This window comes from Haliotis rubra, unplaced genomic scaffold (genome assembly GCF_003918875.1).
Source record: "Haliotis rubra isolate DU_JTF1 unplaced genomic scaffold, ASM391887v1 Scf257, whole genome shotgun sequence".
Taxonomy (NCBI): domain Eukaryota; kingdom Metazoa; phylum Mollusca; class Gastropoda; order Lepetellida; family Haliotidae; genus Haliotis; species Haliotis rubra.
In genome coordinates, this window is record NW_025766636.1 from 542,264 (window position 1) to 773,615 (window position 231,352).

A 231,352-nucleotide genomic window follows, 5' to 3' on the forward strand; every position below is an offset into this window, starting at 1 on the left:
AGTGATATCAAGAATCTCTAGCAGAGAAGAACTCGTTTGTTAATGAAATACATGAACAGGTGCTAGAGATATCAAGAATCTCTAGCAGAGAAGTACTCGTTTGTTAATGATATACATGAACAGGTGCTAGTGATATCAAGAATTTCTAGCAGAAGTACTCGTTTGTTAATGATATACATGAACAGGTGCTAGTGATATCAAGAATCTCTAGCAGAAGTACTCGTTTGTTAATGATATACATGAACAGGTGCTAGTGATATCAAGAATCTCTAGCAGAGAAGTACTCGTTTGTTAATGATATACATGAACAGGTGCTAGTGATATCAAGAATCTCTAGCAGAGAAGTACTCGTTTGTTAATGATATACATGAACAGGTGCTAGAGATATCAAGAATCTCTAGCAGAAGTACTCGTTTGTTAATGATATACATGAACAGGTGCTAGTGATATCAAGAATCTCTAGCAGAGAAGTACTCGTTTGTTAATGATATACATGAACAGGTGCTAGTGATATCAAGAATCTCTAGCAGAAGTACTCGTTTGTTAAGGATATACATGAACAGGTGCTAGTGATATCAAGAATCTCTAGCAGAGAAGTACTCGTTTGTTAATGATATACATGAACAGGTGCTAGTGATATCAAGAATCTCTAGCAGAGAAGTACTCGTTTGTTAATGATATACATGAACAGGTGCTAGAATATCAAGAATCTCTAGCAGAAGTACTCTCGTTTGTTAATGATATACATGAACAGGTGCTGCTGGTGATATCAAGAATCTCTAGCAGAGTAGTACTCGTCTGTTAATGATATACATGAACAGGTGCTAGAGATATCAAGAATCTCTAGCAGAGAAGTACTCGTTTGTTAAGGATATACATGAACAGGTGCTAGTGATATCAAGAATCTCTAGCAGAAGTACTCGTTTGTTAATGATATACATGAACAGGTGCTCGTCATATCCAAAATCTCTAGCAGAGAAGTACTCGTTTGTTAATGATATACATGAACAGGTGCTAGTGATATCAAGAATCTCTAGCAGAGAAGTACTCGTTTGTTAATGATATACATGAACAGGTGCTAGTGATATCAAGAATCTCTAGCAGAGAAGTACTCGTTTGTTAATGATATACATGAACAGGTGCTAGTGATATCAAGAATCTCTAGCACCTGTTCATGTATATCATTAACAAACGAGTACTTTTGGTGGTGGCGCGTGGTCCTGTGCTCCAAGCTCAGGTCACAAATCGGTGAAGTTAAGCAGCGTCGAGCTCGGAGAGTCCTTGGATGGGTGACCGTGTTTGGCAGCTTGACTCCTGAGAGTTTCTAGGACTTCAGTCCTGCCCCACAACGTAGCACATGTGACACATGTGGTCTCACCTTAGGCAAGTGAGTTTGTTTAACTTTGTCTCTGTTCACCCAGCAGGAAAATGGGTACCCGGTGGAAAAAAGTCATATGACTATAACCTTCTAGCGCCTAACAGGCAGCTTGGGTTATCCGGGGTAATAATGGTGCCTTGATTGTTAGCGCTATGAGCATACCTAGTGTGGAGTTTGGCGCTATATAAATGGACACATTATTATTATTATTACTTCTCAAGCTTTTGGGAAGACTAGTGAGCCTGGTTTGAGAACAGGATAATCGACCTTTGATATAAATGTTGCAAACCAGAGTACAAAGTACTTTGCAAAGAAGGATGGTAAATCCACAATCTTTGTATATGTTACTAAAGCCTTTTATTCTGGTAGCAAAAATGAATTGTGGTCACCTTTCAAAATTTGATATCTAATGTGCCGTACTTCTCAGAATGTAAAACGTTGCCTGTGAAATAAGACATCTGTGAAGGCAATACTGGCGTGAAACAAAGGTGGGTTTATATATTCTCCTTGTTTAACCATGAATTCGCTGTTAATGATTAGAAAGTGTTTGTCATTTTCGTCAGAAACGTCAGTAGAGTTGTGGACAAATACTGCTGAATGCTACCTGTTTTCAAACTGCTAATATTGGGTACACATCGCTCCATGGTCAAGTGCATGTGCATCTACAAGACGTTTAAACGGTCATTATGATCTGCATGCCAACAACAGATGGTGGTGCCACAAGTCCGGACAAACGGTGTATGAATGTAACATTATCAGGAATGGGTCTACGAGCGAGCACCGTAACCACTGAGCTACCCCTTCCGCGTTCTCCTCATTAGGTCAGTGTTTATACAGTTACTAGGTAACGACAGGGTATACTATCACATAAGAAGCAATCAAATTCTAACAAATGCCGTACCAGGTACCTGCCGCTCGACTATTAACTCCTCACAAAGTCTTACCCTCTTCGATAAAAATGAAAACTATCACCAATCGATCATCATATTTTTATTCCCTCGTATGTGAATCTGAGACTGGTCACATACATAATATCGACATCAGGTTCCTCTACTTTTTTAAGAGTATATATAGAATCTTTAAAGGTGTCTGAAGACATTTTGCTATATTCAGCTGATTTACCATGTTTAAAGTGAGAAATGCTGTTCCTTGTTTTATCAATCGGAGTCTCGAGTATGCCTCGTGAGCTTGGCTTTACGCCGCTTTTAGCAATATTCCAATATCACAGCAATATCACGGCGGTGGAAACCATAATGGTGGTACACATGAAGGAAATCGAACCCGGGTATTTGGCGTGACGAGAGATCGACTTACCCCCTCGGCTACCACGTCGCCCCAAACCGTAGAGTTACGCTGCTGTTGTAATCATCCGTATTATCAGGTGTCCGGACAAACGGATCATGGTAACCGTGTATGTCGTTTTGCAGTGGATTCGTCAGGTGTCCGTACATGTAACTCATGGTCACAAGTAAGTCTGTGCAATAATCGTCCGTATTTACAAGAATCCGTACGAACGAGTACGGAGCATTCTATTTATACGGTAATCGTCCGGAATGTGGAGTTTCTGTAAAATGTGTGAAACTTCGCCGAATATGAAGAGATAGTAAGTGGATTTAAATAAAACATCTTCCATTTTAATTTCTATTCCATATAACCATAGGATATAGTGTCGTCCGTTTAAATAGGTTTCACAATTATACATGAAATGTCATATTTGCACATTAATTCTTTAGTCACAGGATTGCAGAACCAACAGACGCCAGTAGCCATGTTAAACGTATTGCGACATACAGAAAACCATTTAGCGGTGAGATATAAGCTCATGTCCATATAACCACGGGCCGTTTATCTGTAAATCATAAGTATAACGGGAGGTTTGATAGCTATATGGCTGTCATCAAAGTCTAACAAAAGTCAGACCTTCGGCTGAATTATAGATCAAATATATTTCTCGTCTATCTGAAATGCTATTAAATCTCCAGTGGGGCGACGGTAAAACACGTTTACTGTGAGAACAAACACATTCGTGATAGGTACACAAGGGATGAAATGCATACGAGGCACCTATATGTGATATTGGCTAAACACATTCTATTTTCTTCTCCATGTGACACTTAGTATTCTGCACTCACTTCCTTGTATGTATGTAAAACCACATTAACGTCAAAAACGTCACTATAGAACGTTAATGTCAGAGAATAATATGTTTCGATTAGGTGCAGATTCACAGATTTCATTGGGCATTACGGGAAAAATAGTGATGAAAAATATATAAATGGATGAATGAAAATACGTGATGCCACCAGGTATTTGCAAACAATTACCGTGACACCATGTAATATGTAAATTTAATTTTGAATTTCAAAATGTACAGGTGAAGAGCGTTGCAAAGAGGTTAGATAGAGGCAACGAGAAACACTAACAACAATCTCTTAAACTGAGTATTTTATATCTACATTTTATATCTTTATATTTTTATATCTATCAATGTGCGGCAATATTTACTGTTTAAGTTACGAATTACATTCAGTTAAGCAGTGATACATTCGGTTAAGACGTGCAAGTTACAGATTCTTAAATTGTGTGAAGGCACAATGCATTTAGAAAGTGGTCAAATGTAACACATGTTATATTTAGGATTACACTTTCTAAGTAAAGTACAGATTCTAGCACTTTTGTTAGGTTGAATCCCATCCGGGATTCGAACCCACACGTTCAGAGTCAGGAACTGATTAGTGGAAGCTGAGCTGGCTGAGTGGGTTAGATGTCTGACTTTGTGTGTGGGTTCGAATCGCGGATAGGACTCAAAAGTACTAGAATCTGTACTTCACTGAGAAAGTGTAATCCCAAATATATCGTGTTACATTTGACCACTTCCTCAAAGGCATCGTGTATTCATAGCTTTCGGCGGTGGGAACTGTGCCAATTTACACTTGTCAGAGGGGTCCGTGATCTAGACAGACTACCAGTTGTCCGACTTCCATTTTTGTTGAAGCCGCGGAAAGTTGAAGGGGATATTGAAGGAAAAGTTGCCTATTGATAAGTTGAAGTCACGGCTCTTCCCCAATCGCCTTGTGGAGAGTTTTATGTCGCTCTGAATCTTAATACATGCAATAAATAAAACAACTCTAGTGGAACCCTTTTAAAGAGGGCCTTCTCTCGTGTTCATGGAGATACCTACTTCTTGCCAAACCTCAAGTTGGGTCGGAATTTCACGTATTGCTTTCTGAGTAATTTGTTTTAATCCCATGAACCTTTGACCATAGAGATGTAGATTTGTCTATGGTCACCACGTTTAGGAATCAATTTCCCAACAGATTAAGGACGATTATCAGTCTTGGAGAGTTGTATTGGATGTGAATATAAAGACCCGTACATGCCCCCTCTCCAAGACATGTACGGGTGTTGGGAAATTGATTCTTCACATCCATCCCAAATCTACTCTACTATCATGTTCAAAATCACTCCCCCAGCCCATGTATCTCTATAATGTGAAAGAATAAATGACATATAAATTAATATAAATGACCATAAATTAATATTTATGACTGTACATGGGCAAATGTGAGGAGCCTTATATTCCACTCAACCTTCCCGACACCCTCCAAAAACGTGTATAACTGGCATAAACACGTGGAGATTATTGTATAAAAGCCGGCAGACATATCGTGCCGATTTAGAAGCTGTATCAACCTGACGAAATCCCGACCATGATGATGTTGATAGTGCTGGCCCTGGTGGTGGGTGAGTAGACAGGGCACCCTGGTATAGCGATATCCTGTTACTCTGGACAGTATTGTTCTCAGCTAATTCCTCCAGGTCAACTAATTTCTGACATATGCATCATACATACGAAATGTGGTTGGTTGGTGGGTTTGGTTGGTTGGTTGGTTAGTTAATTCCACACGCATGTCTATGATGGCAACCTATAAGAAATGGAGTATGGACCAGACAATCCATTGATTGATCTACAGCCTCTACGGAGAATCACAGACTGCATTACTGACCTCAAAACCAAAACGAACTTCCATAAACTGAATGACAAAACTGATACTTCCCAATAAGCAGCTTGGGAACAGTATTATTTAAAAAGCGGTCAGGCCAGAAACGCTGGCGTGATCTTGATTCAACCTTCAGATCGGGAAATCAGAGAAAGGAAATTCAACCAGAGGCAGTGGAACAGGACTGTCTCCAGGAGCTTCATGTGCTAATGGCCGATCTCAAGTGATTGTCGTCTAGGGAAATCTTACTGTCATACAGTATTGGTACCAAGTTTTGACCTGTGTCCTTCTGTCATTCATGCAGCTACATGGTCCTGGACCGACATTTTAACCACGACCCATACTGCAGTTCTTATGTAACGCAGATGATGATGCCATGGACTGCCCTTACCGTTTCCCAGACTCGAACCGGATCGAAAACAGTTGGGATGAAAGCAAATGAACAACCCCAGACATTGACAAAACTCAGGAAAGCACTCGCTGATCGATGGTGACGACATCCGGTTAGAGTGCTCCAACAGGTTCCCCAGTCCACGAGCAGCGTTCGAAATTAACGTCGGTCCTTAATTAGGCCCGAGGCCGACTGAAAATCCTATCGGACCCACAGCTCTTGTTTCCTGCAGGTCCTTATGGCCGACAGCATTTTCATCCCCAGTAACCAAGAATATTATTTCCATATTATAATATAGGCCTACACATTCTGATCAGGACCCACAACTTTTTATGGTTCTGGGTCCTTAGCGCCTGCAGCTTGTCAGGGTTAAGAGCAAACACTGTCCACGAGGACTGTGCAGTGTAAATGTCGCGTTTGGGGGTTATGGGACGTTATGTATTATTCTTCCAATAAAATTATTCCACAATCCACTTTTCACCGACTGTATTGTTACATGGATGATAGCAGTATGACACACGTCTGTTTTCATGATGTTGCACAAATTACTTCCATGCTGGGATTCAATTTGGTTTAGTAGAAATTGAATGTAATTCCCTGCATAACGGAGGATGTCCTGAGATTTGTGTGAAGGAGTACCTAGGTTTTACCTTGTAAAGGGTGAATGTTCTGAGGTACTTGTGAAGAGAGTTAATGTCCTGAGGTACGTGGGAAGGAGTACTTAGGTTTTACCTTGTAGTGAGTGAGTTTAGTTTTACGCTGCACTCAGCAATATTCCAGCTATATGGCGGAGGTCTGTATATAATCGAGTCTGGACCAGACAATCCAGTGATCAACAGCATGCTTACCTTGTAAAGAGTGAACGTGAAATATATGTTATGTTGTAGGCATTGCCCGCTGTTCTATCGTCACCAACTGCACCGACTTCAACCCAGCCATTTGTCAACCCGGACTTCATCTCCTACTGCTTCACCGACGGTACAACAGCACAGGGGTCATGCGCTGCCAACCAAAAAATATGCTTGTGAGATAATATCTTTCGTTTAACATGGTCTCAGATTGATTTAATGCTTAATTAAAGCGGATAACACTAAATCCTGTAACACCAAGCAGCTATTCGCTTAGCACATGTTCGTTGATAAGTCGTGCACAGTGGAGAGAAATCATTGGTCTGTCTTGAACCATACCTGTGCTCGTGGGTGTCAGCAAAGTGCTTAACGTCCACAACTTGGATCACTTGGCGTTGTATTTATAACTAGGCACGTACACACGGTAACAATGTATTCATTACCGGTAACCTTTGTTCCATACATTTGGCCACGACTTTTCATTCATTCTAAGTGCGGTATGAGTCTCCCTGTGGATTCACCTGGCTGTAGGAACCTTCACAGCACCATCTGCGATGACTTTATCTTCGGTGTCTTTATCTTTACAGAACCCCATTCCATGTTCACCGACCTATACAACGCCCAAGCTTGAATCAAGCACGAGATACAAATCAGCGTCAGAAAAATTAACACAAAATTGTTCTTTCAGTGAGAACGGCTCTTTATCGGGTGACGATTCATGTTTCTCCACGATGTCCTCGACGCCCCCAGCGATGACAACACAAGGCGACAATGGCGGAACGTTCCTATCCCCACAGTTGGTGCTAGTGGTGTTGATGCTGCTGGCTGTGTTACTGGGCCTTGACAAGATGGTCTGAGAACGTGGGTGAAGGAATGCAGGTCTTTCTCTGTGTGTGGACGCAACCAGAGCATATGCATTTAAACAGGAACTACAAACTAGCATGGTTTATAAACGCATGCCTTGTAAAATTTCAGTTTTCAACAGACAGATGTTTGGATCTAAATCCCCATCACACCATGATGGAATGCAAGTGTTGGACACAAGATATAATAGCGTCGTATCTACTTTTCATGCGTGTTATCAAGGACGACGTAATGTGTAATCCATTTTGGTCAAACTTAGATTTATGGATATCTTTTTGAAATTGTTAATTGGTCAGATTATTCCGCGAGTGACTGGTCACTGGTTTTCAGGGATGCAATCACGTGGTTTTAATGCCTGTGTTGCCTATTCCCCAAGGACTGATTGTTTTCTAGTGTTAACAAACAGCAAGGGTAAAAAACTTCAGCGGGTACAAATATTAGGAAAAGTATCTCCCTGAACTTATACATAAATGTTGGTTGACATGCATCAGCCTTACATTTGGGGTTGTTCTATTTCCATAATATGTCGGTATTGACATGAGTGTTTTCCAGTTCACACATAAACCATCTGACAACTACGGCAACAATTTCTAAACGCTTTTCTCATTTCCGGAAATGTTGAAACATCCCTGGCCAAAGAGAGACTATAATCTTCCCAGACAAATACATATTTCTACATTATTAACATTTGATTACCTTAATGTCGACACTTTTTTCCACCACACTGAACCTCGTTATACCCTATTCCTTCAGTATACTGGGCTATATTCTAACTGTGTTTAAACATTCATTAATCCACAGCTGTTCAGATCGTGATTTAGTCTTCGTCCATGATTAAAAGGTATTTTAATCAATACTTCTCCGTGTATTGGCCCCGTAACAGTCACAGTATGTGACGACATATATGACTGGTTCAAACCACGAGTCGTCAAAATATTTGTGATAAACTGTGTATCGACATGTATCTCTTTAATGTTGTCAATAAACGCCCAATCAATTTATTTGTCGTTGTACTGGAAGTTGTGTGTGTGGTAGTGTAGTATCGGGCATTGCATATGTAGTAGTGTCAGAGGTGAGAGAAGATCCGGGTTCAGGCATACATGAGGTGAGGGAAGATCCCAGCTCAGACATACATGAGGTGAGGGAAGATTCCAGCTCAGACATACATGAGGTGAGGGAAGATCCCAGCTCAGACATACATGAGGTGAGGGAAGATCCCAGCTCAGACATACATGAGGTGAGGGAAGATCCCAGCTCAGACATACACGAGGTGAGGGAAGATCCCAGCTCAGACATACATGAGGTGAGGGAAGATCCCCGCTCAGACATACATGAGGTGAGGGAAGATCCCAGCTCAGACATACATGAGGTGAGGGAAGATACCAGCTCAGACATACATGAGGTGAGGGAAGATCCCAGCTCAGACATACATGAGGTGAGGGAAGATCCCAGCTCAGACATACATGAGGTGAGGGAAGATCCCAGCTCAGACATACATGAGGTGAGGGAAGATCCCAGCTCAGACATACATGAGGTGATGGAAGATCCCAGCTCAGACATGCATGAGGTGATGGAAGATCCCCGCTCAGACATACATGAGGTGATGGAAGATCCCCGCTCAGACATACATGAGGTGATGGAAGATCCCCGCTCAGACATACATGAGGTGATGGAAGATCCCCGATCAGACATACATGAGGTGATGGAAGATCCCCGATCAGACATACATGAGGTGAGGGAAGATCCCAGCTCAGACATACATGAGGTGATGGAAGATCCCCGCTCAGACATGCATGAGGTGATGGAAGATCCCAGCTCAGACATACATGAGGTGAAGGAAGATCCCCGCTCAGACATACATGAGGTGAGGGAAGATCCCAGCTCAGACATACACGAGGTGAGGGAAGATCCCAGCTCAGACATACATGAGGTGAGGGAAGATACCACCTCAGACACACGTGAAGTGAGGGAAGATACTACCTCAGACATACATGAGGTGAGGGAAGATCCCAGCTCAGACATACATGAGGTGAGGGAAGATCCCAGCTCAGACATACATGAGGTGAGGGAAGATCCCAGCTCAGACATACATGAGGTGAGGGAAGATCCCAGCTCAGACATACATGAGGTGAGGGAAGATCCCAGCTCAGACATACATGAGGTGAGGGAAGATCCCAGCTCAGACATACATGAGGTGAGGGAAGATCCCAGCTCAGACATACACGAGGTGAGGGAAGATCCCAGCTCAGACATACATGAGGTGAGGGAAGATACCACCTCAGACATACATGAGGTGAGGGAAGATACTACCTCAGACATACATGAGGTGAGGGAAGATCCCAGCTCAGACATACATGAGGTGAGGGAAGATCCCAGCTCAGATATACATGAGGTGAGGGAAGATCCCAGCTCAGACATACATGAGGTGAGAGAAGATTCGGGTTCAGGCATACATCAGGTGAGGGAAGATACCACCTCAGACATACATGAGGTGAGGGAAGATCCCCGCTCAGACATACATGAGTTGAGGAAACATTCCAGCTCAGATATGCATGAGGTGAGGGAAGATCCCAGCTCAGACATACATGAAGTGAAGGAAGATCCCCGCTCAGACATACATGAGGTGAGGAAAGATACCACCTCAGACACACGTGAAGTGAGGGAAGATACCACTTCAGACACACGTGAAGTGAGGGAAGATACCACCTCAGACATACCTGAGGTGAAGGAAGATCCCAGCTTAGACACACGTGAAGTGAGGGAAGATTCAAGCTCAGACACATGAGGTGAGGGAAGATCCCAGCTCAGACATACATGAGGTGAGGGAAGATCCCAGCTTAGACACACGTGAAGTGAGGGAAGATTCTAGCTCAGACACATGAGGTGAGGGAAGATCCCAGCTCAGACATACATGAGGTGAGGGAAGATCCCAGCTTAGACATGCATGAGGTGAGGGAAGATCCCAGTTCAGACATACCTGAGGTGAAGGAAGATCCCAGCTCAGACATACCTGAGGTGAGGGAAGATCCCAGCTCAGACATACATGAGGTGAGGGAAGATCCCAGCTCAGACATACCTGAGGTGAGGGAAGATCCCAGCTCAAACATACATGAGGTGAGGAAACATTCCAGCTCAGACATACATGAGGTGAAGGAAGATCCCAGCTCAGACATACATGAGGTGAGGGAAGATACCAGCTCAGACATACCTGAGGTGAGGGAAGATCCCAGCTCAGACATACCTGAGGTGAGGGAAGATCCCAGCTCAGACATGCACGAGGTGAGGGAAGATCCCAGCTCAGACATACCTGAGGTGAGGGAAGATCCCAGCTTAGACATACCTGAGGTGAGGGAAGATCCCAGCTCAGACATACCTGAGGTGAGGGAAGATCCCAGCTCAGACATGCATGAGGTGAGGGAAGATCCAAGCTCAGACATACATGAGGTGAAGGAAGATCCCCGCTCAGACATACATGAGGTGAGGGAAGATCCAAGCTCAGACATACATGAGGTGAGGGAAGATCCCAGCTTAGACATACCTGAGGTGAGGGAAGATTCCAGCTCAGACATACATGAGGTGAGGGAAGATCCCAGCTCAGACATACACGAGGTGAGGGAAGATCCCAGCTCAGACATACCTGAGGTGAGGGAAGATCCCAGCTCAGACATACATGAGGTGAGGGAAGATCCAAGCTCAGACATAGATGAGGTGATGGAAGATCCCAGCTCAGGCATACACGAGGTGAGGGAAGATCCCAGCTCAGGCATACATGAGGTGAGGGAAGATCCCCGCTCAGACATACATGAGGTGAGGGAAGATCCCAGCTCAGACATACATGAGGTGAGGGAAGATCCCAGCTCAGACATACATGAGGTGAGGGAAGGTCCCAGCTCAGACATACATGAGGTGAGGAAAGATTCCAGCTCAGACATGCATGAGGTGAGGGAAGATCCCAGCTCAGACATACACGAGGTGAGGGAAGATCCCAGCTCAGACATACATGAGGTGAGGGAAGATCCCCGCTCAGACATACATGAGGTGAGGGAAGATCCCCGCTCGGACATACATGAGGTGAGAGAAGATTCGGGTTCAGGCATACATCAGGTGAGGAAAGATACCACCTCAGACATACATGAGGTGAAGGAAGATCCCAGCTCAGACATACATGAGGTGAGGAAACATTCCAGCTCAGACATGCATGAGTTGAGGGAAGATTACAGCTCAGACATATATGAGGTGAGGGAGTTGCTATAGGTGGTGTAAAACTAAACTCACTCACCCATTCACTCCCTCACTTCATGAAACAATGATATCCCAGACAGTCTTCATGCCACAATGATATCACAGACAGTCTTCATGCCACAAGGACATCCCACACAGTCTACATGCCACAAGGAGATCCCAGGCAGTCTACATGCCACAAGGACATCCCAGGCAGTCTACATGCGACAAGGACATCCCAGGCAGTGTACATGCCACATTGGCTTCCCAGGCAGTCTACATGCCACAAGGACATCCCAGGCAGTCTACATGCCACAAGGACATCCCAGGCAGTCTACATGCCACTATGATATCCCAGACAGTCTACATGCCACTATGATATCCCAGGCAGTCTTCATGCCCCAATGGCATCCCAGGCAGTCTACATGCCCCAATGGCATCCCAGGCAGTCTACATGCCCCAATGACACCCCAGGCAGTCTACATGCCCCAATGGCATCCCAGGCAGTCTACATGCCCCAATGGCATCCCAGGTAGTCTACATGCCCCAATGACACCCCAGGCAGTCTACATGCCCCAATGGCATCCCAGGCAGTCTTCATGCCCCAATGACACCCCAGGCAGTCTTCATGCCACAAGGACATCCCAGGCAGTCTACATGCCACAAGGACATCCCAGGCAGTGTACATGCCACATTGGCTTCCCAGGCAGTCTACATGCCACAAGGACATCCCAGGCAGTCTACATGCCACAAGGACATCCCAGGCAGTGTACATGCCACATTGGCTTCCCAGGCAGTCTACATGCCACAAGGACATCCCAGGCAGTCTACATGCCACAAGGACATCCCAGGCAGTCTTCATGCCACAAGGACATCCCAGGCAGTCTACATGCCACAAGGACATCCCAGGCAGTCTACATGCCACATTGGCTTTCCAGGCAGTCTACATGCCACAAGGACATCCCAGGCAGTCTACATGCCACAAGGACATCCCAGGCAGTGTACATGCCACATTGGCTTCCCAGGCAGTCTACATGCCCCAATGGCATCCCAGGCAGTCTACATGCCACAATGACATCCCAGGCAGTCTTCATGCCACAAGGACATCCCAGGCAGTCTACATGCCCCAATGGCATCCCAGGCAGTCTACATGCCCCAATGGCATCCCAGGCAGTCTACATGCCCCAATGACACCCCAGGCAGTCTTCATGCCACAAGGACATCCCAGGCAGTCTACATGCCACAAGGACATCCCAGGCAGTCTACATGCCCCAATGGCATCCCAGGCAGTCTACATGCCCCAATGACATCCCAGGCAGTCTACATGCCCCAATGACATCCCAGGCAGTCTACATGCCACAAGGACATCCCAGGCAGTCTACATGCCCCAATGACATCCCAGGCAGTGTACATGCCACAAGGACATCCCAGGCAGTCTACATGCCACAAGGACATCCCAGGCAGTCTACATGCCCCAAGGACATCCCAGGCAGTCTACATGCCCCAATGACATCCCAGGCAGTGTACATGCCACAAGGACATCCCAGGCAGTCTACATGCCCCAATGACATCCCAGGCAGTCTACATGCCACAATGGCTTCCCAGGCAGTGTACATGCATCCCACACAGGACACATGCCACCCAGGCAGTCTACATGCCACATTGGCTTCCCAGACAGTCTACATGCCACAAGGACATCCCGGGCAGTCTACATGCCACAAGAACATCCCAGACAGTCTACATGCCACAAGGATAACGATGACATATACAAACTCTGTCTTCTCCACTAGTTGCATGATGTGTTTGATTGTACCAATAAGAACAAAGTAAACTCATAATTTGAACATTTATTTGTTATGCAAAGTTGCCCTGAGGTTATCTGTGAAAAACATACATTGATTGAGTATAAAAAGATAAAACAAATCACAAAGAATACTGTACATAAAAATAAGTTCATGACGTGTCCATTCCAGCACAAACGTGACAGCACTTTCTTTGTAACAGTGGAAATAACGCAATAAATAATGCAATACATCTTTGTCACAGTAAATACATCACAAATCATATATCAGAGAGGCTATTTGTGTCATCAATTAGACAGATTAGTATTGCACATATAATCATACACTAGAACCAATCACAATGTGCATGTATACTAAAGAAACATATTCTTTGAAACCTTGCTCATTAGACACCTGACATTGTACTGAAACTGTGAACATACTTACTTAACTGAAAGATCCATCAGAAATAGGAAATGATTTTATATATAAATCAATGAAGATTAATGAAGACATGTTAATTCTGGAGTTTTTTATTAAAACGTATAATTTCATCCATGCTCATGTTGTAACTTAACTATAAAAATATCCGAAAGTTGTACACAACAGTAATATTTTCTCTTTAAAAAATAGCTAGTAGTCAGTTGTAAATCACATGCAACAGCACAGTAATGACACCTAAATTAGACTTTTAACAAATGCACATATCTAACTTGAGACAAATGCTAATTTCTTCTCAATAGAATCATTGTCACTGCTCTTATATAAAACTACCACCAAACGCCAACTATGAAACCTCAACATGCTGTCATGAATCATCCATTACACTCAATTCAACAAAATACAAATATAAAAACAAAACCGTCATAATTCATAAGCACTTCTTTCTTAAAAAGCACTAACAGTTATTCATGGTATGCAACTAAATGCATTACAAAAGTTATCTCCCCGTAAAACAGAGATGGTGTCCAGGGGTCTATTAAAAATGAATGACTTCAGATGAAGGAATGGTAGGTTAAAATCTAACCACTGAAAATAATGCCCAAGTTGTAATGTGAGATGCAATACAATATGTATCATGTGTTTCACCAGCAGTTTGAAACGTTGGTACTGTGGAGACTACACAGTTTTGTCTAATATCACAACATTGCTTGACAAAACTAATTGTCACAACGATAAAAGCATATCTAGCTTTGCATCATAACACAGACAGATGTTTTCAAAAATGTCTTGCATTTAAATTGACAAATGCTGCCTTGTAACGATCATTTGCTATGTACATTTTCTATTACCCCGGTATTTACATCGAAGTCTTGTTCCTGGCAAGTGCCATTGTTATGTATATCTACACAGGGCTCAATATTCTCATTAATGAAAGACTGATTGATATTTACACAAAATTACACAATATATTTACTCGTTTTATGCATTTTGTCATGCATTGTTCAACTCACTGTTGTTAGCTGCTGAAAATGTGTGTAAACTGTGCAATATTTATATAAACTATTGAATATGCATGTAAACAGTGCAATATGTATGTAAACTATTCAGTATGCATTTCACTATTGAATATAACAATAATGGACATTTATAATACGCCTGTATCCACCCATTTGTGCATGCTCATGGACTGCTACAATAAAACTCTGAGGGTAATATACACCATAGACTACAGAAAGTTGTTGCACTTTGACTGTCATAACACTTTTGTTTCCCAAAAGATCAATGAAAGTTGTTTCACTACGACTGTCATAAAACCGATGTGTCCAAACGGGTTAATGACAGCTGTTGCACAACAGCTCCTAAGTCTGAACACTGAGTTGCTCTAATCTAGTGGAATCAGTTTCTATACAGAGCTAGGACACGAGCAGCACTACGATTGTTGTAACTCCTTTAGGGACTACTGACTGACAATATTGTTCTATGGAATGGAGCTCGAGTTCAGGCATTGACCTCTTAATAATGTCACTCAATCTAGAGCTTCTTGAAGACCTCGGCCAGCCCTGATTTCTGGATGTCCTCCTGCATCTCTGTGATTTCATCCTTGAAGGAGGCAGAATCAGACGACAGCAGCCCAAACAGATTGTCAAGTTTGGTCAGGTCAGGACGGCTTCCTTCCAGTTTGAACTGGAGTGGCTGGAATCCGGCTTCCTGAAGTTGAGTCACCATTTGCCCCTTTGCATGCTGGGAACGGAGGAATGACACGAAGACCAGCTTGGCAGGAAATACTTCATCATGATACTTCTTGTACAACTCAGCAAAACTGAAATGAAATTGTCGTGAAACTCATCTATCATCAAGCTATAAAAATATCTAACAAAAGCAAGATCAACGTTACCTCCAAATCAGTTTTGAAGGTAATAATTATTAAGAAATTAGTTATGAGTAGTACCACTTCCTTAATCCTCACAAAGATAGGATTACGCCATTTCTCCGATCTCACTTCTATAATTAACGCAGTAATTCGTTGTACTGTGGCTAGGACAAAAATCAAAAGTGATGCAGCTCTTAAAACATTTATGACACTGAAGTAACTGTGCCAACATCCATCCATCCATCCATCTTTAGGACTGGCAACTATAAACAAAATAACATTAATTCAAACGCCTAAACAAAAGATTAACTACATGTTGACACTCAGGATTTGCACTTACACCTAACCCTATATCTTATAAACTTCAGAGTTAATGTTTCAAACATACAAATGCTCATTGTTCCACTCACTTCATATTCTCAACTTTCCCATTCTCCTCTTCGTCTGTCACCATGATGAATGTCTTCACTACCTCTTTCTTCTCGTAGAATGGCCACAAGCTAGCAGCAGGAGTTGTCCCCCCTCCTGCCTTGGTCGTCACCGCCAGCTCCAGCACTTCATCAATGGTCTTGGGCAAGTATGGCTTCCACGATTCTCAGTGTTGAAGAAGACAAGTCTGGCTGAGCAGATGGCGGTGAGCAGACTGGCGATGATAGTGCTGGTTCGGATGGCGACCTGCATGGAGCCAGATGCATCGCCAATCACAACAATCGGGGACTCCAGAGGAAGTCTAAAGAAAAGTACAGATAATGAATAAGTGATTCAATTATATTCTCGAAGCCTAAGGGTTCTGTTCTGTTCTCAACTAAATTGGACTCCCAGCTCTCTCCGGAGTTGAGAGTTGGACTTATCTCAGGACTTGAGAGTTGGACTTTTATCAGTTGAACTCATCTCAGGAGTTGAGAGTTGGACTTATCTCAGGACTTGAGAGTTGGACTTTTATCAGGCGTTAAAAGTTGAACTCATCTCAGGAGTTGAGAGTTGGACTTATCTCAGGACTTGAGAGTTGGACTTTTATCAGGCGTTTAAAGTTGAACTCATCTCAGGAGTTGACAGTTGGACTTATCTCAGGAGCTGTACATCAGTACTACATATATTACTTACTTGATTGATGTCAGTCTTGTTTCAGCCATGGGGATCAGTTTGGGAAGAAAACAGACTTTAGTTGGGTTTGCCTCCCTTGCTGGGGCACTTGTGCTGTAATATGACTGAGTCTGGATGTTCTCACGGATTATCTTCAGGGTCAATAATCTTTCCAACAGTTTCCCATTGGCCAGGTTCACATTATCGCCTGCTTCAAGTCGTTCCGTTATGATCTTATCTACCTCCATGCACTGAAGATCCTCATACCACCTGTAGGAAGACAAACAGAGATATCAGTACAGTTTTCACATTGCATTGGTTGGACATTCAGTCAAAACTGAAAATAGACAGTAGAATATTTCATTTGATTCCCAAGTATAGCAGATTTCATATATCATATAAATATACATCCGCTTAAAATCTGAAGGACTTTAAGTGTGTGGGTCAAATGGGGAATGAATGTTGTTTTACGCTGCTGTAGTCTACACTATTCCATTGATATCAACTTGGTGCGTTAACTGACAGGACTAGACACATGAATGATTGACACCATGAACATAGATGTATACAATGACAGATAATCTGTCAACATTTTAACCACCAGAGCCAACATAGAGTGACCCAGAATCCAGAGTGAGTGAGTCAGTTTACAGCATGTCATGGAGAGAGATACTGTTTATTGCAGTCTCAACACTTTTATGGAATATTTAAATTATATAATTAAAATATTTAAATATATAAACACATCAAAGTGTCAGAAGATATATCCAGTTTCTAAAGAGAGATATATGTTCAAACAATATATTTTTCATGAAATTAGAATAAATAAGAAACTAAATGGTTGATATTAATTATTTCTTGGTTTGGGATAGTTTTAAAATCTTGGTGGATAGGTAGGCGGAAAGAATAAAATAAAAAAATCATGTTATTTTTTCTGAATATATCAATATATTTTCTGAATATGTTGTTTCCAGTTAAGTTAAACTTGTCTCATCACTTAACCTAATGTTTTGACTCTTTTGTGTGAGCACAAATGATTGCAACAATGCATATTTTACCATAAGACTGTGTCCAGTTTTGACTCATATGCAGCTAATCTGGCTTTGGAGTTGTCCGTCAACTTGGCCTTGTGTTCCTTGACATGCGTGTATGGGACATCGTACTCTGTGATGAGGTCATTGACGTTGGCCTCGGTGACGTCCCGACACCTCTCCACCATTGATCCACTAGGGGGATTGTCCCCAAAACAGAACGGCAAGAACCATGGCAACACTTCAAAATCCTGCAACACAAAACATGCATATGAATTACACACAGATCAATAAGTGATATAAGTAAATGAATGCTGTACTCCAACATACAACCAGACCTATCACTGCAGCCTGTCTGGGGATAGACAAACCTGGCAGTCAACTGCACGAATGACAACTCAACACTAGCAGATTTTTTTAAACGTAGGAAGCACTGTATGACATCATCAGCGCAGGATGGAGCACATTTGAAACTTATAAAAATGTGCAGTTAGAAAGTGACATGAAGAACACAGCAAACTAAGATGATTTATGTTTGCTTATAGATAATTGTTTCCTACATGCATATAGGACTGAACACTGTGATTCATATGTAGCTGCAAGACTGAACAATGTGAAAGTGCGTCTAGCATAATACATGTAAACTCTTTTGTCATGTGTACATTAGATTAAAATGACATATTGTATTATGCCTCACTTCAGACCAGGTGACACCCACTGACAGTCAATCTTCATGGCCATGACTGACTGACTGAGTTTGGTTTTACGCCGCATTTAGCAATATTCCAGCAACATCACGGTCGGGGGACACCAGAAATGGGCTTCACACATTGTACCCATGTGGGGATTCCAACCCGGTCTTCAGCGTGACGAGCCAACGCTTTAACCACTAGGCTACCCACCGCCCCTTCATGGCCATGTCGCTCTAAGTACAATATATGATCTACACGTGAAGATCCGGGTTAGAGTTGATCTTCAGTAACTCAGAGACGACTTACAGGATCGGGTGGTCAGACTCGCTGACTTGGTTGACTCATGTCATCGTCATCCCAATTGTGTAGATCGATGCTCATGATGTTGATCGCTGGATTGTCTGGTCCAGACTCGATTATTTACAGACTGCCACCATATAGCTGGAATATTGCTGAGTGCAGCGTAAAACTAAACTCACAATATAATCAGCTGTCAGACTTACTGTTTGGGGGTTGAAGTGGCAGATGTCTGCCAGTTTCTTCCATGGATCTTTAGGGTAGTGGAGAGCGTAGAACTCGAGCTCCTCCTTGGTGAATGTCTTTACCCACGCCTGGACATGTTTGCACACCGCCCCACTTGCTGACCCTTGCTGCAAACAAAATCATCACAAGTATTAATACCATGGTATGGCTCAGTATATGCCAATAATGGTTGTCACACCAGAAGGGGTGACAACCATTATTAATATATTAATCTGACCAGTTGTTTTAAATCATTTTGTACTACCTCACATCGGTTTCAATCTCACTAAGATCTGAAATTGCAGCTCCAGGGCGGGGGTAGCACATGTTCATGTTCACGAAGATTACACTGATTTCAAAGAGATTGCACTTGTTTCAAATTTTGAGTCTATTGTGATTTCGTTATCAGCAAATAATGTAATGGAATTCACTGCTCTTTCATGTTTGTAAGACAAACTGTTAGAATATTATTCTGATTTGCAAATACTTTTCCATCTTATGGAGAGAAGGGAAGCAACTCTAATTAGTTAATTAGGAAACAGCTATCAGTGCTGTTATTTCATTTGCCACACTGAATTAAGAAGAAAGTATATTTTTGATAATAAAATAGAATATATCATGTACATGTTTAATGAAAATTAATATTTTCAATTAGGATCTTTTAATTAGGTCTACTAGCAGTTTAGTGTTGAGACTGTTGCTCGCATTTTCTATTATTGGTGCAACACATCAAGGGAGACAACCCCTGCATTACTTACTGGTGGTTTTATTGCATTGAGGTTGTCAATGTCTGACTTCAACTTTCCGAACTTCGTCTTGCTGATCTTTGACCCTGTGAGCTGCAACCTTTTGAGCTTCTTCTCCAGAACACGCACTCTCCTTCCCGAGTCAAGTAAAGTTAATGTCTTCAAGACCTCAACTAGTCCAAACTGCTCTCTGTTCTGGAGAAAGGCATCAGCAAGCTTGTAGTCATGCCGCGCCCATGCTGCAGTCAAAGCTCGTACACAGGCATCTGCAATTTCACAATGAAAGTTTGCGTTATTAGTTTCATTTAGAATTTTTACAGAAATCTGTGCATATGTTTTCATTCAAAACTTCTAGAAAATCTATATTCATTGAGACACCTTCATAATGCTTGATATTATATATCTGACTTGTCGAATGCCCTGTACAACTTCAGTATAAATATTTGAAGAAAGGACAAATCTCCTTACTCTTTCCCTAAAAATATCTCTGCCATTGATCATTTTTCTCATAACATTTCATCTATATATATCTGCAAGTAGCTTTTCTTTATTTACTGATCTTTTAAAGAGACAACTTGTCAATAAATCTACATTGATATCCTAACAAATTAAAACTTACTTCCGAAATATATATATATTCAATTTGTTACATTAACTTTAACAAATTATATATTTAATGGAGAAATATACAGAATAGATCTTTGATGTAGTACATATTGAAAAAAACCATTCATTTTTAAAAACTATATGCACTCACAAAATTATGCTGATGCATCAAAAATAAAACTTGACGTCAGCAATTTGTACTCACTTTGAGCCACTGCCACTCCATTCTTCCTGAGAACTGCCATTGTGGCAGCGTACCTGTCCAGGTTGTCTGTCTGTCCCTGGATGTGTTGGGCCACCGATGCGGTGCCTGTGAAGTAGTCATTAGGATTCGTCTCGATGTCGAACTGTTTTGGAGCACTGCCTTGCTCATCTTTAACTTGATTCGAGGCGGACGCATATCTCCCTCGTCCTCCTCTACGACTACGACCACGCCCACCTCGAGCACCCCCACGTCCACGTCCACGACCACGGCCTCGTCCTCTCGACATTATGAAATGTGACAACTGTAGAAAACTATACGAGGTGTCTTAATCGGTCATATATGTGGTGCCCGCGTTCTAAGTCTCTCTCGTCAGCGAACTATGGGCTACTACCGCATGCTCGTGTTTATATCGCACCAAGTGCGCCTTGCACAACAACATGTCAACAGCTCGCGTACCTAGCAACACTCGGAACTCCGCACATAAATATAGTTCGGTGAGATAGGTCTGCATTATTCACTCCAATATATATATTCAATAAATATACGTTTAAATGTGATTATATCATACAGAATATTAACACATTTAGAAGCTGTCATGTATTCTAATGCAGAGATTACGCTTCAACTGTACGCGTTTCGATGCGTAGGAATATACATATGCGGGTTCATTCATGAAATTACGTTTAGCTTTCGTCAGTTCGAATTTTACCATGACGTGTTAAAAGAGTCGACAAGAACCTTCTCGAACATCATTACAATGAGAGAAGAAATGTTTTAGATAATATTTGAATTCCCTATGTTACTCGAGTTGAAAAGCTGCAGATAAACATGCAACACTTCAACTATACAGATCGATATATAACTGGTCCATCAAAAATCACACAAAACATTTGCGGCAGGTTAAAAACAAACACCGTTATTATTATGAATTGTTTTAAAAACATTGACCACCATTTTGTAATGAACGAAGACTGCGATGTTTATTACAATGAAATATTATTTAGCAAGCTTGTCCTATCTAGGTCCTATCTAGGTTGTCCTATCCCCGGGCCCCTACTCTTTGTATATGATTGCATATGTAGTTGTAATCGCGGTTAACCGCGCTCAGTCTGCAAGCTATAACAGGTGGAACTCGGCCAAACCTATGGAAGAAATAACATTGTTTATATCTATATCTTAATGGCATTTTAAAGATGTGATGGCATCAATGGAGAAAGAGGCTAATAATATCAGCTTCTTTTTCATTTTGTCAATGCGATGTTTTTAGGTACATATGTCCTTAAATAATAATTTAAGCAAGTGTTGTACCCAGATAGCATTGTGACGTTGGCCCAACGTTGGCAATGTTGGCAAAACCATAGCTAACGTTGGGCCAACGTCTGAATGCTAGCTGGGTATTAGCTTTTCATATCAATACCCATGAAAAACTACAGTTCTTACCGAACATGATGTGTTTTACCTCTCTATTTGTTTGTTTGGGTTTTTTTTCGTTCGTTCGTTTTCTTTCATTCATTTTTTTAACAGACTACAACCAGACATAATTGTGTCGGTATACACATCATAGGTTTTCACAATCTACCTACTTATACAGACAACAACGTGTCGGCGACATGATATTATTTGTATACATTTTCGTTTCTGCTATTTTGTTTCGTGTCACATTTGTGCACATGAAGTAGTTCAACTGTATCTTTTTTTCTTGTCTTTAATAAGAGAACCAAACCATTTACAATCATATGACATTAAACCTTAAACCTCGATGAAAGGCCACAGGAAGTAGTGATGAAACGTCGCAATTACAAACATAGAAACGGTGTAGGATTTTAGTGTGGATGGTTGTTTTTTTTAATAAATCTCAATAATTCTGTGGAATACCGCTTGTTTCGGAATATGGTGTAACATTCATGTAGGGTATACTTACTATTTTACTCATTTGTTTAAAATAGAATCACACTCCCATACCTGATGAAACGTACGAGAAATATAACAGTGACTGGGATACCGTAAACGGATCTCAAATGTTAGCTGCTTCGACGAACGATGAACGGAAGGCAACAAAGACGTAATTAGAACTACATCATATTTGACCCTAGGTCATAGAAGCTCGAGTACGCTGATTGGCTACAGGAAATCTGATCGCTGATTGTGCAAGATACAAATTCGTAGGTTCATATATAAATGTTCTGACGCGTTGAAACAGTCAGTATACTGAAATATGGGAACATAGCTGAATCAACGATTTACCAGCGTGAAAGACACCTCGTGAATTACCGAACAATAACATGAGCGGACGTGGACGAGGCCGCGGAAGGGGTAGACGGGGCGGGGGACATAGAGGTAGGTCCCGAGGTGGGCGGGGCGCCATGCGGGGTGGCATGGGGAGACAGCACGTGGAGGAAGTGACAGATCAAAACAAGGTGGAGGAACATACGGATCTGGATATAGAGAAGGAACCGAAAGACTATTTTGTGGGGACAGTGAGTATGGCAGATCACGTGAAAGGACAGGAGCAAAACAGAACACGTTATGCAGCTGCAATGGCGGTGTTGGCTAACAGCGGAGTGGCGGTATCTCAGAGTGAGTCATCATCGGATTATATATTGTCTATATATAGCCAAATGAAAGCTATAACGCTTAGCTTTAACACTATATTAAATATCCGGGAAGTGTTAGAATGCATATCTAACTGTTTTCCCATTTTCTCCTAATACAAGGTTATGTGCATATGTTGGCTTTAATAGTGTACGTGTGTGTGAACCATAAAACCCAGCCTGTGTAATTTGTTTTTAAAACAATGCACAAAATTCCACATCAGTATACTATCAATATGAGTATAGTTCAAGATTATGGAAAACATTACCAAGCACATGTGCATGAATGCATATAAAGTTGTAATCGCGGTTAACCTCGCACGGCTCATAAAACACACTTAACATCGCTTTTGAGAAATCGGCTTAACTTGAGGGAAAAATTCAGGGGAAAATATATGTGGAATACGATAATATATGTTATGGGTACGTATGCCATTATGGGTTGTACGAAACGAGTTTTGAATACCTCGTGCAGGAGCGAAATATATAATGGAATCCTGATCAGACATAATCTTTTCTCTTCTAAAATGTCCAAGCAGAAAGAAATCTCGACTTTTATATATGCCATATACATGTATCTCACTAGAAGGAGTGCTTGGGTTTTGGTCTAAGGCCTCCGTGACCAGTATTTCAATTTTGAAGGCTTAGGAGGAAAGTTCGAAGTGGACCAAGTCTAGACATTAATAATTAGAGCTGTGGTAACAACAGCCTTTATTTGTGTAGGTGCTGACAAAAATATGATAAGTGTGATCTTGGATTTAAACCCGCGACAATGGGTCCCTCACAAATCGGAACATCGACTCTCCGCCTATTTCACTCAAGTGACAAAAAGGTGTGGTTACCTTGCTGTCCCGTCGACCTTAGTTCGATTCCCATAGGGAACAGCGAAACCCATGGTCCCCTGTCAATAATACTCAGTCATGTTTCACTTTGATTATTCCAGACGCGAGGGTGCGGGCGTTGGCTGCGGCGTGGGCAAGAAGCGACTACGACCTCTCAGACGGCTTTCTCCAGAACAGGGAACAGTTCGGTCTGGTGGAGGTACTAAAGGCCTTGACATTGCTGGACTCGGGGAGACAGATTCGCGTCCTTGAGAAAAGAATGACAAGGTTACTGCTGTCAGGGACAAAGGTCAGCAAAAAGAAGATGGGGAAGATTAAGGCTGACCTAGGAAACCTCAAGGCTATCAAACCCCCAGTAAGTGGAAACGTCGCCATCTTTAAATTGTTTGAAGCTTTCAGTAAACTTAATAACAAAATTGAGATAATGTTAATTATGTTCGATGCAGTGGGTTAATGTACCAGTATTGGATGGGGAAAAACAAAAAGAACATATCCACCACTCGAATCGGGCCTTCTTTATTGTATTTACAGTAGTATATTTACAAACTTTCAAGATCACTTGGATGCGAGTGTTTCCAGACTGTACATAATGCTGACTGCAGCTTATAACAGCATCAACACTTCCTGTATATTATGTACAAAAATACGAAAAGAATTCCGTAATAATCACAATTTGTTTGTTTAATCAAAGACAGGGGTGTATAAACGGATATAACATGTTTGATGACGTGTTGCCAGACAGGCTCCGCCAGTGGCGCCACCTGCAAGCACATCACGAGGTGGGTGAGGAACTTCACCACCCAGGAGCTGGAGTTCTACGCACTGTACTTCCCCAAACAAGGCTGGAAGAAGCTTGCAGACATATGCCATTTTAATCCCAAAGAGGTAGATAAACGCAGCTATGTTCTATTACCAAATAAGTTGATATACACAGACATATTTTTAGAACAAAAGCCAAATATACAGAGATAATATTTAATCCCAAAGCGGTGGATATACGTGGCTTTAAGGTCACAACATACGTAGCTATTTCAACACTACAAACTGTGTGAAGTTTAATTGTCGTATGTACAAACAGCTAACCTTTTAATATTCTGGAAAGGTTGCCCTTAACTTCCTTTCAAACTGGTATTATTTTTTCCCGAAAATGTGAGTTAAAGGTTATAAAGTAACGTATTATATTTTTAAATGGTATTTCGTTGACAATTTGCCTAAACGATATAACGGTTTAATCAGAGAAGCTTGCACTAAAAGCTACTGATGCAATACACTATGAAACAAGACTCAGTGTCGTGCGACATTGACGGGTTTATAATCTTGTGCAGGATTTTCCCGCGTTGCCATGGTTTCTGCCTTTCTGCTATGGTGGGCCTGCTCCAGACAACACGATGGTGGAGAGGTGCCAGAACCTGACGCCAAGCAACGTCGACGACCTTGTGAAGGAGTACGACATCCCGTACAGTGTGATGAAAGCGCACGTCGAAAGCCTTACGCCTGACTCTATGACGAGAGTGGCGGCATACGAGAAGCTGGACACCATTCTCTGGTAGGTGCCATATATAAGCTTCTGGTAAGTGCCATATATAAGCTGTTGGAAATTGGTGTGTGTGTGTGGGTTGGGGGGGTGTGTTGTTGTTGATATAAACGTTAATATAGGTCATAGGTATGAAATACACAATGCCATATTTAGAAAGTGGTCAAATGTAACATATGTTATATTTGGGATTACACCCTATGTTACATAGGTCGTAGGTGCCTGGAGAGCGCAGAATCTCGGGACCTCTCGCAGGCAGACCGTATGCTATACGTGATCATAACCAAACACCATTTTCTTGTATATCTTATGCAATATCTTACCTGGGTATATATAGGGAGAATCTGGACATCATTTCACGTGTTCAGGTATCTTACGTTTTACTGGACGCTAGGTGTTTGAGCTCAGCGACATCATCCTCTTGTAAGCCTGCAAAACCATCTCCAGTTAATATGTCTGTATGACCTGACCAGGGCGATATCACTATCATAACTCTTGTCGATGGTTGTCTTCCAGGTACTACGAGGACCTGCAATGCCTGGAAGTGGACGCCGTGGTGAAGAAGAGGCTTGAGGAGGGCCATAAGGTGTCGCTGCCCAATGGAAAGCTTCTGGAAAGACTACTGACTCTGAAGATGATCAGAGAGAACATACCCTTTGACCCCAGCTACAGCGGGTGGGACGTGCCTCGCATTGAAAACCCCACTAAAGCCTGCTTCCACCCGGCGCTGGTGGCCCTGGCAGAGGACAGGCTTAACAGCATCAAGTAAGCATAGTCCAAGAAACTCATTACATACTATAGGTACCTTTGCCTCTTCGGTCGGGGACGTATCCAGCCTAGGTCTGGATGTAATTAGTGAGTGAGGTGGACACGGTGGAAGGGTATTTAGGGTATTTTTTTTTAGCATTATTTTTTATTTATTTATTATTTATTTTTATAATTATTTTTTATTTTTTTATTTTATTTTGTGTGTGTGTGTGTTTGTTGTTCGGGTTGGGTTAGTGATTTAATATGTGTTTTGGCTGCTGATATCCAAGCGCCCTTACTGCACATTGTAACCCCATGTGGTGAGTCGAGCTCATTTTATCCATGAGACTGCCCTGTAATTAATGTCCAGTGAGACATCGTAACAACTAATCAGCACATTTCCGTATATACGTCTCATGGGTCGTAGGTATCATGTCACTTTAGTATGTATACACATGTTTCCGTATTGACGGAGGATACTTTCCCGGAGTTCCGGTAAAACGGGATTATAATATAACATATATTTCTGTCAACAGATTGAATCTGGAGTCCCCAGTAGTTGTGATGGGGGACGCCTCGGGCTCCATGGACGTCGCAGTGCGGACCAGCACCATCATCGCCAGTCTCCTCACCGCGGCGACGTCTGCCAAGCTCGTCTTCTTCAACGAATGGACCAGGGATGCTCCCTACCTGCCAAAGACCGTAGAGCAGGTGGGTTATACATATTTGTTGTGTTGGTGATAAATGCAGGGAAAAATACCCGGAATGGAGCCATACTTTTGACTGACGTTTGTGAATGACAGGATTTGTTTTGTTGATTTTGCATAAGAAGTTCGTAAGGCTAGGAACGTTTCGAGAATAGCTAGCCAGGAGTATAGTTCCGAAAACTTGAACCTGCAACTGCGAGTGAACGTTCCGCTAACTTTGATTACGGTAGGATAATAATATATGGATGAACAACTTCCATACTGACAAAGATATTTTATGGATTTAAGCTTCTTTATTCTTTCTGACACTACGTTTCGGGATCATTACAGGTCCCTTCATCAGGTGAAGTGACAGTTGACACTATACTACTGTAATAAAGATCGTTCATCCATATATTATCGTTCCTTAGTTCCCAATTCTAAATGCCACTCAAAGAAGTTAGTTTTGGGTTGATGTTGACGAGGTCACATCTAGCATGGTCAGAGAGCGTACCTTGCAGATATACCTCGTTAGTGCTGTATCTGTTGAACAGATACCCGTCGTATCGACTGTTGGTATGGTTGGTTGTTTATTCTATTTAACCCCGCACTCAGCAATATTCGAGCTATATGGCGGCGGTCTGTAAATAATTGAGTCTGGACCAGATAATCCAGTGATTAGCATGAGCATCGATCTACGCATTTGGGATACGATGACATGTGTCAACCAACCATCCGATCTCGTTAGTAGCCTCTTACGACAAGCATGGGTTGCTGAAGATCAATTATAACCCGGATCTTCACGGGTGACTGTTGTATGAAGAACACACCTGTTGTATGGTTGTTGTATGGTATTCGTCTGTAGTATAGGATCCCTGCTCACGCTTTCGCTCTCAGGAAGTCATCACTTGTTGGACCGGGTTGTAACTGTGTTGTTGTCATGTTGCAGTGCCTGGAGTTGGCGGTGACCATACGAGCGGAGGGGGGCACGGCGCCTGCTGCCAGTCTCTACCCGTACTATAAGGAGAAGGAGGTGGTGAAGACGTTCATCGTCGTCACTGATGAGGAAGAGATGGACGAGTACGAGGGATACAGGTACGTCTTGGGCCTCAACCTCAGAGGGAACTGTCTCAAAAGAATCTGTAAATTATTTTTTTACGTCTACAATGCATATATCTGTAATTGAAAACTGGAAAGGAGGATGCAGTATGAGGGCCCTTTCTGGACAATTTGAAATGATAAAGTTAGGGAATCTTTGAAATACTGATGTGACTCTTTATAGCTGGGTGGATTCCTGTTGCAGGTTCTGTCCGCTGTTCAAGAAGTACCACACCGAGGTGTACCCGGCCAAGTTGGTGTTCGTGTCCTTCCTCCAGGGGCAGCACAGAGAAGGACGCATGGTGAAGGAACTGAAGGAAGAAGGCTTCAAGCCACTTCAGTACCGCCTGGAGACCAACAGGCCTGACCTCACCAAGCTGGACAATCTGTTCGGGATGCTTGCATCCAACTCGACTGAGTTCTTCGAGGATGAGATTAAGGAGATGGAATTTCGTATTCAGAAAGACGGACTGAAGTCTGTGTTTAAATCCACTACAGCTGTTTGAGTGTCAGAGCAATCTTTTCTGAAAGGTCAAAAAGTGGTTTACAGATAGCCATTGAGGCTCATTCGATCTAAAATGAGGCTTTGTTTTTTGCTATGGTATCAGCATGGGGTTTCTGCCAGTGAGTTTTTGTTTTGAGACTACGTTAAATGCCAAAATGGGAATTCCATTGTGACGCATGTACCTCACATGTTACGTAAGGGCTTCCAGCTTTTGGATATGACTCCATGTTTCGCTCTGATCCCACTGATTTGAGAACAAATGTGTCAGTGTGCCGGTCATCTGATTTTGCAGAAGTGGTACCTCACCATCGTTATACTTTAGCTATGACTGCAAAGCTTTATATTGTGCAGTGACTGACACTGAACAGTTTGTGAAAAGACACGTGGACTGTAGACCTCAGACAATAGACGTGTGGTTTATGAGGAAGGTTTGGGTCTGGTGTCCACCGTCCGGTAGTGGTACACGTATCATGTACAGGACTGGACGCGTAGCTGACCGATCAAACGTTGCTACCGTACTGGAGAAGATCCATCGTTCTTTGAGGGAGGGGTTCACACATTATCATTTTAATTGTTGGTGAGTGTGCGTCTGTGTGCGTCTGTGTGGTGTGCGTTTGATCCGTGGGAGAAATATGTGTTACATGTGTGCGAGTGTGTGGGCGAGAGAAACGTTTCGTACGTGTATACACGTGTACATGGGTTCATGTTTTCTGGTGCTCGACAGACAGGTCGGAAGGGCCAGTGTTTGGGGGCAGATCGTGTAGTAACACACGTTTACAGTTAACATCACATAACACTGTTTCAGTTACATGTTTATAAGTTTCAGTTTATAGAATTAACGACGACAACCATGTCATCAGTGTTTCCTAGTTAGACAAGTCGGCACCCTGTTTACAGCACAGCAGATTCATGTATGGTCAAGCAGAGTTTGGGTAAATGATACACGTCAAAAGTGCACTGCAAGCCACACCACTTGATTTTCTTCATGAAGGAACATGGTGTAACCACAGAAATCGGCTTAAACAAAAATAAGTTTACATCATTGCCCTTATCCATGAAATAGAAAATGGCTGGCCAATGAGCCACCTGAAACATAAGCTGAGTAGAACCAATCCCTTGTCGACTATCAGTAGGATATGTGGGGCTGATGGACCTGATACTGCTCGCCAGGAACAAGTTGGACTTCAATATATATTAGAATCAGATAAATAAGAAACGACTGTATATATTTGACCAGTGCAACCTCTCATCAAAGCACAACCTGTGATCTGTACATATAAGCTGTCTTCCAGTCCGGCTACAGTGTACTCCAGTTCGACATGTAGGCATGGAGCTGTAGTTTATGTGCTGGCATGTATCTCCAAGGCTAGGGTTTTACCCCGCTGTCTGCAATATTCCTGCAATGTTAGGGTTGTCATGGTTCCCACATGTAACACCCCCAACACACACACACCACCCCCACCCCACCCCCATACTGGGGAACATAGTATCATTCGACTTTAAAATAGACAACAGAAGAACTTGTTCACTGGACGTACTTTGGTCCAGCGTATTTGGTGTCATCTTCCAGTGAAAACACTTGAATGTCTTGAAGTGCTGACTCAAAACCTATTCAGTTTCATTCCCCAAAATCCCAATATGCCCCCTGAAAAACCTACATTATTAATTTGGGGACATAGCTGTATTAGTGGGTGGTCAATAACAGAGTTATGTCCCTTGATCATTTCAGGAACAGATGATTATGGCTGTAGCGTAACAAAACGTCTGTGCAATCTCACTACTCTAAACAATCATCATTCCACGCTTGTTCACCTTCATCTAGAAATGTGCAATGCTCCTATGTATGCATTTACACACTGCTGTTCTTTGTAAACAATTTTGATACTTTTACATTCTCTGCTTTGTACAGTGCCTGTTGTTGAAAACAAATGCAAGTATTAACAATTGTTGTACAATGTTTATATTGTAATAAAGATGAAACAAAGTGTTATTTTTGACTCCTCCATTCCTGCTTGGCAATTATATGTGTAGCTTAACAGTCTTGAAAGTGCAGTCTCAAAAATACATACACGTATTTCCATTTTAAAACAAACTGTTTCCTTTCTAATGTAATCTCTTGCCTTTCTAATGTAAGACCAACATTGGTTACATTCAACTAATGACAAGAGTAGTTCATATAACATGTATTAACTACTACAGTATATGTTCTGAGAAGCAGTTAATTAAATAGACTTACTTCATTTGCTTCAACATAATACCCAATACAATATTTGGTTCACCTTAAATACTTAACTGAACTGATGTACAGAATATAGGGACTTAAATGAATTTCCAGCCAATGGGCACTTGGGTGAAGAGTCAACAAATCGTGCTAAAAGCCACATAGCGGTATCTACAGTGTAGCCCTGGATCCTTTGCCAACCTAAAATGGAAATATCAGGTTTCTTATTGGGGAGGAATATTTTCTCGATGTTCGTATTTAGATGTGAAGTTATATTTGCCAAATAGAATCGGAGGCGGAGGTGTGTCACACTGTGTAGCTTTTAGAATTCTTGCTGACATGGTATCATCCCCAGCCTTTGTGTTGGCAGCAGAGGAGACAGTTGACGTTCCTGGCATGGTGCCTAGGTTGGCCAGTCTGGTGGAAAGCAGTTCCGGCAGGGGAGGCGTGTCTCGGTCTTTTATCTGCTTGCCAAGAAGTACTGGAGCTTCAGGGGGGTTTATGGAGCTGGTCGAGTTGTTGAATCGAAATGATTGCGTCAGTTGGGTAATGTCCTGTTGGGATGGAAAACATGTTCAGAAATTACCATTAATCTGACCTATTGTTATTTCTATTATTGTTTTTCTCATTATATAAATAGGATTGTACCAGAAAATTCAACATAAGATTGTATTGAGGTTGTGCCTGAAAACCTAATGTAAGTGTGAGTTCAGACCCTGGTTGTACCTGAAGACTGAGCGTGAGTTCAGACCCTGGTTGTACCTGTAGACTAAGTGTGAGTTCAGACCCTGGTTGTACCTGATCACAAAGTGTGAGTTCAGACCCTGGTTGTACCCAATCACTTAGTTCAAGTTCAGATCCTGGTTGTACCTAAAGACTAAGTGTGAGTTCAGACCCTGGTTGTACCTAAAGACTAAGTGTGAGTTCAGACCCTGGTTGTACCTAAAGACTAAGTGTGAGTTCAGACCCTGGTTGTACCTGAAGACTAAGTGTGAGCTCAGACCCTGGTTGTACCTAAAGACTAAGTGTGAGTTCAGACCCTGGTTGTACCTAAAGACTAAGTGTGAGTTCAGACCCTGGTTGTACCTTAAGACTAAGTGTGAGTTCAGACCCTGGTTGTACCTAAAGACTAAGTGTGAGAGCTCAGACCCTGGTTGTACCTGAAGACTAAGTGTGAGTTCAGACCCTGGTGTGACTAAGTGTGAGTTCAGACCTGGTTGTACCTAAAGACTAAGTGTGAGTTCAGACCCTGGTTGTACCTAAAGACTAAGTGTGAGTTCAGACCCTGGTTGTACCTTAAGACTAAGTGTGAGTTCAGACCCTGGTTGTACCTAAAGACTAAGTGTGAGTTCAGACCCTGGTTGTACCTGAAGACTAAGTGTGAGTTCAGACCCTGGTTGTACCCAAAGACTAAGTGTGAGTTCAGACCCTGGTTGTACCTAAAGACTAAGTGTGAGTTCAGACCCTGGTTGTACCTGAAGACTAAGTGTGAGCTCAGACCCTGGTTGTACCCTAAAGACTAAGTGTGACTTCAGACCCTGGTTGTACCTAAAAGACTAAGTGTGAGTTCAGACCCTGGTTGTACCTTAAGACTAAGTGTGAGTTCAGACCCTGGTTGTACCTAAAGACTAAGTGTGAGCTCAGACCCTGGTTGTACCTGAAGACTAAGTGTGAGTTCAGACCCTGGTTGTACCCAAAAGACTAAGTGTGAGTTCAGACCCCTGGTTGTACCTAAAGACTAAGTGTGAGTTCAGACCCTGGTTGTACCTAAAGACTAAGTGTGAGTTCAGACCCTGGTTGTACCTTAAGACTAAGTGTGAGTTCAGACCCTGGTTGTACCTGAAGACTAAGTGTGAGTTCAGACCCTGGTTGTACCCTGAAGACTAAGTGTGAGTTCAGACCCTGGTTGTACCTGAAGACTAAGTGTGAGTTCAGACCCTGGTTGTACCTGAAGACTAAGTGTGAGTTCAGACCCTGGTTGTACCTGAAGACTAAGTGTGAGCTCAGACCCTGGTTGTACCTGAAGACTAAGTGTGAGCTCAGACCCTGGTTGTACCTAAAGACTAAGTGTGAGTTCAGACCCTGGTTGTACCCAAAGACTAAGTGTGAGTTCAGACCCTGGTTGTACCTAAAGACTAAGTGTGAGTTCAGACCCTGGTTGTACCTAAAGACTAAGTGTGAGCTCAGACCCTGGTTGTACCTGAAGACTAAGTGTGAGTTCAGACCCTGGTTGTACCCAATCACTTAGTTCAAGTTCAGATCCTGGTTGTACCTGAAGACTACGTGTGAGCTCAGACCCTGGTTGTACCTAAAGACTAAGTGTGAGTTCAGACCCTGGTTGTACCTAAAAACTAAGTGTGAGTTCAGACCCTGGTTGTACCTGAAGACTAAGTGTGAGTTCAGACCCTGGTTGTACCTGATCACAAAGTGTGAGATCAGACCCTGGTTGTACCTGAAGACTAAGTGTGAGCTCAGACCCTGGTTGTACCTGATCACAAAGTGTGAGTTCAGACCCTGGTTGTACCTGATCACAAAGTGTGAGTTCTGACCCTGGTTGTACCTGAAGACTAAGTGTGAGTTCAGACCCTGGTTGTACCCAATCACTAAGTTCAAGTTCAGATCCTGGTTGTACCTGAAGCTTAAGTGTGTGTTCAGACCCTGGTTGTACCTGAAGACTAAGTGTGAGCTCAGACCCTGGTTGTACCTAAAGATTAAGTGTGAGTTCAACCCTGGTTGTACCTGAAGACTGAGCGTGAACTCTGGCATCTCCGGCTCCTTGTCCCAGGAAGAAGCTGGCACCGGGACAGATGGGGCCTTCATGTCAGTGACAGACTTCTGGATCTGCTTGACCCCCGGGGTCATCAGCACTGGCACCATGGGACTGTCATTGTCTGGCTTGCTGCTGAGGGTGCTGACCTTAGGGGCAGTGATGGTTTTACTGATCTGCTTCATCCCTGGCGTCATCAGAAGAGGAGGAATGGGGCTGTCTTTGTCCTGAAGGACCAATCAAGCATGAAATACTCTCCAGCCAAAACAGTCTGATAAAGGACATGAAGGTTGATGGCACTGAACGAAATCTTTTCAGGGTTCTAGTTCCCTTTAACCAGTGGCAAGGACACAGTAAAAATCCAAGGTAGAGTCCCTGTCAGGCACAGTCCAAATAAGGTAGAAATCATAAATTTTATGACAAATATCTTGTGACTAAACTTGAGGGATGAAATGATTTTGATACCATATGTACCAACTGAAAATGTTCCAAACTGTGTAATAGTAAGTTAGTGCATGGTGAATTTAAACCAGTTACACACTGTGAGATGACGATTTCGAGTTTGGTGATATATGCCCATCCAAGACCAGAGAAAGAAATGCAAGCACTTTCTTCTCATTGGTGTTAAGGGGTCTTTTTGTTTCATTGACATTTTACATGAACTTGCCACCTGAGCTTTGTTGTGAGCCAAACTTAAATCACATGATCATGATGCTTCAAATAGGTGTCCAAAATCAACACATCACAAAAATGTGACGTCATTTACAAAACACAGGGTATTCATCAAAAGAGAATGGGAATTTGATGCACCAGATAATCAAGGAACACTACCTCTGTGAAGGCAGGTTTTTTGACATTCTCTCTATACAGCTGTTTGTTGATCTGTTTGGCCCCAGGGGTGTTCAGCACGGGCGGAACAGGACTCCCCTTGGTGTCATAGTTGGGTCGCACATCCAGTCGTCTCCATCCCCCCTTGTCTGCAGGGGTCACGAAGGGGGCAGGGCTATCCTCTGTGAACATGGGCTGTGGTAGGTGATAACCTGCAACGATATTGCATGTGTAAGGCCAATGGTATCTTTCAGGGGGATAGGGAATCTCTGGCCCTAAATCAAAAAGGGGGGAAGTTTATGGATGTCATACTCTGTATTATGAGGAACACATTTCGGAGCATATTCTCAATCCTTCATCAGGTAGATGACAGCCTGGAAGCAGACAGCTTATATATGTATATGTGACGACAACCAAAGTGATAAGATACATAATATATGCCACGTCCTTCCCAACATAATACATAAGCTGACATCCATAAATGTCCTCCGCCTTATATCTTTCACTTCCAAATGCCATTCTAAGATCTATTTGGTTATCAATAACATGTACAGTAAAAAATTAAATGTTTCATTTTATCAATAAAATGTTTAACTGATTGTAGTGTGACCATTGTCATGTATTAACATAACAGGTGCCAAATTTTTATGCCAGCAACCACCCACTTGTCAGATGCTTGTAGTCTGCCTTTTTTAAAAGGAAGTTATGACAACACCATGATCAGTGCCTATCCTACCCATTCTGTTACAGTCCGGTGTCTGCTGGGGAATATATCGGCCACCCATGAGGCTCGGAGTCACCAATAAACCATTGTGTTTGAAGAGAGCTGGAGTTGGAGAGTCTTCAGACAGACCTTGGTGTGGTGCATACAGTGAACTGAAACATGAAGACTAAATTACAGACCTTACCTGTATATATCTTGCTGTGTTATAACATGGTATATCCCACCTGGGATATCTGAGGATCAGCAGTAAACATTTGCAGAGAATGAGTTTGGATTTCCACCTCTTTTGAACATATGTGAATTATATTACATGTCAGTAGTCAATGAAAGTCTATTATTTGAACTATGAATCATGTATAGCTTGACCCCTTGTTTTTAAAACATTTCACTCATATCACCACATGTCAGCTATGGTAAACAGCCCGAAGTGAACCAAGTTTCAACATCATTACACTTTGGTGATTCTCGTACCAATGAAGATAGACCCTGGATCATACTCTGTATGAAACTGGCTTGAACAAATGAACATCTGATCCTATCATGCGTAATGGACTGACTCTGAACAGTAAACTGACGTTGTAGCTCACTAGACCTCTCAAGTCCCCAAACAGCATAAACATAGTACACCTGGGCTGTGAGACATGCTGTGTGGGGGCAATAGCTCACCTGGGCTGTGGGACATGCTGTGTGGAGGCAATAGCTCACCTAGACTGTGGTACATGCTGTGTGGGGGCATAGCTCACCTGGGCTGTGGGACATGCTGTTTGGGGGCATAGCTCACCTGGGCTGTGGGACATGATGTTTGGGGGCATAGCTCACCTGGGCTGTGGGACATGCTGTTTGGGGGTGTAGCTCACCTGGGCTGTGGGACATGATGTGTTGGGACATAGCTCACCTAGGCTGTGGGAGATGCTGTGTGGGGGCAATAGCTCACCTGGGCTGTGGGACATGATGTGTTGGGACATAGCTCACCTAGGCTGTGGGACATGCTGTGTGGGGGCAATAGCTCACCTTGGCTGTGGGACATGCCAAGTTGGGGCATAGCTCACCTAGGCTGTGGGACATGCTTTGTGGGGGCAATAGCTCACCTTGGCTGTGGGACATGCTTTGTGGGGGCAATAGCTCATCTGGGCTGTGGGACATGCTGTGTGGGGGCAATAGCTCACCTGGGCTGTGGGACATGCTGTTTGGGGGCATAGCTCACCTGGGCTGTGGGACATGCTGTTTGGGGGCATAGCTCACGTAGGCTGTGGGACATGCTGTGTGGGGGCATAGCTTACCTAGGCTGTGGGACATGCTGTGTGGGGGCAATAGCTCACCTGGGCTGTGGGACATGCTGTTTGGGGGCGTAGCTTACCTAGGCTGTGGGACATGCTGTGTGGGGGCATAGCTCACCTGGGCTGTGGGACATGCTGTTTGGGGGCATAGCTCATCTGGGCTGTGAGACATGCTGTGTGGGGGCATAGCTCACCTGGGTTGTGGGACATGCTGTGTGGGGGCATAGCTCCTGCCTTTCTGTAGAATATTGAGTGTGAAGTCACTGAGTCCGAAGTCCTCCAGGCGTGGAGTCTTACATTCACTTGGCTTCGTCCGTGTAGGTGGGGTACAGGGTCTGGTTAAGGAGAGCAACTACCTACATTGTGACTGTAGAAGTGCACTTCCATAAGTAGTACTGTTTATAAGATTTCACTACCAAAAGTTGGACTGACAAGATTGCACTTCCAGACAGAGGATATGTTTTCACTTTCATGCGTAGAACTGTTGTTTCTTTATTTGCACTTTCAAAAGTAGTACTGACTTCTAGAGTCAGCATAACCTTTCACATCCAGTAGATAGGACTGACTACCTGTTCGCACACAAATAAGTAGCACTGACTGTAAGATAATCGAATCTGACACCTTAGTTTCGATTTTCAAATAACCATTATCACTATTTTGATTCGATATGTGAATATCTGTTTAAATTGTTTCCACACAGCGAGAACATATTTTTTTCTCCAACTTGAGCAGTTTCGAGCACTGAAATAAGGCAAAATGTGATTGGTTGAAGCCGGGCTAATTATCCAATGAGAATTGTTGTTAGTAAACATCACCAAGTTGACGATGGATTTCACACTAAAAAAGCCGACTCTGGGAGTTAAATGAAATCTGATGTTTTTACTTGCATGAAGAATCGAATTGAAAATGATCGTACTGAGGGTCCAATATTGAAAATCAAATCGAATCAAGGTCTGGGTGAATCGTTGCAGCCCTAGTGACTACAAACACAAAGTTACTGGAGTTTGTGGTCAACACACTTGATATGATTAACACTGACATTATCATTTTGGTGTCTCCTCTACAAGGCTTGACTGTAGGAAGGGAGACAACTCTATTGGGCTCTTACAGAGGCTGGAAAGGTTTCAGCCCTTCATACTTGTCATCAAAGGCAGTTGAATGCAGGGTCATGAGTGAATGAGTGAGTGAGTGTTGCTATGTGCCACGGAACCGTGACCTGTAATTCATCCAGTCAGAAGAACAAGTGATATACCACATCATGTACATACAACCAAACAAGTCACTTGAGAGCAGAGTCCACAAAACCATCTTAGTGTTATGACTATGTGACAGTATGCAAGTTATGATCATGCTAGCTCTAAACAGCTTTGCAGCACAGGGTGATGGTTATTTGATTACAGTAAGTTTCCTGTTTCAGCCCAGGATAAGCAAGTAGGATTTGTTTTGTTCATAATTTGCTATCAGGAGATCAACAATAATTGGCAGTCACTACCATGATAACAAGCCTGCATTCAACATAGTGTGAACCCAGCTGCTATCTAGTGTGTAGACTTACAGCATCCTCACTTGACTACACCGCACATCGACGTCGGTTGAGGGGTAATAGGGATACTTGAATCCAAACATAGGAACATGGTAAAGATTGGACAAAGTCATTTAACACATACAACAATCTGCAAGCTCTCACAAAAAGGATACGCAGTCTCATGCGTGGCTTCATCATTGACAGTTTCAGGTTCTTCCTTGTTGCTGTCATCACCTTCTCCATCACTGTTGTCATGGACAACGACTGTCGTCACTTCTGGTTTCAAAACCGCGTCTGTTGGTATTGTCTTCTTAACTGAAAATGTTAGCCAAGAAGTGAAGTCATTGTTTTCATAATAACAAAGATTACATCATAAATGTTTGGAGAAAAATATACAAGACTTTTGGACAATCATGAGCAGAAAGAATACAAATAATGTTAAACAAATAATGTTAAACTTGAGCTGTTGTGGCTGTTGTTGTTGGGATATGGGGGCTGTACTGCTTCCATCATATCAACGATACTGAGGTGAGGGGGAAGTGGTGTGGGTGAAGTAAGGTGAGGGTGAAGTCAAGTGAGGGTGAAGTAAGGTGTGGGTGAAGTAAGGTGTGGGTGAAGTAAGGTGAGGGTGAAGTAAGGTGAGGGTGAAGTAAGGTGAGGGCAAAGTAAGGTGTGGCCAAAGTAAGGTGTGGGTGAAGTAAGATGTGGGCAAAGTAAGGTGAGGGTGAAGTAAGTTGTGGGCAAAGTAAGGTGAGGGTGAAGTAAGGTGAGGGCAAAGTAAGGTGTGGCCAAAGTAAGGTGTGGCCAAAGTAAGGTGTGGGGAAAGTAAGGTGAGGGTGAAGTAAGATGTGGGCAAAGTAAGGTGGGGGTGAAGTAAGGTGAGGGCAAAGTAAGGTGTGGGTAAAGTAAGGTGTGGGCAAGGTAAGGTGAGGGTGAAGTAAGGTGTGGGTGAAGTAAGGTGAGGGCACAGTAAGGTGTGGGGAAAGTTAGGTGAGGGTGAAGTAAGATGTGGGGAAAGTAAGGTGAGGGTGAAGTAAGGTGAGGGCAAAGTAAGGTGAGGGTGAAGTAAAGTGTGGGTGAAGTGAGGTGAGGGCAAGTAAGGTGTGGGCAAAGTAAGGTGAGGTTGAAGTACGGTGAGGGTGAAGTAAGGTGTGGGCAAAGTAAGGTGAGGGTGAAGTGAGGTGAGGGCAAAGTAAGGTGAGGGTGAAGTAAGGTGTGGGCAAAGTAAGGTGAGGGTGAAGTAAGGTGAGGGCACAGTAAAGTGTGGCCAAAGTAAGGTGTGGGGAAAGTAAGGTGAGGGTGAAGTAAGATGTGGGCAAAGTAAGGTGAGGGTGAAGTAAGGTGTGGGCAAAGTAAGGTGTGGGCAATCTTAGAATATGTCAGATGGTGAGATGTGGAAAAAAGATATGGAAAACCTAGATTAACTTTGCCCAATTGGACCGCCATAGGCTACATAGTTCTAGTACTCAGAATACACAGGGACTCCATCCATTTCTATACTGACTGTGGCAGTTAACCACAAACATTCAGATCTCGAAGGTGTAAAAAGTAAAATGACAGCCCATGTATTTGGTTTACAAGTTTATGTCAGGAGACTTATATGTGGCTGACAAAGTGCTGAGAGATGAGGTCACCTTGCTTCACATAGCCGTACTGTTCCAGGTAGTCCTCAGTTCCTGTGAGAGTGCGCCTCTGTGATTCAATGAGCCGAGGAAGGAGGTCCAGCACCTGCTGCAGCCTGTATGTACTGATCTGCTGACTAGCCAGCTTATCCTGGGCCTCTTCCTGATAATCACACACGATTTCACAGCCATTAACATAAACATTACTTAAATTACATTTGTGACGTCATTCCATTGTCTGTTCGCTCCATTACTTTTCAGGAATGGAGCGATGTGTACCAGTTTCAAAATAAAACCTTCATTTTGTCATTTTGACATTTAATTTTGATAACAGAAATATTCCCAATACTTCGAATGTAATTTAAGTAGGGTAATATCCTCGTAACTCTCCATTCCTTAAAAATAATGTGCCTCGGCCCCTCTGGGGCCTCGGCTCCATTATTTTTAAGGAATGGAGAGTTACTCGGACATTACCCTCTACTGAATGACTTTTTTAGTAAAATTAATAAACTGAACTATGAACACTACAGATATGCAAGTAACATGTTTTATTATGAGATAGTGTCACAACAGGTATACTTATAGAGAATACTACACGAGGTCTCATTACATACGAATTATATGAAACGAGTGTCCTTCCTGTGGTATCTGACCGAGCGAAAGCGAGGTCAGATAACATAGGAAGGTCACGAAGTCATTATAATTCGTATGTAATGAGACCGAGTGTGGTATTTTATTTATTACCCACTTCTTACATGCATTAAATTGACAAAATAGCGTATTTTTGTTATTTTTTGGTTTCAAACCGAAACCGGTTTCATAAAGAGGTTGCGGAAGAGTTTTGAACTGTAGTACAATATTTGCATTAGGTCAAACTGTAATGACGTCACTGCCTTGGTAACCAACGTCACGATGCATGTCAGTTGTCATCGCCTCGTACAGCCTCCTACAGTAAACTACTCCGTAGCACCCCATTTCTTGGTTTGCAGTTGCTTCATTCGGCTAACATCACTGGTGGAAACATTGTGTTTATGTTTTTCGACAGATATAATGTCTCAGTTCGACTCACAATTAAACAGCAGCACGGCAACGTTCGCAATGTTTACATTCCCACAATGCATTTAAGTTGTAGAATGAATGAATTCATGTGTTTGTTATGAATGAAAAAATAGTTACGTCAGAATGTGACCTAATTGAGAGGTCATCGGTTATCAAATCAAATCGTTAAAATCTCAGGTCAAGTCGTTACGACACAGGTCAACGTGATACGACACTCGTGTGATGTACGAGATTAGTATGCAACTACCCATACGTTGACCACGTGGGTAATAAAATGATTTATGAAATTCAATATGGATTTGTTGACACTATTTCCAAAGACTGATCACGACGAGAAGATGAACAAAGGTTGGTGATTCGGCTTATGTACCGAACAAGCCATTTTGATACTGAAGGGTAATGTTAGGACATTGGCTTACCTACAGTTACATAAGGTAATCACGATAATACTTGTCAAGAAACATGTTACATTCTGACCATATTTCATCATCAACACAGCTGCATTTGTCTATTAGGGACCGTTCATAATTTATGGCTAGGGGGGGGGGGTGGAGGGTGGGGTGTGTGATGATGATTTTTATGGAGAAGCATGTACAATGTGAATGACACCCCCTAAAATTTATGTGCAAAATAAGTGACCCCCCTGCATGTCATGTACAAAATCAATGACCCCGCCTCCCCTTCCCATAATTTCTAAGCATAATATTAAACATTTTTATATGTACAAAATTGCTGACCCTCCCTTAGAACATGTGTACAAAATTGCTGAACACCCCAACAAAATGGGTGACAAAATCATCACACACACACACACACAACCATAATTTATGAACGGTCCCTTACACCATTAAAATATTCAAGTCCAGTCACAAGCATTTCAATGTTATTTACCTATCAAGTTAAAGACAATCTTTTGCTATGGGATGTTCTCGTGAAATTCCAGAACAATATATGCTTTTAACATACAATAGAGTTAATTATGTTAATGACAGTTCAGTGTTAGCCATGGCCTCTTTTGAAAAAATTTCAAGGTGAGACTGCCTTTCTTAGCTCTGTTGAAATTTGCACTCATTTTCTGGGCTGCTTAAAAGATGGATAACGGCAAAAAGAATAATACTAGTGTAGCAGGGCGTGAAATATCACACGGCTACACTAGGTACAGAGCAACTGCTTCTTGAATTCACCTTCAGAGCATGGACATCCTTCTTCACATCCTGAAGATGCTTGTATGCATGTGCGTAGCTACTGTCTCTGTCCGAATGTTTTCCTGGATCAGTCACTTTCTTCTGTATGTCAACCACACCCTGGTCAAGGCGCCTGGCAAGGTTCCGGAGCTGACAAAACACACTGGTTGCCTCCATTCTTAATTCTGAAACTGAACAAAACACATGTATGCTAAGTATAATGTGTCACAACCAGCTGATTCCAGTGGATCACTCTGGTCATCAGATACCAGTTACAGTCAGTTGTCCTTTTTGTTTGTCTTTTGCAGGAACTGTATGTCAAATAAGTGACTTATTTTTAAGAATCTGTAATGCTATCCCCCATTTTAAATGAAAACTGATAAGTCATGATCTTGTGATAGTCAAAGGTAGTTTTGGTATTTTGCTATACTCAGCAATAATCCATTAATATCTTAGCAGGAAAATTATCGAGTTTGATTGATATCGCGAGACGTTTTTCACACACATCTTTGTAGAAAGTCATCACTTACGACCACCACATTTGTTGCAGTAGATCATTCCAAACCCAGAATCACCACAGGTGCAATGCTCATTGCAACAACATAACTGGAACATTCACAGAATGAGTCCCTAATCAATGTCATGTGGTAACAACTCATAGTTGGTACATTCTTTTATCATTTGCGATCGAGGTTTTGTTTACAATAGTGTCGATGACATTTTAATCAATACATGCATGACGCACAGTACTGAATATGGGTCTCGTTCTACGGAGAGGTCCTAGCACTATATCGTACCAGAGGCAGAGACCAAGTTACAAGCTAGGAATGCTATGTCAGTATGTGATGATCTGATATTGTCTTGAAATAGCATGATCACCTGAGAGTAAGTCAGTGATTTCGTGGGAGTACTGCACTTTACCGGGCGCACTTTTTCAGATTAATTAGCGCTGCTGGGGTTCCCTAAGCCTAACCCAAAGGATCGTATAGCGTGCCTAACCCTAAGGATCGTAAAGGGTGCCTAACCGTAAACCCTAACCCTAAGGATCGTAAAGGGTGGCATACCCTAACCCTAAGGATCGTAAAGGGAGCAGCGAGTGCATTCTAGACGATTTCGTCACCGTTGAACACTTGAACAGTGTGACAGCAGCCAGCGAAAGTTTTGGTGACGAGAACCGTGTCAACCAACTATCTTGACTCTCTTTCTGCACCGGTCCGTTTTGACGAGTATATCCTTCTCATTTACACTGTTCACGGGCGAACGAAGGTCGTTTTGTAATTCAAAAGGCTAGTGAGACGAATGTATAGTTCAGTTATAACACAATCCTTTTTTTTGAAATTGGATAAACAATAAAAGAGAGATTGTAAACATTTGGCGGCGAGAACATGACAATGTTTACCTTTTCAAAAATGGCGCTGGTTATGACGTCATCGGGAATCTCTTCCGCCCACGTGACCACTGGGGAAACACCCCCCTCGACTGAGCGACTTGAAGCAATGCTCCTCACCTGGACAACCCGAGCATATCAAAAGTGAGTACATGATTTTACGGTGATCTTTTCATCCTTATCGATTATAGCGTCCCTGACAGACATAAGTGTTATTTTCCCTGTTTCACCAATCATTTCATATATTAAAAGGGTAACGATGAAAGGGTCAAGTGCCCAGGAAACGCCCCCTTTTATTTTGTACATTTTCACGTTGGTCAAACTTAAATGAGATAATGTTCATACGCTTTGCTTTATAAAATGTGTAAATTCTTGTGATTTAACATTGCGTGTAGGAATATTCTGTATTAGTAAATCAATTGCTGATCGATATCTATTTTTACCCGGTCGCATAGGTGCAAATAAATATTTAACCACTCATTATACATAACGATCGAATATTTCCAACAGACTTGTATATCTAATTGTAGTTAAACGCATTCATGTAATATCAAACCAGGATTTTCTTTGTATACACAGTATGTAGTATTTTCAGGTTGTATGTTTGTGCATTCTTAAACCAGTACTAACGAACTGTGAGTAACCTTTGTCTCTGTATGTAGGCGTTGACACTGAGACACATAAGACATGTCAACGAGGCCCGTCTAGCTGTGAGATAGTTCATACATAATCATCTGTATTGTACCTGTCGTTACTTTTGTCTTCTGTCACAGTCCGCGATATATGGACGACAGAGATAGATTTACCAATGACATTTGATTGAGGCTTGGAAGTAAAACGCTTATTGATTATGCATTCGGTACCTGTACATTCCTTGCTGCATGCGATCAATATATATCAGGGGAATTACCAATACATGTATGATCAGAGTCTATTATTCCCCGCCGTGTCGTGACTTACAGCCGTACTCTATCAAACGCCTATTTATCTCCCCAACACAGGTTTGTGATACTAAAGCCGAGATAACATGTAAGTATTATCCCAATCCGTGTGACATATTGTTTCATTATCGCAGTCAGCATTGTTAAACAATGTTACAGATGACCCAGCGTGCCCATTATCAGCGTGATGTCAACACCGTGACGGAATGAAACTGAGAGAGATTAAAGGGGGAGGGGCAGCCATGATTCCACTGAATAAAGTCATGATTGTATATAAATATAAACCTGACTGATATTGTTTGCATTATCAGCATTCGACACAGGTCACTAATTCAGCTACAATAGCCTTGACCTCACAGCTGACGTTCCTCTGAACGAACCAGTAGATGCACGGTAGTATATACTTCCGTTAGAAGTATGTACAAATCAATACCTCGCACAGTGCAATATAATAGATTTTCTAAATTATTTCCTCATATTATAAAACAGAGGACTAATAGACAAATATTTCTGTTTACAATAAACTGATTTCATCTCCATGGCTATATCAAAACAATTCGTGACATCGTCTCCAAGCAATCAGTCATATTCAGACCCAGCATGAGCAAATACGATATCCCCTAATAAAAGTTGAGCAGTATATGGATATCTGTGCATGCATGGTGACATGTTTACGCCCATGCAGGAGTATCAGTATCATGCAGTGATGTAACCAGTACATGTTTCATGCTGGATGTTTGTGTATGTTTAGAAAACCTCGATTGCTCTTTCATTCCTTATCACGAATTTGTAATTTGACTTCCTGGTGAAAGATATTTTATTAGACGTAAAGTATTTAAGTCCTGGTTGATATCAGCTGACACCTGGTTGTTACTTATACAGTGTTTCAGGCACGTTCATTTTCTGCTATATTCACTTAATGCCATCTAATAATCATTCCTCAGATTTTAAGATCGGTAAAGATATGTAAGCGTGTTTAATATAATATTTAGGATTACTCTGAAATGGAGATTAAATATTTGTTATTATGCAGAAAACTCGCATGATTTGAAAAGGGCGAATGGGATCAGGCGATTCTCAATAGCTTGGGTTAATATACATTGTGAAACGTGTTATACCATGTTAACGGTTTAAATGCCGTAGATACCTAGACGGGTGGATGGTTTGGGGGTGGATGGATGGGTACATCAGCCAATGCAAATCGTTCTTATATTTCGTTCCAGATATAGATGGAAGGGTAGATGGAACAATGATATCTGAAGTCCAGTACAAAGCCACTGACCACCCTTGTACAGTGTCCACCTGGACAGCTAGGGGTGTCAGCTCAACGCTACCTGTAATCAATCACCTGCTTCACCTGTGAACCTACTTCCCTGACAAATCAGCTGATTACATGACGTCACCATGACCTCAGCGGGTCACGGAGCTGTGTTCGTGTTAACTGTTCTGATTCAGTCCGCCGTATATATTCATACATCTGACGTCACTCCATCTTGTAATTACACCCTCACGACCACCCGGGGGGTGATCCGCTCCCCAAACTACCCCCACCCCTACCCTGGCGGGGTAACATGCCAGTGGCACATTACTGTAGGTAATTATGTAAACGTCAGCGGCCTAACGATAGCCATTAAACACTACTCCACGCAAGAAACGAACTCAGGAAGGCTGTTTGAGGAGGAACTTCTAATATATGAAGAAAACCCTTCTTTCCCTAACGCGACTCCTGTTGTTTACACGGAGACCGATGATGTTTACCAGTCACAACAACACGAACTCTGGCTGAGGTTTTCATCTGCTCCAAACATCGGCACAAAAAGACAAGGGCCGAACGTCCTCGGCTTTGACATACTGTACAGCGCTGTTATCCCCGGAGACAGCTGCCCATCTCGCGACATCCCCGACACTCCCTTAAATGCATCCGTTGTTGGCAATAGTACAGTGGGGTCGTTCATCTCCTACAGCTGCAGCCCTGGTTTTAGACTTGACGGGGCTCGTGTGACTGTATGTGTGTTGGGCGAGTCGGGCCAACCAACGTGGTCCGACCCCGCCCCTTTGTGTTTGGACACGTGTAAACTGCCAACTATACCAAACGGGAACACGCAGTATTTAGATTTAAAAGTAAATTCAACTTTAACATTTTTCTGTGATTCTCCATACGTCGTTAAAGGAGGAGATACGATCAAATGCATTCTTGATAACAGAGAAGTGCCAGCCTGGAACAGATCTTCTATACAATGTGTAATTCCTGATTGTTCTAAGCGGATGGTTCTAACACAATTGAGTGGCGCTGTAGTGAACCCGGGTTACGCCACAAGTGTTATCAACGCCGCCGTGAGCTGCAGTTGGCAGGTCGTTGTTGAGGTCGGTCGGATCATTCACCTTTCATTTCTATACTTCGACCTGCCCGCCGGTAGCACGCTAGAAGTGACAGACACAGGGCGCGAGAGGAGACTGATTGTACGGTTAGTTGGTGGAGAGGCACCTCGAAATGTCACCAGTCAAACAAATGTAGTGGAGATAGAGTACCATGGTCCAGCGAGGAACTCCACCGCTCATCAAGGCTTCTACATACAGTATCAGATGGGCTCTCTCCCGATCCTCTTAGATGACGAGCACAGGCGCTCCAGAACCCCCAATCTACCTCCGGTAAGTAAAACAATAAAACTATACATTAGTTGTAGTGCTTTCAGTTCACGTCATTATACAATATCACAGACACGCACGCTCGCACACAGCCACAGAAACACAGACGCACGTGTGTATGTGCGAGTGCGTGCGTGGAGGGGTGGGCGGAAACTGTCTGAATATCAACCTCTGTTGTCTTGTAAATCCCACTGTGAACACTATGATTACAATGCCTTCTTTTCTATACTTGTATACACGAGGTATTTTGGTATGTTTAGACATGACAGATATGTGATGATAGATGATGGAAGTTGGCCATCGATTATAAGTGAAACTATAGGGAGATGTATTTCATTCCTGACATCATTTGCCCCCAAGGTGAATATACACCAATTTCAACTTGGTATTTTCTTGATAGGTAGTCTTACCACAAGGATTGAAATGAAAACCTGATTATATCACGAATAGTCTGAAAAACAGTTATATTGACGTACGTTTTAATTATTTCTGTTAGACGGGATTATTTTATTGCATGTTATCGATGTTAACTTTCTGGAGCAATACAGTATTTCACCAGTAACCATATATGTTTATACACATGTATATGCATGACAAGATACATTGACCTGAGCATTGTTTAAAGGCGCACATTACTGTGACACATAAATATGGAACCCTCCTCCAGACAAACATTTTGTCACTTGGATATGCGATCAGCATGATATACGACGTTTGTATCCCCCAGGGTATAATGGTTTATACATCCCCTCTCTTGTAAATACGTTCAGGCGCTGACAGCTGATGCCTATCAATAAATCACTGAAGCTGTCATGTATTTTAATAGCATTTACACTCACTGATATTAGTGATAACTACATACTACAGGCAGTGTAGGGTCGTCCTGGATCGTTATATTAATGCAATAGTAGACAGTATTACATATGCTGGCATGTTTAATATTATCCCTGAATTTCTTTACAAAAGTATTGAAGAACTGGATATAGAGCAGTATAAATCTCCGCCCCATATAATCGTCAGGGATTGGGGGCGGATTTATTTATTTATTTATTTATTTATTTATTTATTTATTTATTTATTTATTTATTTATTTGTTTTTTTGTTTGTTTGTTTGTTTGTTTGTTTGCTTATCCATTCATCCATTCATTCATTTACCATAGGGCAATCAAGGCACATCGTACGTAAACCTAGTACACATATTTCTAAGAGATTATATCAATGTAGAGGCATTTTGGTGTTGGTATTGCACAACGACCTCTGTTTAGATAACATCATGTAATAGTATACCTTGTTTTCTGTTGATTTTCCTTGTAATATTATCCATGGGGATAAATTATTTTAATTTAAAGGGGTGATGGGGGAAGGGTGGGGAGTGAATGATGGAGTTTTATGTACATATAATCAATCATTTTTAAAACCTTTAGCGTGATATCGACGTAATATTTCAGTATAGACATGTCATTGTTCTCAAGGACTGCAAGTACGAAGCCATGTATTATGTCTTTACGTTGAGCATCTGAAGCTTTCATTGTTCGTGACCCTATTATCGGAGTTTTTGTGTCTTTTGGGGGTTTGACGCGGCGCCAGCAGGTAGAGGGTTGTATTTGACCAAGTGGAAACCGGGGGATGTTAATTCTTATAGACAACACCTGTACACTCACACGGAACAACCTGCCAATACCTCAGTACAACACGCGACATTGAAAGCCAGCCTTTATTAACACCACGTTGAGTCGTGTTCAGCTCCATTAGAATTACTGCCTTCACAAGAATGACTTTTCTAGAGGTAACAGGAACTTCAATCGGGATATGTTTGGTCATATTCTCGTGTAGTTTCCAGGATGTAAAAGAAAATGCTGAATTTTTATTGATAATATTCAAATTCCAGGTTACCCACAATATGTCACAACACATACAGATATAATAGACAAAAGTGACTGATCACGTTCCTTTAAGGCTAGAAAATCCGTATTTACTTGAAGATTTTTTAATTTTTATTTGAATAATTTGGCTAGACAGCGAAAACATGGATAAACCTTTCTAGAGATTTATTTTATTTTGTAAACTGCGAATTCAACACATATTTTGATTAGTGTTATTTTCAGACGTGCCTCAGTTTGAACGTCACTTTCATTGTTAACCTCATATCTGCATGGTCTTCCTGACAAGCGTTTCATTGAATTAACAATCACACGACTGATCTGATCTGTAGAAACAGATGCTTCATATCACCATACCAAATACCAGCTCTAAGCTCAATAGATCACGGTTATTTTGCCTGGGTGTATATTATATGCTATTAACTCTCTTATTTGGTAAAGTCGAGTTATATTGTCGATGAACATCTATTAGGAATAACAGAGACCATATACCGGCACATGTGAGAATAACACGTGGAATGTTTGTGTGTTTAATCCTATATTAACACGTCGCTTGCCAGTGTTCGTTATGAGAAGTTAGCAGGGAGATGTATTGTGTTATAACACAATTAATTAACTCCCTCTACAGTATGAGTACAGCCAGTAGAGCTTATATTACCACTTCACATGTCAGCACACCGCACCGTTATACCGCTTCCGCACACACGGGCAGATCTGGCTTTAAAAGGAGGGCTATAATCTTGACATAAATGACAGCCCCAGCTGGTTTGAGTCAACCATTCCATGATACATTTTTTGTCTGTTAACTCAGGTTTTTACGTAGAGACAGTATCTCAGTATCAAACAAACATGAACGCTGGTTGAGACACCTTAGACTAGACAATTGGCTCTGAAGGTTTGCGTCCCTTCAAGGGGCGTAGATACCATAAAAAAAGCCCGGGCTTACACGTGATTGTTGCTAAAAATGCTGGGCAAGCCCTCAATCTATCTAAATATAAAGCTTTGCAACCTATCGTGCTTACACGAAAAAATTGACTTGCTACGCGCCTGCCTTCCGCAATATCCGAAAGGACGATCGTGGGTTCGAATCCTTCATACGCGCTGCTTACGTTTCGAGGTTTGTCAGCAGCATCATGGGGTTTTGTCATAACCTTCAAAACCGTGGGCTTTCCTCGCACCTTCAGCTGACACTTTATGGTATAACTAGAAGTACGTACTATTACTGTTGACAGCGCTGCTACACCAAACCGATTCAGTCACGGAAGTCAGTGTTTCCAACATCGAGACCAGAAACGTGCAATAAATGTTGAGCGCAGTTCCCTTTTCAGTGTTGGAAGAAAGATTTGAAGCTATCGTTAATCTAGCCCTGATCGTAAATCCCATACTTTAACCCTGACTTCCGACAGTGGAACTGGGATGTGTCAACCAAGTAGTAGTAGTAGTAGTAGTAGTAGTAGTAGTAGTAGAACCCGGGTCTTCGGCAGCAACCAGCAGCAGCAAAGTAGTAGTAGTTTGAAAACGTTACAGGCTGGTTAGTAGTGGCTTTTTGAACGTTGTGATTATGGGTACTTTAACAGTAAATCAAATTTGCTAGGACTGCCAGTTTGGCAAGTCGTAGTCCCCCTTTAAGAGTACAGCCAACCGAGATTGCTGTAGTGTATTGTATATATTCCTTCTCATTAACGAGGACGTAAAGAGGTCACAAGCTTCCTATAAATTCCAACCAAATACTCGTAATTGTGTAAACTTTCCTCGTTCCCGTTGTTTTGACAATTTGTTATTCAGTCACGTGTTCAGTTGAACTGCTCCTGGTATGCACGCGACCCGTGCTGTACATTAACACACAATAGGGGGAATCCGCATCCTCGTGACCTCAATTACGTATAATGCACTGTATTCAAACCACGTGACCTAACTCAGATCACGGACGACGTGCAATAACCCGGCAATTGATTTTACCTTTGAAGTTCAATGTTTATTGAAAATAGAGAGTCTTAACCATGTTAACAACAAATCCGCAAATATGTCCTCCTATTGTTTCACAAACATAATGTTTGTACATGGATATGAACGTTTGTACGACGTTGGACATTCTTGAGTTTGACCATAACGCTATTGTATCCTTGTTGACAGAGTGACATGTTCAGATGCCTGGAGTGGGTTTAAATAGTTAGGGAATCGATACGAGCCATAGCTGATGAGCCAGCCCGTTTTGTTTAATTAGGACGTATTAACTTGTCCTGTCCGATCAGCGTATGCGGACCGTGAGTAACTTGAGCCAGAGATCGTGAGAAAGACGCAACTCGACGACAGCGTTAGTCATATAGGTGTGTGAAAGGAGTTTAGATAGTTTTATAGGTTGGGCTGTTAATCTGCAGATACGACACCTGTAAAATTGTTTTATTATGTGAGTGAGATGTGTTTTACGCCGCGTCGTAAGAAATACTGCGCGTAAAGGTGAAAGACAAGCACCAAAGTTGTTTACCAACGCCCGAGGATGGCAATGTGATTCACAGGCCAGGGTCGATAATCGGATAAACGGGATTGGAACCCACGATCAGTGCATTCTGACATAAGGCTTGTGTAACGACCGATTATGAAGTCTTTCGGGATTGATCGCAATAGAATGAAGATGAAATAGATAATCGAGGCTGGTGACATGACTAATGTCACACGTTGTGAGCATATATTGAATGAATGAATGACAATGGAATGAATGAATAAATGAGTGAGTGAGTGAGTGAATTCTCATACTATACACACAATACAATGGGTTGTTTGTCTGGCGTGGTGACTTGGTTGGTTGGTGTGGCATCCTACCCCGACATCGTTCCTCAGGTCAATCACTGGTTTGTCTGGTCCAAAGTCGAATATCTACTAGCCGTGATCCAGTTAAAGTAGCGGAGTACATCGTTAGTAGAAACGCTAGGTTATCGTAGCTACTGTTGTAATCACGATTTCATCATCATCACAATAATTATCATCATCGTCGTTGTCGTCGTCGTCGTCGCTGTTGTACTAGTACTTCATAGACGACCATTCAGTTCAGATGAAGCCCGCACGTGTATATATCTAGAGATTACACAGCCGATAGATGGCCGTGCAGAGTTGTACTGCGCCGTGAGATGAAAGCTGACCCCCCGTCATGCCACTGACCCATGTCACCTGATAGCTGGAGACATGGGCGTGTTGCTGCATGTCACCTGATAGCTGGAGACATGGGCGTGTTGCTGCATGTCACCCTGATAGCTGGAGACATGGGCGTGTTGCTGCATGTCACCTGATAGCTGGAGACATGGGCGTGTTGCTGCATGTCACCTGATAGCTGGAGACATGGGCGTGTTGCTGGAGACATGGGCGTCACCCTGATAGCTGTCACCTGATGAGACATGGGCGTGTTGCACCTGATAGCTGGATGTCACCCGATAGCTGGAGACATGGGCGTGTTGCTGCATGTCACCTGATAGCTGGAGACATGGGCGTGTTGCTGCATGTCACCTGATAGCTGGAGACATGGGCGTGTTGCTGCATGTCACCTGATAGCTGCTGCATGTCACCCGATAGCTGGAGACATGGGCGTGTTGCTGCATGTCACCCGATAGCTGGAGACATGGGCGTGTTGCTGCATGTCACCCGATAGCTGGAGACCGATAGCTGGAGACATGGGCGATAGCTGCATGGGCGTGTTGCTGCATGTCACCTGATAGCTGGAGACATGGGCGTGTTATGCTAGCTGGAGACATGTGCACACTGATAGCTGGAGACATGGGCGTGTTGCTGCATGTCACCTGATAGCTGGAGACATGGGCGTGTTGCTGCATGTCACCTGATAGCTGGAGACATGGGCGTGTTGCTGCATGTCACCTGATAGCTGGAGACATGGGCGTGTTGCTGCATCAGCCTGCATGTCACCTGATGATAGCAACAGCAGACTTGTGTGTGCAGTTATCAGATTTCAATGTATAGGGCGGGTACATTATTGAAGTTGTGTGGATATTGCATGGCTTGGATAGACAGACAGACAGGTTTATTAAAGTCTCACTGTAGTACATATAAAAAGATAACATTTCATATACATATACAGTATAAATAAAATATGTTACCACCAGTCGTTCAGCGACTTATGAGAGACATCTTAAACATACTTGGATATTGCATCGAGTTGGTTAGGGCCTGTTTAAAATAACATTACTCATGACTTAATTTTCAATATTCACTGGGCAGGGGGGGAGGATATGTTGTTGATCTTATTTATTATATATTTAGTAGGTTACCAATCCTATGCCGCCTGTACATCTTTGTGAATTTCAGTGAACAAGCTGTGAGCGTCTCTGTTGTGTAGGAAGGACTGGTATTTCAGTTCCATGATTCGTCTTACCCTGGAATGACCTTTCTGGTCTATATGATATTTCAGAAAAATAAATAGTAGTTACTGAGCCCTATATTTGGGGGCTTTAATACACAAACACAGAGGTAGGACTAAAGTGTATGAGCACTGAATAAACCTGAATCTGCATACATGTGCGCTTCATCTTTTATCATCATAATTCATCTCCTGGGAGGCTGACCCGTGAAGATCCGGGTCAGAATTGGTCTTCAGCTTGTCGTAAGAGGCGATTAACGGGTTCGGATTGTCAGGCTCGCTGACTTGGTTGACACATGTCATCGTATCCCAATTGCGTAGATCGATGCTCATGTTGTTGTTCACTGGATTGCCTGGTCCAGACTCGATTATCTAGGGACCGCCGCCATAAAACTTGAATAGTGCGACGTTACACAACAAACAAACAAACAATCCTGGGGAGGTCACCATGAGTCAGCACGTTCCCGCCAGACCGCGACCCTGTTATAAACGCTTATGTAAGCCGTCAGTTTTAATCCAGAAACTTCAGAACAGTTTTTTCCAAACTCTTCTCGAAATCCATCACAGGTTCTTATCATGCCTCATCTCCTCACCCACGCCACGCCAACCCATCCATTTGTTAAGTTCAGAAAACCAGAAACCAAAAATGTCTCCAACTTGACATTCCAGATCCCTTTCCAGCTCCATCCACTCACGGAAACTTTCTGTTACAGATCACCACAACGCCGCCGGTGACGACCCAAAAGCCGGTGACGACGTACGTTGACGACGGCAGTGGGACAGTGAAGATTGCCGTCGGGGTAGGTGTACCCGTGTTCATCTGTCTGGTTGTCCTGTTGGGCTTGTATCTCTGGTACAGGAAGAAATATCCCGTGAGGATGATTATAGGCCGAGAGTTCGGCAAGTTCTACAATCCCGAATACGCTACAAAGACCACGTCCACTCTTACGCTTGTCAGAGACGATGCTGAAGACTTCTTCCAGACTGCTTCGCGGCCTACGTCAAGCGTGAGTTTGGTGATGGACAAAAAATCCGGTCCTCATTATGAGAATGTGGCCTTTACAAACGACCATGATGGGGTGACGTCCCGCGAACTGGATGACTTGGAGCACCAGCCAGTGGACCAGGATGCTGAAGACAGGGAGTTGATGAAACGGAAGAGCTATTTGTTCAGTCACATGGATATATTCGACGGGGTTGAGGATAGCAGGAAGGAAGAGGATTCTTCCAGCGACTCAGATTCTGCGTCCCACAGCGATAAAAGTCAGACGTCCAGAAGGACTCAGGATGTTGTTGTTACCGTTGAACAAGAACAGGAACAGGAACATGTTGCGGCTGAAAAGACAGAGTTTAATACTTCTCAGTCAGATGATTCTAGTACAGGTGGTTCACGGTTAAATAACAATTTTCCACTCAGGAAACTGTCTCTGTCGGCTTTGATGGAAAGATCTAGAGACAGACGAGCATTCACGAACGAGGAGCCGAAATCTAGACGTCTTTCCTATGATGCTAGCATGTCCGTAAGAGGTAGGTCACTATCGGCGAAAACGCCAGGCGAGGTGACCTTGGAGGCAGAGAAGCTTACTGCTTTACTGAATATGTCGAAAGGTAGCTGTTGGAGTCGCTCACTTGCCGACGATGAGGAGGAACACGCGTCTGAGGCAGCTGACAACACACCTGGCCATACACGCGAAAAACTAAACAGATTAAGCGACAATGAGGAAAATCAGGTTGAAAACCAGAATCTAGGAGCTATGGATGGTGACAGTGTTGACAATATGGAGGAGAGGAATGTTCTTCAGATGTGAAAATGTGTATGTTTCTCCCGAATCTACGGTGGTAACTACCGAAGAGGACAGACATGAACGGACAAACACAGATGGAGAGACTGATGACGTAGTAAATACTCAAAATGGTGTGTATGAACATATAATAGTGAAAGAGGGGCGATCTGGCGATGGGGGGTTGCTAGTGGGAGACGCACCGGTGGGAGGTTCAGACACTGAAGAGCGTATCACTGGACGTGAAGATGAATCGGGTGCAGATTCTCCTGGAAAGGAGGAAACGGATTCAATGACATCTGACACCAAGGATGCACAGCAATATCCAAGTGTTTCTGATTCCGAGAGGGATTCTGTTGTGAAGGATGAAATAGATTCAGTGACATCTCAGCCGAAGAATGATTCTGAGAAGGAATCTTTCATGAAGGATGATGAAGACTTAGTTGATCCAAATGACACAGGTTATTCTGTTGCGCCTCCAGGACAAGTCTCTGGCCTAACTGAAGGAAGCAGCCAAGGGACGTCCGACATAATGTCAGGGAAGGGCATAGATTCATCAGACGAGGACGATCAGTTAGGGGTGGAGGTTAATGTGAAGACGGCATCGGGGACAGATCCAACTCCCTCGGAGTCTGTATTGTTTCGGGAGTTTGACGGAGCAGATGTAACAAATGAAGGTGTCTCTCATACTCATCCGGAATATGTAAGCGACAGTTCTGAATCTGATAAACCTTTTCCTTCATCCGCTGGTGTAGGTCATGCCAACAATGAGAAGGTCCAGCCATGCGCAGAAAGTGTGACGTTAGTGTCAAGTTCATTCCATGCTGGGGAGGAAAGTGATGTTGATTATAGACCAGCGTCCAGCAGTTTGAAAGAAGGTGATTCAGAAGATGGCAGTGTTAGCGAGTCCTCGGCTTCTAGTGATGTTTCTGGGCGTTATGATTTTGGTAACCCCGTTCAGAAGTCAGACGATGAAGATGATGGGGGTGGAGGGGGAGGGAGGAAGTGGGGAGTGATAAGGACATCACTCATCAAACACACAGTCCTGATCCACCAGATGGTGTTGTAGTCTTCAAGCAACAGGAGGACGACGAGGATCGGTCAAGTGTTGTGTCTGGTTTCGAACCAAAGAAAGAAGCTGGAATAAATCTGGATACAAGTTCCATATCCTCCCTGGATCCGTCCCTGTTAGATACATCAGTAGAGTTGTCCAGTTCATCAACAGAGAGTCCTGTTCCCCAGAAGCGCATCTCACATCCCTCTACCTCATCCGACCAGCCCAAGAAGCTGTCGGCGCCAGTGTTTACTATCGGGGACGACGACGACGACTCCCACAGCGACACTTCAAGCGACTCCGAGGACGAGGACAAGCCCAGGGCCTCTATCAGCAGCATCATCAACTCCATCAACCCGATGCCGGGCATTGAGGAAGAGTCGGACAGCGATGAGGGGCGGTCAAGATCTTACAACATCAGCGGTGTGGGTGATGACGAGGGTGAGTCTGAAGAGGAGGAGGATGGGCTGAAATTCACGGACGATGACCTGCTAGCTGAGCTGTCTGACGGCTCAAGTAAAGACGAAAGGAGTGATAGTTCACACAATGTCAAGGTCACGTCAGGCACGTTTGTTTTCGGGGACCCTGACGATGATATTGATGTGTAGGAGTGTAGTCAGTTATGACACATGCGTGCAGTGTCCTATGATTAGTATTCTTCGTTTGTGGACAAGAGTGCAAGTTCGTTGGACGTCTGTGGATATCACTTGCAACATGCCTTAAGGATGAAGGGAACAACATGGTACCAACTGGATGAAAGTGCCTTATTTAACACTGGTATGTTTTAATTTCATGGGGGTGAATGAACGTACCATACTTGAGTGTGTTGTAGCTCCCAGTTCTGTATGTGGAACGCAACAGACATGAATGAACGTACCATAACGGAGTGTGTTATAGCTCTGAATCATCTGTGTAAAACAACACGAATGCATATAGCGGTAAGCACAGTCAGAAATCAACTAGTCACACAAATCAAAGTTCTATATTCCGATCCTAGTAAACCTTGGAAGGAGACTGGAGATTTGTATAATTAGTTCTGATAAACATACCTGGCCCAAGGTTTTACAGTCTACAAAGCATCCGTCAATGTTGTATGTCCCATGAAAATAGTCTGTTTTGGCCCAACAACTGTCTGGCTCGTTTTGGATAAACTGAAAAGGATAAATACGATGTACTAAACAGTAGCACTGGATAAAATGTTAATGTTTCAAATGTTCACTGAATAATAAGTACCCACTAAAATTCATGCTTCTCTTTAAATATGATCCCTTAGTTATTTCCATGAGTATATAACATAATAACGAACATCTTATTGATCTACCGTATTGCCTCGTGCCAAATGTGTTAATCTAATGTGTGTTTCGTATAATCAGTACTTTTTCACTGACAAAATATTAGTAGCTATTTTCACATGTGATATATTGCTTTAAAGGCGTTTCAGGTTGAGATGGAATCCTGTTATCGATAGTGTCATGTAAAAGATACGACACACAGTTGGATATTTACAAACGTGATCAATATGTAGAACTGACACGCCCAGTGCTGTATGTACAGTATACCAGTCTAGTCTAGCTGTATGTGATTTATATGGAAGCTGTGTATGAAGTATTACCTATGTTATGAATAATTACAGAATAACCAACTAGCCACGATGAATTGCCATGAATCTGATCTGGGGAATATTAGCAAATATTGACTTGAAAATTTGAAGTGATAGGTTATATTACGTCATTGTTGAAAACAAGACTATGTGGTGTCACTTTTGTTGATAACATCCAATAATATTGTTTTCAATGTGAAAGCACAACCCACAATGTTCATGCAGTTTGGCCATAGTTACTCTTTGAATTTCACGCTACAATGAACCTAACTAAATGAAAGCTAACTGATTGATTAAATCTTTACTGAACAGAAAGCTGACTGTGAAGTTGCTTTGTAAAGTTGACGTTTCCTGCTTTTCTTCATTTTCTTTCTACGATGACAAAGGCAGATATATAGAATAATGTCAACTCGAGGGACAGATAATCCGTCATTTCCCTGTAGCTCGTTGGTTATTCTCCCATGAATCTTTGTGTGTAGAGTTACACATGTTAGGGGAGGTCTGTCTCAATATAGAGTTGAATCAGGTATATTATATTTTTATAAGGCGACGACAAAGTAGTGAGGAAGTGTCCTAAAGGTAGTCATTGAGTCATTCCAAGCGCTGTTAAATGTCAAAACGAGGCTTACAATCAGGGTTATATGGCGTGGCGGGTTACCAAGTTTTGGTCTGGGATGACAGATTCAATCAAGAATTGAAGTATGGAGGTCATGTGTTGTTTTGAGCCTTTGGTATCGTTCAATTGCTTCCTTTAGTTCCCAATCTGCCAAAATACATCCAGATATCTGTCAAAGCATCGGAAATTGGACAAAGAAATGTCGGAATTGAATATACCCAGCTCAGGAGTGGCCGAGTGGTGAATGTGCCCCTGTACCCCTGTACATTGCTTATTGAAGCCCTAATGCCGCTGGTGAGGGGCCCAGAGAGTCCAAAGTTTATCCATGTGTTGTCAGCATCTTGTTGGTTTCATCAAGTGGTAAACTTCTACTTTCACATGCTGACAACTTAAATAATGTTCAAAGTTATACCAAACTCTCTCGTATATTATAAGTGTTCAAAGCGACCTTGAAGTATACTCATTCACTACTGTATACGCTAAAAGCGGCGTAAAACCCAACCCACTCACTTAATTAACATCTATTACTAATGGAGCATTGAACCTAAGCCGTTACCCACCTCACCAACTCCTGAACTCCTGGAGTAGCTTCTCAAGTTTCATGAGCTGTGTAGGTGGGGAAAAAATCATAATTCATATCGTGTGTGTCACATGATCCTTTCCTGTCGAGGGGCGGTGGGGTAGCCTCGTGGTTGAAACGTTTGCTCGTCACGTCGAAGACCTGGGTTCGATTCCCTACATGGGTACAATGAGTGAAGCCCATTTCTAGTGTACCCCGCCGGCGTAAAACCATACTCACTCACCCCACTTTCCTATCGAGCCTTCATTGATTGCGACAAGACTGCAATGAAACATTTTACGTACGCATCACACACTTTGTCGTTTCCTGTAACTAGATGTGTTTGTGTGTTGGTTGGTTAACGGCCCCTTCCAACAATATCACGGCAGACTAAATTGGCTGCCAGCTAAACCACCGAGCCGCTGATAGCTGCCTTCAACAAAAGTAAACATGGTGATCATTCTTACGGAGAATCTCCACCTACACAAATGAGTCAAGAACAAGGTCTTTATTATCTGCCAAAATCCCTGATCACAATGTATTATTGGTCGCAACAACTGTCTACACAAATATATGATGAGAATTATTTTCCTTATTTGTTCATGTAGAGATAAATGTAAATTGGCCACATGCTTGTACATCTGATCCTAACACTATTCAGTCATATTTTACCACTTGTCCAATATGTTACTTCAAAAGATGTTATTTTTTACCCTCAGGATTATATATTATACAAATCGTGCATAATCGTACCCAACTGTGCCTTCACAATCATATAGCTTTCGAGATATCCCACGTGTAAAACATTATTTGCATGTTTGTTAGCGGCGTGTGTGTATACACATGTTTACTGTGCAGATATATGTGATATACCGTTCGTCATACACGTATACATAAGCAATAGTTTTAATATCAACATATACACGTTGGTTGAATATTATTGAAATTTTGTTTATCCTTACTTAACAGAAAAGACGAAAGGTTACGAATAGGAAATCAGGGGCCTACTTGTTCAACCGTCTATCTTTGTATAGGCCGCGTGTCACTTACTGACTTGTATATATAATTAGGTATGTGTGTTTATTATGTTTTCTGTATATATGTTTCAGTTGTTTTGAAATAGAAACAGCTGAGAATATCTCTTCATAATATTTTCAAATAATTGTTATTTTACGAGTGCATTATAATAGTGCTTAATCATACATGTCATTAATTCGTATATTACGTAAATTCACTTTTTGTCACACAGAGGAAGATTGGTAAAGCGTTCGCTGTTCAAATCAACCACCCGGGTTCGATTCCCAGTACGACTGTATTGGATGAACTGTCACTGTCACGTGACTACCACACTCACTCACATAGCCGCATCCGTTTCTTTAGAACATTTGTCACACATAATTAACATTATCACCGTCAATTACCGTCCGTCTGGCAGAATTTACCGTTTACCTGTGTGGCGTTTATCACAGAAGATTAACCATATCATCCAAAGGACATTTTGCTAGACTACTGTCTAAAATCCACGTATTTCAAAGTTAAGAACGATCATCTTTTTACAAGTACCTGCCTCGATTGGCTGAAAATTTGGTTCTTCGGCTAAAATATTCTCTCACTGATACCTGTTATGTTGATATTTATGCATTGTATTCATTATTTATTTCTATTAGAGATATAACACGCTGAATTATTGAGGAGCTGTTGTTCTAGAGACACAGTATTAGAACGGTATGAGAACACTTTGCACCATGTGTATATCATTGTAAGTACATTTGTACTTAGGTCATCTCCAGCGACAATCACCCAGCACACGAGACTATTGTGAAACCTAATATCCAGTATTTTATTCTGCATGACTTTCCCAAGAATTATTCGTAGTAGCAATGTTTATAGCCGCTTAGTCGGTTGTAATGAAAATGTATTTCCCGTTCCTTTGTCAAATTTAAATACTCACATATTCATGAACAAGTGCCAAATGTATTGACAGCAATGTCTCAAGATTCAGAGTCCCAATAAACTCATACCATGAACTTCTTGTGTTTTTGTGTCCTACTGTTCTCTGTTATATAATCACGTTATATCATAGTGCTCTACAGAAATGATATAACTGAGTGCGCTAGAAGCACTTCCACGAAACTCTTTCCAGATATGTTACGTTACATTCCGTACATTATTGAAGATACATGCTGATGAAAGTGTCGTAAAATCAGTGCGACACACAAAGAAATGGCATTAATATCTTCGTGTGCGTATCTGCACCAAAAAACTCGCATGTCAGCCTTAGCCCCTGTTAATAAATAAGTGTTTCATAAATATTACATAATGCTAGTACACATTACGCAAAATATCGTGTTCGAATGATATCAAGGAGGGCGTGATAAATTACAATTCTGGTCATTCTCCCATGAACTCGGAAAATGCTAAATTCTGGCTGGACAATCAGAAGTTTCAATCCACAGTAATGATGAAACATTTGATTCGATTAGATTTACGTTTCCTAAGCAACAATACAGTACATTCAGCACGCCTCACACACGAATTTAATAATCTCCATATTTTACGAGGTGTTTGAGCTGATATTTTCAAGAGGAAAACTATGCTGTAAAAGAAAACAGTCCACAGGTACAACGTCAGCAATGATGACCCGTGACATCACAATGCATTACGTCAACACAATGTCTGTTTATTGAAAGGGATGTCTATTACACCAAAACAATGCATAACTCGTTAAAACCATGTGTTCTTCACGTGGATTCGTATAAACCCTATAATTAACCGTTTGGATAATAAAGGGATATCACACACCAAGTCCCCGACAACCTGCAAACTATGTGCGACATTGCACATGACGGAGTCATTCGTTAAAAATTGTAATAATTCGTATTCAGATAAATGTTTTATTGAGTCATATATTAACTCAAAAAGAAACATGATTTAAACTTTAAGCAGTACAAATTATTTGTTTAAAAGCGTAATATGATTTATACGCTATATAATTTTATTAATAAAGACAGATACCCCATAGATCTACTTCTGAATATTATGCGAGAGAGGGAGTTTGAAACACTGAGCACATTGGAATCCAGATAAGATCAAGCAAAACGCCTTTGTCTAACGATATGCATAGTTTTTATAACTATCACGCGCATTTAAATTCATGGATATTCATCAGAACCCGATGCCATACGATAGTTTCTCACCATATGATATCTTATGATGAAGCCATCTGGGGTGAGCCTCTTCGAGTGCCCTTATTCCAGAACGAGGCTTAGAATCTGTCATGGCTGACCGGGTTGTAAACAAAGTACAGTGAGAAGTGATTGAGAACTGCAAGGGCGGGCATCCATAGACTGACCACGGATATTGTTAATCAAGAGGCTGGCGGCTCCAATGAGGAAAGACGGGGATAGTCAGCCTCCAGGCAAGTACTGTCACTGGCCAGTTTGTTCAAGAAATGTAATTCTGTTATCTGTAGATCGTCATGCCAGCACTGATCGCCCTCATAGAGCAGCTAGTGTGCTCGTGGCTGCCAGTGTTACATGACAACTTTAATAAGTAGAGACACGCGATTCGACCTACTCATATATTCACCAAGATGCATCAATACGGCCCTTTTTAAAATTAAAAACTAGTTGTATACCGATAATAAAACAATCCGTTTGATTTGAAGAAAATATTGTCAGAAATGATTGAGAAATACTTTCAGTATTTATAGGTGATTAAGTGAGATATGGATCTCCTTTCATTGGAGATCATATACAAAGTCACTGGAAGTATCTCACCATCAAATGTTCATCTCGTTATTTAGGAATTTGATTTGATACAAGTATTGAGCCAATGATCAGTTACGATTGATCAAAAGCCTCAGTTAAAGCATCTATTGATGGCGAGGCATTGATTACAAGATCAATAATGTGTGTACAGTTTATTCCCAAAATATTCAATCATTCCTCTTTATGTTAATATAACACATGCATCATCAATATAAATGAATTAAGTCATAAGAATACCTGTCATTACCAGTCAATATCTGACACACTTTAGGGTGAAAACAGGCTTGGTACACATTCAGGGTTTTACGTTGTAATGTACTTAGTGTGGGGGTGTTCCTTACGCTAAGACGCAACGACGGAGTTGGAAACAACCTTCATGTTTAAAATTGCTAACTCATACATTTATTACGTCATCATCCTTGTGCAGATGACGTGTAGATGACATAATCAGAAATGGGGTAATCCCGATATGATGTACGTAGTGTTGGGTGTTACGACTTACTTATAGCAATACACTACATACGTGACTCGCAAATGTGCGTCCAGTACGCACAAATGTAGAGAATGGACACTGAAAACAAATTCACTGCATCCACAGGGATGCACAATATTATTCATTGTACCCACAACACATCTGTGACTTTGCTGAGTGTTTGGTTGTTTCTTTCAGAGCAGTTACATGCATCATTTCATCCATCAGTCCACATGGTCAATGGTTCATTCCAGCTCTAAACAAATTATCAAAATGTACAGTTCTCTACACTCTTACTTCAGAGGACCCTCTTATTGCCTGTAAGGGCCCTTAGAACAAATAATTGGGGTTCCCCCATGTTTGTGATGCCAGGTTAAGTCCTGCACCTTAAAATAGTTAAAATAGATAAAGAAGGACAAACTGTTATTTATTTATTTATTATTGGATATTTATATATCACGCATATCCATGCACTAGTGCATGCTCAAGGCGCTGGTATTTTTCCCCCTCTATCATTGGATGTCAATCTCAACGGCATATCTTATTATCAATCTCAACTCCCTAGGGATCATACAACTCTTGCTGCCACAAGGTGCACTGAGTGATTGCGTCTTTCCCATCCTAACGAGGTACCCATTCACAGATCGGTGGATCGGGACACATAGTCACAGTACTTTGTCCAAGTTTACTGCATGTTACTGTACCCACAACTAGGTGTTTGCACGTATTCATGTGGCCACCATCTGGTCATCTACCAACGGATTCGTGGGTTCTTTGAAGTGTACAGGGTTGTGTACTGTACACTAGCAGTTGTGACAACACTGAAACACTGAGTCTGCACACAAAGTTGACTCCTAGGTTTTACACCCGGTCACAGGTGGGCTCAATCCCGGCACCTCATGCCCTCTGGATCACTAGCCTGGCTCCTTAGCCAGCTCGCCCACCATGCCCCATTATCTCATGAAGCAGACCTTTCAATATGGGCCCATAACAAAGACAAACCATCCATAACTGAACCAATACCATATCCACTGACGTCATAAAACAGTATCCATTAATAGCATCAGCACTTTTTAAAACAGCAACGAAAAGAATTTTGCCTGAAGAGATTTTTCTGTGAATTTGTATGCATTTATGTGCAAATTAAGAAACACAATTTACCTGCCTACCTGAATCTGAAGTGCCAGGTGAGGTAGGGATGGCGTCATTTACACCGTATCATTTTGAAGAATATCTTTTTATCTAGTACAATTTTACAGCATTGTCATGGCCAGTGTCACAAGGCATTATGAGAATGTTTAACTTAAAATTGTACCTTAATGTATATTGTTATAACCAATTATTTCTGATTGGCCCCACCCTGATGTTGCTGGAATATTGCTAAAAGTGGCGTAAAATCATACTCACTCACGCACTATAGCCAATTACCAGAGCATAGCTTCCTAATTAATTATGCTAGCTGGATGCTACAATGTAGACATGGTGAAAGGTATAGGTTGATGATCAACTAGAAATACATTTTTAAATTATCTAATACATTACAACTGAAGAAATTATTCCATTTCTGATCTCCATTTGTAAATTTAGTAATCCAGAGTAACTTTAATAATCGATAAACTCCCCCTGTTGCAACTTTTGTTGATGATGCTTACATGTGTAAAAAGTTACATTGTCCATACCAGTTATTTATTAAGAAAGCTGTGATATTTTATGGATGACAACGTCTTTATTACATTATTATTCAACGTTTTGGTATAGATCCTTATACTGTTGTAAATGATAAATAATTTACAACAAAAATGCTTCTCATATATCTGGAGAGGAATACCGGATAAAGTAAAACGAAACTTAATTGTACAAGATAATAAACACAGAGGTCTCAAAGTACCCTTAATACCCCTGTATTAGAAACAATATTATCTCCATTTTGAAGTACAGTCAGTAACAAATTAAGATGGTTTCAATTATCGTATAGTCCACAGAATACTTACAACAAATTGAAGCGCTTTTATCCGTTAACTGCAAACTTCACCACTATGTACATTTTGCACAAATGAAACTATAAAACATGTCTTATTTTACTGTGTTCATGTAAAAAGTATGTGGCATCGCTTGTTGGAATGGATTGAATGTGAAACAGACATCTGTCTAAAACCAAATCTAACAGTTAGTAACACATATTTTATTTGGTTACAAATAGAAGAGAAATGATGTGCTAAATTTAATTTTCATTGTTACCAAAAATTACCTGTGTACCTGCAAATGCCGAAAACAAAGGCCGCATATACATGGCCTAAAAGCAGCCTTAAAAGATGCATACAATGTTAGTAAATGGTTGTTCTTCGCCCGGATACAGATGTGACAAATTCCTCTCATTCTGGTCCTCATGCCATAGCCTTTTCACATTATCTATTTTCACATAATTCACTTAGTTATATATCATATTTTCTATATTTGAATGAAAATGCATACAATGTATAAGCACAATAACTTGTGTACAGTATATGTGTATGTGAAAGTATGGGAAATATATGTTGAAATATGTATGGTACTCACAAAAAAGAAATAAAGTGATAAAAAAACCACTTTAATAATCAATAAACTCCCCCTATTGCAACTTTTGTTGATGATGCTTACATGTGTAAAAAGTTACATTGTCCATACCAGTTATTTATTAAGAAAGCTGTGATATTTTATGGATGACAACTTCTTTATTACGTTACGATTCAACGTTTTGGTATAGATCCTTATACCGTTGTCAAGCAAGTAGCACACTTGCTCAGTCATACCGTTCTTGTCATTCATCAACTTCTATAATGCCAGTCACACAGATCAGTTATTTCTTATTCTGGAAATTATTTGATCTTCACAATTTCATTTAGAACACAACTGTCCAGGAACTCAGAATGTGTTTAGAAAGACTGCATATAAAACCAAGAATGTCAGTGTTTTGTTCAGCTGACTCTAGATATCAACCATTATTGCCATGGCAGTGTTTTGATCAGCTGACTCTAGATATCATCCATTATTGCCATGGCAGTGTTCACACAAATTACTGAAAGAAACAGCAACAAAGCATGGTGACATTCCTATCAAACAAATCTGTCATTGCTGTAATTATCTATGCAGTGCTACTATATATTGCAGTGCAATCAGTCTCGAGGGATCTCTCCTGGCAGTGTTCTCTGTAGCCTGACCATAAACATGTCAGTCAGACACCTCCAGGTGATCCTAGCCACCATTAGCATAGATAATGAATGTGTAACTGCCCCAGGTGTCCTAGCGACTCACTACACACGTGTCAGTGTGGACGAACATATCGACAGTCAACTTTCATTCAACAGTCTTGCCTGACAATGGTATAAGGATCTATACGGAAATGTCACCATAACTGTATATAAAGAAGTCCATAAATGGGGTCAACTTTGTAATCGGTCAACTTCTAAGGAATGCCTATCAAACCGCTCAACTTAATATTACGTAGCTTCTGTGTTGATGTCAGGGAGACAGGCTTTATTAGTGTATACTCGTCTACAAATATTTCAGAAGAATTTGTTGCTCTGATTTGAAATTATATTATTCGGTCGTATTAAAATTGTGTGTGTGGTGTATGCAAAGCGTGTGTCACAGTGGAGCAAGGCTAGGGTGACAGCTAGTTATTGTTAGTGCTTACAAGTGTAGTGAGGGGGCATTGTGGTGAACACAAGGTTATGAGTGATCAGTGAAGCTCTTATATTTCATGGATTACGCTGCTCGTTGAGATTTCTTCACAGTCTTATGATTCTGAATTGACCAAACGGTTCAAGCTAGTGTCTTATCTTTGGCCAGCTGACATGTGCAGCAGAATTTGTGTTGTAGTCTTTTTTAGGTCTTAAGTATATTCTCAATTTGTATCTTGATTATTTTGTTGAACAGAGACAGAGAACAGGTTTATTGTTGGACTTATGGTATTTTGTCAGTGGTTTGATGAGTACCAGTTTCTTTTCAATTAACCTTACAGTGGAGAGGTCAGAAGGTCACCTGAATTACATCCTCGTGGTGTAACTAGTCTTGTCTGTGTGTGTTCACGGATTGAGCTCTGCCTTGACACTTAATGTTAATATTTTAATAGTGATTTAAGTGGGCTGTTTGCTTGGATTTACCATTGTTGCCCTTGGATACAGGTATATTGAGCTATTAAAAATTGAAAAGGGGAATTACAATTACTACAAGCAGAGACTTGATCTGAATTGACTGATCTGTCGTGTTGAGCTTGCCGAGTGAACAACTACCGCGGTGTAGATGATGCTGCGATGTTCATGTAGGGGAGGAGCAGCTTAGTGACGTTTGGTTTAGTTCTTGTTAGTGCAGTCAGAAGCAGTCTGAAGGAAGCACTCATGTAGTCAGAAGCAGTCTAAAGGAAGCACTCATGCAGTCAGGTAATGGCCACACCCGCAGATCAGATGGAAGGCAGATTGTAGTTGATTAGGATTCTGCTAAAGATTTGTTACCATGGTTACTGGAATCATATATCTGTGACCATTTTGCAGTGTGTAACCATGGTAACTCATGCCAGGTCAGAATGAACTGAGTTACTATTTTCTGTTGACATTGTACATAAATGTTTTAGCACTCTACATACTGTCATTGTGCTTGTACCAGAAACACTGTGATAGACATGGAGTGGTTATCATCAAGTGTGTGACATGCATGTTCATTGTGCTTGTACCAGAAACACTGTGATAGACATGGAGTGGTTATCATCAAGTGTGTGACATGCATGTTCATTATGCTTGTACCAGAAACACTGTGATAGACATGGAGTGGTTATCATCAAGTGTGTGACATGCATGTTCATTGTGCTTGTACCAGAAACACTGTGATAGACATGGAGTGGTTATTATCAAGTGTGACATGCATGTTCATTGTGCTTGTACCAGAAACACTGTGATAGACATGGAGTGGTTATCATCAAGTGTGACATGCATGTTCATTGTGCTTGTACCAGAAACACTGTGATAGACATGGAGTGGTTATCATCAAGTGTGTGACATGCATGTTCATTGTGCTTGTACCAGAAACACTGTGATAGACATGGAGTGGTTATCATCAAGTGTGTGACATGCATGTTCATTGTGCTTGTACCAGAAACACTGTGATAGACATGGAGTGGTTATCATCAAGTGTGTGACATGCATGTTCATTGTGCTTGTGCCAGAAACACTGGAAGTTCTTTTTTTATAAATATGGATGAAATACTACCAAACATGACATTTATGTCTGGACACAAACATCAGGCTAACACGCATGAGGCACAAGATTATTTTGTGTTTTTTCTGTGATCCACGTGTTTTGGGCATGATAATATATGAATGTTTTTCATTAAATATCTGTTCCATTTTCAATCATTGTTGTATTACCATGATTACTGTATTTCATCTTAGACCTGGAACTCACAGTGCAGTAAGTTTACAAACTCACAGAAAAATCTGTTTATTTATTGGACTGAGTGACAAGAATTGTGAAGTTGACATGTCAACATGTCAAAAGGACATAAACACAGCAATAATAATAATAATAATAATAATGTCACTTATAAAGCGCAAATGTCCACAAACTTATGAATTCTCAATGCGCTGAAAAGAATGGAGTAAAAAAACACAGCAATAATAATAATAATAATAATGTCACTTATAAAGCTTAGGTGGGTGTCCACACACTTATGAATTCTCAATGTGCTGAAAAGAATGGAGTCAAAGGAGTCAGTTATAAAGTTATGGTCACTGTGAAACAGGTGGGTTTTATCTTTTGACTTGAAGGTTGAGAGAGATTCACAGAGTTTGATTTCTAGAGGTACAGAGTTCCAGAGAGTTGGTGCAACATAGGAGAAAAACCTTTTCCCATATGAAACTAGGTGGAATTTGGGAACTTGTAGTAGGGACCGGAGTGATCTTGGTGGGATGTATTCTGTGATGCAGAGAAGTTTGAAGTTGATTCTCTGTTGAATAGGTAGCAAATGCAAGGATTTGAGAACAGGAGAGATGTGATCAGATTTAGTCTTCAGAGAAATAATTCTTGCAGCTGTATTCTGTACTTTTTGTAATCTGGAGATATTGTGTTTGCTGAGGCCGATCAACAGTCCATTGCTGTAGTCTTGTCTAGATAACACTTGAGAATCCACTCTGAAGAACAGGGGGCCATGGGGTAGCCTAGTGGTTAAAGCGTTCGCTTGTCACGCCAAAGGCCCGGGTTTGATTCCTCACATGGGTACAATGTGTGAAGCCCATTTCTGGTGTCCACTGCTGTGATATTGCTGAAATATTGCTAAAAGCAGCGTAAAACCCAACTCACTCACTGAAGAACAGTGGTAAATTTGAGCCCATGAATTGAGATATGGTTTCATTGCTGCTTTTATTGCCACTGTGCATGCAATTCACCAACTCTAAACAGGACATTTTCCTATGCAACCATTTTTTTGTGAGAATTAAATATGTGAGTTGTAGGTGACTAACATTCATTGTTAATTATAGGAGGACATTGGAAATGATTGTAAACCTACCTGTTGTCAGACAGTAACTTGTTTGTGACCTTACCAATCACAGGTGTGATCATCTATGTGGAATCTCATTTGGGTTTTCCAGTTTTAAACTTGTCCTCTCTGCAGTCTGAGTATTTGTGTTTAGGTGTACCAAAGGTGACCTTTATTTTAACAAGAAATTGGTTGTGAATATTTAATACCATGTAGATAGAATGTCTTTAATCCAGTTCCTCGTGGCATATTTATCTGCCTGTCATATGAGCTTGTAGCAAATGAAAATATCGATCAAGGCTGACATTTTCCCCTCCCATGAACACTTGTTATATATGTTAGATTTTGCAGGACACCGTTTTTTTCAACCAGCCATATTGATAATGATTTGCATATGTCTGACATTAGGTTCATGTGGAATACTGTCGGAACAGTCTGTGGTATTATACCGGTATGTAACGGTATTTCAATGGTAATTTCTGCCAGACATTATGATTATCAACACTCAAAATCTACAGGTCCCAGTAACATCTTGCCGATCAATATCCGGTGTGTATTAGGCATCCGTCACACTGTAATCCTTCCTCTAACTGTAAGTAGTCCTTTCACGTATGACATTAAGTCACTAATTATTGTAAGACAGTATAGGTAATGGAACCGAAAATATTATCTATGAGACATCTTTTGTGTATTGGATCGTAGCTGTTCTATTCTACTCCTTGATGATCAAATCTACATTTATAACCCAATCATTGAGTAAATATTTACCCCCGAGTGGAGAAAACGCCAACTGAGAACCACTGATTGCTATATCCTGTGTATCCTCTTTTTGAAGGAACAGAACAGAACAAGCTGGATTTTATTATCATAAATCATACAACATGATATAGTGAACATACAGGATATTTTCATTCAATACCGTGTGCCAATTGGTCGATGCCTTAAAACAGGAATAATATGATTTTCTTCATCCTCGGTAATCTCCAGGGTATACTTTCTGATAAATCTCCACTAGTACCCTGGATGCATCTACGGCTCAGCCCAATAATTTTGTTACCTCCCTTTGCTGGCTCCGCCTTCTCACAGTAGCCAATGAGATAACCTGTTACAACTGAGCTGGCCAGTTTCAATAAATATAGTGGCTGCAGCTGCGAAGGTTTGCTCGCTGTGCAACTCAAATTTAGGGAAAAAATCATACAGACAGATTGACAGGTCTGAAACCTTAAAAAATATATGCAAGAACTCCTTCTACCTCTTTCAGAGGTAGTGGTGATTTATCGGAACGTATACCCTGGAGATTATCTAGGATGCATTTTTTTTGTAGACTGGACAGTGTCTGTATCAAAGGGGTATTGTCAGTTTTCATTAGTAAAATATATTTATCAATATGAGAGTTATTACAAAAATTACTAGCAAGTGCACTCTTTTGTACATCATCAAGAGCTGAACATGATAAGATAACACAATTCGATATTTAGAACATGGTGTTTACAAATTGTACTTAATATTTTATTTTCTATGTCTATGTTAGACCATCTGCCAGTTTCAACATGATAGTATGTTTTGCAGTTTTGTTAACCAAATATGTTGTTTCAATGGGAGGCTGATCAAATATGGTTCTGTATTGACAGTATGCTTATCATGCTTAAAATAAGAGTATTATTTACCTTTTGATGAGTTTTGTAGGGAATCATTCCATGATTGCTTAAATTGATCTATTAATATACTTTTTACATAGTTTTTCAGACATTTTGAAATATACTTTTCACCATCGCTAAAAGATTAAATTAGCCTTTACATTACATATTATCATGTACATAGACTTGGCTAGTGCCTGTAAGATAAAGGTATCAAGTATATATGCATGGAGATATACATCTTGTCTGGAGGAGTCTTGGAAAGTAATTAATTGTGGAAAACTCATTTTCTTACCAGCATGTTATCTCAAGTATCACTATGCATGCAATTTAGGAAGGGGCACCTGATCAGACTAGCTGAGTCAGCATATCACTGATGGTAGATGTGTGAACAATGCACAGGGCATGGTTCTACATAAACTTAGGAGACCACAATACACAGGGCATGGTTCTACATAAACTTAGGAGACCACAATACACAGGGCATGGTTCTACATAAACTTAGGAGACCACAATACACAGGGCATGGTTCTACATAAACTTAGGAGACCACAATACACAGGGCATGGTTCTACATAAACTTAGGAGACCACAATACACAGGCATGGTTCTACATAATGCACAGGGCATGGTTCTACATAAACTTAGGAGACCACAAACATTTGTACCTGATGTAGTTTGTATTATTTGTAAATATATAGATTGTACATATGGTTATATTCGCTGTTAACAATATTTCAGCAGTTTTACAGAGATTAACAAACAAACATACAAAGAAGGGGGACAAAGTTATGAGAGCGATGAAACCTGAGTTTGCTTTGTTAATCCTTGTAAATATGTAACCATAGCAACATAAATATGTCCTACCTAGTTGTTGATTAATTCATTTAAGCCATGAAAAGGCCCTTATTGGCAGTCATTTACCCTGAAAAGGCCTTAAATTTAAAAAAACTTCTCAAGTTATGATTTTACAGAAAATTGATGCATAAAAATTTAGTGCTGGTATTGGCATACAACATGCGATACAATGCATCAGTATACTAAATTTTAGTGACGACGATATATTGTCAAAGTATTGTGCATGAAAGCTGCAATACCATGCGAATCCCGATATAAGGATGGCGATACGATACGTATCACGATATTAATTCTAACACCAACTATAAAACACCTTAAGATCAAAACAAAAACAGTGTTTAAATGAAATTGACTTTAGTCACATTAGGCACATTTTTTTAAAGAACAAATACAAAATATATAAAACATAATACTGTTATAAACAGAAAACAGATAAAAAACAGCTGGATGCTGTCACTGCAGTCACATAATAGAATGAAGTTTGTGCTGATTGTAAAAACAGTATATCTTGACAGATATCGCGATTCGGCAATATTCAAAGTTGTACATCGATGTATCGTGGTGGCCCATTTGAAGTATGCTATCGGGATATACGACAAAATAGCTTACAATGATGATGTGTGTTTATTAATTTCAATTGCAAAGTTAAACTTTCCCATCACAGTGATATAGCTAAGATGTAGCATATGTTATATTTGGGATTACACTTTCTCAGTAAAGTACAAATTCTAGTACTTTTGTTGGGTTTAGTCCCATCCGGGATTCGAACCCACACTCTGAAAGTGAGGCACCTAATCGCCAGCACACAAAGTCAGCTGCCTAACCCGCTCAGCCACCGAAGTTTCCACTTTCTAAATGGCATTGTGTCTTGATGTAGCTAAGAGATATTTCCCTTTGATGGTCAGTCCCACATTCAACCAACTATAGTCCGTTTGATTTCATTTGAGACCGATGAATTGCTCACTATCACAAAATGTAATAATTGCAACAAAACCAAATTTTGCACAGTCACATGAAATCAACAGACCAACTCTGATGATTTGTATCATAATTTTGGACACCCGAATAAAAAAGTTGTTTTACAAACGATCCTTATTTTGTAGTCACTTTTCGCTATTTCTAACAAGGGGGGACCACTTGCTGGTAGAACAGCCAGGTGTGCGAGTTGTACATGTGAAATTGACATTTCACTGCACACGCTTGTTGATTACCTGGCTGTTCTACCAGCAAGTGGTCCCTGCTTGAGAAAGTTTCTGGATCTATTTCTTGGCAGTGTCACACCAAAAGACATTAGAAGACGGTTGTTGTTATTATCATGACAGAGGTTCATTATTAAGGGGATTAAACAAGGAGGGGTAGACCTCAACAGATGCCCATTGCTGCATGGTATATCATAGGACTAGCATTATGAACCTGCTAGAAGTTCTGTCTGGTACTAGGAGTCACTTTAAAACATGCACACACTCACACACATACATTATTTCTTGCATATCTTTGTAAGAGTAAGAAAGTCAAACCTGTCCTATAACTCCAAGCAACATGTACTGTTATTGCAAACTAGCCATGCACTTACAATAGACCTGTCGTGTCTCATCTGCCCTATTGTCTGTGTAGACCTTGTGACATCATCATCTCTGCCACCAGGTGGAGCCAAGAAGTTCCTGTACACGGGTCCCAAATCTAAGGAACATGCAGAAGAGGACCAGATGAACTTCTCTCCCCGGAAATCCTCCGGCTCCTCACGTAAGAGAGTAGATTGTTGTCAAAGTGTGTTGAAACAAGTATGAAAATCTACATCCTGAAACCTGCATCACAGTATAACATATCCTCATGCTTCTTTGGAGCTTGTGGCTTGCCCTGTCATCTTAGACACCAGTTGGCAACACCAGAAACCTATCATTGGGGTTTAGAATCTCTGTTTACTTGATGGAATTTCTAGGCATGTCAACACCATACCCACGCTTAGGTTCTTCACCAAAGTGGTAAAGATCTGAGACTGCTTCACTTCTTAACATGATTAAGCAGACATGCTGTGATAAGTGGAATACTGTCTCAAGTGGCGAGAGAGTCACTGAAAACTAGGTCTACTAGGTCAGGTAGAAAGATAATCACGGTACACTTCACTGACTTGACACAATATATTATTGTAATATGGGATTACATTCCAAGCTACATATATCATGTGGTTGGAAGCTGTAAATCCCAAACTGGTCTGAAACAAGAGCTTGTTTGTTTCAAACAGAAAAGAAGGGATTTGGCACAAGTGCATCACTTTTTGTCGCGTTCTCCCTAAGAGAATGTTGTCAACACATCTGATATCCATTGCAATACGGTCACTGCAGTACAGTTTTAATTGACGATACTTGTCACCAATGAAGAGCGTGAACAGGGTTATCATATAATCACTAACCTAACACAATATATGGGAATTACATTTCAAGCTACATCAAGCTGTAGATCGCAAACTGATCTGAAAAAAGATTTGTGTTAAACATATTTTATTGTCCCAAAAGACAAAGGGATTGAGCACAAGTGCATCAATTAGTGTCTCCTTCTCCCTAACAGCATGTTGTCAATACACAGTACAGTCACAGCAAGACAGTTTTAACTCGTGATGATACTCGTAGAACATGAACAGCGTCTTCAGATACTTGCAGGATGAAGGCTCTGTAGCTCACCTACTTGGTATTTGTAACATTGTCCTCTGAAACACCATGACAAAAGGTACTGCTCTTGTTCTCAGCTTTGGCTTTAGACCTGGATGAGGTGTGGAGTATCAAGAGGAATGTCGGCATCGGCGCGGCCCAGCAGGACAAGCTGAACCTGAACGCCAACAAGAGCTTCTACTCCCGACATGGGGGCATGAAAGGTGAACAACAGTAGCTGACCTGTTGGGTCTGACTTGATTTTTGTTGGTTTAAATCTTTTTTTTAAGTCCTTTTCACTATTTTGTGTAGGGATTTGTAAGTAGTATTTGTCTTTTATCGCAGCACTTGGATCTCTGATCTTCCTCCCAAATGAAGCTGAGTTCCCATGATGATGAAATGTTGTTAAACTGATATTAATGTTATAAGACACCCCAAAAGTGCATCTTATGTACGTATCTTCTGTTCCAGACCCAACTGCATCGTCATCCATCGCTGGTGCTGTGCCAGGTGAGGACAAACATGTGGAGCAGACATGGCTGACTTTGTAAAGCATACTCTCTCCCAAGTTATGTTTAGGATTGTCTTTATACTGTCCTTTGTCTGTACATGGAGTCCACAGACCGCCTCCGTGGTGTTAGTGGTTAGAGCGTCCGCCCGGAGTGCGGAAGGTCGCGGGTTCGATCCCCGACCGCCTCAAACCAAAAGACGTTAAAATATGGTACTTGTTGGTCCCTGCCTGGCTCTCGGCATTAATGGGTACAACAAGGACTGGTCGGCTCGGAGTCAGCATAATGTGTCTGAGTGGGGTATTCATGCTTCACTGCGGCATGGTATCTCAGTGGGCTAGCACTATAAAACCAGCTTAAGTCTGGGCTAGTACAAGCAGCCACACATACACATACACCCGCATGCACGTCGTCATATGAGCAAAATATTCTCAAGCACTACGTTAAACCCAATTCCACCACCACCACCACATGGAGTCCACAGATGCCCAACTAGCCACACACTATGTTGAATTGGTTCAACAATAGCTTGCTTTGCATGGTAACAGATATACACTGTTATTACACCCCAGTATTACTGCTATTTCCCTCTCTAGTTGTTGTTTATCAGTGTCTGCGGAAGATATAATTATTACAGGATATGTGTGACAACTCCCTGTTAATGTGGACATAGGTTGGCCCACTTGTATCATCCATATTGTCCTGTTCAGGGAATAATGAGTTCTGATTTGGATGCTTTTGATGAGTGCTGCTTCCACCATTCAGAATCATGCAATGATCAATTTGTGAGCGGGGCGGTGGGGTAGCCTAGTGGTTAAAGCGTTCGCTCGTCACGCCGTAAGACCCGGGTTCGATTCCTCACATGGGTACAAAGTGTGAAGCCCATTTCTGGTGTCCCCTCGCCGTGATATTGCTGGAATATTGCTAAAAGCAGCGTAAAACCAAAACTCACTCACTCACTCAATTTGTGAGCTTTTTCTATCAGAGTGTGAAGATACAAGGCACACTACAGTCTGGTCTATAATTGTATTATGAAACTCCATTTATCATTAGCATGGCCAGCATGTCTTCTACAGAGGATAACCAGATCCAATTTAGACATAATGAAATGTTGGCTTTCCAAATACAGGTATGTTACACTCCAGTGTTTCGCATTCCGTGAATTCCTGCCGTTTCAGTATGTTTTGGCCATGGGTTATATAACCCTACAGGAAGTGCCCCATCTCCCCAGCATCCTGTGTCATGTACTGTCTAGACACAAGCGCAATTACAATAACGTCACTGACATCCTTCCATCAATGAACTACTGCCTTACTCTATGTACACATTAGGCATCAATTATGGATTCCATCCCATTTGCTGAACTCTCTGGAGAATAATGTACTCGAGACCACTGATCCTTGAGACCACAACATCTGTTCTGCTCATTACTCTCCACACTCACACTTCGAACATGCATCATGCATCTACTTCACACTTATGCAAGATAGGCAGTTGGAATGAGTTATTGATGAAGGTGACACACTGCTTCTGTTCCTTTACAGTTGTGTTTTGAACTCTCATTGACTCCACTACTGACTGGCATGGCACAGGTGTAATGTCTTCAAGAATTTGATAGAATAACTTCATCAAATGTTCTAATATTTTAATATAAGTAATGCCTATAAACTACATACTTTAATACAAGGTTCTTGTATGAAACAAGTTGAGAGACTTACCTCTTGTCAGGCGGGTGTAGCAGCCCACAATAACCCCCACCAGATTATACCCCCAGGTGAACTATAGGCTAGCCCAGGTTTTACCCTGGAGTATATTCTGAAGCAGGCCAAAGTATACCCCTCCAGCCCAGACTATACCTGATTGACTGTGGCACTGATCTCGGTGTCATGTAAAGGTATTTAAAGGTGCCAATTTATACTCCTCCAGCCCAGACAATACCTGAGTGACTGTGGCACTGATCTCGGTGTCATGTAAAGGTATTTAAAGGTGCCAATTTGATACTGATCTCTCATGTAGCCCAGCCCAGACAATACCTGAGTGACTGTGGCACTGATCTCGGTGTCATGTAAAGGTATTTAAAGGTGCCAATTTATACTCCTCCAGCCCAGACAATACCTGAGTGACTGTGGCACTGATCTCGGTGTCATGTAAAGGTATTTAAAGGTGCCAATTTATACCCCTCCAGCCCAGACAATACCTGAGTGACTGTGGCACTGATCTCGGTGTCATGTAAAGGTATTTAAAGGTGCCAATTTATGCTCCTCCAGCCCAGACAATACCTGAGTGACTGTGGCACTGATCTCGGTGTCATGTAAAGGTATTTAAAGGTGCCAATTTATACCCTCCAGCCCAGACAATACCTGAGTGACTGTGGCACTGATCTCGGTGTCATGTAAAGGTATTTAAAGGTGCCAATTTATGCCCCTCCAGCCCAGACAATACCTGAGTGACTGTGGCACTGATCTCGGTGTCATGTAAAGATATTTAAAGGTGCCAATTTATACTCCTCCAGCCCAGACAATACCCTTAAAAAATTATGTTGACACTTCACTAAAAGGTAGTGAGTGACTCTGGGCAATGGTCTCAGTGTCATGTTAAGGTATTTAAAGGTGCATTTCATTTTATTTACTATATCACATTCAAACTTCAACATGGATGACAACCTCTATACCCTGATCTTGAACTTCTACACCAGCTGTGATAAGAAGTATCCCCAGCACACCTATGATCTGGATCCTGACAGGCGTCTGAATGCTAAGTCTCATTTTTGGCAAACTGCAAAGCCATTTCGGGTAGAAAACTGAACTGTCTTTCATGGTGAAAAGGAAGTGCTGACCAAAAGCCGCCTACCCAGCATCCTTGAAAGCCATGACAACCCAGCTACACGTGTACACTTCGGCAGAGATAAAACCTTTGACAAAATATCCTCGCGTTATTATTAGAAAGGCATGAAGAACGACGTGCAAGAGTATGTCAAGACGTGTCCGAAGTGCTTTGTCATCAATCCGAAAGTCAACACAGAAGCACCACCACTCCACTCCATTCCTGTGCCTGCCAAATTCTGGTGCCTCATTGGAATCGACATCATCAGCCCTCTACAAGAGACAAGAAACGGCAACAAGTACATCCTTGCGGTCACCGACCACTTTTCAAAATGGTCACAGGCAGCTGCTATCCCAGATAAAAGCCAGTTGCTCTGTTTCTTTTCCATATCATCTGTCGACTGGGTTGCATAGACACATTGATCAGTGATCAAGGACTTGAATACGTCAACAAAGTGATTGACTCACTCATGGACCATTTCCAGACAGATCATCGCATAACCTTGGCGTACCATCCTCAAACGGCCAGCGGGAACGTGACAGCAGGACGTCATAGGCGGCTGTGAGTAAACTCATCAATGACCAAGTTGATGATTGGGACCAATACATTCCTGATGTCTTGTTCGCATACCATACATCAGTCCATGCTTCGACGAAATGCACAACATTCGAGGTGCTGTACGGTCGCCCAGCCAAGCTACCGATTGACCTGAAACCGACCGAGGGGAACGACTACAGCACCTTCACCTAACACGGCATGCTCAGAAGTCCTGGAAACTATCCTTGATCTATGCAAAGGCATCTGTTCCACTATTTCCAATAATATCACTGATGCACAGGATCACCAGAAAGAAAACTACGATTGACAACACACCAGCAACAAGGAGACAGATGTTGGATCAACAGTGTATATCAAGAATAGTCGACGAGTCCAGAGGATGGGAGCCACACTGGATTGGACCATACTCCATCTTCGAGACCTTGACCAATGGTCGTGTGAAGCTACAGAACATGAAAACCTCAAAATGTACTCCAGTGACCTACCCACTAACAAAACCGCCGAAAGCCCCAGTGATTCTGTTGACAATCCGAAGCAATGAAAAAGACTCAGAGATAATCCGGAGTCAGGCGACAATACGGACCTTACTACCAAACGAATCATGTCAACCCCTTTGTTCAACCCTATCCCCAAAACACTCGAAGGAATTTGGCTGCTGCATTAGGCCTGAACTCTTCAAAGGACATTTATTACGGACGATCAACGGACTTGACAGCACCCCGACGGACATACAGAACCAAAGGCGACTGCTACTTCTGCTGCAGGGGCTAATCCCAATTTAAGCCCGGGTATAGTCTGGGACAGGGGTATAGTCTGGGACAGGGGTATAGTCTGGGACAGGGGGATAGTCTGGGACAGGGGGTATACTCTGGGACAGGGGTACAGTCTGGGACAGGGGTATAGTCTGGGACAGGGGTACAGTCTGGGACAGGGGTAAAGTCTGGGACAGGGATACAGTCTGGGACAGGGGTACAGTCTGGGATGGGTATACTCTGGGACAGGGGTACAGTCTGGGACAGGGGTATACTCTGGCCTGTTATGCCAGGTTAAGGGTGAAGTATGATGCGTGTTACATGTGTATCACAATGGTACGAGTTGGTGCATACTATAACACAACACTTTGATGTGATGTATGTCTTGCCTGCCTCTTCAACCATTTGGTCAGCAACATTTTGCATTATTATTGCTGGCTATCAATACAGATGATAGAGATGGATGATCGTTAACTAAATATTGATAGATTATTGATAAATATGGGAGAAGTAACTTTGAACAAAATGCAAAAACAAGTCTGAAACAAATGCATATGTTTCACACCAGTGGTGACCGCCTCCGTGGTGTAGTGGTTAGAGCGTCCGCCCGGAGAGCGGAAGGTCACGGGTTCGATCCCCGTCTGCGTCATACCAAAAGACGTTAAAATATGGTACTTGTTGGTCCCTGCCTGGCTCTCGGCATTAATGGGAACAACAAGGACTGGTCGGCTCGGAGTCAGTATAATGTGTCTGAGTGGGGTATTCATGCTTCACTGCGGCATGGTATCTCAGTGGGCTAGCACTATAAAACCAGCTTAAGTCTGGGCTAGTACAAGCAGCCGCACATACACAAACACACGCATGCACGTCGTCATATGAGCGAAATATTCTCAAGCACGACGTTAAACCCAATTTCACCTCACCTCACACCAGTGGTGAGTGGTGACATGTTTGTGCATGGATCACTAACAAAACAGAGTTCTGAACTGAATTTAGAAGCAACCCATAAATAGAAACCTACCTTTGTGTATGACCATATTATCGATGACACTATCTCATATCGATAATCATTAATAATTTTTTCTGTCGACGATATTTCGAATTATGAATCTTTTTAGCCAGCACTACTAATCATGTGGTCTTTATTATTTGCAGACAGCATGTGGACACCTGGGAGACGCGGGTACAGCTATTCATCAGGAACCAATGTCAAGGACACTCAGGGTCAGAGTTCACAAGGGCAGACAAATAAATGGGCCCATGATGAACATGATTTCTAACAAGTGCTATTATATTAAGTATATGACTAATGACCATGAATGGTTTGTTTATGTTGCCTAACTTGTGTACAGAAGGAGGTTTAGTGCTGCCAGGTTCAACCTTTATGAGTGCTTCATCTGCTATCTTCTTGGACTACTGTCAACTGTTATGTTACCATAGTTACTGCAGCTGGTGTTTGAGGAAGGTTGAGGAGGATCACTTATTTCTCAGACTTCACAGATTGCAAGGTCAGGTATCCACCTTTGTGGTCTGTTGATGTGAAAACAATTCTAAACAATGTACTTATTGCCACACACTTTACAAAGACATTGACACGAAAGTCACGTACACAAAAGTGAAATCAAAACATGACTCTTAGCTTGAAATACCTTCATAAGAATGCATCTTGATATGTCTCTACACACCATGAATGTTCAGTCATGAACCCGTCCATGTTTCAGCAATTTATCTCTGCTCTGCTCTGCTGTATCTCATAAATTAAGTACAACACAGTGGACTCAACTAAGAGGGATCATTGTAAGATTATATATGGACTCTCAAACAGTGTTCAGTGTAAGGGAGATAACTCCTGATCACGCTACATAGATACCTCTACACATATTATGTTTGCATAATAGTAATTGTGTCTTACAAATCATATTTCCCATGGCACTTTTACATGTATCTTAAACAAGCTGAAGTCTGTGATATCGGCATACCATAACTCTCTTGTTCATTTTGTTTCATTTTTATTTGTGACAAATATGCATCTGAGATGCAATGGTTTTGAAGTTTACTTTATTTTTAATAACGAACATGATGTATCATTTGTGAGCAGATGCTTTGGGGATTTTTTTAAATCAGTGAGTGATCCATTTGTGCTGACCAAAGTTCTTTTAATTTTTTCTATTTATTTTATGTAGATCCTAAATGTCAGAAGAAGATAGAGATTTGGTTTGAATGAAAACTACAACAGTTGTGAAGCACATTCTAGGTACACCATATTGTGACTGTAAAACAACTAACTGGTAAACAGAACTCAGCTTGGCCTCCATCAATATCCCTCAAGGTCTTCATCACAACCAGCTGCCCAAATCATTTGTCCAATGTGTCTGACTCTGGTTCAAGAAAGGGGATTGGGAGATATGTTCTTGAAATCAAGTAACGTACAAGGGGAGAGAACTCTCAGACTCAAGGTCTGGTAAGGAAAAAACCATATGAATGATATGTTGTCTTGATCAGAGATACCAGAAAACTGAGCTGCTAGCAAAGATTTTGGAATTGGTTTACAGATGCACTGGCACAAAAAGTATTGAAATGTGTTAAAAATATTTACCTGAAATTTACATGTTCACACAAATATGTATAATAGGTTAAACTGGACAGGAAGCAAAGACTGATCAGGTGGCAACATACATTTTGTAATAAAAGAAAATATATTACATTCTGATATATGTTTCACATGTACTTGTTTCCTTAGCAACCAACCTGGAACTTGTACCGGTACTATAAAGCCAGTAAATCTAGAACTTGTGTGGCTTAGTAGATAGTACCAGAAGACATGGTAGAACACCACTGTCACAGGATACCTGTATTTGTTATGTGGCACATCTTGCCATTATTGTTCAACATGTTTGTATTTTGATACTGACATATGCAGAGCCCATTTGTGTATTGTTTTATGTATTTTGTGAGGAATTTATTCATATGTTGTAGCCCTGTGTAATGTTTATCTGTTTATTGGTTTTTATCATTGTTTTGATTGTTTTGATATTTATAAATAATAAGGTTTATGCAACGAGAAGTTCGGCAACGCCATGAACACTGGAGTTAAATACTGAGAGGGAATATTTTAGGGACTGTTGTAGAAAGTACTTGCAATAGGAGTACAATCAATTATCTTTTTGTCGCCCTTATTTTGGCTGTGAACAAGCTGAAGGGGTTGTTGTCAGATCAGATGTACCCATACAGAAATGTACCCTTTCCAAAATTGTGACACAGAAATATATCTGACATGATACAGGGCCCTGGTGAGTGCTATTTGGAGATGATGCTTGACCTCATATGACCTCTTTGTGGAAGATGTATTCTGATGATAAGGAAATGCTTCTGTTACTTTTATAGTTTATTATGTTCAAACATTTTTAATTTCCAGGAGCCAAACCACTTGTATTTGTTTTTATGCTGGTATGTGGTATATCATATAGTGTTCAAGGTGTAGGGTGGTGTGTAGTCTGTTTCTACCCTTCTGATAAACATTGATTAATGGTAATGCTCTATGTTGTTAGATGGTTAACAAAATCTGGGGCCAAAAGTGGTTATTTTATTTTTAATTCCATGAAAATGAAGTTTCTATTTATGAATGAAAAGTTTTTGAATATGTCATGAGTTTCAGTTTTCAACAAAATCCTAAGTCAGAAAATCAACAAATGTACATGTAATTCCAGCAGGATCATCAGTTGATCTGTGTTTTAATTTTTGAGGAAGCAGTTATATGAACCCTGGGTAATCAGTCAAGATTTCATTCCCCAATCAGCTGTTAAGTATCTTGTTGCCACTCCACTGGGCTAAGTAAGGCTCTTAGTGTCAGGCCACATAGCATTCTTTTAAAATAGTTTCTTTTCTCTCATTTAAGTATCAGTTGGTTTTGAAGACCTCCTAACCAAAAATAAAAATCCTATTTAATGTTCTGTGTTGTATTGACAAATCAGCTGGTGCTTGTTGTTTCACATTGTTAATTGCACATATAACTGCACTTGATGGAAGCAATTGATAATACAGTCTCAGTAAAGCCAGATCTCGGACCTCTCTGAGCGGAGTTCTGAGGAGACTTCCATAGGAGCTTGGGTCTGGTGAACTTTCTAATCAACAATCAGAGTTGCGGAAACTAGTCTTAGTACGTGTAGGTGAAACATCTAAACAAAGATATCTGATAACTCGATAAGAAATATTATCTAGAGAATAATAAGGCTGTGCTGTCATATTGTTGTGGGTATGTCCTGTTGTTTGTGAGCATCATGGTCTGCATCCAAAATGATTACTATGGAGAGTATTTTGTGGTGTTTCCTCAGAGGTAAAAATTTCCGAATCAAGTCAGTAAAATAATGAAGCAGATTTGTTTTGAAAGTTGATATCTGATTGGCTCATATCAGGTAACAGATGTCATTGTGTTTAGGTTGGTTTACATCTGACATTTGTTGGAATAAGGAAATAAGAAAAAAGAATATTTTCCATTGCTAATATAATTTTTTTACTGAAACATAACATTTATTGACCTTAATGTTGAGGACTTACAATGGCAGTTTGTTGTGTATTCAGGGGTTCCAGTAAATCTACTCATGTCATAAGGAGTGACAGGAAATATACACAGGAGCTGAGGCAACTTTTCACAAGTCATTATAGTTCACTAGTTGCTGGAAAAGAATGGTTTAACACACACATTGACCTCATTGTTAGGATAACTTCCAACTTTCTGTCCTGTTTGCAAGCAATAAAGTAGATAGTGTTGTGTCGTGTGTACGGAGAATACATACATGAAGTTTGTACTTTACTCTTCTACTTCTGCAGGTGCCATTGTCCTCAAACATACCTGTCACATACCAGTAATTACTGTACAACAGGAACACTGCTGTCTTACAATTACGCTGTTGCTATTCTAGAACTCTTCAGTTTAGATATATGTGTAGTATGTTTCATATCCTGAAGTTAAGTGAATACAGCAGGCAGGTGTATCTGCAGATCCCTTCATTATATACTACTCACACTTTGCTAAGGATCACAAAAATTCACAACTTTACTTAAACGTAGATTCATAATTTGAAATTGTATCCATTTAAAACTGGATAAATAATAATATGGTAACCCTCTTTAGGCAAACAGTCACTTTAATCTAACCTTATGCACCTGATACATGAGGAACCATAAAATGGTTTTCATGGCACCAGTCAGCCATTTTGCAAATCATGGAACGAGTCATTGACAAGTACACAACACCTGTCAATAGCAGGTTTGGGTTCCACCAGATGAAATGACAAACTGAAACCTAGGATCCATGCTTACAATAAGCTTAGATATTTAAACCAAATTTGACCCCACATCATAGTTTTCTGTTGAATCCATGATTTGATCCTTAGCAATGTGTGAATAGTATAGTTAACACATTAACACATCATTGTAAATATTCCTGGATCACAACTGAGAGCTGATGTTTGTATTTTGTAGACTTTTATGAAAATGCATAGCTGAGAAAAATCATTTATACTGAATGTGTTATCAATGTTTTAGTTTAATAAACTTTAAAAGTATCTGTGTTGTAAATTTCTTTAAAAAATGTTTTTTGATACTGGACATGGTGTCTGTTCTCTGTAACTTCACTTCAGATGTGCATTTACTCCAGGTATGAATGGGCCCATGTTTGTCAGTAGTGTGACTGACTTCCCTCAAAAACATTACAAAATGTAATAGAAGCAGTTGTATCTTCCCCAATGCTCTTTCTTTGGTGGATTAAAAATATTTCTTTACAGGATGTCATAGATGGAATCCTCAGCCAGGTCAGCTGAGGTAATACAAGTGTACCAAGTACCTTTCTGTAGGCCCAAGACTGGCAATAATAACAGTCACCTGTATATGGTTTTACGCCTCTTTTAGCAATATTCCAGCAATATCACGGCAGGGAACACCAGAAATGGGCTTCTCACATTGTCCCGGTTCCTCAAAGACTAAGTTATAAACAATGAAACATTTTTAAATAAGCAATACTTTAAGCTAAACATAATGAAATGAGGATTTCGAAATGTTCAGCTATACAAAACTGAGGAAATATCAATGTTCACTTAGTAGTTCATGTAAGATTCAGGTGAACTTATGGTAGTTAGTCATCATTAACTCAGGTCACTTGCCTGTGAGACATTATGTTAGAATCCTCTGTTGTTTTTACTACTACTACTACTAATAATAATAGGCCATTTATATAGCGCCTTTCCACGTCACAGGGATATGCTCAAAGCGCTTCCTGAGCTCAAGTTAAAACTATATACAGTTGGCAGGTACGGATGATTGGAAGTCACTTGTAGCGGAGAAATAGATGAGTCTTTAGTCGTGTTTTGAATGTACTTAGGGAAGGATATGATTATAACTAAATAGGGAGAGAGTTCCACACACTTCACTTCGTCTTCCTTAAACAATAGATTCCTGGATTTGCCCGATGAAGTCCGGGTGACAGCAAAGGTACACAGCAGTACTACTGGATAATTGGTGCAGTGGGATAGCCTAGTGGTTAAAGCGTTCGCTCATCATGCTCAAGACCCGAGTTCAATTCACAACACTGCACATGGGTACAATGTGTAAAGTCCATTTCTGTTGTCCGCTGCTGGAATATTGCTAAAAGCGGCGTAAAACCATACTCACTCATTGGATATTGCACATGACACTGAGTTTCCTTGACCACCAGACACATACAGGTTTTTCACATTGTGAAGAAAGACTGCCTTAAATGTGGTGTATACAGAACGATACCTGCTGTACACCTGTGTGGTGTATACAGAACGATACCTGCTGTACACCTGTGTGGTGTATACAGAACGATACCTGCTGTACAGCTGTGTGGTGTATACAGATCGATACCTGCTGTACACCTGTGTGGTGTATACAGAACGATACCTGCTGTACACCTGTGTGGTGTATACAGAACGATACCTGCTGTACACCTGTGTGGTGTATACAGAACGATACCTGCTGTACACCTGTGTGGTGTATACAGAACGATACCTGCTGTACACCTGTGTGGTGTATACAGTGTATACAGAACGATACCTGCTGTACCCTGCTGTACACAGAACGATACCTGCTGTACACCTGTGTGGTGTATACAGAACGATACCTGCTGTACACCTGTGTGGTGTATGCTGTACACCTGTGTAGTGTATACAGAACGATACCTGCTGTACACCTGTGTAGTCCCTGTGCTGACCAGCAGCTCCAGCCCAGAACCCTTGCTTGCTGACCCAACTGACCAGGGGATGTTGACCACAGTGGAGTTGACTGTTATGTTAGGGATTACATTCTCAGTTAAGTACAGATTTTAGTACTGCTTGGGGTTGAGTCCCATCTGGGATTTGAACCCACACTTTCGGGCACCTAAACTCCAGCACACAAAGTCATCCATCTAACAACTCAGACAACTGGTATCACATACTTACATACAGTATATGGCTTTCAGAGACTATCTGGTCAAGACATGTTCTGGACACATTGCCATCATTCACTTAGTTGCCATGAAATTCACAATTTCTATTTCTGCTTGAAAGCAGTTCCTGTTAGGTGTCCTCACTTGCACTTATAATGGATCCTGTTGCCAAGGTCATCGGAGTGGTTGGTGATATCAACAACACATACCTCAACCCTGTCACATAAAACAATATCAATAAGATACTTTTTATCAAATTTATTTCAAACAAAAATAAAATATTGTGATATCACAAATGCAAAATGCATACAAATATAAACCGTGCACGTAAAATACACAACAAAACCCCACTTATTATCACACAGGATGTATATTGGAAAATAATATGCATAAATCAGTGGTACAGCTGAATATTACTTATCAGTGTTCAGCATTGATCGTGTATTTAACATGATGTTAATTCCATCAACGGAACATCACAATGGATCATACTGGCGATGTGGAAGCTTTGGCTTCGATTGTGCTCTCATAAATTTGTTTTCATCTCGTAATACTGGATAAGGAAATCTGAACAAACACACACGTACAAGATTGTTGAATACCAGACACATTACCAACAATATAGCAATGTTTGATGCTATGCATCAGGGACGGACTTGAGGAAAACATCAGTAAACTGAGCAATGAAGGACATACTTTGCACATTCTTATTGCAACTCAAACCAGACAAAAACATAATACTGATAAAAAAACACAACAAATATAACTGTACAAATACATTTCTTACTCTGATGAAGCTGTACAGTCGTACAGATGTTGAGCATATGTACAACAAACCATATAATCATTTCATAAGTCTCATACTTTTGATACTGTTGCCATATTTTGTGTATTTTGAAAAAGTAACGTGACAATATTGGCAAGTGATATATTTTAAGAGTGCATAAAGATTGTCTGCAGTTGGTTGCATATTTTTTTTTGTTTTAAGAAAAACAATTTTGGCAAATAGACAAATATAAAGCAATGATGAACAAATGATTGTGCCTCTGTACAAAGTGACATAATTAATTTAATCCAAAGATGACAAAACATGAAAGAGTTATTTGGTAGAACTTATATGCCAGGACTGAGGATAGATGACCGAGTCAAATATCACATCACATGGAATCAGCACTGTACAGTATCATATATAGCACAACATCATCTGTCAATGACACTTGGACATTTTGATTATCTCAACGGGACCTCTTAACACATCATTCTTAAAAAACCAAACATATTAACATATCCACAATATCTTCACATACAAGATTATAAACGTATGCCAACACATGTTGTAATCAATTTGGAAGAAAAAGGATTTCTTGAACGCTTCTGCAATGTATTTGTTCCAAATAGGTGTTGATGTTTGATTCTGTGTTGGCAAATGTTAACAGAATCACTGTATAGTGATTGAAATTAAATATGAAACTGAACGAGTCCTTGTCCAGATTTCGGCCCTGGGAGAGCAGTACTGCAGGACCTCCATAGTTTGAAACATCTCATCAGTGTTTACTTGGTGTCACACAGCAGGCCAACCCCACGCAGAATCCAGTGGTCTGGTGTCTTGTTGGTCTTGAGAAGCAGTGGGAAGATGTATGTTAGATCAGTACGCCTTGGCTTCTTGTACACTGGACACTCATAGAAATTGCCACCCTTGTTTTTGTCCTGGTTGGTGGCGAAGACATGCACCACTGGTAGAGGAGTGTACAGGACCTTAGGCGTGGGTTCAATGAGACGGGCGTTACGTCGGTCCCAGCCCGCACCATCCAGGAACAAACCGTATACATACACACCTGGAGAAGAACAAGACAAGGATGTGAAATGGGAGGACAATTTAGGAAGACTTTGGTACACCAACCCAGGATTAAACAATGAACTATTTTCAATGTTAATGGCCCCGAGACATGTAAAACTCCCATACCATTCTGACTGTCATTACAAGAAGAGCAGAATCTGGGGAGTATGATGATAGGGAACAGAACAAGAGGCATGGAAGACCAATACTTCTCCACAACCCTTAGATGAGGCCAGATCTGTGGGGGGACCTAGTCTGCCGTGGATTATCCACTGAGATCCAAGTAAGAGGTACAGATGATGTTTTCTTCCCTAGAATTCTTACAGTGGGATGAGGAGAGTCAACTGGGGACATATTCTGCCCCAGGATTCCCCTTGTGGGGGATACATACCTTCAGAAGGTGGTGAGTTGATATCCTCCTTCATCAGCTTGGTGACATCATTGTCCAGGAAGACATTGTCCAAGGCCCAGCCCTTGTGAGCTCGGGTGATCTCCTGTCTCATGGCAGTCAGGAAGCCCTGGATACAACAGGATTAGTCTTAACACTTGACAGTGGTGAGTGAGGGAGGGAGCAGTACCCAGCTTCATTAGGAGGAAAGGGATGCAGGGCTCAGATATTTACTACGTTGGTGAAACCCACAAGCACAGTTATGATGCCGAGAAACAATCACCAACAAAAAGGATTCAAACCTATGATCAGAGGTTCCTGGGATGTCCAAGGGAAGAAACTCTGCACTAATTTATACGCTGCATGCATTGTGAATGAGGATGAAGATGAATACGTTGCTTATGTATATGAGGCAGATTATGATGATTATGTTGAAGAAGCACACATACCTGAGGGTTGAAGAAACCAGTCATCCAGAAACAGGTAGGTCGACCATCAAACAGCCAGGTGTGGAACTGAGCGTTCCGGTCTAGTAGGTCTGTGAACCAGAACCCAAGGGTGGCCGACTCCCAGGACACCTGCAGACAGAGCATACAAAACATATAGACTGATCATACACACATATAAATCTGAGACAGCAATACTGATTAAACACCAATAACATTATGCACACAAACATTAAGATACCAGATTACCCGTAGTTCATGCTTTGAGTTACTGTTCTATGAAAATGACTTAAAAGGGCATGAAATTAGAGAGTTAATTATGTCGTACATCACCTATGTAAGAATATGACTAGATATAGTCTACTTGAAATATCTCTTTACATTACTAATGGCTTACACAGGAGTCTGTACAAATTTCTCCCATGGCTATTGACAATACAAAATATGTAACTGAATAAAATCTAGTTACACGAAAGCTGTGTTACCACCGCTGTGAACAGTACACCAGTACTGTCACAGCATGGCAGTATGATGTGGACAAAGTACTGTAGAGTCTTGCAGTACACCAGTAATGTCACAGCATGGCAGTATGATGTGGACAAAGTACTGTAGAGTCTTGCCACCGACAAGAGGGTATGATGGTGACAAAACAGGAGTCTTGATCACAGTGAATATGAACCCAGGATCACAGGATTCTAGCATGCCAAAGGGATGTAACTCTCCACCACAGCCTGCAGTGGTGCAGTGCCTTTAACAAATGGGCCACCCATGCTACCTACTTCTGTAAGGTGAAGGACACGGCTACTACAATTCAGCAATTGTACCCTTAGTGAAAAACAACAGTCAGGACCCTGGGGGAATATATGGCTATGGATATATTGTGATGGCTATGGATATATTGTGATGGCATGTTTTAGGAAAATGACCCTTGATATAACAACTAATATTCTAAACCCTGAGATAGTGAAAGACTTGGTTATATCTAATCCCATGAACCAAGTGATGAACTGTGCACATGCAGCCCCTGCTATCAACTCACGGTGAGAAACAACCAGCACAGTAACCCCACTATCAAGTGGACATACAAAGCCACCTCCAACAATACCCACAATTATTAAGTGGCCATTCAACGTTCTGTTTGTGTCTATGGATGACATTGTACAACATGCAAGATGAGGGCAGTACATAGTGAGAGTCTGAGCGGTAAGAGACACTGTTGTCCATGCAAGCATCTGTGACGGAGCCAACAACAGTGGCGATATGGTGCACAGTGAGTAAGCTGACATTCATTATCTATCTCAATATACCTGCTGCAGAAACATCTGCAAAATAGTTGACACCTCAAACTTAGGTCACATTCAAAATGTCTCTGCACGACTGACTATGGCTACGGAATGGCTAAGATTTGAATTTAATCTGTACTTTGAAATGATGATTGCCTGTGGCAGAGTCACAAGAAAAGGAATCCTCAAAGCAAAGCATAAATGATGAATTAAACAGATCATTTCTTATGAGATAAAAAGTTCCAAATTTCCATGTTCTGACAGTTCAGAAAGTGAAATAATAAATAGCCCATTATTTAAATGTTACTAACAGTTCAGCCTGGGTCTCCTCAACAACATCCCAATTTCATGTTCCAAGTAAGGAAACAAACACCATCCCAATTATTTACATCCCCACAGTTCAGACAAGAAAACAAAGAAGACGGTATACAGATGAACAGGGAGACAGAGAGGAAAGACATTTAATAACAGAGATTTTTGGGAAAAACCCATTATTTTACGTGGTAACATTTGAAACCAAGTTATATTATTATATATATTATTAATACACGTTATATTCAGCATACTCTGCACAGAGGATAGTTTGTTTAGTAAAGCAACATACAGAACTGTCTGTAGTGTACATTACCTTCTTCCAGTTGCTTGGCACGCGAGCATCATACATGTTGTCAAGGGCATCACGTAAGTTTTCACTCATGATGATAGTACCATCAATAGCCAACTTCAGATCCTTCAGAGTCAAGCGGACAAGAGCAATAACCTTCTGCATCCGGTCAATCTCCTGTCGGAGGAAGATGTTGAGGGGCTGAAGATGCCCCATCTTACGCAGACGTTCCTTCACCTGCACAGATAGAGAGCTCCTTGAACACCCAGAATACATTCAACAATTTCACATTGGTGGAAATCAGAGGAAAATGTAGCATACAGATGGTGTGAGTGAGATGGGTCAACTCCACTCGGCAGTACTTCAGTTATACCTTGTTAGCTTGAGTTGGAGGAGACATAGACGTCCAGAAACATGAACATGGTGCTGACAATATTGAAAATACTTGATGAGACTCCTGACTATGGGATTCTGACACACCCATGAGAAGCAACAGGTCTTTGCACCTCCATGACAACTGTGCAACATGTGACCTCACTACCAACGTAACATGCCATCATGACACTGAGGATTGGTGATAACAAGAAATTATTGGTTACACATAATAGCATATAGCAATAGAACACAGAACATTCTACAATATCAGTATGAGACCCTTTTCTTTCGGGTGAGTATTTAGAACCATAAGATGCTGCTTTAAACAAATTTCAGAAAACATTACAGAACTTGTTTCTATATTTATATACTCATAAAACATTGTACCTCGAACGGAATGTAGTCTGCAGGAAGTTTCTCCAACATGTCATCAGCCAGTCTGTAGACAACACTCTCACGGGTCTCTCCACTGCCGCCGCCGGAATCCTTGGGCTGGATGCTGACTATGGTGTCCAGCATTGTGTTGGCCGTGTTGGTCTGGTACCTACACATTACCAACAATCATTACACAACTGATTTAAGTGATCACCACTCAAACACATTCAAGTTGTTCAATGCTCTTCATTCATGGATCTCACAAATACTAAGTTTGAGATTTTAAATCATTTCTCATGCCTCAGTTTGCAATATTGCAGCTGTATCACCATGGCCAATAAACAATATAAGTCTGTATACACAAACAAGTGGTCAACAGCATGAGCAACATCCTGGTCACGTGGTATTGTAATCATGGCACTTAGTTTGACTAAAACATTTGTTTAGTTAGTTTCTCACTGGCACAGGTTACTTGTGACTCATTTTAACTCAGAATCTCCATGGGTTCAACAGGAACAAATTCACAGTATGTGTATAAAAGATGACCACTACTCACGTGATGTCAGCATTGGGATGAAGTCCGAAGCATTCAGGGGTGTCATTGAGTGGCAGATTGTCAATGTACTGTCTGTACTCATCAATAGTCTTACAGCGAGGGATCTTGTAGCCTGAAATAACACAGTCAATGGAATATTCAGAAATGCATTTAGATTCCAGGTACATGTACACTTGATTCGAGTAAAGGTTGTAAAGATTAGAGTCTGGACCAGACAAACTAGAGCCTCGAACCAAGACACAGACTCTCCACACCATCAATTAGATTACCTCTTATGATAAGCATAGATTACAGGGAACCTTTTCGCAGAATCCTTCCACCCACCTGTGTAGAACTGGAAGTTGTCCTGGAACATGTGCTCACTGAACCACACTTTAGCGTATGTGTTGAGGAGACGCTTGTCATAGTCATCCGTTACACGACCTCCGTACTGCACCTCACCAATCATGTAACGTACAGTCACAAAGCTGACTCCCTGAAAAGCAACACATATCCGGGAGGTTATTTATGACTCTCTCCTACAGGTTTGATAAAGTTTCCAATAATGAAGACACAATAACTTGTGCAATGTAATATTTGATGACAGAGACCCAACCCTTTGTGTGACACAATATCTGATAATAGAAAAGCTGGTTTGATCAGTGAGACCCATTTGGTGGTTTGATACAGTGTTTGATAAGACTTAAACCTTTATTTGACAATGGAGACCAAACCTGTCATTTTCTACAGTGTTTGATACTGAAGACCCAATCCCTGCTTTGATACAATTTTAATAACAGAGCCATAATCCCTGGTTTGACAGCCCAGAGAAATCAACACTCATCAGTATTTTGAAGTACAGTGAAACCTGTCTAAACCGGCACCCCATGGGACCGAAATAAAATGCCGGTTTAGACAGGGTGCTGGATTAGACAGTGACGATCATTTTCCAACATGGCTGCCATTTACATTAGACAGGTTTCACTGTTTATGAAATATGATGAATTGTTCATCGAAAGATCTTGTAACTGTCACATATCAAGACAAAATGTGGCAAATCTGTGAGCGTCAGACTGACCTTCTTAGGATCAAGATCATCCAGATGGTTCTGTACAAACTGTACAGTGGCAGAGTAATCAGCCTGGTTAAACTCATATGGGATGTTCCAGCCGATGGGTCCGAACTTTCTCCTCTCCTGCACCGTGGTGTGGAGGAAGCCAACACCGTACAGTATTGGCTTCCACATGTTCAGGTTGCTGTACTCCAGCTGTTCCTGTAACCACCATCAACCACATTAGTACTGTCATTGTTGTCATCATCTTCATCATGCAGGACAAATCGTAGAGGTGTGCGAAAGGACAGGATTTAGTGTCACACTGGCCAGCACGGCAGTGTGGATTTAAATTTGTTCTAAGATCACAATGAGAAGTCGTGCATTATATTTTACCATGTACTCAATTTCATTTCGGTGAATAAGATCTCTGAAAAATCAAACAAACCTAAAGCTGAAAATATCCAAGATACAATCACACTCTTGATAGGCATACTGATGTATTTCATATTATTTGCGTATACAGATGAGTTGTGATTGAAATAATGATCAGATTGTACAGCAGCACTACAAGATATATGTCTGTCCAAACCTGCGTGACTCCAGCGTATGTTCTCTTGAGACCAGCCTTCACTCCCTGCGGGGGCTCATTGGTGAATTTGATGGACGACTGCAGCAAGTTGATAGGGAACTTAGGATGTTCCTCTGTAGTCACCCACAGGCGGAAAGCTTGATGAACACACAATCAGACCATCAGCATCTCTCACCATCAACACCTCTCACCATCAACACCTCTCACCGTCAACACCTCTCACCATCAACACCTCTCACCATCAACACCTCTCAACGTCAACACTTCTCTACATCAACACCTCTCACCATCAACACCTCTCAGTCACCACCTCTCACCATCAACAGCTTCTCACCATCAACACCTCTCAACGTCAACACTCTCTTGTTCTCACCATCAACACCTCTCACCATCAGACCTCATCAGCATCTCTACATCACCATCAATCAACACCTCTCAATCAACACCTCTCACCATCAACACTTCTCTACTTCAACATCTCTCACAACATCCTTAACACAGGAGATCATTACTTCCAACTGTGTTGTGAGGTTGTTTTAATAACATTGCAATTATTTCTATGCAGTTCAGCATAGTGTGGGAAAATATCGAAAGTCCTACCAGTCCTAAACATTAAGACAAGTACAATCACAATCAATATCAGAGAGGAATTCAGGAATCAAACCCACGACTAGCAGAACCTGGCACTCAGGGAGACAACTCTGCATAGCAACCTGTCATCTCTCAGATACTCATGTCTACCGTGCATGACAATGTCTTTCCCTCATAAAGATTCCTTCTGAAGTCTGAGAGGTTAGCAAAACAATATTCTAAGCTTTATGTAAATAAGGACAAGGTTTACTGACTGTTTCTAACAGTTCATCCATGAAGTCTAGACCAAGATGGCAGTTCTGCAGTAGAACCCAGCGACCTTCAGACATGGACACTTGCAGCAGACGGCGAGCATGGACTTCCTGACCTTGACCCATGGAAATTGACCACATTCTGCAGAGGAGACAGTGATAGAGCTCTTAGAAAGATGACATCAATATGGGCAGTTGGACTCTGTGGAATCTTTTCTCCAAGATTAAATATGAGTAAAGAAACAAACATATAAATAGATACTGTGTAGATACTATGTTGTCGCTAGAGTACAACTTTCTTTACGCCATCTGAGATAGAACAAGTGCAATTGTGTACACAGAAACAAAGTAAGAGGAGTCCTACTATTTCGGCAAACTAGTAAGAAGTAAGTGGATGCATAATGGCGGACATAATGTTGGAAAACTTGTCCCAGCTGGTCAGCCCCTTAATGACAGTAAGCTGTACATTCTGAAATGTGTGGTGACTCACTTATTCCCTTCTGTTTGGCAAGTCTCTCAATGTCGTCTGTTGGGTCAGATCCCATGGACAGGAAACAGATCATTGGAGTTTTGTTGACGGACTCTCCCCACATGGCCTCCAGGTTGAGAATCACACCCTCAGCAAACTGAAGCGAGAAAGTTGAAGCACATGCTAGACAGGCAGACATTGTGGAGCCAGAAGCAAACATTATCATGGCGCTGTTGCTAAACAGGAACCTAACTGTTCCATTCTGGTGCTAGAACTCACTGTGACACAACAATTCTACCTTCAAGTCACCAGGGAATATCAAATATAACTTTCATTTGGAAATTCCAGAGCCAAAATTGCAACTCCATTATCTCTTGCTGATAACACAACTGACAGGACAAACATCAAGCATTTGTACGGACAAACTGGAAACAAAAACCAATGCCTCAGGCACTGGATAACTGTAACCCAAACACATTGGGGAGATGCCACTTGTAGATTTCATCGTTGTGATCACCTACCTCAACACCCATAGCTTCTGCAATGTACTTCCTGGCCATAGGGATGACTCGATCCGGGGCACCAGCATCGGATGAGCAACAGCTTCCGGAATGTGTCAAGTGTCGTGGAGTAGCCATCTGGGGCAGTCACTTCCTCCGGGGCATCTTCATCAAACCATGCCTTCCATGCCTGGAGAAGTAATGTTTGCTTGTTTGACAACACACTAAGAATATTCCAGTTGCCTAACATACCTCTACATACTTGGGATACAATGCTATACAAGACTGATATTTTCAGCAACATCCGACACCAAGTACGATGACACTCACTGAACCAAATCATCATCTGGTGACCCAATCCATATAAAACCATAGGATACTGGGGGCTTACTTTAACTTAGAATAAATGTAGAGCTATGTTCTAATATGAAAGAATGTTTATTATGAGAAGTTTACATATGCCTGAACTTGCCTGCAAATAATGAAACACCAGAAACAATTCCTAAATAGATTCCGACAACCTCATCTTCATCTGGTTATGTTTTATGTCAATTATTTGCCACATATACTGATGAGTACAAACCTTATCATTCCTGCTGACTTGTGAGAGGATCTGTATGAACTGAGGCAATCTGCTCAGTTCCACCAGGTTCAACCAGGTCATGTCCATGATCCACTTCTTGGGCTTCGGGCTCCACAGCATTCAGGTCCAGAGCAGCACCACCTGGAGGTAGAACACAACTCGTGAACATAACACGATATGAAGCTGTACGACACAAATCATGATTAATGATATCCCACACATCATTGGTTTGCAGTTAACCATGACACATGGGGCAATTTTGAGGGGTGGGATGGGTTTGGGATGAGTGAAGATTCCCTTGTGTCCCTAGAGCGAACATATCAAGTATACCTGTCCCTGATACAACAACACTTTACCATGTCCACACGTAGAAATAAGAAGGATGGAAAAGGCAATGTTGAGCTCACCCTTTATGAAGACTTGGAACTCTTCTGGCTTGACCCTCATGAAGGACATCTCAATCTTGAGAGTCATGAGGATAGTGAAGAGGAACTTGTCCTTCTCATACAGACCACGGCAGGTGTACTTAAACACGAGCAGGGTGAGGAAGTCGATGATGTTGTTGATCCTCTTGCCAGTGATGGGAGACTTCTGTGAGCGGGACATGGACAAATCGAACAGCTGCAGGAACTGACGGAGTGATGTCTGGTACATGATGTTCACCATACTCATCTCCACAATGACGAAATACAGGATACTGCCTCGGGCCGCCACTGGAAGAGATGACAGTACTTACAGACATGACAACACCTGGAAGAAACACTGGAGAAGTGGCAATACACAAAGCAGATGTTACAAATCAGAGGGGATATTACAGCACTTTGAGACAATGACTATAAGTTTAGGTAATGTGGCAATACCTAATGGTAATGGAATTGACAGAAATGACAAATTTAAACACATTACAAAGTTATATACACGTAGGACTCTATGACCGATGTTATCATGATTCAGATCTTGACATTTGTTATCAAACAAGTCATGATAGAAATCTGAATGATATGTCTCCGACTAAATCAGATGCATTAATTCAATAAAATGAAAACAAGATGATCCTGAATCAGGTCACTTTGTTAAACTTCCTACCTGGTCTGAACTCTTCTCGAGCTGTGTTTATCTTGGTCTCGGTTTCCTTGGCGATATTCAGCTTCTCACTGACCTCCTCAGAGGTTGCTTTGGTGATCCTCAGTACCTCAATGAGTGATTCGTCCTCAACAAGTGAGCCCTCGGTTGAGGTGAGCCTGTACAGCAGGTTGTCCTCCAGCTCCTTCATCTTCCTCTTGTTGTTGGTCACCTCCTCCAGGAGACTGGTACGTTCAGCCTCCAGTTCCTGCACCAAACAGTAGTGTCTAACATGAAAACTAATCCAAATATATATATATATCTTTTCCCTCTACCTGACTAAAGTTCCAGCACGGATATACTATTTCACATACATACAGAATAAGTCGTTGTTCACTGCAATATTCCCAGTGGAAGAGAGGCAAACCTTTTACCTCTTTATGAACAACGGGTTACCAGATATAGTAAATGTCGGATTCAACTCACAACCAAAGAGACTTCTACAGCTCAAAGCCACCCAACGGTCCTTTTATCTCCTCAAAGCCATGGCAGCAAACCCAGATTTTCAGCTCAAGCACTAGACTACCACAAACTGAACTTACAGAAACCCCACTTTGGTGATGCCAGTAAATAATTGAGGCCTACTTGAGTGTGAACACTATACCTGTTTCTCTGTGAGGATTACAATTCCCAGCAGTTGGTCCTCCAGGCCCTTCTGTGTCACAGTGAAGTCAATGATGGACGTTCGGGCAGACACCTCAGGGGTGTATGCAGGGTTGGCCAGCTTTGTAGTGACGTACAGTCGGAAGCCATTCATGACGTCTACCTCCTTGTCCCCAACTTTAACCTGTTCAGAAGATATGTACATCAGTATGGTGTCATGCCTAGCCTTTTCATTTGACATATACATTTCATATGATTGGCTAAAAAAGACAAAAAATAAAGCTTTCTTGTAAAAGCAGATAGGCAAACAGCCACATTATTCATTTTTGGTTCTTCACTGAAAGCTCTTTTAATAAACGTGTTGTATGTGAGGCCATGGCATTTCTGGAGACTGGCTCCTGTCAGTGGTTTGTCAGATATTCAGAGACATGTATCACAAGAGATTAAACTTTGTGATTTTAATGAGACTGTTGAGAAACAGAAGAGGTATGTTTCCATATGCTTGGATAGTGTAAGGAGTGTCGAGGTTTACCTTGAATGTGCTGCCTGACTTGATGAAGTTCTTCTCAAGGACGTTATCAAGTGCAGGGTCCAACTCTTCTCCCACATCTTCAATCAACAAGGGACGTCCTAAGGACAAGCTATCTTCAAGATGGGACCTGAAGTATTTGTGATTCAAGGCAGTGATCTGAAAACAAACAAAACCACATTAAATGAAGTGAGTTTGGCCCAATGCTGCTTAAATGTTATTTCTGTCATATCAAATAGAGCAAGCTTTTGTGGGATGAAACACCTACGTGATGCAGGTTCTTACCACTTTGTGAAACATATACGAGAACAAGGATGGAGCAGATGTGGGACTTGAACCCATGATTCTGACAGCAAATTGTAGAGATGTACCAATATGTTTACCCTTTGTATCACTACATACACAACACAGGAGGTACTTCATCTGCGTTTCTGTGAAAACCTCATGCTTCACATCAAGTCATAAGTTTGTGGTTCTGTATGGTGTCATGAACAAGCTACCCACCTGTAGCTCATTGTTCCCCTCCTTGCTCTTGATCCAAGCCTTGCCTTGACCCTGGGGGTCAATAAGCAGAGGGAAGCGAGCTGCCTTGGTCACAATCAGGCCGTTCTGTGTGGATAACTCATCGTTAGGTAGACCTTGCAGGTTCCACTCACTGATAGTTGCATTGTCCACCAGCATGGAGATGATGTTCAGGTCCTGTACACACAATACAACATATGTCAAATGATGCTTCAGAAGGCATACAAGAATCTTTTTAGGACAGCACATGCAGCTAAACAGCAGTTTGCGAGTATAGTGTTTGTCAAAAAAATCATTACCAAAATATTTCTATCAGCTGAAAAATCCATATTTTCAGGCTATGTTCTTAACATGTATAAGCTACAAATTGTGTAAATCTGCCCATCTGGAACAATACTTATCTCCCTTTAGTAACTTACATCAGTGAAGGGGATCTTGCCCTGTGTCATCTCTTTCTTCCAGTTGCGGAGCATAAGACTACGGAACTCCTGGTTGAAAGGTCCACTGTAGGACAAGAAGCCAGTAGCCAGCAGGACATCACCAACCAGCCTCTGGATCTGGGACTCAAAACTCTTGCTGGACTCTGTCCATCGGATCTTCTCTCCGGACAGACCATTGATGAGAGCCTCGGCATTGGTCATCTTGCGCCGGCATGCTTCAGCATCATCCTCCAGAGCCTGCACACAGTATGTACTTCCTGCTTCAACTCATGTTTCTCAAATAGGTGAGGTACAGCTACAATTACTAGTCACACTTCATCGTGGCGTGAAAGTGAGAAGAAGTCCTACTCTAAATTGTTTGTAATGTCTAAGTCATGACAGAAAAAAGTACATGTAATGTTTTGTACTAGCAATATTCCAGCAATATCAGTTTAGGCCGAGATGTAACCCAGGCTAGTCAGACCAGCAGTGGTGAATGACAGGTGAATGATACATCCACAGCAATAGTGCACTGGTTTCCATTGTAGAGTTGATTAGATCTTCGCACAGACTGGTGTTGTTTCAGAGTACGAGGTCTGACACTAATAATGTTGTGTTAGTTTTATGTACCTGTTTTTCTGATATGGCAGCATCAAACTGGGCCTGTACAACGTCCAGTTCAGCCTGTTTAGCATCAAGCTGGGCCTGTGCTGAGGCCAAGTCACCATTGGCCACGCCTAGTTTAGCTTCCTGCACTGCCAGGTTTGCCTGTAAAACAACACACAGTATGGGACAATGTCACATTTCAACTGGTAAAATTCAACATGGTCAAAGAATTTCTCATGCTAGCTATGAGTCCCTGTCACTATTGACCGACTGACTGAGTTTGGTTTTACACCGCTTTTAGAAATATTCCAGCAACATCACGGTGGGGGACACCAGATATGGGCTTCACACATAGTACCCATGTGGGGATTCGAACCCGGGTCTTCGGCGCGACGAGCAAAAGCTTTAACCACTAGGCTACCCCACTGCCCCCTGTCACTATTGCTCTCACAGACCAAAGTATAACATATATTGGTGCATTTGCAAACAAGTAATCCATGCAAGCAGATAACAATGTTTGTCATGATATCAGTGAGTGAGTTTAGTTTTACGCTGCTTTTAGCAATATTCCAACAATATCACATTGGGGGGAACACCAGAAATGGGCTTCACACATTGTACCGATGTGGGGAATCGAACCCGGGTCTTTGGCGTGACGAGCAAATGCTTTAACCACTAGGCTACCCCATCGCCTCTTGTCATGATATCAGCTTTACATAAATCAACTTAAGGTATATAATTGCACATGGTACAAAGTGGTGGACATTTAGAAGCAAATGACATTTTACGTTTTGAAGTAAAACAGAATACCGCAACCATGATAATTAAGCATGTGTAATAATAAATCAATTCAATATTCAGTAATTCAATATATACTTATAGAATATATAGAAGCATGGCCAGATATGATATTGACTAAAGCTGGGCTTCAACTCAATTAGGGTTGCAGATAGCATGAATGAGCACTCAGGATGTGCGCAAGATGTGACCTTCATATTCTGTTCCAGGCAGTGACCTGCATGAAGAAGGACTCACCTTGAGAGGAAGGACCTCCTTGTTGATGCCATAGAAGAATGCCATAGCCTTGGTCCATGATGCAAGTCCAGCAACATCACCACACACTTTACGGGCACTGTCAATGTTGTAGTCCTCCATGGTTAAGTATGGCTGCATAAGTTCTACCATTTCCTCTGTGATGGTATCCTGCAAATTCAAAGACAATGTGTAAGTGCTTTGCTTTACAACTATATTTGGGACCTGGTCGAATGGCAGGTCAAAGTTTATTCAGGTAATATAATTAAGACAATTTGCCTCAAATTCTATAATGCATTTCAATCTAGAGTTCAGTGATTGCTGCAATTCAGTCCCTTGTCTTCAAAATTATATCTTTGTAATTTGGGGCACATTCATTCTTGTAATGACTAGTCAGCATGGGAGAAAAACCTGAAGCTAATGTTAGGACTTGACCAATTTTAGAAACACAATCAATACGAAAATGAGATTTAAACCAACAGTATCAAGATTCTGACAAGCCTAAGGCATGAAACATTGCATAGGGCAAGGGAGACAACTTCTGTTTGCCATGAATACTATGGAGCCTTTAAATGAGACCTGTGTTACATTTGGGATTACACCTTCTCAATTAAGTTCAGAATGTAAGATTTTTATGGTTGAGTCCCACTCAGGCTTTGAACGCACACTCTCAGTGCTGGATACCTTATCGCCGGCACACACAAATCTTCTTTACCTTGTTGAAGTTGAGCAGTGACTGCAGGAAGCCGGACCCAGACATCAGTTTGAGAGCCTCCGACCAAGATGGTTTGGGGCATAGTCGTTCTGGGTCCTGAGCATTTTGATCAACTTTGCGTCTGAATAGAATCAGCGCACAGTCCATGATTCTCATGATGAGATGTGGAGGTTTGCCAAGCTTTCTCACTGGAAAATGACAAGAAACACATTTTGCTTCAACAGTTTAACAGTTTCCAAGACTTTCAAACAAACAAAAACAACAGTGCACACATTAATTATTCCAAGCTTCACAACTAGCATTTGTCTTTTCTTAATATTTGTCTTTTAATATACCAACTGAAGAATTCTTGGAAAGTATATTTGCTTGGGAGTTTTGGGGTGAGTGTTAGAGATGACCTTGACGTACCGGTTGAAATGTGAGCAGGTTTGATGGTCTGAAGAGCAGCCTCAGCCTCCTCAAGAGCAGGTCGAGCAGCCTCTAGCTTATCCATGGCATACGCCTTGTCTCCCTGCAAACAGCAACAATAGGAGTAACATCATAATCCATTAGTATCTATCCTTTGTTTGGTTTCTTCAAATCTCTTTCACCTATGTAAACCGTCAGTTTTCCAGATAGCATATAAAAGTAATTTTTAGGTTACAGTTTTAAAACTTTAGATCGAAATAGTTAACCCAAAGCCAGAGGGGCTACTGGACTCTCTAGTGTCTTACAAAACCAATTTCTTTCAAAAGTGATTCTTCAGAAAAATTTGGTCTAAAGATTCTGAAAGTGTAAAGAATTAATACCCGTACTAGTAGACAACATCTTCAGAAACAAGTGCAACATCACTCAACACTACCATCACATTTGAGAGACTACCATGATATATTTGCAGTTATCGGATTCTGACTGATCAGGTTTCACATTCAATGCTATATTTCTGTGCTCAATTATCAACCTGTATTTTCTAGCATCATGATGTACTTACAGAGATCTGGTCGACAATAGTCTGAGCTTTGTCCTTGACTAACTGGACTTGGGCCTTAACCTTCTCAGCTGCCTGAGCCTTCACTGTGACCTCTGCCAGCACCTGGTCAGCCTTCTTTGAGGCAACAGCCAACTCCTTCTCCTTGACAGCCAGCTCCAGACTCAGCTCATTCACAGACTCGGATGCCTCAATCAGCTTCTTCAAACCTTCAACCAGAACCAGAGGTTAAACTAGCATGCTTCAACTCTACCTATAATGTCCCAGTATTCTCAGGGAGGAAGTGGGTGCTTTACTGTCATAGCAGCCAGAACAAAATGAGTCAGGAGACAAGCTGAATGTCACAGTCACGATTTTTTCACTAACGTAGACACAGACGTGCACATCTTGCTAATCCAGCCAGATATGATGACACCAAACCCCATACCTTCCCCCTCTTTCACAATGGTAACTTATCATCACAGGAAAGTTCAGGAAAACTCATGATATAAGTTACTGCAACTTGGGTGACAACCCAAAAGCAGCCAGATCAAGGATAATCAGAACAGGATAAGTGGAGCCAGATGCAGTTAAGGGACACAAGTCATGCTGGTGAACAGGAGTCCCACCATGACATATTACCTGTATTCATTCTGTTAGCAAGGATTCCAATTTCATCTTTCTTCTCTGAGTAGATCTGTTTGTATCCAGACAGGAAAGACAAGTAAGACTTTGGCGTCACATGTGTTTGGCGACGGTACCGTTGGAAGTATTCAGTACACAGCTCAGCAACTGTATCCTGTTGTATATAATAATAGGTAAAGATTTAATCACTGAGCAAATCAACGAGTCCTCATTTTCCCTATTCTGAATAAAATGTACAAATATATTTTGTTAATAACCAGTCTTGAAGCTTAAACAATGCTAAGAACAGGCATTGATCTTTTTTTCCCCATAGGTTTGGATGGGTTAAAGAGATGTGGCATCACAACTTAAATACACAACAAAGAGTTTCTGTAGAACTGAAATATGCGTCTAATTCAATCTTAAGATCCTTTTCAGGCAAATTTAAATATAATGCCTTTTGCAAGGACGTACTGGCAATTTCAAGGCCCATGTAAGGTATGCTAACCTTGCTGTAGAGATGTAGAACATACCTGGAAGACACCCATGGTGTTGACCACAGACTGCTTGACTGCTGGCGTGCAGACAATGTCGTAGGATGCAAGGAAGTGGTTGGATACAGCAACCAAAGCATCCTTGGGCCAGCGCTGGAACCAGTCCATTGTACAGCCAGAGATCAAACCAGGGAACTTCAGGGAACGATTCCGGAACTTTTCTCCAACCTTAGAATAACAAAGAAAATATCACAAATGAACATTACCCTGAAAGGAATTGGATGAAAAATGCTAGCTGATCTTTGTATCATCCCCTGCTTTTACGAGTTTCAGTTTTGTATTCTGGTGACAGCAACGTGATCTGTTCTGTGGTCTGTAGTGTGTTATATTCTGGTACGAGCAGGGTGATCTGTAGTTTCAAGATTCTGGTGACAACAGTGTTGTGCAGTATATTCTAGAGAAGGGTGTTCTGAGGGAAAAATCAGGAGTAGTAGGCATATTCTGGTACAAGCATTATGCTCTGGAATGTGTTCTGAGGCATGTTCTAGTTAAAGTGAGTGAGTGAGTTGAGTTTTACGCCGCACTCAGCAATATTCCAGCTATATGACGGCCTAGTTAAAGCAATATGCTCTGTAAAGCAATCTAGTCCTTACCGGAGAGAAGCAGAGGCAGACGTGAAGATTCTGTCTCACACGGCTTAGATAATAGTCATACAGGTTCTCATTGGTGGGTGGACGGCGGGGGGAGTCTCTCTTCATGGGGGCAATCAGTTCCTGCAGGATCTCATCCATCTCATCTCGAGCAAACAGTCCCGAAACCTGACAACAAACATCCCAGTGGCATCAGTTGCTGACAACCAACAAACACTTTGTCATGCTCTTGTACAGATTACCCAATGTTTGTTGAGGAGCAGGAGTGAGGTATTGTTCGAACTCACCTCCTGCAGCAGTATATGATGCACCACCATGGTGGACAACATAGATGGGCTTCACACAATGGTGGTATCTAACCCATTGGGCTGACAATCATCTAAACTACTAGGCTACCATCATCCCTCAAGTGTGAAGACATTATCAGCAATAACCGAAAGATTGACCAAAATGGATTTCACACAACAACTGGAGACATTATCATGTTTCTCTGAACAAATAACATCTCCTAAATATATCTAAAAGTCAAGTACTTCATGCTGCCACAATATATTCCTGGCCTAAAATACAATCTGATCCTGACAAACAAGTGGTTGATGTCATGAGCAACAATCTATACCCAGGGTACAGTTTCACAGGGAACTACAATCTCCATGCTTCAACGGCACTATAGTTTACATAAGAATCTATGTGTTACAACAGTCACAGTAACATTATAACCATGGACAGCTAGGACACAGCTAGGACACAGCTAGGACACAGCTGGGACACAGCTGGGACACAGGATGTAACCTACCTCTCCCGAGGACAGGATGTTGTTCATGTACTCCAGGAAGCCCTCATCCTTGATCTCGTTGTCGGTGAAGAGGAAGGTGATGCCCTGACCCTGCTGCCCTGAGATGCGGTACAGGTTCTTCAGGTCCTCCAGCAGGTTGCTGACATTGTATGACCTGAACAGCATATGGTGGTTCACTTAGTGCACACAAATCAAATGCTGCTTCACACACAACTAATCCAAGTGAATGAATGTATGCAAAATGTAATTTTTTTAAGTAAAATTGATATTTTATACTTATCCTGACTCATGATCTGTTGCTTATCTCCTTCTATGTAAATGTTAGTGGAACACTTGAATCCCTTGTAGTTCCCAAAAGCGGACGTAAAAGTTCACTCACCCACGAGTTACCTCCCTTTTTCCCGCGCAAACAGTCATGTGACCAGTAGCAAACACATTGTTTAAACTAGTGTTACAAAGTTTCCTTCACTGCAGCCTATCAGTCCACACTACAATGGAGCAAGAGCCGACACCCATTCACTATATGCATAGTGACATCCAACCAACCTTGTGAGTGTGACCTGGAAGATCTTGTAGCCAGCAATGAAGGAAGCAAGGCGAGTCAAGCTCTGTTTGCCAGAACCTCCAACACCCACCAACAGAGCATGGCCCCTCGGGGGTTCGAATGATACGTGAAATCTTCACCAAGTTTGTCATGGCATCCTGAAGAAAATACAAATACATTAATATCACAAAAACCCAGGTAATTTACCATCATGAACAAATACTGTTCACTTACCATAAGGAACAAGCACAGGTCATTCACCATCAAGAACAAGCAGAGGTTAAATATGTTTACTTCACAAAATAGACAGTCAAGAGCTGTCGGCTAGGTCTATAATTATACCCACAAGACAATTTCTTGTTATGCAAAAGTCTTCACTATGGAGTGTATGTACATTATTCTAGCATATATTTCACATGTGAACTGGAGTCCCTGTCGGCCAGACATACCTTGAAGAAGACAAGATCCATCTTGGATCCTCTGACAAGTTCATTGTACTGTGCCTGGTAGGAGGTGAGTCGATCTGCGAGGCCCTCGAAAGTAACAATGGGCTCATATATTTTAGGAGCATCCAAGTCAGCATCTTCTGCTTCATCTCCTGTTGGCTCTGGGGGTTCCCTCAGGAAATCCACAAAGTACGGTTCAAGCTGCATATCCTGGCAGACGGCAGAGCCACACTGCTCTTCAGCAACCTGCAGATGGCATACACAGTGTCACACAAGTGATGAAGAAGAGATGGTGTCCTTGATATTCTTGGCTTTTGAGTGATTCTACCACTTTGCAAATGACATAAGGACATCCAGGCACATTTCCATGGTTTTATCCACTATTTTGGATATTCTTCAGAATTATTACCTGTTATAAATCATCTACAGAATGGTCTGGCAAAAATCAGTTTCCTGGAATATTAAAACTTTTACAGCCTATGTTCCATAAAACAGAACACTGTCAGAGAGAATGATTTCATCAATATCGCAGCAATATCTGCGCAGTGGGCACAACAGACAATTCATACTGTACTGAGGTAGGGAGTCAAACTAGGGCCTATTACATGACAAGCAAACACTGAACAAACTTAGGATAATCATATAACATGAATGGGGTGGGTGACGTTTATCACCACTGACACAAAACTGACCTGTTTGATAGTCTTTTCAAACCAATCCTTGTCGGACATCTCTGTGAATCTGTCTGCGATGACACGTGTACACTCATGTTTCCATAGTGACATCAGGACACCATTGTTGGTAACTATCTCATTGGTAGTGTTCAACATGCCCTGAAAAGTACATGTTTATGACTTGAAACATACTATATTTTTCCACAAATGGATGTTTCTGTAAATCACCTCCATATTCATTTAGTTGAAGCTTCAAGATATGTTTTCCCACATGAAAGAAAAATAATGACATTTCTATATGTACAAGATGAGGTTTCAAGTTTTTACTACAGACTTCTTTTAAAAATGCCCACGGATTCACTGTTACAACTGTGTTCATCCTTACCTGCCATATTCTGCTGAGATCTCTCAAGTTGAAGACATAGTGAAACTTGGCAGGTGTTGGCAACATCTTGACCTTGACCTTCTGCCAGAGTTTCCTGGTTGCTGGCACCAGGGACTTGATCAGTTCAGACACCTCCTCCACAAACCCTCGCTCCTGATGGCAAAAGGCATTACGATTGATCCAGGTGCATCACATTTTATTGTCCATGGCAACATAACGAGGACAAGTTCTAAATAATACACTGCCAGTGATTCCACAGCAGTTCATTGGCTAAACATGAATATATTTTCATAAAACAAAATAATTAGGTCAAGCCCATTTACTACTGATTCCTGATTGGCTGATAACAGAAGAGGTGGGGCTGTGCTGCATTAATGTCATTGATAACAAACATGTTCCTGGTTGCCTAATTAGTAAAGTTACATTATGGATAGATAGTAACCTTGATGAACCAGCCACATCCAATGGTCCTGAAAACCTTGTCAATGGAGGCATTGGAAGGCAGTGTGCAGTTGAAGATGTTGAAAGATCTCTTGAGGCTCTGAGGGATGTCATTCCGGCCACCCCCTGGGTGAATCATGGCAGCAATAATCTGAATGTCCACGATGGTGGTAAACTCGCCTGGTTTCTCCAGGTTATAGAAACCATGGTACTCCATCATCTGGCGAGTGATCTCGTTAGTCACCTGGGGGAAGTCAGAATCATATTTACACATCTTAAAGGAGCAGCTTTCCCTGGTGACTAAAGTCAACATCATTTCACATACTGTAAATCTTTCAACAATTAAACTGCTGATCCACGTCATACACATATCATTGTCTCGTATGTACTGTTTCAGAGTGAAAGCAGAACTTTAGCTCACCTGATCTCCCCACTCGTTGATGATGGGCATGTTGATGTCATCAATGAAGACGGTCATCTTGCGACCAGCTGGGGGTCCATATGTTGTGCCCATCCTTTTGTCTACAAAACTCTCGATAGTTCTCTGAAAACAAACAGAAACAACATGTTAATCTGTATACATTACCACCATGATGACCACATCAGTTTTATATTTGTAGATATGTTGTCATATGTGATCTTGTTCGTGACCTCAGGTGTGAAGAAATATGCACAACTATAAATGGAGGAGATTTCATTGTTGCTAAATACAGGGTGCATGGAACCATGCAATCTATCAACAAAAACAACAGTCTATAACTATTTTATGCACAGTTATACCAATCAACAGATAAGTGTACAATAACCTACCTGGAACAGCATGGGTGTTGAGGCACTGGAGAAGTTGAAGCTCTTAAACATGTGAACCTCTGGGTCACTCTTGCCGCAGTAGCCTTGTACCATCACAGTCTTTGCCGTACCCTGGAGAGACAGACACACGTCGGCATCAACACACGATGACAGCATCAACACATGATGACACAGTCAAGTATTACTGGGCTAACAGAGAACTATTTCCTTCTTCATATTGATCTTTGAAACATGTCACAGATCACCAAGCATATTTCTTATTTGTCAAGTTAAACATAAATGTTTATTCTTTGAATGTCAAGATAACGAAATTTCAAGTACTTCAAATTTCAATAAGATCTGACACTATTACCGGATTGTGGCAGTAATACAGAGTATTTTAGTTATATTGATCAACACAAGGGTCACTGAACTTCTGCCTACCTGTTCACCAATCAGCAGTATGGCCTTGCCCTGTTTGGAGATGGTGTCGATGAGGAAGTCAGTTCTTACGTTGTCAACATTAGGCACCAAGATGGAGGTATACTCAGGTGTTGAGTCAGGAGGATACACATACTCAGGCACCTGAAGAAAGAGGAAATGTAAAGTGAACATCATATATTACATCATGGAATGTCTTGGTTGGATGAACAATGTCCAGGTTTGATAACTTCACACATATCATATCTAATGCAATGACTGCAATGCATCAGGCTGATCTTAAACGCAACAAAAAATGAAGAACCCAGAATATTAATTTACCAAGAACTGAAAAAGAACAAAAATCTTATATCTGCTTACACGTCCTGCCCAGTGTTCCCAGTCGCCATTCTCGCCAACAACAAACTCATAGATGGTGTCCTCCCCAGATGCAGGTGGCAGGGGGAGGTTCAGCTCTCCATTCTTCTCCATGAACCATTCTTCAAGCTGCAATAGCAACAGACAGTAATTAGCAAAACATCAACACTTGCAGACTGGAATACAGTAACAAGACTTTGAGAGCAAAAAACTGTATTCACATTGAGATGACAAAGTTCATAACTAATTGTCCCTACCGTCCTTTGTCCACTCATACACAACATACCAAGGACTTCTTGAACTCTGGTTATTCTACAATAAACCAATGAATGACTCCAAGGCTTAGGGTGACATTTTCCTTCAATTGTTCTGAACATAACTCCCTACTGAAAAGTTTAAAGGAGCTTAGGCCCAAAGTTTCAAGAGGATTTAACCTTTTTCCTGTCATCTATCTCCAGGAGTGCCCCCAGGGACCACATGATGGCGAAGATGATGAGACGAGTGAGGTGTTCTCGTTGAATGTCCTTGTTGTCGTCTCCCTTGGGGAGCAGTCCTTCCAGGACATCAATGGCCTGACGGATGTACATGCACTCCAGCACCTACATAAACAACAAATATGTTACTCCTAGCTATAGTACAACAGATACCTAATTAAAGCCAGCCATAACTGATATGTTACTCCTAGCTGTAGTACAACAGATACCTAATTAAAGCCAGCCATAACTGATATGTTACTCCTAGCTGTAGTACAACAGATACCTCATTAAAGCCAGCTATTACTGATACAATACCACCCGAGAACATCTTCAGGAGCCCATGCTTGTCATAAAAGGTGTTTAACAGGATCGGATGTAACAAGGTATGTATGTCTCACAAAGATTTTATAACACATTAGTTTCAGCTTAGGTTGTTGCTTCAAATTTCATTATCAGTTAAGAACATTTGAGAAACTTTGAAACTACCCACCGCCATCTTTGGGTCCAGAGACTGTATAACATATAGATACAACTTGGGGAAGATAGATTCAAACACGTTGTAGATCATGTCGGACTGTGCTGGTGGACGACTCTCAAGCCAGCCTGTGGGAAATAGAAATACAGAGCTACAAACAAAGAACAGGAGTCAGTGTTCATTCTAGCAGTTAGTACCAAACACTGTGGAGTCCAGTCCCCACTTTTCACATAACATCATTTCCAGTTGCCATTACTGTTGATATACAGACAGACAGAATATTGCCAAGTGTAGTGTTTTACAACAAACTTACCCCTGAGGATGGGATCCCAGTCCAAGATGGAGCTGCTCATAAAGACCATGCCATTCCTGGACACTGTGGCAGGGGAGGCGTTGTCGATGTTGTGAACCTCGAAGATGATCTTACAGTTGGGGGCCATAGGGATACGATCTCCATTAGCCAGTGTGAGTGTCTTATTGTCATCCAGTACAGAGTTGAGGTTCTCAATCCAGATAGCATCTACAGGGCCATCAAGAATCATCCAGACATGCTCCCCCTGTGACAGGACAAGAAGCCGGTTACAACACACGTTCAATGATATATAACAACCTTTCAGTAGATGACAGTAAAACAACTAAAGCATATGGCAGTGACTGAGATGCAGGTCTATTCCAAGATGATTTGGTACCCACCTTCTTTGTCTTATGAGTTCTTCTCCAGAGAGTAGAGAAGATACCATCTGTCCAGTCATTGGTGGCAACATCCAGTCTACCAAACATCTGGGGGGCAGTGATAGCCTTGGGGTTCATTCTCATCTCCTTGTGGGGGGTGCCACACTCTGTCATGGACTTCATCAGCATCTGGATACACTTGGTCTTGCCGGCGCCAGTTGGCCCCAGGGTCATCATGCCGTGACGGACACGCTGGGTCTCAAACAGCTGAATCAGCTTCAGGATCCATGGAGCATGATGGATCAGGCCAGCCTCTCCCACCTACATAGATGAAGATAACATGGATAACTTCAGGTGATGATGAAGTAGCACCTCAGTTACACAAGGCAGTTTAAGTCTTAACTAGAATCCCTCTACTATACCTCTAATGCCATAAATCAGTAGCCCTGTAACGTATTCCTCACAGAGGGGAACAGCTAAACTATACTGATGTGGAGACAGGATGTAAATGTAGGCTCATAAGTTGCTTATCTCAGCATCATGAGAGAGAAATGACAAGTCAGTATGATGGAGATTGTGTTGTTACTTCCCGAAATGAAGCAAACTGATGAAGGGTGTTCAACATAGATAAAGAGGACATGATACACTGGACAGACAAAGCTGACTAGATGACTGAGTGCCATGCTCTCCTACCTGTTTCTCAATGGCTGCCTCCATCTCTGGGTAACCTGCCTTGTCCAGGGTCATCCCAGGGAACAAGTCCTCAATCAGTGACATGAACAGCGGTTCATCCTCATCCACCTTGTAACAGTAGACACAACACTCTTTACCTGCTTCATAATATTATCCAAGTATGCAAAACAATTTCAGCAATTACATTTCATATTTTTCATTTTTAGTTTATCCAGCTGCTTGTTTTAAGGATCTGCTGACCCGAAAGTTCACAAGTTGGAAAGTAATACTTGGGGACTCTTTACTTTCCTTTGTACAAATTTCACTAGTGAGAAAACTTTGACATGAGTAGATTAGGAAGTGACACATTTCACTCCTTGAATCATATATCAAATATTGCTACAGTATTTCCTCATCTGAAGAATTTATTACTTGGTTTAGGCAAATAATCTCTAATAAAACCAAAGCACTGACCAGTTTAGAGAGGTTCATGTCTCTCAGTACTCTCATCACAATGGTGGGCTCTCCATCTTCAGGGTTAGCTCTCTTGAAGGCTCCAAGTGTACGCAAAACAGACAGGATGTTCCTCAAACCAAAGTCATAGTGGACCTAGCGAAGCAAAGAAGTGAAAGTCTGATGAAAATCTATATATAAAATACAGCAATACCAGAATTAATCAGTGAGTCAATAAAATTTGATGCAATTTTTTAGGAATATTCCCTCAATAGCAAGATAGAGGACAGTGAGAATGGAGTTCACACATCATTATGCCAATGTATTAAATGAAACCCAGGTTCCCCAAGTGATAAGCCACAGCATTAACCTTTAAACTTGACTACAACAATCTTGACCTCCTGTATGACATTCATCACATACAGAGTGATAGTTAGTACAACACCAAGAGACACTGACCTGTTTGCTGAGCTGCTCTTCACAGAGCTTGTACAGGGTGAAGAACTTTTTGGCAAGAACAATGTTCTGTTGGAAACCACAACTGGCAAGCTTGACACGGATGATGATAGCTCTGTCCGGAACCATCATGGCCACAGTACGGAAGTTGATCTTCAGGTTCTCAGGCAACTCTTGACGCCCAGCATAGCCAGGGTTCTACAAAACAAGAGTGACAGATTAACCCCAAAATGTTACACCCACAAGATCAGGTCAGGTGCTAACACACCTTCATAAATAGTCAGGGCAAATGATATTTGACACACCTCAGGAATGTAACTCTGCACAGAGCATTGCAGCACCACTGACAAGTCGGCAACAAAGGCTTTCAGGACAAAACAAGTTCACAGTAAAAAGAAATTAATGATAGAGCTTGCATATTTGTAGTTAAGATTCACCAAACACTTCTCTGATGAGAACAGATAAAATTTTGCCACAGAACTTATGGGCGACTTACCATGGTCAAGAAGATACCAAACTCAGGGTCCATGTCCACAGAGTCCCCGTCAGTGAAGATGAACACTGATTTCCTCTCCTTCTTACACTGCAGCACAATGGCGATCTGCTGGGCAGCCACAGACAACACTGGCAGCTCGATACGGTTGAACTCGTCAAAACAACCCCATGCACCAGCTTGAGCAAGACCTATTAAAAAGAACAAAGTAGGAGTGCTACAATCTGAAGTAAATATACCAACTAGTGCTCACATCTTTATGTTACTTATGGACAATCTACATGAGTTCCGCTGATCACTGGCAGCTAACAGAGATGATGTTATCTTAATGACGGTTTCACTTTGGTAGTTACAGATGTTTGATGTCATTCTGCATTATTCCAGCAAAATCAAAGCAGCCTGGAAATAGCTGAGTCTGGACCAGACACCTGTGGCTGATCTACCTAGAGTGTCAAAGACTACACTGTGAATTTTCATGGACCTATTCTCCCCCATGATACACATGTTTGAAAGATTTCAGGAATAAACATTGCCCTCACCTTTGTAGATTCTGCCAAGACCTCTGTAGTCCATCTGATCGGAGCAGTTGAAGACAACAACATACTTGCCAAGACATCTTCCCATGTCCTTCGTGGTCTCAGTCTTGCCAGTACCGGCGGGGCCTGCTGGGGCACCCCCGAGGGACATTCCCAGTGCCTGGGACAGGGTAATGTAACACCTGAAACATGGAGACTACAGATTACCAACAGATTACCAGCATATCTAAAAGCAGATATTCTGTGAGGCACCAACCATCTTCTCGGTGAACACTACACTTTGATATTGGCTTGTGGACACTCAGGAAGATAAACATCAGCTTGGAGACTTGTAGATTTCAACTGAACCCTTTTGGTACAGGTGACGGTACATTGTAAGTACTGGTCGATACAGGAACAAGCTCCTGTTTGTAAATGTTCATGTAAATCTCCGCACCTGTCAGTGAGTGGGGTGATGACCAATCTCTCCGTGCACCCCAGGAACTCGTTCTGGTAGGTGAAGTCCACATCAGTGATCGAGATGACACACTGATCCAGATCTTCCTTGAAGTAGAAGCGAGACTGCTTCAACCACTCAAAGTCGTTTATTGACTTGACATGGAGACGCACCTGCAAAATGAAAATAATGCCAATCAAGGTTGAAGTTATGACATAAATCAGATCACAGTTTGTGAGGTCAATGTGTGAGGATAACCTCAATGATGCGCCTCACCACACAGGTCAAACTCACGGACATGTGGCTGATGCAAAGAAAATCATAACCAGGGCCTATTCTTGATGTACCAGATGTAAGACACAGCAGTATGGTGCGAGGTCAGGCAGTGCCACCAATGGGATGGTGTGGTGGATAATTATCAGAACTCAAACCAAGCCAATCCTGACGGAGAGGCAGTAAATTAGATCAGACAAAAAGAGCTGAGATCAGGACTAAATGACATGGGTTCCAAATGAAGTTCCAAAAGTCTTCCAATAATATGTCTTCCTTTCAGCCAAGCAGGTTTCTAACATGGTTCATATAAAACTTGATGCAATACAATGGATGCCTTCTAAAGGTTATTTCATGGCAATAAACACAAGTCAAGGAGTCATAGACCACACTTTCAAAGGCCATGCTTACTGTATGATATTGTTCGCATGGTTCCATTTGTACATTTATATAAACAACATTCTTTTAAAACTATTTCTGGATGGAGATACATACATTCATGTTGCCACGCTTTCATAATATAACTGAAGTATATTTAATTAAAATCAGAGTACCCAAGATTTCACATTTTAAGGGTTTTTCCAGATATGAAAATAACATCAAATCGATGTTGTAACAGGAATACAAGACATTGTAATTAGGTTTTACCAGATCGTCAAAGATGTCCTTCTGATGTACGTGGATGGTGATGAGAGTTTCATATTTCGTTCTCTCCATCTTTGTCATCTCTCGTGTGGTCTGCTCAATCAACATGTTCAGAAGATCCAGAAACTTTTGGTTGGTAGTGGTCATCACCTTCTTGTCTGTCCGTGCATTGTTCAGGGCATCTTCTGAGTCCCGGGTCCAGATCATCTGGATGCCCAGCAGACCAACCTGTACAGGGCAACACCATGGTTAGTACAGATTCATCTACATACATTGATTCACATTGGTTAACTTTCATTTTGGCCCCAAGACTGTGAAATTTTGCTGAAGACTAAAGGGTAATAATAATCCAGTGATGCAGTCTTCCTGGACTAGTAGCATTAATTCTGACCCAGTTCCTAAGGCCTCAATTTGGCTACAAATGGAAAATGTATAATACTGGCTAAGTGGACTGGCTGACTGAGTTTGGTTTTACGCCGCTTTTAGCAATATTCCAGCAACATCACGGCGGGGGACACCAGAAATGGGCTTCACACATTGTACCCATGTGGGGATTCGAACCCGGGTCTTCAGCGTGACGAGCCAACGCTTTAACCACTTGGTTACCCCACCGCCCGGCTAAGTGGAAAGATTGTAAACATTTCTGTCTTCTTCAACCAGGACTAGCTACAAACTCAACCGGTCAACAAGGTTTACAACTGAACTCTGAGTAGTCTTAATGAAAACAAATTTCTTTGTCCATGCCAAACAGGCATGCCTATTTGTTTAACAGTTACGTATAACTGACACCCACCTGAGATGGGAAGGTGTTCTCAAACTCCAGCAAGTTGAACGCCGGGTCCTGGATGGCTACGGAGGCTGTTCTGATGATGCCGTGCAGCGATCGGCGGCCATTGTTAAGGAGGTCACCGAGCCACACCTCAACATTACCCTGAGCATTGACTGGCTCATCCAGCATGACCTGCTCACCCTCCTGGGAGTTGATTGCAAGGATCTTATCATACACTTTTTCATCAAATGTCACAAGGCGGGTGTTGTCAAACACACTCAGGAGATGATTCTGAAAAAAACCAGTTCACTCAAGTCAAAATGCCGCCAGGTATAAAAATGTCTGTGAAGAATTGTCTGCATATAATTTTAGTACTAGTTGTACCATGATGTGCCATTTAAACTTCCTGCACTATATTGTATCACATCATCATTATATCCCCGTCTTATCCTCACTGCATTCTTCCCCCACTCTGCATTCTTCCCTCATTCTGCAGTCTGAGAGTTATGGTGCTATAAAGCTAGAAACATTATCTGCAACATCAACCAGAATGAAAGAACACCGACTTACCTGGATAGTGTGTGAGTCACTGGCCTGTCCTAGGATCTCAAGAAGAGCAGGGTCAGACACAAAGAAGAATCTGGGGAACACCAGACGTTTCTTCTCCAGGTAGCCAGTAAGAGACTTCTGGCAGATCTCCAGTTGTTCCAGTAGATGTGGTAGCAGCTGACTCAGGGTGTCGTCACCGACACAGCACACCACCACGTTTGGGTTCTCATGGGCACGCTGCATGATCTTCTGCCAGGACTTGTCGATGTTGCTGAACCGCTTGGCTTCCTGGCATCAGTAGATTTACATCAGTTAGAAGTCAATCATAATGTCATTAGATATCTTTATAGCCTAGTTTATTACATTTTAGCTATCAGTTTGTGAATGATCAGATCAAGAACACATTCTATGTGGGCCCCTACCTGTGGCAACTGTTTAGCAATGTCACCCCCTACAAACACAGCCTCCAGATAGATCCAGAGGTTCTGCACAACCAGCCAGTTCTCAATGATCTCAGTGGTTCCGGTCAACTTCTGCACCCACTCCTGTATACGAGGCTTGAATGGAGCATTGTACCTAAAGAGAGAGTACATTGATCAGTTGTAGTAAATCAATTGAGTAAAACAGTTGGCCTGAGATACTGAAATTAAAACTGAAAAAGAACTTTCTACAAAAGTATTTTCGGACGATTTTGTGATTTAAAACATTTTTACAGATTAACCAATACAATATAAAATTTAGCAAATCTGCAAAAGAACTGTTCTTTTATGTGTCTGAATGTTGATCCAAAACATTTGCATCTCATAATAACAAACATGGGAAATGAACAATGTTCTTCAAAATAACTATAAATAGTGATGTTTTATGTAAAAAAGGAATTCAGCCTGGCAATAAAGTCTCCTTTCTGCTCTTACCTGTTGCTGAGCAAGGAGCCGAGCACCATCAAGCTGTCCTCCATTAGCGCCACAGTCTCTGATGTCGTATCACCTGAACACGAAGTGATGCAATATAGACTTGCCAATCAGTCAAACTGGAATTCCTTAATTCATCAATATTTCTTCCTGAGTTGCCCATAAGGTAAATTGTTTGGTCGGCATTCTAGAAGCTGGTGAGTCAATAATGAAACATACAATGTTGCTTTATACAATAAACAAGAAATTATTATCCATCAAATTGTATGCTTCACCATAAGGTAAAGTGTTTGCCTACCCTTGAGAAGAAGTTCTCCCCTGGTCTTGAAGTTGGAGAACTGAAAATTCTGTGCACTCCAGTCATTGACCACCTGCTTCAGCTTAGCCTCGATGTCCTTCTCCTTCACAGCTGAGATACAGATGTCCTGCAGCACAACAAACAACAGTCAGGAGAGTCACAACAGTCAAAACAGCAGTCAGGAGAGTCACAACAAACAGCAGTCAGGAGAGTCACAACACTCAAAACAGCAGTCAGGAGAGTCACAGCAAGCAGCAGTCAGGAGAGTCACAACACATAACATTCAGGAGTCACAACAACAGTCACTCTTTAATATTTTGCAGTTTTTTTTGCCAACCAATCAGCTTGATTAGGGACACTGTGAAGCTCAATATTGTCTTATCTTTATTTTAATGGAAGTTGTTTGAATGGTCTGATCAGAAAAACTACTGCTCATATTTTATGTTTAATTCTATTAGTTATTACACTATAACCGCCTATTCTTTTGTCTTGTGTAGTTCTATTGCATCAAATGCTAGAGATATTTTTCTAGTGTTGTCTAGTTACATTGTATCTAACTTTAGTGTTGACAAGCTCTGTCTATGTAGTGTGTCTCACCTCAATGTCCTCCTTGTAATGCAACAGTGGAGCCTTCATCAAGTCTCGCAGCAGGAAGTTCTCAGATTCGACATCAAATGTGTGTCCAGTGATCTGTGCAATACGTTCCCAGTGACGGGTCATCATGGCTTTATTGGACATCATCTCAAGGAGTGGACAAGTCTCATTGAAGTCATCAATAGTCTTCCGCAAATCCTCATAGGCCTGCCATTCCTTCAAGGCCTTTGGCAACTTACGGCACCTGGACGAAACAGCGGATCAAGGAATCTTGGCATACCAACACCAACACAACTTAACGACAAATCAACCTTTCAAGAACTTTCCCAGCAGAACAGTAATCTCTTAGACAAGTGGATTCTTACTGGTCCTGGAGGTTTTCTATCAGATTTTATACCAGAGATCCTTTAATCTTTAACTGTTGAACATTTAAAGCTATGAATGAACACAGTCTGGGGCAGCTTTCATCACTATTCCTGAAATATAGCCATAAATGGGTTCCAAACATTGTACACACAAAAAGAGTTGGGCCTTCAGATTAAGAAGACATTAACCTCAAGGTTACCCCACTTAGCTCATATGAGTTCCATCACTGAAGTACTGTGTAATTTAACCCATACCTATTTTGGAACTCCAAGAGCTCTCCGTTGATCTTCTCAATGTCAATTTCGGACCAGGCGATGTCGTAGTATCCGCTGACATTGTCCAGGACAGCGTTGTACAGCTGATACAACTTCTGTAGAAGGTTCAGCTCTTTCTTGATGCGGAACAGTTCTGGGTACTCCGTCACCTGGAGCCCAAACAGCTCCTCACCACCATTGTAGGTGACATACTTCCTCCACAACTCATCAAACTTGGCTTGATAGATGTTGAGACGGTCAGAGGCCTCACTTGGCTGTATGCCCTGTTCCATAGGGCCCCTGTGATCCAACAGAATCAATTTGGAGATTCACATATGCAGTAATGTTATCTGTACAACTTGACAGCACAAAACTGAACTGAAAGTGATTGAGAAGAAGTCTCTTCTTACAGACATTAGCCTCCTATTTGATTTGGATGTCAAATCAGCCAGGTTAATCAGATGTACTACAGTTATCTGAAATCTGACATATTTTTCACCATATCTGCAACCTCGTGTTTTGTATCTTTTGATTACATAAACAGTGGTGCTCTGCGTTTATGGAGACACTCATTACAATAGTGAAACTTCGAAACAGTTCACTTTCACGATCTACGAGCCTAAAGCTTGTGAAACACTGGACTAACTGACAGTAGTCTGTCATTCAAACAAAAATCAAATGAAGCAGTCAATTTCAGGTACAATCAAGATAACAAGAACTTGTTTTGTGTTGTATGTACTCACGTTACGTCATAGTCATTGACAAATGAGTTGGCATCAGCGATGTACTGCTCCACGCCAGCAGTGAGGTCTGCCTTGAACTCCGGCTGAATCACCACCAGGTGCTCCTGAACAACTTCTACCTGCAGGTACAAACAATTGCCTCTTTATAAACCACTGCATCACACCTTAGTCGTTCTGCACTGAAATCAATACCTCAGTGCCCTAATTCCTTGGATAGGTTATGTTACCTTGTAGTCATCAGGATACAATTGAGTAATACAAAATAACCAAGTGAAGAGGTCAGCTAGTGGCTGATAGTGTGAGCATCAGTCTAACACTCAGGACCTATTGTGACTAGGTGATTCCTAATGCCTTTTCTGACAAGCATGATGCCCTTGGCAATATTTATTCCAAACTCACCACAGGGGTATACTTTATTTCAAAAGTCTTTGAAACTTGTGTCTACTAGTCCAAAGGACACCTCTTTGTGCAGCTAAGTGTACACATCATTTGGTCATGACAAGCCTTCCATCAACACTCATCAACACAAAACAACACTCAACAACAAAGGTCAACTATTCTCTAGAATACTCCATCATTCATTAATGTGTGAACTAGACAATACAAAATTAATAAAATGTTCAAACCTGAGTGTTGAGTTTCTTCCAATTGTAGGCCATTGAATCAACCCTCTCAGCATTTCCATCATTGAAAAAGATGTTCACACGATTCAGTAAGGCATATGTCTCTTCAATCGGACCCAGGGTCATGTCAATACGGATCTCATTTTCTCGTATTTCATTCAGAGCAGCCATAGCGCCTCTCACATCATCCAAATCTTTGATTGGTCGACTGAGTCTCTTCATGAGATTGTCAATGAAGTCAAGAGTCTCATCCATCTCCCGACCACATTTCTCGTTGAGGGCCTTGGCATAAGCATGTTTCCAATTGCGGGTTTCCGTGACCAGGGCTAGTTTGAGAACGTCGGTCAGGAACAGCACGGAACCCACACGGAAACTTGTCTGCATCTCTTCAATCTCCAGCTCAAGCCTCTGTTGAAAGTATGCAGAGAGCATGGTCAGTACTGAACAGTATGTTAATAAGTAATTAAGCAGCTATGCAAATTAACCTGAACTTCACTAACATGCAAAATTGAACCCCATTTCAAGTGATACGACCCAAGACCCAACAGATTTCTTTGACTAATACCTGATAATACTTGATCTGCGCTTCAATCTCGGACATGATGGGTTTGCTGGCCATGAATTCCTTCACCTTCTCCTCGGGCTCCTAAAACACAAGCAGGATACATATCAAACACTTCTCCCTGGATACCTTGCTGATGCAGTGTCATTCACCACAATCAAAGCCACTATCAACTTGGGTGAAATATGACAATCTTTCACAATCATCTTAATTTCTTTGATAAAATAATGAAATATGATAAGTCAGTAGTTTTCATGAAACCAGAAAGTAGTACTACCTTGTGGGTCTCTTATTTAATCCCATGTTTGAATAGCGTGAGACATCAAATTTAAGGCTCTTTATGGCAATGATCCTCAGGTAGAAAGTAAGATCTAAGTGTTCTTTAAAACAGCGAGTGAGTGAGTTTAGTTTTACGCATGACATGACATCCCCCCCACAAGTTCTGTAAACAGGATGCCATACCTGAGCCCAAAGTTCAGAGTACTGAGTATACACCTCCAGTGACTCATTGACGTCTGCCTTGAATGTGGAGATGATGGAGTTTAACTGGATAACAATCTTCATCACATCCTTGTGTTCGCTGATCACCTTGTGCAGTGGCTTCACCTGAGCAGTGGGAATCATCTTGGCTCCCTCATCCGCTTGTTCTGCGGCTAGCAGCTCCATCTCCTACAACATTAAACGTCTTAGGTGAACCCAAGTGGAATTCTTGGCTCCTGCTCCTGCTGACAAGTCACTGATGTTACTGTATCACAAGCAGGTGAGGAAACGCTAGCTAAGTCGGATTAATTAATCTGTTTTACAGACATGTATCAATCAGATATTTGCTAACGTAATGAAAAAAGCCAACTGATATCTTCATAGTATGATATTTTATCTGAACACATCTTTGTTGATTTTTTTGTTTCAAGAGTTTTGTTAAGGAAATTAACTTTGCACAAACCTAACATAAATATTTAATTCATAGCTCAGGCATGTAAAAAAATCAATAGTTACAAAAACATGCCAAATATCATAACATAACAACATAGTTATAATGAAAAGGTTGAGCATACTCAAAAACATTGTCCAAGTTAATTCTCAAAATACTTTCTGAAATTGAAAAAGAAAATTATCCAAGGAAATATACTAATAAATAAATGTTTTACTGAATTGTCAAGTATAATGAAAACTGGTTGTACCCATTTGCAATTCCCAATATTTGGTACAATTACAGCCATCCATAGTACAGCAAAGCAGGTGCAAACTGACAATTCCCAAAATGTGCGTAGTCAGCAACACCAACAAAACAGATTGTCGTCATGTTAGATGCTCCACAAATTATATAGCATCTAACATGATAGTTGAACTAGAACAGTATTTATCACAGAACAGAAGTTTTAATAGTTGCCAGTTCTCATTAAGAAACAAACCCAAACTATTACTGGTGCACATAATGTTGATGCAAAAGTGACAGCTGAAGCTTTTCTGACAGTACAACCATCAGGTTCTCAAGAAGGTGCAATGCTTTGCTACCATGACTACAGACTTCGGCAGTTCTACCTATTAGTCCTTTGTAACAACTCAAAAGTATGTGCATCCTCTGCTGTTTGAATCTAAGTACCACTTTAACTTTCAACACAAAAGTTTAAGATAGACCTTCCACATTGATGCTTAGTGCTGACCACTGGGCGCACATGTAACTATAGAAGACATTCGTAGGATGTTCCTATGTTAGTAGTACACATATACCATAGCATCTTATTTTTAGAATTGCATACGAAGTCAGACTTGGTTGGTTCTACAAACTATACTGCCTGCATCAAGAGTGTACTAAGCCACTAACAAAACCATGCATAGCATTAAGTGCAGCAGCACAGCACAATGTGGCTTTCACACAGTCAAACAGACCTTTCTGTCAGCCTGAAATCAGGAAAATACACAACACCATTACCATTGTAACTCGCACAGGTTATATATAACAGACAAATACAGCTTGCACATCTCAACTGAAATCTCATACAGAAGTGACCTAACCTTAGCTTTCAGAGCTGTGGGGTCAGTTTACCAAGTGATTAAAATATTTAGAAAGGTTTTCATCTGGAGGGTTCCTTAAGCAACTGACCTGGTAGGAGTGGATCCATGGGATAAATTTTGCATCAGTATTTGAATGGAAGCTGTATTTGTTTATACATCAGCAGTAAGCTACCACCTACTGTTAGTAACACACACTATGTTAGTCGGCTGTACAATGGCCACCCCTGCTCTGATACTGCAGCCTCTCAGTCTCGGCACTATTCCACAAGGTGATCTGAGGGCTACAACTATTGTGACACAAACACAGACCTTCTACTCTGACATGATACCCCTATAGGCCAACATCTGCGGACATCCATGGATATTATGTCAGATGAACCTTGAGCAAACACTGACCACCCCATCTAAATGGAGGATCCTTGGGTTCATGTGCCAATCAATTAGCAGCTTTCAAAACCATTTGGCTTCATTTCATTACAAGTTCACCTTTGTGTCCACAGTTCTTTTGTGATTTTATGGCAATGAAACAGATTTATGATCCATGTAGCTCTCAGATGACTTTATGGAAGAGAGGACGTCATCCTTTAACATGCTAAACCATCAGTTATCCAAGCTTAAGTTCAACTAGAAAAGTTTGTAAACCACCAACAAATTGGTTACAACAGTACACTTGATCCCACATGGATCTAGAATACAAGCAATTGTTCAGGCCATTTCAAATAATTCTTATGACCATTTCCTTTTAACCAAATCACATTCATATTCTTTGGAACATTATGAATGAATTATTCTTTCAGAAGCAGAGGTAGGAAATCAACTAGCAAACAACTTGTGATGGTCTTCTCTGATCTAACAGTGGGATCAAGTGTGTATTCAGTTCACCAGAACATAAATATGATAACGATATTTGACACCAGCCTACAATATTCCTGCTGAACTAAATACACAATATGTTGATTAGAAGTTGATGCCAAGGAAACCAATGGTTGATAGACTGATCAACAATCCACACCATCAGGGAATGATGATACCATTGGTTCCCCAGCTTACCAACAATAAACAGTTTCACATCATCAGGGAAATTAAATTTGACCACCTGGTCTCCCTCGAAAAGGCAGCGGTAGATAGCATAAACAGTATTAGTGTAGGATTACACCTGAATAAATGTTCACACACATGCAGTCTAAAGACCTTATCCCTAACAGTGCCCTGAACCCCCATCTGGTTATCTGGCTATATAAGGGCTGGGTACAACGACCTGCATGATCCCTACCTTCTGCTGCTGCTTCTGCTGCAGAGTCTGGTGCTCCCACTGTGGGATGTTGGCCGAAGCCTTCAGGATTATCTGCACGGCCTTGTTGAGAGTGTGTTGGAGATCCTCCAAACTGGGCTTCATCACAACGTTGGGGATGGCCAGGGTGACGTCAGCCTTAAACAGGGGAGGCTTGGGGTCCTCCTTCAGCTCATCCCCCATGGTGTACTTGTTGGAGGCCTGCAGCCGACGCTTGATGGTGTCCAACGACAGGCGGGTACCTGGAGGAAGCCATCACAAGTCAATACACTACGGAAATAAGGCTGAATGGTTTAATGCCACTTCGGACAGTGTTTTCATTGTTAACTTGATTTGGGAACCATGAGAATTGCTAAAACATACATGTGTATGAACTGATGTGTAAGAACTTATATAGTCCATCCTTTCAAGCGTTGAGGCAATAGTACTCACACTTTACGAGGGCCTCGGTGTTGCGCTGTGTGAAGTAGTTTAGGAGGCTGTAGTAGCCACATGGCTGACACTCCTGGCAGCGCTGCTTCTTGTTCTTGGTGTCAGGCTGAATGCAAGCGTAGCCATCATCAGGTGACAGGTTGGTCTGCTCCTCAGGATACAGCTTTCCCTTCAGAGTACTCACCAGCTCATTCACGGACTTCTCAACCAACTGGCTCTGACTGGAAAACAGGAAGTGCACATACATTAACTACACGAAAAACTTTTGGGCTGACAAAACTTGATTTAAATCTAGCTTTCATGGCATGGCTAAACTTTATATGACTGAACCATTTATGGCCTCTACAGCACTTAGTCGTCGTTGCTAGGTTTAACCATGACTTACAAAAGTGGGGGTCTAGAAGACCCCCATCAATAAATGTTACTGGTCCCTGCTGGTAATATGAGGAGCCTGTAAAGTACTGTAGTGGTGTGGTGTACTGTATGTTGAGATCATTTCTTCACAGCCTGGAATGAACCAGTGGTCATGACTGATGGGTGAAATAACAGACACAGATGCACTACTGATGCACGGCAGGTATGTTTGTGCATCTGTTCGGGCACAGTATTTGGGGTTTTTTGCGTCCATTCTCCATATTTGTGTGTACTGGACACACATTTGTGAGTCGCGTAAAACCCTGTTGTAAAACAGTTGTTAAGTTAACATGCACCCTTTGCCCAACTTGATCTCAGGAAGAAAGTTACTCAAAATGGCTTACGTTGCCAGAGATTCTGATGCCTGCTTGACAATATCCTCAGTGATTTCCAGGAACTTTTCAGCAGGAATGGCCTCGTACTCTGGCAAATCACAAAGCGCTGTAATGGACATCTCCTGCAGCACAGCCTCAATACGGCAGTCAAGGACATCGTTGACAGTCTTCACCAGCTTCTCAAGAGAGGACATGACCTCATAGATTTTAGAAGTGTCTGGAAAATGAAGATACCATTTATATACAGACAATTACTGAACCAAATATTCAAGGAAAACTAAAAGCAACTGATAATTTTCACACTATTCATCAAAGCTTTATAAGTGCATCACACAACAGTTTGAATTTTGTTTAAATGCTTCACTGAAATGATTAAATGATTCAAGGTAATATGTCACATGCCAATGTCTTTCAATCAGAGACTGTTTATGTATTGTCAGAATAGTTCATTAGTAATCTGATACTTCATGACATCATCACTTATTATAAAAGAAAATATTAATAATATATTTGGTTATTAACAGAGTTATTATCATGGTTGCCAAATTCAAGGCTTTTTCAAGCCTGTGCACAATGTATGCTACCCTAGAATCTCTACAAGGAGAGCAGGTAACAAGAGACAAAGTGAGAGTACAAATGAGAGACACTGAGAGAGACTCACATGCATCAACATTGAGAGAAGTCCAGGTAAGACTTGTCACTCCAGGACTAAGGGCCTCCTCAACACGGTCCTGGAATGGTTTCATCAAAGGCAACAGAGCGTGGGCAATACTTCCCACAATGCCCTTGTACTCAGACAGGATTTCCTGCAGACTGCATGTCAAAGAAACGTGACACAACTTAATACTTTTGAAAAATACAGAACAATCAAACTATAACAAACAAGACATGAATGTCTGATGCCATCATGATATTTATATGTGGAATGATATAAGTGTAAAGGAATGAGATACAAGTGTCTTTGAACAATATGATATGAAGGTGATAGAAGATACAAAGGAATGTTGGGGAAGACCCAAATGATATGAAGGTGATAGAAGATACTAAGAAGTGTGGTGCAGCCTGTGAGCATGGTTGGTGATAAATCAACGAACATCAAGGCAAATGTAGAACCACAATCATTGGCTCATTACACAACAAAGGGATACTACTAGGGCTGCAACAATTCGGCTCTATTCATCAAAAATCGAATCAGACACCTTAGTTTCAATTTTTGATAACTATTATCACTATTTTGATTCGATATTTGAATACCTATTTAAATATTTTCAACACAGCCAGAACAAAAGCAGTTTCGACTGAAATAAGGCGAAATGTGATTGGTTGAAGTCGGGCAAACTATCCAATGAGAATTGTTGTTAGTAGACATTGCCAAGTTGACGATGGATTTCACGCTAAAACAGCAAATATGGCAGATAAGGCCCAAGGCCACCCTTTCCATCAACATCTCATTAATAATATACAAAGGACATCAATAGCAGCCATAATAACCAGGATTTAGGTTTACAGACTGGTGTTTTCCAGGAGTCACTTACGTGGTGTGGTTGCTCTTAATTGTCTCCTCCTTCACGATGAGCTCCCTAGCCTCTCGGGGAACCTCTAGCCCCATAGCCTGCAGACACTTAGCCTCCTGAATCAGCTCCATAATCTGGGGGTCAAAGTTGACAAACAGCTCGCTGGACTCTGGGTGCTTCACAAGGAGTGAAGCATGCAGTCCACTCTTTGCTGATTCCACGGCACGGAACCATCCACGGTGGTACAACAGCTGCAACAACACAGGTTCATCATCAATGTCCACAAACAGGTGAAATATTGACAGCAATACTTCACACTGCAGCTTGTCGGGGATAAAAAGGAAAACAAGGTATCTAAATATCTAATCTTAAGTTTGTAACAATTGAAAGTCATATTTTTCAGGTGAGCCACAGGGCAAATGATAGAGATGGTAAGGTGTTCCCTTTGAACTGGTCTGCCAACAGGAAGACATGTGTCAAAAGTGTTCATTATTCATGTGTCCAATCATTTGTTAGAAGAATACTTCTCACTTGCTCCACATAACAACTTGCAAAGTAATATTATGTTAAAGTGATTTAGCCATGCAAACTTCACAAAAATACCAGGAATTTTGAACAGTGAAAAGTGCTGACATCTTACCTCATACTCAAGCAAAACACCAGCCATTTTGTTGAAGTTTCGGATTATCTTCTTGGCCTCAGCATGCTACAAAAACAAGTTAACACAGATTCAGCATCAAAGCAATATAATAGAGCTGCACAGAAATTCTGCAATACAATGAACTTTATAAGTAACCTGTTTGTACCCATACTGACCTTCAGTATCTCCGGCTTGCTCTTGAACACCTTCATGGGCAGCTCAATCTTCCTATAGAGCTGTCTGGCCCATGCTATTCGGCCAGCAATAGGGGGCAGGTTACGTGGGGCTATGGGGTCGCCCTTGTTTTTCTGGTAGATCTTCCTGATTGACTCTAAGTCTTTGCCATAGCTCATCATGACCCGCATGTACTTCTCATTCATGTCCAGCTGGGCTCCACTGATGGCGTCAAACTTGTCCAGCAGCTCCAAGGCTTTCTCGGTCTACAGGTCAAACATAAACATTAACCCTACATCCTCCTATAACATGATTGGAGCCAGTGCTATATACTCATCAGTAGATATTCTCACTAGCAAACATCCACTTCACAACATTTCATATTTTTATAACATTGTTATACATACATTCCCCTCATGGCGTAATTCATGAAATAGTAAAGTAAAATAAAAAGAGCACTTTTCCAAAACACACCCTCTCATTTTTTTAAATTGTGTACCAGTCACAGTCATGAAAAATAAATCTTTTTTTAAGCAAACAAATTTGTCCATGATTTCCACACTGTCAGTGCCCTAGTTGCAATTGAGGTTATTTTTTGTTCTGAATAGTAGTGTTTGTTGCAGTGCCTGCTGCAGCACCGAGACTAACCGTGAGAGATCTCTGGAACCACGAGTCCATGAAGGTTTGGATGCTCATACGTAGGGAATCAATCTGGTTGCGGAAATCCTGATAGTCCTGATCAAACTGGAAGGTAAAGAAGACATTTTAAGCAGGACTCTACAAATGTGTTGAAAAACTAGACAAACGTCAGTGAAATTAGATCCCATCCACGACGGGGTCACAAACAGACATCCTGTTTACCAAGTGATCCAGTTTCAAGCAACTGACAGATGTCATGATGACGACACTAACCTCCTGCTTCCTGTGGTCCAACACATCATAGTTCTTCTTCTTGGTGACATCAACAATAGTCTTGTACCTGACGATGATGGTGTCCAGACCTTCTATTTTCATATCCTGAACGCCAGCAAACATCTCTATGGTGTTGATCATGTCAATGATCTTATCCAAACGTTTGCAGAATGTGTCAAATTTGCCAAAAATGTAGTTTTCACTGGAAGAAAGGGGAAAAAGGTCTTCAAAACAAATGAAAGTAACAGGCTAAATTCACTATCAGTCAACACTCCACTCCAAACCATAAAATCAATTAAAAGTTGTTTTATGAAGCCATCATTTAGGCTACTAAACATAATTTTCTATTTTCTGATAACTCCCACATGCTACTTTATAAATTGCCCTTGTCAGAATTTCACCCCAATTATGGATCGTTATGAATGAACAGAACAGCAGGTTATCACCTGAACTCAAACTGCCTCTCATTGGGCGTCTCCTGAAGTCGTGCCTTGGTCTTGTGGAAGTGCCGCTGATACTCCTTATTCAGGTGGATGCACTCCCCCAATCTCTTTAGCAGCTCCAGTCTAGGGAAACAGGACAGTTACATGCAGCATTTCACATCACAGCTGGTGGGGAAAGCAGGCAATACATGCTAGGTTGTCTACATAGCCTACACAAGTATAGAAGACAAGTGTAAACCTAGCTTAATGCAGTATTCCTACCTGTAGCTAGTCCTACTTGAGTCAGTGTTTACAATGTTTAAATTTTCTGTTATTCAGTTCCAATCTATAGTAACAAGCAAGTATTGATTTGTTAAGAACAATAGCTCAAATGCTGCTACTCAATGAGGCCTACCATCATTGTCCTCAACACAATAGTGTGAATTTTGAAGACTGTGGGTATCTCAAGTGCTGACACCTGTATCAGCTTGATGTTGGGCAAGTTACCTGATCAGGCTAAGTGGCGATATGTACCCATGACCATAGGTTTCTGACACACTAAAGGGAGGCAACTCTGCATAGTAAACTGCAGTGCCTAAGATGCCACCCATGCCCTCAAGTACAAGAGCAAAGCTGAACATACCTTGGGTGCTCCCAGACCTTGGAAACTCCCTGCATGATGTAGGCCTTGCATGTGGTGATCATCTGGTTGGTGACCTTCACAAACAATGAGGTCATCCTCTCTGAGGTGTTGTAGTACTGCGAGATGCTGTAGATCATCCTGATGGCGTTCATCAGACTTGGGATGTGTTCCACCATGTTGGCCTGTACAACATTTCCACAACCATTCAAAACACTGGCTAAATTGGTCATTACATGGAAATACTGGAAAGTATCATTGTTTTCTCTTTCACATTATCTGTGAAAGCCATACAGAGCATTATTCCAGCTATACAATGAAGGACGGAAATTAATCCAATCTGGACCAGGCAAACCAGTGATTAATGTTGTGAGCAAGATTTCCCACTGTCAAGGTATGATGGCATACAAGAACAATAACCAAGTCATCAAGCCTGACCATCCGATCTATGAATTTCTCTTGAATGAGAAGCAACGGGTGCTGGATACAGAATCAACATGAGGCTTAATCATCTTAAACTTACAGGAGTACACTTGACAAGTGGGCCAAAGAACTTGTCGAGGGTATAGAGATATTTCACATTGTCCTTGGCTTCATTGGCAGCATCTGTGATCCGACCATCCTGGATACAAAATAATAGAATAACACAATAGTTTGAGAAATATTACAAAGACAAACTTAGCTGATATGCTTCTTTATCATCATTCTTTTATCAGTATATAGTCTAATAAACTCAGCAATAACTAACATGAAATAGGTCTTAGCAGCAAAGGATAGTACCATTACTCCTGGTGAACATTATCAAGACTTTGTTATCTTGGTGAAAGCTTGTTAAGCTTATTTGTAGCTATTGTTTAATCATCCTCAGTTATACACGGTATCATAAAGTATTCTTTTGATCGGACCCACCCACCACTATAATGTTATTTCAGAATCATCAACTGACTACAGAAAGTCTCTAGACAATGAACTTTGAGTCAACAACCAATCAAATGACTCCTCTGAACCAAAGTTTGGCTTCAAAACATTCAAAACTGTTTTGGTGATAACGGACCTCTTTCAGTGATTTTTTAAAGAATTATAGGTGCAACTGAGTTCACTGTATACTCAAAAGAAGGACAACTGGGGTTTTTTTCACATGACTATAAATAGTCTGTCCTAGTTGGTGGGTATTGAGTTGTAGTTGTATAATGAAGGAGTGAAAACAGGCTACAATGGCTCGTCGAGCTGCCGAACATCTCACCAGTTCCTTCCACTTCTTCAGAGACTTGGACTTGGCCACCTGTAACACGCCCACCACTCGCTTGACTCTTGCATTCTTCATCTGCTCCAGCAGGCTGCCGAAACAATTCACTACTGTCAATCACTGACAAACAACACGGGGCAATCCCCTGCTTCAAACACCGTTAATAATTGATCCCTCTTCTAATTACAGAAAACTCAAGCAAGTAAAATCAATATCTGTGCCACAGACTTAATTGACTAGTATTTTGGATGGTGTTGAATCTGTGTTTTTCAATACACAAGCCGCATCAAAGTCTAAAATACACGATTATGTAAGGCTATTAATAATACAGTAGTAATCATTAGCGGGTATATTCAGTTCAGTCAACCATCGCAAATAAATTGATTGATTTGTTACTAATATCAGATTGCAGTGTGATAAAGAAAGTGGCTGAATGATTCGAGTTGTGTGTCTGTAACGATTGTGCAGCCATAACACTGTGAGGGCCAAGTGTACTCATGCGGAAATACACCATTAATCTTCTGCATGATTAAACACTCAAAGATTGAGTCTGTTTGTACAAATCTGGGATACTAGGTTTAACAAATGGATTAGCAAAGTGTTTAAGTTTTGACACAGGACATTTAATCCATTCTGTAGCATAACATGCTTCAACAAAATTATTGAAGAAATTCCTCAGACAGAAATATTGCAGCTATTTTCAATATTGCACCCACTCAAAAAGCTTGACCTGACTTCAAGACCACTTTGTATAAGTTATCTTTGCAAGTGACCTCTACTGATAATGACCAGTCCATTTTGTTAGTGTACATTTCTGATTTCTTGAAGAAAGTGTAGACAGGCCAAGTAATCATTGTGTTAGCATAATTAAACAGGTTAGGGTTTCACGGAGACAGTCAATGTTTAGACTTTGTTTACTATCAACAACAAATTAAACTCATTCAGTATGCCTTTAGCAAGCATGCCATTTCATCAATTGTTATTGGTGTCAATACAGTGAATACAATACAGTATATAATAGTGAAATGATCAAGAAAACAACCTACACCAGGTATGATGAACAAACACAACCCCTGGAACATGCACTGACCACTGTCCCCTGGAACATGCACTGACCACCCTGTCCCCTGGAACATGCACTGACCACCCTGTCCCCTGGAACATGCACTGACCACCCTGGAACATGCACTGACCACCCTGTCCTCATTTCAATGGGATGTTACTACACAGTATGGAGTGCAGGGGACTCAAGAGTTACTTCAAGGTCAGACATACTTGTTGAATCTGGCCATACGACTCTTCCAGTATGCTAGTTCCGCAGTTGGTCCGATGTCATCAGCTTCTCGCCTCATCTGCTCACTCTCAGCCAGTACCTGCTCGATCTGCTTGGACCACATACCAAGCAGTTCCTCCAGCTTCTCCAGGTACTCTGTGTTAGCAGCTGTAACAGATGTATACAGCTTCACCATGTGTCTCTACAGCTTCACCATGTGTCTCTACAGCTTCACCATGTGAGTATACAGCTTCACAATCTGTCTCAAAATTTCATTGTGTGTCTACCCAAAAGAAACTGCATTGTTAAGACTACTGTAAGTCTATGTGAAATATTGATCTTCCAAAGATCTTATTGCTAAGATTCCAAAGAACACATTCCTCTGACTTTGCCATGGATGTTAGGAATTGTCAACAAAATTACAATGATTTCCATTATATGTTAAGACATTCAAAGAATTCCAAACCATACCTGCAGTCTGATAGTCTGCGGGAGACTCCATGCTGTCTATGATGTGCCCTGTCCCATTCTCCTCCAGAGAGACCTGACCCTCCATGTTGTTTAGAGCAGAGATGAGGCTGCTGATGAATTTCTCCATGTTTTCCAAGAAATCCTCAACCTGAGCATTGTTACCATTGCTGCCATTTGTTAAGGTGCCCCATTGCTGGAAATGACAAAATTGCATTCAAAACAGATTCTACTCACTTGCAACTTGGCATAAATATATATCAAAATCATTAACAATTGCAGAAACATATCAAGGATTCATATGAAATTTGATTCACACAGATGAATCTGAAAAATCATTGAATCGACAAAAATAAACTTGCCAAATATTTGTATTTGATATTTCTCACAATGTTTTAGCGAAAGTTATGTTAGTTTCAAATTTCCACTATTCTAGTACCTACCTCTAGAGATTTCAGTGCTGGCAGGATGACCTTTGACATGTGTTTCTCGAAGCCTCTGAGCACCTGCCCCTGGTTGCAGTCCATCATACCAAAGTTGACTTCATCTGTGATGTTTCTGTTGGAGATGGCCTTGGTTGACAACCTCAGGAAGTACAGACACACTCCATGCAGACCCTGACAACACAGATGTACACAGAACCCATCACAATACAGGGTCTGTATAGTATTTCCACAACACATTTCAAGCTTGAGGGCAATGTGTAGATTCTGCTATTTATCAATGTATTGCATCATGAGTGACATATTTGGATAGAATACTGTATTGCTGTTTGATTCAACAGTGAACCTATGCTTCATTTGGTGTAATATGTTGTCGCCAGTAAACCGTCAACTAACGTGTGTTGCTTTGTTGCATGTTCCCACAGAATCAAACTCCTGTCCCAACACTCATAATAATAATAATAATAATAATCATAATCAAATAAAATGAGAACAATGAAAGAAAATAGAAATCCTGAAGCAATTACTTAGATAATCCTTTCCATTCAAACCATAGCTAAGAGACTATAGAGATCCAGTTTCTCTGAACAGTCAAGAGATTACAAGCTACATAATGCCTTATTGAGGAGACAGACTTGATTAGCTTAAAAATAGCCAAGAGCTCAATTTATAGCCTGCTTTATCAGCTTATGTTGCAAAATAACAACAAATTGACCAATCTTGTTGCTATCAGTGATTATTCCGGAAACATTGAACTATTCTGGGAACCATATCACTTGGAAGTAAATGCACCCTTGTGGAGGCTGCAAAGTCTGGTGTTTATGAAGGAAATACCAATGTTTAGATTCCCTTTCATCACTGAAAGGAAAAAGTATGATAACAGGTAGCCTTGACCCATGGGACTAACATGGATTTAACATTTGGCATAATATAAAAAATGAGTGAAACTACTGAAAAACATTCTGGAATTATTGCAGTCATGTGAAAGACTTTATTCAATACTTTATGTGCATGTTGCCACACAACTACTTGTAACGTCTTGACATGTACTGGAGAGGCAATAGACCATATTTATATCAATGTTTTGTCATAACAAAACATGAGTCATAATAAAAAATTCTAAAAATACATATCTCTTATTTTCAATGTTAAAATAAAACAGTTTATTCACTCAACCTATAACGACGTGATTTAGCAAACCACTTTAATAACATAATGTCTGCCTTCACAATGCACTTTGAATACCCCAGTCATTACCTTAATTACAGTCATAAGTATCTGAACTGGAATTGTGTTTAACACAAGTACCTTTCAGGACACAATCACACAAGTAATCTGACACAAAATATCCTGTTTCACAACAACTACAATCAATACAACTGTTTAAACTGTCACAATGTGACGATAATAAATCCTATATCGGGTGTTTGCACCAAGAGTAATAACGAAGTTATTGAAGGTGTGATAACATCACTGCTTTCCTCATTTTCCCTTTTATGTAGAATATAATGGGACTTATCTACAAATGAACAGAAAGCCATTTCCTGTTGACAAATGCAAGGAAATGTTAACACCCGTCCCACCAACAGAGGTATCATAAACCCTTGAGAGACGACAGACGGTGCTTAATGGTACAAATCACATAACTTTGAGAGCAGATCAATACCAATCTTAAGTTTATATGATCAATAAATAACGCATTGGGAGGGAATCAAGATCTAAGCTGACAGACCTCTTCAAAGTGTCCCCAGGTAACACATCCTGGCAATATGCCAGAGGTACAGACTGTAATTAACACTGTAACATGCAACCATACCCAGTTATGCTTGCTGTAATGTCTCCTGATTACCACAAAATGTACATGACGCAATAAACAATGCCATACACAACACTATAAACTTCTCATGTTTTAATGTTAGCAGGTCGTAATATATTAGCAATGGTGTACAAATGGTACAATATCGATTTACACCTCATCAAACAAACTTATTTAACAATTATTTGCTAGTTTAGTGTGTGTTTACGAAAGGAAAAGAAATTCAAAAGCAAAAGGAGAAAAGGTCACGTTCACATTTAACCTGCTAAAAAAGCAAGTGCATGTGTACTTCTTATATCTTTGTTATTGTAAAACAAAGGAATTCAGGGAATTCGACTGATGATGATAATTACCACGGACCTATTTGTGACTAACACTTTGTGGTGCATTTGACACTACCTTCAGGATCTGTGTTCTTTTCAGACCATAACAGAGAACATCTCTCATTCAAGAGTTAATTTTTAGCATCAAGATATTTCAACTGTGCTGGAACCAAATATGTGGATTTATTGAAGGCATTTTATTGGAACCTATCCTCCATGTTTGTTTGATGCTCGTAATAAAGCTGGTTCATGTGATAGTGTCACCGTCTGAAAATTGGGGTGATAAAACTCAAAACGGCATCTAAATAGCTTCAACTTGCATTTGATGGGTTTATATTATATTTAACTAGAAAAATGAATATCAAAATTGACCATCAACATTGAAGAGCACTTAAAATTAAGAATTTCTAAATATTGCTACCACTCAGCATCTGCAGTAGATATAAAAAATGCAATACATCAGATGAAATAAATTCACCAAAAATATGGAAATTTCACGTGGCTTGCATCAACCTAGTGTCATGTTTATTTCATGTATGGAGGTTACCATGGTAATGTCTGTCACATGGCAAACTGTAAGAACATCACTGTCTTACCTCTGTGTCCCCACTGGTGATAAATAGCCTCTTGCTTGGACTACCAGTGGTAGTAGACTTCTGCAACAACACACAATCATGCAGCATGTTAGAAGAATGTCTGTGAAAGGTCCCTGCAGACTCGGAATCAAGTGTCATGTGCCACAGTTCAGTAATAACAGGGTGGAAATCAGTTCATCCAGTATAATGTATAATATATATCACACTTTGACCATTTGTAAGAGGAATCTAATTAACATATATGTAACCTCAGGAGAATTTGTGAGATGTTGACAGAGAGGAGTTAATTATAGACAAGACTTTAATTAAATAATGCAAGTACATTTTTTATACTTTCTAGTTTCAGTCAATTTGGACATGAAGCAATACAAATATCACTCACAGTGGCCTCCTGATAGAAAAACATCAACTTTCTGGCTCCTTTCTCAGCAAAAAAGTTGTCAATTAGATCAAACTGAAAAGACAAAACATAATACTCTCTTTCAGACGTACATCCATGTGTCACAACTACACATCAAGTTCAAGGTCACATATCCAGTTGGTGACTTCAGCAAATGATGCAAAGCCCGAGTCCAGAATGTCTGTCTGGCCCAGAAAGCACAACCAACATTAATCCACATTAGAACACAACTGAGAAGCTACTGAAATACATATAAATGCTAAGAGTCATGTTTAGGAAAGTATTCTGGAGCTTTTTGGACCAAGACTGCATATTAGCATTCCCTTTCTCAACCGTTTCATGCCGAAGATGTTCAGGATGTACACAGTGAAAGATAAATATGCTTGTTCTATTTTCTGCTCTCACCTTGTCATCTCCCAGAATAAAGTCTTCTACTACAGCTGAATCAAGACCAAGAGCATCAGAAATCTACAAATATACAAACAAAACACCACCTTAAACAATGAATACTAGTGAAACTCCCTGTATGCAAGTTTCAGCCAATCAATCAACATTTCTGATCGTGACATTTGTCTAAGATCACAATTCCTCCTCTTGATCAGTAGTGCCGTTACCTCTGAATTTCGTCAGGTTTTGATCTCCAACTGACGTCTTAAATAACGTTCAAAAAGGATTTTTTCCAAAGAGACTGCTCAGAGACAGATTGGATTCAACCTACATTTGCTCCATTTCCCAGGACTCCATCTTATAAACCAGAATTAGTTCTATGAACACATTTCTGTATTCACTGGTTTATGGATTTCTTTCTAGGAACTTTTAGTCAGTTGATAAATTAAGAGTGAAATAGGACTATTCAAGAAAATATTGGAATCAATTTTACTCTTAAAGAATATAACATTACTGTAATGGCACCATGTTTTCCATGTGGCATATTGCAATGAGATTTGATAACTGTTTAGAGCATATTGATTCAGAATTATGATATTTCCTGGATTCAGCACACCCAGGCTTCACAGTAAAGAGACTGAACAAAATGTGTGAAAATTATCATGCAACATGGAGGAAAAATGAATAATTCACCTACCTTTTCAATGAGGTAGGAATGTCTTGCATCCATCTGAAGAATTAAAATATAAAATATATATCATATATATGCCAGACAATTACAAAGTATTACAAGGAACAGGTGACCTTCCATTTTTCTACTGTAATGGAGTATGTCAGCGAGTGACTGTTATTGTATGTAGGTCAGCCATATTCTTGACATCTACAGCAGCCTGTAAATAGCCAATCCAGTGGTTGAAAGCATGGGCATCAATCTAATCCCTATAGGCCCAGTAATGGAAACTAAATCCTCTCGACTCCAATGAAACAGATTTACGAGCACAGGCAGTCACAGACCAACAAACAACACCACCTACCTGCAGTTTCCTCTCATCTTTGTTGGCCTTTGCCCGCTGAACTTCCTTCATGGCATCGCCAGCCAGAACTATCTTCTTCATGGCGGCCTGCACATAGAACAAAAATATCTGTCTCAGTCTACTAGCCCATACTTGGCCCTCAGCATCAGTTTCAGTACATTTTAGTATTATCATGAGGACTGATACTAGCTGAACCTTTAAGGCCAAACAGAGTTTAATGTCACTCCGGCTTCAGGCAATTGGTCAAAGCCTCAGTGAGATAACGAAAAGGACCAGGTATGGCAAGGGCTTTGGCGCAATGGGAATTGGTCATAATATGTGGGAAAACAGATTTTTAAAAAATCTCAAGTGACTTTTGTTACCAATCAGGTGTATGGTATTTTTCTAAGACAATCAGCATGAGCAAAAGAACTGCTGAGTATCTCATTGTGCTGAGAAAAACAGCTCAAGTTAAATGCTTGTTTAGTATCGTATTCTGAATCCTCTAAAGTCAGCCTTTTCACCCAATTAGACAAATCTAGCCATATACTGTCCTATGAATTCAGCCAAATTCTGATTCATTTGAACATGATTCTAAAAGGTTTGGTCTCTTTTTACCAAATAATGCAGATGCTATGGGCCCAAAAGAACCCTTGTCAAACTTTATCCATTGTCAATATTTGAAACTGTTGTTTGCTCTTACTCTTAATGATTAACAACAATCTGATAAAGAAAAAGATGAAGTCATGAAAACAACATTTACAATCTAAATTAATTCAAAATGTTAAAACCTTACAGCAGTGTCCCTCAATAAAAATGTCTCCTCCATTGTTTTCTCCATTTTCACTTAACGCAAACCCATTTTACAGACTTCTGGCCATGTCATTATACTTGTGCTACTTCACAAGAACAATAGATTATCCATCAACATTGTGTAGAATAATGTACCTTCAGAAGAAAATAATGTACCTTTTCAATGATCATTGGCAAACATTAAACACTTCATGTCCAACACATTTATTGTAAGAGCCCTATAATAAAGGGAATTTATTCTTAGCCACTATTTTACGGTGAACGGCAATAGTGTCTATTGCTATCAATCAGTGTGATCACTGAAGCAATGGTTTATTTGTGTCATTGATTGGCACTGATAAGTGACAGCATAACCAACTAGATCAATGTGGTCAATATACTGAACCTAAAGAGCTGGAAACCTAAAAGGGATGGATTTGACTATAGAGTATGTTATCACTATTATAGATAAACATCATGACAATATTACACAAGTGCAGTCAGTATAACTGAGATCATATGGTTTTACATGTGTACAGTCATATTTCATGAACACTTTTACGTGTCCTCTACAAGCTATAAGGTCCTTTAACACACCTTATGTACTTCACCTTAAACTAGACTTTACTTTGTTACATATCATCTTTCACACTGAAAGTTGATAACATTACTGAAAAAACTACTCAGATTTCAAACTAGTAGCTAGTAATCAGACAGGGTTTAAGTGTATAAATATAGAAGAAAATCTTTATATCATATTAATTCAGTGGTGACATGAACAGGGATTCTTTCAAACAACAAAACATGAAAGCATCATCTTATTTGAATCATTGAATTAGAATGAAAATACATCTCTTAAATATATAACCAAATAATCTGTAAATGAACTTTCATGACTACAATGGTCCCCAGTTTGGAAGTGTTGTCAACGACATATTTCTTTTAGTTATTATAAACATGACTTAGGACTGAGTTCCATGAAAAGTATAGACACAATATATGATTATGTGAAACGTTTTAACATTGTGCAGAATTTCTGTTATAGTATGACTATTGACATTTGTCAGTTGATATGAAACACCTGACACTGAAGCAACAAAATAGGAAGTGAAAGGTTAATATTAGTAATTCTTGCATACTATTAAATAAAGAAAATATTTAGAGACGTTTCTGGGTTTCATCTTCTCTTTAGTTCTTCCTGATGATGGGGCCAGAACAAGCCCTGAAACGTTTCACCAAACAATAAAAAGAAGATGAAATCCAGAAAAGTCTCTATGTTCAACAAATAGCATCTTCTAAATGCCAATCAAACATGTAAGATAATATTTGTTTTTGTTTCAGTTACTGAGAAAAACATTTTTTGGGATGTGGAAACACACACCCTCAGGCATGCCATGTCAAATGAAAACAATATCAATGTCTACACCTAAATCCACTACACCATAACATTATCCACTAAGCTTTCAACAAGGATTTTAAGAGGTAAACGTTTAGATACATTGATGGACATGTATATTACATAACTATGTGCACACATAAGTAGCTATACAAAAACAGTTTTTTCTAATATGCTTTTGACAGTTTAAAACTTGTATTCTGGGAAAATACACATTTCTTTAAATTCAGGACAACAAATGGGTTTTCAAACATAAAGACAGGCAAATATGATCAGACCAGAATGTATCAACATTTTCATGCATTAATAACATATATTTTTTTTACCTTGGACACCTGCATCTTCGGCGCTGGCTTCTTGCCTCCCTTGTCATCTCCTGCAACACAGATATAAACATCCGCAATGAAAACTATGTATTTTGGGGCCCAAAGCGTATTTGTAGTGACTGAACATTAGGATTTTGACTAACATACCTCAACATTCATGTTTCAACTGAAGCTATTTCAAAGCCAGGCAACCACACCAGAGGCCTTTACAAACCTGTATGCACCAGATAAACGTTCAGATTTTGCTTGGATTCTAAATTTATGAGAGGTCAGTTGTGTTTGAAGTCGCAACACTTATTTGTTCTCTATATTCAGTTAATGTAAACAAGCTAATGCATTGTTCTTTCTATTTCTTGGTTTAAAAAGAAACAATGTTTATCCCAAACATTGGGCCAGTAGTCAATATGAAAATCATAATATACTTAAAAAATACGCTATTTCCTTAATGGTTATTACACATGTTAAATAGGGAGGGCAAGAGTTGGTAGGATAAACCAAATATGGGGCCAGTTTTACAAATATAAAAGTGAACTATTCTGGAACCAGTAACATTATTTCTATACATATTCCTGCATAACAGAAAGTTACAATGATCTAAGATGGAGGCAACGCTAATATTTTTAATATTAAAATATTCCAAACCAACCTGACTAGAATAAAATATAATTGTTTTCGTGTTCATAATAATTCTAATTATGTGCTACATTTGCTAAAGAGAGTTGGTATATCCTTTTCCCATAAAATGCAAATGACAATTGCAACAGGCAATATTGCTCCCTTATACCTCCAAGTAACAACCTTCATAGAACTCTAAAAGAAGTTCAGGACAAATACACTGGTTGTGTCCAGATTCACACTTCAGTTGCCGGGGTCAAAGAATGCAGCATGGAGTGCATAATCGCTACACTAACTTGCTGTATCAATACAGTATGTTACTTTTTAATGGCCTGTCTTATCAATAGGCTTTTTGATATCAACAAGTCATCGGCTTATAATACCTTGAATCACACTGCAGATACTTAAGAAGTATTTAATGTAGCATTCAGCTCAATGGACTACATGTACACAGTAATGCACATGTAAATAATAAACAGACGAGAAAATTGTCCCTTTCAAAGTTGATTTCAGAGTCATCAATCATGCGTACCGTCTCAGTGGGTAAGCACAAATAATAGCCTGTATGCCACTGGAAGATCTTCAGGCGTGATCGTGACTATATTTCCGTTTCTTATCATAAAAGATAGCATTGTGGGTCAGGTACTTGATTGTCAATGGGGCGCTAGACTTATCTGACAATCCAGCTGATGGGAAATAAACTCACTCTGTGTATATTTACTTAACAGTCATTGAAGTCTGGCTTGTCTACACAGAGTGAGAAGGTTTGGTAACTTAGCGATATAACTGCTGATTACGATAACTAAACTTGTTTGCCTAATACTTATGTGACACTGTCAGATTGGCACTGCTCAATATATTAATATTTGATCAACATGTCTCTTACGTTCGAGAGCAAGTGACTAGAGAATGTCAAGTAGCAGTAGATCCAAACATAACACACATTTTAATTAATTTCACATTTTCTTTAATCTGAACAAAATGTTAAATGTGACTTTTGGCAGTCTAAAAGAAATTCAATGTAAGTCTTAGTAAACAGTAAAGTTTACTTGAACAGGTCTACAGTATGCAGTTGGGCATAGTCTTATTGGTAATTTTTATCATTTTTTATTCAATGTCTTTCAACAGTTTTACTTTAAATTGGTTTGAACTAATTAACCTTTATTCAAATTTGAAAGACAATTAAGTAAGGTTTGACAAACGGCAAAACTGATTAAAACCTACATTGTATAATTACATATATGTCATCGGTGTAGACGGTATGCAAATAATTAAAAAATACTGACAGCTGGATTTGAAGGCGTCTGAATTTTTGTTTCGCTCAGTACAGTAAGATTTGTTGAGGCCCTGAACATATCGATTTCACTTTCTTGAACAGAAAAGAACTTTTATGTTCTAAACTGTGCCGGTTTAAGTAAAAGAAGCAGGAATATTGACGTGTGGTAACTAACCCATTTAGTAAATGCAAGGTCATATGTTTTGACAAATGTCACTTCCACCACTCACCTTTGGTTACGAGAGGGGGCGCAACTTCTTGGTCAGGTTTTGGGCTGTCAGGCTTGTTTTGCTCTTTTTCACTAGGCCCGCCGTCTTGTTCGACGTCTGCCATTTTGAGAAAGTTTAAAGTATCCTCTCACAAGCAACAGTCCAGTTGTGTCCAAGTGTCCTTGTGAGAAATGAATTGTTACTGCGAGTTCTCACTGAACACTCGAACTAAGTAGGCGCGTCATCTTTGAGCTGTGCTACCGCGCACGTGTTCTGACTTCCGCGCTGTGGGGGATACAAAATAGTCCGCGATAAAAACACTGCATAAATATTTATTGCTTGATAACATTAGATGACATCGCATGCATGAAACTGACAGGGTATGATTACATACAATACCTGCAGAAAATATGCTTTAATTATGAATATGATGACAGATGTTTTTTAGCGGAATAATATTTTGGCAAGTAGCTCTGTGGAGACGTTTCCCTCACCATGGAGACATGTACACAAAAGAGCCGGGGTCTGAATCGGATTAAGGTCATTATTCTTACCTAATCAGTTCGCGTATCGAAAATCTTTTCACGGCCGTGTGGTGTTGTGGAATGATAAACGGTGTTGAGTGTTGGACGCTAAGCGAAAAAAAGTCGGTATGAGGAGAGCTGTCAATTAATTTTGTACATAACACAATTTCATGTCTTCATTTAGATCTAGGTATTTTATTAAATGTCCCAGTCCCTGCGCCGGGGACAAAGTTTGTTATTTACAGACTTATACTTCCATTGCTTATGCTATTTGATACGTATCAGGTTTTATTATGCATTATATAATAATGTTCAAACCTCGAGTGTTGCGCTTTCATGTATTTTATTTAAATGTAATTTTAAAAAAACAAAAAAAACACATGGAATTTCTACAGTATCGTAGGATCATAGTTTACTTGGTCGTCATGATAGGTTTTTGGACGGCAGTGATCGCTCGGGCTTTTACGAGGGGTGTTGCGTAACACAGACATTGTAAACTCTTGAATGGTGGCTTGTGTTCATGCGATAATGGAGACAACAATGGATGTTTTAAAGTGGTCGAAAATCCATAACGCAAGTATACTTTAGTGCATCTCACAATTCTCGTAAAATATACTACTGCAGTATACGTAATGCAAATTTATATTTCTTACATACGGTACAGAGAGGAATTTCCCTAATCAGACCAATATTAGACGGTTATTTAAAGGAGAACATGTAAGTCACACCCGGACCGTCTCTCTTCTAAAGGCGTGTTTTCGATTAATCATTTGTCGTTCGTGATTGATTGTTATTTTCGTCCCTGTCGGTGCATTTTTTTCTAAAATTCAATTCATATTTGTTTTCAATATTTTTGTTGTCCAGTAAACGTAGTCGTTTGTCTATATAGGGCAGATGCGAACGAACTCAATTTAATGTTCAGATATAAACACGTACGAATGTTGAACAATACGTTTAATTACTACGTAAAGAAGTACTTTGTATATATTGCGTAACACTTCTAAGCAGAATAAACAAAAGTCAGTCTACCTCGTTAACTGAAAGTACTCGAGTTACACGTAGTTACAGTCAAACAGAGCGCATCACAAAGACATGGACGATTCTGCTTTGACCATAATGTTCAGTCGTGTACAACTGTATATTGTTTAGAGAATTGAGGTTTTAATCCCAAATAAAACTGTTACACTCGTTCTCGGTAATATAATCATATATGTCATGGTGGTGGTCATATGGATGTAATATTGATTCCCCGCTTCTGTCGAACTTCTGATACCTCGTGGACTTGATCTAACAATTAATGTTAAATGTACTCCACTGGAGGCGACATCAACGCTTTTAAAAAGTGATTTAACTTTGACACTCCAAACTTTGTCTCGAACTACGAATAATTCGAGTGATCGAGTTAACAAAATTAACCGTTCGTCTGTCCCATCATTACGTCATAGGATCATATATCCCATGTCACTCTGTAGGAGGTTTTTAATATACAAGGACCAGTATATTTAGTCTTGTCATGTTTGTGTCATTGATAGGCCCGGGATGAGTTATATGTATACGTTTGATATTGCCTCGTGTGTGTGCACATGGAACTCACTCGACACGCAGAGGAGTTCGGGTTATGATCACTTAACTACGCCTAGCCTATGCTAAACGCAGCTGTATAATCAGACATATTGGAACGTGTCGTTCCGCTCTCCCTGTACGGCCCAAACAACCTTCAAACCGAAACTCCATACTCACTGCAGATACACAATAAAATATATTATAATCGGATAAGGGTCGGCAAATAAAACAGCCGCGAGCGCTGGGGATCAAGCTTAAGTCATTAATTTTTGGTAGTAACTAAGTTGTATTACATCTTTTAAACATCATAAGTAGCATTTATATGACTAGGTGCGGCTGTATAGTTGGCTTGAGTAGTTACAGGCAAGGAGTACACATATATCTCGTACATCTAGCCTCACTGGTAGACCAGCGCTGTCATAGAGTGGTTGCCGAATATACGGAGAGACCAATGTTCTGGGTACACCTTTGCTATCAAATTTCAACAGTGTTTATTTTCAAAAATCCCAAAGCAATCGGTGATGAAATTATGCATGAACTGGACAACTTACATTGCAAAGATATGAGCTAATCACGACTTTTTATAACCTGACGAGTATATGCATAAGGTTAACCTGTGTCAGGATGGTTGGATTCTGCTCACAAGCATATATTTATACAGGTATATTTACATTTTCTGCTGGACAGAAGGAGGCGTGTTAAATCCCATACACATTCCGTGCTGTGTGGGTTTGTAGACGACACGTACTGGACGTTATATTGTGTATCGATGTTAAGTGAGTTTTAAGTCAATAAATGCCCTAAAACCGTACCCCGCCACCATTTTCCCATCGGCAGACCGTCCACCCCCTGGTCTCTATAACTCTGATAGATCACTGACTGGGAGACTGTGCGTTATGCGGGGTACGGCGCATTAGTGGATACCCGACACCATAGACTCTCAGGTCCTTTTGTAAAGATCTTTACGTTAAATCGGCGTATAAATCAAGACTGTTAAAGGCGTGTATACCTTCGATGTATGGATCAGGTAGTTCATATTGTTTATTGACACTAACTTTAGGCATTAGGAGAATATACTTATTCTAAATTCGCAAATACAGGTAAGACAGAGCCTATGTTCAGGAGAATTCGGAGTGAGTGAGGAGGATTTTACGCCGCTTTTAGCAATATCGAGGAGACTTCGGAACACACGGTTGACTGGAAATTAAACTGTTCGAAATATTTTGATGATTCTTTTAATCTGATAGAGAATTCCTTCAGTCATAGTATACACCATCCTCGATAATCTCCAGGGTATACGTTACGATAACTCTCCACTATACCCTGGATGCATCTACGGCTTGGCCCGATGATTTTATTACCTCCCTTGGTTGGCTCCTGATTCTCACAGTAGCCAATCAGCTAAGCCGCTGTTACAACCGAACTTGCCAGTGTCAACAAAGATAGAGGTCGCAGCCACGAAGGTTTGTTCGCAGTGCGACTCAGACTTTTGGGGAAATCATACAGACAAATTTACAGGTCTGAAACTTTAAAAATATATATGCAAGAACTCCTTCAACCTCTTTCAGAGTATCTCTGTATCAATTGTGATGCCAAGTTTTATCGGTTAGATAATTTAAGAAGCGAAAGTGAGTTGTGATTGGTCCGCTCAACTTCCCAGCGTAGACACCTGATTGGATAAGAAGCCAGACGAGGGAGGTAATAAAATTATCCGGCGGAACTGTAGATGCGTCGAGGGTATAGTGGAGAGTGATCGTAACGTATACCCTGGAGATTATCGAGGATGAGTATACACATGAATGGGTGTTTTGCCACACACAAAGTGAGGAAGAGGTTTTGTTTGTTGTTAAACACATTAGTACTACCTCTGTCATCAATATACCATGTGTAAGACGGCGGTCTGTAAGTAGTCAGGTCTCGCCAAGAACATTGATCCACAGAAGTCGGAAATGATGACATAAAATCAATCAAATCACCGAATCTGACCACACGACCCAGTTATTTGCCCCTTGCGACTAGCGCAGGTTGCTGGGGACCAATTCTCACCTGGAATACCAACGGGTTGTTGAAGAGTCATATACCGTTTAATGCCGATTAATTGCTAACAAAATATAATTGTACTTCTAATGATACTATAGGGAACTGGTTCACTTTCTGAATAATGATGACGCCTCCTTAATAAATATCAGCAGGTTGGAACGAAGGGCAGTCGTGAAGATTTTGGACCAGTGAAGATCTTTGATCGCTTGTTGTAAGAAGCCGCTGACGGGAACGGGTGGTCAGACTTGCTGTCTTGGCTGGTGCATGTCAATTCCCAATTGCATATATCGACGTTTATGATGACAATCACTGGATCGTCTGGTCCATACTCTATTATTTACAAATCGTCGTCATGGAGCTGGAATACTGCTGGGTGTGGCGTTAAAGAACAAACAAATAAGCAAAAATGAATATTTTAACTTGGAAAGGTGTACAGCGAAAAAACATGATCGAATAAGTCGGTGGAGATGTACTCTCCAAGATGCAGCGTTATTGATGTCGGTCCTTAGGCCCGAAGCCGACTGAAAACCGCTCGGACCCACAGCTTATATTTTCTGCAGGTCCTTAGGGGCGAAAGCATTTTCATCCACAGTAACTAAGTGTATTATTTCCATATCAAAATATAGGGCCAACACATTCTGACCAGGACCCACAACGTTTTATGGTTCTGGGTCCTTATATAGCGCCTGCAGCTTTTCAGGGTTAAGGGCAAACACTGACAAGATGACACATCCAGAAATGATTGCTGCTGTCGAGAAGAGAACAGTGGAAGGGCAAAGGATACCAGACGTGAAACTGGCCCTGCAGTCAATATTTCATTGCAAGCACTTAATACCTCGATACACAATATTTGGGTGTGAGTACAATGGGGTCCAAGATACCCCAGTCTGCATGATTATGGAATACGTTGCAGATTAGATGAAAGAAAGTTTGCATCATGTCTGGCAGAAGGTGATAAGACGTGGATTCATCAATGGACCCGTGACAAAACCAAAATCATTGCTATAGAAACATCCAACATCTGTCTACCTATTGGTAGACTATACCTTCCTTATAAACTCACAAAGGGGAATATATGATGATACTTCGAGACAACAAGAGTGCTAATATTAGACCATGATATGTAGAGGGTATCATTGTCCTGATAGTTAGGATGTTCCAGCCAACTATGACAACATAGACGTGAAGATGACTATACGATTGGTCGAACTATCACTGAGTGGCAATTCCCCATGGCTCGAAGGCAGCTAAAATATCTATGCTATAGTTAGTTACCATAGATCGCAAAAAATACATGCTTCGCGTTGGTGTATAGGTTCAAATAGCGTGCATAAATGTATATATCAGGCAACGTTCCATAAAAAAAAGACAATCCAATTCCGGAATCTGGGGCGGGTAATAGTTAGTAGAAATGTAAAAATGATCTATGGCAATTCACATATAAAGATGAAAAAACGCATATCAAACTATTCGAAAACTGTTATAATAGGTCACTTATGTGGTTCTAGTGTCGCACTAAAGGGTTTAGCTGTTGATATAGTATAATAACTTGCAGCAGTAATAGAGTCTCCAACAGGTATGTATATATGAACACACGTGGGGTCTCTACCCTCCCCTTTATAACCTCTCTTGCTGATAATGCCATGTTAGAAATTAGTACCGACTATACAGGAGAGTCTCGGGCATGCATTATTCACATTAAGTCAAGAAAGTATACTTCACAGGCGGCTTCCAACGGGGTAGATGAAAGAACCGAAAATGACCTAACTGATCCCCATGACTAGGCTATAAGGACTACCCCTGCCGTCATATAGCGTGTCCGCCTCATTGATCGGGTACGAGGTGTGTGCTGCTATGCATTATTAAGCCCAGCAATGAGATCGGTAAATTGGTTCTGATCTGGGTTCGCGATAACCCAAGCGTATGTTTGTGAAGTTTGCAATTAATGTAACCAGGGGCAGATACGTAATGCTATATCTCTCGTGGTAACAGTCATAAAGAAATGGCTAATTGTAAATCAAACACCAGGTTCAGGAAATAATATACTACTCCCTAGCCTTTCACGTTTCTCCGTGTTTGTTGTGTGTCATGATTGGAAAAAACGTGATGGTTACTTTTATGTACTTTTGTTAAACGCCATGCAACGGTATTGGTTAGGTAAAGGCGCGTTCCCACGTTGCAATCCACAAATTTTATGCAACAAATTGCAACGTGGGAACGCGCCTTAAGTGGTGGCTGGGTGGCCAAGTGGAACAAGATGCAGTAGTTCGCTGTGTAGAGTGGTGTCCCTTAATAGCTGTGTCAGGATCAGCTGGTCATAGGTTCTAATCCCAAATATGGTGGGTTTCCTTTTCTATTTTATGTTCATAACTATAGGATTCACCCTTTGATGTTACCGATATACTTGATAAGTTGACGCCGCGCTTCGCTTGGTAGAGTTGCAGCCCTTTAACGCGCCAGTAAACTGTGATCGTGGGTTAGTATCCTGGAGTCGACCTGATTACACTGGTCAAAACCAAACCATTCTCGCGGGTTTCACCATTGTGATAAAACTGTAGGAACTGTAATACGTTTCTCCCACATAAAGCTGAGACGCCGATATATACTACACGAAGAGGGCTTAAACCACACTTTATTCATCCTTAAGCTATGTTAATGCTTTCGTTTTTCATAAATGGTTTCTTACCTGTGTGACTATCAAAATCATTAATAGAAAAAGAATAGATATATGATTTACAAAAAAAACATTATTGGTGACTTGTATATAACCTGTGTCTATCAATTGATTTTTAAAAAACATATAAGTACATCCATGAATATTCGAGATCTCGATATCTGAAAGTATTTACAAATTGATGTACTGATTGTAATAACAATAACTTTATATTACATTTAATCGAATTCATTATGCAAATATTACTAAAGCTTGTGGTTAAGTTACTAATACGAAAGTAAATAAAAGTATCGAATAATTGATTACTGATTCGTTCCTTATCTTATCTATAAACACATTTATATGTTGTGGTGATGAACAAGAAAAATAGTTCTATGGCTAACGCCGTTATTACGCTAATGATGTACAGTGCTGTGGATAAAGCATTTATATACATAAATAAAGTTATACTTGTACCATGCACACGTCAGTCCTTTTAAGCAAATGTGCAGCATTTTGTGACGCCAACGCTCGGCCATACAGCTGAGATATGCTCGGTATCTGTTTTAACATTGGACCCCCTCACTCACGATAACCCGCTATCAGACGAAACATAACCAAGTCTCTCGGCAACACAATGTACCACCCGGTAGTCTTCCATCATTAATTAACTCTACAGATGAAACTGATAGAATCAAAGGTCATCCTAACCTAAGTCAATGCAGAGTACGATTGTCTCCCGCTGTTTATCGCTATACTGAGGCAGGGGTTATCAAACGGGCGGCGTTATATCGCAACACCCGAGGCAGGGGGTATCAAATGACTGGTGGCTTAAGAATCCCGGTGGGGTCACCCTGGTATGACTATCTCGCACCTGATCTATGTTTGAAAAATTGTTGTCAAAGCACAAGTCTGCTATGCACTGCTTACAGAGTGCCGTGTGGTTTAAGCTTGACAATAGGCTGTGTCAAGCCTATTTACGTATACCGATATGCTACGAGGGCCAGGGTCTTACTCGTTGCTGTTGATTGTTCTTGTTTCAGCATAATCAAATGGACGTCTTCTCGGGAAGCCGCCAGCTTGAGCTCAGATATGTACTCTGGCAGACAAGTGCAATAATCGCCTCCTATATATGACCCTATAATTCAGTAAACATGCCTATACCGGACACTCTTTTAATATAACGACTACATGTAATTAAAGGCCGAATCAACGGTATAGTGATTCCTTAATTTTGAGGTAAATTACTCTTTACGGCTTAGCTGGGAAGGTATTGACCGAATTAACGGGGTTTGCTTTCTGAAAATATCTATACATACAGGCACATAAACATCAACAACATTAACAACAACATGTAATTGTTGTTCTAGCTTGATAACGGTGTAGGAATCTACGCCAAAACGTCACAATATGCAATAAACAAGAAGTCGTGTGCTTTATTATTAACCTGGTGTAGTTCACCTGTGGGTAGTCTTTAGGGAGATACCACCTGTAGGACGTTACTGAATACATACTGCGGACATTAATATATGAGTATGTACCACCATCCAGATACAGGTCAAAGTGGTACCTAATCGAAATGAGATTTAAACCACGTACCAAAGGCAGAAGACATTTGATGGGAACTTTATCGTATTATTTTACGAGCGCTTCAGGTAACGAACACCTCTCCGTCGCACGTAATCACATAAGCCCCGCCCACCTACTGTATAGAGCCCAGTGCAGATTTAGTGGGTCCACAAACATTTTCTTTACTGCAGTGAAACCAGTTAAAATGGCACTGTGCTGATAAACAAACGATCAAAATAATGGCGAAAATTGAAGCCCAACCTACCCACAGCGGATGCAGTTACTGGTAAGGGAGGCAACTCTGCTCATAAAATTGTTTTACTGTGAACCACGTACTGGATTACTAACCGCATCGGAGACGTAAGCACGTAATAGCTCACTCATGTTACAAGCACGGAATAGCTCACTCATGTTACAAGCACGGAATAGCTCACTCATGTTACAAGCACGGAATAGCTCACTCATGTTACAAGCACGGAATAGCTCACTCATGTTACAAGCACGGAATAGCTCACTCATGTTACAAGCACGGAATAGCTCACTCATGTTACAAGCACGGAATAGCTCACTCATGTTACAAGCACGGAATAGCTCACTCATGTTACAAGCACGGAATAGCTCACTCATGTTACAAGCACGGAATAGCTCACTCATGTTACAAGCACGGAATAGCTCACTCGTGTTACAAGCACGGAATAGCTCACTCATGTTACAAGCACGGAATAGCTCACTCATGTTACAAGCACGGAATAGCTCACTCATGTTACAAGCACGGAATAGCTCACTCATGTTACAAGCACGGAATAGCTCACTCATGTTACAAGCACGGAATAGCTCACTCATGTTACAAGCACGGAATAGCTCACTCATGTTACAAGCACGGAATAGCTCACTCATGTTACAAGCACGGAATAGCTCACTCATGTTACAAGCACGGAATAGCTCACTCATGTTACAAGCACGGAATAGCTCACTCATGTTACAAGCACGGAATAGCTCACTCATGTTACAAGCACGGAATAGCTCACTCATGTTACAAGCACGGAATAGCTCACTCATGTTACAAGCACGGAATAGCTCACTCATGTTACAAGCACGGAATAGCTCACTCATGTTACAAGCACGGAATAGCTCACTCATGTTACAAGCACGGAATAGCTCACTCATGTTACAAGCACGGAATAGCTCACTCATGTTACAAGCACGGAATAGCTCACTCATGTTACAAGCACGGAATAGCTCACTCATGTTACAAGCACGGAATAGCTCACTCATGTTACAAGCACGGAATAGCTCACTCATGTTACAAGCACGGAATAGCTCATGTTACAAGCACGGAATGTTACAAGCACGGAATAGCTCACTCATGTTACAAGCACGGAATAGCTCACTCATGTTACAAGCACGGAATAGCTCACTCATGTTACAAGCACGGAATAGCTCACTCATGTTACAAATAAAGCCTCAGAAGTTTGGGATTGGCACAATCGGGAAACATTTTAACAATTTCAAACAAAATTTCGTAAATTTGTATTGGGAGTTGGAAACTCAACTACAAACGCAGCTGTTTTAGATGAATATGGACGTTATAATATCTATTGTTTTTGTTTCGTTTGGGAAAATCAAGAGGGAATAATGATTTGTTTATCAGTGACTTTTCATAAGAATTAAGGATTGTTATATCCAAACATGGTTTTCTGAGATTAGTGATTCCTCGAATTTTGACTTGTATGCATCTATGAAGTCTACTTTCGCCATAGGGCCATTTTATAGAAAGTATTTACATCAAAAGGATCTCCGGCGAATGATAACATTGTTAAGAGTGAGTGAGTGAGTTTAGTTTTACGCCGCACTCAGCAATAGTCCAGCTATATGGCGGCGGTCTGTAAATAATCGAATCTGGACCATACAATCCAGTGATCAACAATATGAGCATCGATCTGCGCAAATGGGAACCGATGACATGTGTCAACCAAGTCAGCGAGCCTGACCACCCGATCCCGCCAGTCACCTCTTACGACAAGCATGGGTTACTGAAGGCCAATATTCTAACCCGGACCTTCACGGGTAAACATTGTTAAGAACAGGTGAAATACAGATAGTGAAAAACATATGAAGAAAGGGTTTTGTTGGAAGTTTGAATATTTTATGATTTTGTCATAATAATGTCATCGAAGAGGATTTGAAGACGTATTTTCCATACACCAAGTTTACAACAAAAAGTCGACAGGCTTATGTGTCAAGTCAAATCTGAAAATTCATTGACCTTAATTAAGTGTTCAAAATATATCAAAGAAGATTTACCTATACGTTCCTCATTACAGTGATGCTATACCCTTCATCTGAAGTTTTGGAAAGGCATTTAGAATATAGACGAACATGAATACATGACACGCTTTATGGATAACAACGTCTTTTGTATTCTTTATATGACGTTCCTTGCTTCACCATCAGGTGAATGCTTTGTACCCACGTTGGGAATAAAACAGAAGTTGTTATTCATAAAACGTGTCATGTATGCCCTTCATCTGTACAGGTTTCTAATTATCACCACCACCATGACGCTGTATGTATTTATTTTTGTTACGTAATGCAGCGAGTGAGTTTAGTTTCACGCTGCTTTTAGCAATATTCCAGCAATATCACGGCGGGGGACACCAGAAATGGGCTTCACATATTGTACTCATGTTGGGAATCGAACCCGGGTCTTCGGTGTGACGGGCGAACACTTTAACCACTAGGCTACCCCACCGCCCCTGTTATGTAGATGGGCCTGTGGCCTTTAAACTGAATAAACATCCTCTACCATATGCCACACATCTACCTTTGTCAACAGTGTTGATACTTAGATTCTACTCCACACAGTAGGTTTTGCTTCTGAATGTCGAGCTGAAAGACTAATTATTAACGAGACAAACAATGATGTACCATTTAAGATATACGAGAAGGAAATGTGTTTTTTTTTCTTCTGTTTAGGTGTTTGAATGTTTTCGGCAAATGTCTTCTATGTTTGTTTTAGAATGTCACATGACGGAGTATTATGACCGAATTAACAAATGCACTGACTAACGGACATACCAAGAAGTGTCGGCTGCTATAGAAATGTTGGAGTTATCTCCCTTCCTGGACTCTTCAGTGCACTTGCCAACATGGCTGACTGGGAAGAAGTGAAACGTCTGGCAGCTGATTTTCAGCGTGTACAGCTGAGTACGACGAAACAAAAGTAATTATTTTTATCACATTGTTATGTTGAAACGAATGGCTCATTTTCAGTTTCCACTCTATTTGCTGTGTGTCTGTCTTTGTCAGTTTCTTGTTCAATATGTCGCGGCACCTTGTACATCGATGTGAGTGTCGCAACCAGCTGCAATTAATGATCATCAGATGACAGATGGTCCTTATCAATTTCAATTTTTTTTTTCACTGATAGCATTTAAATTTGTCTGTTTTGCCATTTCAATAGATACTACAACAGGTTTGTTGTCAGTCGATGCGTAACACAAACTAAGGAACTATGAAAACGAAAGTATTCTTTTAGGATTACATATTGTTTATGATCCATTTCATTTTCTCATGATACAAATTATGTATATCTTCAGAGACAAAATAAAGGAATTATTCAGAGTCTGATTTTCAACATTTATGTCTTTTCTTTTTTTCATCTAAGAAGCAAACTGATCACATATTACCATTCTCGGTTTGGTTTGGCTACATTATTCCATAATTATTTTTCGGTTTAGAAATGTGTATTCAATATTCACTCTGTCACTAAGGGTTCTGCTACTATTTTAGATTGTCTGAGAGGAACATTGTGGAGTTGGTTACAAAGCTGATTGAGCTGAAACTGATCGATGTGATCTACACAACAGATGGCAAGGAGTATCTCACCCATCAGGAGCTGGCGAAGGAGATCCGAGAAGAACTATATGTTCATGGAGGTACACATTAATCATCTACATGTTGGGATGTTACGTGTAAATGAGTGAGTGAGTGAATTGGTTTTCACTCTGCTTTTGTCAATATTATAAACAACACATCTTTGAACAACGGAATTGATCCTTGGCTTGGACAACGGAATTGATCCTTGGCTTGAGCAGTGTAACTACAAGGCAACCCAGATGTCCTTAGATATATTTTTGGTTAATTTCAATTAGATCATTTTAATATAGATATACTCTCCTGATAAGCAATTTCAAAACTTAATATTTCATTCATAAAATGGTTGAAGAATACAAACTAGGAACACGACCATGTGCACTAGTACCACTGAGAAAACAGGGTAGCAGCACTCAACAAGTTAAGTGTGTGTCCTGTAAAAATCATTAAGAAAAGACTAATACTACATCTGTGGTGTGATCATGTCTGTGTGATATTCCTGGGCAATTTGACTATTGCATTTGTAGTATAAGAATTAAAAACAATATTGTCATAAAACAGTACTAGTAATACAGATACCTGTTTCATTACTATTGCAATGGTTTGGTGACTGTTGTTTGGTACCATCCCTCTTTGTATGATTCTTTGCATGACCAACAAAGTTTAACATGTCTCTGAAACACAGCAAAGAAACACAGCAAAGAGTTGTTATGGATGTTAACTGTTGGTATATTGACATGCCATCAATATATAGACATGCCACCTTGAACGGTATCTCTAGGTACTAGTATACAAACTTCAGACATAACTTCAGTCATTAATCTATAATCATGATAATCGCTGCATCTTAAATGTACTGTTTGTTTGACTTTCTGCCTGATTTGATATGAGAGGCTGATGCATATTTTATCCCATCCCTGTGTTGTATTTAGGTCGTATCAACCTGGTTGAACTGCAGCAGATTCTCAATGTTGATCTGAACCACATCCAGGCCAAGGTGAACTCCATCGTCGGCCAGAACAGGAAGATCAGCCTGGTACTGGGACAGCTCATTGATGTGTAAGCCGTGACCACCATTCATGGATATTGAATACATAGGTTCTTCTTTTGTATTAGTTAGGATTACAAAATGTATAAATATTACCAGATTTTTATCCCATCGCAGCTGACTACCAACCCCCTCACAAAGTCACATGGTGTTTATCCTACGTGTTTGCAGACGTTGAAGGAAGGCAGATGTATGGCTTCCTTCTTGTCTTCCTTGATGACATACACCGTGTCGAGCACTTTGTCAAACATTCATGCTTCACTTGAATCATCCACACTTAATTTACACAGATGCCTTGGTTATTATCAGCAGTCTGTTAGAAGAAATATAAGGTGAAATTCTTCTCTCAGATTGTAGACAACATGTAATGTCAGTGTTATGATATATGTTTGTGGCTTTACTAAGCAACCTTGCTGATTTGCAATGTTATCTTATATAGCACCTATAAAGATCGTCTGGCTGAGGAGGTGAATGACAAACTTACTGAACAAGGCCAAGTGACCATTGCAGAACTGACAAAGACCTATGACCTGCCAGCCGACTTTCTCACTGAGGTATGTGTAACAACTTTGCCATATTTAAGCAGAGCAACTAAAAGGTGATAACAGGTGAATCTGTTTGTTATATTGGTTGCCAAATACGGAAAGAATGTCATGTGCACATGATGCAAGTGTTTTCTCACACATGACCTGGAGCATTCTGTCATTAGAGCATGGTTTGGTTTTCATGCTATTGAAAACAGGTTACCATGTTAATGTTTTAATTTCCTGTTCTTTTAAAGATGCATTGATATATCATAGTTGTAAACTGGCAAATCCAGATCCAGTAGGGAAGGGCGCTCCTTATTTTCAGACCTGTGTATCAGTCCTTTGTTGTGTTTTTGTGTGTGCGCCACAAGATATCCAGTTGCTGCTGAACAAGATTGATAGATGTTTCAGTTATGTTGTCTACACTATAATATTCTGTGTCATCCTCTTAAATCACTTTAGTTCATTAATAGAAGAAATATCTTTATGTCCCTTATGACAAACATTAATGTGTTGGATCCTGAATGTGTATTTCTATTGCAGGTGGTTCGTGCGAGACTTGGGTCTATAATCAAAGGTCAACTTGATAGCTATGACCGTGACGTCATCTTCACCCACGCATTTGTGACGAGGATGAAGGCCAGAATCCGTGGCTCACTCAGTGCTGTCACAAAGTAGGTGTAGCTGCACTATCACGTGATAATCAGACATATTGTGAGCAATGTTGTATAATGTGCAAACTGCAGGATCTTTGTACAGCATTTAGTTAAGTTGCAGTAATAGAACAGAATTATGTTGTCTTATCTAGCTCAATTATTATAGACCCAAGACCCCGTCTATTAAGGTACAGCAATAGAAATGGTTTCGTATTTTCAGGCTACATGCAATGGATGTTAAAGTGTTCCCATGGTATATCATTGTGCCAAATGGAGGAGTACTTTTAAGAGTGTCGTTTATCTGCGAAGAGGGTTATAAGCAGTTGTCCCTTTCCTTTTCATTGAACTAGCTGCTAACAATGGGTTGAGTTGTTCCAAAATGTGTTCCCTGAGTGTGTGGATGCACCGAAGACCCTCATTACCCATGTGTTCGAAGTAATGTTGGGAATTGGTTGAAATCTCACAATTGATGATTGCTTCATTACCATCGAACAATCATCGAAAAAAATTGGTTAGCATCATTTTTCAGATTTTCCTATCCAGGGTGCCATTGTACAAAACGACCTTAGCGCTAAGGCTACCTTAAGTCTACGTTAATGAATGGGAGTTACGGTCACCTTAGCGCGCTAAGATCGCTTTGTACAACGGCACCCAGGTTGTTATTCCAGATATGTGTAGTAGCCATCAAAGTGTCTTGTGACAGTAGTCACGGTAACACAGGCTAGGGTGTGAGAACTGTTTATTAGCTGGTGACAAACTGATGACAAACTGACGCCCTGTAACAAGGAATGAGATAATAAGAATACAGTTCATCTCACAGTCTGACATATAAAAGCAACAATTCTACATAATCATAAGTGATACAGATATCACTACTTTATATAAGCTTGACATATTGCGGTCGTTGAAGTTACACATGCAATACATGCATGATGTTGTTATGTTCAATTAATTATACATTACAAATATATATAAACATATGTACCCTGTGATTCCCACGGGGGTGTTGTTGTCCGTACTCAAGATAATCTTGTATGAACCTGTTCATGATATAAAACATACCATGAGTACTAATCTATTTACACATCTAAATATTTCATATAAACTATTATCAATTCAGTAATAAACAATACAAATTACTACCAGATAAACAAAACCACACATATAATCAGATATGGTATTTCTTATATGCATACACTCAACATATGCACACACACACATCACATTAATCTGATATAGATATATTTACATGAAGTGATTTATACATTACAATGGCATAAAAAGAACATAATAGTAACTAACCCTTTTAATTTCTGGTTTTGTGTGTGTCTCCAAGTGTCCAAGTGCAAGTTGTATGTGCCAGTGACAATAATGCCTATGTGGTTTGAAAGTGGGACACCTAATTCAAAATTAGCCAATCATTAAAATACCTGGGCTTATACTTTGATTGCTAGCTGATCTACCCGACACAGAAGTGGACTTACCCAATGAAATTACTTAACAAAAGAAATGAGCTTTAATGATACTAGTTTACTTGCAACTGCTGAAATATCTTATGCAGCCTGAAATAAGAGATTTGATTATTTAGAAATCAGTGAAGATGACTGGTTCATATATCTGAAATTAATACAATAAATAGTTATTAATTACTGTATTGCCTGAAATATACAAATGACATTATTTTAAACATGTTAAAGTAAAACAGCAAAATGATAAAGCATAATCACTATGTACAGACTTAAACTCTACCACATATGTATAACATGATGCAACTTACTACTTTAAAGTGATAACTAATATATCATGAACATAAACTTCCTTGAATCTTAGAGAAATATTCAGTCATGGCTTTTCAGTTAGTGAAGTGAGTTTTCTAAGAAATAAACACGTTTTCAGGCCCTGACAACTTCTAAGATATGTTCAATTGTCAAGTTTTTGAAAGACTAAAACAGTAGTTCCAAAATCGTTTATGTTCGATTATGAGAAAATGTGATCGATTGATTGGTCGTTTGGTCACTGCGACCAATCTTTGATTATTTCAATTACATGTAATTGGAACACCACTAGTCTGAAGCCGATTCATTGTGGATGCTAACAGTGATATGGGTGAATGATGCTTAAAGTTCATGCATGACTGGAGCCATATTCAACCCTCTACTATGTATTTATCAGACCATTTGTTGCAGGCCGACGCCTGTGCTCTCCGTGATGTCCCAGCATGGCTGCAAGGAGAGACTCTTTCATAGTAAGACTCTACCACAATATAGTATTTAGTAACTTCATGATCAGTTACCATGTTAGATCAGCTATAAAATACCAGTCCTATTTTGAAAAGGGATGATCAAGGTCAATGAAACCGTTGTAAATCATATAACTATCCACTAACACCAATTTATTGAAATAGTTTTGTTTCTCAAGTTCACACATGATTGCATTTTCTTTCTAGCTATATTAGAGAAACTGATCAAGACGGGACGTCTGGCAGGTTCAGTATCTGGAGGTAAAAAACGAGAAGGCAACATACATTCCAGACATCTACACACAGTCACAGAATGAGTGGGTTGATGCCTTCTACAAACAGAATGGATATCTAGGTACGTGTGTGGAGTAGTTTAGTCTTGTGTCATGCACATACATCTCGAACAACATTTCTGTTTCTTGATGTTCAAACCTGTATGGAATTCATGAAAAGCTACACTATTTGAATGCATCAAAGACAGCAGACATTATGGAGAACCAGAATGAAATTGGGGTGAACTTGAGTATTTGTTGTGTAGAGGTGATTCGTTTTGACTACTGTATGCGTGTACCATGGTATTGTAGGTATAACTGTATGCTCCACAGTCCTTAGATGTGTACTGGTATTTCTGGTAAATCAGTTTAATTATGCATCACAGTTTGGTCATACTCTTTGGACATATCTTCATGTTATATCGGTGTGTATTTATAAGAGTTTCACTATCCAGAGTATGACTCGCTGTCGAGACTGGGGATATCTGACGTGAAGAGCTTCATCAAGAAGCGTTTCAAGGATGAGCCAATCACCTACTTGAAGACATGTTGTGCTGGGAAAGGAATTCAGGACCAGATTGAGGCTACAGCTGAAGAAGCCCTCTCTACAGGAGGATGGGTGGACATTATGGTAAGTCACAGAGTTATTGCATAAAACTTGAAGGCTGGTGTGGTAGTCCAGTGGTTAAAGTGTTGACGTGGCAGGTATTAGCACAGGTGTGGGTGCAGGTGAGAAGTGTGTGCGTGTCCATGTGTGTTGTGAGTGACCCAGCATGTACCTTCATACCCAAATGGCTGGATACTTACAGGCTTCTGTGATATAACTGACATAGTTGTTGTGCCAGTCACTTCAGAGCCATGCAGTAGTTTAACTAGGGCACACTTCTGTGTATGATCTGAGACATATATAGTATGACCAGAAATTATTGAGAATTTTAGGAATATGTTTAATTGGATTTCTAGTATAAACAACCTTGACCAGCTATCAACTGCTTGGTTTCATTCAAGAGAGACAACTCTGTTAATCCTTTTTCATTAATTTGTGAAGAGTTACCCCCCTTTGTTTACTTGCTAGCAGACGACATTTTCAGTGATCCTCAGTATGGATGATTTAGAGAAGGGGAAGTTGATTTTAGAGTATTATAACAAGGACATCAGATCAGCTAAAGTGATTTCAAGTAGAACAGGCATCCCTTTGTCCACTGTTTATCGTGTTTTGAAAAATATTGCAAATGGATATGGCATTGAGCACCAGGGAGGCGCAGGTAGGCCCAGAAAATTGACTGTCGGTGACAGGAGGCGGCTTGGTATTCTTGTTTCTAAAAACAAATGAAGGAGTTTAGAAAACTTAAGGCTGTATATGATTGATAGAGGAACTGTGGCTGTCTGTAAAGAGACAATTAGAACTGAGCTGCATGCAATGGGTTGGCAGAAAAGTCGAGGAATTCCATCACTGATCATGAAACCTGAACAAAAGGAGCGCAGGTTGAACTGGTGCTTACAGCATAGAAATTTTAACTGGGACAATGTGATTTTCTCAGATGAAAGTTCTGTTTGGCTGTTTCCTAATACACTGAAATTCTGGACCAAACAAACTGAAAAACCTTTGTATCAGCATCCAAAGTACAGTCCAAAATTTAACATGTAGGGTGGCATATCTGTGTTAGGGGCAATGCCCCTCTGTGTATTTGAAGGGAATATGAACAGTGAGCGGTACACAGATATTCTCGAGGGACATCTACTTCCATCTGCTCACGTGTTCTATGGAAATTTTTATATTTTCCAGCAGGACAACGACCCAAAACATTGTTCAACGCATTCACAGGCCTGGTTTCGGCCCCCAAAAAGGCCTTTTTAGACTGGCCAAGCTATAGCCCTGACCTAAATCCAATAGAAAATGTTTGGGGACTTATGAAGGAAAGTGCCAATAAGAAAATCTGACAAATATTGCTGAAATGAAAGAAGAGGTGGTCTGATATTGGGACAGCATGGACCACGACTTTCCAACTTCTTTGATCAGTAGTTATGCCCCGTCGCATTGAAGCCTACATTGCTGCCCATGGTGACTTGACAAAATACTAACTGTTCACCTGTCTTTGAACCTGGAGTTATGTTCTGCTAATGAGTAATGATTGAATTTTTTTTTTAAAATTACAATCTTTAAATTCTCAATAATTTCTGGTTGTACTTATGTAAACCAGGGGCCATATTTCTCTAGCTATAGGATATTAAACTCAGTCTTTCCATCACGTTCAGGTACCATGTGGAATATTTCAAACATGTACTGAGCTGTTTAGTATAGAACAACTCCCTGTATGAGATAAAACAACCACAAGCCTACTATTGAGCATCTGGAGCCTTATGGAGGATCTGACCAAGCTGATACGAGTCTTCATGCTTTAGTTTTATATTTGAAAGATGTAACAAAATGTGCTAGCCATGTTAACTGTTTACTGTGTTTTTGCTTTCAGACCGTGATGCCGTCCATATTCAGCGTCAAGGATGCAGGACAGCTGTTGACCAATTATCTGCGGGGCCGTCAAGGTGTAATTGTGTGCTGTGAGAGCATTGTGGCGAGCGAGAGTCTCATATCTGAGTGTAGCAAGCCATTTTCAGAACTCATGACATCAAAAGCAAGGAAGGTGAGTTAGTTTCCTTGTATGTGCATAAAGCTGTTGAACTGAAATCAGACCTTCGTCTCTGATTCAATATCTCACACCATCAAGGTCTGACAAACTAGCAGTCGGAAATGTCAGAGGTCTCGCCAGGAAAACTTTCTTGTCAGCCAATCAGTGTCACTTCTTTTAAATTCTTATGTAAGAGGCCACTAACGGGATCGGGTGGTCACACTCGCTGACTTGGTTGACACACGTCATCGCATTCCAGATGCATAGATCGATGCTCATGCTGTTGATCACTGGATTGTCTGGTTCAGACTCGATTATTTACAGACCGCCACCATACAGCTGGAATATTGCTGAGTGCAGTGTAAAACTAAACTTACTCACCCACTCTAAATTCTTAAGGTGAAAATAAACCTATCTGAACGGCACATCTGTCTTTTTTCTTCCTTAAGTGGCATTTAGAAGGGGGTATGATGAAGGGGAACACTTTTTATGGATAGACAACTCATGCCCACCCGATGATGGGATCTGCCTGGACACCTTTGATTCTTTCACTGAGGGTGAGATAGCTGCACTCTTCAAACGGTCAAAAAAGACATTGTGTCTTTTCGATCCGATGCCAACTCGTCTCCTTGATGACTTTTTGGAGACTCTTTTGCCAGTTATCACGAAACTGATCAACTTGAGCTTAGGTAATGGTGTCTTTCCAGAGGTGTTCAAGCAAGCTGTGGTAAAGCCATTACTTAAGAAAGACAATTTGGATATCAATACTCTCAAGAATTACAGACCTGTCTCCAACCTCTCTTTCCTTTCCAAGATCCTTGAACGTGCAGTTGATGTCAGACTCAGATCCTATCTCTCTTCAAATGATTTTCTGAACAGATTCCAATCAGCCTATCGTCCCTAGGCACAGTACCGAGACCGCCTTTACTTCAAATTCTGAATAACTTGAGATGCCATGCGGATTTGGGTAATGTGTCACTTCTCCTCTTGCTTGATCTCTCAGCGGCGTCGACACGGGTCAACCATCAGAAGCTCCTTAGCCGCCTTCAGGATGACTATAACATACAAGGGGATGCATTGGCCTGGTTCCGTTCCTATCTGAGCATGAGGAGTCAGTCAGTTCTTGTCTCTGAAAGCATCTCTGAGTCAACGATCCTAGAGTGTGGTGTACCCCAGGGCTCAGTCCTTGGGCCGCTTCTCTTTGTGTTATACACAAACCCTTTGGAGAAGGTCATTGATAACTTTGATCTGAATCACCACGCATTTGCAGACGACCTCCAATTGATGGATTCCTTCAAACCAGAGGATGTACAAATAGCCAGATCTAGAGTGAGTCAGTGCACGAAGGCAATTAGTTCATGGATGATGACAAATGAGCTGAAGCTCAATGATGATAAGACTGAGGCTATGTTGATTGGCACATCGCAATGTCTGAAAAGGATAAACTCTACGGACATCACAGTAGCCAACTCAGATATCCCACTTTCATCCAGTGTAAAAACCTAGGTGTTCATCTTGATCCTTGTCTCACCATGGAGCAACATGTGAACCATCTCTGTAGAGTAGGCTACTTCCATCTCCACTCTATTGGTAACATCCGCCATCTTGTAACCACAGATGCTGCTAAAGTTCTCACTCAGTCACTTGTTCTCTCCAGGATTGACTATTGCAATAGCCTACTGTTTGGAATCTCCAATGATCTTCTCTTCAGACTTCAAAAACTTTAGAATGCTGCCGCCAGAGTTGTCACTAAAACATCCAAATGGACTCACATAACCCCAATCCTCCAGAGTCTGCATTGGCTGCTGGTTGAAGCAAGAATTCATTTCAAGATCTGCACTCTTGTTTTCCGCTGCAAACACGCCTAGCTCCTCCATACCTCTCTGAGATGTTGTCAACATATATGCCTGCCCGCTCTCTCCGCCTCAGAATCAACATCTTCTCTCAGTTCCCCAAGTTCGCCTCAAACACTTTGGCCATAGGTCATTCAAATTTGCAGCACCAACCCTATGGAACAGTCTTCCTACTCCCATAAAAAATGCTTCATCCCTAGAAGCATTCAAATCGGGACTCAAAACCTTCCTCTTCAAAAAAGTCTACAACCTATAACTGCAAAATACTCTCACGGTTATTTTTGGCTAATTGTCATATCTTCTTCTTGAACTCTAGTCACTCTTTTTATATGTAGCGCTTTGAGCATGCTCTGGATGGACTATGGCGCATAAGAAATATCCATTTATTATTATTATTATTATTATTATTGCAGTGGATGCGACATTTCGGTGTAGATCCTAACATCGTTAAGCAGCAAATGATAATGGTGTTAGGATCTACACCAAAACGTTGCATCCACTGCAATAAAGAATTTGTCTATCCATAAACACTGTTCCTCTTCATCTGTCTTTTATATAGCTTAAACAAAATAGACAGGATGCTCTGAACGGTGAGAAAAAAAAATGCCAGACTCCTCATTGACACTGTACATCCTGTTATGTCAGCTTCACCTGTCAATCACCAACTTCTGACTGCTCCCCAGCTGACCATGAAAACACCTGCAGCTCAAGCACTTGCTTGAGTTACAACTAGTCAGTGACAAATTCCTTAAGAAAATTGATATCTGATCAGCTAAATCAACTCCATACATCCTTCATTTCTGTTTGTCACAAGTTCACAAGTTGCTACTTTGTTTGAAATTGCTCACACAAGTTTTGACAAGAATTATAATGAAACGAGTTGGAAAGAGCATATTTTCATTAAAAACCAGCATATTCTTTTTAAAAAGAAGTAACTTGATGTGTCCTATTATGATTCAGTGAGTGAGTGAGTTTAGTTTTACGCCGCACTCAGCAGTATCCCAGCTATTTGGCAGCGTATGATTCAGTATATAAGAGAGAACTTGTATTGTGAAAATAGTTTCCAGATTGAAGATGTTTACTATTTGTGTCCAGGAAGCCAAATCTAACCCAGTGTTCCTGAACACCGAGGGAGACAAGAAGGGAGGTAAACTGGCAGGCCTGGACGATGGAAGCTCTGCTCGGGAAGACAAGAAAGACCAGCGAAGAAAAAAAGCCGCCTGTAAATACTGACTTTATGTTTAGCACTTTCACTCTAGCAGTGCGTTTGTTTACTTCATGTTGTGGGATACTGAACAATAACTGGTATTCAGTCACATGCTATTTCATCACATAACTGTGATAACCCATCTAACATGTTTGCATTTCTTTTAATTAGATCAGAGACCGTATAATAGATCTATTATATGGTCTCTGATTAGATGTATATATTTTGAAACTCTCTTGATATGGACGAAAGTTCACCAGTTGAATTTGTCCTCAATAACAAATTACATGTTCAGAGTATTTCACTTTTACCATCTTGGCTTCTGAAGGTGATTTTGTCACACTGAATTGTATCACAATGGTTTGCGGACCGTTGTTGTGTAGCTGTTTACCGGGGTGTTACCAGTCATATGACGTCACATATCTTTATATGACACTGAACTCTAATCTTAACCATCAACACACAGGTTATCACTGTTGGCAAGCTAAACAAGTTGGGAGGATGGGCTTGGATCATAAGTAAAATATCATCGTGACATCAAACATGTCAACACTTATTGATAAAGGTTTAAGGCTCCTTGGCAGGCCTCAAGAGTTTCAAACTGTTGGCTTGTGTTGTTGTACTTGATATCAGGAGACACTTTATTGTGATTCTGTATGTATGCATGGAAATTCTACAGCAGTAATCATCCAGAAGGTTGGAATTCAGTATTACAGGGTCAGGACTAAGGGGGTTTGGTTGTAGTTCTTAGTATGAAACAGCTTATCTTTATAGCCATGCAGAATTGCAATGTTTCGCAGTAGTTGATTGCAAGAAATATGTATAGAAATGAAAATCTGATAAAATGATGGATGACTGTTGTGTCAAATTAATTGAATTTCATTATTTTGTCTTCAGTTTATAAGTTTTCGAAGCAATAGTGTTGGTCATTGCTGATGCTATCAACCAGTTGTCTGTACCATCTCAGTTGTGTACATCAGCCATTATATAGTACGATATTTGGCTGAGAGTTGTTTGTATAAGCATCTTGTCAGGTGTAAATGAACTGTAGATCCTGGATGTACAGTTGTACATACCCACTACACTGTAGATCCTGGATGTACAGTTGTACATACCCACTACACTGTAGATCCTAGGTAACAGTTGTACACACCCTCTACACTGTAGATCCTGGATAACAGTTGTACATACCCACTACACTGTAGATCCTGGATAACAGTTGTACATACCCACTTCACTGTAGATCCTGGATAACAGTTGTACACACCCACTACACTGTAGATCCTGGATAACAGTTGTACATACCCACTACACTGTAGATCCTGGATAACACTTGTACATACCCACTACACTGTAGATCCTGGATAACAGTTGTACATACCCACTACACTGTAGATCCTGGATAACAGTTGTACATACCCACTAGACTGTAGATCCTGGATAACAGTTGTACATACCCACTACACTGTAGATCCTGGATAACAGTTGTACATATCCACTAGACTGTAGATCCTGGATAACAGTTGTACACACCCACTACACTGTAGATCCTGGATAACAGTTCTACACACCCACTACACTGTAGATCCTGGATAACAGTTGTACACACCCACTACACTGTAGATCCTGGATAACAGTTCTACACACCCACTACACTGTAGATCCTGGATAACAGTTGTACACACCCACTACACTGTTGATCCGGATAACAGTTGTACCCACCCACTACACTGTAGATCCTGGATAACAGTTGTACATACCCTCTACACTGTAGATCCTGGATAACAGTTGTACACACCCACTACACTGTAGTTCCTGGATAACAGTTCTACACACCAACTACACTGTAGTTCCTGGATAGCAGTTGTACCCACCCACTACACTGTAGATCTTGGATAACAGTTGTACCCACCCACTACACTGTAGTTCCTGGATAACAGTTGTACACACCCACTACACTGTAGTTCCTGGATAACAGTTCTACACACCCACTACACTGTAGATCTTGGATAACAGTTCTACACACCCACTACACTGTAGATCTTGGATAACAGTTGTACCCACCCACTACACTGTAGATCCTGGATAACAGTTGTACACACCCACTACACTGTAGATCCTGGATAACAGTTGTACACACCCACTACACTGTAGATCCTGGATAACACTTGTACATACCCACTACACTGTAGATCCTGGATAACAGTTGTACACACCCACTACACTGTAGATCCTGGATAACAGTTGTACACACCCACTACACTGTAGATCCTGGATAACAGTTGTACACACCCACTACACTGTAGATCCTGGATAACAGTTGTACACACCCACTACACTGTAGATCCTGGATAACAGTTGTACATACCCACTACACTGTATCTCTGGGTTGTGTTGCAGCCAGCACAAAAAGTGGAGGGGGGACACAGGGACGTGAGGCGAAGATGAAAGCAACAAAGAAAAAGTACCGAACTGGTCGTGGCGATCAGGAAGACGATTCTGATGATGACACTGTTCAGTCTTCCAACACACGCACAAAGCCAGGCGAGGTGACATTTATGACCATCACTGAAATGTCAGATGTCATCCGTAAACAGGAGAAGCTTCAGGATTGTCCGGAAGACTTGATCAGTGAAATAGCCAGCAAGTTGTACAGGTGGGAGTTTGTTGCTAGTTTACTGTGCCTCATTAACTATGTTTTGATCAGTCCAGAAAGGTAGACTGTTAATTCATGTTAGACTTATTTCAGTTATTTAGCAATGCCATGATATGTGTTTGACTGCTGGTACTAGTCTGGGCCTGTGCTGTTCTAGCCCACTGAGATACCATGCCACAGTTTGATGAGGATACCCCACTCACACATAGTATACAGAGGAACTAATAAGTACAATGTCTTTCAGGATGATGTGTCCAACGGGTTGAGCTAGTGACCTTCACCTCTCTTGGGACAGATGTTTTTGCCCCAGAAATTGTAGTTACTGTACTAGTAATTAAAGATGAGTGAGTGAGCTTAGTTATACGCCACACTCTGCAATAATTCAGCCATATATCTGTAAATAATAGAGTCTGGGCCAGACAATCCAGTGATCAACAGCATGAACATCGATCTACGTAATTGGGATACAGTGACAGTTGTCAAGCAAGTCAGTGTGCCTAACCACCCGATCCCGTTAGTTGCCTCTTATGACAAGCATGGGTTACTGAAGATCAATTCTAAGCCGGATCTTCATGGCTTAGTTAAGGATGCGCTGTTGTGAGTGAGTGAGTGAGTTTGGTTTTACGCCGCTTTTAGCAATATTTCAGCAACATCACGGCGGGGAAACCAGAAATGGGCTTCACACATTATACCGTGTGGGGAATCGAACCCGGGTCTTCGGCGTGACGAGCCAACGCTTTACCCACTAGGCTACCCCACCATCCCGATGAGCTGTTGACCAGTTGGATATGGCCATTAGTGTTGACCACTGATTTCAGATCACAACATAATTTGGGGTCAGAGTTGCCTCTCTTAACCATGTCAGGATCTGCTGACAATCATTAGTTTGAAGCTCAGATTTACCATGATGATGATCTTAATGGTTCCTGTTGTGTGGATCAGCACAATGGGTAACTTGCATGTTTGCATATCATTGTACCTTGATGGGAGTACTTATTGCTTATTATCTTTAATCACTGGATTGTCTGGTCTAAACTCTGTTTTCATGCTGCCATAATATAGGTAGAATATTGCTAAGTGATGTTTTAAGTAGTAATTTGTTGACCATTTAGTGTTGTGTCTGTCATGGCTCTAGCACTGAGAGTTGACCGCAGTATTTCTCTGGACATAAATGGCCAAGTGGCCATACAATCATGGCAGGTCACCCTGACCTAGCTGTCATACCTCCGACTAATGTACAACTGTGTATACTATGTCCACATTGTTCTGTGTCCAGACCGCTGACTCGACAGTTCCAGGAAGTGGCGAAGTCTATATTCATGGAAACATCTGGCACTGCGACAGGCTCAGACAGAAAGAAGACCCATGGAGAGTTGCAAGAGAAAGTGTCAGGGCTGTGGACCAATGCTAAACTGTTTGAGAAGGGGCTGAAACACTTTGGTGGTGAGATATGCTCTGTTGATATTTGCCTGCTCAATAGGGCAGGACCAACTTGCATTCGGGATTTGGGAGGTTCAGATGTTTTAGTTCTGATTTGAGACAAATGCACCCAACATATTTTCCTCATGATGCCCATCCTGTGTTGTGAGCAGTTTTACTTGTTTTTAAACCCTGAACAAAATAGTTTTTATGTTAGTTTCTTTGTCAAGTTGTTAATAAAATCAGTCATAAAATTATCAGTCCTTAACTAATGATTGTATAGTTCACCTTGCAGTATTTGTGTTGAAAGCAGACAGGATTGATGTCAGGTAAAGAACAGGACCAAGGTGTACAATGATGATCATGCCTGTTGTTTGTGTAGGTGATACCCACGTGCAGCTAGTCAAGTATTTGCTGAACACTGTGTGCACCGACATCACCAACATTGTGTTGAATGCTGTGGCTACTGACAGCCTTATGTCTGTCATTGATGATGAAGGTCTCACACCAGAGGTAGGCAGACAATGTGCTTGGAACTCTGTTGGATTATTGGTCAAATGTGTCTTTTTCTGATCTTGTTATTTGCCACAATATTCCTTATGTTGAGTTGACAATTGTGATTATTCTGTGGAGTAAACTGTCAAATACAGGAAACTAACAAAGTTAAGTTTTGATAGAGGAATTTACTTCACCATGTTTATGTACTGTCAACTATGTTTAGAAGGAACACACTTATAGAAAACTGCCAGATATAATGAACTATTTGGGGGTCTCGGACACTTCCTGTTGAAATGTATTTAAGTAAGACAGGGTGTAGTACCCGCGATTGTCCAGGCTACTATATCTCCATTCTTCAAATGAATTCCCTGGATCCTATCGCTGCCACGGCTTTGTTTCAGTAGGAAAACACTTCCATCACCTAAGTGTGCATATATGGTATCTTTCTATTCATCCCAGGCCAGGCTGAAAGTAATTAGCAGTCTCCCTGCAGCGGAACAGACCATGATGACCAAGCTACATATGTCCGTCACGGGGAAGGTAGGGAACACTCGCATTATCTGGTGTGTATGTGTGTAATAGGACATGTCAGGTGAACTTGCTAATAAGCTATTCAGCCTAGAGGCTCTGACATTCTTGGAACAAGTGAGTGAGGTGTGCAGAACGGTATATCTAATTTCTGTCATAGCCATATTGAAACTGTAAAGTTTCACAAGTCCTGCAGCAGGCAGAGATGACAAACTTAATGGATGATAAACTCCTTTATTTTGACAATGGCGACGTTTCGGTATAGATTCTTAGATCGTTTTCAAGCATATGAGCGTTTTCAAGCATAAGAACGGTATGAGAATCTAAACCGAAACGTCGCGATTGTCAAAATAAAGAAGTTGATCATCCATAAAGTTTTGGGGGTGATGGGGTAGCCTAGTGGTTAAAGCGTTGGCTCGTCACGCTAAAAGACCCGGGTTCGATTCCCAACATTGGTACAATATGTGAAACCCATTTCTGGTGTCCCCTGCCGTGATATTGCTGGAATATTGCTAAAAGCGGTGTAAAACCATACTCAATCACTCAATCACTCCATAAAGTTTTGTCATCTCTATACCACCAACTTCTGGAATGCCACTCAAACATATCATGCAGCAGGTATTTTGTATGAATAGTAATATGTTTTCTGTTATATTTTTCGATTTGAGGTCAACCTTTCACCTTCACATAATGCTGTCTAGTGTTGGTCTAATTTTGACATCTCCCTCTGAAAGATTTTTATCAACAGGATGGAACTGAAAGCTGTGTATTTGATCCCAGACAGGATGTCTGCATAAAAAATGTATGCTTGCATAGCATGATGATGTGATTTTAGAAAACCTGGTAGGAAAGGGTGTGGAGTGAAACAGACAGGTGCTTGGAAAGGTGTAGGGAAAGGGTGTGGAGTGAAACAGACAGGTGCTTGCTGTCTGTGGGCAGGCAGAGGTGTAGGGAAAGGGTGTGGAGTGAAACAGACAGGTGCTTGCTGTGAAACAGACAGGTGCTTGCTGTCTGGAGAGGGGTGTGGGGTGAAACAGCAGGCAGTGTAGGGAAAGGGTGTGGAGTGAGCAGGCAGGTGCATGCTGTCTGTGGGCAGGCAGTGTGGGGGTGAAAGAGGCTGTGGGCAGGGAGAGGTGTAGGGAAAGGGTGTGGAGTGAAACAGACAGGTGCTTGCTGTCTGTGGGCAGGCAGAGGTGTAGGGAAAGGGTGTGGAGTGAAACAGACAGGTGCTTGCTGTCTGTGGGCAGGCAGAGGTGTAGGGAAAGGGTGTGGAGTGAAACAGACAGGTGCTTGCTGTCTGTGGGCAGGCAGAGGTGTAGGGAAAGGAAAGGGTGTGGAGTGAAGCAGGCAGGTGCATGCTGTATGTGGGCAGGCAGAGGGGTAGGGAGAGGGTGTGGAGTGAAACAGACAGGTGCTTGCTGTCTGTGGGCAGGCAGTGGGGCAGGGAGAGGGTATGGAGTGAAACAGGCAGGTGCTTGCTGTCTGTGGGCAGGCAGAGTGGTAGGGAAATTCTCAAATTCATACAAGCTTTCGAAAGGGTGTGGAGTAGAAACAGACAGGTGCTTGGTTTCATTTGGTTTAGACTTGTAGTTGAAATAGTTGAATTAAGTGGCATTTGTCCTAGGTGGCATTTTGTTCGGTTGGCATTTGTCCGGGTGTTTTTTGTCTGGGTGGCTTTTGTCCTGCTCCCGAAATATATAGAGGAAGTTTCCTGTAGCTTAAGACTTAAACCTTGTTTTTTTTTACTAAATATGTGCACTTCCAGAATTTAAGCTTTGGGCTTAACTATTGTTCTATTCTTTGATAACCAAAGTGGGACTTTTTTATTGTTAAGCCAGGGGCTTAAATACATGAATTCTCTGTTACAAATAGATAGTACTGGAACACAGAGAAAGTTGAAACAGACTATAGACCATGCCCTGATACCCTGGAGTTATATGCTTGGGCACTTACTCCCTCATATTCTTCACTATCTGCCTCAAGACAATATTGTCAATTATCTTGATGTTTTTGGTGTTCGTTCAGTATGACCTTCCCCTGAAGCTATAGTCTAAATCTGTTTCATGCTTTCTGCTGTTTATATGTGCACATAACAATAAGCTTATGTGCTGCGCTTTCGAATGGCTTTGTTTTGTTGTAGTTTTTATTAAAAACTATAAGTAAATGTCTCTCAACTTAGCACAGTGAACCAATTGAAAATGTAAATATGAATGATAATATTTCTTTCAGGCAAATTGTGTTCAATCATCGTCAGTCTCTAGTGGAGAGCGTGAAGGATGAGAGTGACCCCGCCATGGCTCTCCACCTTGCTGCAGTCATGCTGTTCCAGACCTACACACAGATGATGGTGCATGCCCCGGGGCGAGTTGTGCCACAGATCATCGAGTACCTAGAATCCTACATGGTCAAGGACCAGCACAAAACACTAGTCACTCTACAAGGTAAGACAGAGTTGTGCCACAGATCATCGAGTATCTAGAATCCTACATGGTCAAGGACCAGCACAAAACACTAGTCACTCTACAAGGTAAGACAGACTTGTGCCACAGATCATCGAGTACCTAGAATCCTACATGGTCAAGGACCAGCACAAAACACTAGTCACTCTACAAGGTAAGACAGAGTTGTGCCACAGATCATCGAGTACCTAGAATCCTACATGGTCAAGGACCAGCACAAAACACTAGTCACTCTACAAGGTAAGACAGAGTTGTGCCACAGATCATCGAGTACCTAGAATCCTACATGGTCAAGGACCAGCACAAAACACTAGTCACTCTACAAGGTGAGACAGAGTTGTAGTCCTTGTGGCAGGTCCAGGGTCTGCTGGTTGTGAGTTAGAATCCAGATGTGCCCTGAATATGCTGCAATCTGTGTCTTGGAAATAAGCAAACAAGTTCCTAATACTTGATTATGAGTAAACAATGCCTTTTAAAAAAGTGGTCAGATGCAACATATGTTATATTTGGGATTACACATTCTTTCTCAGTAAAGTACAGATTCTAGTACCAAAAAAGTATGACAAATTGTTCTTTTCTGATAAAGTGAAATCCTTTATGCATGTATAACATATGTTCCTTAATTGTGAGATCAAAATAATGGTACTCTGTTAGAGAAATATTTTGTGATGACTTTAAGTGGCACAAGATGTAAACAAACTTTGCACTTCCCCAGAACATGTGGTGAAGCAGGCCAAGCTCCAGGCCGACGGTGCTGCCGCTGCTGATGCCGAAGCTGTTACTGCAGTCATGGAGGAGATCAAGCCTCTTTTGCCACAGGTGAAAGAAATAGCCCTAACTGCCAAGAGAAACTCACCCAAAGAGGAGGAAGACAAGTAATTCTGGTGTTGAGTGACTCTGGATTATCTACAGCCCTTGATGGATTGTGCCACCATGTCTCGGTGAGACTGTTTCAACACGAATCAATGAGAGATTACACTTGATGTCCAGACATGTACTGTTTCAGGAATGAAGGCTGATATACTGGGATATTCAGTGTGACCCTGTTATCCACTACCCATCGGAACAAGGGATATTGTCTGGAAGAACATTTCCCGTTCAATTAGGAATATTAATGTCTTCATGGAACCTAATTTCTAAGATAGGATTTGGGAATTCATTGTGCACATACACTATAAACATCAATAATCATTGCCATTTTAAAAACTGGTCAAATGCACTATGTCATAGTTGGTATTACACTTTTCAGTAAAGTACAGATTCCAGTACTTTTGCGCAGGTTGTTTTCAAAATGGGAGTTGGTCAGATCGCCCACTAGAATCTCTACTTGCTGAGGAAGTGTAATTCCAAATATAACATGTTACGTTGATAATCAACTACTGTAATGTTTGTTATTGTCAAATTAATTATATGACTATTCCAGAGTCTGCTATTGTCAGGAACCCGGTGTCTTCCTGAATGAGTAACCACGAAGGCTCGTTAATATGGGTTCAACTTGTGTTGGATAACAACATTTAGTTAAGTTGTATATCTGTGACATCAAACTTTTGAACTGCTTCTAAAGAGCTGCTTGTCTCTCAGTACTCTGCTACCGTGGTAAACATGTCTGCCATTAGGGGCTGCATGTTGTGGAAGGGCCACTCCAGATCATGCCTGTTATGTTCAATATTTGGTGGTTGGGTGCCGAGAGGCATTATTATATTTTTGTACAGAAGACCCAGCTTATCAGTTTCATAAAATGTATAAAATGAATATTGCTATATAATAAAATGGAAACAATCCTAAAGTATTTTTTCAGTTAATCTAATGATTTGATTGTTATCAGCAGTACTGGATTTTCAACTTTGTGATTGTGTAACAGATGACATTCTAAAGGACAATATGGCTACTGTCAAACAGTTGAGAGATGAGAAGTATATTTGGCCTGGCCCTGATTTCTCAAAACAAACTTAAGTCTGAGTTTTAACTTAAGTTAGAGTTTTTACTCAAATTTGAAAAAGTGCAGGTAAATGCATTTCCCAAAATAAACTGAAATCAATATCAAACTCAAATTTAGTAGACAATTTGATTTTTGTGGATAGATAACTTAAGTTGTTTGGGCTTTTTGTATTTAAAGAATGCAGTTGAGTTAAAAATTCAGCTGTTTCAAATTGTCAAACTCAGTTTGAAATTTGAGTAAAAACTTTTGTTTCGAGAAATCGGGGCCAGTTTTGGTATCTCATGGAAACATCTTAGTAAGTATACTGAACAGTCTGGCTCATGGTAGGTACTACTCCACAGATAAATACTGACCCGTGAAGATCTGGGTTCAAATTTTGGTCTTCAGTAACCCATGCTTGTCGTAAGAGGCGACTAACAGGATTGGTCAGGCTCACTGACTTGGTTGACACATGTCATCATATCCCAGTTGCGTAGATCAATGATCATATTATGTTTATCACTGCATTGTCTGGTCCAGATTTGATCATATACAGCCTGCCGCCATATAGCTGGAATACTGCTGAGTTTGCAGCGTTAAACGACGAACAGATTAATGCCACTTTCATGGGGCTTGCCCCATGAGATAATTCCATGCTGCAGTTGGATGCTCCACCCAAACACCGACTTCAAGCTGATCAGTACCTGCTTCTACCCCTTCAATGACAAGCACAGGGTAACATCAAATTAGGAGATAAACATCATGTGTTGGCCAATTTCCGGGTGTTATTGAGTATTTGAAGCACGGGAATTCATTTGGAACCGACGTCAGCTGGAGGTTTCAAATGGAATATTCCTGTTCTTCAAATACTCAATAACACCCGGAAATTGGCCAACACATGATGTTTATCGACATTGTAAACACAAAAGTAAACCAAAAGGTCCACACACGTTTTTGTGTCTGCACTCATTGACATCGTGTACGGGTACAGCAGTGAAATGTCATCAACCGGCCGTTTCGGCTGTCTCTCATGGTAGCATCTGGAACTGCTCATTTGTGACGTCATTCGGACTTTACGTCACAATATGATTTGAATGACGTCATCACAGCTGACGACGTAACAATACAATGGTGTGAGAGATGTTTGTATGTATTAATACGCAGCTAATTTCCGGGAATCGAATACCATTTGATCACGTTTTTCAACCAATCAGATTAAAGAACACGGTGACTTTTGGTTTACAATACTCTTTCATGTTTCCTGGTAAGGTGCAGACGGTCCGATACAGACAATCAAGTGGATTACAGACATAGTACAGATTTATATTATGTTAGAATAACAATATTTTGCAGACAGTGATAGACTGGTTCAGCTGTATCACTGGGGCCTGAGTCCCACAAACCTGTGGTTGATAGTGTGAGCATCATATCTTACTGTTGGCTCCATGAGTGAGTGAGATTAGTTTTATGCTGCTTTTAGCAATATTCCAGCAATATAACGGCAGAGGGACACCAGAAATGGGTTTCACACATTGTACTAATGTGGGGAATCAAACCTGCATCGTGTGTTATGATGCACCTCTCATTATGGAGCTGATATGACTGGAATACTGGTCAGAGCACTGTCAAACCCAACCCAAACACTAAACTGTCTGAATATAACATCAACAAACAGCTAAGAGTTACTTAAACTGTACAGTTTTATTTTCTACATCTACTTCACACGTAAGACAAAGATTGATACAAAAATAAAGAATAACTTAACATAATACTTAACGTCGTTTAGGAAACAGGTCCTATTTGAAAATTCAGCACTTGTAATTAACAACATATTCTTCATAGAAGTGATAAATCCACATTTCACCAAAAACAGCTGGGAACGTGGATTTTTAAACAAGTGTTCCTATTTACACTTTAGTCACAAATTCTCTAAGTGATGTTGCCAATGAAATGGATGATCAGAAAACTGACTAATATTCACCACTGACATGTGGATGGAACACATATCAGACAGAGTAAACAGCATCATTCCAACTCGTCTTCCCACCTCATACATTAGTTTCTGATAGTTTCAAGGTATTTAACACCAGAAGAGCATCAACAGCCTCGACTTCAGTCCAAAAGCCTGAATCAGCTGACATTGCTTTTGGCCTACATGCTATGAAAATGGATACATTATCATGAAAATCTACTTAAAATATAGACCCTTAACTTGACATATATTTAGATTTCTATTACTGTACCAAAATATGATTGAATGAATATTGCTTATTGCTCATGGTGGTGATCGTGATGATGACGATGGAGATGACAAATTCTTTCATTTGACACAAAATGAATGTACGGTCTACAACAACTATCCTCCAATCAACATCTGCTGAGCAGTATTCAAATCTGAGATCAGTGAGTGACAGATGCAGGAATACAAACAGACAATAGACCACAGAGCATGGAATATGTCCATTGTTAGCTGCCATCGTTGTGCAGAATATTGACCTGACATTTTTCAGTGGGATATATAAACGAGAAAGTGAATTATGAGCATGTAAGTACTTCTGAATCATTCCTACATTCACACAGCGTTATGTACAGCTTAAGGTAAACAGAACACAAACCCTCAATTTGCTAGATATGTACATATTAGGCCGGGACTACATCTTTAGGTCTCCAATTCACTAAAACACCAGCATCAAGCCTATTATTTCAGCTGTAGAGCAAAAACAACTGAAACGTTTAAAGCCGTATAGTTTTTATAAGCTGAAAATGCTTTTCAATGTTTTAATTGTTTGATACCGAGTCGGTTTCAACTATTAATCTTGGGTAACTGCTGTTGAAACTTGCTCCAAGACAGGTTTAGATACCCAACCATATGTTAGCACTTGTTACTATAGCCTTGGTAGTCCTGTGGAGCCTTGATATCTAACAGTAGCCATTAGGCTAGTGTCTCACTCTCGCTGACAACTGATGGGAACTTGGTCTTTCCAGCTAGAGTCTCCCATACAACATCTGAATCTCTTTTTACTGGCTTCTCTGCTACAACGTGAACATGACACAACAAGGTGATGAGACCAGGTTTCAGATTGTAGAGAGGCTGACAGATCCACATGTAACTGTGCATGGAGATCACTCAAAGTTATTGAAACCCAAAATTTAAATTATGGAAATCTGTAGTTCCATGAAGAAAAGCTGAGTTAAAATGTGTGGAAAACGAAGGTCAGATGTATGTGAATTTATGTATGAGAAATGAATGATCCAATCAACATTGCTATATTCAAGATTGGATATTTTGCATTCCGAGTTCCTGTACACAAGGGATGATCTATCAACCATCTTCCATCCAAGTGGATGCACTTTAAATCCCCAAGTAGCACTGACAATGTCATTGAGACGAGCACCAAGGCGCCATACAAATTCCACTGAACATGGCAGTACCAAGGTTTACTCTTGAGTGCTGGCAGACATGGAGTGTCTTCACATGAACATAACAGTGGTGGTAGTTTGTGATTTTATGAAGTAGTGATAGGTGGCGCTGCAGGGGGCCGTGTTGGGAGGGCGTAAGGAGCTCCGAGAAACTGGTCTGCTATCCGCCCAGCCTCTCTCAGTCCACTCAACAGAGCTCCGTGCACTGTCGCAGGGTAGTTTCTGATTGTGTGTTCCCCAGCGAAGAACAGACGAGGTAGACTTCCTTGTTGTGGAGACACCGGGGTGGCGAGTAGATCATAGTCATTGCCTGCACAGAAACAAATGCATTGTCACGTTGCTTTTTAAATAAGATGTTTTTAATGTTGCAATGAGCAATATTCCAGCATTATGGCTGAGGCCTGTAAATATTAGAAAACTAGCGATTGACTGTCAACACCATCAGGACTTTGGTAAATTTGTATAATTATTTTAACTAATTATATTAATATATATATATATTATAGCAGTGATCCACATAAAGGCAAGAATTTCATGGATAACAAAAGTTGTGTTCCTCAAAACAAAGAAGTTGACATCCATTAAATCCTTGCATTTACATAAGTGTTTCATGCAATCAGGATTCTGTGAGAGTAAGAATATTCAATCTAAGGGTATAATCATTTTCACAACAGATATGTTTATGACAAAGTATGTAAGTAGCAAACAATTCCCTTGGACTGGAGGGTAAACTAGAAGATAGTTTCCCCCAGTATTTTCAGCCAAGTCACCCATGTGTCCATGTTGTCGCTCACCTGATGATCCTGCTGCAACATAGGAGTACGAGCCTCGGGACCAAGGGTCAGCTCGCCATCTGGTCACTAGTGTCTCCTTCGGCTGAAAGACAAAGGACATACAGTCAAAATCCCAGGAAACACAGCCAAACACCCTGGACATACAAACACCCCAGACATGCAGTCAAACTCCCAGGACATGCAGTCAAACATTCAGGAGATGCAGTCAAACACTAATCCAGGACATGCAGTCAAACACCCAGGAAATACAGTCAAACATATTTAGTATTGCAAGGAATCACTCTAATCACTGAGCTAATCACTGATGTCTGCAACATTTTCTGTAAATCATGAGGTCCAGTGTTACACGTTATCAGCTGACAGTTTCAGACCCTTATCTCTAGTAATTTTTGTCACAGGTGATAATTTTAACTTTAGGTAGCATCATTAGTGTGGCTTAAAACATGAACAATGTTTACCTGGGGTACAGCGTTATTGCCAAAGATACCCTTCAGGACTGCGATGCACCGACCCACGATGACATCATCGCTGACGTTCTCCATGATAGCAGCCGCCTCCCCAGCCACCAGCGCCAGTAATACCGGCGCCTTGTACAGGTTCCAGAACAGGAAGAGCTCACCACGACTAGCTGTTGTACTGCCCACGTGTCCAAACAGGTTGGCATTAGGGTCCCAAAACACTCGGTCAAAACACAGCACAACCTACAAAACAACAGACAGTGTCAGTCTGTAGTCCAAACACAGCACAACCTACATGTTTTCACTCTTAATGATTCTTTAAAATCTAAAAAGATATTCTGCTCATGTATTTCCCCACCTGTAACTTTCGGATAAGACTGCATCAAATTTTGTATAAAAAAATTTCCTGAACTACAGCACCAGTGACATTCCACACCCAAACTTGCCCACACACTGGCATACCTTGTTGAGGTTACCAAATCCCAGTCTCTTGATGGCTGCAGCCTTCCAGTCAGGCAGCGGAGGCAGGAACTGTGGGCTGTTGATGCCGCTGTTCCTCATGCTCTCCTTCAACACCCCAAGCGGCAGCGTGGACAGCACTGCATCTGCCTTGAATGTCTGTGGGTTGATGTTCATCCGGGAGTTGCCTGTTGTCACCTCCACACCTGGAGTCAAGGAAGTGTACACTGGGACTCAGGATCAGGCCACACTCATTTACAGACAAGAGATTCTCAATAATCCTGTAAATGGTAGATTCTGGACCAGACAAACCATACACCTTCCCACAGTGGTCCGGGTACAATGACAGTTCACCACTTGATTTTATCAGGATATAGTGCCCAATGATTTGCTGATGTACACCAACACCACTCTAGGAAACCACAATCAAAGGGCTTTTATCACATTATTAAAATCCATTTTTAGAGCCTGTATTTCATCAGGCAACCAACCATAGGCTTATCAAAAGGCATTTCATGGGTTTCATGTTTGTGGGAATGATTTCATATGCGTAAATACTCAAAACATTATCTTGATCTATTAATAGAAGTTGTGAATATAAGCGTCCCTACCCTGTGTTGTGTAGCGAATTTGTCGGACTGAAGTGTTGAGCTTGATGTCGAGGTGTTCAGCCAGAGCTACAGGTACACACGAGTAACCATTCCGTACTGTAAAGAGAACAAAAACAAACCATTAGAAATATAACTCACAAACCTGTCACACCTCTTAGATCTCTGCCGGAGTGTGGTTATAACTCGCAAACCTGTCACACCTCTTAGATCTCTGCCGGAGTGTGGTTATAACTCACAAACCTGTCACACCTCTTAGGTCTCTGCCGGAGTGTGGTTATCACACCTCTTAGGTCTCTGCCGGAGTGTGGTTATAACTCACAAACCTGTCACACCTCTTAGGTCTCTGCCGGAGTGTGGTTATAACTCACAAACCTGTCACACCTCTTAGATCTCTGCCAGAGTGTGGTTATAACTCACAAACCTGTCACACCTCTTAGGTCTCTGCCGGAGTGTGGTTATAACTCACAAACCTGTCACACCTCTTAGGTCTCTGCCGGAGTGTGGTGTTAAACAACAATCATGGTTCTCCTAGTTTCAGAGTGAGTAAAATTAATGCCATTTTTAACAGTATTCCAGCCATATGGAGTGTCCGCTTAATGTGGAAGGAAAGCCAGAAGTGATGCAGGTCTGGGATGTTTACCCCTTTGGTGAAACCCATGGTGCTGACAAAACTGAAAACGTAACTGTGGCAAACCAGGTTTCATGACCCAAATCATAGGTCTCTCGCAGGCCTAAGGGACGCAACTCTGCAGGATCTAGGATGATGAGGCGACCCATGAACCCAAATCTCAGGAACGGATGAGTGAGCCATTACCCCATTTTTAGCAGTGTTCAAGTCACAGTAGGACATACCAGTAGACACTGACACTTGTGGGCAATGTGAACCCAGGCAGGCAGCATGATCAGTGGACCACCAGGCTACCCCTTTGCCCAACGTCTCAGTATAAACTCATATTTGCTTTGCTCTTATACCAGAGTCTATGTTTTCCCTACCCATATATTTACATTTCAAATCATGCCCTCTTAGCTGGTTACAATCCTCCCACTAAGCATTTTGCCTGTCGTTGGTTTCAAGTCTGCACAAAACACTGGTATCTCATACTGCGCTGACAGGATCTCTTAATGCTATTCAAATACACCACTGGGACATTATTAGATTAGTACAGCAGAAGTTAGGTAGAGCAATAGCAATGTTATGGATAACAACTAGTCCATTTACACAACAATTTGGCAACAATTTGCAGCAGCTGGCATTTTAGCAATGCAAGTGGCAGAAGCTGTGTGGAAATGTGTGTAAACAAAGGGTTGTCATCATTAGCATTATAAAATCTTCATAAGATTTCATAAGACTTGACCTATGATAATTTTGTTCTCACTTTTGGGTGAAAGATTCTCTTTCACTGATCAACGTTTCCAGCTGGTTAAGAAGGAGAAAACATCACAAGTTGGGTTGAAAATGTTAATAAGGGCTTTTCTCTCTCTGCCTCATGTTCACATTTTCAACCAAACCTGGACAAACAAAATGGTTTGATGAATTCATTTGGGTGCAGCATGTGTAAAGTCAAGGAGCATACTGAAATGACTAACACGTAATAAAATGCTTCCTTGTCTGTTACCTTAGCTGTTGTTCAACACCACACTCACCAATATCCAGCTACATAACCATAGCCTGTAAGTAATTAGCCTGTACCACTGACTGACTGACTGACTGAGTTTGGTTTTTATGTCGCTTTTAGCAATATTCTAGCAACATCACGGCGGGGGACACCAGAAATGTGCTTCACACATTGTACCCATGCAGGGATTTGAACCAACACTTTAACCAGTAGGCTACCCCACCGCCCCTTACCCTGTACCAGACAAACCAGGGATTCAAGCCTCAGAGTGCGATCACCCTCTCGACACAGTCCTCATACAACACCCGTCTGCTGGTCTATTCCAACTTTAGTTCTAACCAATGTAGAAATATTACAGCCAAGCCAAGTTTACTTCATATTCAAAATGGTCACAACAGAAAATAAAACAAGACAGAAACAAAAGAAATGACACTGGTGACAAAGCCAGGACAATACCTGTTAAATGGCTTCCAGAGAATTCAAAGTCATCGTCCTGATCCCAGTGTTTTAGTGATAAAGTTGTGAGAGGCGTTGCATTGGCAAATTCTAGATTAGCAAAATGCCAGTCCAGAATCTGGCGGTCTCGAGATGACAGGTACACATCGCTGAAACAAAGGAACATCAGTGATCTCAGTACCTCTCCAACATCACTCAATAGCTGCATGCTAAAACTGTCCAAAATACTTTGCATATGTTTTAATAGAAGATATCAGTTCTAACTAGTGTAATACACTCTACCATTCATGAAGTATTCAAATAATATTCTAAATTATCTTTTTGTTTTTCTGATTGTTCATTTTGGTACCTTCATTCAGAAATTCCTCGTGAAAATCTGTTAACCCTAAAACACAACAAAGTGTTACCTTACTTGCCATAGATATAATGATACTATACAACCAACAATAGCAGGCAGAAGTTAACTTACCTTGGTGGATTAGACTCAAGTTCATTCAATTTTTCTTCAATTTCTTTCTGCTGTGCTTGAAATAGTTCAAATTCCTGTTCAAAGGTAAGAAGAAAAGTTATCATAAAAATAATTCAGAAATTGCACAAACAGTGACTGACAATACATGTCATCTTCCCCAGGAATGAGCATACTCCCTTTACTGGCCTTACTGTGATCTTGGGAGCTTACTACCTTTACAGCATACTTCCTTTACATCTCAGTAGCTTACTCTTTATATTCCTTACTGTGATCTCTAGAGTTAACTCCCTTTACTGTCCTTACTGTGATCTCTGGAGTTAACTCCCTTTACTGTCCTTACTGTGATCTCTGGAGTTAACTCCCTTTACTGACCTTACTGTGATCTCTGGAGTTAACTCCCTCTGTCCTTACTGTAATCTCTGGAGTTAACTCCCTTTACTGGAGTTAACTTACTGTGATCTCTGGAGTTCACTCCCTTTGACTGTCCTTACTGTAATCTCTGGAGTTAACTCCCTTTACTGTCCTTACAGTGATCTCTGGAGTTAACTCCCTTTAATGGTATCTCTGAGTTAACTCCCTTTACTGGCCTTACTGTGATTTCAGGGATTTACACTTTTTAATGGTCTTACAGTGATCTCTGGAGTTAACTCCCTTTACTGACCTCACTGACTGGCCTAACTGTGATTTCGGGGATTTATACACTCTTTAATGGCCTTACTGTGATCTCAGGAGTTTACTCTCTTTACTGGCCTTATTGTGATCTCTGGAGTTTACTCTCTTTACTGGCCTTATTGTGATCTCTGGAGTTTACTCGGACTTTACTCACCTTCCTGTGATCTCAGGAGATTACTCTCTTTACTGGCCTTATGATCTCAGGAGATTACTCCCTGTGCGGGTCATGATGTAATCTCGGACTTTGCTCACCTTACAGGCTGCGTTGAGATCTCGGAGTTTGCTCTTAATGAGGAACTCAGCAGTGATGTCTCTCGGTGGCTTCACTTCTGATGCTTCTTTCCACTGCTTGTGGAGTTCCTCAATCTTGTCCCTTAGAGTCAACATCTGGAACAATGTCATACACCTGTTTTAGTGACTACCATCTCAGTTTGGGATTATTGTCACTACCATTACAGCTGTGAGCATCAATGACTGCCTTCCTAACTTCAGTCGGCCATCTGAGGATTTTGTGACCACAAATTATGACCAAGTATATTATGTCCCTCAAATGGACAGTGTTGGGAGTCAATAATGCAGTCACCCTCAACAGGACAAGAATATATATTATTAATCAGACACTATGATTTAGCCTCAGTAGTGCCAAATGCAACATAAAATAATGCAAAACTTGCCCATAGACATCAATAGTCTTAGCATGTCTCAGATCCACTTGCAGCAAGCAAGCACCTATCTAAAGGCTCCTCAAATTGAAGTTGTTGCATTTATGGACACACTGACTAACAGGGACATGCAGTATATAAGTGTACCTGGGTCTGGTTCTTCTTGAGCTTGTCCTGCATCTCGATGATATGTCTCTGGTGCTCGCACTGCTTCTCCTTCACGTGCTTCTCCTGCAGCCTGCAACAAACATGGCCACAGTTCAACATGTATACCTCACTCAGACACACACACAGAGTTGACCGGTCTTTGTTTTACCCTCTTATTGCTGAGTGTCTGCCTGGGTAACAAGCAGCCTGGCTTTTGGTATGATCATGAGAAATGGTAACAAACCTCCAAACTGCCAAACTTCAACTCTCTGGGCTGGTGTTCAACTAGACAAAACAGGTTTACAATAGCCTCAGTTGCATACTGACAGTGAGACTGTTAACATATGGTCACTCATATCTTAGCTCTTATCCATCTTGCTAGATTTTTGAAGCTTCTTAGCTCCATGGCACTTACGACGATCTTAGAGCTAAGAGAGCTTCGAAAATCTAGGCCCTGGTTCATAGCATGACACACGATGCATACTGTTCATACACCATCTTGGCTGAAATATGTTATTTACTCAATACATCACAAGTCACCAGGAATACAGTAGGTGTTTATGCTGGAGCAGGATGCTGTTCATGTCAAATACAGGTTGTGCCTCATCCCCAGTTGTCAAGGGTATTATAACTCCAGTCTGTCATATCCTGGGTTCAGCAAACCACTGGTTTGACCAGCAATGCATACTGTCCATACACTGATCCACCCAATCCTCCTTAGTGAGCATAGATTGATGCTCATGCTGTTGATCACTGGATTGTCTGGTCCAGACTCAATTATTTACAGAGAGGGCTGTAAAACAACAAGCCAAACCAAGCCTCATTAATGAGCTTCTACAACTTACTTTATAACAGCCTCCAGTGCCTGTCCAAGAGAGGCAGGCTTCCCCTCAACCATATTGAAGTCCATCTGATGTGAGAGATAGGACGTCGCCTCCAACAACGGTTGAATTCCCTCTCCACCATCTCATCTTTCTCTTTGGGAACCTGAAAAAAACATGGATAAACAAAGTCATTATCTCAAGTTCCTGACATGTTCAGCATTGTAGAACATTAATAGGTTCAGAGGGAAAGGAAGGGGGAGAGAATGATGGAGAGGGAGAGGGAAAGGGAAGGAGGCACTTCTCTTGTGTAGTATATATATATACATGTATATATATATATATGTGTGTGTGTGCGTGTGTGTGTGTGTGTGTTTAACATAGGGCAATGTGCTTCAGAATAAGACTCTCACTGCAATAACAGGTAATGTTACTAACTGCTTCAGTACTGATGATGTGAAAAGTCCTAATGTTTGGGTGGACAGTATCCATGGTGAAGACATGCTTGAGAAACCAGGTTCATGCAGCTATCAGCAAGATACTTTCCATACTAACCGTGCAGCCATTACTCTCATACAGTGGACACTTCTGTTTGATCTTGTGCAGCTCCATGTTAATCTGCCGACTCAGCACTGTCACTGGGTTTCCCCCTAGACAGTAGACAGTATAATGTTCAAATTCACGTTCAAGCAAACTAGAATTAATATGCTAGGGTTAAAGCTGATTTTAACTATGACATGTTTTGTGTTTGGACTTAAGTATTTTACACACTGTTGGAACCATATTACTCACCAAGCCCTGTGACCACCATAGCTCCAAGGTCGGCAACATAGTTGTTCTTCCTGAATGTTGCTACTCTCCCTCCAACTCGATCCTGTGAAGTCAGAGCAGACACTTTCATGATCGACATGTTCTACAAGTTAGCAACAAAGAACATATTGTGTGTATGTATGTGGTGCCTGTGGAATCACTACCCAGCATCATACTACAGAGACTGTTTACAATGTTTATATTAGACATACACTTACCCTTGCTTCAATAATGACAACATCCATCCCAAAAGACAGGAGTTGTCTGGCTGCTCCCAGCCCTGCTATGCCGGCCCCGATCACCACCACTCGACCATGCTTCTTGGCTGAAATATTATTTCATCAGGATTCTTACTCAATACATCATAACATTCATCAGGAATACCAGTAGGAGCAGGATGCTGTTCATGTCAAATACAGGCTGTGCCTCATCCAAAGTCATCCACGGTATTATATCTCAAGACTGCCAGAGACAGTGGTAGCAATAGTACTTCACTGCCTTTTGTGTGCTTCTCAAACATGCCAAACTGGAAACTTAGGACAGCGGTTCCCCTCCCTGATCTTAATATCATAATTTACAATATAAAATGTCTTTGGCAGCAAATCCTTCATCCATAAGGCTCCTTAGATACATTATGTATATATATCGAGGGCATGCTCACAGTTTTGAATGTAAAGAAGAGAACAAATGTAATAAAAAATGTCGGAATATTCACCCCAATAGTGTTCACTGAGAAATGACACACTCAGCAAGATGGTGGTCAATAAAAAGATTGAGTCTGGACCAGACAATCCAGTGACTGACATTATGAAAACTGGTCCACACAAATTGGGATACGATGACTGGCATCAGTCAAGTCAATGAGTCTGACCACATATCCCCAACCATACGTTGTCAGGCACCTACAGTAACCCAAATCTGGACATGGTAAGCAAACACTGTTGATACTTGGGTACTCTACCACTGAGTTCCTTCTCACCTGGTAATGGCTTCAGTCTTTTGAATACGCCAAAGTTGATAAGTCCATATCTCTCAAGGAAGGAGTGTACTCTCATCACTAGAGGACCGTCACCTAGGAAAGCCACAAGCATGAACATGATGAATGTATTGCTGATAATGGGACCTGATAGAGGATCCTAGAGGACCAAGGGATGAAACTCCGCAGAGTGATTGGTATCCCAGTGCCCCGCGAAAAATCAGGGACAACTGTGACACTTATGACAGATATGTCAAGCTATGTCTTCACTGGCGATTGTCAATTAATGCTACAATATTTTTGTCGGTAAACAAATGGACCGTGACAACATGGGAAACAATGACAACATGATCAGTGCATCAAATATTCAGGATGTGGATCCAGATCACTCACTGTTGTATGGGGCTTCAATCTGTGGCAGGGCTCCTTCGAATGTCAGCTGCTGTTTGGGGTTGTCAAGCCAGAGTTGAAGCTGTGAGTGCAAGAGGCAGGAATGTAGTCAATATTGAGCAAGTGACAACATGACTGGGTGGGTGGTTGGGGGGTGGGGTGTTGAGACACATACTGTTTGTTTCCCAAGGAGGTTTCAACCTAAATTGTCCATGCAAAATGCTAAAGAGTAACATATTTGATGTTAGTTTGACAGCATGTCACTCATGATTGTAACAACGGACATGAACCATCAATGAATGATAATTTACCATGGCCATTGACAATATGCACTGTCAATACTATCAAAAGAAAATCAAACTATTACTTGATGTTTGTAATCTCAAAGGACTTATAGGAGACAGAAAATAAAACTTTCAAAACAATATAAAGTCACTTCACTTCATCTCAAGAATTCAAACCTGGTTTTGAAATATCATTTACCAACCATATTAGCTGAAGAACTTGAGGCATTTTTATTGTGTTGTTTTATAATGTATCATTGCATCATTTGGCGTGCGATGGTAATTTAGGACAGCAATAAGACTACAAAAATAGTACATCTTTCGAGAGTTCCTTCACTAGTCAGTCCAACTCACCAGCCTGTTTCTGATGTAGAGGAACACCTTCTGAGCCTGAGGAGGTCCCTGTAGAATGTCTGGGAAACAAGCGGCCTCCTGGGAGGTCATCTTGTCAAAGGGGAGACGACTCTGGAATGCTGCACCCTCTAAACCTGCACAGAGTGAGCGAGTTTAGTTTTACGCTGCTTTTAGCAATATTCCAGCAATATCACGGCGGGGACACCAGAAATGGGCTTCACACACTGTACCCATGTGGGGAATCGAACCCGAGTCTCTGGCATGATGAGCAAACGGTTTTAACCACTAGGCTACCCCACCGCCCTAAACCTGTACAGAGAAAACATCAGGAATTGTGAACATCTTGTAAACATTGCCTGGTACAAACATATATCCTTTATGCTTTTGTGAAAAATTATTATTTTACAAATCATTACAGCTAAAGACAAATAGGTGTTACTATGACACGTGAAACAACAACAACTAAGACTGGAAACTTACACATTTACCAGAATAATGAAATTTTCTTTCTACATACACTCAAACTGTATTGATGTAAATCATGATTCTTGAGGCACAGTAATTAATCTGGTTTGCTTGATTTTTAAATGAGTTTGTTATTGTTACCAGATTACCAAACTAGTTTGTGTTTAATTTGCAACTCATGTCATTATTAGTGAGTGAGTGAGTTTAGTTTTACGCCCCTTCAGCAATATTCCAGAGATATCACGGTGCGGGACACCAGAAATGGGCTTCACACATTGTACCCAAGTGGGGAATCGAACCCAGATCTTCGGTGTGACAAGTGAACGCTCTAACCACTTGGCTACCTCACCGCCCCCATGTCAATATTAGACTCATTCTAACAGTATAATACAACTGTCAGTAACAGTATATTGTGAAAACAAAAACAACTATAACATGAACTGTACATAAGTACTAGAAGCAAGTATTATCATTATGATAATGTTGCCAGGTATAAATTAGAAATACATTGTGTATCTCGACTCCCTAAACTGACATGTGCTGTAGTACAGGCTGCAGTTCTCCATCAACATCATCATCCCATGGATTTGTACGTGTTGTCACAGTTCGACACTAACCTGTGGGGTCATCAGCATGGTCACTGTCATCCACAATTGGTTCGGGTTCTTCCTTTGGGATCAGTTTCTTCTCCTCCACTCTTTCCTTCTCCTTCACTTCCTTCTTCTCCTCCTCTGAACCTTCATCTTCCTCTGACCCTTGACCTTGTGCATCCTCCATTTCCTTGTATTCAATCTATAGTAATAAAATGTTGCTCAGAACAAACACCAGCAATCAATGTCTAGGACATTCTCTAGACGGACTTACGACACCAAAACTCCACCTCCAAGGCCTCTAAACATGCTGAAGCCTGGCTTAGAACATAGACACCAACACTCCACCTCTAAGGTATTATAAACAAAACCAAAATAAAATCATCCCTAATCGTTAGAACCAAAGTTCCAAAATCTATTAGTAAAACATGACTCAAACACGCTTCAAGGGTTAGTTTGTATCACCATGATCACTGTCAAAAGACTTTTAAAGGCCACTCCATTTCACAGTTCTTCTGTGTGCAGAATCAAATCATGACAAGCAGGCTTCATAAAATAGTTATCAAAATGTCCGGCATGGTCATCATGTTGGTGTTTCCTTGAATGACAGGTAATACCGTCATCATGGTTACATACTGTTACTTTAACTTACATTATTGGTAAACGTCAGAGTAGCATTCAAAGTATTGATTATTGCAATCTGGCTCAACATGATTAACTGGAAGAAAAATTACTTTTAAACAAACTTATTTTCAACCACACTGAAAAACGCTATCATTTTGGTTGTCAAATATATACTGGCCACATAAAGAAACTGTGCACACAGAAAATATAAAGATAGGCAGACAGCGTCTTTATGCATAAATAAAGGTGTGAACATAGCAAGTATTGGAGACAATCAAACGCTCATGCAGGTTCCAGGCGATGTGACATCATTGATGGTGGCCTATGGACTTGCAATGTGTTACTGCACGTGCAGCCTGTGCAGCTGCACACAACACGTGAAACTCAGAAATTGATGTCACTTTCGAAAGCTTGATCTTTGGTCATTCAAACGTTCACAAATTCACATGAAAAGTCACATGCACATCATGCCAAGATTAACATGTGCTCAACGTCATGAAGCCATTGGAATGGTTCGAGCAGGCATGAGCCAACAACAGGTGGCAGCACATGCCCAATGCCATCGTAACACGATATCTGCATTGGTCAGGCGTTAGGGAAACAGTAATGACGTCGCCGACCACCCACGTTCTGGGCGTCACCGAGTAATGACACCAAGACAGGACAGATGGATTCGGGTGACTCATATCAGACACAGGTTCCAGATGGCAGTGACCATGTCCCAAACCATTCCCCAGGCCTTCATTTGGAAAATTTGGTAGCCTCTATGCGTCGTCGATGCACTGCTGTGCTTCACGCGCATGATGGTCATACCCGTTATTGACTTTGTGACCTCACCGTGTGACCCCCGACTCAATTTTGAACTTCTGACGTCATCGTTACGGATATTGTTCATGTTCTTTTGACATGTTGTTGAGGCCCTGTCTTTTCTGTGTTGTATTCCAATTCTGAAGGAATTTTCTGTGTGCACAGTTTCTTTATGTGGCTAGTATATTAAATAGCCACAAGGTGCCTCATCACTTGACCATGTTGTATGTGCACATATGCTGTTTTGGTTTAGAGGTTACCCATAAGGAAAAGTGATTTACTTCACTCACCCACCTCCACTGCTAAATACACCATATATGAAGTCCTAAGGAACAGCTAATGGTTTACATAATGATGGAATGACAAGTTTGTTTGAAGAAATAGAAAGTAATAATCAACAGAATGATTCCTTCTGCCCCATATTTTTTCCTTAATTAATATCAATTTGCCTTGACAGCCAAGCAATGTGTGTTTTGCCTTTGACAAGCCAATAGAAATTGACATACTATGCCCAACAGTTTTCAAAGTCTCAGGTTTGTCCAAGTAACCATGGTAACTGGAGGTTAATGTATCCAACCAATGTTTCACAGCAAATTTAAATGTAACCCTGACCTTTGACACTTTTCAGCATGTTGAAAATTAAAAGGAACAGTGACTGTCATCATAATAACTTCATCTTGTATATGCAATGATGCGAATACAATTCACTACTGAAAGGTTTCTGAAGTTGAAGATATACATACAAAACAGATGAACATGCTAAACTAAACATTATATTCTATGCTGCAGTTGTAGTGTTTTTTACACAAGTTCTGCTATTTGTCTGTCTTCATTACCGGTTTACCAAACACAACAAGGTTTGCCCATAAAGTAAAGCCATATATGGTTAATATGACCAGAATCATTATTATTCATGTGTCAATAAGATCAATTATTATAGTTACTTTTGCCTTTGACAATGTTAGTAAGATATCATAGGACAGTTAAAATACAAGTTATTATTCAACATGAAACGACCTGTTGAAAAGAGTTTAGCATGTTAAGTATGCACATGGCATAAACAATGATAGTGATAACTTAAAATTTCTTACTTTTGGCATGTTTAACATATTTAAGGGTTGTTGTTATGTTCATCATGCTCATGGTTTAGTATTTCCCAAATGACCCTAATCTGGAGTTTCAAAAACACAATCCTATTTCTCTCTCAAAATGCACCACAGCTTTCACCACTATCTTGGTATTATCGGTATCTTATGCCACACATTATATATGGCTTTTAAAGATATACTGCAAATGAATGTTATCAAAGTAATTTAACTTGATAAACATGAAACACCTAAGTTGTCTACAGGCACCAGATATTTTAAGCAATATGTGCATGCACAATATTGCATCATTTAGAACATCCACAATTATGCAACACATATCTCCATTCAATTAGGGTATACATATTGGATCCATAGTACTTAATGTTTATGACTCTAATGACGACTGCATGAAAGCAGTATGTGCAAAACATTACTATTTATTTCAGACATGACGGAACCCTGTAGATAACTGAGCCCAGAAAAGAAATGTGATGAGACATAATCTATGCCATTTTAAGGCGCACAACTGATCCATACACTAAGTTTGATGCCTCTTACAACCTAAACAGGTTGCTGGGGACCTATGCTAACCCAGAATTGTGGGGCCCCTGACTGATGACTTGCATAGTACATGTTGCAAATGATAAAATTACCATGACCATGCATAGTGATTAGCAGCAGCAGCACAGAGCATGAGGCATTGTATGTACTCAAAATCTGTGTTTTCTGCTAGAGCTATATTTAATATCAGTTAAGTTGTGACAAGGGGGTCATAAATCTTCCACTGTAACTTTATGTCTGAACATATGAGCATGTATACAGCAGTGAAATAATAAGATATTCCATGATTAGTGATTCTGGAAATTTCATACTCAATGAAATAACAGCACACAATCATACAGTCAAAACAAACACTCTGATAAATCACTGACTGTCTTAATTAATTTCTTGCAACAATTACCATGACAACAGTGTTGACAGATCATTATGCTTAAATTTGGATGAGACACTAATGCTGCAACAAAACCATGATGAGGAAAATATTATACACGTCACTAACACAAATACTGGGTAACAAATATAATAATAAGTCAGCAGTTTATGTATAATTCATTAAATTCAGTGGAATAAAATCAAAATAATGTTTTGACATGTTTCAATCACGTTTCGATCATTGATTTATCATGACAATGACTATTGATCGCAATCAAACTGAATATAAAAGAGGGTTGAATATTATACTGACTGGCTTGGATATTACATTTTGCTTATCTTGCTATGATAACACCCAGATAGAGCTTAAACCATTCCTTCATGAGTTTTCTATTCTAATGTAGGTGAACAATGAATTGTATTCATAAAGGAATATGGTTCAATTAACCGAATATGTGAGTGACTTGTAACTGCCCTATTAGACACAAAATCTGGGTAAATTTTGAGTGAGATATATGCTGATGATATACTAGAACACATCAATTAGCAATACCTTACTACAGCATCAAAGGATCGAAAAAGAGATTGTCCTTTAGAGAATTTGGGGTGCTTGATATATTCTTGTTAACTATTTTCAATAATTTTGTTCATAAAACATGATATGCATAATGTAAAATGAACCACAAAATATAGGTACTTCACTTAGATATAACAAATTACAAAACCCATTCCAAATTTGGTATAAAAAAAATAATATATGTGCAGTACAGAACCAAAACCACATACATGTGCAACTATAACGCTGTGAATAAGACAAACTGTAACGTGATGAGTGATCGAAAACAGAACAACATGTGTCAAGGCGAGAACTAGCATGCAAACCACCGAAGCTCTGCATTCCGAATTCATGCCACAAACACGGACATGGACACTTATAATTTAAAATAATATTCACAGTCGATGATGCGCTTTGTTGTGGGTGAGGTGCTCCGTCTGTACCGGCGGCAACTACCTTTGGTCGTTTTCTTCTACTGGTTCTTCTGTCAGCAGCTTCATTGTCTTCTACTACAACCGGCGATCCTTGTCGTTTCCGATCATCACCATTTGATTCGCTGTCTTTGCGTTCTTTCAACCCTGCTAGCAGAGCTTTTCCAGTTGTGGAAGCCGACATATCGACTTAAGTACAACTTGCAAGCAGTAAATAATACCTTAATAACATCAATTGGGCCTAATCCGAGATGTTTTGGTAAACGGTGCTTCGCTTTGTGTTTATGAAGCGCCCTCTGTATCACCAGAGTTGCCTCCCCTACTGCCGCCAAAAGTTTTTGTTTGCCGATCTACGTGCAAAATGTCACGTCTTGAAAACATAACTCTACATGTTACAGCAATGCCAGTAGACTAACAACTAGTCTCTGAAATGAACATATTTTACAGAAAAAACAGTTCATAATAAAAAAAAATGAAATATAACGAAAATGAGCCCTGATACTTTCTTCATTTTCAGAAACTGTGAAAATCTACACTTGCCAAATAATGTAGACTTGCATGGGCTTTTTTGGATAATGTCTGTGTGACAGGCTACAATGCCCGAACCACACTAATTATTACATTATGAACCGTTTGCAAATCACCAAGACAACAAGGACATGAACATATTATTTGCTAAAATAAAAATCATATTTATTGCAACGAAATTTCTTTAATGAAAATTTTCCAAATAATTATTTAAATTCCGTTAATTCGGTCCAAATCGACACAAAAAGAAAGCAATGTCATCTGAACCTTACTGAAAGAGCAATATGTGAAAAGCTGGACTTCATTGATAACATCTACGTAGGGTTAATCTCCGGGGATCTGTTTCATATTGTATGTGAATCTAAACAAAGTAATGTGGCCAAGAATCGAAGTTTAACTTAAACTTCAGGTATATCAGAGACCATCATTATGTATACTAGTTATATATTGTATGGTCTCTGGGTATATCGACGATCTGTTATCGTTCAATAGCCATGAAATAGCCAGTTCCCTTCTACTGATTTACCCACCGGAACTTGAAACAGAGGAGACAGGTTAGGCCGGTTCGTGTGTTTCATATTTAGATCTGCGCATCTTCTCTATGCGAACAATTGACAAGCCTTTGCATATGTTTATGACGGGTGGGGAAGGATACGCATTTTCGCGAACACCTGGTATCATCACTATTTGATAGTGATTCATAAACACATTCTTATGATATAGTTGAAATTGTACTGTCGTCTGCTTTTAGCAGAGATCCCGGTAGTCGCCTTCTACGTCAAGCAGGGGTTGCTGAAGACCAATTCCAGTCCGGATCTTCACTGGTTACTCGCATCTAAGTCATAATAACTGCATCGTGCTGTTCTGTCAGGTTATTGTAAATTAATGAGACCCTCGATTGCCAATGTGTGGGTTTCAACACTTCTAGATAAGGTTTCATATGCTACACGAACTATGAAATGCAAGAGCCGGTAGTATATGGAATTTTCGACAACAACAATACTTAGTATGTACTTTTTATGATATTACAAATGTAGAGAGTTAAATATTACCAGGTAGACTCAGTTATGTTCATAGCGTGCAAGATTTGCAAGATGATATGACGATCATCGTCAAACAGTGAATTTGAAGTGAAATTGGGTTTAACGTCGTGCTTGAGAATATTTCGCTCATATGACGACGTGCATGCGTGAGTATGTGTATGTGCGGCTGCTTGTACTAGCCCAGACTTAAGCTGGGGTTATAGTGCTAGCCCACTGAGATACCATGCCGCAGTGAAGCAGGAATACCCCACTCAGACACATTATACTGACTCCGAGGCGACCAGTCCTTGTTGTACCCATTAAGGCCGAGCGCCAGACAGAGACCAACAAGTACCATATTTTAACGTCTTTTGGTATGACGCGGTCGGAGATCGAACCCGCGACCTTCCGCTCTCCGGGCGGACGCTCTAACCACTACACCACGGAGGCGGTTCAAACAGTGAAGGTATTCATCGAGTCATATATATGGAATATTGAGGAGTTCGGCGTTAAACTAGAAACTAATCTGGGTGCCGTTGTACTAAGCGATCTTAGCGATAATGTAACTCCCATACCTTAAAGGTCACATAAACCCTAGGGGTTAAAAATACATAAATCACTAACTCGCATCGTTATAAATGAAACCCCGTCATTAAAACTACTCATTTCGACCTTTAATTGACTTAAATCGACCTTTTTGACAACAGTGCACAATTCTCACCCGCGAACGAAATTTCAACCAATCAGAGCGGCGCGACTATGTGACGTCATATGAGGAATAGCTTGGAGGGCCTGTGCAGAATTCATCTACATTTTAGGGGTTAAATTATCTTGTTTACAGGCTTGTATAAACCTGAAATCGTGACAATTGTTGTGGAAAATGAAAGCTATATGTTCTCACAATCTACTGTCATTTAATTTTGTCTCATGCTTTGCCTAGTTTCCGAGTTACAACTTGTTTTCCTAGACGATTCTGTCAAAATCGATTGGTGTCGTTAGGCCCTATTTGTATAATGACTGATCCAAATTGATCCCATTTCTGTGTTTTTTTACCTCGATATTTAATCATGTCATGTAAAAATCTGTTTGTATTCTCAAAACAGTGTCGGCCCATAAGTTTTCACATGCAATACAGCAATTAATACTCCCTTGTTGTAACCCGTGTTAGGTGGTATAAACCTACACATGTTATTTGTCATCATTCACTTGATGGTCAGTTAATGAATTTATAACAGGTATAATTAGTGGTAACACACTTAAATTACCCGACAAAGGTTCCCATTTGGCATTTCTTGTGTCTGGAGTAAATATTCAACATTATAAACATCGATCAAAGGATTAACCGATAACACGCTGATTGATTAATTACTTTTATCTTACACAGCGGAATTGTCAAAAGGTAGTGTTTATGTATGTAGATTTACTAATCTATACTGAATACACTCTGTCGTGTCGGTGTCTGCGTAAAAACAACGTCCTTCTTTCAAAGGATTAACCGGCAATACATTGATTGATTGCCCATTATTGGCTAACTAAATTACTGTTTTTAAAGAAAGGCGGACATTATGCAATTAGTTGCCAGGTGTGCTATCTTGGGTGACCAATGAGACTATACACCAATACCTGAAAAGATTTATCACTTTTTCGTATATTAAACTGTTAAAAGACACATCATTTGGAACAGTTTTGTGGATATTGATGGATACATTCCTCGAACAAGGTAATGGCCTGATATTGTTCCTATAACTTTAATCTGTTTTAATTTTAATATTTGCATTTTGTTTTATTCATTTGTCGTAGCATTCAACAGAATCATTGTTTTCGCCGTGAAGTGTAATGAGACAGACAACATGCACTAGGGTGTGTGTGCGAATTATGATTCACATTGGCAAACTATAAAATGTCTAGATATTACAGTTCTGTTATAAATTCACTATAAGTATCAGCAGATCGTCTGCTTTTATTTAGTTTCAAAATGCATACAAGTATGATAATAAACTAATTAGGATTATAACACCAAATATAAAGACGCACATTGACTAGTATCTACATACTGGTGAGTGGACATTAACCATGGGAATGTAGCAAGAAATTTATCGCGCAGTATTGTGACTTCGACCCCACCTCGCTTCCGTGGAAGAAATCGTTATGTTATAAGTTGTGTCATGCAAAATCCGTTTGGTTATGATTCCAATACATATTTAACTACGAGTAGAAAGTAGTCTTGATTATCTAACTTGATGAAAACAAACCATAATCTCCTTAATTCTAACAGATTTTTTTATTTTTAAAAATGGCGGCGCCCTGTCGGGAACATCCGCCAGTCTGAGGATAAATGGTATTTGGGTTTGTTTCCACCGGATACAAAATCAAAACTACTTTCTACTGGTAGTAAAATATGTATTTTATTGATGGCCAATAGGATTTTGCATGACAAAGCGTATAACATAACAATTTCTCTCGTGGCAGCGAGGTGGGTGTCAATATAATACTACTTACAATATTATTGTTACTTCGACCACAACCTCACTTCCGAGGAAGAAATCGTTATGTTACAAGTTGTGTCATAGAAAATCTTTATGGTCATCAATCATATGCATATTTTACTACAACTAGTAAGTAGTTTTGATTCTTTAACTTCCGTGAAGCGATCTGAACACAAGTAAGATATCGTTTCAGGCTTCCACAACGCTCGCTTCGCACTCACAAACATAACCCATTTAGCACGAACTGCGGGGTCCTGTGGAAATCTGTGCATGGGGACACCATCGCCCGACCCCTAGGAGCAATTGACGACAAAGCAACGATTCGGCATGTCGTCGTTGATGTCGAGAAATCATCAAAATGATGAGCGTGCTACACATTTTCTATACAACTAACTGAAAATCGTTCCTCATATGACGTCACTCCAGTGCTCTGGCGACAGAGTTACGTAACCTGTCTGTGGTTTCGTTGGCGGGCGAGAGGGAAGCAGGCGACTTTTTGGCAACTTTTAATCGCTCGGTATTAAATAACCACAAGTTTTTAAAGAATAAATTTGGTGTTCCGCATAAGACTAACCACAAATCTTTCATATGTAATGGTTAAAAGAGTAACAAAAAACAAAGTTTAGTGGTTCTTTAACATGGACTTAGCGATAAGGTTGTTTTGTACCCTGGGGCGCTAATGTCACTTCTGGTGTCGGGTAAATACTCTGTTGGTGAATCATCTACTTTGTGTTGACATTTGTCATGATGTTTTAGTGTATGTTTTAGTTGTAATGCAGATACTTCGCTGGCATGTTTCTATGTCCCCTCGTCTATTTACGTCCATTCTAGTTTTGGGCCATTTTCTGCCTTCCGTTCACTGGTTTGGCTGGACCAGTCTGGATAATTGCCTGGTCGTGGTAGCGGGAAGTTTTGGGCCAAGGTGTCATGTGGAAGGTATATACCGCTCAACTCTTGATAGGGATAATCCTACACTCTTGACACATGAGAACTGGTTTGGTGCATGCCGGAATAATTGAAATATCCCTTTCAAACATTGACTCAACGAGCTTGGATGTGTTTGATATCACGGTACTTTGAAGCCATGTACAAACACAGTTTATTGTTTATTTGTACGTACTGTTTATTTGTATTACTAGAGTAAATGTGTGAGTGACAAGATTGTGTGTATTTGCTGTAAAAAACTACTGAAAAGTTTTGAAATATTTTCAGGTCATGGGCTTTCTGTTACCAAGGGCAGAAGCATATCTTGTGTAACTTGTACGTCTTTCTGTACACAATGAACAAAGAGTGAGTGAGTTGGGTTTTACGCCGCTTTTAGCAATATTCCAGCAATATCACGGCGGGGGACACCATAAATGGGCTTCACACAGTGCCCATGTGGGGATCCGAACCCGTGTCGTCAGCGTGACGAGCCGACGCTTCAACCATTAGGCTACCCCACCGCCCCCAAATGAACAAAGAAACAATGGGGACTAATACTATTGTAATACTTGATATAGACACACATGTATTTATGATCTTAGAGTGGCATTTGGAAGTTGGTGTGATGGATATACCTCTTTATATTGAACTATTCACCTACACCAAAACGCTTACATTATAATAAAACAGTTCTATATCTATAGCACATTCTTCGTGTTTCTATTAAGACAGGGAATTTAGACACAGATTTGCCCTGAATCAGTATGTCAAACCCTATATTTGAAGAGCGGCTCTATTTCAGTTATATGCCAGGTTGCTATCTTACTTTGTCTGGACCAAATCCAATCTTAAATTTGCCTCTTCGTAAAAGCCAGCGAGCATGGGTATGTAGCTCAAAAGAAATATCATCTGGATGAACCTGGGTTGGCTTCATCTCGGATCAAAGGTTCTTGGGATAGAGTGACCGACTCTACACAAGTGACAGCAAATTGTGGAGCCTCCACAGCCCATCATTAAGACCAATGGTACAGTAATGAAGATTTGCCATATATCCGTATGAGCTGCTGTCAACGATATTAGACCACACCTTGATATATTGTCATGTAAGGTGAGCGAGTGTGGTGTTACTCTGCTTCTAGCAATGTTACAGCAATATCACGGCAGGGGACACCAGAAATGGGCGTCACACATTGTACCCATGTGGGGACCCAAACTTGAGTCTTCAGTGTGACCAGACAACAAACACTAGGCCACCCCCACCACGCAAATTAGGAACATGTTTATTGTTGAACAATATCAAGTGGTGCAAGCCAACCCTTTCAACAGACAAAGACAAACGCCAGAGAATATTGACGTTTTTTAATACTCCAAATTGACAAACTCATTGGAAGTATTGCCCAAGAAAGATTCCTCCAAACAACTTTGAAATGTCCTCAGACACACCCATGTCAGTTGTTACAAAATGTTGGGACTGCGGCAGTGTCACATTATGAATTGTATAAATACATAACTCGATAATATACAAAACACAAATGTACATCACACTACATCAATCGTTCCGACATACACTTCTTGCAAAAGACATCCTCACGCTACACAGACATGTTTTCGTACTGAACGTTTTTCTGTCAAAATGATATAAAAATAAATGCCAAAACTAAGGAGATTGTGATTACGTGCAAATACATACATTTTGTAAGTAAGAGATAAGAATCAGGAAGACTAAACAAAATAAACATGTCAAACTTTGTATTCTTAGTTAAAACAGATTTTGCGTTTATTGAGAATGTGCAATAACATACAGCAATCCTGAAGCATGTGTCAGTTAGCAACACAGTGATTGGCTATAACATCAAAGCTAGGGATTATGAGACAATACAGGAAAGCTCCATGGAAAACAAGGCAACAAATATTTTAAAGTATGGTTATAAAAAACAAATAACATTGATAAACTAAAAATAAAATAGATCATTTTTTGAAATGCTTGAGTTGATTTTTTAAATTCATGAACAAAGAAACTTTACAACAATCACACGAGAAAAAACATAAAAATTCTGTCATAAATACAGTCTACATCTAAACTAGCAGCTGCATCTGCAAGCATCAATATTGTAGGATTTCTTCACTGGATAGACCACTACGTCATACAACTTTGGCCAGATTTTTTTCCATTTTGTAATTTACAGATTTACAAACAACTTCCGGTTTGTGGAAAGTAAGTATTTGTGTGTGTGTGTCACTGGTCCAGCAGTGTAACCAGTTTTATGCACAACTTGGTTTTGACAACAAATAAGATTGAACCCAACTGAATAAAATAAAATTACAAAGCTTTTCATATTTGACATTCTCTGCATTGCTTATCGTGTACCTGTAAACCAAGCATTTAAAAGTCCTGCCTGTTAAAACAAACATACTTCACATAAAGCACCTCAAATGGCCTCTTATAGACATGAGTTTATAGGGTGGAATGACAAAATTCATTCCATTTTGTACAAGTAACATGTTTAATGCTATATATTGAAGCCATTAAACCCTGGTGGCCATAATGTTATAAGACAATGTTATTTGAATATTAATTTCCCCTACTCCATGCGAGTCTGATGAGGAAGCTATGCGTGAGTTTTAAAGTAATCTGTCTTTCAATTCATTTTCCAGTTTGACTGCATCCACTGTGAATCGGCGAATTCCCTCGGAGAGTTTGTCATTTGACATCTGGTCTTCGTTCATCTCCCAACGGAACATCTTCTCATCAACATTTATTTCATCAATGTCAAGTTTTTGTGCTGGAAAAAGAAAAATCACAGGCACATGAGTGTTGGATAAGTCTAGGAATGTTGTTATAAGTCACACCCTTCAATCTCCTCCCGTCATGATCTGGGTAAGAATGGAGCTTTAGTGAGTGAGTGAGTATTGTTTTACGCCGCTTTTAGCAATATCCAGCAACATCATGGTGGGTGACACCAGAAATGAGCTTCACATATTGTGCCCACATATTGTGCGGGGAATCAAACCCGGGTCTTTGGCGTGACTAGCCAACGCTTTAACTACTAGGTTACCCCACCGCTCCTGATCTTCAGTGAGTGAGTGAGTTTAGTTTTACACCGCACTCAGCAATATTCCAGCTATATGGCGGCAGTCTGTATATAATCGAGTCTGGACCAGACAATCCCTATCTTCAATAACCCATGCTTGTCATAAGAGCAACTAACGGAATAGGGTGGTCAGATTTTCTAACTTTGTTGATGCATGTAATCATATCTCAGTTGCATAGATCATTGCTGGTTTGTCTCGTCTAGACTCAATTAATTACAGAACACTGCAATTGTACACCAGTTGTGTACATCGATGCTCATGTCAAATCACTGGATTGTCTCGTTGTGACTCGATTATTTACAGACTGCTGTGTGGCTTTAAACAAGAAACAAAAATCCAGCTATGTCGCAATGGCATGTCTGGGTCATGCAAACCAGAGGTCGACAGTATGAGCAACAGCCATATTGCTGGAGCAAGAGGTCACACTATATGTCAGGGTTGTGTGTCACAGAAAGACATGTTTCCTTCCACTACTGTTGGTGGCAATGCTTTGTTTGCAACATTCACTCTGTATGATAGTGGCCTGTGCATATTTACAGTCTGGACTTGACAATCCAGTGATTGACATTCTGGGCATCGATTTAAGCTATTGGGATAAGACGATATGCATCAACCAAATGGGTCACCTCATACAACCACAAGTTGCTGGAGACCTATAGTCTCACTTGGAATACCCACGAGTTGGAAAGAAAATGCATAAATATTCTATACTTAAAACCTTAAATCTAAAATAATTATTAAACTTTAAAAATTGCTTGCAGTTTTAACAATGATCTTCTATGACATTTACTTCAAATACAGACGATTCTTTCTCACCCACCTGATTTTTTGTCAAGGTACACCTGGACTGGGTCAGTGGAATTGGACAACTTTTCCAGAAGTGAAGGCCTGGAAAACCATACATATCTCAACAATCCATTCAGAGAAAACAATTTGTTTGTTTAATGGTTAACAAGATCCATCCTATTACCATGAACCCGATAATACAAGGGGACAATTATATTACTTGAAAACATATGGTGGCCTAATACATAGAACCAAAGCATTTCAATTCGTCTTCTGTTAATAATACACGGCACACAAATAGACACTAACTTAGTGCCACATATGACTGACTGACTGAGTTTGGTTTTACGCCGCTTTTAGCAATATTCCAGCAACATCACGGCGGGGCCACATACAAAGACATACTCCATTCCACAGACATATTCTACACACAACAATACTATACAGATGTTGCTTACAGAGTATTGCAACATCAAATATTTACCAAATTATTAGCATTGCATTAAAAAATTACACCATATATGAATTAACAATAAGGGAGATGACTCTCAATGCTCTGACCAATGGTTTCCACCATGTTCCAGACTACGACTGCATTGAACATGTAGAAACATCTGCTCAGGTTTTGTCGATAAATATCACACAACTGATAATACCAAGCTGTGAAACAATGGCCTTACGAGATGGTGAGTAGATCACAGCCAGCGAGGCCAAGAATCTGGTCAACGTTTCTGAAGGAAGCTCCCATGACAACGGTCTTGAAGCCAGACTTCTTGTAGTAGTTGTAGATTCTCGTGACACTCTTGACACCTGAAAGGAGATAAGCAGTGAGTGAGTGAGCGAGTGCTGTTTAACAACCTGCTAAGCAACTGTCTAGCCACATCCTAACTGACCAGACGAACATATGGCAGACACGACCCGTGATTATGGTTCAGTCAAGTCACACAGGCAGACCACCATTGTGGTCTAGCTGCATACATGTCAGTTAAGTGGTTGACAGCGGGTGTTTTTCTGTTGTAGGCAACCAAAGTTGTTTGGGGTAGTAAAGGAAGAAGAAGCAAATAGAACAGCCAGTTGATAATGTAAAAAGTGAGTGTTGAATTTTTATTCCCAACTGTTACATACTAGGTGTACTGAATAATCCCCTATTTTAAAAGCGCTATTTTATTTCCTTTCTAATCCCTTTTCCTTCCGTGTGTCGCATTCCGCTTCTCATTTCCATTTTTGTATGTATTCCACATTTTTGGTATTGACAAACATGTCAGCCTCCAGAGAGCATGACTTGTTTTTTACCTGAAGATTCTTCTGTAATTTCAGGACAAGTAACCTATCATCAGACAGAATAAAGTACAAGAATCACCAACAACTTTGTCTGCAGATGTGAACATTGGTTTCACTATTTGGTGACATTTTCGCATGACTGCTTATACATGTAACAGAAATCTTGTAAGTCGCAAGTTACAAGATGTTTCGATTGGGTTATCAGAGACAACTATTCCAGATATGACCTACTCTTACCACATGCAGGATTGACATGGTACCCAGAATTCCCTGCCTGATGAAAATGAAAATGGTATGCCACTCACCAGGATCTTCCAGCATGGAGAAGGTCTTCTTATCACCGTTCTTGACATACCAGTCAAATATCCTGCCTACAAATGGTGATATGAGGGTGACTTCAGCCTGTCCACAAGCTACAGCCTGCCAAACAAAGCATCAAGAATATGTCTCAATTAACAACATTTAAAAGAACTTACATTGATTTGATTTGAGTTTTTTACGCTGCTTCTAGCACTATTCCAGCAATATCACGACAGGGAACACCAGATATTCCAAGTGACCAAGTGACAACAGGTTATGGGAAGCAAGTATTTTGTTGTGTCCAGACAGTCTGGTGAACATTGTAAGGAACAAACATGACACACTTGAAAGAATAGTTTTGCCTAGACCTTCTTGCCAACTACGAAAATAATAGCCCAATGTTATACATGAAAACTCCATCTACTAAAATTTCACTTGGTAACCATTACGATGTCACTGCACAATTCCAGTGAACATAACAATGAAATTATTCTGAAATATTTCCAGATACTTTGTCATCAGTTTATCCCAGCAACCATGGTAACCATATGCTTCCTGTGACTCGTACCTGGTGGAAGTTGAAGATGAGAGTCATGTTGCAGTGGATCCCATGCTTCTTCTCCAGGAACCTGGAACAGTTGGGATTTGGTACAGTTATCAAACAATTAGGCCTTGTAAACCTATTTCTTTTAGACTTCCTTTGAGTAAAAATGCAGAAGAACAAAACTAACGATAATACTGCCATGGAATTATAGATCACCTACATTTATTATTATTTTATTAGATATTTTCAACTGAAACACCATGATCCACCCTCTCTATTTACCAGGTTAACATGCCAACAACTTTTACCCTGAAATGGTTACATGTGATTGTCTGACCCCTCACCTGGCTGCCTCAATACCCTCCCAGGTTGAGGAGAGTTTGATGAGAATTCTTTCCTTGTCGATGCCCAAATCCTTGTACATCTGGATGAGTTTCTGAGCCTTGGCTATCATTGCATCCTTATCGAAAGATAACCTGTAACAATCACATGGCCATGAATACATAGTACCTATCAGAAGGTGATCAATGAACAATGGTCAAACTTTTTAGGTTTTTCAAACTTTGTTATATTTTATAAAACTGATTTGTTGTTCAACACTGCACTCAGCAATTGTCCAGCTATATGACAGCGGTCTGTAATTATTTGAGTCTGGACAAGTGAAGAGCATCAATCTATGCAACATGATGACATCAGCAATTGTCACACAAGCCAGTTGGCAGGTCTGAGCACACTGGATCCTGTTAGTTGCCTCAACAAGCCAACTCGCAGGTTACAACAAGCCAACAAGCCAGTACGCAGGTCTGACCACTGGATCCTGTTAGTTGCCTCTTACAACAAGCCAGTTGGCAGCCTGTGGTCCTCTTACAACAAGAGCCAGCTCGCAGGTCACCACTGGATCCTGTTAGTTGCCCTCTTACAACAAGCCAGTTGGATCCAGGTTGGCAGACCACTGGATCCTGTTAGTTGCCTCTTACAAGCCAAGCATGTTAGGCCTCAGCATGGGTCAGAGACCACTGGATCCTGTTAGTTGCCTCTTACAACAAGTATGGCCTCTTACAACAAGCATGGGTCAGTGAGACCACTGGATCCTGTTAGTTGCCTCTTACAACAAGCATGGGTCAGTGAGACCACTGGATCCTGTTAGTTGCCTCTTACAACAGTCAGTGAGACCACTGATCTGGATCCTGTTAGTTGCCTCTTACAACAAGCCAGCCTCTTACAACAAGCATCAGTGAGACCACTGGATCCTGTTAGGTCTGACACCACTGGACTGGATCCTGTTAGTTGCCTCTTACAACAAGCCTGTTAGTTGGCAGGTCTGACCACTGGATCCTGTTAGTTGCCTCTTACAACAAGCCAGTTCGCAGGTCTGACCACTGGATCCTGTTAGTTGCCTCTTACAACAAGCCAGTTGGCAGGTTGGATCCTGTTAGGTCTGCATGGGTCAACCACTGGATCCTGTTAGTTGCCTCTTACAACAAGCCAGTTGGCAGGTCTGACCACTGGATCCTGTTAGTTGCCTCTTACAACAAGCCAGTTGGCAGGTCTGACCACTGGATCCTGTTAGTTGCCTCTTACAACAAGCCAGTGGGCAGGTCTGACCACTGGATCCTGTTAGTTGCCTCTTACAACAAGCCAGTTCGCAGGTCTGACAACTGGATCCTGTTAGTTGCCTCTTACAACAAGCCAGTTCGCAGGTCTGACAACTGGATCCTGTTAGTTGCCTCTTACAACAAGCCAGTTGGCAGGTCTGACCACTGGATCCTGTTAGTTGCCTCTTACAACAAGCCAGTTCGGCAGGTCTGACCACTGGATCCTCTGACCACTTGCCTGTCTTAAGTTGCCTCTACAACAAGCATGGGTCCAGTGAGACCAATGACAACAAGCCTGTTGGCAGGTCTGACCACTGGATCCTGTAAGTTGCCTCTTACAACAAGCATGGGTCAGTGAGACCAATGCTAACCTGGGTTTCAAGGGACAACAAAGTCTGAATGAACAGCAGCTAATTCTGACAAATCCTTATCTTCACACATTTTGGGAACAAAATGGACAATTAATATACTTGAAATTGTAGTATGCCCACAAGAACTTGTAATTGAAAGAGAGAGCAATGATCCCACTTGACGTCTAGCGGAGACATAAGCAGGGCTGAGATACAAGTGGTGAAGATGTACCTGGCATCGACCTCTGTGGACACTCGGCCGGGGATGATCTTGAGGATTTCACAACCAAAGTTGATGCACACCCTGTCCATGGCCTCTCCAACCTGATCATTGATGCTCCTACAAAAACAGCAAATATTGTGCAATGTCACGTGTAACTGTGTGAACATTGATGCTCCTACAAAAACAGCAAATGTTGTGCCTTGTCACGTGTAACAGTGTGAACATTGATGCTCCTACAAAAACAGCAAATATTGTGCCATGTCACGTGTAACAGTGTGAACATTGATGCTCCTATAAAAACAGCAAATATTGTGCCATGTCACGTGTAACAGTGTGAACATTGATGCTCCTACAAAAACAGCAAATGCTGTGCCATGTCACGTGTAACAGTGTGAACATTGATGCTCCTATAAAAACAGCAAATGTTGTGCCATGTCACGTGGAACAGTGTGAACATTGATGCTCCTACAAAAACAGCAAATGTTGTGCCATGTCACGTTGTAACAGTGTGAACATTGATGCTCCTACAAAAACAGCAAATGTTGTGCCATGTCACGTGTAACAGTGTGAACATTGATGCTCCTACAAAACAGCAAATATTGTGCCATGTCACGTGTAACAGTGTGAACATTGATGCTCCTATAAAAACAGCAAATGTTGTGCCATGTCACGTGTAACAGTGTGAACATTGATGCTCCTACAAAAACAGCAAATGTTAACCTCCCAGGAGGGTGACAACTGGAAAAAAAATTTCCTGCTGCCACGGTAACCGCCAAGCTCTCCACCGAGAAGATAAAGCGCTAAAATTTGTATAACGTCATAATATGATGCATGCAGTGCCCGGATTTCGAAAACCGTTCAATCAGCTGTTTTTCTGTTCACATTGTACAGATTTATTTTACCGACTTTCACTGCTTTATCTAAGCTATTTTATACATTGAGTTGTTTACACACTCAGCTTAAACATAATTATCAATTTTTAAAGCAGTTTTATGCTTGTCAGAATATGTTTCACTGATGCCAGACGCCATTTTGTTTGCATGTCATATGTATACATGTAGTCGGTAGCGATCTTTAACCCCATCACCTCACCTACCGGCTCGGGTGACACTGCTATAAAGAGGCGTACATCAGACTGTATTACCCGAGGGAGAAGCATACAGCTTATAATGTCCTTGCCGAGAAGCGGTTGTATTTGTGCAGTCAAACACTGTGTCCGAGAACATCAGTTCTTTATGGACCCTCCAGAACAGAATAAGTTGGGTTTTAGCAATATTCCACCACTTTCAGCAATATTCTACCCCACCGCCCCCTCAAGAGGAGTGAATGAGTGAGTTTAGTTTTACGCCACACCCAGCAATATTCCAGCTATATGGCGGTGGTGTGTAAATAATCGAGTCTGGAACAGACAGTCCAGAGAAACAGCATGAGCATCGATCTGTGCAATTGGGAACCGATGTCATGATTGTGTTGACCAAGTCAGCAAGCCTGACCACCTGATCCCGTTAGTCACCTCTTACGACAAGCATGGGTTACTGAAGATCAATATTCTAACCCAGACCTTCACGGGTCCCTCAAGATGAAGTAAGATACACAAACAGTCAGTCTCTGCTTACCCTCCTTTAGCCTTAGCATACTCTATTGCTTCATCAATAAGTGGCTGATAGGCTGGCATGCTGGAGGCAGCAAAGATGAGGGATGGATTGGTTGTTGCATCCGTCGGCTTGTACTTCTTCATGGCTGAAACACACGAAGGCTGAACTAGAAAGGTTGCAGAAGCAGACCCTTCACTGCAATTTCACTGGCTCAAGAAACATATTTATGTTCTTATGTTCTCCAAGGACATACATGTATCATCTCTCCATTTAACTACAGCGAAACCTGCCAACACCGGCTCCTGTCTAATCCAGCACACTGTCAAAACCGGCATAAAATTTTGTCCCGCCATTTCACAACATTATGATCATTAAAACATTGTCTAATCCGGCACATGTCTATTCAGTAATTGGGTACCACTTTCGGTCCCAACAAGCAATTTTAACTGTAATTAACATCGTCTAAACCGGCATGGGTATGAGCAGTCCATTCAACGACCCATAATCCAATGCGCTAATTAATCCTCTTGGCACGCAAGATAATCAGGAAGTAGTAATTGTGTGGTGTATCAATGGCTAGACCAGCTAAGCGGGCACGTTTGGAGTTAACACTTGTTAAAAACATTTGATCAAAGGCATTATAAAAATAAAGAGATTGACGAGTGTTGGAAAATGATTGTCACTGTCTAATCCGTCACCCTGTCTAAACCGGCATTTTATTTAGGTCCCGTGGGGTGCTGGTTTATACAGGTATAGTTTGAATGGACAGCTATTGTATTTCTGCATTGTATCCGTCATTCAAATTAGACACAAATTAAAGCTGTGAATGAGTCCACTGTATTAATCAAATACACAATCAAGGATGTTTGCATCACAATTCAATTTGTAGTTACAAGGTCTCTAGAGGAGAAAGCTACAGAACACCTTGGCTAAAAAGGCACATGTATACAATGCAGGGAGCTGTCAAATCATAATGACAGTGACATGAAGCTATCAGTTACATTTGTACACAAAGACCATTGTCAGGGCTCCAGATAATTTTTCAACATCAGGAGTACGTACTCCTTATTTTTTCAATACAGGAGTACTGGAAAACCTTAAGAGTACATTTAGAATACTGAATGGGATTTAATGGAGTATCAGTAATCTTGTGTTTCGTTTCATATATGCACCACATAGCAATAATCAATAAAACAATACATTTTCAGATAAATACATCTATAAAGGATTCTAAGACCGTACACCATTGCTGTGGTGCGTATCTGCTACGTTTTTTAAATTATTTCCTACCGTATCGTGCTTACTTTATATCCGTACATACGCCGATACGACCCTTATCTGGAGCCCTGCATTGTGTTTCAGGTCATTGACCACGGTGTACAACAGAATCGGTAATATGGGTCACTTTGTAGATATACTCAGCTGAGTGTTCTTAAGTCTTACCTATACATAGCCTTTCATTCTTGTGGGGGTCTTTTAGGTGCAGTTTTACCTAATTACCTTCTTTTGCTTTAGAACACAAAAACCCAATAATTATCTCTGTCAGGGAATTTCGTTTTATTATTTGCACTATTCATGCCTTATACTACTTTAATGTCAATTTCACCAAGGGAAGTCATGGTGTGTTTTTACTATGACATCTTAGTCATATACCGCACCATTAAACACTGAGTTCCCGTTTGAGTGGTTTGCTCATCAAAATATTTAATGGCACAGTAGTCAGTACATTATCGCATATATAAGCAACGATAAAATCCTGAAGTCTTCACGATCTTGCTATTGTCAGTACTGATAAGCACGTCGGGGGTTTCTCCTCGTGAGAATACAGCGAAGTGAACAAATTTACATATACATGTTCAGGTCCAACACTGCATTAAAGAGTTGCAATGTCATGCTGACACTCGCTTTGGGGGAAGCCTGGGAACTTCGTCAGTTTTCTATCGACATGTATAAATTGATATGTATGTAGCTGCTTGCATATATATATTTTAAACTTCTAGTGCATTTCTGTCAACAGTATCAGCACATTTTCCACGTGTCCACCACGCCTTTCACGGATGGACTGAATTTAGTTCCCGCTACATGCCCTGTTTACAAGGCCACACATCGAGGACACCAATCTCACCTTCAAAATCACCGGTATCGGCGACAACAACCGTGTTCTCTTTCAACTGGCAAAGGGACGTCATAGCTTGCTTTTTGGTGTCGGTCATAATCTACACTGTTCGTGAGGAGTCAGCTGGTCAGGACTTAGCCTGCAATCTTTCCCGCAGTATACTTCAAAGCTGATTTCTGTATTATAGTGCGCATGCGCGATAACATTGACCTTGGCAGGTGGCCGTTCCCCAGTAAACGTTTTTACGCCTTATGCATGTGCGATCGCGGACTTATGGGTAGCGATACACACTAAGATTTCTTGACCACTAAATGCTGAATCACAAAATAAAAGTAGAAACAGCAGCAAACAATAACAACATCATATATCCTAAACAAATAAGGGGAGAGAAGCAACTGCAACGTTTGGTCTTAATAGCTATATAGTATTTTAAACTACAGCATTTACAGGTAAGTTGAAGCATAAACAAAATCGGTAACAATGAGAAAACCTCCAAGGAAAATCAGGAAAACACTTTTATAAGTGAGGTGAGGTGAAATTGGGTTTTAACGTCGTGCTTGAGAATATTTCGCTCATATGACGACGTGCATGCGTGTGTATGTGTATGTGCGGCTACTTGTACTAGCCCAGACTTAAGCTGGTTTTATAGTGCTAGCCCACTGAGATGCCATGCCGCAGTGAAGCATGAGTACCCCACTCAGACACATTATACTGACTCCGAGCCGACCAGTCCTTGTTGTACCCATTAATGCCGAGCGCCAGGCAGGGACCAACAAGTACCATATTTTAACGTCTTTTGGTATGACGCGGTCGGGGATCGAACCCGCGACCTTCCGCTCTCCGGGCGGACGCTCTAACCACTACACCACGGAGGCGGTTACTTTTATAGAATCAATGATATTATATAAATAGAAATATCAAGTGAAGCTGAAAACATACGCCGTACGAGTACATGCATATCAGAAACTCCCACATTATATTATAGTCAACATGTTGACTTCCGTAGAAATGTGGTATATTTACTATCGTTCATTAATTTTAATGAGTAGTTATATAATTGCACCTTCTTAACGCACTAGGCGCAAAATCGCACAGTGAATGACAATGAAAATGTATACAAATGTTGGGGAATTGTTGGTACTTTGGGGTTTTATCAACCGAAGATCCGGATTGGGTCTTCAGCAAACCTTGCTTGTTGGACTAACGGGGTCAAGCTCGCTGACTTGGCTGACACATGTCTGCGCATATCGTTCCTCATTATGTCAATCACTAGATTGTCTGGTCCAGACTTGATTACTCACAGACCGTAGTCACATAGCTGGACAAGTGCTCTGTGCGGGGTTAAACAACCTGCACACGATGGGGTGTATTTGTGGTGTTTTTGTATCCGTATGTTGTAAAAATAATGTGACAAATTCTCTATTGTATTTATCTATATGTACTTTTTACATATTAAATGTATTTGTCAGTCTATTATTTCATCTTTACTTTGAGAGGTTTTTGGTAACAACTAAACAGACAACAGAAACACATGACGTAATTTAAGTGAGTGAGTGGGTTAAAATCTAACATCATGTCGACTCAGGTAACGTTTCAACCACGTTGCATTAATCCTGGGACACATCCTATCCCACATATACACACAGATATCAAACTCGGAAATCCCCGAGCGATTCGTTAAGAATACATCTATTCTCAATACGTCGACTGACAATGACTGCTAAACACTCCTTGTTCAAAACCATAGGTGTAAGATGCAAATTCTTATTCGGAGAAATATACCAACCATAATCTCTCTTCAACACCTTTTCATTCGTATTTTAGATAGAAGGGCATTTGTTCTCATCGCGCCGTGGTTACATCAACAGGGCTGTCTCGACGTACCTAGCTCCAAACACGGATCGTAAACATTCTTTAACTTTTGTCTCATACCCGTTTCCCCTTTTAACAGCAGTTTGATAGCGTCTGTTGATAGTTGGGATGATATGCTCGAACGATGTTCATTTGTGAGATGGTAGATGTGTTCAGTACGCCTTATAGAGGAGATTTATATTGAGGAAATTGACAATAGAAACGAATTGTTCACACGGGTTCAAAAGGTGAGTCCTGTAGTTCAGAGAGGTCATACTGATGAACCTGCATGGGCAATAGAACAAGTCGCCACATGTGAAGATTATTCCATGCTTAAATAGAGTATATACATGATCAAGTTTTTATCAATTCTCGTAAAACAGTACAGCCTGTTTTCACTTAGATTGTAAAGTTGACACTCTGATCAAACTCTAGATCAGTTGGTTCTCTGTGGGGGTGCTAGCGTCATGTTGGATCACGGAGTCAGTGTGTGGCACTCTTCAAGATGAGATGTCAGAGCATCTATGTTAATGAGCAAGCTGCTTGCCCATGTTGTGAAGAATTTGGAAAATATTTTTTTATTCACAACTGTTGCCCATTTCATGAAATGAGCAGATCATTGTTGCACATTGCACACATTGGCCAAACAACCTGCCCAAGGCAGTCGCACTGACTGGGCGTAATACAGATAGATATTCTTTGTTTAAAAGCTGTCATTAGTGTTTCTGATTCTCACAAAAGCGTTCACCGTTTGGCTTTTTTTTTTTTACATGGGAGTTTCGGAGATGGAAATAGTTCACCTGTACATTTAACTTCTTTGTTTAAAAGTGGATTTTGAACCTTGTTTCCAAGAGTATACCAAAGCATCTATGCCCATTCCATTTTCACCCCCTTCTCCACTCTTTGGAAATGAACATATTGTTCAGATAACATAAGTCAGTGGTATCAAACTAGCTGTCTTAACAAAGAAAACAATTATGCGCCGCTAGGAATTCTGGCTGGGGAAATGTTCTATATTACTTTGTTGTTTGGGGTTTTTTTTGTCCAAGATATTTTTATGGATTAAACTTCTTTTTTATTTCCCTCACGAGGTTTCAGGACCATTCCAGGTCCCTTCATCAGGTGAGCGTCGTGGGGGAAATAAAAAAGAAGTTTAATCCAAAAAAAATTATCTTGGACATCTATGTACAACTTCTAAATGCCACTGAAAGACATTGTTTGTTTTTTCTTAGTTTTTTGTTGTTGTTTTGGCACAGGTAAAAATCGGGAGTGGTCACGTTGGGTAACCTGGCTGATTGGGGAACGCCAACTCCGCCCTCAGCTGAATCCGAATGCCATCTAAAGTTTCATTCTGAATCTCACCTTTAAAACAAAACTCAAAAGCATTGAGAAAAGGTGCGATTTCAACTTATATATAGAAAAAATGAAATGGAAAGTAATTTGTAAAGCACATTGTGGTGTTTCGTTTGGTTGAATCGGATTAGCCTACCAAATACGATTACATTTGTGTCCCGCGTACCAGACTACAGAGTCCGAATAGACCCCAGCTAGGCAGCCTATAGCATCCAAGGCTATCACAGTGGCGTGGGATGCTGTTATTACCCAGCCTCCACCATGTACAGATCGCTGTGACATTGCTGGGATATCTTTTGACTTCAGACCAAGGCATCAAATCACAGTTCCTATGCAGTTCACGTGTCTCATATCATTGTAGTTAATAAGTTCTGGTTATCGCATTATCGAACAACCATTGATTTGTAATTCCGGAATTTGTCTCAAGCAAATATGGTTAGCACTGGACAGGAATGACAGCCGGGGATATGACATGAATACTTTATGAGGCTGTGGGCTGTTGCAGGAATATATCGTGTCTGTGCTCTGCTCATGCATCACGGTTTGTCAGTGTACGGCGTCATACCGGAAGTCATGCACAAATGACCGGAAGTATGCCCGTATTCACGGCATATCCTGGTAAGGAGATATCGGATGTGGAAAGTGAGCTATTTTACATCCTTATGTGAATTTGATATACGTACTCATCCAAAGATTCATATCACAGAGAGGTAAGCTTGTATCTGCCCTTTGAAACAACAGTTAACTTACAATACACCAGACTTAAGGCCGTAGTCCCTATCTCTCCCGCTTCCCTGGGTGAGCGAGCGAGTGAATGAGTGAGTGAGTGAGAGAGTGAGTGTAAAAGCTACATCCCAGCTGTATGTTTCGAATTTTGTAAAGCAGCACCAATGTCATTAAACGCAAATATTTAACTCAGATATTATGAATGTCTGCTTTGCGCAGGGGGGTATAGACTACTATAGTGTCGGATATTTCAACTGAGAGATTGATGGAACACTATTAGATTTCACCCGTCAAGATCCGGGTTAGAATTGGTCTTCAGCAACCCGTGCTTGTCATAAGAGGCAACTACGGGATCGGGTGATCAGACTCGCTGACTTGGTTGACACATGTCATCGTGTTCCAGTTGCGTAGATCTATTCTCATGGTGTTGATCACTGGATTGTCTGGTCCAGATCATGTACGGACCGCCGTCATATAGCTGTGTTACGTATGCATACGTTAAGAATAGAACCCTAGTTACCCGCGGGACTAGCGAAGCATTCAACCTAAATAACATATGATGCCGTACACATATTCAAGCTGCATATTTAAACATCCGGTATCTTGATGACCACAGGGTTAAACCAACAATTACTATTTGACTTACAATATGATATCGATCGCACGAAGGGGGATAACCGCACAGAATACACTCCTCATATTTTCTGCAAAGTCATCGTTTTGCCGTGAATTCTGTCAACTCATTCTCGTATATATTTTGTATTGAAATGACCTTAACCTGAATGAATAGTTGTACATCGCAGAAGTAGGACGTGTCTCCTTGGGTCTGCGTAAAACTGTAGCCTATTTCTCGGGGAGTTTTTCTCATTCACTGACGACAGTTGAGCACAGATCTGGTAGCGGTTCTCGTTATAGAGTGTTAGAGTGAGCGAAAGAGTGAGAATGGGTTTACCCAATATTCCAGCAATATCAGAGCCAGTGACACCACACATTGTACCCATGGGGAAACGAGTCAGGCCCTTTAAACCATTAGGCTACCTTACCGGCCCTCTGATCGTTTGACCTGGGTTCGATTCCAAGGGTTGGCATAACGCGTGAAGCCTATTTTTGCTGGAACTTTGCTCATCTAATCAGCAATCATTCTTATAAACTTGAATTAAATGGTGAATTAAAATATTCTGGAGTTATATACTACATCACTCACTCAACTAAAATCATATGTTTCCATGGAAACCATATTTCCACTCTTTCACCTAATTTTCAAACAAAAATAAAACCAATTTGTTTAATATAATGTCCCCATAAAAAACGCATGGAACCACATCATATGCCATTACGCCAATACTGACAACGAATATGTGATTATGTTGAAAATCAGTGTTATGTTTGACTGCGACCTTGATAATGGGCGCCGGTGCTCGACAACAGCTTTTGACGCGTTGTTAATGTTAAAATGTGATAGGAGTAACAGATGACGCGCTGATGATGGACATTTCAAGTACATTGTATATGTATCACATAACTCTGCATGTATATCAGATGTTCCTTGAAACACAATCAATGGGTGAAATACCTGCATGGCTGCATAGACATGCATGCAAGAACGCATTTAATTATCTAACTCAATATTTACCTTTCATAGAACTTAAAATGCAAGAGCTTATTATACACTTTAATTGTTTATATTTTATAAAACTGCATCGACAAGTGCTATGGATCGAAAAGAGGACAGAAAATATTTTAAGCTTTTAAAAATAGTAGATTACGATAATTTGTAGATAAATGTTGTATACTAATACAGTATTATACGTATCCAAGTAAATCCTGACTGAAACATGTCTTTCAACTGGGTATTTTCACTGGGAGATTCTACGATCAAGTGTCAGTGTCCGACTTTCGCCGACAAATCACGAGCAACGCGATGTCCGTCATGTACATCACCCTTGACTTATATTGTCTAAAACTGCTAATACCTAAAAATCCACATCGGCATCAGCAACAACTATGTACAGCAAAATGCTCACCGTCGAAGTCTCCAGTGTCGCAGCTTACGACGGTGACAGTTGTCAGTCCATCCAGTGCCGACTTGGAACCCATTGTCGATTTAAGAGAATCTTCGTGATTGTCACCTCCGTGCTCGTGCAAGGGTGCTCTAGATCACCAGTGGAACGAGATAGGACTTTATCTACACTGCCACACGACACAAGACTGTATCGGGACGACGGAAACAGCCGAAGTAGTGCTGACGTCATATATGTTAATGACTCGTAGCCTGTGTATTTCAGTCGCGTGGGCAGCGCATTGCGGGCAACTTTAAACCTCTGATGATTTAAGATTTCTAGTCTAAGGGGATATTTGATATATTTGTATATATTCTTTTCTCTCGCTTGTGTTATTTGTATTAAGAAATTCATATACCAACAGCATGTGTGTTGAAACACGACACACTGCATTGTACTTCCAAATTTGAAATATGGCAGGATTACGTTGTTATGAAATTAAATATTTTGCATTTTTCGTTAATATTTATACATATAATTTTAGTATTATATAATAAATAAAACATTGATTACAAAATAATATTTATACAAGAAATTGTTCACTGTGTTGTCAATTCGTTTTAATGATAATTGATTATCCAACTAAATGAATGCATAACGTGCGTGTAAATTATGTATTTGACATATTCAAACCAAAGGAGAGAACCAGATTATATAATAATGACACCCACATATAATTCCAAAGTAAACATTGTTGTAAGAGTTGAATTACTAAATGATGGTCAAGCTAGTTGTATCAGGGATCGTCTCGGTGCCGGGTGAATTACATATGTATTTACTCAAAGCCGTCATTTAGTGTAAATGAGTGCACCGACAAACTAACTAACCACACGAAAAAAAGTTTGTCCGTTGTAATAAATCATGATGAGGACTTTACGCCTCACTGGACTTACACAGGGATTATCTCCGTTCTTGAATTAATTTTTTTAACTATGTACGTTACTATCAGGGGAGACGCTAATCTGACTGACATATATCCCTGCTATTGATTATCCTACCATCGAACTATATCTGTGGATAACCAGTGGGATTCACCGTTGACACTCAGGCGTCGTGCTGTTCGGAATGTTGGTATTTTCCTCCCCAGATTCAGCTGTTTCTGGTGTGTCTTCCAGAGCGTGCGGAAAGTTATAACATGATTTAAATCCATGATGTTAGTATGTCCTATATACTAATGGAGCAAGGTTGTCGGTAACCTCAGTAGGCAATAAAGCCTGTATAGCTTGTGTAGCGGTGCTATGACACTATAGGTCGATTTGTTACGAACATCTGTCACCGTTAAATATTGCGGGGCTGTTTTCGCTGAGTGTTACATGTGCTGAACAAAATATGTACTTCCACTGAGTGAATGTGTTATGGGGTCTTGTGTGTTGTTGTTTTGTGCTTTGTTAGAAAAAAATCCTGTTTTTCTGTTGTCAAAGTTTGCTTGCAAAAGGCCCTAGAGTCCCCTGGCCTATTGCCTTCTACTGTAACAGGGGAAACAGGAAATAAAAATTGTTAAATTACCCAAAAAATATACATGTGCTTCCAGTTTGTATACGTGCTTACCGATGTTCTTCCGGTGTATATAATGTGCTTATCAATGCTCTTGATGGCGGTGGGGGGTAGCCTAATGGTTAAAGCCTCCTGATATTGCTGGAATATTGCTAAAAGCGGCGTAAAAACTTGACTCTCTCACTCTTATCGTGTATGTATGCGCTGAACATGCTCTTCCCGTGTATATATGTGTTCAACAGTGCTCTTCCCGTGTATACATGTGCGTAACAAGTCCCTTACAGTGTATATATGTGCGTAACAAGTCCCTTACAGTGAATACATGTGCGTAACAAGTCCCTTACAGTGTATACATGTGCGTAACAAGTCCCTTACAGTGTATACATGTGCGTAACAAGTCCCTTACAGTGTATACATGTGCGTAACAAGTCCCTTACAGTGTATACATGTGCGTAACAAGTCCCTTACAGTGTATACATGTGCGTGTATACATGTGCGTAACAAGTCCCCTTGCGTAACAAGTTCCTTACAGTGTATACATGTGCGTAACAAGTCCCTTACAGTGTATACATGTGCGTAACAAGTCCCTTACAGTGTATACATGTGCGTAACAAGTCCCTTACAGTGTATACATGTGCGTAACAAGTCCCTTACAGTGTATATATGTGCGTAACAAGTCCCTTACAGTGTATACATGTGCGTAACAAGTCCCTTACAGTGTATACATGTGCGTAACAAGTTCCTTACAGTGTATACATGTGCGTAACAAGTCCCTTACAGTCTATATATGTGCGTAACAAGTCCCTTACAGTTTATACATGTGCGTAACAAGTCCCTTACAGTGTATACATGTGCGTAACAAGTTCCTTACAGTCTATATATGTGCGTAACAAGTCCCTTACAGTTTATACATGTGCGTAACAAGTCCCTTACAGTGTATACATGTGCGTAACAAGTCCCTTACAGTGTATACATGTGCGTAACAAGTTCCTTACAGTGTATACATGTGCGTAACAAGTCCCTTACAGTGTATACATGTGCGTAACAAGTTCCTTACAGTGTATACATGTGCGTAACAAGTCCCTTACAGTGTATACATGTGCGTAACAAGTCCCTTACAGTGTATACATGTGCGTAACAAGTCCCTTACAGTGTATACATGTGCGCTAACAAGTCCCTTATACATGTGCGTAACAAGTCCCTTACAGTGTATACATGTGCGTAACAAGTCCCTTACAGTGTATACATGTGCGTAACAAGTCCCTTACAGTGTATACATGTGCGTAACAAGTCCCTTACAGTGTATACATGTGCGTAACAAGTCCCTTACAGTGTATACATGTGCGTAACATGTGCGTATAGTAAGTCCCTTACAGTGTATACATGTGCGTAACAAGTCCCTTACAGTGTATATACATGTGCGTAACAAGTCCCTTACAGTGTATACATGTGCGTAACAAGTCCCTCACAGTGTATATATGTGCGTAACAAGTCCCTTACAGTGTATACATGTGCGTAACAAGTCCCTTACAGTGTATACATGTGCGTAACAAGTCCCTTACAGTGTATACATGTGCGTAACAAGTCCCTTACAGTGTATACATGTGCGTAACAAGTCCCTTACAGTGTATACATGTGCGTAACAAGTCCCTTACAGTGTATACATGTGCGTAACAAGTCCCTTACAGTGTATACATGTGCGTAACAAGTTCCTTACAGTGTATACATGTGCGTAACAAGTCCCTTACAGTGTATACATGTGCGTAACAAGTCCCTTACAGTGTATACATGTGCGTAACAAGTCCCTTACAGTGTATATAGTATTAGGCTCCGTCCGTCCGTCCGTACGTACGAATTGGAATATCTTAAGAACCGTTAACTGGATTCTTTTCATATTTGGTACCTAGGTTCATCACAGTAAAAGAAAGGTCCCAGTTAGGTTTGGTGACCTTGACCATCAGTTCAAGGTCACAAGGGGACTTTCACGTTTTACCCTTGTCAGCGAGATATCTTCATATTCAACACCAAGCTTTATCTAGGGACGGCGCAGGGCCCAGTGGATTTCGGTGACCTTAACCTAATTTTCATAGTCATGGCGACACTTTAAAGATTTCAGCATTTTAACCTGCATGTAAAAATTGTCAGCGAGATATCTCAAGAACCATTCACTGGACTTTTTTTATATTTGACACCAAGCTTCATCGAGGGAAGGTGCAGGGCCCAGTCGATTTTGGTGACCTTCACATAATTTTCAAGGTCACTGCGACACTTTGAAGATTTCAGCATGTTAAACTGCATGTAAAGATTGTCAGCGAGATATCTCAAGAACAGTTCACTGGATTTTCTTCATAGACTTTCAAGACTTCCCTTGAATGTTTTTAAATAAGCAATTTCTTTATTACTATTTTTGCATATTTCATACACTAAAACATTCATGTCAAGGTCAAAGTGAGTCTTGAAAATATCTGTGCGTTTGAACAACTACAGAGCAAGATATCAAGAGAGGTTGACTGGTCATGTTTTTGTTGACATTTAACTTCATCTTAAATTACGACCTTCACTTTCATTACTTTTTAAGTTTGATTTGATAATTTGCGGCGGGGGATTATGTCACCTTAGTGACAATGCTTGTTTGAACATATTTTACTCAGCACTGAAAGGGGTTGGGCAAGTTACTCAACTTATTAAAACCCGCTCCTGACAATCACATGGAAAAATACATGCAATGGACGATGAACAGAGGCAAGACAGATTACACATTCATTGACATTCACGTACAATGAATTAATGGACTAGACAAAAAAATATTTTCATTTATAGTTTGGTGTTACAGAATGGTGTTAATGTTTAAGCTAAATTTTATGATTTCAAAGCCTTGTATCAAATCAGACCGGCAGCTGACATACTTTGGACATTTTAAGAAGAAACGATTGGCATATTCCACCAGAGCACCACAAAGGCAAGCTTTACTTTCAGATAACGAAAAATTTAATTGATGGTAATAAATCGGTACATTTTATTGTGGAGGAGAGATTATTCCATAAACAAGCACAATCATAGATAAATGACTTGTGGAAAACTGTGGTTGGAAACTTTGGAATAGCCAAATTAGACTTGTTACGCAAATGATCGAGTCACTGCCTGCGTTTGCGATGTACAACTATCCATTCATTTTAAGGGCATTTCGACAACTAAATAAAATTAAAAAAATTAAGAAATGAGTTGACAGAATTCACAGTAAAACAGTGACTTTGCAGAAAATATGAGGAGTGTATTCTGTGCGGTTACACACGTTCGTGCGATCGATACCATATTGTAAGTCAAATAGTAATGAGTTGACAGAATTCACAGTAAATCGATGACTTTGCAGAAAATATCAGCAGTGTATTCTGTGCGGTTATTCCCCTTCGTGCGATCGATATCATATTGTAAGTCAAATAGTAATTGTTGGTTTATCCCCATGGTCATCCAGATACCAGGTGTTTAAAAATAACTGGCCAGTCCAGACCAGAAAATTCAGTGACTGACAAGCATGCGTGGCTGCCGGACATAGGTGTATCCTTACCCAGTCTTCCCACTGTAGCGTAAACACCGTAGATGGGTCGGTCGATGGATCGACATACACTTGTTGGCTTGAATCTTTATTGCAGAGGACATTTAGGTTGAATGGTTCGCTAGTCACACACATAACTATAGTTCTATTCTCAACGTATGTATACTTTAAACAGGGTGGGTGGGAATCTGATTGTTTGTTTGCGGTCCGTGCATAATCCGGACATTCCGGTGATCAACATCATGAGCATCGATCTACGTAATGGGATGCGATGACACTTTTTTTCAACCGAGCCTGACCACCCGATCCCGTTAGTTGCCTCTTGCGACAAACACGGGTTACTGAAGACAAATTCGTACCCTGATCTTCACGGGTGCAATGCTCTTCTTATGTATATACATGTATGTTCTTAATGTTTTCCCGGTGTGTACATGTTCTTACCAAGTTTTCTCCCCCTGTACATATATGTTCTCAACAATGCTTTCCCGGTGTATATATATGTCCTTAACAATTCTCTTCCCGTGCGTGTGCGTGTGTGTGTGTATATATAAATATATATATATATGCTCAACAAATCTTTTCCGGTGTATATACTATGTGCGTAACAATTCTCTCACCGTGTACCGCAGTTACACTGTGTATATGTGTCCATGGATGTCTCTATTAAATATATCATCACGACAGCGCACAGAAGCGGTAGTATCCTGCTTGTGCGTCTAATTAATGAAATTAGTTAAACAGTTATTGTTGTTTGTTGACGTCGCACTCCCTCTAAATGACGGCACATCAGTTAACCTAACTCGGCACATCAGTTAACCTAACTCGGCACATCAGTTAAAATACCTCGGCACATCAGTTAACCTAACTCGGCACATCAGTTAACATGCCTCGGCACATCAGTTAACATGCCTCGGCACATCAGTTAACATGCCTCGGCACATCAGTTAACCCTAACTCGGCACATCAGTTAACATAACTCGGCACATCAATTAACATAAGTCGGCACATCAGTTAACCTAACTCGGCACTCAGTTAACCTAAGTCGGCACATCAGTTAACCTAACTCGGCACATCAGTTAACCTAACACAGCACATCAGTTAACCTAACTCGGCACATCAGTTAACATAACTCGACACATCAGTAAACATAACTCGGCACATCAGTTAACCTAACTCGGCACATCAGTTAACCTAACACAGCACATCAGTTAACATAACTCGGCACATCAGTTAACCTAACTCGGCACATCAGTTAACATAACTCGACACATCAGTTAACATAACTCGGCACATCAGTTACCATAAGTCGGCACATCAGTTAACAACTCGACACATCAGTAAACATAACTCGGCACATCAGTTAACCTAACTCGGCACATCAGTTAACCTAACACAGCACATCAGTTAACGTAACTCGGCACATCAGTTAACATGCCTCGGCACATCAGTTAACATAACTCGGTACATCAGTTAACCGAGTTAGTAACATAACTCGGCACATCAGTTAACATAACTATCAACGGTATCTAATGATAATATGAAAATAGTAACAACGATGGTGATTATATTAAAAAATAATGTATGCACGCCGAAATTGAACAATGCAAAAGAAACTTTCTAGAAACTTCATGTTACTCGAGAAGAAGAAATCTCCTTATCTACACTACTGATCTATGGCTTAGAGGAAACATCGGAAGAAGTCATAACGGATGTTGTGAAATCGTTTTTCCTGCTAATGCTGAAAATCGACCCCGCTAAAGTTGACAAAATGCTTTTTGTCAACGCTCACCGTTTACCCCGCATGCCAAGACCGGATGGTTCAGTGATCCCGGGCACCAAGCCTATTATTGTCAAATTTATGTCGATGTTTGACAGAAATGTTGTGCTGAACTCGGCTAGGAGCAAGGATATCTCAAGTGTTCTTCTGAAGGGGAGGGAACAGAGTGTTCTTACCGACTTACCGCCTGTACTAAAGCCCTAAAATGGAAAATTTAGCTGTATTTGGTAATTTTTGTCCAGGTACACTCTCCCAAGATATTAAGAATGAATTTTGGCTTGATTGTATTTCTGCGTTCGACAAGTTTGCACATAAGATTCAACCATGTTCATCACAGAACCAATCTATTATAACAACCACTTAAAAAATTGGTAAAGAAGTAAGTATCTGTTCTGCTTGGTTTGAGAGAAGTGTTAGTCAGATTCGTGATTTTATCAATTTAGAGACGGAACATATCGTATTCTCGAAGAATTTCAGAACACTTTTGAACTTGACATAAATTTTCTACATTATAATGGTCTTATCATGGCTATTAAAAGTTATCAAACTAAGTTAAAGATAATGAAACCTACTTCTTTGAGCAGTTAGATGGTAATACTGTTAATCGAAAACTGATGTCTGTTAAGAGGGAGCCAAGTGTTATTACTATGTTTTGACTGCATCTGATGTTAACTTAAAATTCATGAATGAGTGGGAGGATTGTATGCTTGCTGAACTTGAATGGGAAAAAATATTTTTAAAACCTTTACAGACTACAAGGGATACTAAACTTCAATGGTTTCAGTTCAGGATTATACATTGTATTCTATCAACTAATTCATTTTTATTTAAATAAGATCAAATGAGCTGAAAGCAACTTATGTACCTTTTGTCAATGTGAGGTTGAAACAATTCCCAACTTGTTTTGGAATTGTGAACATGTGCAAGCTTTTTGGAATTGTTTTCTAGAATTATTGAATGATAAATGTCAACATGTTCACAACATGAAATTGGACCTGCAACTTACTGTGTTTGGAATGAGAACAAATGTATATACCGTTGATGTGTTTGATTTAATATTGTTGCTAGCTAAATTCTTCATATATAAATGTAAAGTATTAAAAACTACTCTTCGTTTTAAACATTTTAGATATTTACAAGATAGGTATTTTATTGAAAAGAATATATCCTTCAGTAAAAGTGAACAAGATATGTTTTATAAAAAGTTTGATGTTATATCATGATTTTTCAAATTTTAAATGACTTTCTGAATTCTTTCTTCTTCTTCCCTAATGAAAAGAAATATAGGCTGAATGAACTTGAACTTAAAGTTACTGTAAATATTTGAAGCTTGTAAGTGTGATTGGTGAGTGAATGTGTTGTGGTGTCTGTTGTTGTTGTTGTTTTGTGCTTTGTTAGAAACAAATCCTGTTTTTCCTGTTATCAATGACGTTTTCTTGCAAAGGCTCTATTGCCCTTTCTGTAACAGGGGAAGAAGGAAATAAAAATTATCAATTATAAAAAAATAATAATGTATGCATTTCACAAGAGAAAGTTACGGTACAACAAACAATCGTCGGCATCGATAAATGCACAATGAATTCCAGTCATGTGATCGTCGCGCGGTGCAGTCTGATCGTTCTGTGGTTAAAGGGAGACAAGTTAAGCGATCTGTTAGACGCTTCGTTCAGTATACACCTGGCAATATCGTACTGACCAGTTATTGTTGATCAGTATCTCTGTGTCGACAAAATATCAGAGCAAATTCCATTCTTATATATAAACTTGTAGCACGTAGGACAATCTTTTTTTGTTAGATAATCATTACAAGTCTTCTACGTAATTGTGTGTACGACTGCTGAACCCCAGTCTTTCATGGTATACCGACACCGTGTATGACAGTATTAACATGCACAACGTTGTTTGTGGTACAGTCAATGTCTACAATCAGGCAATGTGTACAATGACTGAAATAACTTCAAGAAAGTATCGAGATCCAGAGAAAGAAGCCAGCCATTAACCGGGACCAAGGCATTTACCTTCCCAGTGTATACTCTGTTGTCCTATAATCTCTTGGCTTCATCCGTTCATTGTTATCTTTGTACATTAATCCTATCCAATTGGTTTCCTATTATGTTGTTATTCTTGTACATCACTCCGCCCCCACTCTTGGATTTGTGTACACAATACATTGTTTTCTTTATGCATTAATCCTATCTTATTGGCTTCCTATTATGTTGTTATTCTTGTACATTCTCCTCTTTGCATTGTGTAAACCTGTTGTATCTATATATATCCACTCTTTGTACTGACTCAGTATTCACCTGATGAAGGAGCAAGAATTAGCTCTGAAACGTCGTGTAAAAGAATAAAAGAAGTTGTTATCCATAAAAGTGTCATGTATTCATGAAATAACCAGTCAATGTGTACATTGCCTGATTAATTAACCCAATTATTGTACAGATTGACTGATTGTTGAACAGGGATTATTGAGAACACAAGATTAGCATGGGTTTCGTTCTGTTTGAATGAATAAGTGGCGAATATCTAACAAATTCATTAATTGAAGCACAAATGATTTTATTTCTCAGCTCCTAGTGCAACCTTGACTTCTTCAATCAAATTAAAGTACTCTTCTTTAGTCAACAAGATAGACTTTGAATCGGACTGTCGTCTACTCAGGAGATGTTCACGAAATGCAGACTCCAGGATGATAAGAAGAATGAATGTCAAGTCTAAAAATACTTGCATTTTATAGTTAATCATTTCTAGGGAAGCCTTTGCTTTAAAGAAAATTGGATTAATCTAAACTATAAACATTACTTTATTAAAAGAAGCCTCAGTGATCACAGAACGAAACCCATGCTAATCTTGTCTTCTCAATAATCCCTGTTCAACAATCAGTCAATCTGTACAATAATTGGTTCAATTAATCAGGCAATGTACACTATGCCTGGAAACTTTAGACAATGTACACATTGCCTGATTGTAGACATTGACTGTAACATATACACAGACCTGACACAGATATGGGAGATCATATATACTGGCAAAATAAAGAAACTGTTCACACAGAAAATATAAAGATAGACAGACAGTGTCTTTATACATAAATAAAGGTGTGAACATAGCAAGTATTGGACACAATCAAACGCCCATGCAGGCGCCAGGCGACGTGACGTCATTGATGGTGGCCTATGGACTTGCAATGTGTTACTGCACGTGCAGCCTGTGCAACTGCACACAACATGTGAAACTCAGAAATTGCTGTCACTGTCGAAAGCTTGATCTTTGGTCATTCAAACGTTCACAAATTCACATGGGAATTCACATGCACATCATGCCAAAATTAACATCTGCTCAACGTCACGAAACCATTGGAATGGTTCGAGCAGGCATGAGCCAACAATATAAGGGTAATGCTATTTTTGAGGGCATTATCATTTGCAGAAGCCCGAGGTCTTCCATTAACTGCCCGACGAAGGAGGGCAGTTGAAAAAGACCGAGGGCTTCTGCAAATGATAATGCCCTCAAAATAGCATTACCGTTATTATTAACTAAAATACATGGAATTTGTGTAGAAAGGAAAAGGAAACAATGAAGGAATTTGACTGTAAGTTTACCCAAATCAACTTCTGACGGGGTTGACTGCCCAAATGCAATTACGTCATCGAACAATTCAAGTGACGTCACAACAGAAAGTGACGATATTCGACCTTGGCCTTTGACAAGACCATAGCCTGCAACATGTCAAACTATGTCAGTGTTCGGTTTTGGTCCATCAACAGCCTTAATAGTGTTAAGATTAGCACCTACAAAAAGCCAATATTACCGCAATTTAAAGCGGGAATTCGGGTTGCTTTGACTTGTTTGACCCAGAATATCTGCCAGTCGAAAGCCAATTAATGTCGAATGAACCGTAAGCCCACGCACCCACTATGACGTCACTTGACAACAGAACTGATAGTGGCCCGTCGTTAAGGTTGAGCGGTCCAATATCATTTGCAGCGGACCGCAAATTTCTGATAACGAGAGGGCCGTTTCATGATAATTCCATGTATTTTAGCTATAAATCTTGATGTATAAAGGGTAATGCTATTTTTGAGGGCATTATCATTTGCAGAAGCCCGAGGTCTTCCATTAACTGCCCGACGAAGGAGGGCAGTTGAAAAAGACCGAGGGCTTCTGCAAATGATAATGCCCTCAAAAATAGCATTACCGTTATTATTGCTAAAATACATGGAATTTGTGTTGAAAAGAAAAAGGAAACAATGAAGGAATTTGACTGTAAGTTTACCCAAATCAACTTCTGACGGGGTTGACTGCCCAAATGCAATTACGTCATCGAACAATTCAAGTGACGTCACAACAGAAAGTGACGATATTCGACCTTGGCCTTTGACAAGACCATAGCCTGCAACATGTCAAACTATGTCAGTGTTCGGTTTTGGTCCATCAACAGTCTTAATAGTGCAATTGTTAAGGTAAGTACCAACAAGAAAGCCAATATTACCGCTATTTAAAGCGGGAATTCGGGTTGCTTTGACTTGTTTGACCCAGATTATCTGCCAGTCGAAAGCCAATTAATGTCGAATAAACCGTAAGCCCACGCACCCACTATGACGTCACTTGACAACAGAACTGATAGTGGCCCGTCGTTAAGGTTGAGCGGTCCAATATCATTTGCAGCGGCCCGCAAATTTCTGATAATGGGAGGGTCGTTTCATGATAATTCCATGTATTTTAGCTATAATATCTTGATGATATGACGGTAGTCGGACAGGTTTACCTTACATCTTGTCGAGATGGAATATCAATTCCATCAAAATACATGAGTACTTAGTCAAGATATGAAACGTGGATGGATAATAACCTCCTTCTTTATCGTTTGTAGTGACATTTAATGACCTCCTCTTCCTGACTCGTCATTCGTATGATGAAGGGACAAGAAACAGTCCTAAAACATCTTTACAAACGATAAAGAACATGTTATGCATAAATGTTTTTATATGTTGATGTTCTTGTGTTGTATGTGTCTACGAAATGAAGAATTACGCTGTTACTGAGTTAGAAGATCTGAGTTTTGGGTAATCTTTCAACCAAATGGACAACAACAATATAGAGACAGTAACCTTTAGAGACTATAAACCCACATGTTACCTTAGTATAAAGGGCTTGACGACAGTAGGGATACCTACTAATGTCAGCAGGAACAACTGTGAGTGAGTGAGTAAATAGCCGCATCAGAGATATATCAGCTATCCACGAATCAGCACAAATATACGCATGTCATACAGACAGGTGTCGGTTATCCAGATGAAAACATTAAAAAGTTCATGGATAACACCTACCTTGTTGTTATCATGAAGTTTTCTTGTCATGTTTTTAAAAATTCTCACTTGAACATTTCAGAACATTATTACAAGCAAACAATGTGAACCTATTCCAAGGTCCAATAAAAAAACGAGACAATAACTTTTATCGTATCTTTATATTTATATGTATGATTATTCATTACATGCTGAAGGCGAACAAAGTGTACGATGGTATACATAAATTACTGTACTATATCCTGTAAAGCTATTTTTTATTATTATATCACAGTGGTATGGCCGATTATTCTGTAAGGTGACTGACTGACTGACTGAGTTCGGTTTTACGTCGCTTTTAGCAATATTCCAGCAATATCACGGCGGGGGACACCAGAAATGCGCTTCACACATTGTACCCATGTGGGGATTCGAACCCGGGTCTTCGGCGTGACGAGCCAACGCTTTAACCACTAGGCTACCCCACCGCCCCTTCTGTAAGGTGAAAGACCAGTAGCAAAGTCACCTGTTGTGACCTATGTCCATGTACAACGATGTGAACGAGGATTCAAACCCTGACAACATTGCAATGTTGTATGCCCTCAGGCCTCCCTGTCGCACACTAGTAGCTTCGTCAGTGCGCCTACAATTATTCCCAAATTCCACTACGCACATAAATGTCATCTATTTTCACTTGTAATATTTTTATGTAGGTTAAGACAACAGTTGTTTGGTGTGTTTTCTTTGTATAGAGACATGCAATGCATGTACCCTCGTAAAGAATAATAACACTGTACTGTAAAACTGAACACTGACACACAGGACCATGCTGTATTCACGAAGCTGTATCTTTTGGAATACACACACAGTATAGTGCAGTAGATAACACGTCCAAAACTGGGTGTTACATACCCCAAATCTAATTTGATTTTTGACTGGCCAACATTTTTATCCCCCGCAACGCGTTTTGCGTGGGGTATTAAAATGGACTCCGTCCGTGCGTCCGTCCGTTATCATTTTGTTTCCAGAGCACTACTCGAAAACCGTTCAATGTCTTTCAACCAAACTTGGTAGATATATCAAACAGAACCTAAAGTATTATATGGTCTCTGGTAGGATTGTGCATGCTTGCCTTGATTGTGGATATGCTGATACAAGGGAATAAAGGTGGACACTCCTTGATTGTGGATATGCTGATACAAGGGAATAAAGGTGGACACTCCTTGATTGTGGATATGCTGATACAAGGGAATAAAGGTGGACACTCCTTGATTGTGGATATGCTGATACAAGGGAATAAAGGTGGACACTCCTTGATTGTGGATATGCTGATACAAGGGGAATAAAGGATGGACGCTCCTTGATTGTGGATATGCTGATACTAGGGAATAAAGGTGACACTCCTTGATTGTGGATATGCTGATACAAGGGAATAAAGGTGGACGCTCCTTGATTGTGGATATGCTGATACAAGGAATAAAGGTGGACACTCCTTGATTGTGGATATGCTGATACAAGGGAATAAAGGTGGACACTCCTTGATTGTGGATATGCTGATACAAGGGAATAAAGGTGGACGCTCCTTGATTGTGGATATGCTGATACAAGGGAATAAAGGTGGACGCTCCTTGATTGTGGATATGCTGATACAAGGGAATAAAGGTGGACACTTTGATTGTGGATATGCTGATACAAGGGAATAAAGGTGGACACTCCTTGATTGTGGATATGCTGATACAAGGGAATAAAGGTGGACGCTCCTTGATTGTGGATATGCTGATACAAGGGAATAAAGGTGGACACTCCTTGATTGTGGATATGCTGATACAAGGGAATAAAGGTGGACACTCCTTGATTGTGGATATGCTGATACAAGGGAATAAAGGTGGACACTCCTTGATTGTGGATATGCTGATACAAGGGAATAAAGGTGGACACTCCTTGATTGTGGATATGCTGATACAAGGGAATAAAGGTGGACACTCCTTGATTGTGGATATGCTGATACAAGGGAATAAAGGTGGACACTCCTTGATTGTGGATATGCTGATACAAGGGAATAAAGGTGGACACTCCTTGATTGTGGATATGCTGATACAAGGGAATAAAGGTGGACACTCCTTGATTGTGGATATGCTGATACAAGGGAATAAAGGTGGACACTCCTGGCAGTGTACTGGTCCACCACCATGGTACCCATACAACTGTTTACTAGGCGGAAGGAGGAATGGGCATCGCCTGGCTACATAGCTGCTGGGGACGTTGCCGGACGGCTGCACAAGAGCGCCATCTGTTATGCAGAGTCTGAGGCACAGGCTCCAGACCCATGGCGGGTCAAAGAACGATCACCTTGGGTGAATTCTATTAAATTTGCCGTTTTCTGCTGACTGAATGTTTTTTTCTGTGGCCCAAACCTCGGATGTTCCCATGCTTGTTTAAATGAGTATAATTTTCAACACTACTGTCGACACCTAGCGGACAATGAAACCTAGTATCCCCGCAAAGGTAAATATAACACACGGAATAAGCGAATCGATCCTTACCCTGAAAACTGCTGGTGTCCACTGATAAATGTGAAACCATCTCTAGCTGGTGCAGGGTGGAGAGTGGGGCCATGCCGGTGTATTCGGTTGCACTGCCGTGCAGAACGCCTCTAGATGAGTGTCACAACATGGCGCCGACTATAACGTTAATACTCCCGTCACATACTACACGACCAGGGTGAGGCTGGTCACGATCACGATGTAAACGGTAATATGCATATCAGCAATCACTGCTTGATTCAGATCATCCGATGTAAAACTGGCGAATTTTAATGGTTAGTTGCACCTGTTTGTAAAAGTAAGTGATTTATAGTGTAGTAAAGTCATGTCGGTGATATTTCAGCCATTGTGTGACTTTTATTATAACAAACCATATGTATGTGTGTATGTATATATATGAGAGAGAGAGAGAGAGAGAGAGAGAGAGAGAGAGAGAGAGAGAGAGAGAGAGAGAGAGAGAGAGAGAGAGAGAGAGAGAGAGAGAGAGAGAGAGAGAGAGAGAGAGA

At 40.8% G+C, this 231,352-nt stretch overlaps 10 protein-coding genes across 13 annotated transcripts; 5 read left to right on the forward strand and 5 right to left on the reverse strand.

The window, feature by feature from the left end:
- Nucleotides 1-13,535: 13,535 nt before the first annotated feature.
- Nucleotides 13,536-21,693, reverse strand: LOC124279817. The gene is given in 8 exon segments (XM_046715694.1): nucleotides 13,536-15,747; nucleotides 16,209-16,386; nucleotides 16,389-16,528; nucleotides 16,903-17,151; nucleotides 17,940-18,163; nucleotides 19,108-19,254; nucleotides 19,885-20,138; nucleotides 20,684-21,693. Coding segments are annotated over 8 exon segments (1,767 nt in total). The 5' UTR covers nucleotides 20,970-21,693; the 3' UTR covers nucleotides 13,536-15,458.
- Nucleotides 21,694-22,842: 1,149 nt separating this feature from the next.
- On the forward strand, nucleotides 22,843-30,122 carry LOC124279819. The gene is made up of 8 exons (XM_046715695.1): nucleotides 22,843-23,260; nucleotides 24,218-24,471; nucleotides 24,855-25,001; nucleotides 25,442-25,662; nucleotides 26,167-26,415; nucleotides 26,934-27,108; nucleotides 28,033-28,178; nucleotides 28,387-30,122. Exons 1-8 carry the CDS (start codon nucleotides 22,966-22,968, stop codon nucleotides 28,685-28,687), a joined length of 1,788 nt encoding a protein of 595 aa, XP_046571651.1. The 5' UTR covers nucleotides 22,843-22,965; the 3' UTR covers nucleotides 28,688-30,122.
- LOC124279820 lies at nucleotides 24,105-43,312 on the reverse strand. Of its 2 annotated transcripts, XR_006899490.1 has the most exons (11): nucleotides 43,293-43,312; nucleotides 41,894-42,084; nucleotides 39,663-39,813; nucleotides 38,202-38,343; nucleotides 36,698-36,832; nucleotides 35,239-35,378; nucleotides 34,506-34,714; nucleotides 33,647-33,901; nucleotides 30,945-31,461; nucleotides 25,193-25,199; nucleotides 24,105-24,116 (listed from the first exon to the last, which is right to left on the reverse strand). XR_006899490.1 is itself a non-coding variant. In XM_046715696.1 (9 exons), exons 2-9 carry the CDS (start codon nucleotides 42,068-42,070, stop codon nucleotides 31,132-31,134), a joined length of 1,539 nt encoding a protein of 512 aa, XP_046571652.1. In that variant the 5' UTR covers nucleotides 42,071-42,084; nucleotides 43,293-43,312; the 3' UTR covers nucleotides 30,629-31,131. The 2 variants fall into 2 exon arrangements, 1 of the variants encoding a protein (XP_046571652.1); XM_046715696.1 differs by lacking the exons at nucleotides 24,105-24,116; nucleotides 25,193-25,199 and having other exon boundaries at nucleotides 30,629-31,461.
- Nucleotides 43,313-43,353: 41 nt separating this feature from the next.
- On the forward strand, nucleotides 43,354-60,747 carry LOC124279821. Its single transcript, XM_046715697.1, has 3 exons — nucleotides 43,354-43,424; nucleotides 45,445-46,870; nucleotides 53,824-60,747. Exons 2-3 carry the CDS (start codon nucleotides 45,626-45,628, stop codon nucleotides 54,916-54,918), a joined length of 2,340 nt encoding a protein of 779 aa, XP_046571653.1. The 5' UTR covers nucleotides 43,354-43,424; nucleotides 45,445-45,625; the 3' UTR covers nucleotides 54,919-60,747.
- LOC124279841 (serine-aspartate repeat-containing protein C-like) lies at nucleotides 55,184-56,553 on the forward strand. The gene is made up of 2 exons (XM_046715719.1): nucleotides 55,184-55,877; nucleotides 55,961-56,553. The coding sequence occupies exons 1-2, from the start codon at nucleotides 55,184-55,186 to the stop codon at nucleotides 56,551-56,553; spliced, it is 1,287 nt and encodes a 428-aa protein (XP_046571675.1).
- Nucleotides 60,748-61,967: 1,220 nt separating the features above from the next.
- Nucleotides 61,968-84,040, forward strand: LOC124279822 (uncharacterized protein C11orf97 homolog). Of its 2 annotated transcripts, none has more exons than XM_046715698.1 (5): nucleotides 61,968-62,138; nucleotides 73,610-73,708; nucleotides 74,709-74,834; nucleotides 75,082-75,120; nucleotides 80,408-84,040. In XM_046715698.1, exons 1-5 carry the CDS (start codon nucleotides 62,108-62,110, stop codon nucleotides 80,530-80,532), a joined length of 420 nt encoding a protein of 139 aa, XP_046571654.1. In that variant the 5' UTR covers nucleotides 61,968-62,107; the 3' UTR covers nucleotides 80,533-84,040. The 2 variants fall into 2 exon arrangements, with proteins under 2 accessions (XP_046571654.1, XP_046571655.1); XM_046715699.1 differs by lacking the exon at nucleotides 61,968-62,138 and adding an exon at nucleotides 66,756-67,380.
- A 2,899-nt stretch (nucleotides 84,041-86,939) lies between these two features.
- On the reverse strand, nucleotides 86,940-142,566 carry LOC124279823 (dynein axonemal heavy chain 5-like). Its single transcript, XM_046715700.1, is given in 86 exon segments — nucleotides 86,940-88,531; nucleotides 88,925-89,051; nucleotides 89,371-89,499; nucleotides 91,279-91,491; nucleotides 92,017-92,173; nucleotides 92,561-92,672; nucleotides 92,885-93,035; nucleotides 93,618-93,812; nucleotides 94,183-94,319; nucleotides 95,024-95,158; nucleotides 95,161-95,166; nucleotides 95,515-95,650; nucleotides 96,015-96,071; nucleotides 96,073-96,183; nucleotides 96,577-96,684; nucleotides 96,686-96,717; nucleotides 96,984-97,289; nucleotides 97,663-97,906; nucleotides 98,303-98,485; nucleotides 98,834-98,989; nucleotides 99,335-99,529; nucleotides 99,772-100,029; nucleotides 100,402-100,539; nucleotides 101,413-101,580; nucleotides 102,125-102,312; nucleotides 102,533-102,635; nucleotides 103,095-103,300; nucleotides 103,713-103,869; nucleotides 104,228-104,416; nucleotides 104,842-105,006; nucleotides 105,635-105,788; nucleotides 106,181-106,290; nucleotides 106,292-106,336; nucleotides 106,628-106,870; nucleotides 107,317-107,457; nucleotides 107,684-107,836; nucleotides 108,126-108,368; nucleotides 108,546-108,668; nucleotides 108,935-109,045; nucleotides 109,358-109,498; nucleotides 109,715-109,840; nucleotides 110,146-110,310; nucleotides 110,678-110,790; nucleotides 110,976-111,219; nucleotides 111,356-111,655; nucleotides 112,028-112,135; nucleotides 112,481-112,615; nucleotides 112,919-113,113; nucleotides 113,412-113,599; nucleotides 113,948-114,126; nucleotides 114,381-114,553; nucleotides 115,299-115,523; nucleotides 116,089-116,355; nucleotides 116,635-116,901; nucleotides 117,036-117,189; nucleotides 117,528-117,600; nucleotides 117,823-117,949; nucleotides 118,420-118,660; nucleotides 119,037-119,336; nucleotides 119,780-119,898; nucleotides 120,406-120,810; nucleotides 120,968-121,048; nucleotides 121,427-121,633; nucleotides 124,254-124,513; nucleotides 124,704-124,924; nucleotides 125,462-125,669; nucleotides 126,114-126,265; nucleotides 126,988-127,217; nucleotides 127,607-127,672; nucleotides 127,783-128,046; nucleotides 128,429-128,524; nucleotides 128,693-128,894; nucleotides 129,139-129,258; nucleotides 129,758-129,939; nucleotides 130,278-130,376; nucleotides 130,998-131,091; nucleotides 132,276-132,441; nucleotides 132,745-132,937; nucleotides 133,185-133,358; nucleotides 135,920-135,979; nucleotides 136,302-136,373; nucleotides 136,725-136,787; nucleotides 137,404-137,436; nucleotides 137,741-137,827; nucleotides 140,234-140,283; nucleotides 142,355-142,566. Coding segments are annotated over 86 exon segments (13,797 nt in total). The 5' UTR covers nucleotides 142,458-142,566; the 3' UTR covers nucleotides 86,940-88,247.
- Nucleotides 142,567-153,773: 11,207 nt separating this feature from the next.
- Nucleotides 153,774-173,546, forward strand: LOC124279842 (E3 UFM1-protein ligase 1-like). Its single transcript, XM_046715721.1, is given in 17 exon segments — nucleotides 153,774-153,905; nucleotides 154,475-154,620; nucleotides 155,491-155,617; nucleotides 156,046-156,160; nucleotides 156,677-156,807; nucleotides 158,976-159,034; nucleotides 159,236-159,297; nucleotides 159,299-159,383; nucleotides 159,756-159,931; nucleotides 161,772-161,942; nucleotides 164,876-165,002; nucleotides 167,388-167,643; nucleotides 168,920-169,086; nucleotides 169,445-169,575; nucleotides 170,020-170,100; nucleotides 172,268-172,529; nucleotides 173,263-173,546. Coding segments are annotated over 17 exon segments (2,334 nt in total). The 5' UTR covers nucleotides 153,774-153,831; the 3' UTR covers nucleotides 173,427-173,546.
- A 2,601-nt stretch (nucleotides 173,547-176,147) lies between these two features.
- On the reverse strand, nucleotides 176,148-193,650 carry LOC124279824 (lysine-specific histone demethylase 1A-like). Its single transcript, XM_046715701.1, is given in 19 exon segments — nucleotides 176,148-178,195; nucleotides 178,680-178,761; nucleotides 179,138-179,380; nucleotides 179,600-179,802; nucleotides 180,208-180,303; nucleotides 182,280-182,428; nucleotides 182,749-182,822; nucleotides 183,673-183,807; nucleotides 184,230-184,320; nucleotides 185,075-185,171; nucleotides 185,174-185,216; nucleotides 185,606-185,700; nucleotides 185,843-185,924; nucleotides 186,079-186,185; nucleotides 186,840-186,932; nucleotides 187,230-187,308; nucleotides 187,865-187,998; nucleotides 188,947-189,121; nucleotides 193,384-193,650. Coding segments are annotated over 19 exon segments (2,361 nt in total). The 5' UTR covers nucleotides 193,543-193,650; the 3' UTR covers nucleotides 176,148-177,971.
- Nucleotides 193,651-199,662: 6,012 nt separating this feature from the next.
- LOC124279826 (probable transaldolase) lies at nucleotides 199,663-216,343 on the reverse strand. 2 transcript variants are annotated; one of them, XM_046715703.1, is made up of 9 exons: nucleotides 216,156-216,343; nucleotides 208,107-208,230; nucleotides 206,500-206,607; nucleotides 204,667-204,798; nucleotides 204,347-204,407; nucleotides 203,784-203,898; nucleotides 202,878-203,007; nucleotides 202,232-202,299; nucleotides 199,663-201,101 (listed from the first exon to the last, which is right to left on the reverse strand). In XM_046715703.1, the coding sequence occupies exons 1-9, from the start codon at nucleotides 216,226-216,228 to the stop codon at nucleotides 200,941-200,943; spliced, it is 972 nt and encodes a 323-aa protein (XP_046571659.1). In that variant the 5' UTR covers nucleotides 216,229-216,343; the 3' UTR covers nucleotides 199,663-200,940. The 2 variants fall into 2 exon arrangements, with proteins under 2 accessions (XP_046571659.1, XP_046571658.1); XM_046715702.1 differs by lacking the exon at nucleotides 216,156-216,343 and adding an exon at nucleotides 210,211-210,397.
- Nucleotides 216,344-231,352: the final 15,009 nt, after the last annotated feature.

Coding starts and splice junctions, on each gene's coding strand:
- LOC124279819 (XM_046715695.1), top strand. CDS start 22,966: ATGAGCGGACGTGGACGAGGCCGCGGAAGGGGTAGACGGGGCGGGGGA. Junction 25,002..25,441: donor GCCATTTTAATCCCAAAGAG/GTAGATAAACGC, acceptor AATCTTGTGCAG/GATTTTCCCGCGTTGCCATG. Junction 25,663..26,166: donor AAGCTGGACACCATTCTCTG/GTAGGTGCCATA, acceptor GTTGTCTTCCAG/GTACTACGAGGACCTGCAAT.
- LOC124279820 (XM_046715696.1), bottom strand. CDS start 42,070: ATGGAGGCAACCAGTGTGTTTTGTCAGCTCCGGAACCTTGCCAGGCGC. Junction 35,379..36,697: donor CAGCATGTCCCACAACCCAG/GTGAGCTATGCC, acceptor TTCATGTTTCAG/TTCACTGTATGCACCACACC. Junction 34,715..35,238: donor ACCGGACTGTAACAGAATGG/GTAGGATAGGCA, acceptor ATATCGTTGCAG/GTTATCACCTACCACAGCCC.
- LOC124279821 (XM_046715697.1), top strand. CDS start 45,626: ATGACCTCAGCGGGTCACGGAGCTGTGTTCGTGTTAACTGTTCTGATT. Junction 46,871..53,823: donor GAACCCCCAATCTACCTCCG/GTAAGTAAAACA, acceptor TTTCTGTTACAG/ATCACCACAACGCCGCCGGT.
- LOC124279841 (XM_046715719.1), top strand. CDS start 55,184: ATGACATCTGACACCAAGGATGCACAGCAATATCCAAGTGTTTCTGAT. Junction 55,878..55,960: donor AGACGATGAAGATGATGGGG/GTGGAGGGGGAG, acceptor ATGGTGTTGTAG/TCTTCAAGCAACAGGAGGAC.
- LOC124279822 (XM_046715698.1), top strand. CDS start 62,108: ATGAGGAAAGACGGGGATAGTCAGCCTCCAG. Junction 62,139..73,609: donor CGGGGATAGTCAGCCTCCAG/GCAAGTACTGTC, acceptor CTCTGCCACCAG/GTGGAGCCAAGAAGTTCCTG. Junction 73,709..74,708: donor GAAATCCTCCGGCTCCTCAC/GTAAGAGAGTAG, acceptor TCTTGTTCTCAG/CTTTGGCTTTAGACCTGGAT.
- LOC124279826 (XM_046715702.1), bottom strand. CDS start 210,298: ATGACCGACACCAAAAAGCAAGCTATGACGTCCCTTTGCCAGTTGAAA. Junction 208,231..210,210: donor CGATACCGGTGATTTTGAAG/GTGAGATTGGTG, acceptor CGTGTGTTTCAG/CCATGAAGAAGTACAAGCCG. Junction 202,300..202,877: donor TGTGATCTACTCACCATCTC/GTAAGGCCATTG, acceptor ATGGTTTTCCAG/GCCTTCACTTCTGGAAAAGT.